Source organism: Apodemus sylvaticus, chromosome 3 (assembly GCF_947179515.1).
Source record: "Apodemus sylvaticus chromosome 3, mApoSyl1.1, whole genome shotgun sequence".
NCBI classification, from domain to species: Eukaryota; Metazoa; Chordata; class Mammalia; order Rodentia; family Muridae; genus Apodemus; species Apodemus sylvaticus.
This window is the reverse complement of record NC_067474.1, coordinates 72,443,540-72,731,897: the sequence shown is the minus strand read 5'-3', so window position 1 is coordinate 72,731,897 and position 288,358 is coordinate 72,443,540. Positions and strand designations below refer to the sequence as shown.

Below are 288,358 nucleotides of genomic sequence, written 5' to 3'. Positions count from 1 at the left end.
TAGGACTCCTGACCTGGCTCCGCAGAACTGTGGTGTGGCAGAGTCCGTGTTCTGAGGGCAGCTGCTGGCACTCACCTCATAATTCTCCTTTATCCAAAGCTCCCGCTTGAGAAACATCTCTTTCTGATGGTCCTCCAGGCTGTCAAACTGAGACTGAGACATCTTCATAGATTTCCGGATGATGTAGAGTCTCTCCTCCTCCCCGTACTCTTTGCCTTTGATGTTAAAGTTGTAGACCCACCGGCAATACCAGGCTATGTACGAGCACAGATGAACAGGGGCGAGGATGACTTGAAACAAGAGGAGGTCCCGAACTTGAGGTTTCTGGTAGCCTCCCTTTATGTCTATTTTACTTTTTATAATGTTCTTTATGATGTTCTCCTCCTCGTCACGGATTTCTTCTTTGGACTTCTTGTTTTTCCCTTTTTCTTTGGCTTTTTTGAGCAGTCCCTGCTCCTTCGCGATTTCTGTTGCCTGGATGCGGTACTTGGGCACTGTGGCTAGGTAGCTGATTGCTTTATTGTAGCTATTCCACCAGCTGAAATACTAGAACATAAAATATGAAAAAATAAGTCACTTTATTAGCAAAATTCATCAAAAGAAAGCAACAGCAGAAATTCCTGTGAATGCGCCCCAGAAACCCCCTGCCTGCAACTGAGGACCTCAGCCGGTGTGCTGAGCCCTGCTCTAAGCCCGGGGAGGCAGCAGGGGAGGCAGCAGTATCGCTGTTGGAGCCAACCAGGGCGAAGTGGAAAGAGCCTATCTAAGAAAACCAGGAACAATAGTGACCTCGAAGATCTTCATTAGTGATACACCTCCCTGATAACAGCTAGTAAAACATTTGTTTAAAACTTGGACAGGGTGTAACCTCGGGCAACTTTATTCCTTTTTCTCTTTCCTAAACCATCTACAAGGTTGCTACAGGAACGCTTACCATCTTGGGAAACCAAGCCTCGAGTAGAGAATTCTATCTGAATTCTACTCCTTTGGCTCTCACCCAGCACACACGTGCTTCAGCGCCAAAAGAGTAACACCCTGGGATCTACAGGAACAGCAGGGGGAAGGGGAGGACAATACATCTACAAATGCTAGTAAGTTGAAATATAGCCCCTCACTGTTTAGTAAGAATTTTTCTTATATAAACTGAATATTGTTTCAAGCAGTTAACCAAGAGAAGCAATCTCCAGGGCTAGAGAGAAAGCTCAAAGGTTAAGAACACATGATCCTTCTGAGCACCTCCGTTAGTTTTCCAGCTCACACAACTATAGGGACAATGTCTCATGTAAAGAGTAGAAGCAACACCTGTCAATCAAAAGCTGATGGCCTATCAGCAAAAGGCAGGAAGTAGAAGGTGGGCGTTCCAGGAGATTGGAATTCTGGGAGATAGTCAGACTCAGAAGCTGCAGAGAGGGAAGCAGCCCTGTGGCAGACATGCGATAGTACAGATGTGTTCACTGAGTTAGGAGCTAGTTAGGGAGCAAGCTAGGCAGGAATAATCAGTAAGGCTCCATGTCACTCATCATTCGGGAACTGAGGTAGACAAAGGGAAAGCCCAAGCTTTTCTATACACACAGCCACCTGTAACTCCAGGAGCAGGAAGCCTGACACCCTCTGCTGGCCTCCAGAGACACTAGGCACCCTGGGGTTACACACGCATACATGCAGGCCAACACAGATACACATAAACTAGAAATAAAGCTTTTTAAAACTAAAATTCTCAAACTTGCTGACTATTTTCTTCCTGATGAGCTCTCTTCCTCCAGACGAGCACAAGTGTGGTTAGTTTAAGAACAACAGGGAAGACATCACTCCAGGCTGAGCTTCGACTCCTGTGAGTCTCTGAATGTGGGAGCAGCTCCTCCTGGGATGCAGGACAGTGTGGTCTGCGAGTGCTAATGTGGGCAAGCACTGCTGACATCAGCCAATGGGAAGCCAGCCTCGTTAGGCCACGGTAAAGGTGTTCTCAGCTTTTCCCAAGTCTATGAGAAATGGCTGAAAAGTCCTATAAAACTGATATGATCTGGCTGTTATGTGGTAGCTAAATACTCTTAGGAGGAAGAAGAGAAAAAATGTTTTCTTTTGTTTTGTAGCATGCAATGGTATCTGAGGTGATTTGAATGTAAACTGTCCCTGTGATGTCAAGTGTTCAGTGGCACTGTTTGGGAGGGTCTGAACCATCTAGGGTATGGAGTCTTGCTGGAGAAGTACGAGCCTGGGGCGTGCTTTCAGAGTTTACAGCTCTCCGCTTTCCGCATGATGAGCTGAGGTGAAATGTATCAGGCAGCTTCCTCTTCAGACCACCTGCTACCATGCCCTCCTCACTGCGAGAACTCCCTCTGGAACTGAGAACCCCCTCTGGAACCATAAGCCACGGCTAATTCTTCCTTCTCTAAGTTATTTTCATTCTGGTATTTTATCATAGCATTAGAAAAACAACTGGTAACTAGTCATCACTAGTTCCTTAGACTTCCTGATGACGAAGATTCCCCTGCTACAGGGCAGGGACAGGGTGTGCTCATGTATAATGAAGAGACCTATCATGTGATATAGCACCATGCATAATGAGTATTTCCAAGGGAAAAATATCCTAAAACACAAATCTCATCTAGAAAACAATCTACAAAGTATATTAATAATACAGATTTAATGGCATAAGGCAACAAAAATATATTTATACACAGAACTATATATATTCATGAATACACACCTGAAACATTGAAATGGCACACACGCTGACCAAAATCACCACCCTGACATCCACTTTTGGGGCGAGGCGCCTGCTGTAGTAGTGGTAGTAATGGCTATAGTACTCTTCCGGGTGGTCCAGCATGTAGTCATAATCCTTCCGCGTCTCTTCATCCTGTAAAGTGAGCAGATTCGATTTCATGTCATATTTCCTTAAGAGCCTCAGTCTGTAATCTGTTAACTTTGGATTTTATAACTATGAAAGATATAAATATCAAATCGAAAAACTTTCCTTACTCTTAGAGGTATGTGTACTAACCTTATGTTAGATATAAAGACAGAATAAAAACACTCCCTAAATTCTTTAGTATTATTAGTGTTCTTGGATAATCCAACACTTTGATAACAGCTAACCTTCAGCTAACTACACTACAAAACCCCTGTAACTTAAGGGCATTCTGATTATTCATAAGCCACAGGAAGGAGATATGGCTCATCTCCTATTTATATTCACAATCAGGTCCCAGCTTTGTGTAGAAAGTTTTCTGTGGAAAACAATGAATAAGATATCAAAAAGTAGGTAAAGCCAGTCTGTGCCTAAACGTGTCTAGGAACACTGAGACAGCTCTGAGACAACACAAAAGTCAAAGTCTGGATTTGTGACCTTTCTTAGAGCTTCATTCTTCCTTTGTAAAAAGAGATGCTGCCTGTCCTAGCGTGTCCACGGCTGCTCTGATATCAGATGCCACCACGCAGTCTCCTTGCAGATGTGCAGTACTTACTAAAACAGTGACACAGCCACCTCATAGATAAGGTGACCTCTCTTTCCTATTCATATAGAATCTGTCCAAAGAATTCCAAAATGTTTTAGGGATGTATGCACTTCATTTTGTTTATGATGTGTGTGGGTTTGCATGTACACACATCTGTGTGCACGAGAACAGCATGTGAGCACCACAGCAGGTGTGGCCGTCCGTCAGAGGACAGCGCAATGGTAGTCCTTACTTGCTACCTCGCTTGAGACAGACTCTCCCTGCTTCCTGATGACTCCCAAGCTCGATGACCTGCATGCCTGCAGGGATTCTCCTAGCTCCCTTCCACCTCACTAGTGTTGTGTAGAAGCCCGGGTTTACAGACGCACAGTGCCACACCCTGTCTATGTGGGTTCTGGGGATCTGAACTCAGGTCCTCATGCTTACACAGAACAAGCACTTTCAACTCCCTCTCTCAGCATCACCCCATCACAGTAACACTTCTTAAAAATCTCTTTAATTTTCTTATGTAGTCAAGATCTAACAGATAAACATTTTATTGAGTTATCTAGGAGCATATTAGACTCAGTTTTATCTCAAAAGAAACCTAATTTTCAACTTGTCTCATTTTATAAAAATGGTAAAGACTAAGACCAAGTCTAAGTCTTTGTTTTCTATATGGTATGCAATAGAAACCATTGCAAAATAATGATAATAATCGGAGAAGTGCCCTTCTAGTTTAAACTGCTCATCTATCATGCAGTACCCAGTGCCTTGTCACTGTGGGCAGATGCCCGGGGTCTGTTCAAAGGCTGTCTTCTTTTGAGTCCTGCAATATGTATTTTCTTATACTTAAAATAACAAGTTGGCTAACGATAAACTCTTCTGTGTTTACTAAAATCATCATGTGTTATTTTCTATAAAGAACTCTGAACTTAGTGCTGGAGAGATGGCGGAGTGGTTAAGAATACTACCTGCTCTCCCAGGGGTCCTGAGTTTAATTCCCAGCAACCACATGGTGGCTCACAACCATCTATAATGGGGTCTGATGTCCTCTTCTGGCATGCATATAGAACACTCATATATATTAAATAAATTAAAGTAAATAAAAAAAAAACCCTCTGAACTTTAGTAAGAGTGCTCAATAAAAGTTATCCCACATTTGATCATACTTAAAATATTTTAAGTCTCACTAGTGTAAGAGCGCTGGTATTGAGGAGTCACGGGTTATCTTTAAACGCTGTATGAGACCATGCGGAGGACCAGGGCAAGAGTGTCTGCTTACATAAAGCAAGCCTGGGCTCGGGCTGACACTGCCTTCAGATTCACACATGTTCACGTATGTTCTTGTATCAAAGGGCTTCTCATGGCAGTCTCTGCCATCGATGTACTTACTATTCCTTACCAAGCCAGCACTGTCCAGAGCTTCTAACCGAGGAGGGAGCCGTCTCTACAGCACTCACACAGGCAGGCAGCCCTGAGCACTGAAGCCCACATCTCTTGAGGTGTCCGTCCTTTTGGCACTTCCCCCTTCTCCCACCATGTTTTTGGTTCTGGTGGCTAATTCTATAGAAATGTCCTCACTAGGCCTGAAACGTGATTTAACCCAGGCAAGAATCTTTGTGCTCCGACTATATTGCACCTAATTTTGAAACCAAATGTCACACTGAAGTCAGGTTCAGGCTGGTGGGTTGCACTCCCAGTTGAAGCTCATAGCAAGGCCTGTGAAACCTGGCCCATGGACTCTAACTTGTGTGGCTATGCACTCTTCTCTCCCCCTTCTCAGGGAAGTTCACGTTCCATGGAGCACAGATGCTGCTCCTGCTAAAGCGTTACATCCAGACCTCCCCAGCCCCCATCTTCTTACGACTCGAGGTACTGGACTCCTGGGAGCCTGGTGGCCGAAGCCCCAGCAGCGACTCCGCTCACCTCATGCCCACCTCTCCTCGGGTCTATGCCGAGCTTCCTAAGGCCTGACACTACACAACACTGGGAAAGGGCCCAGGGCCACACCTAACTTCCCTTAGGATGGTTCCTTCCTCTAAGGGGCACCATAACTGCACACGCCTGTTCTGGTTTTTAGAGAGTAAAACGCAGGCCACCTCCACGCTCTATCATTTACTCCTTTTACTTAACTCTCGCTATAAAACCTTTCTGTTCTACAAAATGAAAATGATCTTTGAGCGAAAGCATTCATGCAATTTAAAAAATATTGGACATTAGTACAAAGTTCTATCAATAGACAGAGGTAAAAATCCTATTCTTCAGTAACCTACAAAGCTTAAGACACACAGCTACCAAGAACAAATAGGTAAAGACCAAACAAGAAGCTGAACTTTCTTTTAGGGGACCATACTAGAGAACTAAGGTACATTATTAATGTATAGCTTCCCCCATAAAATATCTTAGAAACGAGGTTCCTAGGTTTCTCATATGAATGGTCCCTAGGTTTCCTCACGGTCGGATTTAAATTTCCTTGGCAAGCAACAAGGCTCCACGCCTGCCCTAACTCACCTACCGAGTTTCTACCCCAGCAGGCAGACGGCAGTTTCTGGTTTTGGTACACTCTTCCAATGCCATGTGTTTTCTCGTGTCTTTGAACACTTAACACTCTCTAAATTAAAGCCTATGCCTTTGTTAACCTTATGAGTTACTAGAAATCATGAATGCCGCTGCTTCAAACAGCGGTGGTGATTTTTGTGGTGATGAGGACCGCACCCAGGCCCTTGATCTTGCTAGGCAGGTGCTCTACCACTGAGCTACACTCCCTCACTCCCGGAACACTCAGTTACACTGAGAACCTATTTATTATAGCACTTATCACAGTGTAGTCATTAGGGCTTTTCTTATCCTTGAATGGGAATTTCTTAGGAGGGAAGTAGTGCAGTGTCCATTCATCTCTACAGACCCAGGGCCTAGCTCAGTGCCTGGCAGTCAGTGTGTCCTTTCAAAGCTGAGAGAGGGCTCTCAGTTCCCCTCCTCTTACATCTTGCTCCAGCCACACAGGTCTGCAGCTCACCAGCGAGGCTGGATGAGTATGATATCACAAAACTGTCAGCCTGACAGAAATGACTGCTGGACTTCACAGCTTAGGAAAATACGCTACTGTGGCTAAAACATGTTGAACAGTTTGAGAGCTTACCTTTCAATAAGGTAGTACTTTTTCTTTCAGCAATATTGTGGATCATAAGGTCCCAGGGTCAGGAGATTCCAACTTCTTTCCAAAATCAAAACTTATACTTGTGTCTTCCTGTCCTGAGCCTCGACAAGCAGGGCAATACACTCCTTGTTCTAATGTCTACAGGTAAGTGGTGCTTCTGCTGGTGTCGGTCCATCCCCAATCCTCTGGGCATACGCAGGAGGACTGGAATACAACCACCAACATCTACATCAACAGTGAGCAAAGGAAACCCACGCAAAGCAGCACCGAGCCTTCCTTCTCTCACAGCAATGACCGCCCCCACCCAGAACAAACCGGCTGCGTCCTTGGCTTAAAAGAAGGTATGCACTGCTTTCTTTCAAGAAACACGAATTGCATTGTAAGATACTGCAGACAGTTTTACAACAAAATGTTCTATTATACAGAATGGGGAAAGCACTTTCTCATGGCAAAGGACAAGAATTAAGAATATATGTAATTGTAATTATATTTTGTTCATTCTTTAAAATACATATTAATCTTATTAGCATGCACGCGTGTGTGCCTACACACACACACACACACACACACACACACACACACACACACGATGATGCTTCAAAATGATTAAAAGAAGACTTACGTTCTTTACGTTCTCTGCTATCAGTCTTACGTTCTTTCTTGTTCCCTGTCCGCCTGTCAGTCACAAGTGCAACTGCCTTACCTGTCTTCTCATTCTAATGTCTCTACAGAGTCCATGATTCAACCTTCTATGCACTAGTGACACATCTACTTCCCCTGGCTTCTCCTACTCTCAACTGTCTTGAATATATTCTAAACAGAACATAAACAACCACAACTCCACAAGCCCAAACCCAAGCCTGCTCTGTCTCAGCTAATGGGATAGGTATGGACTCAACCTGAGATTTTTTAATCCTCCTATTCAGCAAAACAGAACACAGGGATTAGCCCTGGGTTAAACACAGGGGAGATGAAAACACCAGCAAGATACCGCCTTAGCCTCAAGAATCCCCTTTTTAGAAGACTCTAGCAAACAAAAAGCACAATTTCATGCGCTACCAAAGAACTGAGGTTCACAGGCAATGAGGTTCACAGGAGAGATAAAGCGAGGTAAGAACTGGGTCTTTAAAAGTGGGTGAGAAGTGTTGGACCCTGTTGCAGGGATCAGGACCAAGAGCTAAGGTACAAAGGCTCTGAAGAGTGGAGCAATGGGGATATTTAGGAAGCAGTAGCAAAGAACTAGAAAGTAAGTTAGTTATCGTCTCTGATGTTTAAAAGTGAAATGCTTCAAATTATGAGGACAACTGCATAAAGTATAACTGTTTATTTTCAAGACATTTCTGTTGCATTAGTTTGAAAACAAATCCAAAAAAAAAAAAAAAACAAAAAGGAAAGGAAACCGGCAGTGGTGGCACAAGCCTTTAATACCAGCACTTGGGAGGCAGAGGCAGGCAAATTTCTGAATTCGAGGCCAGCCTGGTCTAGAGAGTGAGTTCCAGGAGAGCCAGGGCTATACAGAGAAACCCTGTCTCGAACCCCCCCCCCCCCCAAAAAAAAAACAACAACCCCCCCCAAAAAAAAGGAAAGGAAAAAGATCAATAAGGAATAGCTTTTAGTGAGTAAATAGAATATAAAGGATATATAATTAAAAGGATATACAACAATCAAAGGAGCCCAGTGTAGTAGCACACACTTTGATCCCAGCACTCAGGAGACAGAGGCATGTGGATGTCTGTGAACTTGAAGCTAGCCTGGACTACACAGTGAGTTCCAGGACAGCAGATAGAGAAAACCTGTCTCCAAAAAACCCAACCAAAACAAACAAAATCTAAGGAGATACTGAACACGACACTGAAGCTTCTAATTATAATGAATATGTGACCCAAGTAAGAATGAAGGACTAGGAAGCAAGTCTGGAGGTTGAGAAACGGGAAGGGAAGACATGGCCAGATATACCTGCACTCCTGGAGTCTCCAGGGCTTGTTTACGGACTACTGTGGAGAAATGGGCTTTGTTTACCAACAGCCTCCATTAACTGTCAAGATGAAGTAACTTGTGAAAACCTGGTAATGATGCTAATAATTTGTTCTCATAAGGAAAACTGTATCCAGTGAGAGGCAATTCCTATCAGATAGTAAAATGTGCTACAACTTTTCTCTTTCGAATGTCAGTATCAGTTAGTGAGTTAGACCACAGTCTCTGACACACACTCTTTTTATACCTGTGTGATAAGCAGCATTCTCTTTTAAAGTTTAGTCTTTAACAAAGTAAGCAAAACTATTTGGGTTTTGGGTATTTTGTTTGTTTGTTTGTTTGTTTTTTTTTGTTTTTTGGTTTTTTCGAGACAGGGTTTATCTGTGTAGCCCTGGCTGTCCTGGAACTCACTCTGTAGACCAGGCTGGCCTCGAACTCAGAAATCCTCCTGCCTCTGCCTCCTAGAGTGCTGGGATTACAGGTGTGCACCACCACCGCCTGGCTAGCAAAACTATTTGTGCTACAGATAAGAGGCTGTTGAAAAACCAAGCTGGCCAAACAGGCAGGAGTTGGAGCCAATGCTTAAAAGTCAAGTGAGCGGTGCAGTGAGGTGAAGGAGCTCTGAGGGCCTGGGAGATGGCTCTGTGGGCAGGGCTGTGCTGGACGAGCATGAGCAGTGGGTGGGCACGCGGGCCGTGTGGCCCTGATGCTCAGCATGTGGAGAGGAAGGACAGAAGCTCCAGCAAGCTGGCTAGGCTTAAATCAACTCGCTTCAGGTTCAGGAGAGACCTTGTCTCAGAAAAGAAGGTAAAGAGTGGACCAGGTGGTGATGGCACACTCACTCCTTTAATCCCTGCTACTCAGGAAGCAGGAAGCAAAAGAAGCACAAAGCAAAAGAAGCAGATCTCTTTGAGTTCAAGACCAGCCTGGTCTACAGAGTGAGTTCCAGGGCAGCCAGGACCACACAGAGAGACCCTGTCTCAAAAAACAACAAAAAATGCAAAGTGATTACAGAAGGAACCGAACATTTATGTCAACCCTTGGCTTCCACATCACTCAGACATATATGTACACATACCACACGTTACTACTCAGGCATCTGTTCACATGCACACACAACCCAAAACCCATAGAGCTTAAAGACAGACAAGAATACACAAAGACAGAAGCCTAAGAAAAAGTAAAGTTCAGCAGGGCGGTGGTGGCGCACACCTTGAATCCCAGCACTTGGGAGGCAGAGACAGGCGGATTTCTGAGTTCGAGGCCAGCCTGGTCTTCAGAGTGAGTTCCAGGACAGCCAGGGGTAAAGAGAAACCCTGTCTCGAAAAACCAAAAAACAAACAACAACAACCCCCCTCCCCCAAAAAAGAAAGAAAGAGTAAAGCACAGACTAGGAAGGTTCGGTGTCCAGTTCCATGGCAGAGTCCTTGCCTAGCACACCCAAATCCTTCACTTTAATCTCCAGCACCAAAAAATAATGTATAATGAAAACAACAAATTGGAAAAAACTAAGTAATGATTGAAAAAGTGGCTAGAAAGAGCAGAGAAGCAACAGCATCTGTAATCCCTGTGACTCTGAAGACTGAGAGAGGAGGATTATACAGATGTGAAGCCAGCCACAGTTTTGTTTTGTTTTTTTTTGCAAAACTCTTTAAAAAGAACACTGAGGTGGAATAGAATTTATTAAGCATTGCAAGAAATTAGCAGCTTAGGACTGAGCCAGCCTCTTTATAATTTCGTTAACACACAAAGAGATACAGAATGATGCTCAACTCCTGGAGACCATTTTCCCTGACAACGAAAGTCACGAGCCAAGGCTCAGCAGATTGGAGCCATGTGCAGCAGCTACGGTGAACTGGATGAACAGTTAATCCCGGTGCTCTGATCCACAGTGCACTATGCTGCTGGCTCCAGGCTGCCAAGTCAGTCACTGCTCACGAGAGCTGCTTCCATGAGCAATGGCCTGGTCAGTCACAAAGCAACACCTGCTTATGCCTGCAGGTTTGTAGTCCCCAATACATCTCAGCACTTTCTTTGAGCTGTTCTCTGAAATAAACGTAAGACTGTGTTATTTTTCCATCTTAAAACCTGCTGTAACTGCTCAAAATAGCAAGTTCAAGCTTTTGAGCAAAGCCTGAAGATTTGAGCAGAGGGCACAGCTCAGTTGGCAGGGCTTGCCTAGAACACCCTAAAACACAGGGATTGATCCCTAGCACTGCACAGAACCAGACCTGGGGCCTGGGGAGCTTGGCTCTCAGTGGGTAAGGAGCAAGCCACAAACACTATACACACAACAAGAACAACAACAATAAAAACGGATCTAAACAGAAACAGGCACAGTGGTGCAGCCCTGCAGCACTAGTACTTCTGAGGTGGAAGCTGGAGGCTCAGAAAGAAGTCCAAGGCCATCCATCCTCTTCAGCTACATAATGACTATCTCGAAAGAGGGAGAGCAGGCCATTCATCATCTGACCCCAAACTGAGTCTTTTGAAGTAGTTTCCCTCCCATGTATTCTACAAGGTCTAGAATATAGAATCAAGAAACAGATCTATGAAAAGAAGTTTACAAAAAATTCAGTAAAGGTCTTTGCACTCTTCTTTCTATACTAGAACTTCCTCATCATAAATCTGCATGAGAGAAGTTAAAATGCCAACTGCTGGGGCTCGGGACAGAGATCGGTGGTGGGACACTTGCCTAATTAGTACACATGAGGTCCTGGATTCAGCCTGAGCAACTGGGATTACTTTGTCAAGTAGTCAGTTCTTGACTAGAATTATATCACGTTAGGAATTTGCGGTTGATCAAGTGCTTTGATTAGTGGCTGACAAGCTCACACTTGATAATCACAACATCAGAATTAAGCATATGATATACAGATCAGCCTCAGACAGAATGGGCAATAACAACTGGAGTTAAGGGATCAGTAAGAGAAGTTCTGAAAGGAAATACAGTACAAATGCTATCATGCCTTTCCCAGCCCACAGGAAGTCACCAACCACATCACACCTTGCGACTAACCACAGGCAGGGCCTCACAGTCCTTACAACTGTTGCAGGAACTCGTGCTCCATCAGAGCAGACACGGGAAATTAAAACCATCTTCAATCTATGATCTATAGCAGTGGTTCTCAACCCTGCTGGTCACATATCAGATATCCTGCGTATCGGATATTTACATTACAATTTATAACAGCAGCAAAATTAGTTATGAAGTAGTAAAGAAATAATTTTATGGTTGGGGTCACCACAAAATGAAGAACTGGATTCAAGGGCCGAAGCTTAGGAAGGCTGAGAAGCACTGCTCTCTAAGGGCCACTGAATGTGGTTGGTTATTACTATCATAACTGTAATAGATATTTACATATTTTCATGACAGTCATGCTTCAGTATGAATGCGGAGGGGGATTTTGAGTCTGTGGTCTCAGAACATACTTAAATCCTGAGATGCTCAATCCCGTATATAAAACAGCACATTTACATATAACCTACATCCTCAGTTAACAATACCTAATACAATGGAAGTGCTAAGCCACAGTCGTCCCAGTGTGTGATCTAGAAGACAAAGAAAAGGCATATCTATGTGTGGTGCAGTTATTTTGATGCAGCACAGGCTAGCCTCAAAGTTCTTGTGTAATCAAGGATGGCCTTGAACTGCTGACCTTCCTAGGTGTGTGCTACCACACCAAGTTTTTACAGTGCTAGAGATCAAACCCAAGAGCCTCACGCTTGCATGCAGGCTGTCTACCAGCTGAGCTATACCTCAAAGCCCAGGCATTGCTCTACCCCTCCAGATGTTTTGCATCTAAGTGAGGTTGAATCCCTGAATGAAGAACCCATGGGCACAGACAGCTAATTATACCAAGTCCTATGAATCACTGGTTAGAATCTTCAGGACTGTAAAGATTTGGAATGTTGAAAGTGTAGTCAGCTTTTTCTCCCTAAAACAGTCTCTGGGGGGAAAGTACCTCCCCTGGGACCTTGAACACTTGACTCTGCATTTCTGTTACTCGGGCTTTCCTTCTGTCAGGAATGCCCTCCACTGCCAACCATGGTGACTTTCTTTCAGACCTAGCTACCAGGGTACGCCTAGTTGTCTCTAATCCCCCGAGAATAATTGCTTCCTTCTCCTACTGAAACATGAACTGTAGTATAGACTGTAGGCAAAGCATGGCCACACAGTAAGTATCTGTCTCCCTACACTTAATAAACGCTTAAAGTCAAGCTGACCCTGGGGCCTCAAACCTGTAATCTCAGCTACTTGGAAGACTAAGAAAGAATAATTATAAGGCTAAAGATCTATCTGCTATGTAGTGAGTTCAAGGCCTGAGTAACTTAGATCAGTGTTGCATCAAAATTATTATTTTTTTTTTTTTTGGGTATTTTTCGAGACAGGGTTTCTCTGTGTAGCCCTGGCTGTCCTGGAACTCACTCTGTAGACCAGGCTGGACCTCGAACTCAGAAATCTGCTTGCCTTTGCCACCCAAGTGCTGGGATTAAAGGCATGCGCCACCCGCCAGGCTAAAAAATTCTTAAAAAATTAAAATTGAAAAAAAATGGGTATGTGTCATGGAACAGCCTATAAACCGTGGGAGGCCGAGCGTATGGATAAGAGGTTCAAAGCTTTAGCTAGTCAGCCTAAGCTATGTAAGGCCTGCCTCCAAACCAAGCGGAGCGGAGACAAGCTAAACCTACCCACCCACCCACCCACCTACCTACCTACCTACCTACTCACCTACCCACCTAAATAGTCTAAGCCAGCATAGTGGTATTGCTTTTAATCAGGAGGCAGAGGTAGCAGAATCTCTGTGAGTTCAAGGCCAATCTGATCTGCATGGAGTTCCAGGACAGCTAAAGTAACATAGTGAGACCTTATCTCAAAATAAATAAATAAATAAAAATAAAGAAGAAGAAGGAAGGAACGAAGGAAGGAAGGAAGGAAGGAAGGAAGGAAGGAAGGAAGGAAGGAAGGAAGGAAGAAAGAAAGAAAGAAAAGAAAGAAAGAAAGGAAAGAAAGAAAGAAGCAAGCTCTGGGTATATAGCTCATATACAAAATTCAATTCTTGGCTTAAAAACAAAACAAACAAACAAAAAAAACCAGGGAGAGAGAACTGTACCTTCCATTGTCTCCTCCCTAGCACCTGTGCCAGCACAGGAAAAGACAGGGTCAGAAATCTCAGTAAGAAACCAGCAGTAAGTCACAGCACAGGGCAGGGAGTGCAAAATCCTCCTTTTGCCAAATTTTCTAAGTGCTAGGAGTTCTGCCACCTCAGTCACTGATAAAAAGAAAAAGAAGCATTGTTCTTGTGAAGCCTCGCTTCCAAGACAGATCTAATCTCTTTACACGACTCTCAACTTTTAATCAGATAACCTTCACACCAGAATATTCCTGTGACCTTCTCTATGTTCTTGTCATGTTGTGAAGCGTGGTCCAAGTCTACTTTTTCATCTCTTACCAACCATAACTGTTCTAATTGAATCTTTCCTAGCTGTTCCTGCATTTGCTTACTCTGTGCTATTTCCTGTTTTTTTAATCCAATTTTTTTTTAACCTGCATTCACAGTTATTTTTGCTCTCATTTTAAAGCCCTAAAAACAGTGGAAAGTGCAGGTTTGCTCTCCTGCAGGCTGCTTCACTCCCAGCCATCTGGGGGTCATGTTATTTGTCTATTCTAAAATCACAGTTTGAATGAAACAGCAAAGTCAGCTGCACATAACCGTGTCAAAAGGCAGAGACAGTTCCAATTTCCACCCTGTCTGACCTTTCCAAATGAGAGTTTAACTAATACTCACTATCTGATGTGCCAGACATTGTGCTAGGTCCTGTGGACACACATGACAATCGGGCATGTTTATTGCAAGAGAAGGGCTCCTGAAATTTACACTCAGTGTGATAAGTGCTATAGCCACTGCAGGACCCATGGCCAGACCAGAGTACTCCACCTCAGCAGAGTCTGCTGACTGAGCTAGTGAGTCCACTTCCAAAGTCTAGGATTTCTCTCAATCCCCAATAGCCAAAAATGCATACCAAGTTGTATTAGCTTGACTCAAACAGCCCTGTGTGAGATCACAACTGTCTGGAGGCATGTCGTGATGCAGAACTGTAAAGGACTTGCTAACAGGAACCAAGCGTAACCTTGCATAAGCCTCTGCACACGGCCTTTGCCCTCCATCACCCACCTCTTCTCTGGGTTTTCCTCAATCTCCTCTCGCACAGGCAGAATCATTTGTTCCTGAATTAGTAATGACCAAGTAAGTGTCTTACCTTCTTTTCTCATTATTTGTAATAAATCCTATTCTGTACTTATTTTTAATAAACAACAACAACAACTAAACAGTAGGAAGGAACCAAAGCCCACCTTGCTCACCTTGCTCTGAAGGGGCATTTATATGAGCAAACCACCCCAGAAGCACAATCCACAGCCATCAAACACGAAGGACGCATTATGCTCAACACTTAGTGGCAGGCCCCGGGGTGCCTTTTCTATCCTAGAGCCCAGAGCCCCTGGGAGTTTCCCCTACCAGCCAGTCTACCTGACCTGTTCCCAGCAAAGTTCATCTAGATTTCTAATCCCCCACATACCCTTGTTCCATACTAAGGATATAATACAGACAAAACAGTGATTACATCTGCAGGGCCTCCGTGGGATAAGAGGAAGACAAGCCGGCCCTACGAACCAGCTTTCTCGCCTCTCCAGCATGACAGAAATACACATCAGGCAACCGACCCACGGCTTTTAAAGTCCTTTTCCAGGTGAAGGCAATATAAGGAGCAGAGGAGGTCCCATCACTGCTCCCTGGAGAGCTGAAGCTATGCTCAGATCTAAATTCTCACCAGGTTATTTTCAGAGTTCTGCTGTGTCTTGCCGCAGGGCTGGAGCTAGAGCACTCCCCAGGGCTGGCCTTTCTCCACAGGTGCCAAGCCCTTTCTAGCTCCCTGCTGGGAGGTGTTGGAGGTGTTGGGAGCTGCAAACACCTGGTCAGAGTCAAGAAAAATGATACTTTCTCTAGAAACCCTAGGCTTTTTTTTTTTTTTGAGCGGGTGGGGTGGTATGTATGTATGTATGTATGTATGTATGTATTTGGAGGCAGGGTTTCTCTGTGTAGCCCAGCTATCCAGGAACTTGCTTTGTAGAACAGTCTGGTCTCAAACTCAGAGATCTGCCCGCCTCTGGCTCCCAAGCGCTGGGATGAGAATTATGTGCCACCAGGCTGGACAACATACTTTGTAACTGCCTGGAAGCCCCTTGTTCTTGAGTGGACGAAAGGTTTTAATCTAGCTTTTTATTTGCTGATGAATCAGTTCTTGACTTTAGGTGGAAACCTTTAGAAGCAACCACCCAGAACAACCAGATTAGGCCTTGGAAACAGTATCTCTGAGAAAATGGCAAAACTATTTTGAGTCCTAGGAGTCCTCCCACTGAGAATGTCATCTGCTGTCACTACACTTTACTCCTGGCACTTGTTCTCAAAGTTCTTAAGAACACACTCACCATTCCCACGCGGAGCCTACCTGCTCACCTCCTGCCCCACAAACCTAGGTTTGCTAGCACTTTTGTTGTTCTCTGTACAGGCAGCGTTCTAGGCAAAGCCCCTAGTGCACCACGTCCACAACACAGAACCACACATTCCTCAGCCAACAGTTGGGGTTCATGTGCTGGCCTATTCCAGGTGGAGCAAGTTCTTTCTGGTTTTTCTAAAGCCTGTTCTCTCACTCATTCTATGCTCTAATAATGGGGACTAAGCCCTCTAATGTCAGCCCCTTTCTAACTGCTCGTCCATGCCTCAACGTGTCAATAAAACTGTAGTCTCACAGGCTGGTGAGAACTTAGTAAGTGAAGCACACTCTTAATAGCTCCAAATGTCAAACTGCTCTAAGCCTGAAAGAAAAGGAATTTGACTCAGACTTTTCAACTCTGTAAAGTTAATCTGGAGGACTAATCCACCATTAACACAGCTATCCAAAATAGTCATTCCAAGCAGGCTGGAAAACAAAACAAAACAACAACAATGACCAAAAAAAAAAAACAAAAAACAAAAAACCCTATGAAAGAAACACAGCTAGGATGGAAACACAGCTATGTGCTGCTGCTGCAGTCTCCTGATGGGGCTCTTGAAACAGAAATACCTCCTCCATCAAGCACGACTTATAACAGGTGACTTCTTATATATACTGCAGTAACCAAAGAAAAGGGTACCAGGCTAAATCTCCCTACATCCACAGTACGCAATAAAACCTTTGTCAGATCACTATGCACATCCAAAAAAGTTTTTTCCTACTAGTAATACTCAGTCTTCTGCCCCAAGTCGTTAGATGGATAGTAAGAAAGAACTATCCAAGGTCACTGAGGGGGAGGGGTGTTAGAACCAAAAATCATAGTCCAGCCTTCGGACTGAAAGTTCAGTTTTGTGTGTGTTTTTCTAGTTCTTTAGACCTAAGCTAAATGTCATCATTGACATTATCCCTGAGGCCAAACTTCTGCCCTATCAAGTTGGCACGATCACTTAATACTCAGTATTTCAGGATCAGTTAATACTCAGCATTTCAGACCTTTCTGTCCTGTCCTGGGTCCCAGATCCTAGCACTGACAATCACCCTGTTTTCCGAGCATGCACCTCAGGTTATCAGAATGCTTTTTACACCAAAAATTAAATAAGTGCAAAGCTTTGCCTAACAACTGTCCAAAAACAGAACTGGCTGTCCTCCAAAATTGTCCTCAAGGAGGTGGCCAAGCTGGCTAAGGGGCAGAGGTGATTCTTTCTCACGGACACGTGGGAAACGTGAACCTCCTAAAGGTCCAGGCGGCGGCAGTGTGCTGGGGTCGTGGAGGACCTGATCACCCGGTTAGGACACCCAAATCCCCGTCCACCCATCTGCGCCCGCGAGCCTCACCTTGAGCGTCTCGTAGGCGGTCGCCACTAGCAGGAAAGCCTCAGCGCTCGGCGGCGCGCCCCCGGGGCCGTCCCCGGGCTCGGGCCGGTAGCGATCGGGGTGGTAGCGCCGGGCCAGCTGGCGGTAGGCCCGCGCGATCTCCGCCTTGCTGGCCGAGCGGCTCACGCCCAGCACCTCGTAGCAGTCGCGCGTGCCGCAGTACAGTCCTTCCACCAGGGCCTCGGCGGGCCGCGCCAGCAGCGGGGCTAGCAGCAGCGGCGCCAGCAGCAGCCATGGGCGCTGGCCGGCAGCCCTGGGTCCCCCGCGCGAAGCGAGCCGCGCCGCCATCCCCGCCTCGCTCGCCGCTCTGCCAGCACAGCGGCAGCCGCAGCTCTCCTCGGCGCCGGGCACGGCCCCGCTGCCGATCCACGTCAGCAGTCCGCGCCCGTGCGCAGGCGCAGGGGGCGTGGCGCTTCAGTCACTTCCGTCCTCGCACGTTGCTAGGGGAGAAGGACGCCGTAGCCTCCCGCGGCTTTCTGTGTGATGCGGAGCCTAGTAACCTTGGTAGCTCAGTAGTCTGTTCTGAGGCTGAGGTACGTGTCTGTCCGTCTGAGGCGCTCCTAGGCGGCACAGTCCTCGCGCAGGAATAGCCACACGCCACCTTTTCGACCTCGCGACTTCATCCGCTGCGACTTTAACCGCAGGAACTCTCGGCTCTGGCATCCTGTCTCCAGGCCTGGACACCGCCCCCACCCCGCAACCCAAACTGAAGATGAACTTAGACAATTGCATTGCCTCTCTCCCAGGAACCCTGAAAGTCGGTGACCTTTCAGTTCCCTGTTTCTCTGCTTATTTATATTAGGGAAAATAATTATTTGCCTGGAGGATTTAAAACGTTTAGTAGTGTCCCCATACGGTCCACAAAATTGTCAGTAACAGCATTCACGCTAATTGTGACAATCAAAATACAGCTTAAGATCTTGCAAATGCCTTAAGGGAAATGAGGAGATGCTCCACCACTAAATATGAATTTCAGATAAACAGTTTCTCTCTCTCTCTTCTCTCTCTCTCTCTCTCTCTCTCTCTCTCTCTCTCTGATTTTTTTGAGACAGGGTTTCTCTGTGTAACCCTGGCTGGCCTGGAACTCTGTAAACCAAGCTGGTCTTGAACCCAGAAATCTGTCTCTGCCTCCCAAGTGATGGGATTAAAGTTGTGTGCTACCACTACCCGGTTTTTTTCTTTTTTCTTTCTTTCTTTCTTTCTTTCTTTTTTTTTTGAACAACAATTTCTAAATGTATAATTTATTTGTTGCTGTGACCAAATGCCTGCAAGCAGCAACATAAAAGAGGAAGGGTTTATTTGGGGTTATCGGTCTAGGAATATAGCCCTGAAGTCTGGAAGGCTTGGCAACAAAGTAACTAGTTACAGGTTATCTGCAATCAGAATAAAGAAATGAAAAAAGTGCCCAATTTATTTTCTCTTTTTTATTTGAGCCGACACCTTACTGCATGGTGATGTCCAGGCTCTTACCTCAGTTTAACCCTGCTGGAAAACATCCTCACCCACTCAGAGATGTGCTTCCACAATGATTCTAAATCCAGTTGGGTTGATAATGATTAACCATGACTAGTATATCCCCCATGACTGACTCTATAGTTTCCCAGATCTATGATTGGCAGCTGGCTAACAACTGTATTTGGAATCTATCATTTGGGATTAGTCTGTACACCAAGTGAAGATTTGATAGGCAATGTTAGATATTCAGAAGGAACACAAATTTTTTTCTAGTGTCAATATGCACCTTAGTTCTCTATAAACCTCAGTTATTTCAAATCAGTTCATAAAAGTGAGCCAAATACAAATACTTTTTCCAAGGTGGGAAGTTTTTATTACCACCTCTGCCTCTTGAGTAATGAGGTTAAAGCATGAGCCACCATGCTTGACTTTTTAAAGTTTTATGTGAGTGCATTGTTGCTCTCTTCAGATTCACCAGAAGAGGGCACCAGCTCCCATTACAGATGCTTGTGAGCCACCATGTGGTTGCTGGGAAGTGAACTCAGGACTTCTGAAAGAACAGTTAGTACTCTTAACCGCTGAGCTATCTCTCCAGCTCCTTATAATTATTTTTTAAACTGTATTTTAAAAAGTTGATTTTTAAAAACACTGTTTTGGACTTCTTTTTGGTGATATTTATCATGTGTACCTCACTGCAAGCACACCATTAACTCTGCCCTAATGACGTAGAGACATGGTTTATAGTGTGGAAACATCAATTTCGTGATTTGCCCTATTATTTGATTTAGCCAGACTTGTATGAATGTAATCTCTCTTTGGCCTTCTCAACATATGCCTACTTTTTATAAAGAGGGAAATTCTAAGAGTTGTGAGTGAGCCGGGCAGTGGTGGCACACACCTTTAATCCCAGCACTTGGGAGGCAGAGGCAGGTGGATTTCTGAGTTCAAGGCCAGCCTGATCTACAGAGTGAGTTCCAGGACAGCCAGGGGTACACAGAGAAACTCTGTCTCCAAAAACCAATAACCAAAAACCAAAACCAAAAAAAAAAAAAAAAAAAAAAAAAGAAAAGAAAAGAAAAAAAGTTGTGAGTTGTGTGCATACCTATAAACCTAGCATTCAAGATATAAAGGTATAGGATCAAGATATTGAAGCTAGCCTGGGTTACATGGTGTAATCTTTCTGAAAGAAAGAAAAGGAGAAAGAAAGAAAAAGGTTAATGTGTATTTTCCCTATTGTTTCTGAAACCCATTCACTTAAGGAAAAAACTCTCCCTGTGTTAACTACAGTCCTCCTCATAGTCACTATTTGGTGCCGCTTAACTCGCTAATCACTCACAGTAAGAACGTTGTTTTTCTGATTCTCCCACTCTTCTAGCATTCATATTTGGAATAAACAGAAAAATAATAGTTCAGACAATGCATACCTATTGTGTCTATGTCCTGAAGCTACTAGGATATGACTTCTTGCCTGTGGCCACTAGAAAGCCACAGAAAAATATTGCTGGGCAGAGATTTTGGAAGAAGAGTCTTCCTGGTCCTGTTTCCCCAGTTTGTTCCCACGCACCCAACAGACTGCAGACAGTTCCCAAACTGTCCACCAGAGGGTACTATCACTCCCGCACACTCTTGCATGTCTTTGGCCAAAAATCCATAGCTTTAATGGTCTGTTTGCCTAACCTTCCACAGAATCTATGACTGAAATACTTTTCTAATGCCAAGAGAGTCAAATGGATTAAAGGAGAAATTTAAAATCAACCCAATGCCTACTCTTGGAAATTTTTCTATCAAGTTGAAAGCTTTGATTTTTTTTTTTTTAAATTTGTTTTAGCTAACTATACAGTTTAAATTTTGGCAGGTATCAAGAGAAAATATGTTCAAAGGATCTTCTAATCTCAATTAAGTCAGATTTGGTGACAGTTTCCTGAAATCTGCCCTGTCTGTGAACCACTGTATCCTTCTGAAACAAAACAAGTTCTGAACATGAAAAGATATGTAAATCATTTTAAAAGATAAACAAAAGATGCCAAGAGGGTATCCATGTCACTGAACAACAAACGATTCTGCTTTTCAGCCATGTCTACTCCATCATTGCCAGATCTTTTATCAAGAAAATTTTATTGGCTGGTGAGAGAGGCTCGTGAGTAGCAGCCCTTGCTACCAAGCCTGACAACTTCTTTGATCCCTGAGAGCCACACATGGAAGGAAAGACTTCCACAAGAATGCTGTGGAGCACACGTGTGCATGTACATGTGCACAAGGGTACATACTTGCACACACACACACAATACGATTTTTTTTTCCTGGAAGACCCTGTCCCCCCAAAGTCTTTGGCTCTGATCCCATGTCTAGTTGAATGTAAGCAACCTAGACCACAGACATAAAGTATAAACTGTCACCACTGTGAGAACAAAGCTTTCGGTGAGACGAACAAAGGGTACTTCCAAAGATGAGGATGTGAGGGGAGGCCGAGCCATCAGGGCTCAGTGCCACACAGCTTACACGGAAAAGGGAGGCCGTGGGAACCTCCTAGTGCACTGTGTGGCTAATCAACGCAAAATAAAAGGGTAAAGTGGGAACCATCAGAAATGACCACTTAAATATCAGCACGAAATAAAACATCACCATCTGAGGTGAAGATATTTAAAAGGACCATATGGCTAAAAGCACGGAATGGAGAGACCCCAGGATTAGGAGCAGCTCAAGGCTGAACTGGTAATTAATTCTCTCTTTCCCTCTCTCTCTCTCTGTCTCTCTGTGTGTGTGTGTGTGTGTGTGTTGTGTTGTGTGTGTGTTTGTGTGTGTGTAGTGTGTATGTGGTGTGTATGTGGTGTGTATGTGGTGTGTGTGTGGTGTGTGTGTGTGTGTGGTGTGTGTGTGTGTGGTGTGTGTGGTGTGTGTGGTGTGTGTGGTATGTGTGTGTGTGGTGTGTGTGATATGTGTGTGTGTGTGTGGTGTGTGTGTGTGTGTGTGGTTTGTGTGTGTGTGGTGTGTGTGGTGTGTGTGTGTGGTGTGTGTGGTATGTGTGTGTGTGTGTGGTATATGTGTGTGTGTGGTGTGTGTGTGTGGTGTGTGTGTGTGTGGTGTGTGTGGTATGTGTGTGTGTGTTGTGTGTGTGTGTGTTGTGTGTGTGTGTGTGTGTGGTGTGTGTGTGTGTGGTGTGTGTGGTATGTGTGTGTGTGTGTGGTATGTGTGTGTGTGTGGTTTGTGTGTGTGTGTGTGTGTGTGTGTGTGTGTATGCCCTGTGTGCAGGAGGAGGCCCAGAAGAGGTTCTCAGATCTCAATGAAGCTGAGGTGTCAGGCAGTTATGAGCCATCCCACATGGTGCTGGAACTGAATTCAGTTCCTCTGCAAGAGCGAGTGCTCTTAATTGATGAACAATTCATTTTAAAAAGCTAAATTTAACCAATGGCCTAACTCCTGGAGTGCAAGCTCCAAAGCAAAACCACAAATAACATGAAAAAGAAAATCGTGGTGGTATAATTCCTGAAAGTCACCAATTCCACAGAAACAGCCAGCCCCTGTGCAGGACTTGCTGCCTGAAGGGTATGCAAATAAAATTGTGTTCATGGAGAAGGCATTTGAACATAGAACAAAAGTCCTTGTTTGTTTTCTACCTAAGAGACTAAATTAAATTAGGTTTGTGGTTTGTTGTTTTGAGACAGGGTCTTTCTATGTTGCCCTGTTTGGTCTGGAACTTGCTTTGTGGACCAGGCTGCCCTTGAGCTCACAAAAATCTTCCTGCCTCTAGCGCCCCAGTGCTGAGATTGAAGGCATGTGCCATCACACCCAGCTAAATTTGTCTTCTTTAAGTGATGTGAAAAGAAAACTCTTAAACATACTGTTACATTTACAAAGTGCAGGTCAGGTTTTCCAGGCATTGTGTAACAGAAAAGAAACCATGTTGGTAACAATTCTTTCTACAGCCCTGGCTCCTAAGAGGGAGCTAAATTCAACAGATGTTTCTTCCATAGTTCCTGAGCACCCTGCGGAAACTCTGCCTGGAGGAAGCGGGATGGTAGGTATGCATAAGTGTCCGCGCTCTCCCTGTGGCTCCCATCCCCATAGGCCCTGCCCGTGAGCTCTGCCCTGCTCCTTCCTTACTCATTCTCATTCCGTTATCACCTGGCCCCCATACCTGTAGATCGGGTTCTTTCTCTCCTAGGATCTACCAAGATTCCCAGCTTAGGGTCTGGTTTCTGGAGCCCAGGCTGCCTTGTAGGACATAACCCTGTGGCCATCAGTCACATCAGTCGGGCCGGGCCCCTAGTGTTCTGGCTGGACTCCACCCCCACAGTCACCTGGCTACAGCCAGTAACCGCCCCCCCCCCACACACACAGTTACCTGGCCGTTGCCAGGTAACCCGGCCCCCTATAAAAGGGGCTTCTTGGCCGGTGCTCGCCCTTCGCTCTCACCCCTCTGTCTTGTCTTCTCTCTCTTTTTCTTCTCTTTCTCTTTTCTCTTCACTTCGCCCTCTTCCCTCGTGGTCATGGCAGGCTTTTACTTTTCTACTTCCCCCCTCTTACTTTATTTCTCTACAATAAAGCTTTAAAGACATGGGTTATCTCCTTTTATCGAAACCCGCCATGCTGGAATAATGGAACAGGCCTCGTTGCGTTCCCGGACCTCCGCCCCACAGGATCAAGTCCGAATCCCCCCTAGTAGTCTCCCTCTACAGGTACACGGGCCCTGCTCGCCATTCCGAACACTGCCTTATTCTGTGTGTTAGCCCTGTATCCTGTGTCCTCCTCTTTCTCCTGTCCACGGGAGCTGCTTTTTCTGGAAACAAGCTTAGAGGAATAATAAAATCTGAGTTAGGAATTAGGTTATGAGATATCTTTTTCATGTATCCTTGATTTAATCCCCCACCCCCACCCCCACCCCACAATTTCCTTAGGGGAAGGACCTCACAGATTTAGAGCCATTCAGGTTTCCACCTGAAAAATCTGACCTGAAACCTTGCACTGGCCCACAGTTCTAGTTCTACAACCCAATGTCTTTCTACCATACCATGCCATGGAGTGTCTATATGTAGCCACTCTGTAGACCAGGCTAGCCTTGAACTCGAGTTCTTTCTGCCTCTGTCTCCTGAGTCTGGGATAAAAGGTGTGCATTACTATACCAGACAATACACTCCTGCATTTCTCTAGCTGTTTCTATCTGCGTGGTTCTGATTTGTCCTGAGGTAACATCGATGAGTTATTTAGCCCCTCCACCAGTTTCCACAGACAACGGAATCATCTCATTATTTAGAAATCTTTTAAATGACTTTGCTAATTACCAAGGAATTATGGAAGGGAGATTCTATTATGTAACACAAGGTTATAGTCTCCTCTCTTTAAAGAATTGTTACACTTATTTATTTTATGTGTGTTAAGGTCAGAGGACAACCTGCAGTAGTCAGTTTCCGTCTTACTCCCATGGATCACCGGTCCAAGCCAGCATGAGGCTTGGCAGCAAGCATCCCGAGCCTCCTCAGCAGCCTCCTTCTTCCCGTTTGGGTGTAACTAGGGAACTCCAAGTTCTCAGAGAACTTCGTTTCCTTCTCTGATGCCTTGGATCTGCCCATATCCATTTCTTAAGAAACTTCGTCTTTTGGCTCCATGTCAGTTTTAGCAAGTTTTTCCTTGACAAAGATGACTCTTCTTGTACCATGTGGCCCATCCTTTTAGAGGTGGGAAATCTTCCATTTTATTGTGTAGAACCCCGTAGCTTCATACAGAATCAGAACCAGTTCTTGTTTTGCAAGAGGGAAGGAATAACGGAAGTAGCCCCGAGAAGTTAGAAGATTAAGACACAGTCCTTTTAGGAGAGCAGCTTCCTGTTCTCAGAGGCAGAAAGATAAACACGGATGCAAAGAAGTTTGTCATCTCCATCCTTAGAAGATGTCGTGAGGCCTAGGGACCCTGGACTGCATGTCCCCACCCCCAGTGGGGCCCAGCAGCCTCCTGCAGTGGTTCTGTGGAGTCCTGTGGCAGTCTCCCATGCTGGCAGCTCTGGCGAGACGCAGGTCCCCCCCTTGTTTATTTCTCCACATCTGGCACCCCACATTGCCTCAGTACCAGTCTGTTTTAGCAAAACACCACCTGAGTCTGTATCATCTGACATCACTCTGCCAATTGCCCTGAATCCTTGGAAGCAGCAAAAAGCCTGGAGAGCACCATCAGAAGTGTTTTGGTGCGTGTCTCTCAATGGAGTCACGACAGACAAAGCTCAGCTATGCAGTGTAAGGCGAACCAGCATGTGCGTCATCAGCAAACACTTCTCCATCGTGCATCCTTTCACCAGCTTGCTTTAGCAAAACATCCTTTGACTTGTATCTGCTTCAGGAAAACCCTCCTTCACATTTACCCCAGCAAAACACCATCCGACTTTCCAAAGAACCCTTACATTCCAGTTCATTTCCCGGCCTCCAGCTTCTGTGATCTAAGAATCTGCGTATCCTCACATACACTGAAGTCCTAACACTGAATCATCAAGACATTTGTGAGGTGATAGGTCATGAGGGTGGAGCCCTCACGACTGGCATTAGTGCCCTTACAAAAGAAGCTTGAAAGACTTTCTCCCCTCTCCAGGAAGTGAAGACACAGAAACGGCATCCCTGAAACTGCTATGTGGATCAGGCTGACCTTGAACTCAGTGTCATTTTGTGTGCGTGTGTGTGTGTGTGTGTGTGTGTGTGTGTGTGTGTGTGTGTGTGTGCTTTGCCTTCAGAAGACATCAAATCCCCGGGTATAGGAGTTACCTAATCATGGGCCACCCTGTTAGTTTAACCTTTGACCCTCAGAGAACAGAAGTGATTTCTACTTCCTTTTGCCTCACACACTTGTTCTTTTCTGTTGAGAACACTCAAAAATCTACCCAGAAGTTTGACTCTGAGGCTATTCGTGGTTTGCCAGCTCCCCTAATCCACAGTCCATGTTCTGAGCCCAGCAGCTCTTTCAGCCGTGTCTATAGGAGCTAACCCCTTGCTCCTCTCCCACAGTAACTCAGGGTCATCTCTTGTCACATTTCTTTTGTCCTCTTGTTCTAGAACTGTCCCCATGTCTTTCTCCCTCTCCTGTGACCTTGTCTCTTTGAAAGACTAAAACCCACACCCGGGGTTCTGTAGGGTTTTGAACATGAGTCTGTCTGCTTTCCCCTCAAGTTCCAGCCCCAAGTTACTTGCTTCTGTCAGGATGCCATGAATCATTGCACCGTGTACTCTCTCAAGACCGACTATCAGAAAGCACGAGATAACACCTGCTTGTCTCATATTACCAGTTGGACTTGGGCCACTTCTCTGCCAAGACTTTCCCACTGTAAAGTTACCTTTGTCCCCTTAATAAATAATCTGTGAAAGAATGTGTCAATATGCACTGCACAGATACACTGCTCCCCATCAGCCTTTCACCTGTATGCTCCAGCTCAAGATTCTTTCTGAGTCCATTTTCTTCTTCTCTGTGTTTTCTTGAGACATAGTTTCTCTGTGTACCAGCCCTGGCGGTCCTAGAACTCACTCTGTAGACCAGTTGACCTCAGACTCACAGAGATCAGCCTGCCTCTACCTCTCAAGTGCTGGGATTAACAGCATGGGCCACCACCACCAGACCACCTGAATCAATTATTAATAGTCGCAGAATTGTGCCATTCCAGTTCTATCCTCTTGGTTACCATCAGTGGCTAACACTCTGTGCTTTAAGGAGATCATTTCCTGACATCGGGATTAGTGAAAATGTGTGGAGTAGCATGTCTTTATTGTTGGGTTATGTGGGTACTGACTGCTAGTTCCGATGTTAAAACTATCTTTTATTTGGTCAATGGAAGCTCCCAGAAAGCACCTTTGTCCTCCTGACAGACACTATTCCTTTCCTTTTCTTTCTGCCACATTTTTTCCCACACACTTAACTTGCCATATGTTTCCTTACTAATAAAGAGGCCCCAGCCCAAGTGTGGCAGTAAGAGTGCCTGCTGCAGAGTTATATAGACTCTAGAAGGGGGCTAGACAGATGGCTCAGCGGTTAAGAGCACTGCCTTAAGTTCAATTCCCAGCAACCACATGGTGGTTCACAACCATCTGTAAGGAGATCAGAAGCCCTCTGGTGTATCTGAAGACAGCAACAGAGCAACAGTGTACTCACATAAAATAAATCAATCTTTAAATTAAAAAAAAAAAAAGCCCTAGGCAAGGTATAGAACAGTGGGGGAAGAACCCAGAAGGGAAACCCGGAGAGACACTCCTCCAAACCTCAGCAGGTTGCTCACAGAAACTTCCAGAAATCCTGTAAGTGTGGCCTTCCTTCAGTTTGCTCTTTCCTAAAGAGGAGTCTACTTTACCACAGGGTTGAGAGGTCGAATACCCAGGGGAAAGTGTCAGCCCCAGAAAAGACTAACCAGGTTTCTAGTCACAGCCCTGCTACTGACTGGCTACCTGGTCTCTGGTCTGTGCTGCTTAGCCTCTTGCTTTCCTGAGGCTCTGGGGGAAGATAACTGTACTGAGGACTAGAAATACTGGACGCCAAGGGCTACTCTGACGCAAGATTCACAGCTGAGGTAACACCACCTGCCTCACACTCTCATACGCTGCATGAGGGTCTCCAATGTGGAATCCCTCCTGCACTAAGGTTTTCCTGCAATTATAAAAGTAACTTCACACATTGGTTTTTAAGGCTATTAACTGTGTGTGTGTGTGTGTGTGTGTGTGTGTGTGAGCACTCAAGTGTGGTCGTGTATAAGTACAGAAGAGGGTATTGCTTCCCCTGGAGCTGGATTTCAGGTGTCTGTGAATTGAAACAAACTCTGGTCCTCTGGAAAAGCAATGCATGCTCTTAACTGCTGAGTCATGTCTCCAGCCCTATGAATTGACTATACCTGGTTTCCCAGCATCTCACCAGACTAGTGAACTACAGAAGTTGTCATGAAGATAGGGGGACACATCTGTAAAGTTTCTAAATAAATCACCACAGAAGAACATTCACAAGGAATTCCTACTACATCGATAATTACTTTATCATGTGTGCTCCATATATTGTATTACCTGGGTTATTTGATGAGAAGCATTCTTTTAGTATGTAGGCTATTTCAATGTTTTAAGTTACTTGTTCTCTCCGGTCACTAGACCAGAGCTCATTGAAAACCTAAGAGCAGATGACTGAATCTTCTCAGAGCAAAGTAAAGGAAATCTTTCTTCTTGATCCTTTGTTCCATATCATAACTGTGGATTGTGTATTCACCATGAATTAGCAAAATCACTGTGACCTGTCCACAGTCATGCAGACTGGCTCAGTCACAGTGATAGCCAAAGCTATGATTTTGACTCAGCATAGTCCACGGTTCTTTCTATGGCTGGAGATTATTAAACCATGCTCTCGGGCACAGCAACTAATTCCTCCACCACTGAGCTACATCCTGGCTGCATCTCATTCCTATGTGCTATTTCTGGCTAGTGAGCATTTGAGGTACCTTGTGCTATCGGCACTTTGTGTCTGAGATTTTCACTTGGCAAAGACTTTTCTCACTGCTGTTTTATTAGCTCTTTCCATATCCCAACCACAGTGTTTTAAAACTACGTTGTTAAAACTGTTTGTTAGTGGTCTCCTTGAACTTTCCAAAGTCCACACTAGGCTCAGTCTTTGCTTGAGTTCTGAAGATCAGGATGTGAACTCTTAATTACTGTTCTGACTGGGCCATTCCTGTCTGTCTGTGCTGCCACACTCCCCGCCATGAAGGTCATGGACTAACCCTCTGAAACTGTAAGCAAGCCCCCAACTAAATGTTTTCTTTTAAAAGTTGCCTTGGTCATGGCATCTTTTCACACAAAAATAACAGTAACTAAAACAACAGACTTAGCCTTGCACTTTCCCAGGTCAAGTCTGCATTCTATAGTTCAAGAAGCCAACCCACAGTGTCTTAAAAAGCACATGCCTCCTTCCCCATAGAGGAATCCAAAGTAGGAATCCCAGAGCTGGCCAAATGCTCAATAATCCATCTGCCTTTCATCTACTGATGTATACAGTGAATGGTTTCCTTGTAGGCAGTCCCAAGAGGATATTGGAATACTTGGCGTCCCTCCACACTTCAGGCAGGAAGGACAAAGAGAAGAAGCATCATGCACATTGAATGTGGTTTTTTTTCTTTTTCTTTTCTTTTTTGTTTTGTTTTGTTTTGTTTTTTTGGATTTGGTTTTTTCAAGATAGGGTCTCTCTGTGTAGCCCTGGCTGTCCTGGAACTCACTCTGTAGACCAGGCTGGCCTCGAACTCAGAAATCCACCTGCCTCTGCCACTCAAGTGCTGGGATTACAGGTGTGCGCCACCACCACCCGGCGAATGTGCTTCTTTTTATTTTACCAATAAATAGCAATTCTCTTAAGAGCTCTATCCTCACTAGGCTTCTGCATACTGTTGAGAACTGGAACACAACCCCAGCTATGAAGAGGGAGACAGTCTCTGCCTGGGCTCCTTGCTACACTAACAAGAATAGGGACTGCATGTGGTCCAGAAAGGAGAGAGTAAAGATCCTGACGGGCAGTCCACGTCTGCCCCTGGACTTAGCAAGAAGGAATGGCTGGAGAGCACTCACATCAGACTCTGCTCCTACCGTCTGCTGCTCCAGGTGTTTTATCCAGAGAACAGAGGAAGCCATAACCGTCCATGTCCTAAATGGGAAAGGCAAGTTGTAATCAGATGTCACTCCATGGACCAACTATCAGAGAACAAAGCGACAGTCTGACTGTGTCCGTGGGAATCCTTCCTTGTCTTCTGCTAAGAAGATGAGATGGGATGTGCTGTGTGACTGTGGACCTGGGGGCCAGAGGGTGGAGGTTTTCATTCCCATTGGTGCTCACAGCACATGGCCCTAGCTCTGCTGCTCCCGGCTCTCTCCCTTTTCTCTCAATTTGTTTTGAAAAATTTCCATTTCCTACTCTTCTTACCACAGGCTAGTATTATGACATGTTCCAGGTGTGTGTGTGTGTGAGTGTGTGTAGTACATGCAGTATATGTGTTTGTGCACCTGTGTGTGCATATGTGTGTAGTTGTTTTTTGTGTTCTTTTTCTTCTCTCCTTCTGTTTTTCTCTTTTCTTTGTTTCTTTAACCCTTCATTTTTTCTCTTTTCTCTTTATTTGTTTCTTTGTTTACTTTCATTTCTCTTCTCTCTCTCTCTCTCTCTCTCTCTCTCTCTCTCTCTCTCTCTCTCTCTCTCTCTCTCTCTCTCTCTCCCCTCTCGCTCTCTCTCTCTGTCTGTCTCTTTTGGACAGAGTCTCATGTAGCCCAGACTGGCCTCAAACTCTTCTGCCTTTGAGCTGATGATCTCAATGACACTGCACTGTAGCAGGGAAGGAAGAAACAAAATGAGGCATGGAATTCAAAGTCATTCCTGTACATCAGACAACATGCATTGTTCATGTTACAGAAGATCAAACGGGGCTTGGATGTTGCTCACTGGTAAATGTACATGCCTGAGGCCCTGTGAAGACACCAGTCACAAAGCCTACCTGCACCTGTGTTTAATGTAAACCCCTCCCTTTTAACGGCTTCCTCAGACCTAGGCAGCAGTAAAATCCCACCTAATTCCCCGATACAGCTCACTCATATGAAATCATTTAATTTTTTCTTTTAATGACCATTTCTCCAAATGTGTTTATAGCCTGAGTTGGGACAGGACTTTAGTATACGAATGGGGGCAGAATTCAGTCCCTACTAGAGAGTTTGCATAAAATGTGGATTTTAGATTGTGGGGTATAATCCAGCAATCAAAAGACATTCTGGACTTGGTGCCTGTGGAGATAAAGGTGTTAGAATAATGTAGCCCTTGAGCCAGGTGGTGGTGGCACATGCCTTTAATCCCAGCACTTGGGAGGCAGAGGCAGGCAGATTTCTGAGTTTGAGGCCAGCCTGGTCTACAGAGTGAGTTCCAGGACAGCCAGGACTATACAGAGAAACTCTGTCTTGACAAACCAACAATAAGTAAAGAAGTAAAAAATAATGTAGCCCTTCACACAAGGGTGTGCTATAGCACTGTATCCACGGAGCAGAACGCCAGAAGATGCAGGTCCAGCCTCGAGAAGGTAGTGGTTGTTCACCTCAGCTAAGGAATAATCTCCCCATCTCTCCAAAAAAAGACAGAGGCTGGGTACACAGCTCAATGGCAGAGTATAGACTGAACATCTGTGAGGCCTGGGGTTCAAAAACGAACAGTAAAGAAATAGAAGGACTCCATTTTGGTTAAAAACCAGGAAAGTCCTTTATATGTATTTCTGAAATATCAGAGAAAAGGAATGAAAAGCAGTCAGTAATAGTAACAACTGTGGATTCAAAGAAGGGGTAGTAGAGATTAAAGAGTTAAAACATTTTTGTGCTTTGGCATGGTTTATGGAGATTAGCCTAAGGCTGGGTGATTCATAAATGAACAAGTCACCGAGATCCAGCACTCACTGGACCACAGGCTGGTCCTAATGTGTGACACAAAGATGGAAAGTAAGAGGGACAGGAAGGGAGAGATGCTGGTCACTCAAAAACCTGGGTAGGTTCCCTCCTGGGGATCAGAAACTCCAAGATAAAATGTCAAAGTTACCCATGGAGATGGGTTTTTTTTTCCTGAGGCCATCACCTCAAGCAAGGATGTTGGATGAATATTTGAGACTTAAGAGTGAAAGAAAGAAAGAAAGAAAGAAAGAAAGAAAGAAAGAAAGAAAGAAAGAAAGAAAGAATTGAGCGCTTTCTCTGCCAGGAGTCTGAGCACGGTCCTTGGGAAGCCCTCTCAAGTTATCAGTTATAAGTTATAAGTTATCTCAGTTACCAGCTTGCACTGCACTCCCTGACATATTTAAGCTTAGGTGCAAATTACATTCTTTGGGCTCTGTGACTTAGGCATTGCCCAGGGAGCATAGGTTTCTAAATGTCCCGCTTATCTAAAGTAAGTGTTATCCTCACCATTAATAAACTAGCTGATTTGGGGACTTGACCTGAAGGGGATTCTTGATCTGGGGACACCAGGCTGCTGGCAGCAAGCACTGCTGGCTGCCTCTCCTTTAATTCTTCTTATTCTTTCCGAAATATATTTTTAGATGCCATGACTGCACACCTTCTTTGTCAAGGTTTCAGAGAACCTAGCACCAGCCTCTCACATAAAGTTGTGACAAGCAGCAGCAGCTAGCTTAACTAATGCTGGCCAGAGGTGGTAGGACTTTGCCTAAATTAACTGGGTAGTCATTTCTTGTTTTCTTTGCTTCTGATCTTGTGGACACAAAGTAAAAAAAGAAAAAAATATTATTTAAACACACACACACACACGCGCGCGCGCGCGCGTGCACATACATGCACACACCCCTCCCAATGTCTGTCCCTTCCCGGCCCTGTGTGGGCCAAAGCTCGAAAGTTTCCAGAAGCTGCTCCTCCCTGGAGAAGCCCCGCCCTCTCCGACCGCCCAGTAAGAGTCCAGAGTCAAGTCTTGGGCGCTTTGGGAAGCTTTCACAGCGGCCTCCCGGAAAGGAGTTTCTGTGAGCTTGTGTAAGTAAATTCACTACTATTTTTGAGCCCTCTTCTTTCCCTCTTCCCTTTTCCAACCCCTTCTTTCTCCCAGCCGAGCATCTAGAACCTCATTGGGCAAGTGAGCGCGGGAGGGACCCCCAGCCCACCCCGCCCCACACCACCAGTGCTCGGTGATCCCTGGGTTCTGCACTTAGGAAGTTAGGGAGGCTGGGATCACTTGCGGTCCTGCACGTTCTTGGAGAGATTGAGACCCGCGCTAGGACAGAACAAAGTCTGAAGGTGCATGCAGCGGAACTGCCAGCACCCAGGAAGGCCTGGGCTAAGGAGTTTGCAGGATTGCTAAACTGATTCAAAGGAGAAGACAGGCGGGGATTTGCTCATGTGCAGTAAAAGCTAGCCCTGCAGGGCAGGCCACACACACACACACACACACACACACAGGGGACCCTTTGCAAGGGGGTTGGTCCTCTTAGACTTGTGACGAGTTCAGAAGGACCAGACGCTGTCGTTTTGGAAAAAGAGACAGAATTATGGAGTCTTAAAATTGAAATCTGCCTGTGAAATAGATGGCTCCGTGGGGGAAGGTGCTTATCACACAAGTCCCACAGCCCTGAGTTCGAGCCCTGAAACCACGAGTGGAAGGCGGAAACCCACTCTGAAGTCTCTACAGGGTCTCGGTGACAAGCATGCGCCCCCACTCACGCACCTGCATCACGCACACACGAACTAATAATAACAGTAAACTAGATTTAAGCAGAGCGAGCATGCCCATTATCTCAGCATGTAGATGCAAGAAGATGCAAGGTTCCAGGACAGCTTCTGCTACATAGTTCAAGGCTAGCCTGGGCTACATAGCCAGGCGCTGTAATCAGAAAAACAAGTTGAACTCAGAAATATGGGGTGAAATGATCGTTATTAGAGGCTAAGAAGGGCTGGAAGTATTAGTGAAAGGGCACAGAATCAGGAGTGTGGCTCTTGTCAACAATAATGATTAGTTCAAAACAAGCAGATTATGTCTCATAAAAATAGATGCTACAGAAGGCACTGGGGGAGGGGGAGTTAGGCATTCTACATTGCATACACTATGTCCTATCAAGGTAAGTTTTATTTGTTTAATTATCTATTTGTCAATTTAAAAATCTTACTCGGGGGTGACGTGGATGCTGGAAAGATGACTCAGATGTTAAGAGCCCTTGTAGAGGGTTCGGTTCCGATTATCCGCACCACGTGATGGTTCTCATGAGGCTCGGATTGCAGGATCACCAAGGCCAGCCTGGGCTTCATGAACCCACTTCGCAAACAGCTACAAGTCTGTAGGAAGGGCTGGGCTTTGGATCACCTTCTCCACCCACCATGCTGGGTGAAGTGGACTTCGTGAGCGAACTGGTTAGCCTTGATTGCTTATCTTAAGAATTCTCTGGTGTCCCACGTGATGGCAGAGCACCTTTTTATAATCTGTTGGTTTTGCCTGAAGGCAAGATGAAACTAAATACTTGATTTCCCCCTTAGAGCCAAAACCAGAAACGAATAGATGGAGTCGCTTCGCCCCCTAGTGGCTAAGAGGTCCATGCTGTAGCGGGGGAAACCTGTGGGCTTTGGGTCTCTGTATGTGAGGCTTTCCCTGAAGATTCACTGCAGGAAAGGTTAGAAACTGCAGGACTTTACAAGTCCATTAGTTGTTTAGTGTCCTAGAGAAATTTCAGCATGGCCCGGACAGAATTTGCCAGGTTACGTTTTCTTTGCTTTGAGAGTTTGTTTTAGCCTGTTTCTACACACCTGAGTCTTAACAGGAAAATCATGAGAATAAAATGAGATCAGACATGGGCTGTAGAGATGGCTCAGTGGGTGAGAGCACTGACTGGTCTTCTGAAGGTCCTGAGTTCAAATCCCAGCAACCACATGACGGCTCACAACCATCTGTACAGCTACAGTGTACTCATATACATAAAATAAATAAATCTTTAAAAAATGAGATCAGACATGTGAAATGCTTAGCATAATACCAGAAAGCTCTAAATGGATGTAGTAAAATGACAACATGCTGAGTGACATTAGGGCTGTGTTTCTGGCCCCAGTGCTGTGCCTAGGGGCTGTAAGATGGTCCTTGAGTATGTGTTTCATGTGTTCTAGGTACATCAGGATGGTGCAGGCCAAGAGCTGGACCCTGAAGAAGCACTTTGAAGGCTTCCCTACGGACAGTAACTTCGAGTTGAGGACGATTGAGCTTCCACCCTTAAATAATGGAGGTAAGGAAGATCTTGGCAGGGGCTGCAACAGTTAGCATCTGCTGCAGAAAAGAGAATCCTCAAGTTTGACTTCAGACAACAATTTTTTTAATTAGTTTACAGTTCCATGTGTTAGCAGTTTGTCTAGTATAAGCTGAATGGTTCTTTTGTAGGTCTCACCTGGCTTGATGGTTTTAGAAAAAGTCTCATTCATCATTCTAAGGATAGCAGGCTTCCTGCTGGACTCAGGCTGCAGTTCCTGGGAAGCCTTTCTAGCCAGCCAGATTGGCGTCTTTCCTTGTAGTGGTCCTGTGGTGGATCTAGAACGGCCCAGGGTTGGCAAACTCCAGTGTCTGAGAAATTTTCAAGCTTCTACTTACATTACTTTCCTTAAAAATCTCATAGGTCTGAGCAAGCTGTCCAGAGTCAAAGGCTGGCAAATTCCTTTTTTCTTTTTCTTATTTATTTATTTATTTTTGCTACCTCCTCCTTTTCATGATCTGAGGTAACCACTGGGCTTCATCCTCAAGCCACAGAAGATTTCTTGACTGGAAGGCCAGAACAGGGAGGTGGGAGTTATCTGTGTCCATTTTGCAATCTCCACATAAACCTTTTTAGTTTTTTTTCTTTGCGCTTTAATGTCATCCCACCCCGTCCCCGGGAAGGAAGCTTCTTTGAGGAAGCTCACGCCTGGGTACCTTATCCTTCATGGCTTTGACAGAGGAGGAAGGCTCCTGTGTCCTCGAGAGCCTGATGGTGGCAGTGAGTTAGCGTTTGTGCCCTGCCAGAGCCTGGACTACGAGCACCGTCTGTGGAGCGCTGCAGTGAGCAGGCCTGAGATCAGCTGCACTCGCTGTCCATGCCACAGTCACTGTCTGAGTTTAAGTTGCAGTGGCCAAAAACTTGGATTCAGAGTTCCAGAAAATACACAGGTGAAAGTCACTCTAACAAAGTCCATCTCCTTTGGTATCCCTGAGGTAGGTAATAAAACACCATGTGTCCTGGTTAGTTTTTTGACAGGTTGACACAGGAACCTCAATGGAGGGAAACGGCTTCATCAAATTGCCTGTAGGCAAGTCTTTAGACATTTTCTCTAGAACATTCTTGAAGAACGATCATAGAGGAGGGCTCAGCGCCACCCCTGGATAGGTGATGTATAGAAAGCAGAGTGAATAAGTCATGTGAGTAAGCCAGGAAACCAAGAGTTCCTTTATGGCCTCTGCCTCAACTCCTGCCTCCAGGTTCCCTCCTGGAGTCCCTGCCCTGATGTCTCTTTATAATGGACTGTGATCTGGGCGTGTAAGGGGACAGAAACCCTCTCCTCTTCAAGTTGGTTTTGATCATGGTCTTTACCACAGCAGTGGGAAGCCAATCAGATGCTACATCAACACTGTGCCATGGTGGTTACTAACGTGTCTTTGGCTAAGTTACTTACCTTGACCTTAAATAGGATGGGACCAATAGTTGAAAAGAGCAAACAAATGGATCCCTCTAAGACAATATGAGTGGCACTGTCCTTGTCACCATCATCAGCTGGGCTGGCCTGAATGGAAAGCCCCTCTTATGGTCAATAGAACGCACAGGTGGGGAGCTGGAAAGTGAAGATCATGGTTTTCTCTTGCATGCAGGAGGCTCTGGAGTCCGTCCATGGCACGGTAGAATTAACTATGATAGTACCTTCTGCCGCTAAGCAGAAAGAGTGGGCCCGTTTATTCAGAATGCCAGAGCACTGTAGCCATCAGGTCTTGTGTCAGTAACTTCTGGATTGCTTTGTTTTGCAGAGGTTCTGCTGGAAGCCCTGTTCCTCTCTGTGGATCCTTACATGAGGTATGGCTTCCTTCCCCGGCTTCTCAGGTTGTATGTCTGTCCACATTTTGAAGAACCGCAGCTCTTTTTTTGGGGGGGGGGGTTTGTTTTGTTTTGAGACAGGGTTTCTCTGTGTAGCCCTGGCTGTCTTGGAACTCACTCTGTAGACCAGGCTGGCCTCGAACTCAGAAATCTGCCTGTCTCTGCCTCTCAGAGTGCTGGGATTACAGACGTCTGCCGCCACCGCCACCACCACCACCACCACCACCACCACCACCACCACCTGGCTCGCAGCTCATTTTTTTAAGACAGACCTTGAGTAAAACGCCCGGCTTGCCCGCCCGTTTCTCCCTGGATTGTATCGGTGATGAGATTCATGGCTGCTCATCTCATCTGCAGGCAGAGGCCGGCTCTGCACAGCGTGCCTTCCATTGCAGCTCAGTGGAGTTCCTTCCAGAATTGCTGTGGGGAAAAGGGGGGAAGCTACTCCCCCCCCACACTTTACCATTTCCTACTGCAATAGATGAACAGAAATTACTAAGACTAAAACCAGCTCTTCTCGTCTTCTATTGACCAGCATTTTGATTTTAATTACATGGTCCATAGTTAATTCAAACTCATGATTCAGAAAACACTGAAGGTCAGGAAGGGGGAAAAATGACTTCAGTGGTGCTTCAGCAATTTTTTTAAGCTAAGTAAGTAATACAGCCATTATATAGTATTTTCCCCCATAACTTGCTAGCAAAGATTCAACTCTTGGTTGAAGAATACCATTTATAGGTGTTAACTAGTAGATGGGCAGGGTGGCTCTACCTTGAGAAGCTGAGGCAGAAAGACAACAAGTTAAGACTCCATTGAATGAAAAAAAATGGTAATTACCATCCTTTTGGGGCTGGTTGATGTTGGGGTAACATTATTTTGTGCTGCATTTTAGTGTCATTGGCAGTCACTCGCCTCCAAACAAACACAGTGGTAGGACCCTCACCCTCACTCATAGAATGCGTATTTTAGGGTCCGAGGCAGAAACACTCCACACTATTTCACACGGTCGTGCTACAGGTTGGGAGTTGTTTCTGTACACAGTGTGCCGCCTTTTGCCATTGGCTTGATAGTCAAGCTATTCTCTCCTGGCTGGTCTCGCACACTAAGGACGGATTTTTTTTTTCTTTTTTTTTCAGAATTGCAGCAAACAAACTGAAGGAGGGTGACAGGATAATGGGCGAGCAAGTAGCCAGGTAATTTGTGTAATTGTGTAATTGGTATTTACACAAGTCCTTCTGTTTGGATAAGCGTCTCCTGTGCTTCCTGCCCGCCAGGCCTATGTCTGTCCACCTGCTGCTCACAGCAGCTCGCTCCCCAGCCTGTGTGCTTCTGTGGCTCACTGGGAGAGAAGGAAAAATGATGTGGCTGTGACCAATGACCCAAGGGGAATGATTTGGGGAGGAATGGCTTGTCGGGCTCATGGTTTCCCAGGATTTAGTATGTGGCTCTTGCCTCTGGACTCTGAGCCTGAACTGAGAAGGATCATGGCAGCAGGAGCCTGTTGCAGAGTCTTCTTGGCTCCAGGAAGAAAGGAAGAGAGAGAGAGGGATATGTATAGATATTCATATGGATATGGATATAGATATAGGATAGGTATAGATATAGATGATAGATATGGATGATATATAGATGATATAGATAGAGAGAGCACTGTCCTAACTAGCTTTCATCTCTCTGCTCTTTCACTCAGTCTGAGCTCTCAGCCTACAGCAGCCTATGCTTGCCTACATTCAAGGAAGTTTCCATAGTATTAATCCCCTTACAGGACACATCCACTGACTCGCCTCCTAGGCGGCTCTCAACCAGGCGAGTTGACCACACAACCAGTATAGATGTAGAACTGTACTTTCAGCCTCTCTGCCACCCTTACTTTTAGTGATGTAAATAAAGCCCTATCTAAATATTTTTTCTCTTAGCCCATTTTTTTACCTTCTTGGATAAAAGTTCCTGATAAAATTGCCTCATAGATAAAATGTTACACAAAAAAGAGTTACAGAAGGATGTTGATAGAAAGTTCAAAGCAAGGTTTTCTCATTCTATGAGCTCATTATAAGTTCAAAGCAACAGTTTCACGTGGCCTTGCTTTATCTTAGTGCACTCCTGTGGCCTCATCCTTGGACCTGACTCAGAATGAATGTTTTTACTTGATCACAAATTTGTCCTAAGTATATTTTTCTTCCTAGTGCAATTTATAAAGCTCATTCTATTCCTTATTATGCAGCCTTTACTTACTATTCTATGAGGAAGAGGCACATTCTTTTCTTGATTCTAATTTTACTACATCTTTCTGACAAAACAACTAAAACCATCTCTCTAAATTTTCTTCCTATAATTATTTGGATCAAATCAAGAATGCTATAAAGTCATTAATTCATTTAAACAGCATTAATTCATGAAAGTTCATCTTCCTGTTGATCCACAATAGAGTGGGTTGACGTTCAAGAATATAGTATGTATGTATGTATGTATGTATGTATGTATGTATGTATGTATGTATTAGTGGCAGGAAAGGCATAACAGCAGCAAAAAGCAATCTTGGGATGAAGTTTCTAAGGCTATGTCTCTCCAGAGTGCACCCATGGTAGCCATGCAAAATGGTGGCTATCATCAGGAAACTCACTTGCTTGCCATAGCCTTTCCTAGATGACTTCTGTCACTTTTATAGTTTTTTTTTTTAATTAGGAATTCTCAGTGGCTTAATTTTTATGTTAGAACAATTGTTTTCTTCCAGTGCAGGGTGTACTCCTCACCTGTCTTAGCCATCAGCAGCCTTCCTTCTGTAAATTTTTATGTTTCATGCTAATCAAGGAAATGAACACATAATTGTGTTGGCAGAGGATTGAGGCCTCTGGGGCCAGAGGAGAGAGGACCCTTGCTCAAAAGAAGGGATGTGGGCAGGGACAGGGGTGGCTGTTGGACCAGTTGTGACTGTTCTTCTCAGAAGGCTCTCACAATGGCTAAGAATTAGGGGAGCTTCCCCAGGGTGCCAGCCACAGATTATAAACCTCAGTGCCTTCTTGTGAACATTCCCCACACAGACTCCTGACTCCCATGAGCGGGGGAAAAGGGAATCACACATCTTACTGTACTTTTATCTTTCAGAGTCGTGGAAAGTAAGAACGCAGCCTTCCCAACAGGAACGATTGTAGTGGCTTTACTAGGTTGGACATCACATTCCATTTCTGATGGGAATGGACTGAGGAAGCTGCCCACAGGGTGGCCGGACAAGTTACCGCTGTCCTTGGCGCTGGGAACAGTTGGCATGCCAGGGTGAGTGCCATCGGTAGGTTTTGTCTGTCAGAATGTCCAGCGCTGTAACTTGATAAACAAGGAGAGATGTGAGGCGAAGACAGATAAGAGGAAGATGGTAGAAAAAAGAAAGGAGGGAGCTTAAAGTGAGTTACTGGATAAATACAGAAAACATTATATATTAAGAATACTGTACAACCTCAAAAGGAAGGGAATCTTGGCATATATCATAACGTAGATGAACCCGAAGGACATTAAGTAGGTCAGGTACAGAAAGACAAACACCACACGATCTCATGCCATCCTGGGTCAGCGTCTTCTTTCTGTGAGAACGCCCAGGAGCAGCAATTTTAATGGAGGGAGGGTCCTGCTGGGTCATGGTTTCTGAGGCCTCAGTTCATCACTGCTGCTTTGATGGACGACAAGGTGGATGATCATGGTGCCAGGGGCATGATGGGGCAGACCTGCCTATCCATCCTTTGGCACTCAGGAAGAAGAGAAACGTAGTAAGGAGCCAGAGAGGAGATGCGCCTTTCTAGGGCACCGCCCACAGTGATCTGCTTCCTCCAACTAGTCCCCGCCTCCTGATAATGCCGTCATATTATGAATCCATGCGATGAATGCTTTGATTACGTCAGAGCCCTCATGATTTAATCACTTTGCCAATACCACATCTCTGAACACTGATGCTTTGGAAGCCAAGCCTTGGGGAAGCCATGAGCCTTGGGGGGAGCCCAGGTGGGAGAGGGGGTCAGCTCCTCTCCAAACTGTAGTATAAGTGGAATCCATAGAAGGGAGAGGATAATGATGGGGCCTGAGAGACAGGTTGGTGCAGAGACACAAACCTTATTTAGAGATGTTCATTTAAGAGACACTGCTGCTGTACAGCAGGACAAACATATTAGAACAATAAGGTTGGCAATTAGTTATGTGTATGTTAATTAGCTCAATTTAGTTATTCTGTGTATGTATATTTAAAACATGTTATGTACTATACATGCATATCTGTATATGTCTACATTTGTGCAGTTATTGTCAGTTAAAAGATGATCTACAAGTATTCTTGAGGCTAAATGAAGAGGGGAAAATCATGTCAGACATGCCCCACTTATTAAAGGCTCCAACCTCTCCCAGCGGTGCCAATGTGGGAAATCATTCTTTAACACGCAAGAGACATTGAAAAGCAAACTGTCTTCTGTCTTCTGTAATCTCAGTTACTCAGAAGTTCAGGCAGGAAGATCATGAGTTAGATGTCAGCCTGAGACAAAGCTAGCCGCTATCTAAAAAAAAAAAAAAATCAAGCCAGGTGTGGTAGCACATGCTTTCAATCCCCAGTTTGAGGCCAGCCTGGGCTACATAGCATGTCCCGGGCCAGCAAGGGCTACACAGTGAGATCTGCCCCGGAAAAAGTGACAAAGGGGGTGGGACGTCCAAATTAATGTTTTCTTTTCTGAAGTGTTGATTCTTTAAATCCTCCTTAGGCTAAGGCAGCTTAATAATTCTGCCTAGGACGTCTTTTTTTCTTGTTGACCTTACCTCAGTTTGGTGTCTAAAAGGAAGTGGGGTTTTGTTCTTAGGTCAGTGTGTCTACTTGAAAGCTGACTCTAGAGATTCCTTGGAGGTAGACAGTGAAAGGAGATGCTGCTTGACACTGGTGTAATGACAGAGCCAGAAAATGTGTGTGTGTGTGTGTGTGTGTGTGTATCTGTGAAATGAGTTGATATGTAACATATGTTTTCACAGTATGTGTAAAATGGCAGGTAGATCGTAATTTAAAAGATTGGGCTACATGGCCAAAGAGGAAGAGAGGGAGGGGACAGGGGATGGGGGGAGGGCGAGGAGTGGGGAGGGGCACTACTCACACATCCTTATGGTCTCTCCTCAGCCTCACTGCCTACTTCGGCCTGCTTGACATCTGTGGCGTCAAGGGTGGAGAAACGGTGCTGGTCAGTGCGGCAGCAGGAGCAGTGGGCTCTGTGGTGGGGCAGATAGCTAAGCTCAAGGTACGTGTCTTCCTCTGGTCATGCCTCTGCACGGCTCAGTGTGTACCGAGAACAGCAGCACCTGCAGAGGGAGGGCTCTCTGGACTCAAGGGGGTGCAGTCAGCTTGCTGCGACTTGTTCAGAAGTTAGAGGCTGAGAAGGGCAGAATGGGGAGAAGAGAACAGTAAAGATGAGCTGGCCAGTGCTGACTGACAGCTACAGGACAGGTCAGGAGTGGGCCCGGCTAGACTGCGGGGTACTAGCACTATTTTTTCTGTTATTGTTGTTGTTGTTTTTGTTGTTACTGTTATTGTTGCTGCTACTACTACAAGTAATAGTAGCAGCAGTAGTAGTATTTTTACTTTGTGTTCTCTTGCTCAGTTTAATCCCCTTCCTTCATGATTGTCCCAAGAAATTTACAAAGAGGGACTTGTAAACCAGGAGTCATGGCCCACATGACTTCATTGCAAAGGCTATTGCACCAGAAAGAAATGAGCAGCCAGCCCAGGGAGGCGGGGCCCTTGTTTGGGAACCAGCTCCTGCCATAGAAACGTAAGCAGAAGTGCACTAGAAGTGTAGGCTGTGACTTGGGCAGGTCTCTGCTCAGGGGATGCAGTCTGAGGGGAGTATGCAGGAGAGCAGGCAGCTCAGACCTGGCCAGGATTTGGCTTCTCACAGTGTGGAGGGTCTCAGGAGATCTACCTGGGTGATGTCGCTTTGTCAAAGGCGTCTGCACAGGACTTGGCCACGTTCTTAGAAGGACAAGGGAGGGGAATGGAGTTGAATCGTGGCCTATATCCAATAGTGAAGGGTTGGTCTTTATTACTAATAGGAGCTCGACCATGAATGAGGTTGTAGGAAGTATTTATGTAAATACCTATAGGGGAAAAGCGGCTGAATCCTAACTACTGTTTCAGCTTTTGACATCTTAACTTTACCACCAACGAGCTGCATTTGTTTTCCGGAGCCATTTTAGCAATCCATATACCCTTGGAACTGATTTAGTAGCGTTTGGGCAAGGCTGGTCATTGAACCTAGGGTCTAGTGCATGCTTAGCAAGGCTCTGCCACTGAACTATACCCCAGTCTCTGGTTTGGTAACATTTCGAGAAAATTTTGCCTTTGTCTTTTACATGTGAGTTTGATTTGGAGGTTTCGGTTTCTCTTTTTTCTGAACTCAGAATGTCTAACTATATTCAGCATAGGCTAGATTTAAAAAATGAATTAGAAGTATTTCCAATATATAGATTGCAAATGTTTTATTAAAACTATGGAGCTCTGAAGAGATGACTGCATGGTAAAGGAACATTCTGACCTGCCTGACGACCCGAGTTCAGTCACTGGAACCCATGTGAGGGTGCGAGGGGAAGTAGTGAGTGGACTCCACAGTGTTGTCTCCTGACCTCCATACGTGTGCTGTTAACTATGCGTGCATCCATACTCACTCGCCATCAGCACTATGCATGACTAATAATAAGTATAAAGTTTTAAAAATCCTTGAGTGGGGATGTCAAATGATAATCTTATGAGCCATGGCACTGTGCTGAAGAGATGGCTCAGAAGTTAACAGTTGCTACCTACCCAAGTTCAGTTCTCAGCAGCCACACAGTGGCTCACAATCTCCTGTGTCCAGCTCTACAGGACCTCTTCTGGCCTTCCTAGGCACCTTCACACACACACACACACAACCAAAACACAGCAACAACCAAGACCACAGCACTGAGATAGGATACATGTCTTTGGGGGAAGAGAAGAGGCATCTCAGGGTGAAGAAGCCAGGCGGTCAGGTGACTGGATTATTAAAAGCAGCAGGCTGAACAGCAAACAAAGCAGACATAGATGAGCTCTGCTAAGTGGGCTCAAGCCAGCTGTAGCTGGTTCTAGTCTGGCTTAGGAACCAGTTTTCCCCTCAGGGTCTGTTGAGCTACTGTGGAGTTCCTCGTGTGGGGGGTGTACCATGGTTTTGGTAGGAAATTTGGTGAAATTACGGTGAAGGCTTGGCCCTACTTCAGAAGTGGGACTTTGGTGAAGTGACTGAATTATGGGGGAGGGGCAGGATCCTGACCTCACCCATGGATCAACTACCCGTAGATTCATGGTCTGAAGGCATTGTCGGTAGATGGGAAAAACTAGAATGCAAGAGCTTAAGTAAGTCACTGGACTCTGTCCTTGAAGGTTGTTCTAGATTGTCCTTATCTGTCTCTGTCCCTTCTCTTCCTCTGCCGTAGTTGAGTGGCTTTCTAATGCCACGCCCTTCTGCTGTGATACACATATTATACTCCCGACACGTGGAGTGAGGTGACCTTGGGATAAAGCATCTAAAGCTGTGAGCCAAAGTAAATCTTCCCTCCTTTAACTCGTTTCCCCCGGTGGTTTTCATAGCATGGGACAGTTGACTAGCACACAGTGTGATCTCCGGCAACCTGATGGTGTTAGCCTGGGAACGTGGCTTTGGACTGTGCTTCTGCTTCTTTAATTGATTAAAGAATTCTCTCCCCTCCCCCCATTTAGGGCTGCAAAGTTGTTGGGACAGCGGGGTCTGATGCAAAGGTTGCCTATCTTAAGAAGCTTGGATTCGACGTGGCCTTTAACTACAAGACAGTAAAGTCGTTGGAGGAAGCTTTGAAGGCAGCTTCTCCAGATGGTTATGATTGCTATTTTGATAATGTAAGTATGAACAGGTTTCTAAAGTTGCCAGCTAGAACATATGAATAAAGTACATTCTTTGGGGGTGGGGAGATTTGTTAAGATATAATTGCACAGACCATGGGATTTATTCATTCAAACTGCATAGCCAGGCAGAGTAGCTGTGCCTATAATCCCAGTACTCATAATGCTGAGGCAGGAGGATAGCAGGCTCAGGGCAAGCCTGGGCTTCTTAGTGAGACCATGTCTTCCATTATCAAGCAATGAATGAATGAATGAATGAATGAACAACCAACTGTAGAATTTTAGACTGAAAATATGACTCAGTAATAGACTTGTTGCTGACCATGTACACGGCCCTGCGTTCAATCCCAGCACTGCAAAAGAAAGGAAGTTATAGTTCAGATCTTAACCATTGTTAGTATCAAACTGTCTATATGACCGCAGTTTTAGAATGTTTATCATTCCCCAAAGAAACATTAATCATCAGTTACCTTCCCACTTTCTTCCCCTCAAAAATGTGTTCCTTTGTGCCTGGCTTCTTTCACTTAGCAGAAGGATTCCATATCCATCTATGTTGGGGTAGGGTCAGTCTTTCATCACTTTTGAATGAGTGAGTTCTATTTCGTTGTATGGATATACCACATATTCTGTCTGTTCATCAGGTCATAGGCATCAAGTTCTTTACCCTTTTTTAACCATTGTATAAGGCTACTATAAATGTTCATGTACACATTTTCATTTGGATTTGTTTTCATTTCTCTTGGGTATTCACCTGTGAGTAGACTAGCCAGGTCACATGGAAACTTCATGTTTACATTTTGAGGAACTGCCAAAGTGTTTTTGTAAAGTGACTGCACTGTCTTTCATTCTTACCAGCGGCCTTGAAGGGTTAGAATCTTTCCCTAACCTTAATGAAATTGCTGGCTTTCTTATACCTATCTTAGTCTGTTTGAAGTGACATTTCAGGTGGTTTTGAATTACATTTCGTTGGGTCACATGACACTGAAGATTGCTCATGGGCGTACATGTATCATGCTTGGGGAAAAGTGTATAGCCTAGTGCTCATCTAGGCTCTCTGAGTTTGTTATATCTGAGAATATGTCTCTTTGTTCCAGTTAACGCTATTGGCAGTAGTTGTGTTCTATAAAGTCACCAGGATCATTGAACTATGTCTTCTAGGAGAAATGTCTACATATGAACATTTCTCATGTGGATTATGATCTTAAATCCTAGCACACACCTCCCCCACCCCCTTTGTAGCTTGTTTATTTACAGAAGAGGAATTAGGCTCAGAAGCATTTCACTAAGATGAAGTGTTATGTAACGGCCCTTAAACTCACGAAGTTGACATCCATTCTCCACTCCACTCTGCCCAAAGCCCGGGCTCCACTGTCCCCATCCTTTGTTGGCAAGATGTCACAGGAAGGCAGAGCATCGCCTTGCTTGTTCAGTCTCTGCTGGGAATGCCGAAGTCTGCAAATGATCTGGGTTCCATTTTGAAGGCACAGATAAATCTTAGCAAGTTATATAGTTCACAGATATGGAATCCTGTGAGAATGATGGTTGACTGTATATAGTTTCAGGGTTTTCTCCAGCTCCATGAACTTTCAGCATTCTCTAGATATTATCCTCAGAAACACAGACATTTCAATTGGTTGGGCTTTTGCTGTGCTGTCTAACAATGCTGCCTTCTCTGGGTCACTGATATGTGTGTCTTTGCTTCTACTGAGGTTTAAGGGTTAGCTCTGGCACGCCTGTCAGTGTTACATACATGTTTGGGCTACAGTTGGGAGAGCCACTGATCTTCTCCGAGTGGCTGTGCACCAACTGCTTATTCGGCTCTGCAGTTGTCAAGGCTTCCCTGTTAGGAAGTGCCTTGACATTCATTCACATGGAATCCAATCGAGAGCAAATGTAACGGCTGCCTTTGTGCTCCCTTTGGTCCCACTGTGTTTTCTGTTTCCACTTTGCTTTAATTGAGCTTTGTGGTATACTTTGAAATTTGAAAGTGTGAGTCCCATAGCTTTGTTCCTGAATGCCCTTTGTGTAGTGCTACTTAACATTTTAGATGATAGGATAATGAAACTATTGGGCTATGCAGAAGATTCTAATATTTAACGCACTGACTTTACTACTATGCAAGGTATGTTCCTCAGGTTAAATGAAAATGTCCCTTTTTTGAAAATTATCTTATGTAACCCAGGCTGGCCTCAGACTCACTATGTAACGGAGAATGACCTTAAAGTTCTGATTCTCCTGCCTCCACCTACTGAAGATGTCCATTTCTGTTGAATTTTAGCTGCAATCATTACAACTGTTTGTACTGCTTCAACCAATTTTGTAAATTCTCCTAAATGCAATGCAATCTTGAAAGTATTTAAATCTCTTTCCTTCTCTCTCTCTCTCTCTCTCTCTCTCTCTCTCTCTCTCTCTCTTCTTCTTCTTCTTCTTTCCTTCCTTCCTTCTTCCTCCCTCCCTCCCTCCCTTCCTTCCTCCTTCCTTCCTTCCTTCGCCCTCCCTCCCTCCCTCCCTCCCTCCCTCCCTCCCTCCCTCCCTCCCTCCCTCCCTCCTTCCTTCCTTCCTTCCTTCCTTCCTTCCTTCCTTCCTTTCTTTCTTTTTCTTTTTCTTTCTCTTTTTCTGACTGTCTACTTAGGTAGGTGGAGAGTTTTCAAACACTGTTATGCTCCAGATGAAGACATTTGGAAGAATTGCCATCTGTGGTGCCATCTCTCAATACAACCGCACTGGCCCATGTCCCCAAGGTACTGTGCTCCTGCAGATGTAGCAGGGCTGGACAAAGGGAAAATTCACAGATATGGGGAAGGGCCGGGCTGGCTGTCATATCTTCACAGGTGTGGGCTGACTTCCCAGAGCTGCAAGCCATCTGTGTGGCCTGACAGTTTTCCCCGAAATGAGAAAGAGGCATGGCTGATCCCACTTTCTTGCTGCACACTGTTTGATTGGCAGCTTTTATATCTCTTGTGCTCTTCATCTCTCTCCTTCACTCCCTGCCTCTCCCTTACATCCCCAGAGGTTCAAAAGCAGTATCAACCTAGGGCCTACTTGCCTTGCTTCTGGTCTATGAAGGACCCTGTGTGAGCCTCTTACAAGATGAATGACTGACACAAAACCAAATCCAATGCTGTTGTTCCTCACATAGGGTCCCTGCTCTGCTGTCATGGTGACAGATTTATTTGAGATCATCAAGAAAGGATAATGAAGAGGAGGAATCTCTGTCTGTAATCAGTCTATGGGAGATCACAGAACAACTGGTTACTTCTGTTCTGGGCTTGCCTAGTATGAATAAAATCTCACAGCACAGATCGACAGCAGAATTGCCTGGAGATGGGTGCTTAGGGCCAAAGGGGCTGAGGAAGGATTGATCACAGAGTCCCTCTTGAGTTGTGGAGAATCAACCAGTTTCAGTAGACCTCAAAGACAAGTCATTATCTCCACCAATTTATAGCCGTATTTGCTCTGTTGCTCAAAATAGAAATCAGTGTTCCTGTCGGCAGGGATAATCCAGCAGACATTCCAGATTCATTTGGCAATCTCACTGAGAGGGACAAACCTCTCATCCATCCTCTTTTGCATTTGATGCTAAGGTGGAATCATGGGAAATCATCTGTCTGCCACCCAAAGAGAGCTCCAGGGTACTTTTTCCTATCTGTAGTTCAAATAAGTATAACCAAAGATTTCTAAACATAGTAATTTGGTCTAGTCTTTTTAGCAATTAGTCTTTGGAATTTTAGGTTGCTCAGACAGATCTTAGAGATGGCAACTGACCTTGTCTATTTTATTCAGATGGGGTTCTGCCTTGCTTCTGAGGCCCAGAAATTCTAGCACAGTCCAGTTTCATTAGACCTTGGAGACAAGTCATTATTTCCACCAATTTATAGCCACATTTGCTGTTTTGCACTTTAACAAAGAAATCAATGTTCTTGTCAGAATCAGCAAAAGATTCCAAGTTTCAACCTTTTATGCATGTGTGAGGTGTGACACATGTATGTTTGTCATTATGTGTGTGTGTGTGTGTGTGTGTGTACTCATGTGTAGGTCAAATGTCAACCTTGGGGATCCTCTTGGGGCTGCTTTCCATGTTTGTTTGGAGACTATTGTCTTTCACTGCAGCTGGGGCAGTCAATTTTTCCTGATGGCTGGCTAATGAGTTCCAGGGATCCTTCTATCTGGAGTAGAGGTTTGAATCACCATGCTTGGCTTTTATTTACATGGGTGCTGGGGGATCTGAACTCATGACCTCATGCCCGCATAGCATGCCTGAGTCATCTGCCTAGCCAAGGTTGAACCTTTAACTTAAAATGAAATAAGGTTGCTATGATCCTTTTTTTTTTTAAAGATTTATTTCATGTATATGAGTACACTTGGAGCTGTCCAGATGGTTGTGAGCCTTCAGGTGGTTACTGGGAATTGAATTTAGGACCTCTGATCCCTCCGGTTGACCCCACTCACTCTGGTTAGCCCAGCTCCCTCTGGTTAACCTTCCTCGTTCAGTCCCTGCTTGCTCAAGCCCATTTATTTATTATTATAAATAATAATAAAGACACTGTAGCTGTCTTCAGACACACCAGAAGAGGGCATCTGATCTTATTATGGATGGTTATGAGCCACCATGTGGTTGCTGGGATTTGAACTCAGGACCTTCAGAAGAGCAGTGAGTGCTCTTAACCACTGAGCCAGCCCCTGCTATGAGCCTTTGCAGAAGTGGTCAATGCATGGACTTCTTTCTAGCTTTATGCATTGGTCCTGCGTTTACATATGCCACTCATCATGGGCCAGTTTCCATTGGTTCCAGACAATGTTCCATTTTCCTGATGACAAATGGTACTTTCTTCCAAGCAGTGAATGGACCACAGTTATTCTGGAAGCCAAGGCTGCATTGTTCAGCTCTCCTGATGCTTCCATTCCATTCATATCCACAGCTGAGCCCTGGAGAGTGTGAGACTGAGGGAGCATCATGCTCTCAGATGCTGGTCGCCAGGCAACCAGGGCAGCCTTCTCTTCCCTATGGAGTATAATACAGTCACAGGGTTTGGGCTGTAGATGTCTTTGGGACCATTATTCTCCCCACTACACAGTTAGTGGTAGTGGGCAGCAGCCCCATGGATCAGAAGGGAGTAGAGGAAACAGAATGGTGTGGGTGGAGAGTGCTTGGAGAACCATGCCAGTGATTAGTATTCCTCTGCTTCACTGTGGACATGTCCCTGGACTCTGTCCCACAAGTGCACCCTACTTTTCCAGGCCCACCCCCAGAGGTGGTTATCTATCAGCAGCTGCGCATGGAGGGGTTCATCGTCACTCGGTGGCAGGGAGAAGTCCGCCAGAAGGCTCTGACAGACTTGATGAATTGGGTCTCACAGGTAAGGGGACCAAACCACTCCACCTCCCCACCAGCACCCAAAGGCTTCTGCAACTCCTAACCTCCAGTCTTGCAGTCCTTTGCTTTCCTGCTATATTGTTTCTCTAAGCCAGTTGGATCAATGTTTCCAAATACAGTCTTTAATCATCTTAAAAAAACAAAACAGACTTCTCTAAATTTCTTGCTTTGGGGCTGTGGATAAGGACAGTGGTGAAGTCAGTGTGCCACTGTGTATCATGACAATCTTGTCTCAGCATCCTGAATGCTGGAGTTACAGACATGTACCACCATGTCCAAAATGCTCTAAATCCCATTGCTCTTCAAACCCATCCGTTTTATAACAGAACACCTGGAGGTGGCATTATCTATATTTGCACAGACAGTGTCTTTCTTGCCATCCCGTTTCAGACCTGTATGTCAGGCTTTTACACTAACCCCATTCCACCAGCCTTTGTCAAGCACACGGTGTTTTTCTCGCTCTTGGAACCACCCAGCTCTCCGTTTGCTGGTCTCCTCGGTCCCATTCCTCACCGCGTGGACTTCTTGCTAAATGAAGTTGAGCTGTCTTCATTTCATTCTATCTACTTCTTTGTTCCCTGCCCCCACTGCCTACTCCACAGCCTAATACTGGGATTGACTCCAAAGGCTCAGCAAACACTTTTCCTCACTTGAGAGCCCTACTTTTTTTTCTTTAATGGTTTTTATTTTAATGCAATTGCAGATTGACATGAAAAAAATTGAGAAGACAGTACAGGAAGTTTTCATAAATCCTCATGTTATACCTTAATTTTCCCTATTATTAAAATCTCCACTAGTATTTGCATTAGTTTCCTAGGGCTACCATCACAAAGCACCACAGGATGGGTGTCTTAAAAAACAGGGATTTATTTTCTTGAAGTGCTAGAGGCTACTCTGTGCTTGCCTCTTCAGACTGTATTCCTCCTGTATCTGCTTATGGTCTTCTCTGAGTGTGTCAGTTTCACTCCCTAAAAGGGACCCCAGTCCTATTTGATTATGGGCTACTCATATGACCTCATTATATTCTAATTATGTTTTTAAAGGCCTTGACTTAGAAGAGACATTCTGAGGCTCTGAGAAACCTCTGAATTCAGCAAAGGAATTTGGGGGGCAGGTAGGGCCCAGTTTAGCCCACAGCAATATTCATTCTGCATTTTTATTTATTACACTAGATTTTAGCTCCCTATCTTATGCAGTTCTCTATCCTTTTAAAGGTAGAAATGAGCTAGGTCTATCAAGTCAGGGATTCAGATTCCACTTTTGTACCTTCTGAGGGCTCATGGCATGACCATAAGTCTATAAAGAGTATTTGGCCATCACTAGATTATATTATGAAAAACTATCAGATAGCTTGGGATTCTACATTAAAAAAAAAAACCCTTTAAAAACAAGAACCCCAGAGCTGGTAGAGGGAACCTTGGTTAGAAGGGAGAATGGGGTGTGAAGCCCTGTGGTATTTACATTTCCTGAACAGGCTGTACCCCTTCCAGTCTTAGTTGAGGTGTAGTGTGTCCTATCAGTAGGCTACTAGCTGTGATGTAAACAGCCTCTGCTGAGGATGTGCCGCTCTCTGGAGAGCCCGCATGGTTGGACCCTCCTGTAGTGGACCACCTTTCTGCCATTACACTGTGATATGTCATGCACACTCTGTCCATAGGTTTTGTTATCCACAGACAAGAGGGCCTACACCTCAGACTTCCAGGGCTCTTACGGTGCATCTGATCAGTTTGTCGCTAGGATGGGAAGAGAATGTCATTTGGAAGATGACACCAACCCAAAACATTTGTTGTTTCTATGCAGGGTAAAATCCAGTATCATGAGTCCATCACTGAGGGATTTGAGAAAATGCCCGCAGCGTTCATGGGAATGTTGAAAGGAGAAAACCTGGGGAAGGCCATAGTGAAAGCATGAAAAAAATGGCGCACCACGGATCATCCCTTCAGGATTAGCTGTTCACCAGTCAGTACACACGTCTATTGTCTTAGGAAAGCTTTAACTGCAATGAGTTTGACCTAGCTAATAAAACACACGTGTGATTTTTCTCCATCTGTGATAGAGAATGAAATCATGACAAACAATGAGCAGGTTGCTGCCGACTTCAGCTCCTCCTGGGTGACTGTAACACATGTTGCCTTTGGTGTCTGTTCTAATTTTGTTTCTGTTGTTGTAATGAAAGCAATTTGGAGGAGGAAAGGGTTTTCTTGACTTATACTTTTAGTATAAGTTTCAGTGTGTCACCAAGAGAATTGAGGGCAGGAACTTGAAGGTAGGTCTGCTTTGTAATCCATTAGCAAGATTAGAAATACTGGGATAAAGCTTTTATCATTATCAATTGGCTCTAAAATTATTGTATTGACATCTTGTAAATTGTAATATTATTTACACATAAATCTGATTGGTTAATTAAGCAATAAGAGTCTTGATTCTATTGAGTAATTGGGTGGTGAGGTGGCAGATTGTGGGGGTGTGGGGCGTTGTGTGGGTCTCCTCCAAACAGATGGCTAGCAGAGGGGGTGCTAAGTGAGCCGGCCCAGCAGAGGCCCAGTGTCCCTGCAGGGCCTGAGAATCTGAAGCAGGAGAGATCCCTGAAAAAATGGCTGGGCGGTAGCCCTGTGTTCCAGTTGGCAGGAGGTCAGGAGCATGGTCCAGGATCTCGGAGGGTTGGCGGGTCAACTTTTTAATATTTCCCTGCAACAGGTAACCAGTGGAGGCTATTGAGAACTGAAGACATGAATGGCACTCCTTTAAAAAACAAACAAAAAACTAGGGCCAATGAGATGGCTTAGCAGGTAAGGGGTCTGCCACCAAGGCTGACAACCTAAGTTTGATCCCTGGAAGACACATGTAGAGGGAGAAAATCAACTCTCATAATTGTCTCTGGCTTCCACACATATGACATGACGGGTTTTCATGCACGCGCACATACAAGCCAACAAACAAAATCGAAACACAACAACAACAACAAAAAAAAAAAACCAAAGCAAGAGGTATTCTTCATTAGATACTTTATTGTTTTAGTTGTGATTCACTGTAACTACTGCACCGTACAGGGTGCCCTTAACACTGCAGAGGAGTGTGCACTTTTCAGTGACACACAAATACATCACCCATCTAGTCAGCATTGACAAACCGACAAATGACATTTATCTCTGCACAGATGGGATATCATAAAGGATTACATCAACATGTTATGCAGATAGCACAAGTGAAAGTGTTATTTGTATAGTTCATAACCATTAATCAAAGTGCTTCTTACTGGAATTGTGATTATTCTATAGGTAAAAATACATGAAAAAATATTTAAAGTTTAGTCAAAGGCATATCTCTAAGGATCAAAGGCATATCTCTAAGGCAAAGTTCAGTGCAGACACAGAAGCTCACACTGTAGGCGGCACAGTAGGGAAGGAAGGGACTGGACGAGGGTCCAGTGCACATTCACTGAGGAATGCCAGTTGCGATTTACAGCAGCAGCAGCAGCAGAGGCAGCGGCAGTGGCGGCAGCAGTAGCAGCAAACACGGAGTTCAAGTATTAAAGACAACACAGTAGGCAATACTAAAGACAGTACTTCAGATCTACATCTTTCTTTGACAACATAGTCAAAAAAAAATTCCACAAAACCCAGCAAAATGAAATCTAAGTTTCTAACCAAAATACCGTAAGCAACTTTTTAACAGGTTTCAGATTGTAAGCGTGCCAATTACACAGCAGTCTGACTCTTGCACATGCACACGCGCGTACAGAGGACCACAGGTAGATGAAAGTGAATCCAAGTATTACAATCCATTCAAAATATTTTGGAAAAATGGCAGTCTGAAAGATACCCACGAAAACAGAAAACACCACACCACCTCACGATTCTGCTCAGTGTCAACATGAGCAAATTACATATTTCTCACAGAATATATACATTTCTATTATCAAAAATCAGTTGACTCAAAATTTGAAAACTTTCAAATTTTTTTTGTTTTTGTTTTGTTTTTAGTTTTAGATGATCTGTGTAAGACATTGCCCACGGAAAACTTTGATTACATTGTCTCAAAGAACACCTAAATTTACAGAGAGAAGCCAAATCATTGCCTCAAATCTCAAACTTCTGATTTATTAGAAAGGTTTTTCATCTGTTAAGGAACTTCAGCTAAGCAGAAAGATTAGTTTCTTTCAAGAAGATAGAATTATAGCTGAGTTTAAAGACCCAATGGGTTGTCCTTTTAAAGCAAGAGATAGTAGGTTTTTTTTTTCCTCATTGTTTTGTTACAGTGTATGATTCATACTGAAAGTGTTCTTCTTACTCAGTTTGCTAAAGCAGACTCCTAAGAAGGGTCAGGTACATGTTCTCAGGTTCCTCGTGTGTTTTTATCAGCACCACCCGGATGGATGACTCACGGGAGTTGAAGCTGTCCTGCTCGAGGAAGTCCACCTGGGGATGGCCTTGAATGCCTGCAATGTTCTGTGCCAAGTGAGATAAGCCAGGCACAAAAACACACACACATACTGTCCTGTTATGTGTGTGACGATCGGACAAGAGCCAGGTGAGGGAAGGAAGTGTAATTGTGATGATTGGGAGAGGCAAGGACGGAGAGCCAGTCTGCAGTGAGGTGCGTGTGGAAGGATGGACAAAGGCTGTGGACGAGTGATAACCACAGAATGGGACAACCTAAAAGCTACACACGTGGCTCATTCTATAGCACACATATTTTATGTCAGAAATAATTGTAAAGTAAAAAGAATAAAAGTAAACTCACTGGCAGACCCCTTTGTTGTCTCATGATGGAAAAGGAATTCCCAGATGGAAACTCACTGTGAAACATTCTAAAGAGCAAGGACTTTGTTTAAAACAATAGCTGACTGAAATACTTATCACTATAAACAGACAAAAAGGTTTAAGAAGAAATTCTATGAGGAGTCATAAACCATAAATTAAAAACCCTTAGATGACCTGACAATCGAAAACCTGACTTAAGTACGTGGGTGGCAGGTCAGACTGAATGGCTTTTGTGCAATTTGTTAGCTATGGATAAATATTTTGCAGTAGGGTTTATAGATTCCCTCTAGTGCACGGTGATAGAAAGCGCATATTGTATGTACATAAAGAGCTTGCTATAACTTAACTAGTCTGACTTTTAAAGGGATAAAGAATTTGGAAAAACTCAAAGATGTATGAAAGGCAGATGATGATGTCACATCAGGGAGATGCAAATTAAAACGGCACAGAAATGCCCCTCATCAGGGTGACTAGCGGTTTTAAAAGACTGGCCCAGGTGTAAAGAAAATGGAACCTTCACATGCTGCTGGCCATTACTTAAAATGATGTAGTCACACTGGAAAGCAATGTGGCAATTTCCTATATAGCTAAACAAAAATACATGACCCCAAAACTTTACCTGAAGATGTCTACCAAGCAAAACAATTAAAATTAATGTCTACACAGACTTACACATTACATTCACAGTGTTGTTCCTAAGGGCCAACCACCTAAGAAGAAAGAAGAGAATGTCCTCTCATAGGTATATAGATGAAGTATCACAGGATAGAATATTACTTAACAATGATCAATACTAACAAACAACATCTTAATAGTAAGAAATCACATAGGCTAGAACATGCATAAAATTAAAACCATGATGGAAACAGAGAAACAAAGGCCAATATAAAATGACTAGAAATGGCCATTCTGTTAATACAAGGTTAGTGGTTACCTGGAGTCAGAGATGAGATCAAGAATTATATATAAATGGGTATATCCAATGGGTACTTTTATTAGGATGATGTTTCGAAAAATGGATTATGGTAATGAATGTACACTTCAGTAAAACTGATGAAAACTCATACAAATAGCAAACCTTGGTTTTAAGCATATGTATTCTATATTTTAATCAAATTGTAAAAAAAAAAAAAAGTTTTATTTCTAGCCCCCAACTGAGACTGGGATTAAAAACATCCTCTTGTGAAGTTTCCTAGAACATTCTGGAACAGGTCTCTTCTCAAGAGTTGTTTTGTGTACTTTATTAAATATTTAAATAAAATATATTGTTTCAGAAAATCCGTAAGCCCATTTTAAAGATTCATATAAGCCACATTCCTTTGATGTCAGGAATGTGTTTACTTGGTCTGTTTGGCAACAGTTATACATACGATCAATGTATCCTGAAGTAATGTCTGATTCTTTTGGGGTTTAGGATGAGGAGGAGCCACCCAGAAGGACCCACCCTGGTATCCAGAGGTAGCATTTCTAAATAGTGAAAGCTTTGTGCATACTTACATACTCGACAGCTAAAACCGTCTAAGGCCCCAATCTGATTCACTCTAACCTCCTGTGACTTTTGTCATATGGAATTGTTATAGAGGTGCTGGAGGGAGGCTGTGCTCACCACAGGGAGATAATCCATCCTAAACAGGTAGTTTTGATTTTTTTTCTCCCAGGACTGTTACCATTATGTCTGAGTCAGCTCAGGTACAAGCTCCCTGGATTTTCAATCCACTGAGGCAAAACTCAGAAGATGGAGAGTTGAGGTGACTTGTGCAAATCAGAACATTCTCTGAAAGCAAACTTCACGGAGCTTCCTTGATATGTTCTGCTCATCACATTCTAGGATCCTACACCAAACATTCCATGTTCCCATTAATCTAGAAGTTCACTAACCTGGAAGAAGGGAACTGTCTACCTGATGCATCAGTTCCAACGAAGGAAACATGTTCAAACTATTTCTGCAGTATCGGAATAGTAGATAAAAAGAAAACTTAGAAGTCTTCATCTCTTCAACTCTACTGGTAAAGAAACTAATATTCAGAGGGTCCAAATGACTTGTTTAAGGTGACACAGTGATTGGCTGGCAGACTGGGATAGAACCCAGGCTATGAGAGTCTTTTCCAGGATGGTAGTGAAAGGGAGACCAAAAGGAGAATTCCTGAAAGGAAACTTAAACTTGGCTTCTCAAAATCATTTCACTTCACATGCTTTCTTCACGTCAACATGACTTTACCAGGTCCAATCAAAACTGACCACCCTCAAGAAGGATGGAACCCCTCAAAGCTGAAGCTTCTAATCAATGCGGTGGGTAGTTTACAATGCAAGCTTTTAAATAAGAGCACAATTTGAATTAACCTCCCCATCCCCCAAGTCCTCCTTCCCAGGATCACTGTGTACAGCGATGTTTGAGACTGGTTGAACGGTCTTTAAATGTCTTACCACACTTCTTACATTCATACTGTGCCTTAGTGTGGGTTTTGACATGTTTAATAAGGATTGTGCTCCGAGTAAAGGCTGCTCCACAGTAATTGCATTCGTAGGGCTTCTCTCCAGTATGAGTTCGGATATGTAAATTAAGCGATGAACTCTGTCTGAAAGTTTTCCCACATTCTTTACATTTGTATGGTTTCACACCAGTGTGACATCTCAAATGCCGAGTAAGGCGGGAATGAGAGGGGAAACCTTTCTCACAGTGGGTACATTTATAGGGTTTCTCTCCTGCATGGAGTCTCTGATGATACATGATACTGCTAAAAAGGCGGAAAGACAATCCACAGTCCTTACACAAAAATGGTTTTTCTCCAGTATGGATCTTCTGATGCCGTTTAAGGCAAGAATTCTGTCTAAAGGCCTTTCCACACTCTTTACACTTATAGGGCTTCTCTCCAGTGTGTATCCTCTGATGTTTTGAAAGAGAAGAGTTAAGAGTGAAGGATTTCCCACATTCCTTACACTCATATGGTTTCTCTCCAGTGTGAATTCTCAGGTGTTGATAAAATGACGAGTTGTCGTTAAAAGGTCTTCCACAGTGTTTGCACAGGAAGGGCTTCTCTCCAGTATGGGTTCTTTGATGCTGATTGAGAAAGGATAAATCGGCAAAATGTTTCCCACATTCATCACACTTGTAAGGCTTTTCTTTTCCGTTAGTTTTTTCCTGAGGCTCGCGTGAGGAGTTAGCTTTCTGAGCATTTCTACATTCGATACACATGGAGTGTTTCTTAGGGTGCTCAAAGGCTTTACCGCACTTCCTACACTTCCTGGGTTCTTCAGGGACAGGTTCCTTGTCTTTTGAGGCTTCATCTTGAAATAAATTCTTCCGGCATTTTTCACACTGAGAGCTTTCAATACAATTCCCTAAGATTTGAGTAAAGGCTACCCCACACTTACTACAAGTCTCGGCCTTACTCAACGAACCAATTTTAGGATGTCTCTTACTTTCACTAAGAGATAGAGGGCGACTCTTCCCACGTTCACTGCATTTCCTAGACTTTTCTGCACAGAGCTCTCTGCGGTTCACAAGAGCTGAACGAAAGCTGAAGGCTTTCTTGCCTTCCTTAGACCTCTGAGACATCTTTGTTAAGAAGGCTTTCCGATGTTTGAGTGCGTTGGAAATCTGCTTGGCATTCTTCCCAGAGGAGGTCCCTTCTAACTCCGACTCTCTACTCTCATGGCTACCCCGCTTGCCATGATCTTTCTTGGGTTTGCCATGCCGCTTCTGGAATTCTGTCTTCAAGCCATACCCACCATCACTGAAGCAGCACTCTACTGTTTTCTCTATAGTCAACTCTTCTATAAAAGCATCCAACTCACGTCTAGACTCACTCTCTACAAGAGATAACAGAGCAAGGATTTCCCATTTGCAATAAAGGAAAGTGCTATATTTGGGATGGACATAGGAACTAACCCCCAAAATGTAAGAAATATGGCTTAGTTATTATCAGTTACAGCTGCATTGAACAGTCAAGAACAAAAGTGACACAGGAAAGCAAGATGAACACAGAGGCTAGGAAAAATAGTGTGGAAGATGAAAAGCGTGTGCCTTATCATGTAGGACAGGTGCAAGTCTTCGCTCTTCTTTCCAACTCCTATACCAGGTTCAAACCTACTTATTCTCTCTATACTCAGACCTTATCTTTATATGCTTACCAGATGGCTGGTCCCAAATGAGCACTGTATTTGCACTGTTTTCCTTAATTCTCACAACAACCAATGAACCACATCTTGTAATATATTTTGTGGATGTCACAACTGGACACACAGAGAACCAGAAGCTTGTCCAAAGTCACATATATTGGAAGTGGTAAAAGCCAGATTTAAGATTTTTTATTTTAATTTTGTATGAGTGTTTTGCTTATATGTATGCCTCTGTACTACACATGTGCAGTGTCCATGGTGGCCAGAAAACTGGAGTTACAGATGGTTCAGAGCTGCCATATGGGTGCTGGGAACCCAGGTCCTCTGGAAGAACAGCCAGCCATCTCAACTACTGAGTCCTCTCTCCAGACCCTAAAGCCATATTTTAATTTGACGTCACAGTCCATCCTTTTGATCTCTATATTTTGATCTCTATATAACCATTCCTCAAGGCAGAAAAATGCATTAATTTTTATAGAAAATCCCAATCACCTCACCCACACGCAGCACCACCAGTCTTCAGACACAGTCTGACCCTACCAACCCTGGGCTCTTTATAACCAGGTATCCACTTATTGTTTCACCCAGATCACAACACTTTTAATCTTAGTCTTTGGGTCTAAAAACCTATGACCTAGCATGCAATGCCCCAGCACAGTTTAATAAATCGGACAGGATCAAAGGTTCAAAGTCCCATAATCAAAATGGAAAAATGGAACTTTCTCCAAAACCATACATTCATTGGGTTTTTCGTAGAACTCTGAATTAATTAATTTATTAACTGTATTGTTCACTCTGGTTTCCCCCTTGTAGTGTGTGTGTGTGTGTGTGTGTGTGTGTGCGCGCGCGCCTGAATGTATGTGGGAATGCACGTGCCCATGATCATATGCCCATGTACATGCATGTGGAGGTCAGAGGAGGATGCTGAGTGTCTTTTGTCACTCTCCACTTGTTTAAAAATACAGGTTCTTTTATTAAACCAGGAGCTGAATGTCTCAGGTAGTCTAGCTGGCCAACAGTTGTTGAAAGTCTACTTGGGTCTACTGTAAGGCTGGGATTACAGGCACAGAAGTCCATGCTTGGTTTTTCCATGGGTCCTGGAGAGTCTAACCTGGGTCTTCATGCTTGTATAGCATGAAGCATAGCACTAAGACATCTCCCCAGCTCCAACCCTTGTCTTTATCATAAGAACACACAATCATCTTCCTTATTGTTTTAACAGACAATTATGGTGGCAGCACATGCCTTTAACCCTGGTTCCTGGAAGACAAAGGCAGGCATATCTCTGTGAGTTCAAGGTCAACCTGGTCTATAGAGCAAGTTCCAGGACAGCCAGGGCTATACAGAAAAACCCTGCCTTGAAAAACCAAAAAAAAAAACAAAACAAAACAAAAACAAAAACAAAAACAAAAACAACCAAACATCCCAAAGTCCCCTAAAACTCAAAATCCTATTATTCACAAGTTATGTGAATTTTTCATATAGAATAGAAAAATTAAGGTGTATTATTATTTTTCTTATTTTTTTTTTAATTTTACTGATTTCTTTTTATTTCATGTGCATTGGTGTTTTGCCTGCATATATGTCTGTGTGAAGGTATCAGATTCTCTGAAACTGGAGTAACAGGTAGTTATGTAGCTGACATGTGGGTGCTGGAAATCGAACCTGGGTCTTTTAGAAGAACAGCCAGGGTTCTTAATCATTGAACCAGCCCAAGTTCTCTTATTTTTCTTTTAGATTTCCAAGTTCATTGGTAATGTTTGAAAATGGTATTTTTAATTAGCTACATGATAATCTATCCTATAGAATTTATTGATTTCCTTATTGAATGTTTATCAAATTATGTCCCTGCGGTTACAGTACAGCTTAGTGGTAGAATGTATGTTTAGCTCACCTGAGTCAGTATCACCTCTGAGCAATGATCCCTGAGCAGCTACAGATGTATTTCGTTACAGGACTGCTGCTCCAGATGCATGTTTATGAGTCGTTTTCCACGTTCACGAGCCACTCACTTTTTCAGTTTTATCAGTTATCTGCTCAAATTGTTTGCTTATTATTTCTAAATAATATACTGCTAGCTTATTACTAATTGGTATAAGTTAAATAATTATCATTACTAATTTTTTACTGCTTTTTCCTTAATATAAGTAGCTTTTTAACATGTGTAGTACTGCAAATCAGTGCAAAACCCATTCTGGGGATAAATCTGGGGATAAATCGGCTGCTTAAGCATAATAAAACAATTGTTTTCTATTTACGTAATTATAATAGAAACGGCTGAGAGGGTGACTAATATAAATGCTTTAGAAAGTAGATCAGAAGCCAGGTGGTGGTGGCTCATGCCTTTAATTCCAGCACTTGGGAGGAGAGGCAGGTGGATTTCTGAGTTTGAGGCCAGCCTGGTGTACAGAGTAAGTTTCAGGACAGCCAGGGCTACACAGAGAAACCCTGTCTCAGGGAGGAGGGGGGAAGGGTAGATCAGAAAAAGGTCAGTTTCAGGGTTTTTAAATTGCATTTTCATTATTAAAATGTATATTAAATAGTTATTTTTAAATTTTAGGAAGATATAGAGAAACACAACAGAAAAACAACATAATCCCTTGAGGGTTAGCATACTAAAAATGAACATAAATGTTTTCCAGGTATTAAAAAAATCTGTAATTATTTAACCTATACAGTTAAACATACATTTTAATCACACACACAAATGAAATTATTATACACATTTACTTGTGGAATTCCCAGCTACCTTTTGAGATTAAGTCCAAATGCTAATTAAATTATTGTTCCTTTATACAGATACTCCTTGATTTATAAAGGAGTTAAGTCTTGGTTAACCCACTGTAAGCTGAAAATACCCTAAATAAAATGTATTCGGCACACCCAACACACCCTGGAGCTTTTAAGTATGAGGTTCCTTGAACATGAGTGTGTTGAGTGATGCCGGTGCCCAGCCTTGCTAATGATAGCAGATCCCACACTGCTGGTCAAATATGGTCTCTACTAAACATCATTAATGTAAAAACAGAACCATAAAGCAAGTGACTGTGGGTCTAGTCTGTATTCCCGCATACTTCCATTGTTCCTTTCATGTGTCATTCTTTTTTTTTTTGTTTTGTTTTGTTTTGTTTTTTTGGATTTTTTTTTCCCCCGAGACAGGGTTTCTCTGTATAGTATAGCCCTGGCTATCCTGGAACTAACTCTGTGGACCAGGCTGGCCTCGAACTCAGAAATCCGCCTGCCTCTGCCTCCCAGAGTGCTGGGATTACAGGCATATGCCACCACCGCCCAGCTCATGTGTCATTCTTAAAGTGGGCATTACCTTACTAACATACTTATTTGGTTTTGGTCTTTTGGTTTTTTTTTTCCCCAAGACAGGGTTTCTCTGTGTAGCCCTGGCTGTCCTGGTACTCACTTTGTAGACCAGGCTGGCCTTGAACTCAGAAATCTGCCTGCCTCTGCCTCCCAAGTGCTGGGATTAAAGGCATGCGACACCACTGCCTGGCTGGTTTTGGTCTTTTAAATGTCAATAATGTGCTTCTCAGATCTATGGGGAGACTGCCTGCTGTCCCCAAGGCTGTGTCCATATCTGGCCACTCTCATTGTCACATACCCTCTCATTGTCACTGGTGAAGTACACAAATCCAGGACCATTTCTGTGAGATGTGGAGGCCTCTCAGGTGACTGTCGCCCCAGGTCTATGAAGCCTCACCTGAAGTTTACAAACCATCTTCAGCTTAAGATCCTTCCTCCCCAGCCTCCTTCCCCCTCACTCAGAGGTTACACCTGCACTATGGTCTCGCAACAACAATCCCAACTGCATTTGCCTTCACTAGAAATTTCTCCCAACAAAAGTGCAGCTTGGATATACATACACATCTGGGCACCTGCTTTTTGGAGGACCCGAACCAGTGGTGCCTCCATGAACATGAACACCCCAGGAAGGCAAAGACTCTTTTCTAATCCATCAACTTTATAGTCTAGCATTAGGGTCACCCAGCAGGCAAAGATTTTTCCCCACTGGCCTGGTCAACAACAGTTTTCATTTCCTTCTTACCTTTTACCAGCTCTCCTGGTCTGGGGTCTTTTGAGATTTCTTTTTCCAGTACCCTCGGCAACTTTACCCACTTCAGATGGGAAATTAAGTCAAATTTGGAAACTGGAGAACCTGCTCAGAGAAAAGACAGAAAATGACTGTTTAAACATAGAACAAAGGTAACCCAATATTCACAGTTAGCCTGTTTCTCTGAGAAAGATAAAGATGCCGTCAAACACAGAGGAGGAGGAACCCAAGGAGGAAGGACGGGAAGGCATAATGCTGGGGACAATGAAATGATGCCCTACATTTCTTCTGAAGTGAAGCAAAAAACGTCCTGAGGAGGAAATATCACACAGAAAGTACACTTTAGGGTCTCAATTTTAGGAATGGTCATGTCAGGTCCCAGTCCCCAGCAGATACAGTTAAAACAGTCACATGCCACTTATCTTTCAGATAAGATGACAGAGGATAAAGAGGCTACCTTCCTAGGTGCTAGATCATGAAGAGATGTCTTTACCCAGAAATTCGAGGGTCCCTAAGTTTTCCAGTAGCACTTCCTTATATAGCTCCCTCTGAGACGGTTCCAGCAGCCTCCACTCCCCTCTGGTGAAGTCCACGGACACATCCTCAAATGTTACGGATTCCTAGAAGATGAAACACAGCGTCTCTGAGTGGTACTGGCTCCCAGCAGTAAGGATTCAGAGAAGCAGTTAGGAGGTGTGTGTGTGTGTGTGTGTGTGTGTGTGTGTGTGTGAGTGTGAGTGTGTTAGTTGGAAACTGAACTCAGGGACTGGTAAATGCTAGTAAGTGTTCTACCTCAACCTCCTTATGTTTTGCCTTTAGCAGTTCTTACTAAGTTGCTTAAGCAGGTTTTGAACTTGAGTTCCTCCTGCTTCAGCCTCCCAGCAGCTGGGATTATAGGACCATGTCCAACCAGGCCTGGTAATTTTTCTTTTATTTTTTAAAGGGATTTATTATTTTATGTACATGAATGCTCTGCTCCATATATGTATGTGTTCTGTGTGTGTGACTTATGCTCCTAGAGAGTAGGAGAGGGCATTGGGTCTTCTGAAATTCAGAGTAGAAGACAGTTGTGACCTGTCATGTAGGTCCTGGGAACTGAATTGAGGCCCCTTGCAAGAACAGTCAGCACTCTTAGCCACTACATCATCTGTCTAGACCAGGCTTGTAAATGTTTTTTAAAGCTTCAAAGCAAGTTTCAGAGTAATTATTACAAGAAACAGAGAACAAATTACTGTACAATTCCAACCTTTCCCACATAAGAATCTGTCATGAAATAATGACCATATAAGAATTCTCTGTTCAAGTTAACCCTAACACATTAATTTCTAATATTAAAAGGAGAACCATACATGAGGATATGACTGGCATTCCCCATCCTCAAATCTGTAGACTATAAGCTAACCACAGCTAACAGTTGAATACATAAGAACAGCTGTTGAGAACTTTAGTCACATGAAGTAGCATAGTGATACTTGGTATTACAGAGAGAGTGCTTCTTTCTTCAGTCCAGGCTAGCCTCAAACTCACAGGATCTCCTGTTTTGGTGCTTCTAGTACTGGACTGTAGGTGTGCACCACCACACCTAGCTACAGCAATGCTTTAAAATATGAAATCAAAGAGAATCCAGTTTTTAAAAATACTCATGCTTACAAGTATGTCACAGTCACAAAAAGTATACTAACTCATTAAAATCAGTTTTCTTTCTCCTTTGAAACTTGCTTGGAACACACACTGGCTTCAAACCAGCCATCTTGACTCAGTTTCCTGAGTTCTGAGGTTGTACAGGTACATGCTATCATGGATGGCTTAAAATTTCATTTTCTATACAATATGATCTAACGCATTCTCTGGGTCAGAGAGGCAGAACAGTGGTGTCATCAAGAGCTTGGATCAGCTTCTTGTCAATGTGATATCATATAAAGTATACCAGGGCCCCGAGACTTCAAACAGCAGAAACATAGTCTCTCATAATTCCAGAGGCCAGAATAGGGGATCAAGGAGCGGGCAGGCATGCACTCATTCGAGCCTCTGGGGGAGAATGCACTCTGCCTCTCCCAGCAGCATCCCTTGACTTTCCTAGATAATGGTACAGTACCTTCAGTTGCCTCCCTCTCTGTATCACTACCACCCTTACTCTGTTCACTCTCTGCATGCTTCTTGAACAAAGACACTCAAGGCCTACTCCCAGGTCCCAGAACCAACTCCTCATCTTTTCAATTCTATTTTATTTTATTAGCATTTTTTGCTTGTTTTGTTCAAAACAGGTTTCCCTGTGTAGCCCTTGCTCTCCTGGAACTCACTCTGTAGACCAAGCTGTCCTCAAACTCAGATATTCACCTGCCTCTGCTTCCCAGTGCTGGAATTAAAGGTGTTTGTCACCAATGCCTGGCCATCTTTCCAATTAGTAGCACCAATTCTTCATTTTTAAGTCTTAAAACCCATAGCTTAACTACACCTATAACGAATGGTTTTTCTTTAAGCAAATTATATTCCCAAGTTCCAGGGACTAGGAAGCAGACATACTCTTGGAACTCATTATTGTTCTTGTATAGAAGTATTACTTATAATTGATTTTTCCTCCCTAACTGGTAATTGTGAGTACTAGAAACTTATTCTTTTGTTTGTTTGTTTGTTTATTGGATTTGGTTTTTTGGAGACAGGGTTTCTTTGTATAGCTCTGGCTGTCCTGGAACTCACTCTGTAGATCAGGCTGGCCTCGAACTCAGAAATCGCCTGCCTCTGCCTCCCAGAGTGCTGGGATTACAGGCATGTGCCACCACCGCCCAGCTGAGTACTAGAAACTTACTGCTTCATAACCAGATGCTTTTCCCAGCAACTATATGAGTTCTAGTCTTACTCAGTTGAACCCAAGGTCTTTCAAATAGTCAATAACACTGTCTGTAAATAACATGCCTTTGTCTCTCACACGTCAACACATCTCATTTCTCTCTTACTTCACTTGGTTGACTAATATGTTCAGGAAATATTGACATTTTCTTACATTGTGAGCCCAGCTTTCTTTCTTTTTTTTTTTTTTATTAGATATACTCTTTATTTACATTTCAAATTATTTCCCCTTTCCTGGTCCCCCCTCCAAAGTCTTTTAAGTCATCTCCCCTCTTCCTGATCCCCAATCAACCCCCTCCTGCTTCCCTGTCCCAGTATTCCCCCTACACCGCTGCATTGAGCCTTTCTAGGACCAGGGGCCTCTCCTCCCTTTGATGTCCAACAAGGCCATCCTCTGCTGCCTATGTGTCTGGAGCCATGGGTAACACTATGTGTACTATCTGGTTGATGTTTTTGTCCCTGGGAGCTCTGGGAGAACTGGGTGGCTCATATCATTTTTCCTCCTATGGCGCTGCAAACCCCTTCAGCTCCTTGGATCCTTTTCTAGCTCCCCCATTGGGGACCCTGTGCTCAGCTCAATGGTTGTCTGAGAGTGTCCCCTTCTGTATTTGTCATGGACTAACAGAGCCTCCCAGATGACAGCTATATCTGGCTCCAGTCAGCAAATACTTGTGGTCATTGATAATAGTGTCTGGATTTTGTAACTGTATATGGGATGGATCACTAGGTGGGGTAGTTTCTGGATGGTCTTTCCCTCAGACTCTGCTCCACACTTTGTCTCTGTATCTCCACCTGAGGATAGCTTTCTTTCTTTTTTTTTATTTTTTTTAAATTCTTTTTTTTATTCGATATATTTTTTATTTACATTTCAAATGATTTCCCCTTTTCTAGCCCCCACTTTCTTTTTTTTTAATGTCCTGAGCCAACCTATGTGGAGACATTCTTTACCATATCAGGAAACTATAATTCTATACCCACCTGACTCATTTCTGTCAAGACCAACTTTGGGGATTTAGTAAATGCTTCTGCCCTAAACATTTTGGGGGTACATTAAGTATGTTATAGCATGCCTGTGGAGGTCAGAGGTCAACCCACTGGGGTTGGTTCCCTCCTTCTACTATATAGATCTGGGGGGTGGGGCTGAAATCAGACTCACCTGCTGGAACCTTCACCCACCCCACCACCTCACTGGCCTTACATGCTTTCGTTTAGCATTAAGAGTTACGTTACAGTCTGTGAATCTAAATAAACAGCCAGTAAACAGTGATCTACAAGTTGCCTTGGTTGATTTTGTATCTTTATGCTCCTCACTAATATCTCAGTTTCCACTGAAGAATGAAAACCAGTGAAAGATAACTTACACGTGGCTCAGTGTCTGGAGGAGCCACCACCATCGCATCTTCTCCCAAATCCTCCTCTTTGCAAACTGCAGAAGTCTGAGTGCTAAGATCTGGGAAAGAGAAAAATCAATCCAGTCTTTCAGCTCCTCTCTCTTTTTTTATTGGATGTTTTCTTTATTTACATTTCAAATGTTATCCCCTTTCACAGTTTCTCCCCCTCCCAGAAACCCCCTAACCCATCCTCCCTCGCCCCGCTTCTATGAAGGTGTTTCACCACCCGTCCCACTCCCACCTCCCCGCCCTCGATTCCCCTACTCTGGGGCATCTATTGAGATGGATCAAGGACCTCTCCTCCCATTGATGCCTGACAAGGCAATCCTCTGCTACATATGCAGCTGGAGCCATGTGTACCCCTTGGTAGATGGCTTAGTCCCTGGGAGCTCTGGAGGGTCTGGTTGGTTGATATTGTTGTTCATCCTAAGGGGTTGCAAACCCCTTCAGCTCCTTCAGTCCTTTGTACTAAATCAGAACCCACCACAACCCATTCAAGCCGGATTCGTTTCCTAGAATGGCTCACAGGCTTATTTGCTTATTTAATATAAAGGATAGTAGAAAGGATACAAACAGCCAGATTTAAAAAAAAAAAGCTGTATAGGGCAAGGCCTGTAGGGAAAGATTCAGTGCTTCTGAACCTAACTACAGCCTGGACACACCCAGATGCAAACTCCTTCCACGTCCTCTTTATGGATAACCGTGCTCCTGAAATCCCCATATGCCTAGCTTTCTTGAAGTCTCATGTAGGCATGAGTAATGACATCACTGGTGATCATCTCTACTTTCAGCCCCTCCCCCTCTCTGGAGGCTGGAGTTGTGAGTTCTATCCTGTATCTGCATCGGAAATCAGCCTTCATAGGTGACTATTTATGGACATTTCAAATATGACTTCATTAAATCCAGGCATGGCTACGAGGGACTTAGGATAAATGACAACTGTCTTTCACCTTAGCTATCTATTGAGGGTTCTGAGACAGGTTTCAGGAACCAAGGAGGAAACGACAAATGTGCTAATAAAATGACATTCATGGCTCTAGTCACCTGGGACATGACAAGGGTTATAGGGGCTGCAGGCCCAGCGGGGAATAAACACCTAAATTCCTATTTTATGATAACACAGTGTTTCATGGTTCTCTGGAGGAGAGTAAAGAAATCAGGTTTTCCTTCTCTTTGGGAAGGAGCTGCCACAGAGATCACTTTCTTATATCAAAAAATAGGCTTTCCCACTATTTCCTCAAAAGAGCTTTTCTGTTCTTGAGTCCACAAAACTGAATTCCTTTAGCTATAAAGCACTCTGTACAATAAAGAGTTTAGAAAATAATTATAACTTATAAGATCTACCAAGGTCTTATAAATGTGCTCAAATACTATTTATAGCTGTTGACTGAACAAAGGTACTAGGCTGACCACAAAAATGGCAAGAACAAAAACAAAAATGGAATGTGCCTCCAGGACTGCTAGCTGATTCCTACAGATAATAGCTAAAAAGCAAGAAAGCTCCAGTGTGAGTTTGAGGGAACAGCAGAGGGCGGGGCCTGGGGGAGCTCGTTGAGGTCTTCTGGGTGGGAGACTGGGTCCAGACCCCAAGAGGAGCCTGAATTCATAGTGAATGAACATATTGAACAGCCTCAGATGACAATTCCTTTTCAAGTAAGGGGAAATAATTTTCTTCAAATCATTCTCTACCATCTTATAACAAGAACTGTGGACATTTTTTATTGACCAGATTAATTGGGAGAAATTACAGAAAGAAAGAATTATATAAAGATGTAAGAGGATTAATTTAACAAAGTTTTTCTTCCTTACAGATTGCTATTAGCAATGGATTCTTCATTGTAGGAATCTCCACACAGGCAGCGATGGGAAGAATGGATTCTACCACAAGCTCTAAGATGGCTAGGAGGAAGTACTGTTTACTGCTGCCCATTTGATCTGCAGCCACACAGATACTTGTATACCTAAAACATGGACTGCCTGACTCCTCTCTGATTTGTTTATCGCTGCAACACGCTCACCTTCCAAAATTAGGGTCTCTAACAAGAGACCCCACAATGTAGAACTGATTGGAAGTAATCTGTAAAATAGAATGTTTCCCTTAAATCGGTGGTTCCCAATGTTTCTAATACTGTGACTCCTTTATACAGTTGTTTATGTTGTGGTGACTACCAATCATAAAATTATTTTCATTGATACTTCAAAACTGTAGTTTTGCTACCATTATGCACCCTAATGTAAATATCTGATATGCAGGATATATCATAAATGACCCCTAAGATGTCTTGACTTACAGGTTCAGAACTACTGCCTTGCCAGGCAGTGGTGGTGCATGCCTTTAATCCCAGCACTTGGGAGGCAGCGGCAGGCAGATTTCTGAGTTCGAGGCCAGCCTGGTCTACACAGTGAATTCCAGGACAGCCAGGGCTACACAGAGAAACCCTATCTCAAAAAACTGCTGCCTTAAATTATCCCTCATATTTGAATATATAATTGAATATAATTTTTATTTTCAATCTTAGCAGTATTGCTTCCCTTGAGACGTTTATGTCATATCTTAGAGGACACCTCTCACACCCCACCTCACCCCCACACCCCACCTGTGACTCTCACCTTCCTTTTCTTTAAGTGTTTGGTTCAAATCTTCTACCAGGGCCACTACTTCCACACTACTCTCAGGATGCTGAGAATTCACCCAAATCCTCATCTCTCCAGGCAAAACCCTCAGGAACTGCTCAAACACTAACAGCTCTAAGATCTGCTCTTTGGTGTGAATGTCTGGTCTCAGCCACTGCTTACAGAGTTCCCAGAGTTGACTCAGGGTTTTTCTGGGTCCTTCTTCCTGTGAGTAACAAAACCACCTGAACTTCTGCCTGAAAGGCTCCGGGTCATCAGCATACCCTCTTAACATACCACCTGGGACCCTCAGAGGATCCACTCTAGGGTCCCTGCCTTGTTCACTCAAAGCCAAAGCTGAAGGGTCTGGGGAGATGCCTGTCATCCTGTTTGAGGGCACTAAAGCTTGCACTGTATCACCAGCAGGAATCCAGTCCTCTTTAGACTATCTGAGTATCAGTGTGATCTGCCAACAGGTACTATCTATGCACGCCAAACTACCAAGGGCTCCAGGAATCCAATTTACAGTCTTGAAGGAACTGTCAAGAAGAAACAGAAGACATGAAATGAGTAAAGGAATTGTTAATTCTGAAAACATTGATTTTTTTTTATTACCCACACATGAACCCCCCCTTCCACCTATACCTATACTTATATACTTAGAAGCTCACAAAAGCTCTGCCCAACCAATTATTCTATTAAAAGGAGACTCTTTATGGAATAAAAACTGAAGAGTTAAATAAAGATAATTAAATATACTCTGCAAGCAGACAGTTACTTCAGACTTAATACTACTCACAAACAAAATGAATGAAGATCTCTCTGGTTCCAAATGATCCAGGTACAAACCTATTTAACAGCTCCTGTCCTCTTTCAACAAACACACATTTCTTACCAGTCACTCAAACTCTGAAACCTGATTTCACATTTTACCTCCAAATTTTTCCTCCCGACTCTTACTTCTCATATAATAAATAACCAAGCTAGACCTCTCCTCTTTAAAATTTATTTTATATATATGAGTATTTTGCCTGCCTGTATGTACGTGTATACCACAAGTGTGCCCGGCGCCCATGTCGGTCAGAAGGCCGCACTGGATCCCTGGAGCTGAAGTGCCAGAAGCTTGTGAGCTCGCATGTCTGTGTTGGGAACTGAACCTGGGTCTTCTGGAGGGGCAACAAGTGCTCTTAACCTTGGAGCGTCTCTCTTAAGTACAGCTGTCTTCAATCGATTCTTGAGCTGTAGCTGTAGGCTTTCTCCTAATACTCCATAGCTGACCCTGCCATTTCCCTGCTCAGAAGCCCTTACAGGGTCCACCAAGGCCAAGGCCAAAGCAGAGGGCACACAGAACAGCCTTAAGATTTCCCAGGATACCTCACTGACTGACACTGCATCCACACAGAAATACCCCACACAAACTCTCCCTATATTTTTTACACCAGAGAGATTCCTGCCCCCTCATCACTTGGAATGATGCCTTCCCACGCTTAACGATCCTGTACTCACTCTTCCAAGCAGGGCTCCTGGGCCTCAGGGATGAAGAGCACTGTTGCTCTAGCAAAGGAACCAGCCTTGATTCTATTCTTGGCACCTACATAGCAGCCCACAACCATCTGTAACTTCAGTTTCAGGGAATCTAACACTCTCTTTTCTGACAAATGCACAGTGCAGGCAAAACACTCATAAACACAAAATAAAACCAGGGCTGGGTACTGCTCAGTGATAAAACACTTGCCTAGCATGTGGTTTAAACCCTCATTAATACCACACCCACACCACCACCACCACCACCACCACCACCACCACTACCACCGATTGTGGGGGGAGGGGAACCTCACAAGAAACATATCAAAAACAAAAACTCCAATTCTTCTCAGTTGATATGTCACCACCATCGTGTGAAATTCTTTTTGATCTCTACATGGTCTTTTGCACAGTCTGGTCTATGCTGCATTCATTCATTCATTCCATAAATGACTGGGATCTACAAAGATAGGAATGGGCACTGTGAGGACAGACGTGTAGAGATCACTTACATCTCCGAAATAGGACCAGAGATGTACCACTATTTCACAGGATATAGTAGCCTCTTATTGCAATTAGCATAGCGTTAACCACCCACCGCTGGACCTGACACCCAGCACGCGCGAGATGTGTTTTGTTTGCCAACCATCGGGCGCCCACCATGTCACCTGGCACCCCTTTGGGTACCTGGGACTCCGCAGTGACTGAGACATGCGCAGCTGCTTCAATAGAGGCTCTGTGAAAATGTGACGCAGATAAAGATTTTCAAGGCGAAGGGGAAAATCAGCGGCAATTTGCCCCACAGGTGTCAGCTGGCAAAGCCTGGGGACCTCCAGCTTATAAGGAACGCAGAGGAAGGACGATCCAGGTTTCTGACAGATACAGCCAGAGACGCTGCTAAATATCTAATACAAGGGTCACACACATACACACACACACACTTACGCGAGCAAACACACCAAGGAATTATCTGGCTCAAAATACCAAAGGTGGCGAAGTTTTCAAGACCTGAGCACGGGAAGGAAAGGACGGGAGGGCGCGGTGCTGCTGAAGTGCACGCCCCCGCAGCGGCGGCAGCAGCAGCAGCTCAGCACCTGGTCAGTGGGATGCTCTGGGTCCCGATCCACCCAAGGCATGCGCTCGGAGCCCACAACCCGCGCAGCTCCAAACCGAACGGCGGAAAGCACCAATACCTGCACCAGCATCCGCAGCCAGCGGCACCGCAATAAGCCCTGGGAACCTCGTCCCGCAGCAGCTGCGCGCGCAAGACTTCGGTATCCACTGCGCCTGCGTAAAGGCTAGGAACTACGATTCCCGGGGTCCGCTGGCCTGGATTTTAGAAACTCCTGTGCTTTCCATAGGCTATTTTCTGGCCTGTTGCGCATGGTCACAGAGGAGCATCTGGGGGGGCTCAGCTCCTAAATTATTGCTGCGCCAGAGGCTTAGAGGCCTAGAACATGCTTAGGTCTTTTAGATCTATGCAGCCCAGCATCCTCAGTAACCTGAAATCTTCCTCAGCTTCTCCCATCACCACTGTTCACTAGAATTCAAAGTGGAAAAAAATCCCCTGAGGAAGCATTAGCGACGCCTTTAAGCAAACAATAAGTAACACAGCAAATACACTATACAAATGTCATTCCCCCCACCCCTGCTTCCACACCTGCCACCACGATCCGAGGGCAAGCACCCTACAAAAAGCTTTGCCAGCACTGTTGCAATAGCTTCTTGGTTTTCCCCCGTCCATCACTTTCATCAAGTCTAGACAGATTATGCCCCTCCCAAGGAAGGACTGCTCAAAACTCTAGTATCTTAGTTATTTGTTCTCTTACTGTGATAAAATATCCTGACAAAAGCAACTAAGGAGGAAAGGGCTTTATTTCAGCAAACGGTTCAAGGTATGGTCCTCATGGCGGGGAAGTCAAGGTGGCAGGAGTGGGAAGCAGCTGGTCACGTGGCATCCACGACCAGGAAGCACTGGGCTGTGGATGCCTGCCGATGCCCAGGTCTCTTTCTCTGTTTACACAATCCAGGATTTCCTGTCCAGGAGATGGTGCCATCCACAGCAAGCGATCGAGATAATCCTGCATAGGCACACACCCAAAGACTGGTCTTCCAAGTGATTCTAGAGGTGGTTTAACTGATAATGGAAGACAGAGCCCTGGCATCACTGTATCAAGAGATGATAGTAGTACTAGGATGTGGAGACCTACAGCAGCCATTGATGGACAGGAACAAGATAAGACAAGTGAGGCAGAGCACATTTAGCAAAGATGACCACATCAGCACCGATCTATCTACTCTAGGAGTTCTTCCTACAAGTATACTGCTGATGTAATTCCTTTGAGAGCAGTTTCAGTTTTTGAAACTAGGGTGACCTCTCCTAGCTCATAAAGTCCAGAAATGGACGGCGGGTGCAGTTTAATGGTACTGCAGCTGCCAAGGAGTGTGCAGTATGGTCCTGGGTTTGCTTGAGATGGTGGGTGGGGTGTCTATTTGAATGTTTAAAAGCAGGATCCATCCATACAACCACGGTTTTGGTTTTTGTTTTGTTTTTAATTTACAACAAAGTGGAATTGTTATTATCTCTATACCCTGGATTTTAAATTCTCCTAACTAGAACAGATAGTATTTACTCTTTATAGATGCCTTCTTTCATTCAATATTATGCCGATGAGGTCCATCAAAATTGTTGCTTATGGTTATGAACTAGTTGATTTCATTGTTGAATGGCGTTCCCCTGTGACTTGTTATTTACATTAGTTTCCTGTTTACACAGCTCTTAACTCAGCATCTGTTCTGCTACATGGATAGGGAAGGAAATACATTCATGTGCTTATGTGTGCCTTTGTAAAGGGTTGGCTGGTTTTCTGCAGCCCTTCTAGAACAGTGATTCTCAGCCTGGGGTCAAGACCCTTTTGGGGTTGATCAACCATTTCATAGTGGTTGCCTAAAACCATCAGAAAACACAGATATTTAGATTACTATTCATAACAGTAACAACATCACAGTTATAAAGTAGCAATGAAAATGAATTCATGGTTGTGGGTTACCACAACATGAGGAACAGTACTAAAGGGTCCCAGTGTTAGGAAGGTTGAGAACCACTAAGCTAGAATCAACCTGAAACTGAAAAGTCCAGGGCCTGCCTGCTCCTCCCACCTATGTTACAGAAAAGAAGATGCGCCAGGAATCGTTCATGAACCCCTAGAGACCACAAAGGATCCGTCTCCGATGTAATAGCGTTAGGGTCTCTTTATTACACGCTCGGGCTTGGCCTCTCCTCCAACCCAACCCTGACACAGCAGGACCCAGGAACCCAACCCTGACACAGCAGGACCCAGGAACCCAACCCTGACACAGCAGGACCCAGGAACCCAAGGGAAGGCAGAGCAGCCTCAAACCCTCAGCAGGACAAGGTTTTATAGGAAAATAGGAGCAAGGGGGTCACAGAGGACGTGTCTAGTCTGACAAGCATCTAATAGAATGACCGTCAGCCAACAGGTGGGTGCTCTGAAGCAAGACTGTAAAAAAAAGACAGCAAGACAAACTGTCTGAAAGCACATCTGAAACAATTTGACCAATCTTTGATTAACTGTTGCTAGGAAGTAGCTAGGGAGTAACTGGCCAAGAACAAGCCTTGGGGTCCTTCCTGGTATATGGGTGCAACTTGGGTTCTGCCGTAGGTCAAGTTCTCAGGACTTTTTCTTTTCTTTTAGATGGAATCTGGTCCCAAGATGGAGTAGCTTTGGCCTCTCAAAGGCAGTGCAGAAAAGAGGCATGTCCAGGGTCACTTAGATAGCAGCAAAGTGGCAGCCAATCAGCTTTGTGTAGAGAAAAGCCTTTGGGGGAGAGGAGTCCTCCTCCATCTTTAGAAAGAAAAAGACAAGACTGGATTTAAGTTAATAGTATTGGACAGGTGGGTTTTGTTTGTTAGCTTGCTTTAAAAAAAAAACTTGCTTATTTTCATTTTATGTGTATGGGTGTATGCCTGCAAGTATGCCACTCTTGGTGCCTTTGAAGGCAGGCCAGAAAAGGGTGCCTGATCTCCTGAGACTGGAGTTGCAGGTGGTCATGAGCTGACAGGTAGGAGCTAGAAACAGAACCCAGGTCCTCTGCAAGAATAACTAGTGCTCTTAACAACCGAGCCGCCTCTCCAGCCTCTGCTTACTTTTGTACTCCATCCTGGCCTTTAATGTGCTATATAGCCAAGGATGATGATCATGAACTTCTGACCTTCATACCTCTACCTCCTGAGTGCTAAGACTGCAGGCATGTGCCACCGTGCTGGGTTTATGGGAGGCTGGGGCTTGAATCCATGGTTTTATGTATGCTAAAACAGCACTCTACCTAGTGAGCTACCTCCCTATCTCTGTGGCAGTTGTTGCAAAACTTGATGTAAGTTGAACACAGTGGTGCACATCTGTAATTCTAGCACTCAGACTGAGGCAGAAGGATCACTTGTTTGAAGCTAGCTTGGGAAACATAGTGAGACCCTATCTCAAGACAAAACAAAACTTCAGCTGTTGCTATTGTTTGCTCCAAATGCCCTCTAATGAAGTAGAGGGTGATTTCTGAATGGCACACTGACATACTTATCTTAGGCTGCCTCTTAGGTTATCTCCTTAGGCCTTGGAGGGTTCCTGGTATCTAGTCTGAGGGCTCTGTCCTTGGAAGATGTGTCTCCTCTTAGGACACAAGTCCTCATTCCTCTGGCTTTGCTGGCATTCCAAGGATCTTTGTGCCATCAGGAGGCCATGCAGGAGACATGGAGAACTTTCCTCCCTGGCTGTGTAAGCCTTAAAGGGTGACAAGTTCCGGAAACAGCCAACAAGCCAGATGTAAACAGTGGTGAGTGGCCACTGGAGAGAGGGGAGATGAAGGTGCAGAGCAAGATGCATCTTACAGGGCTGGAGAGACGGCTCAGCAATCACTGACTGCTCTTCCAGAGGACCTGAGTTCAATTCCCAGCAACATCATGGTGGCTCACAGCCATCTGTAATGGGATCCAATGCCATTTTCTGGTGTTCCTGCAGACAGCTACAGTGTACTCACATACATGAAATAAATAAATCATTTTTTTATAAAGATGCATCTTGCAAGTGAAAATTCTGGAGGAAGTGTACTTGGAGGGCTTAACCCTTGGCAGCTAGAGGCAAACCTAACTCTTCCTCAGAACAGAAGGAAGGGAGGCACAAAAGTACTTGCAAGGAAATATGTAATGGAGGGAATCTGAGATTACACAGAAGGGAGGAGGGAAATGAAATCAGGTTGTGATAGTTGCTGGGAAGAGGATTGCTGAGCAGAAATACATAAATTTTCTCACAGTGAGAAAATTTGGGCCCTTTTTCTCTAAGGGCCCATTTGAGGTCAGAAATCACCCATTCATGTCCCGTAAATGATTTTTCTCAAGATACATAAAGTGGCCCTGCAACAGGACAGAGCAGAAGGGCAGTGGGATGGGATTTTGTGAGTGAGTTTGACAGGAGGACCGGGAAGAGCATTTGCGTCTATTGTATTGAAATGAAGAAGGTTAGATAAGAGAGAGGAAGAGGTAACTGATTTAAAAAGGAGAATGGGTGTTGCATGAGTTTAATCTGGGCACTTGGGAGGCAGAGGCAGGCAGATCTCTGTAAGTTTGAGGCCACCTGATCTACAAAGTAAGTTATAGGACAGTCAAGGCCACACAGAGAAACTCTATCTCTAAAAACCAAGAAGAAGGAGGAGGAGGAAGAAGAAGAAGAAGGGAAGGAGGAAGAAGAAGAAGAAGAAGAAGAAGGGAAGGGCAAAGAGGAAAGAAAATAAAATCTTAATTCAAAGGATTTATTCATTACTATGCAACCCAGTGGTTTCACTCACAGGTATGTAGTCAAAAGAAATATAAGCATCTAGTTGCAAAAAGCGCACTTGGAAAAGTCTGAGTATGCTTTGGTAATGATTGCCAAAGGCTGAGGACAATTCTAATGCTAGGACCAGTGCATAGTCTTCCCTTCTCAAAGACGGATGGCTGTGTGTACTGTGCACCCACTGAGCCGTGGCTCATGTGATCAGAGGACTGCTTGGAGGAATCAGTTCTCTCCTTCAACCATGTGGGTTCCATGGATGGAACTTAGGTCCCCAGTCTTGGTGGCCTTTACCCAATAAGCCATCTTAGTACCTGCTATATCGATTTCTTATCATTGTGACAAAATGCCAGCAGAAAAATAGAAGAAACAGCTTATTTATGGTCATGGTTTCAGATATTTCAGTTCATGGTCAATGGGCTCTATTGCTTTAGGCCAACTTGTCTCCACCTTCCAATAGTGTCACATTACAAATCCATTAGGGGATTAATCCACTAATGAGGTCAGAGTCCTCAGGATCCAAACTCTTCTCCTGAGTGCCACAGGAGTCTTTGGAGGACACTTCATCACCAAACTCAAACAGAGAAACTCACACATTCACATGAGATACCATTCAGCAGTATGAGTACCATTCATACCGATAAAAGCAAATATGACCATACCCAAAGGGCAGCATGTACGGTCACAGAAGCCAGGCACAAAAGGTACATCCAATGTGATTCCATTTCTATCTACGTATTAACCAGGCCCAGCCCTGCTCAGCTTCTGAGATCAGATGAGATCTCAGGGTGGTATGTCTATAGACATGATTCCATTTCTAAAAAGACAGATGTAGAGGCAGACATCACAGAGTGGATGGCAGGGACTGGGAGAGGCAAGAAATGCTACAGTGAAAGTCTTTACATAGACCAGTGTTGTGGTCTGACAGTGGTGATGAATGTATGATGCATCTGTTTGTTAAATAGAAATATGCCCATTAGCTATGTGGGGTTTGTTTTAGCTGAGCTCTACCTCAATAGAAATGAAAGCTATGGTTTGATTGTGGTCCGTGCTCAAAGGTTCTTTGGCTACAAACTTGGTCCTCAGTGTTGGTGCTACAGTGATAAGACTTTTATAAGGTGGGGCTTAGGAGGAAGGTATCTCACTTAGTTAAACACACAATTGTGAATACCACCCCTAGAAGGCATTAATGCTTATCTGTGGATTGCATGAGTTCCGCATAGAGTGGATTGTTACAGTAAGACCAATTATATATCATTGGTATAACTTGGTGTATCAGAGGCCAAATAGATGCGCATGCCTGATCTTGGATTTCCATCTTGTCAGGAGAATAAATTTCTTTTATCTGTAAGTATCCAGTTCCAGGCACTTTATTACAGCAACAAGAAAGAAGCCAGGCAGTGGTGGCACTTGGAAGGCAGAGGCAGGTAAATCTCTGCATTTGAGTCAAGCCTGGTCTACAGAGAGAGTTCCAGGACAACCAGGGCTACCTAGAGAAACTATGTCCTGAAAAGCAAAGCAAACAAAAGAAATACACCTATTTTCATATGAAGTCTTGCATGGAACATTCACAACAGCTTACTTGTAATGATAGAAAACTAACTCTCTCCGAGGCTCAGGTATCGGTAAATGGATGACAATTGCTATATGTATGTTCATGCAATAAACTACTACTGGGAAAAGGCAAGGGATGAAGTCTTGATACCTGCTGCAGCGAGGATAAAAATAACCTCTAAGCCCAAGAAGTAAAAGGCACAGTGCTGTGTTCCTGAGGTCAGGCTACTTGGGAAGCTGAGGCTCTACGTTCAAGGCCAGACTGAGGAATATAGCAAGAATCTGTCTCAAAGAAATAAAGAGAAAAGTTAGGGCTAGGGATAGAATATATGCCTAACAAGCATGAGGCTCCCAGATTCAAGCCTGCACACACACACACACACAGAGTGAAACATAAATGAAAATACATTTAAACATATTATCTTCTGTCATTTATTGAACATTTGAGAAATATAGACTGCGGGTTGCAAATCAGTGGCCGAGCTTACGCTTAGCATGTGTGAGGCTCTGGGCTGCATCTCCTGTAGACTGATATGTAAGGATAAGCCTTCTGTTGCTATGTTAGCTCCCAAATAATTGACACAAATCTCTATTAAGTTTATTAACAAGATGTGAGCCTAGGCTGGGCATTCTGAGCTATTCTAATGCTCTGAGGCTACTAATACCCAGACAGACCCCCTGTTACTTGCCATTCTGGTCTCGCCCTGGCTCACTCTGGTCCATGTGTGTCCTCGGGTCTGCTCTCTCATCATGACCTCATGGCAAATCCTCCTGGTCTCTCCACGTGGTCTCTCCACGTGGTCTCTCCACGTGGTCTCTCCACGTGGTCTCTCCACGTGGTCTCTCCACGTGGTCTCTCCACGTGGTCTCTCCACGTGGTCTCTCCACGTGGTCTCTCCACGTGGTCTCTCCACGTGGTCTCTCCACGTGGTCTCTCCACGTGGTCTCTCCACGTGGTCTCTCCACGTGGTCTCTCCACGTGGCCTCTCCACGTGGCCTCTCCACGTGGCCTCTCCACGTGGCCTCTCCACGTGGCCTCTCCACGTGGCCTCTCCACGTGGTCTCCCTGCCTTCTTCCTGGTGGTTCTTCTCTTCCTTTTCTCCCCAGGGGACTCGGGCTGATTGGATGTACATGTTGAAGCAAAACCCAAGCTGAGGCAAGACATGTGGAGGACATGTGACATTTGGAGGGTATAAATAGGATGCCAATGAGTGACAGAGACAGATTTTGTGGGTTCTTGAGTCTTCACTGATCTTTGATTCCCTGAGAGAGGCACAGCAGGGAACTTCTCCTGGTGTCCCTCTGGGTTCCTCCTGCTGACTTGAGCTGAGGCTGAGGCCTGGATGTCTCTGTTTGGGCGTGTCACCACTGTTGCCAACCTGACTCTACCGAACTGGGCTGCTGATGTATTCCTGAAATGTTTGTGAGTGGATCGAGTTCGATCCACTCACTGCTGCTGCCTGCTAACCTGTGATCTTAAGTGCTGATTTCCAGACAACACAGACAGGAGTTGCTCCAAAGACTCTTTCCAAACAGGTCTACTTTCCCATATCCTTTCTTTTTCAGTAACTCCGATGGGTGGCGGGCTAACAGGGAGGTTAAAGCATTTAAGAACCATCATTAAAAATAAGGTTAGAACTCTGGAAGTCAGTCTAGCAGTTCCTCAGAAAACTGGGCACGTCACTTCCGAAAGATCCTGCTATAACACTCCTGGGCATATACCCAGAGGATTCCCCAGCATGTAATAAGGATATATGCTCCACTATGTTCATAGCAGCCTTATTTATAATAGCCAGAAGCTGGAAAGACCTCAGGATCCCTCAACAGAAGAATGGATGCAAAAAATGTGGTATGTATACACAATGGAGTACTATTCAGCCATTAGAAACAATGAATTCATGAAATTCTTAGGTAAATGGATGGAGCTGGAGAACATCATACTAAGTGAGGTAACCCATTCTCAAAAGATCAATCATGGTATGCACTCACTAATAAGTGGATATTAGCCTGGAAAACTGGAATATGCAAAACATAATCCACACATCAAATGAGGTACAAGAAGAACGGAGTAGTGGCCCCTGGTTCTGGAAAGACTCAGTGTAGCAGTATAAGGCAAAACCAGAACAGGGAAGTGGGAAGGGGTGGGTGAGAGAATAGGGGGAGGGAAGGGGGCTTATGTGACTTTCAGGGAGTGGGGGGCCAGAAAAGGGGAAATCATTTGAAATGTAAATAAAAAATATATCGAAAGAAATAAAAAAAATAAGGTTAGAAAAGAAATTAAAGTTACAGGGCACAGAAATTAGCAACTGAAAATACAGTACACACGACCAACCCCCAACAATCCCCATTACCAAAACAAGCAAACAAACAAATATATTCTTCAGAAAATGCAATTTAATCAGTAGTGGCAGCAAGCAGATCAGTAACAACATGTGAGACAGGCGACAGGGGGAGAGAAAAGGATATGGGGACACTTTGGAGATGACAGGCAAGTTCCTTATACCATCGTGGGTAGTTTTCTAGGAGTGTTCTTGTCAAAGCTCTTAAGACATGTGTGCTTTATTGTTCTTCAACTGAACTAGGTTCAGCTTTAACATTTTATGCCTTAGTGAACTTGACTCTGGAGAATCAATGAATAGAACTAAGTAGGTTGATAACTGACCTGTAAGACAGGAAGCCTTGAGCAGTAGAAATGTCTGCTTCACAAGGAGAAGATCAAGTGTAGGGAATATCCTTGGGAAAAGGTCTCCGAAGTGGAGAGGAAATGAAAGGACAGAGAAAGGCATAGCCCCGCCAGTGAGAGCAGACATCAAGATGCTCACTCAGAACTTAGAGTGAAGAGGAAATGCGAGTCCAAGTTGAACACTGGTTCACAAGCAGCACCGAGGAGCAGGGATGTTGGGTCAATCGCCTGTCCAGGTGGAGTGAGATGTGACAGGTTTAAGTAGTTCATACTGGAGAGGACTGCATTCCGAGGACTGTTAGCAGATAAGGTAAGGCGTGAAAAGAAAAATAGTTTAAATTGGACAGCTTATTTAAACCTGAACAGAAGAGGTCCAGAGGGTGGCACAGGAAGAGGAGATTGTTATTTATGAACAGAGCCTGGAAAAGAGATGCCAAAACTGACGAGTTAGTTTACAGCTCTGTATTTGTCCTGTGTGAGCCTCATCTGAAGAATGGGTAGCCCATGACTGGTTGATGCTTGGCTGCTCTGATTGGCAGAGACTCAGCTATTTGTTGTGTAAGTATGCTTTCAGTTAGATGTTCAGTTTATGTACTAAGGTAGGTGTCTGAGTATGGGTTTCCATTGCTGAAGAGACAGTATGAAGGCAGCTCTTATAAAAGAGCTTCTAATTGGGGCTGGCTTATTATTTCAGAAGTTCAATCTATTATCATCATGGTGGGAAGCATGGCATTATGCAGACTGACTTGGTGCTGGAGGAGCTGAGACTTCTACATCTTGATCTGAAGGCAGCCATGAGGAGATTCTCTTCTGCACTGATCAGAGCCTCAGCATAGGAGCCTTAAAACCACTCCCACAGTGATGATGCACTTCCTCCAAGAAGGCCACACCTACTTCAACAAGGCCACACCTCCTAACAGTGCCTCTTCTCAAGGGCCAAGCACAAACAAACCACCACAGGATGGTTCCTTGCCGGAACCTTAAGACAGGGTAGCAGTAGATGAATGTGCTATTCTAGTAGGTTCAATGAAGTCATTGAGAATGGAGAAACTATTACACATGTTCCAGAGGCCTCAGCAGAGAGTGTGCGGGTGCGGGTGGGGGGTGAGATTGGATCAACCCAGGAAGGAGGCACAAGAACATGGAATGTGTGGTACAGGAATGGAGCTATTAAACCTCTTTTCAGTGGTGGTGGAGGGTTTGGTGTTGAGGACCTCAAGGTAGTCCTCTTTGAGGATAAATTCAAGCAGATATTACTTTTCCTGTCTGGTATTATCAATAGCACTGTTGGAGCTGCGAATGCAGCTCAGTGGCAGAGAGTCTGCCTAACGTGCCTGAGGCCTGGAGTTCCATGTAAACCAATGCTACTCCCCATTTGTTTGTTTGTAGATCATTTTCCTCACAGATGTTAGGTCATCTCATATAAAAGCTAATCTGGGCAGAGACACAGGGGATCTCTCTGGGAAGTTTTGGAATTTATTCTTTCAAGTCCTCAGCTTGCTTTCCCTGTGCTTCAATAGCCACAAACCAGAGTCAGTTCCCATGCTTGGAGTCGGTTGCCTGGGTGGGCCCTGGTCTACAGGGACTCAGCACACGGGAAGATTCACTGACCGGCTGTGGTGCAGCCTTGTGGCTTTCTATGTGTTGCTCTCACCTCCCAGACTGTGTTCCCGTTTACTTATAGCCTGCAATCCCTGGTATGATCTGCTTCTTCTGTAGCCCTCCCCTAATCCTATGGTACCTCTACTAATCTTTGAGAATAACTGTGTGTGTGTGTGTGTGTGTGTGTGTGTGTGTGAGAGAGAGAGAGAGAGAGAGAGAGAGAGAGAGAGAGAGAGAGTGTGTGTGTGTGTGTACTAGATGCTTATTTAAGTATGTGTGTATATATGTGTGTGTGCATATACTAGATGCTTATTTAACTGTGTGTATATAGTAAATGCTTATTTAGAAGTCTCAACATATTTAAAACCTGTCCTAGCCTTTCTCTGGCCTCCAGACCTATTTCTCTGTCTTGCTTTAATGGTTATATCTACTTGGAGTTTTGCACTAAAGTCGTTGAGAATAGGCTCTTGTCCCTGATTCTCTTTGTCCTGTCTTAGAACTGTTTCTTGACTTTGTAACTGATCTCTCTCTGTTATTTCCATCTGGAATGTTGCCACAGCTGCTGAAATAGTTGCTTCTCTTTGCCCTTGCCTTTCCTGCCTTTCTCACACTCAGGAATGAACGTCTGGGTACATGCATACACTGCCGGCAAGGCAAGGAGTGGATCGTACTGGATCTCAACACAGTGAAGATGAAAAAGAATCGTTAATAGGTTACTCCACTCTTATTGTCCCATAAAAGCAGCCACCGAGATTTTCCTGAGATACAAATTTTTCTTGGCAGTAAATTCTAGAAAGACTTTTTCTTTGTCAAAGACCATCAAAAAATAAACTGGTTGATTTGCTTAGGTGTCTCATCACTTTGGGAGTTTTTCCCCCACATTGAGGAAGAAACTTAGGGTTTAGCCCTGAGCTATATTTCAAGATCTTTCTCTCTCTGAAATTAAAAACTTGTGTGTGTGTGTGTGTGTGTGTGTGTAGAAAACACCTATACAAATCTGACCAAAAGCCCAAAGCAGGGTCCTAACGCCCAGGAGCTATAAAGGTACCTGGGCTGCATTATCTAGGCATGAGATTCTTCAAAAACAATATTTCTAGAGCTGTAGAAAAGGAAACACAAGACAGACAAGGAAGGAAGAAACAAAGATAAAGCCAAGGCCACTCCGCAGAGGTCAACTGTTTTATTCAGGATTCATAAACTGAGGACAAGCTGGTGCTGAAATAGTTCAAAATGCCCTACTTCACCACGCTGCCAGCTTGTATCTGTGGCCAAAGGAGAGGAAGTGAGGCACAGACAGTCTAGCTGGTTACAGCCTGTATCTATCTACAAACATAGTTGGGCAAGTTCACTGCTTGTGATTGGCCGAGGCTCAGCTACTCCTTGCCAGTGTGGCGCAATCTGCTCATCAAGTTAGGCTCCAGTGCATTCACTGGGAGCAGCAGAAAGAGTCTGATAGAGCTCTTTCAGCCAGAGTTAATTTGGCAGCTTTGGGCCACACGAACAATTCCACTCTGCTTATCTTCACCGTGATTGTCTCAACTGTGCTCCTGATCGCACAGACGCCTTAGAGGAGGGTCTTCTGTGTGTCTGACTGGAAATTCACAGTCTCCTCAACCTGCAGTGCATTGCATGACCACGTGGTCAGGCGTCCTTTCTGTTGTATTTTAGGTGGAACTGCCTCTGCCCAGCCGGGGTGCCCTGTGCAGATCCTCACGCCACGCTTTCATGTCTCAGCCTGTTTGCTTCTTATGTTCCCCAGACGACTGACCCTCCCAGCCTTCCTTTTTCACGGAGCCGCAAGACAAAGTCTGATACAGGCAAAACTTGTATTTACTTTTAATATATTTTTAATGACATGTAAAATGTGTCCATATTTATGTGGTACTATAATAGTATGGGGTTTTTCTACACCTACCTATGTCCCCGAATAATGACACGGAGATGTACATATTTATTATTAGTCTGGGCGCTATAGCTGGGCAGATACTGAGCTGTTCTAACCTGACTGTGCTTCCCAGCCTATGCCCTGGTCCCACAACCCGCTGTCTTCCATCATAGTCTTTTCCCTGGTGTCACCCACACTATCCATGTCCTCACGGTAACTCCCTCCTGGAGACTCCCTCACGGACTCTCCTCGTGACTCTCTCCACCTAGGACCCCCTCACTGGGCTTGGAAGCCCCATCTTAACTTTCCTGCCCAGCTATAGGCTGATCAGCTCTTATTAACCAATCAGAGGTGATGGGCAACAATTTTTACACAGCGTTGAGAGAAAAGATGCTTCAATAATAACAATGCCAAGTTTGGACTGCAACCAGATCTCTTGGGTATAGAAATCTGCATCTGAGTACACAGTACACAAAACCATCCCCCAACAGGGTAGAGTATGATGTTTTATTTATTTGTTTATGTATTTACTTTGAAATTCCATTTGCTTATGTAGGTATGTCTGAGTGAGGGCACACTATGTCATGACATGTATATAGGGATCAGAGGACAACAACTTGTGGGAATTGATTCTCTCTTTCCACCATGTAGATCCCTGAAATTGGTCTTGGCAGCAAGTCTGTTTACTGGATGAACCATCTGCCTGCCCCCCCCCCATACAATGTTTTGATGTATGTGTATGTTGTATGATATTCATATTGGAGTGAGCGTGTCTCCTCTCACATATCTGTCATGTCTTCATGTGAGAGATTTGAGATTCTTCTAGTTTTCCTGAAATGTGCCACATACTGTCATTATCTCTGGTTCCCCTACTGTGCACTGGAACTCCATGGCCTCTTGTAGCTGGAATTTGGCTACTTTGTGAGTTTTTTCTTCCACTTTTCCACCCATTCAACCCCACTAGATCGGAGAGAAAAAAATGATAGAGGAGAAGGAGGGCAACTAGACTGCTTCCTGCTGACTAGGGGCATCGAGTTCCTCAGGGCAAGTTTAATCTTTGCTATCAGTTATTCTTGTTTCTTCCTTGTGCATGACTACTTAACAAATTATGATGGGTCCAACCAACAACCCAGTCCAACTTCCAGACCCCTAGCATTTATACACCCTCTGAAAAGTTCCCCAGAATTCCAAATGTCACACAATCACAGAAATTATCTGCACAATCACGCCCCTGCTAGAGCACGAAGCAAATCCTAGTCAGCTGCTGTGGACAGTCTGAAGCAGCCCCATGTCCCACACCTAGGATTAAAATGAAAACATATGCCCATGATACTTCTGGAACCCAAATTCTCACTATAGCCTCTCTTTGTAAATTAAGGTTCACTGGAACATAACTGTGTTTCTTTGCCTAGGAATTGCCTGTGGTTGGGAGTACATATATAGGAGACTGTTAGATCCAAAGAGCCTAAATTATATATCCAGCCCTTCATAGAAAATGTCTATTCTTGCTGATGCGTTGCTCAGTGGTGGGGAGGGTTTATCTAGTAATCAGTGGGCTCTTGACTCCCACCAGGAAAAAAAGAGTAAGCCAAGACTATACAAAGCAAAATATCTGTGAGGGATGGTAACCGTCTAATCTACTGAAGCAGGGAACAGAAGGTTCCAGGAGTTCTGAAAGCAGAAAATAAAAGCAGGAAGAAAAGACAGAAGAAAAAAAGAAAGAAAGGAAAGAAACAACTGTCCAATGTTACCGAGGGTGTTTGGGGCTCTGGGGGAATTTAAGCGCAAGCTAGGTAGAAAGTGAAACAGTGAGTTGAAACAATTGCAAACAGATAGGAAGCAGCTGTGGCTTGGAGGAGCGAAGGAGGAAAGCAGTGTTGACTTAACTGCAAGAGCCAAGCTTGGTGGCAAATGCTTGTGATCATGGCATGCAAGAGTCTGGGGCAGGAACATCATAATTTGAGGTCAGTCTGGGCTACATAGTGAGACTCTGTCTGAAAGCATGCTCCCACACAGAGAGAGCGGCAAGACTAGATAGTAGCTCAGTCATCTAGGACTTTATTCATTATGATTGAAAACTTTGGTAAGAGACTGAGAATTAAAATTATATGAACGGGAAAGACAGAAGATTGAAGAGGAGCACAGTTATAGTCCCCTTCGGTCCTCATGCCATGATGCTATGCAGAGACTGTAGAATCCTTACGAGGTTATATTAAGGGGAGAGCACTGGTGTGGAGAATGCCTTTGAAGGGGGCATTGGAACCCCAGCCCCCACCCCGTTCCTAGCTGCTGTTAGGTAAGCAGTCACTGCACAGGACACACTTGCACCCGACACAGACTTGGAAATTCTAGGCAGGCAAGTGGCTAAAATGTGAGCCACACCAGAGCTTCCCTCCCCACAAGCTGCTTATCTCAGGCGTTGTTCCATGAATGGAAACTGACCAGCACAACCATCTACCGTCCCCATTTCTTTAACATCCCACTAAAGTCACAGTAAAGGACTCACTAAAGCATAGATTCACAAAGACATACGAAGTGTAAAGGAAATAACATCAGTACAGTTCTGCAAAGGAAAAAAAAGCAGACGGATAAATGGGTAAGAATTTACCACATTCCGGACACAGGGTCCAGTTAGGCCCTGCGCCCACGACCACTGACCTTCGCTGACCAGCCGGGCGGCAAGCAGCTGCGGTTCTGCGGAGCCTTTCGCTGCACGGAAGCCACTTCAGAATTCGGCTTCCCGCCAGTCGGGAGAGACTCACCTCCATCTTGATTCCGGGCTCCAGAGATCGGACAGACTGAGGTACACAAACATAATCCTAGGCCCAACACCGCAGGGGTCTGAGCCTGACGGGCGTTGGCCTGCACCCAGGCCCTGGGCTGTTCGAGTGGCCATCGGGGCGCCAACCCAGCCAGGAGTTTTTTTTGCCCTGGCCGGCGCACGCGCCGCCATTTTGCCTACAGGACCCAGAGTGCTCGGGAGGGCAGAGACCGCTAACAAGCGTAGCCTGAGGCTAACAAAACGGGGGTCTAGGCCCCAAAAGGCACAGGACTGACCCCAAGAACTGGGCAGCTTGGTGGGCCATCTGTGTGTCAACCCGCCCAGGAGGTTATTAGCACAACAGACTCTCCTGGTGCTTTCGGGGAGCACGGACGCGCACGCCCGCCCGCCATCCGGGTCACCTGGCGGACCCAAATAACAGTCATAGCCCTAGGGGAACTTTGCTCGGACCTTGGCCTCCCAGGCTTTTGCCTGGACTCAGGGCCTGGGCGACAAGGCTAACCTAGTGTGCGCCAGCACGGTTGGGGAAATTGGCTGCCCAGCAGAGTGAGCGGAACACAGGGGAGGTCACAGCAGCATACACCTTCGGAGCTCCCTGGGGGTGCACACGGGTTCCATCTGGCCCACAGACACAATCTGGGGCAAGGCCTCAGGCAGAAGCCCTCAGGTCAACTCTCTCCGATTCAGATCAGCCTGGGTGGCCGCACCACATCTCCAGGTCCCTCAAGAGGCTAGTGGGGGCTTCCGGGCGGCCGGCTGGGAGAAGTCGGTGTGCTCCAATAAATCCTGCGGGAGCCTTCAGGTGCCTGCTTCGGGATCTGAACAGCCTGGACAACAGCACCCTGTCTATAGGCAGTGCAGGGTGTAAGCTGTGCACCAGAGGCCAACGGGGAAGGGGCAGCTTGCACTGGTGAGTCCAGCACTGACAAGACCAAGTAACACCAGTGAGAGCTAGATGGCAAAAGGCAAACGCAGGAACATCACTAACAGAAATCAAGGCAATATGGCAACATCTGAACCCAATTCTCCTCTACCAGCAAGTCCTGGATACCCCATCACACCAGTAAAACAAGATTTGGATTTAAAATCACTGGTCATGATGCTGGTACAGGAACACATGAAGGACATTCAGGAGAAAATGGATCAAAAGTTAGAAGCCCTTGCAAGGGAAACACAAAAATCATTGAAAGAAATCCAGGAGAATACAAAAGCCAACAAGGAGGAAATGCAAAAAACACTTAAAGAAATACAGGAGAACTTTGGTCAACAGGCTGAGGTCATGAAAGACGAAACACAAAAATCTCTTAAAGAAATACAGGAGAACTTTGGTCAACAGGCTGAGGTCATGAAAGAAAAAACACAAAAATCTCTTAAAGAATTACAGGAAAGCACAAACAAGCAAGTGAAGGAGCTAAGCAAAACCATCCAGGATCTAAAATCAGAAGTAGAAACAACTAAGAAAACTCAAAAGGAGACAACTTTGGAGATAGAAAGCCTTGGGAAGAAATCAGGGGAATTTGCATCAGGACAGAGATGCAAATATCAACAACAGAATACAAGAAATAGAAGAAAGAATCTCAGATGCTGAAGATTCCATAGAAACCATGGACTCAACAGTTAAAGAAAATGCAAAATGCAAAAAGCTTGTAACCCAAAATATCCAGGAAATCCAGGACACAATGAGAAGACCAAACCTAAGGATTATAGGCATAGATGAGAGTGAAGATTTACAACTTAAAGGGCCAGCAAATATCTTCAATAAAATTATGGAAGAAAACTTCCCTAACCTAAAGAGAGAGATGCCCATGAATATACAAGAAGCCTACAGAACTCCAAACAGACTGGACCAGAACAGAAATACTTCCCGTCACATAATAATCAAAACACCAAATGTTCTAAATAAAGAAAGAATATTAAAGGCAGTAAGAGAAAAAGGCCAAGTAACATAAAAGGAAGACCTATCAGAATCACAGCAGACTTTTCACCTGAGACTATGAAGGCTAGAAGGTCCTGGGCAGATCTCATGCAGACTCTAAGAGAACACAAATGCCAACCAAAACTACTATATCCGGCAAAACTCTCAATCACCATAGATGGAGAAACTAAGATATTTCACGACAAAACCAAGTTTACCCAATATCTATCCACAAACCCAGCCCTAAAAAGGATAATAGGAGGACAACACCAATACAAGGAGGGAAACTTCACCCTGAAAAAAGCAAGATAGTAACCTTTCATCAAACCCAAAAGAAGTTAAGCAATCAAATTTAAAAAATAACGTCAAAAATGATAGGAAGTAACAATCACTATTCCTTAATATCTCTTAACATCAATGGACTCAATGCCCCAATAAAAAGACACAGACTAACTGACTGGATACGTAAACAGGACCCTACATTTTGCTGCTTACAGGAAACACACCTCAGGGTCAAAGACAAACACTACCTTAGAGTAAAAGGCTGGAAGACAATTTTACAAGCAAATGGTCTCAGGAAACAAGCTGGAGTAGCCATTTTAATATCAGATAAAATTGACTTTCAACCCAAAGTCATCAAAAGAGACTCTGAGGGACACTTCTTGCTGGTCAAAGGAAAAATACAACAAGAAGAACTCTCAATCCTGAACATCTATGCTCCAAATGCAAGGGCACCCTCTTTCATAAAAGAAACTTTATTAAAACTCAAAGCACACATTGCACCTAACACAATAATTGTGGGTGACTTCAACACTGCACTTTCCTCAATGGACCGATCAGGAAAACAGAAACTAAACAAGGACACAATGAAACTAATTGAAGCTTTGGACCAATTAGATTTAACTGATATATATAGAACATTCTATCCTAAAACAAAAGAATATACCTTTTTTTCAGCACCTCATGGTACCTTCTCCAAAATCGACCATATAATTGGTCACAAGACAGACCTCAACAAATATAAGAAGATAGAACTAATCCCATGCCTCCTATCTGATCACTATGGAATAAAAGTGGTCTTCAATAGCAACAGAAACAACAGAAAACCCACATACACGTGGAAATTGAACAATGCTCTACTCAATGATACCTTGGTCAAGGAAGAAATAAAGAAAGAAATTAAAGACTTTTTAGAACACAATGAAAATGAAAACACAACATACCCAAATCTATGGGACACAATGAAAGCAGTGCTAAGAGGAAAACTCATTGCCCTGAGGGCCTCCAAAAAGAAAATGGAGAGAGCATACATTACCAACTTAATGACACACCTGAAAGCCCTAGAACAAAAAGAAGCTATTTCACCCAGGAGGAGTAGAAGGCAGGAAATCATCAAACTCAGGGCCGAAATCAATCAAGTAGAAACAAAGAGAACCATACAAAAAATCAACAAAACCAGGAGCTGGTTCTTTGAGAAAATCAACAAGATAGATAAACCCTTAGCCAGACTGACCAAAGGGCACAGAGAAAGTATCCAAATTAACAAACTTAGAAATGAAAAGGGAGACATAACAACAGAAACTGAGGAAATCCAAAAAAATCATCAGATCCTACTACAAGAGCCTGTACTCAACACAACTGGAGAATCTGGAGGAAATGGACAATTTCCTTGACAGATACCAAATACCAAAATTAAATCAGGACCAACTAGACCATCTGAACAGTCCCATAAAGCCTAAAGAAATAGAAGGAGTCATAGAAAGTCTTCCAACCAAAAAAAGCACAGGGCCAGATGGTTTCAGTGCAGAATTCTACCAGTCCTTCAAAGAAGAGTTAACACCAATACTCTTCAAACTATTCCACAAAATAGAAACAGAAGGAACACTACCCAATTCCTTCTATGAAGCCACAATTACGCTGATACCAAAGCCACACAAAGATCCAACAAAGAAAGAGAACTTCAGACCAATTTCCCTTATGAACATCGATGCGAAAATACTCAATAAAATTCTCGCCAACCGAATCCAAGAACACATCAAAACGATCATCCACCATGATCAGGTAGGCTTTATCCCGGGAATGCAGGGTTGGTTCAATATACGGAAATCCATCAATACAATCCACTACATAAACAAACTCAAAGAACAAAACCACATGGTCATTTCATTGGATGCTGAAAAAGCATTTGACAAAATTCAGCATCCTTTCATGCTTAAAGTCTTGGAGAGAACAGGAATTCAAGGCCCATACCTAAACATAGTAAAAGCAATATACAGCAAACCGGTAGCCAGCATCAAACTAAATGGAGAGAAACTTGAAGCAATCCCACTGAAATCAGGGACCAGACAAGGCTGCCCCCTTTCTCCTTATCTTTTCAATATTGTACTTGAGGTACTAGCTCGGGCAATTCGACAACATAAGGAGGTCAAAGGGATACAAATTGGAAAGGAGGAAGTCAAACTATCATTATTTGCAGACGACATGATAGTCTACCTAAGTGACCCAAAAAACTCCACTAGAGAGCTCCTACAGCTGATAAACAACTTCAGCAAAGTGGCAGGTTATAAAATCAACTCAAGCAAATCAGTGGCCTTCCTATACTCAAAGGATAAGCAGGCTGAGAAAGAAATTAGGGAAATGACCCCCTTCACAATAGCCACAAACAGTATAAAGTATCTTGGGGTGACTCTTACCAAACATGCGAAAGATCTGTATGACAAGAACTTCAAGACTCTGAAGAAGGAAATGGAAGAAGACCTCAAAAAATGGGAAAACCTCCCATGCTCATGGATCGGTAGAATCAATATAGTTAAAATGGCCATTTTGCCTAAAGCACTATACAGATTCAATGCAATACCCATCAAAATCCCAACTCAATTCTTCACAGAGTTAGAAAGAGCAATTATCAAATTCATCTGGAACAACAAAAAACCCAGGATAGCTAAAACTATTCTCAGCAACAAAAGAAAATCTGGGGGAATCAGTATCCCTGACCTCAAGCAATACTACAGAGCAATAGTGTTAAAAACTGCATGGTATTGGTACAGTGACAGGCAGGAGGATCAATGGAACAGGACTGAAGATCCAGAAATGAACCCACACACCTTTGGCCACTTGATCCTCGACAAAGAGGCTGAAAACATCCAATGGAAAAAAGATAGCCTTTTCAACAAATGGTGCTGGTTCAACTGGAGGTCAGCATGCAGAAGAATGCGAATTGATCCATCCTTGTCTCCTTGTACTAAGCTCAAATCCAAATGGATCAAGGACCTCCACATAAAGCCAGACACTCTGAAGCTAATAGAAAAGAAACTGGGGAAGACCCTTGAGGACATCGGTACAGGGAGAAAGTTTCTGAACAGAACACCAATAGCATATGCTCTAAGAGCAAGAATTGACAAATGGGACCTCATAAGGTTACAGAGTTTCTGTAGGGCAAAGGACACCATCAAGAGGACAGATCGGCAACCAACAAATTGGGAAAAGATCTTCACCAATCCTACATCAGATAGAGGGCTAATATCCAATATATATAAAGAACTCAAGAAGTTAGACTCCAGAAAACCAAACAACCCTATTAAAAAATGGGGTACAGAGTTAAACAAAGAATTCTCACCTGAAGAACTTCGGATGGTGGAGAAGCATCTTAAAAAATGCTCAACTTCATTAGTCATTAGGGAAATGCAAATCAAAACAACACTAAGATTTCATCTTACACCAGTCAGAATGGCTAAGATTAAAAATTCAGGAGACAGCAGGTGTTGGAGAGGGTGCGGAGAAAGAGGAACACTCCTCCACTGCTGGTGGGGTTGCAAATTGGTACAACCACTCTGGAAATCAGTCTGGCGGTTCCTCCGAAAACTGGGCACCTCACTTCCAGAAGATCCTGCTATACCACTCCTGGGCATATACCCAGAGGATTCCCCACCATGTAATAAGGATACATGCTCTACTATGTTCATAGCAGCCCTATTTATAATTGCTAGATGCTGGAAAGAACCCAGGTATCCCTCAACAGAAGAGTGGATGCAAAAAATGTGGTATATCTACACAATGGAGTACTATTCAGCCATTAGAAACAATGAATTCATGAAATTCTTAGGCAAATGGATGGAGCTAGAGAACATCATACTAAGTGAGGTAACCCAGACTCAAAAGGTGAATCATGGTATGCACTCACTAATAAGTGGTTATTAACCTAGAAAGCTGGAATACCCAAAACATAATCCACACATCAAATGAGATACAAGAAGAAAGCAGGAGTGGTCCCTGGTTCTGGAAAGACTCAGTGAAACAGTATTTGGCAAAATCAGAACGGGGAACTGGGAAGGGGTGGGAGGGAGGACAGGGGAAGAGAAGGGGGCTTACGGGACTTTCGGGGAGTGGGGGGGCTAGAAAAGGGGAAATCATTTGAAATGTAAATAAATTATATCGAATAAAAAAATAACAATAAAAAAAAAGATTTTACCACATTCCAACAAAACCTGATTTTTCATCAAGGAAGCATGGAGAGGGGGTGGGGGAGACATAGGGCTTAGTGGCGCTGAGTAGGTTCTTAGGGTAGTGAAGTCGAAAGAGGGCAGTGCACAGAAAAGACTTCTGATTGTAATTCTCTTAAAAAAATAAAACAAACCCAGCCACAGCTAGCTTTGTACCTCAGTGATACCTCGCTCAGCATTCGTGGGCCCTGGGTTCCTGACACCATACAAAGAATAAAATAAATAAATGAAAACAGGGAGATTCAAGGAACAAGCACATATATTGCACACAGAGACTCAGAATTCCACAATATAGGTATGATTATGACGGTTTCTCCCTCTGTTTCCTATGTTCACATGTATGTGTGTGTGTGTGCACGCATATAAAGACTTAAACATCTACCTCTGTGTCTTCCTCAGTCATTCTACCTTGTTTGTCAAGGCAGGGTCTCTCAGGGAACCAAGAGCTCACAGAAGTGTATATACCTGCTTGTTTGCAAGTCCTAGAATCCCTCCTGTGTCTGCTTCTCTACTGTCCTTCTAGGTCCCACCATTTTTTTTTGTGGGTGCTGGGGATTGAACTCAGGACCTCAAGCTTGTAAGGCAAGCCCTTTACCCACTGATCTTTTATCCTTAGTCCATGACCGTTATGCTTTCTTCTGCGATAACAAAGCCTCACACAAGGAAGGCAAGTGCTATGCCACAGGACCTTCTCCTAGTCCCGCTGCGTATGTGTTAGAAATGTGGAAAGCCAGCTCCAGATAAGCTGTGTCACTTTCCCACTCTCACCCAGCTTATAAGTAGTCGGGGTGGTATGGAAACCCAAGCACTCTGGCTCCAAAGGCTGCTCATGAAGTCACCACACTCACACAGAGACTCACTCAGGTTCTGTGTCCTAAATCTTCTCACTGTGATTTCAGATTACATCTGCTTCTAATTGGTGACAGACAGTGGTGGCAAGGTGGTTCTAGAGGCTGTGAAGCCAATGATCAATATTAATCATCACACATAAAATCACACCTAGAGAAAATCAACCACATTATTAACAAGCCACAGGGCTGAAGGCATTACAAAGGATCTCCTAAAAAGGAAAAGCCTGTGGCCAGTTTGATTCATTGCTGAATACGGATGGACCTTTAAGGACCAGCACTAAGGCTTCTCAGATTATCCTATGAAACAGAGAAGAAAGGAAAGGCTCTAAACTTTCTATGAAGCTAGTACTGATTCTGATGATCAAACCGGATAAGAACACAACAACTACACAGTAATTTTCTTGATGAGCAGAGATACTAAAATCCTTGCAAGTCAAGTTCAACAACCTACTGAAAACCACGATTAACTTGGTTTCATTCTAGGGATGCAAGGATAGTTCCGTATATGATGATCAACAGACATAATTTTCATATCATATAATTATTTGAATAGACACAAAAGCCTTTGAAGTCAAACATCCCTGAGGAATCTAGAAATATAAGGTTCATATTTCAGCATAAAAAATTCATGTGCTCATACCGCGAACCTATAACTAATATTATATAGAATGAAGAGAAATGGAAGGCAGACTCTCTAAAATTAGGAACAAGGTGAGGGTGTCTTCTCTCTCCATTCTTATCAGTATTATATTAATATCCTCAGCCAGGGCAATAAAGCAAGAAAAAATAAAAAAATACAAATAGCAAATGATGAAAGAAAATTATCTTTTTTTTTTCAGATAATATGGTCACAACCATAAAAGACCCCAAAGACTTCATGAGGAACGCATTAGGTCAGGTAAATATCACAAAGTCTCAGAAACAAAATCATTGTACAAAGAGCAGGACTTTCTCTATTCAGCATTAATAATACTGAGAAAGAGGTTGAGAAAACAGTCTCATTCACAATAGCCTCGAACATACCGACAACCTAGCCAGAAAACATAACCAAGGAAATGAACGACTCGTACAAAATGAGAGAAAGGGAAAATGTGTTTAGCAGTTGGAAGAGTCCTCCCTTGTTCACAGATTGACAAGAACATTGTGAAAATGGTCCATGTCACCAAAACGGATTTACAGATTTCAGTCACTCCTCTTACAAACTCTGAAGACACTTTTCACAGAGCATGTATAAATAAGCTAAAGTTAATATGGAAGATGCTGGGTGGCCAGAGCAGTCGCACACAAAATGACCATTGCTGGAGGTATCCCAATACCTCATTTCAGATTATATTTGAGTTATAGGGTAAAAAAGGCAGAGTGCTGGCACAAAACAGAAATGTCGATGACTGAAATAGAAGCTGGAGCCCAGACATCAATGCACACTTCTGAAGCCATGGGTACTCCACAGAGGCACCAAAGCCATATTTGGTGGGGGCGGGGAGATAAACTTTGGTAAATGATGGTGGAGGAAAGAGAGGTTAGTCACATGGACAAGACTGACATCAGATCTTTTTCACTCTGTACAAAAATCAGACAAAAATGGACCCAAGACCTTAAGGTAAAACCCGAAACTTTGAAAGTTTTGCAGGAAAACATTTTAGGGTATAGACACTGGCCACAACTTTTCAAATGGGACTCTAAAAGTCTAGAAATAATAGAAAATACATATTGTATCAAGCGAGAGCTTATTCTCAGCATAAGACACAAATATCAGAGTGACGAGGATACCCTCACACTGGGAGGGAATCTTCGTCAGGTGGCCATCTGACAGGGTTAGCATTTAGGACCTAAGAAGAACTAAAAGCTATCAACCCCCAAAAGAACAAATGATTCAGTCAGTAAACAGGGGAATAAAATAAACAGTCTTTCAAAGAAGTACCAGTGACAGGTAAAAATAAGGACATTGTTCAACATCTTGACCTGCTAGAGAAATGGGAAAAAAAGAAAAAGCAAAAGTCAAGTTAAACTGTTCTGTCTATCTGTGCCTGCTGCCATGCCACAGTTCAGAGGTTCTCATTAAAGAAGCTTCCAGAACTAAGAACTGGACTTCATTTCTTTAAAAAGAAAGAAAGAAAGAAAGAAACAAACAAACAAACAAAGCAACAAACCTTGGAGTTGATATGTGGGAAAGGGAACCCCTTATATGGTGTTAAGAATGTAAATTAGTATAGTCACTAAGGAAACCAGTATGGAGATTCTTCAATAACATAAAAAATTGCAACCACTGTGAGGTTCAGGAACATCACTTGGTATACCCTGGAAGCCAGCAAATCACAATAGAACAGAGATCACCTGCACTTTATTCTTAAATTTAATTTTATTATCTTTTAATAAGTAAAAGAATAAAATAATTAAATTTTATTCTTTTACTTATTCACTTTAATCCCTCTAACTGACCCCGTCCCAGTCACCCTCTACCACAATCCTTCCTCCATCCTCTTCTTCCCTTCTGCTCTAAGTTGGTAGGGGTCTCCCTGAGTATCCTCCCCCTCCCTGACACTTCAAGTCTCTGCGAGGCTAGGCACTTCCTCTTCCACTGAGGCCCAACAAGGCAGCCCAGCTTGGAGAGCATATACCACAGACAGGCAACGTCTTTTGGGATTGCTCCTGTTCCAGCTGTCCAGGACTCACATGAAGACCAAGCTGCACATCTGCTGCCTATTTGGGAAGACTCTTTAATATGTATGAGTAATTTTGCCTGCCTTGCAATGCTTGTGGATGCCAGTAGAGGGCGTCAGACTCCCTGGACCTGGAGTTACAGGTGGTTGTGAGCCAACTTGTGGGTATTGAAAATCTAACCCAGGTCATCTGGAAGAACAGACAGTGCTCTTAACGCTGGGCCATCTTTCCAGCCCATTTTATATTTTCAATTTTACAAAAATTTTATGTGACAAATGACTGCAGAGACCCATAGAATTAATTACCTTGGCCTATGCCTTGAGAGGCATGCATCATAAGTTTCTCAGGTTAAAGTCCATGTCTCTTAGAGTACAATGTACCTTCCAGTTCCTGAGATACTGCTGACTCCCTCACGCAGGGAAGCCCTCAGGCCAATCTGTGTTTCTTTGTACATTCCCTCAGTTGTCAAGGAAGCACAGAAGCCCAACAGGACAATTGGTCTTAGACAATAGTCTTATGTACCTTGTATAGCTTGCAAACATCATTGTATCCAGGCAACAACAACTGTATTGATCTTGGCAGTTGCCATTATATCCTGTTTCTGATAAGGGTATAAAAAAGTCTGACTGCTCTCAATAAACTTGTTACAGCCTCAGCCTTGCTGTGGCCCCTCCAACCTGAGCCTGGTCTCATTCCTTGCAACCATAGCAAGTGGCCTTGGCCTGGTAAGTAAGCGCAGGTGCTTATAAATGTTTTGCCTTAGTATATGTGAGTGTGTACTGTGCAAGTGTCGGATGCCTGTAGAGGCCAGAAGTGGGCTCTGAGTCCTCTGTTGCTGAAGTTACAGATGGTCGTGAGTGGCGCTGCAGGTGCTGGGAACTAACCAAGCCCTCTGGAAAGCAGCAATTATTCTTAACCATTGAGCCATCTCTCTAGCCCTCTGTAGTAGTTTCTCTGTGAGCCACGTCTTGTAAGTCAGAAGTCTTGGAGCCATCTTTACAGTCCTCATCTTTCTTACCCAGTCTAACACTGGCCTCGACTTTCTCAATCCATCTTGTGTTTATCTAAGTCCCTGTAATTCTACCACCTCTGTTCTAATTCAAGGTCATTTCTCTCTCTGTCTTTGATTATTAAAACAGATTCTAAGCCTATTTTCCTTCACTTACCCCACCCCTTGAATAATCTTCTTTGAACACTGCAAACAATGTAATATTTTTGGTTATCTCAATATAATGCATTTTGGTTTTTTCATCTTCCTGTTGCTCTATGATGAAGGTAAAGGCTAAATGAGGTACAAGGGGTCAGCAGAGGAAAGCAATGACAGAAACTTAAGTTTTATAAAGATGGGGGAAATGAGTCAAGGATGAAGGAAGGATGGAGCTGTAAGGAATAGGCGTCAAGTAGCAGTAAGAGTCAGATACAAACATCACTGAACATGGGAGGTGATGAACTTCAAAAGTGACAGTGGAGGTCTTTGTCAGGGTTAAAGGTCAGAATCCAGAATGCCAGTGTGGAGGCTGTGAGCCTCTTCTTACCTAAAGATGCTTAAAGGAAGGGGCCTAAAACCAGACACCAAGGTACAGAGACAGCTCAGAGCATTTTACATGGAGCAATTGCTACTTAGATTAGTGAGATCTGCTTCTAATTGTCTGACTTATCAGCTTTCTCATTCCCTTTCCTCAGTTCAAGTCCCCTCCAAGGGGCAGACATGAGATCCTTGCTAAGTGAGCCAACTCTTTGCAAAGCTTCTGTAAGGCAAAGGACACTGTCAATAGGACAAAAGGGCAACCAACATATTGGGAAAAGATCTTCACCAAGCCTACATCTGATAAAGGGCTAATATCCAATATATACAAAGAACTCATAAAGTTAGATTCCAGAGAATCAAATAACCCTATTAAAAATGGGGTACAGAGCTAAACAAAGTATTCTTAACTGAGGAATACTGGATGGCTAAGAAACACCTAAAGAAATGTTCAACTTCCTTAATCATCAGGAAAATGCAAACCAAATCAACTCTTGAGATGCCACCTCACACCAGTCAGAATGGCCAAGATCAAAAACTCGGGACAGCAAATGCTGGAGAGGATTTGGAGAAAGGAACACCGCTCCATTACTGGTGGGATTGGAACCTAGTAAAACCACTTTGGAAATCAGTTTGGCAGTTTCTCAGAAAATTGGGCATAGCACTACCTGAGGACCCAGCTATACCACTCCTGGGCATATACCCAGAAGATGCTCCAAAATATAATAAGGACACATACTCCCCTATGTTCATAGCAGCCTTTTTTTTATAATAGCCAGAAGCTGGAAAGAACCCAGATGCCCCTCAACAGAGGAATGTATACAGAAATGTAGTACATTTACACAGTGGAGTGCTACTCAGCTATTAAAAGTAATGAATTTATGAAATTCTTACACAAATGAATGGAGCTAGAAAATATCATCCTAAGTTAGGTAACCCAATCACAAAAGAACATACATGGCATGTACTTGCCGATAAGTGGATATTAGCCAAAAATCTCAGAATACACAAGATACAACTCACAGACCACATGAAGCTCAAGATGAAGGAAGACCAAAGTGTGGATACTTTGATCCTTATTGAAAAGTGGATCAAAACACCCATGGCTCACAGCCAACCCATAGAATGAGCATAGGGTGCCTAATGGAGCAACTAGAGAGAGAACCCAAGGAGACAAAGAGGTTTTCAGTCCTTCAAGAGGAACAGTAATATATACCAAACAGTACTCCCAGATTTCCCAGGGACTAAAGCACCAACCAAAGAGTACTTATGGAGGGACCCATGGCTCCAGATACATATACAGCAGAAGATGACCATTTCAGACATCCATTAGAGGACAAGCCATTGGTCCTTAGAAGACTAAATACCTCAGAACAGGGAAATGCAAGTCAGGAAATGGGGGGGGTTGAGTAGAGGGAGGGGGATGTAATAGGGGGTTTTTGGAGGGCTAACGAAGAAAGGGGATATCATTTGAAATGTAGATTCAGTAAATATCTAGTAATATATAAAAAAAGATTTTTTTAGTGTATGAGTACACTGTTGCTATCTTTGGACACACCAGAAAAGGGCATCAGGTCCCATTACAGATGGTTGTGAACCACCATGTGGTTTCTGGGAATTGAACTCAGGACCTCTGGAAGAGCAGTTAATTCTCTTAACCACTGAGCCATCTCTCTAGGCCGTGAGCCAACTCTTATCTCTCAGGATTTTGATCAATTTTGAAGAATCCAACTTTGCATTGTTTGGATGTATTTAGTTACCTTGATTCTATGGGAGGAGAGTCAACAGAGTGGTCTTTCAAATAAAAAAAAGTCTACATGAATATTTATTGGGGTGATCTTTTTGTGCACTGTGTAAAGATTGTCTTCTTATTATTCAAATACTGATTTCTGTACACAGAGATCTGATTACAGGCTGGACTTTGATACTGTCGTTTTGATGAAGCCATCTCCTGCCTCAGTATTTTATAAACATTGTTCTCCATCTTCTGATTGGTTTTAAAGAGCTGAATGGCCAATATCTGAGACAAGAGAGAGAGGCTTCTGGCTGAGATGGGGACTCCTGGATGGAGCCTCAGGCACCAGGACTCACCAGTCCAACTTGGAGAAAGAGCAGATGCCAGGAAAAGAGATGGAGAGGTAACTAGCCTCATGGGGGAATATGGCATAGTTGTAGCCATTTTGTTCCATGCTTGCCAGTCATTGACAGAAAAATAACTTGGTGATCACATACTCTGTTATGTTCTGAGGAGGAAGAAGAGGAAGAGGAGGAACAGGAGTAGAAACTCTTCAACTGTATATTTTACTTAGACGCAAGCAAGTTTGAGGTCTGCTTGAACTGTTATGTCTAAACTACTGAGGAAACTGGGAAAAGGCCAAGCACCCTGCAGTGTGCCACTCCTCATATCTGTTTATGAGCTCATTGTATTTTCTTCCCTATATAAACGGACCCTGCCCAATATTCGGGGTTGTAGCTTTCAGCGCTTAAATCTGAGCTACAACCTTTGGGGTATAGATCAGTTTTGGGGTGTGCATCAATAAACCAGTCCTGTTTAACCGGAGACTGATGTCTGAGTGGTGATTCCTGAACCCCAATATTTGGTGTATTGACTAGGAAGGCCCCCTATCCTCCACCACCCCTCACTTCCTGACAGTGAGCACCACCAAGCCAGCTGGGCCCTCTGTGAGGAGGTAAGTTTTTCTGTACCTACACAGTTCTTTTTCTTGATTTGGTCTTGTTCCTGGTATGAAGTGGAAACTTAAGGGTTCTTTAGAAAGTCATTTAGATGGCGTTTTGCTGGGCAAACGCATGAAAGAACGTTTCGTTAACGTGGACACAGGTGTGAAAGGCTAAGGCAGACTTGTGAAGGAACGTTTCACTGAGGCAGACACAGGAGAGAGGATGTTTTGCTAAAGCAAGCATGTAAAAGGATGAGTAATGAAGAATTCTTTGCTAATGATAGACATGTATTGGTCCCCCTTACATTGTGTAGTTGAGGTGCATTTGTTGGGATGCCATAGAGAGAAACACACCAAAAAAATACTTCTGGTAGTGTGCGGCAGTTTGTTGCTGCTTCCAAGGACTCAGGCTGATTGGATGCACATGCTGAGACAAGGCACATGGAGGACACGTGACATTTGGAGGGTATAAATAGAACTCCATGGAGTGACAGAGACAGAGGTTGGCTTGCTGGTACAGCTAGCTGTGCAACACTTGTGAGTCTTGAGTCTTTGCTGATCTTCGCTTTGCTGAGAGAGGCACAGTCAAGAATTTCTCCTGGTGTTGCTGTTGGTCCCTCCTGCTGACTTGAGCTGATAAGCTGACACTGAGGCCTGGCTGTCTCTGCTAGGTGACATCATTGCTGTTGCTAACCTAACTCTACTGAACTGGTCTGCTGGTGTGTCCTTGCGGTGTTTGTGAATGGACTAAGCTGCTGCCACCTGCTAACCTGTGAACTGAACTGCCGATTTCCAGTCAACACAGACAGGAGTTCCTCCAAAGAACCTTCCTAAACAGGTCCACTTCTCCCCTCCCCCGTATCCTTTCTTTTCTACTACCTCTGGTGGGTGGTGGGTTAGAAGGTCGGTTAAAGGGGTAACAGAGATGAAATGTAGATTTATCAAATATTAACTCAGGGATAACGGAGGGGTGTGTGTTAGTCACGTGGAGGTTCAGGAGTGGTCCAACCATTGAGCTAGTAAGAACCATCATTAAAAATAAGATTTGAAAAAATTAAATTTACCCTGGTACCTTTTGGTCACTCAAGCAAGAGATGCTGGAAGCAACAATGCTCCTGATCAGGAGACAGGGGACACCCAGCTTCTCCTCTTGGCCAGGGGCTCAGAGTACAATCCACCTCTTCAAACTTGGGCTTGGTTAGGACTCCAAGAGCCCAAATGCTTAGTGCTGTCTGTCTTTGAAACTCAGTTTTCTTTGTGTTTGACTTCCACGTTCCTCTTATTTTATTTTATTTTTTATTTTTTGGTGCCTTTCTCCCCTATTTAACCTTTTAACCCCATCACTTTGGGAGAATTAGGTCCCTTTGGTGGGACATCTGGGTCTCTTCCTTCTCCTCCCCAACTCCACTGGTTGTCCTTGGCCCACCAGCCTGACCATGTCTGTCAGTGTGTGTTGGCAGTCTCAGTTGTGTGCTTGGTTGTTGCTCTGTGTTTTATATTCAGAGGGAAAAAACGGTTAAAACTTCATCTGCTGGTCATTTACCCCTTGACTTAGCTTTAGCTCATATCAAGGATATTTAGGGGGAAAATGGCTGAATTGGGCCAACAAAACTTGATAAACTGGTGCTACCCTCGAAGCCCTGTTCCTGCAGCTGAGAGTCTAGTGCTGCCGGAGAAGACCTCCTGCCTGGATCAAACAAGCTGGGAACTGTTGGGGGTTTGATTTGTGCTTACATGGGAATCTGCACATCTGCTGTAGGTCCCTGCCAACAGTTGGTTTTTTGATGGACCAATAAGAGCTAACTGGAGGGGGATAGAGGCAGGATTTATAGGTTTCCCAGGAAAGAAACACAGAGGAGAGAAGGGCCGGAATAGCCATGGTGGGGAAGCAGAGAGGTCAGACTTGAACCAGCTGACCTGTAAGAATCAATTGGGTCTGGGGTAGCAGAGATGAAATATAGATTTATCAAATATTAACTCAGGAATATTGGAGGGGAGTGTGTTAGCCATGTGGAAGTTCAGGAGTGGCCCAGCCATTGAGCTAGTAAGGTTATTAAAAATAATGCTCTGGGCTAATATCCACTTGATATCCAAGATGCAATCCACAGATCAATTGAAGCTTAAGAAGAAGGAAGACCAAAGTGTAGATACTTTGTTCCTTCTTAGAAGGGGGAACAAAACAGCCATGGGAGGAGATACATAAACAAAGTGTGGGGCAGAGACTGAAGGAAAGGCCATCCATAGACTGCCCCACCCAGGGATCCACTAAACCCAGACACTATTGTGGATGCCAACAAGCACTTGCTGATAGGAGCTTGATATAGCTGTCTTCTGAGAGGCTCTGCCAGTACCTAACAAATATAGAGGTGGGTGCTCTCAGCCAACCATTGGACTGAGCACAAGGTCCCCAATGAAGGAGCTAGAGAAAGGACTCAAGGAGCTGAAGGAGCTGTCAGCCCCATAGGAGGAACAACATTATGAACCAACCAGTACCCCTAGAGCTCCCAAGGACTAAACTACCGACCAAAGAGTACACATGGAGGGACCCATGGCTCCAGCTGCATATGTAGCAGAGGATGGCCTTGTTGGACATCAAAGAGAGGAGAGGCCCTTGGCCCTGAGAAGGCTCGATGCCCCAGTACAGGGGAATGCCAGGACAGGGAAACAGGAGTGGGTGGGTTGTCCAGCAGAGGTGAGGGGGCTGGGGATAGGATAGGGGCTTTTCAGAGGGGAAACCAGAAAGGGGATAACATTTGAAATGTAAATAAAGAAAATATCTAATACATAATGCTCTCTCTCTCTCTCTCTCTCTCTCTCTCTCTCACTCTCTGTATGTGTGTGTGTGTGTGTATGTGTGTGTCTGTCTCTGTGTGTGTGTGTCTGTGTGTGTCTTAAATTCGTGAATCCAGAGCTCGTAGGCAGGTGCAGAGCTCTACACCCATTGGTAGCACAGTGTGGCTTAACAATTCACCATTAATTAATTCTGTACAAACTCTTCTTAAATGGGCACCAGATGCTTCTCAGCTTCTTTAGTAAGGCTGCTCCTGCGACAAAACCTATAAGCACATGAGAACTGGATTCAGCAGGTGGCAAGGGAGGCGCTCCTCCTCCCTTGACTTTACAGCTGAAAGAAGTAAGGGAAGTTTTGTATGTTTTAAATGTATAATGTGGCCACTACATCTTTATTTCTGACTGGTCTTAAATGTATACATTTTCTATGTTCTGTATATCTTGGTTATAGATTATTGGATTATAAATTATTTGGTATGGTTAAATATCTGTAACATCTGTAAGAAAAAAGTTAGCTTAAAACAAGTAGCTCAGGGTTGGAGCCATTCTGGCCAAAACAGACCAACAACAAACAACTCAGGGCAACATGTCTCTAAAGATACTTTTACATTGGCATAAAATTTTTATGTAACTCCTGACCTAAAAAAAACAGACTTATAATGAGGTATTAAAACTCAGCTGAGTAGTGGTGGTGCACGTCTGTAATCCCAGCACTCTTGGAGGCAGAGGCAGGTGGATTTCTGAGTTCGAGGCCAGCCTGGTCTACAGAGTGAGTTCCAGGACAGCCTGGGCTACACAGAGAAACCCTGTCTCGAAAAAACCAAAAACACACACACAGAGAAGCTCAGGCAGTCCCTATGATGATGACTATGGATCTGATGAAGAAAATAGTGGATATAATAACAAAAGCTTTGTATTTTAAAAAATGTAGCTATTGATTAATGTAATATGATGTCAATTAGATATACATTCCTAAGCGTTTTTTTAAATCTGTTATAGCTTTCTCTTTAATTTTTCTTTCTTTTCATTACATTAGATATATTGCCCTGTAAATTATGGTAATGATACCAGGAATAAAAATTAAGAGGTTTTTAATTAATTTTTTAGAGATTTACAATATTTATTTATTTTATTGTTTTATTAATTATTCCATTCATTTACATCTCAAATGATATCTCATTTCCCGTTTACTCTTCCACAACCCCCCCTCCCACATCTGTCCTCTCCTCCCTCCCCTCTGCCTCTATGAGGGTGCTCTCCCACGCACTCACCCTCTTCTGTCCACTGCTCCAGCATCCCCCTACCCTGGTGAATCAAACCTCCACAAGACCAAGGGCCTTCCCTCTCACTGATGTCAGACAAGGCCAGCCTCTGCTCTGTGTGTATCTGGAGCTATGGGTCCTTCTGTTTACACTTCGTGGTTCGTTGTCTAGTCCCTGGGAGCACTGGGTGGTCCGTCCAGCTGATGTTGTTCTTCTAGTGGGCTTGTAATCTTCCTCCGCTCTATAGTCTTTCAGCCAGCTCCCCCACCTGAGTCCCTGAGCTCAGTCTGACGGTTGGCTCCAAGCATCAACATCCACATTGGTCATTTGCTGGCTGAACCTCCCAAGGAACAGCCACCCCAGGTTCCTGTCAGCAAGCGCCTTTTGGCAATGGCAACAGTGTGTCAGGTTTGGTGTCTGCAGACAGGATGGATCCCCAGGTGGGCAGTTCCCGGATGGCACTTCAGTCTCTGCTCCATATTTTTGTCCCTGTTATTCCTGTGGACAGGAACATTTCTGGGTTAAAATCTTTGAGATGGATGGGTGGCCCCATCTCTTGACGGGGGCCATGACTGGAGGTGGTCTCTACAGGTTCTATCTCCCCTTCTCTGTGCATTTCAGTTAAAGTCATCACATTGGGTTCTGGGAGCCTCTTGTTTTGCTGGTGTCCGGGACCCTCCAGTGGCTATCCCCAACTGCTACCTATTTTTATTCAATTTCCTGACCCTCTGTACCCCTCTCCCATCTCCTCCACTACCTGATACTATCCCCTTATCTCCTCCCCTTCTTCTCTCCCTCCTAGATCTCCCCTCTACCTCCTGTGATCATCCTGTTTCCCCCTCAGTGCAGGACTGAAGCATCCACAAGTCTTCCTTCCTCTTAAGCTGCATATGGTCTGTGGGTTGTACCATGGGCATTGGGAGATTTTGGGCTAATATCCACTTATCAGTGAGTACATACCATGTATGCTATTTTGTGTCTAGGTTGCCTCACTCAGGATGATATTTTCTAATTCCATGATTTAATGGTTCTAATTTAATGATTTCATGAAGTCATTGTTTTTAATAGCTGAATAGTACTCTATTGTGCCAATGTACTACATTTTCTGTATTCATTCTTCTGTTGAAGGACATCTGGGTTCTTTCCAGCTTCTGGCTATTATAAATAAGGCTGCTATAAACATAGTGGAAAATGTGTCCTTGTTATATGTTAGAGCATCTTTTGTGTATATGCCCAGTAGTGGAATAGCTGGGTCTTCAGGTAGAACTATTTCCAATTTTCTCAGGAACTGCCAGATTGATTTCCAAAGTGATTTTACCAGCTTGCAGTCCCACTAGCAAAGGAGGTGTGTTCATCTTTCCCCACATCCTCAACAGCATCTGCTATCACCTGCGTTTTTGATCTTAGTCATTCTGATTGGTGTGAGGTGGAATCTCAGGGTCATTTTGATTTGCATTTCCCTGATGACTAAGGATGCTGAACATTTCTTTAAGGGCTTCTCAGACATTCAAGATCCTCAGCTGAGAATTCTCTGTTTAGCTCTGTACTCCAATTTTTTTAAATAGGGTTATTTGGTTTTCTGGAGTCTAACTTCTTGAGTTCTTTGTATATATTGGGTATTAGCTCTCTATCAGATGTAGGGTTGGCAAAGATCTTTTCCCAATCTGTTGGTTGCAGTTTTGTCCTATTGACAGTGTCCTTTGCCTTACAGAAGCTTTTCAATTTTATGATGTCCTATTTGTCAATTGTTGATCTTAGACCATAAGTCATTGGTGTTCTGTTCAGAAAATTTACCTATTCAACAAAGTACTCAAAGTTCTAGCTAGAGAAATTAGACAACAAAAGGAGATAAGAAGGATACAAATTGGGAAGGAGGAAGTCATGATATCACTATTTGAAGATGATATGATTGCAGCCCCAAAAATTCTACCAGAGAACTCCTATAGCTGAAATCAAGGAAGACCTGAGAAGATGGAAAGATCTCTCATGCTCATGGATCGGTAGGATTAATATAGTAAAAATGGCCATCTTGCCAAAAGCAATCTATAGATTCAATGCAATCCCTATCAAAATTTCAACTCAATTCTTCATAGAGTTAGAAAAAGCAATTCTCAAATTCATCTAGAATAACAAAAAATTAAGGATTGCAAACACTATTCTCAAAATAAAAGAACTGCAGGACATCACCATCCCTGACCTCAAGCTGTATTACAGAACAATAATGATAAAAACGGCATGGTATTGGTACAGAGAAGGCAGGTACATTAATGGAACAGAATTAAAGACCCAGAAATGAACCCACACACCTATGGTCACTTGATCTTTGACAGAGAAGCTGAAACCATCCCGTGGAAACAAGACAGCATTTTCAACAAACGGTGAAATGTAAATAAAGAATATATCGAATTTAAAAAAAAAGAAAAAAAAAAAGAAAAAAACCAAAACAAATGGTGCTGGATCAACTAGTGGTCAGCATGTAGAAGAATGCAAATTGATCCATTCTTATCTCCTTGTATAAAGCTCAAGTCCAAGTGGATCAAGGGCCTCCACATAAAACCAGATATGCTGAATATAATAGAAGAGAAAGTGGGGAAGAGCCTTGAACACATGGGAAGATTTATGATATTTAAAAGGTTAAGAATAACTGTCTCTTGAAACCTATTCCCCCCATCTTCCTTTAAGTTTACCTGACCTCTGGCAAGGCTCAGGCAACCCTCTCCTTTCTGCCCAACTCCATGCTTGGTATTGCTTCCTAAAACTACCTAATGATAACAATCTCTCAGCCAAAGTCCTTTCCATTTTTTACAACTTGTTAACCTTTTCCTGTCATGTCAGTGCCTTCAGCATATACAGGAAACTCTTACATTCTATAAGGATATACCATATAAAGGTCAGAAGAGTCCCCAATCTCTCATGAATCATGTTTATGAATTCAATATATTTATGGATTCAGAAGCTTTATTTGGATATTAGAAGAGCTTCAATTCAAAACTATGAGTTTTAAGGCTCAAACGTAGCAAGGATTGATAGTAACTTTATAAATAATCAAATCCTTTAATGTGTTCAGCAAAATATTTGAATTCATTCTAAGAACTGATGCATTTAATTACAAGATTAAGCTTTATTTAGTCTTCTGTTTTATGTTTGTAAGGTTTAGAGAAAATAACTAAAAACAGACAAAGGCTGTTTACCTCAGGCATGCTTGGCAGGAGCTAGTCCTCAAACCTGTTAGAGGTCTGCTGAGTATGGCACTATTTGTTTACATTTACCATGAAGGACAGAGACTCCCTGATCCTAACGTCTCCAAGAAGATATGGACACAGTGATAAAGGACAGCACCTGGTTTGTAGGACTATAACCACTGGGCATAATTGCCTCAATGCTTTGCTCGCTGCCAGGGCCCTGCATGAACTGTGGGCAAACAGAGGACAACTGGAGAATTGATTTTCATGAGTTGCTTAAGACAAGGTGAGGTCAGTCTATTCTATGTTCCTCATTCACAGAAAAAGCCTCTTCATCTTTTAGGCCTGATGGCCAAAGACTGCCATTGCTGATTTGTGGCTCTGTGGCAGAGTAATCTATTGCAACAATGGGAAGCATAGATTAGCATTCCTCCAACTTCAGGTACAAGCCATAAAATAGGAGATGTTCCTGATAAATATATTAAAAATTGTTATCAAGAACAGTTGTGGATTGTCCAGTTTGTCAATAAACAAGACACAGCAGATGATGACTTCACCTTTATATGGTGGAGCCAATTCTGGCAGAACACCAATCATCCTCCCCCTAAGGTAAATGATTGATAGGCAGGTTTAGGAAGAGCAACAGCTATGACAAAAGAAAAATTACGGGCACTAGAACAGCTAGTTGAAGAGCAGCTGAAGGCTCAACATATAGAAGAGTCCAACATATGTCTCTAGTGAAATGAAATCATTCTTTGCATAGTATAACATAAAGCACATTACAGGTATACAATTCAATCCTATAGGATGAGTGGTTGAGGAAAGATCTAATCAAACTTTAAAAGAAATGCTTAAGAAACAGAAAGGGGGGGCTGGAGAGATGGCTCAGTGGTTAAGAGCTCTTCCAAAGAGTGGTTAAGACTGCTCTTCCGAAGGTCCTGAGTTCAATTCCCAGCAACCACATGGTGGCTCACAACCATTCATAATGAGATCTGATGCCCTTTTCTGGAGTTTCTGAAGACAGCTACAGTGTACTTACATATAATAAATAAATAAATCTTTAAAAAAAAGAAACAGAAAGGGGTTACAAAGACCCCCCCCAGAGAGAGATTATATAGTTTTTTTTATTAATTTTAAATTGTTATATGCTAATGAACAAAAAACAACTGATGTTGAGAGACATTGTAAAATATCTGCTGATTCCTTTACATGGAAACAAGTCTGAAAGTGGCTGAGACATGAATGTCTTTAGGTAGGACTTCAGCAAAGCATAACCAATAAATATTGTTTGCTGAGAGTTCTCAGGACTTATTATTACATGCCGATTTTTCAAATGGCATGGATGGAAATTTATGCTACAGTTTGGTTATACAGTCTGAACTGACTTATAGAGAAAGACAGATAGATGCCTTTCCTGCTTGAACATAGAGCAGGGAATCACCTTTAGCTGATATGCACACACTGCACATTCCATATGTGTGTATTAATCAAGGTTTCCATTGCTTTGAAGAGACACCATGACCAAGGCAACTCTTATAAGGACACCGTTTAATTGGGTTTGGTGTACAGCTTCAGAGGTTCAGAGGTTCAGAGTTTCAGTCCTTTATCAAGGAGGGAAGCATGGCAGCTTGAAGGCAGACATGGTGTTGCAGAAGCTGACAGTTCTACATCTTGATCCAAATGCAAATAGGAAAAAGACTGGCTCCTAAGCAACTAGCAGGGAGGGCCTCAAAGCCTATCCCCACAGCCATGTACTCCCTTCAACAAAGCCACACCTACTCCAACAAGGCCATACCTCTTAATAGTGCCACGTCCCATGGGCCAAGCATACACAAACCATCTTAATGTGTTAATGCAGAAATGAATATTACCTTTAAAAGTTTACAGAGCAAAAGGACCAAATACCAAAGAAAACAAGACAACTAGTCCCCAACAAGACAACTGAGATCAAGTCTCACAGAATTTCTCAATAGCTGTTTCCTGAAAGACTTCATGAATTTTACAGGAAAATGAATGGAACTTGAGAATATCATCCTGAGTGAGGTAACCCAAAGCCAGAAAGGCATGTATGTTATGTACTCACTTATAAGTGAACATTAGTCATAACACACAAAATAGCCATGCTACAATCCATAAGCCCAAAGAATTTGGGTAATAAGGAGGCCCTTGGGTAAAGACAGATGCATGAATCTCACTCCGAAGGGGAAACTAAATAGTTATAGGAGGTGAATGCAAAGAGGGAACTGTGTAAGAGAGGGGGTGAGGAGGGGAACAGGGATGTCAGTTAGGTGTGAGGAGACAGAGGCTGGGAGAGGGCAGGGAGTGAGAATGGACATTAGAGGAGTCATCTCTGGTAGCTAGTCGGAGGCCTTGGATGGTAGAGGACATGGGGAGTCTGTGGGGGCGACTCTAGTGAGATTCCTACCAGAGGGGGTTACAGAGACTGAAGTGGTCTCCTCCTGTAGCTAGGCAGGACCTCCAGAGAGGGAGTGGGTATCAATCCACCCACAAAACCTTCAACCCAAAATTTGTTTTGCTTACAACATGTGCAGGAATAAAGATGGAGCAGAGACTGAGGGCATAGCCAACCAGTGACTGCCCCGACCTGAGACCCACGCATGCCTTGTGAGAGAGTGAGCAGCTGACACTATTAATGATAGTCCGCTATGCTTGCAGACAGGAACCTACTATAACTGTCTCCTGAGAGGCATCATCCAGCAGTGGTTGAGGCAGATGCTGAGACCAAGGGCAAACATCAGGCAGAGCTTGGGGAGTCTTGTAGAAGAGTGGGGGATAGATGTGAGCCAGGTGAAGGGGCCAAGGGCTCCACAAATAACCTCTACAGTCTACTGACCTGGGACCATGGGTCCCACAGAGCCTGGGCCACCAACCAGGGAGCGTGCAGGGGCTGGACCTAGGCCCCCCTACACATTTGTGGCAGATGTGCAACTTGGTCTTCATGTGGGTCCCCTGACAAGTGGAGTGGGAACGGTCTTGGTCTTGGCTCCCTGCCTTTGGACCTCCTTCCCCCACCTTTGGGTCTCAGTGGGAGAGCATACACCTAGTCTTGCTGGGACTAAATGTCCCAGGGTGGGGTGGTACTCAAGGAGGGGCTCCCCTTCTCTGAGGAGAAGGAAAGGGAACAATGGAGATATTTGTGAGGACTGGGAAGAGAGGAGGGAACAGGGCTGTGATCAGGATATAAACTGAATAAAAGAAAACTGCATACAGAATAACTTCAAAATACAGAATAACCTCAAACTAAGATTGTCTGGTCTCACAGACTGTTCCAGCCAGGACTTCAGTTAAGCCCTGAACTTTCCCATCACACAGACACTAGAAAGCCAATGTTACAGCTTCCTTACTTGACCATTGTCCTAATTTTCTTAGGGCCCACAAAAGATGCCATCATCCCCAGACAGCAGGAAGCAATTTTATGAGAACAATGCCTCATTCCCTAGAGGTGGGTGGGTGGACTTTGGTCATTTGCTCTGTGAAGGATGTTAAAGGGTGGCGGGGTTGATTCCAAGTTGTTAATGGTCTTAGTCAGGGAAGAACAAAGAAAAGAGGCTGGATTCAGGGATCTCTTTTTTTCCTTATTTCTTCTATCCTTCTTTCTCTCCTATCTAGTGTTAAGAGAAAAGGAGGAGAAGAGAAGGAAAGAGGAAAAAGGGGATACAGGGATGATGTGATAAATCATTCAAACTACTGAGTGTACTTTTAAACTAACGAGGGTTAACAAGTCAATATTTTACATCAGTATAGAATTTTGTATATTGATAGAAATTTAATGTTACATTTTGCTGCAACATGTTATGCACATATGTTTCAACTCTTAGGTATTGTACTTATGGAACTAATTTAAAAATGTGAAGTTCTAGTCCTTGAAAGCTACAATTACAAAATATTAAGATAATTAAGAAATACAAGTTTGTAGTCAGTCTGAAGTGGAAACGTAAGGGTTCTTTGGAAAGTCAGTTGTGTTGGACAATGTTTTAGGGGAAAACATGTGAAGGAGTGTTTTCCTGAAGTGAGCACAAGTGAAAGACTAAGGCAGACTTGTGAAGGAATGTTTCACTAAAGCCGACCCAGGAGAAAGGATGTTTTGCTAAAGCAAACACATAAAAGGACACATGATGAAGGATTCTTCACTAAGGATGTACATGTATTGGTCTGCCTTACATTGTGTATTGTAACTGCCTGCAGTTACATCGATCGGGTTACCTGGAAGGGAAGCTGGGGATATATGGGAAGGCAGCAAAAAAGAGACAGAGACCAAGATAACACCTGCTATTCAAGGTCTCAAAGTTTAATGAAGAACTCCCAATATATATAGGCAGGGGGAAAAGGCTGGAAGCTTCTCAGCAGAATCAGTTCAGTTGCTCCACAGATGGCTGGTGTTTCTCAGGAAACTGCAGGTCCTTGAAGAACAATAGGCTTCACCTTTGTCTGAGCACACCACCCCAGGTGGAGGGGATTATGGCTGACACAGGAGTTTCTACTTAAAGGCTGGGAGAGGAACTTCACTTTGGTCAATGTCAAGTTCCTGCCAGGTGGCTTGGCGCCTCAATAAGGCTCTCTACAGTGTAGTTGAGCTCTATTAGTTGGGACTCCCTAGAGAGAAATGCACCAAAAAAACTTCTGGTGATGTGCTGCCGTTTTCTTGCCACTTCCTCAGACTTGGGCTGACTGGCAGAGTGACGCATGGTGAGGCAAGACACGTGGAGATCTCGTGATGTTTGAAGGGCACATAAATAGAACTTGATGGACAGTGGTTGAGGCTGAGCTTGGCTTGCAGGTACAGCTAGCTGTGCGACGCTTGTGGCGCTTGTGTCTTAGCTGATCTTTCAGGCCCTAGGGCTGATCCTCCCACTGATGTCCAACAAGGCCATCTTCTGCCACATATGCAGCCTGTGCCATGGGTCCCTCCATGTGTATTCTTTGGTTGGTGGTCCAGTTACATCGGGAGCTCCAAGGGGCTGGCTGTTTGACACTGTTGTTCCCCCAATAGGGCTGCAAACCCTCTCAGCTCCTTCAGTCCATTCTCCAACTCCTCCATTGCGGACCCCTGGTTAATTTGCACCAGGCACTGGGGCCATTCCCAACACGATATGCTATAATACAACACAATAAAACAGAATACAGCACAGCCAGATGAAACCAAACCACTCTAATCCACTGTCTAGACTCAAGTCTCCATTCCTCATTTACTTTCTAGATTGTGGTGTTGTGGCTGTATCCCTGAATCCCTCTGTGCATAAGATCCCACGTCATAAAACTGTTAAGAGGAGTATATAAATCCAATAATTAGTTTCATACCAGGAAGAATTAGCCATGATTAGCCATGATTATTATCAGTGATATAGAAAGGGTACTTGTGATGTATTAATTGGTACAATGATAACACACAGTAATGTATAAAACAAGATTCTACTGTGTTGGTTAAAAATCTCCGTGTACACACATACAGATGATTTGTACATGTGGGGACTGGACTTTCCATATACAGTGAACTAAGTTGCTAATCATTCTTGTCTAAAGGTTAAAATTGCCTCAGTCACTGTCCTTAACCTATATTTGGTTTTTATTTGACATGGCTATGAAAGGTTCCACTTGAATTTATGGAAAGACACGTTCCCTAACCAGTCATTGTGAAACAGATGCAAGGCACTCAAATCTCTCTGAGCTTCCTTTCAGTAGAGGTTGAATAAGGTTAAACACTGTGAGGTAAGTACTGGTTCATGATAGGCCTTTAATGTAAATACTCTTTCATGTCTTTTCCTTTCCAATGATCAAAGCTGTCGTGACTGAGCCACTCACCATTTGACAGACAACTGTCAGACTCTTCCCATGTATCGGACTGCTTTGACTAGGAAATGTCAATCAAGCAGTCCCTTTTAGGGGGCTACAGCAGGAGTGCTGCTATCATGGTAGCCTGGCTGCTTTGAACGTTGAGTGGGAACTGAGGAAATCCAACTGTAGTTTTGAGCACCATTATGATGACAGCTGTTTAAGAGGTCTCATTTTTATCATGTCTGTCCTAGTCCACTTGCACCAGCTTTTGGAGACTTCACTTTCATCATGATAAGTCGCAGGGACATCTTGATGATGTTTCCTATCTTGGGCTATGTCTGCTTAGGGGAACACATTCCCTGGTGACTCAGCAGAAAACTCTTAACTGACACACACAAACTAGGTCATGATTGCTAAATGTGAAAAGCTTTGACTGGTGGAGCTAGGAGCTGCTCCTAAACATGCCACACCCCCTTTCTGGCTATATAAGCAGCTTGCTTCTTAGTCTCATGGGGTTAGTTTTGAAGGCTTCTTTTCCATGTACTATTTCTGTATCATATTAGGCTCCAATAAAAGTCTCTGAGTGGCCTTTCATTTGCCCATAAATAGTCTTTATTATAGGTGGAGTGGGCTGAATTTGTTGCATGGAGAGAAGAGAGCACTGGGGTGGTGGTCAGCCCCATCAGGGGCACTAACAGAAGTGGTGGTGGTGGTGGCAGTGGCAGCGGTGGTGGCGGCGGCGGCGGCGGCGGCGGCAGCAGCGGCAGCAGCAGCAGCAGCAGCAGCAGCAGCAGTGAGAAAGTACCAGGAGAGCTTCAGAGAGCAGCCCATGGCAGGAAACTGTGGAGAGAAGAGCCTGAAGGTAAGAAACTGTGAAGAGCTGAGTCAGTGAAGTTGAAAGCCCCATCCATGGAAGACTTCCAGAGAGCTGACTGGTTCAGAGCCAAGGGTCCTGATAATTGAAGTTTGCTGCTATAACACCAGCTGTTGGGTTCTGTGCCTAGAGAGCCTCTGACCTGAGTTCCTAAGGCTCCAAGTCTCTGGCTGAGCAATTTTAGAGCAAAAAGCCCCTGACATTGAAGGTGGTGGCTTGAACACTTGTATAAGCCTTTGGCTTTTAGATTATAGAGTCACATACCTCTAGGTCTCAGGGACTGGATCTATACACCTCGCCTCTGAGTTAGTAAGCCTCTAGTGCTCAAGAGATGATAACACTAAGGAAGCTATTCTTGACACTTTATATTGCGATTTTATGTATTTTTGTTTTATGTGTATGGGTGCTTTGTCTGCACATGTGTGTCTGTTCACCACTCACATGCTGTGCCCACGGAAATTAGAAGGTGCCAGTCAGCTCCCGTGGAACTAGAGTTGCAGATGGTTGTTAACTTCCTGTGGACCCTGGGAAGTGAGCAAGTGTCCTCTGGGAGGGCAGCCATGCTTTTAACCACTGAGCCAACTCTCCAGCTTCTATGTTTCCCATCTCTGAACATCCAAGGAGATAAAAAAGAGCCTGAGCCAGCCTCTAGTAGCATTTGGAGTGCTTGCCTATAGTACAGAACTAGGGGAGTTTGTATGTGTCAAACTGCTGACAAGTTTTGAATTCTTTCTGTGGAGTAAAGTAGGGGATAATGGTTCTGGGAGGGGTGGAGAGACATGTTTGTACTTAAGTATTGTTTATTAGCAGTCATTGCACACTTATTTTGGAAGAACCCTGACCCCACCTGTGTTTGTTTTTCTGTCACTGTGACAGTATATGATCATTTAAAACGAGTAAAAATATATTTATGTCTTAGCCAGGGTTTCTATTCCTGCACAAACATCACGACCAAGAAGCAAGTTGGGGAAGAAAGGGTTTATTCAGCTTACATTTCCACATTGCTGTTCATCACCAAAGGAAGTTAGGAGTGGAACTCAAGCAGGTCAGGAAGTAGGAGCTGATGCAGAAGCCATGGAGGGATGTTTCTAACTGACTTGCTTCCTCTGGCTTGCTCAGCCTGCTCTCTTATAGAACCCAAGACCACCAGTCCAGGGATGGCACCACCCACATGGGGTCCTCCCCCCTTGATCACTGATTGAGAAAATGCCCCACAGCTGGATCTCATGGAGCCATTTCCCCAACTAAAGCTCCTTTCTGTGATAACTCCAGCCTGTGTCAAGTTGACACACAAAACCAGCCAGGACAATTTAGCTCACAGTTTCAGAGGGTTTGTACGTGGTCACTTTGTTCCGTTGCTGTGGACTTGAGGTTAGGCTGGACACACGGCAGGGTGTGTGTAATGAAATAAAGCAGCCTCTCTCACAGCAAACAGGAAGAGACCTTTGCAACACAGTCCCTAAGGACACACCTGCAATGACATACTTCCTTTAGTTCCACCTCCTGCTTTTCCACGGGCCATGAACCTGTGCAATCATTATTAACCTTTGATTAGGCCAGACTCTCAGGATCCAATTACTGTCCCAAAGTCCAGCATAGGGCAAAACAAGGAGCAGGGAAGGTGTGTGTGTGTAAGCTTTATCACTATGAAACAAGTTTTGTGTGTGTGTGTGTAAGCTTTATCACTATGAAACAAGCTGTGTGTGTGTGTGTGTAAGCTTTATCATTATGAAACAAACTATCTGGGGCTGTACATATGTGCAGACACTGGGTCTTGAAGCATCAACAAAGCTCACATTTCATAATTTTTCTCTTGGGTGTGAGGTGGGTGAGGTGTCTGAACTAGGAGGAAGGATTATTATTTTTATGATAATTACAAAGATAATGTAAATTCTTTGTAAATGTAAATACAGGAACTAATATCGTCAGTGTTTGTTGCTATCTTGCACTTGCCTATGTTACATTCGGAACCGCATGTATTCAAATTTCAAGGCATTATCTAGGGCCCTAGGGATTCCATTTTGGGGGGAATATATGCAATTTAAATTCATTTAGGGTCTCGATTTTTCTTCCTCTAAAACAGTATTTGATCTGGCATCTACTTTCTTATAGTAATCATATAATCCCTTGATTTGAATTTCTTTTTGCTGCTGTACACGATCACGAGACGTCGCGGACAAACTAGAAGCTTAAAGTTAAAAGTTGGGATTTCCAGTAAACTGGGGTGAAGAAGGCGGCATCTAAACCACGTCCCGGTAGCTCCGATATCGTGGTTCCCGCCCCCTCCCTGGCTCGCAGCTCGCTCGGGAGGCATCCCCAGCGTGATCTCCTCGTGCGGGTCCCCCGTGCTCACACTCGGCTGCTCGGAGGCCCGGCCTGAGTCAGCGCAGCGGCCGAGAAGTTGGGCGCGAGGCGCAGGGCGGGGCTTCCTCCTCCGACTCGAGCCCGGCTCTACTTTTCCGAGTCCGCGTCTCTTCCTCCGTCCGGGCGCGTGTTGCTTCAGCTCCGACCGGGCAGGCGTGACAGACGCAGACCGTGAACGCCAGAGTCCGGGACCGCGCGCTTCGGGGAACCTCTCCGCGGCGGCCGGGGCAGCCCGGCTCAGCTCGGCCGCACACAGGCTCCCCAGGAGCGGCCGCGCGTCTCCTCGGGCCCGGCCCGTCCTACCTACACCTCGCCGGTCGCCGCAGCATCCCGGGCTATGGAGACCGGCTCCGACTCAGGTCAGAGGCCGCGAGCGTGCGGCTGTGGGACTGTGGCTGAGGTGGGGTTGGTCCGCCGCGGCTCCGCTCCGCTCCGCGCGGGGAAAGCTTGGCGGCGGCAGGTGGGCAGGACGAGGCGCGAGCGAGCTAGCGAGGGCGGGCGGGCGCGCGAGCGAGGGGCCGGCGGAGGGGGAGGGGAGCATGGCTCAGCTCTTTCTAAATATAAGAGCCGGCGTTGAGGCGAGCAAGCCGGGCGCCGAGCCGAAGAGCCGCCGCGCGGTCACTCGGCCGCACGGGCGGCGGCGGCGGCTCCTCAGAGGCGCGAGGCTGAGGGAGCTCCGGTAGTCGCAAGCTCGCGAGGCGCGGCGAGAGCTACGCTCGCAGCGCAGAGGACGCCGGCAGCGGGCGGGCCTCGAGGGCGCAGCGCGGCCCGCGTGAGAGACCCAAGGCGGCCCCGGGCCCCTGCGGCACGGCACGGCGCGGCGCGACACGGCGCGGCGACGGCCGCGAGCCCCCCTCGCCGTCCGCCCGCCCCTCCCTCGCTCGCTCCCGGGCGCAACATGGCTGCGGCCGCCGCCTCCGCCTCCCAGGACGAGCTGAGTAAGTGCGGCGCAGAGGCTGCGGCCGTGAACGGGATTCAACTCCACGCAGGACCGGGCCCCACTGGACACTGGAGGCCGGTGGGGCGCGGGGCCGGGCCGGCGGGTGTGCGGCGGTCTCGGCGTGCCGGGGGCTGGGGCGCTCGGGCCTGGCGGGAGGGCGGGCGAACGGGCGGGCCTTCGCCGCGGGCGCTTGTAGGCCGCAGGTTTGCACTGTCACGTCGTGAAATTGAAACCAGAGTCCTGGGCTTAGCTATCCCTGCTGGAAATCAGCTGCGGCCCGGGCTTGGGGCGGGGGAGGGGGATCCCGGCCCACTGATTTGCTACCAGAGCTGGCGCGCGGCCTGTCGCCCCAGGTCGGATTGTGTCCACCCGTCCGTCCCGTCTGACCCCCGCAGATCCCTGGATTCTGACTGACGGGCGAATTCTGGAAATGGAGCTTTTGGGAAGGGGAGAGGGTGCCTTTTCCCCCACATCCAAGCAATCAGCAGAAAGGTCACAGATTGGAGATGACTTTCAGGTTGAAGCGGTTAAGACCAATAGGGCCGCTGTTAATGGCAGAAAAAAACAAAACAAAACAAAACAAAAAAACCAAAACGCAGGTGACGGAGCTGTCAGAAAGGGGAGACTCCCACTCCATGCCAAGCGTTGCGATTTTCCAGGGGATGATGATCCAAGCTTGCTGAGAGCAGTGGTCGCCCTTAGTGCCAGGCCTCCCAGCTGGCTGCCAGTATTGCACTCTATGCTTTGTGGGAAGTGTAGTTCTAAGATGTTGTTGGCCTATTCTGGGGTCATAAATATTTAGTTTTTGTGGGATATTCAGAATAATTTGTTGCGTTTTGGGTGGTTAGTTCAAATTCTTTAGGGTATTTAAAGAACACCCCACTCCCCTATGTTGCCCTTCAGTAAAGACTAAGAAAGAAAGGTGTTATTTGAGGATGATGTGTATTTTAAATGCCAGCATGGGTTGAGGTGTTGTAAGCTTGTGTTTGTGAAGCTTATGTTATTAAAGCGTCTCAATCGCCATGTGAAAGTAGTTAAACTTAATTTATGTTTCTTTGGTGCTTGGCAGTTGAAAGCTACTTTTATGAATGTGATCTCACTTTTACCCTCATAACAACCCTGTGTGTCAGGTAGGTAGGAATTATCTTTGTTTTAAAGAGGACGCATAAACGTTTAGAGGGATTAAGTTCCTTGGCTGCTTTGAACTGGTGGAGCAGGAGTACTAGTTGCTCGTTTAGAATGTGAAGTACACGTTTGGTATGGCTCTGGGAAGAAAGGAGAATCTGAGGAGATCAAGACGAGGTCTCAGGGTGTGGAGAGGTAGGTAGATGTAGGTAGCCACTGTGTTGTTTGCCTGTCATTCCCAATGGAATCACCATTTGACCTTTGAAGAGACCAATTTCTCAATTTTATTTTTGAGTATTTTTATTGTGGTAAGATATGCATCATAAAATTTATCATCCTGACCATGTTTTAAGTGTGAAGTTCAGGGTCACTGTGTACATGCAGTCTGTTGTGCAGTCACCACCTCCATGCATCATCAGGATTCTTCATCACTGTTAAACAGCTCCTTCTCTCCTTGAATCCCTGTCAGCCACTTTTTTGCTTTTTGTCTCTGAATTCCACTAGTCAACTTTTCACTGTGTTTGTTTTATTTTTGGTGTGTGGTTGTTTTATATCATTTAGCATAAAGTCTTCAAAGTTTATCCTTGCTATAACATCTGCCATAATTTTCTAAGATTGAATAATGTACTCTTGCACATAATATATTTTCTTATCCATTCGTCTTTCTATGGACAAGTTGCTTCCAAATTTTAGTTGTCATACATAATGCTGCTGTGGGTCCCCTTTGAGTTCTTTTGGGAATACGCCATTAACTTTTGAGGAACTGTCTTTTTTTTGTCTTTTGTGGTTCTGGGGGTTGAAGCTAGGGCCTTTCGCATAGTAGGTGAGTGCTCTACCACTAGTCACACTCCCAGCCTGCCATATGTCTTTTTCCCAGTGACCATACCATTTCATGTTCCCACCAACTTTGCATAAAGTGTTTCACGTCTCCATGTTATTGTCAATAAATATTATTTTCTGTATTCTTACTAGTACCATTTTAGCAGACACCAGGTCATCAGATATCAATCTGAAATAATATGTATTTTAAAATTGACATGTCTCATGGTGTTTGGGTTTCTGTTGTAACACTAAGTACATTATTAACATTTCAGTTAATGGTAGAGATGGGAAAGAAAATGAAAAAGAATTAACAATTTGGAATGGCTCAAGTGTTTCTGTATCTACAGTGTGTACTTGTATATCAAGTACCCGGGTGTTAAGATGCGATAGTATTTCTGGTTAAAGGATTTATTTGGATTAACAGGAAATATTAAAAGTTAGGAACAGATATCCCAATTCTAGCTATTCTGTTTTCTTTGGTCAAATTACCTAAGAAATTTGTTGATTTAGCTTGTTTTTATTCCGGAGAGATTAAAGACTTGATATTTGGTACCTTTGAGACCATATACATGTGCTCAGTTAAGACATGCCAAGTGAGGATGGTGACATTTTATGGCAATCCCAGACACTTATAAAGCTGAAGCCAGAGCTGCAGTTTGAGGTCAGCCTGAAGTATACAGCAAAAGCCCCCTGCCCTCACTGAAGCATTTTTTATTTCTTCTAAGAATGACTGTATTAAGAGAAGATGAATGGTAAAGGTGCCTTGAGGGTTCCAAGAAAAAGGAGCTAATTATCTGAGCATCTGGTGGTATTTTACTCTTTTTGAGATTGGTCTTGTTATGTTACACTTGCTATTCTCCAACTCCAGAAATCCTCCTGCCTCAGCCTAACAGAATACTAGGACTAAAACTGACTACAGGCTGTTACTACTGTGTCTAGCTTCTGTCATTTCTGTATAATAGATGATAATAGAAGCATTCCTCTGGGTGGCAGCGTTGGTTTTTTACCCTACTATTTTATTATGGAACTCAATACTCAGAAAAACTGAAAGTGAATATTTATCTACTTACCACCTATATATATATACCACCTGGTGGCATGCTGCTGAGTTACGTTGTCTGTCTTCTTTTATATACGATCACTTTTAATTATATTACTATAGTACACTGTAACTCCTGAGTAGCAAAGCTGTTATTCAGTACAGTCCTCTTTCTGTTATCCCTTTTTTCTTTCCCCTCTCCCCCCTTAAGACAGAGTGTGGGTATATGGCCCAGGCTAGCCTCAAACTGTTGGTTCTTTCTATTGAAATTACAGGCATGCACTACCATGCCCAGCCTTTGATTGATTGAATGATTGAATGATATAAAACCTTTGAAGTTGCAAGTGACCAAAAGATAGGAAGGCACGATAGTTTTCAGTTTTGTTAGATTTTATGTTCCTTTTAAAAAATATTTAAATCTTATATATTTTACTTTGAATCATATGGTTATAACAATAATAGTAAAACTAATGTTTTTTTAGAGTACCTACTCTCTAGTACTCTAGAGAGGTACTCTAATTTGTACCTACTTACTGACTCAGAGTAACTGTGAGTTTGGTGCTGTTCACCAAATGGTACCGTTATCTTAGGGCATAGTTAGGGCTTGAACTGAGGTTCTTTGATTTAAAAAATTATGTCCATTCTGCTCTGTCAGCTGTTAGCTTCTTTACAGTTATAGAAAGAAGTAGTTATATTTTCAATTTTTTTCTTTTACTCTCTTGTATAAGGATCAAAATCAGCGTATGTTGGGGAAGGGTTCTGTTGTGGCAATGTTCTGTTTTTGATGAGCAGAATGTGCTTTTGGATAGTATGCGGAAAAAGAGATTCATTAGTTTATATTAAAAGTGTTTTTAAAATCTAGTTTGTAATTCCTTATGTCTGGTTTTCTTTGTATTTAGGCTCATATTTGCAATTGGAATGAAATTCAATAGAGGGCAGATAACTAGGCTTTATTCTAACATTCTCCTTTGTTGGTTTATGGAAAACCCAGCACTGTAACTGTTTCAATAGCTGGGAGAGGTGCTCTGGACAGAGCAAGAAAGGACTCTAGTTTTTTCTTGGTCATCTGCTTAGTAGCTTCATGATCTTGGCTTATAACTATTAGGTGGCATTCAAGCCTGATCTTTGTTGGTTTATGGACAACTCCTTGTTGAAGAAGCAACAAATAATATTGAAGCGTATATTGTTGAATTTGTTCACAGCTATGGGAAACCATCAAATAATCCACATTCCATCAATCTTCAGAGAGTTTTTTTTTTTTTTAAGAGGATGATATGTGGCAAGCTGGTATGTAGTTGTATATTTGAACAATTAATTATTTGGGCATACAGAAATAGTTCTTCAAAGATAATAATTGTAATCACAGATATGTAGACTATTGAGTTGATCTTTGTAGAAAAGCTGTCAAGCCTGTATCATTAAATTTTGGTTACTTAAGCAACTAGGAAGTTAAGTTAAAATGGAAAATGACAACAGGAGCTCCTCTCTCTCTCTCTCTCTCTCTCTCTCTCTCTCTCTCTCTCTCTCTCTCTCTCTCTCTCTCTCTCTCTCCACAGTTTATTACTACTCTATTCTTTTTGAACTATGCTTCCAGCAAACTGTTTTAATAAAGGCCAGTGCCAATAGTTGGCATGGAGGTACTTGTTCAGAAGATAGATGTTAAAACTGTAGGCAGTGCTAGTGTGCTCAAATGGTTTGATCCAGTTGTTGATTTCTCCTTTCAGTCCTGGCCAAAACTCTGCTTTGGTGACTGCTATCTTGTATTACATGTTTTATTCACATATTTTCCAATTCAGTAGGCAGGGCTTTTAAAATTGAGTGAGTAATTTATGGTTTTGTCCTCATAGTTAATTAGGCACAGATTTGTATGTCAATATAAATAGCTGATACGATTCATGATATGAAAAATGCTTAATATGTGTCTTTGGAAACTTCAGTGAATGAGTATAGCATTCTATGGTCTTCGGAATAATAGCTTAAATTGAAACATGGAAGAAGAGTAATACTCATGCATTTTAAGAAAAGGCTAAACAAATCATATGATAGGAATGAGGATGTGTTTACTGTGGCTGTGTGAAGAACTAGGAAAAGAAATAAACTGGGTAGTCTGAGACTTGGTTATACAGTGCCTTCATTATTTGGGATCTAGAACAAATTACTTTCCTGAATATTCTCTTCTTTCTTTCTCATAATATGGGGTGATGACAAGAAATAATCATTGTGGGTGTTAAGATAGTTATATGTACAAGTACTCTAAAAACAGTTAAGGAATCTAAATTTACTAACATTTTGGTATGGGGAAAGGCAAGAACAGTACACACTGGGAAGATAGGATGGGGCCTATAGAAATTGGTTGGAAATGTATAGAAATTTTGTATAGAAATGCCAACCAATGTAAAGAGTTTGAACTTAGTAGAGACAGTAGAGAACCAATAGAGTTCCGAAAGGGCTGATATACAACATGAGAAGGTCTATTTTATAAGGATAACAGATAACAGTGGTGAAATAATTAATTGCAAGAATCTACAGATCAAGAGCACAAGATTTACATGGAAGGGATCAAAATGGGTAAAGAAATGTAGGGTCTGAATTGATACAGTGGAAGTGGATTTGACAAGGAGATAATAATTAAAGTCCTAAAGTATATAGAAATGATTGGGTTGTTATTGTATAGGCGAGGGTTATTAAAGAGATGGAAGATTAGGGACGATTTCAAGAATCTAACTGGCGACTGTAGGATAGGAAAATAGGGCAGAAAGTAGTTTTTACACAAACTTAGAGAATTGGAAATGGAGAGGAAACAAAAATAAGATTTTATTCAACCAATTTTACAAATGATTGAATGATGGAGAAATCTTTATTGAATAGTTTAAGGAGAATGGTTTGGGTGGTGACCAGTGCCTTTGAAATTATAGTCAAAGCTGGTTTCAAATTTATTGTTTTATCACTTTTGATTAATGTGTCCTTGAACATAAAACTGCCTGTCTTTGGGTCTTGGTTTTCCCATTTGTAAAAGGGGATTGCAACAAAAGAAGCTTATGGGATTTTAAGAATGGGAAGAAATGATGCATGATACATGTTAAAAACTTGTTAGTATTTGGCACATGGGTTGCATGTCTGTGTGGGAAATTTGATTTTAAAGCTTTGAAGAGGTGGGGGATGATGGGATCATAGGAATGGATGGCTTGTCCAGAAGACAGCTCTTTGGTGTTGTGGATAACCTTGGTTTTGTATTTTGTTGCTAATTCCATTCCTGGGAGGGGCTGCTGACGAGGAGTTAATCACATATACAGGCGCCTTGTGAACCTTCTCCCCACCTTAACTTTTCAAATATAGGCTGGAGCTGGTGATTGGGCAGGAGGAGGGAAGGTGAAAAGTTTTTAGGAGAGAAGGGAGGAGAGAGGACTGACGGAGGAGAGAGGACTGACAGAGGAGGTGGTGGAAGGAGATTGGAGAGAAGCACGTGGCTTGGAGAAAACACAAGTTATATGGGATCTCATAGATGGGAATAGACTAGTGTAGTGGTAGATCTGCCCAATCTAGGCGTGTAGCTTGTATTCCTTTTAATTGAGTTGTGATTTCTTTAACCGGGTAATTTGAGATGGAGATTTACTGCAACACTTTGGAACCTGTGAATATGTAGGGAGGATTGAGATGACAATATTCAAGGAGATGAGTCCTGGGAGAAGTCATGGCTTACTAGAGTTATCGTTATTAACTTTTGTTTTCCTGAGTTTTGAGACAAAATCACACTTTGTAGCCCATGTTGACTTCAAACTCTTGATCTTCCTGTTTCAGCTTCCTAAGTTCTTAAGCATATATATTTCTCAGTTATATCACTGGTAACATGTGTATCGGCTAACTGACCTAATGGTCCTTACAAAACCATTGTATAACTGAGATACTTTCTTTAAATTTAATGTAAGGTTTTAATATACTTATGATATGCACATATTTATGTAAGTTACATGTTGTATTGGTACTGAAGTTTTAAAATCTTTAGTCAGTTATCAGTGTCTTTTGAAGCTTTATGTAGGCTCAAATTCTGTTTATTCAATACCCTTCTTCACCAAATATGATAATCACTTTACTTTTCCTTATTCTGAATGCAAAGGAGGGCATCAAAGATGTTAGCAAGAAATGAAAAGTGCTTATTTTTCTTAAAATGGTAGCTCTGTGTACAATTCTTAATTGTATTTTTTTTTGGTGTTCTAAATAATAGATTCTTTATACAATTGCATATGTACGAGTGGATGAACATACCATTGGTGATCCAGAGGACTTTTGTCAAGATTGGATAAACCATGTATCACATTGATTGTAGAGGTTAGTAGATTTAGTTCCTGAGGATATGTGCATTTTTATAGTAGATTTAAAAATGCATAGATTATTAGGTAGCAATTTTCCCCTAAGATCTTCACTTTTTCTCTTCATTTTTCCTTTGTCCTTTCCTAATTACCTGAGAGAACCAGTGAAGTTCATGTTAGTTTGTATGTGCCTGATATTTCTTTTCTCTGTGGTGATAAATATAAAAGAATGAGCAAAAAAGAAGAAAAAAATCTAAAATTTGAAAATACTAGTTAGCAGTGTGCACAGGCAGAAACAATGGGTGACAGTTTATTACTGATATCTGCTATACAAAAAACATTTCACAGTTTCAGGAACATTATTATGGAATCAATTATTTTAACTTCTGAAGGAGTTAAAATGTAGAAGGCATCTTTATGGTAATTGGGTATTCCTGATTCTGTTACTTTAATATGCACTGTGAATTTTTTTTAAAGCTGTTTTATTCTGTTAGTATTACAAAAGTGTGATTCTAGTTTTGCTTTTTGATGATACTGGATAGTTCTTTGAAACTCCATGTTCAATACTAGTTGACTACTTGGGGTTTAGTAACACCAGTCCAAAAGTCTGTTGTGTGCCTATCTTCTACTATAACTCTTAGACTAATTTAACTGTTATTTTATGACTTTTTAGTATTTATTCTGCTAATTACAGTATATAATGGCTAATTCATTTAAATGGAATTTTGAGGGCTGGAATGTTTTATAAATCAGAATTCAACTTCAGAATAAATATTAGTTTATTTTTGCTGTTTTCTTATCTTTTTCCCTGTGGTGTATAGATGAATAAAAATTGGGAGATTGAAAGACTTGTTTAGTAGAGCAATAAGGGCATTGCTTATTCCATCCTAGATTCTTTAATTGTTTTGGGACCCATGAGAAATGTATTAATTCTTTTATGATATACTGAAGACAAGCAGTCCAAGGAACAAGTGCTAAGATTTCAATTGTGACTTTTTAGGCAGGCATGGTGTGCATGAGAACTCAGACTCAGTGAACTCCAGGGCAGCTGGGGTAATAGTGTGAGATACTGCCTTAATAAACAAAACACAAGCAAACAAAACATTTTAGAAATTTTTGCATCCAAATGAGTAATTAACTGCTGGACTATTATGTAACCTGAATTCTTATGTAGTATCTCCCTCAAACTTGCTTTTGTAAGCCAGAGTAATCCTTTTGCTCTACCTTATTCAAATTAATTTCTTCTTGGTTGCCTGCCAGCTGCTGGCTTTGAGGAGAAAGGCCTTTTTAGAGGTGGGAATGTTTGTGAACTTAAGAGTGTTTATTTATTAGGAATCTGGCACTCATCACGGCATCTTAGAAATTGATGAGTACTCTTGTTAAATTATCTGATCCAGCTGTCAAGCTGCCTTCATGATTTCTTTGCTTTCCTATGTGTATGTGTGAAGAAGTGAGGAGTTGAAGGTAGTAAAGAAATAATCTTGTAGGTAGGGAGCTGAGGTGAGCAGGAAGGGGGAAGCCTTTTTATGGGTCATAGTGAGTTAGTAGGGAGTTTAAAGTAGTCTGGCATCTTAGACAGAAGGCTGGGATTTCATACATACCAGGAAATAGTCTTAACTTTGCCTTGCTTAAGGAGTTTGCTACTAGTTCTTATAGATAAAATACCCATGACTTTTCCTGAGGAATGCAACAGTGTCTATTCAACCCCCTAATATGTACCAATGGCAAACCAAGGAAATTCTACCCAAGTTTAGCTTGGTGAAACAAGGAATTTATTTGGGCTTCTTACAGGAGCCTGGGTGAGGAACTACTTACAGGAGAGCTCATGACTCAAATGTACCTGCTGGATTGCAAAGCATGTCAATTCTCATGACAGTTCATGAACATTGAGTTCCCAGAGCTCCCTGACAGACTTGGGCAGAAAATTTAATGGATGACTCTCCTTTTCTCTGTAATTGTTTACTGCTTATGTAAATGGGAAAGGAATATCATAATGTTTTGGGCTCCTGAGCCTCCAAAGTTTCATTAACTTCATGAATAGTATGATCCTTTTCCCCTCTTTATTTTCAATTTGGAGAAAATAACTATATAACAAGGACTTCCTTAATTGGGCAATGTCTTGGCCTGGAGGACAGAGGGACAAACATGCTTTGATTGCCTTAGTTCTGAGGGGCAGGAGTACTAGGAGTGTTGCATAGGTAAGGACCAGGACCATGATGAGTCCCTCAGACTGTCCTAGCTAGAAGTAGGCAGCTCTTCAGAAACTGTGATGAGTTGTTCATTCTGGGATTGAATCATTCCTTATTCCCAACATACTAGTGTATTTGTGCTTACTATGGGAGTGCTTGGCATTTGTTTTTAAAAAGTATATTTGCATTTAATTGAGTTCCTTTTAAAAAGGCTGAAGTAGGGGCAAACTTTAGGATTGAAGATGGGAGTTCTGATTTCTAGTATTATTTTATGAATAAAGTCCTGCCATCCTTATTTGGGTCTTGTAGGTGTTAGAGTGACAGTCAATGACTTAAAGTGGTATTTAGGAATCAACAGATGGAGTAGACTTTCAGGGTTAGCACTAGTTAGGTTTATAAGAGAATAATCTAGATACCAGTCAAGTCTTCCTTATTTTTCATTTATAGCCTCAAAGTAATTAAAATGGTTTTCAGTGTTTGGAGATGCTCAGTCTCCTCTTTATAAGTCTCTATCATCGCTCCCAGTTGTATGATTTAGTTCTGTTTTTCTTAGCTTGTAGGTTTCCATTGCTGAAAATGCTGCTTTGGTTCTGCCTATTTCAAGTTGATATGAGAACCAACTCTATCTGTTCTATAGTTACTGTTTTCTTCACCCTCAAACATTTCCAAGTACATTATTGAAGCTGAGGTGAGCTATAGGGCAGCCTTGTGTTTAGAACACTTAATTTTCTATGCTTCAGTTGGTCCCCTTGTCATTTCCCTGTTTTTCCTTTTTTTTCCTTTCACTGTAGAATGGTTGTTACTCCCCTGATTTGGTTCAGTACAGTTTTGCCACATACTGGGGAATCTTACTTTCTTGCCATGGTATTAAAACATGTCTTATTTCCAGTCTAATTATGAGATATCACTAGTTTCTCTTCCTATTACAGTTGATAGATGCATAAACTTATAAATAGTTTTCATGATGCATAAAGAATTACTATTCTCTGCATTCAACAAGTATTTGAGCATCTACTTTGTAAAGGAACTGAGTTAAGTTTTTGGATAAAAGAGAGTCATAGGTTTTGAACTTAAGTCGGAAGAAGATGGAGGCATGAGTATGCAATAGGTTAGAGTCTGATCAAATTGTTCTAGAAAAGGAAAGATTGAGCAGTTATATAATATGTAGCAAAAGATGGTAATCATCTGAAGTATAGAAAATGTAAGTGGTGGGGCAGGTGTCGGGAGGGTGTGGGGTTGAGACATAGTTCCAGGATGCCTCCTGAGCTGCATTCAGCAGAAGCTAGGAGTTTTGAAATGCCCACAGAAGAGAATTTAGGAATCAGCATGAAGCAGAATTGGAGTTCATTAACAAAAGATTTTAACATAAATTTAAGCATGGGGATCATTAGAGAGGTGCTCAGAGAAAATAGAAGACAGACATAAGTGTGGATGTGGGTTACTAAAGAGAGAGTTGCAATTACTTGTCTCTCCAATAATTATATAGATGATTTTGGTGAGTTCTGAAGTTTCATCTAATAGCGTTGTTAAGGGACTTAAATGTGGTCATAGGATGGTTTCTGATGTGATGTTGAGTAGGATTACACTCAGTAGAAGTAAACCTTGGGTCACAGGTTTCTTTTCTTCCACCCTGATTTTTTAAGCTTCTGTACTTTGTATCCTACCAGAAAAGGACCATAGTGAGCCCATAGGACCAGGGTGAAAGTGGTATGTGTGTATAGTATAGTGTGTAGCTCATGAATTGGGCCTCAAGTGGGATAGATTTAGATATGTGTAGATAGAGTGAGGTCTAGTGTATCTGTGAGAGTGCACCATGCTGAGTGACTTGCTTGGCCAAAAGAATGGGACTGGGAAAAAATGGATGTGCTGGCACACACTTTGATTCTATTCCTTGGGAGGTGGAAGGAAGAGATCTGGAGTTTAAGGACGGGGCTAGAGCAAGGATGTCTCAGTATTTGGACTGGGAGAATTATGGTATATGTAAGAAACAGTTGAGATTTGAAAGGCTTTGGGGAGTGATAGCATACATAGGGGAGAATGTTCATCTAGGGTAGACTGGCCTGCTCCCAGGAAAGAGTCCCTTTCTGATATTAATTACAGTGCTTTGGAAGCATTTTGTTTTTTAAATGTACTTTATGGAGGTGTGTTTTCTTCTATAAGATCTTTATTTATATTTGGATCAAGTTAAAAGCTGGCTTAAGCTGAGATGGCACCTGTAGTGAATCAAAATAGTTATGGAACTGAGAGGATCCTTTGGGAGAGTCTTGGAATTTCAACTAGAAATTGTTCAGATCTTCTTGCTTTTCCAAGCCTTCATGCCATTCTTTCTTCAGTTCAACTTTCTCTGATTTTGTTATTGATAGGATATAGGCTTGAGATATCTGTATCATATTTGTTAGTTTATGCTTCTAGATTCAACCAGTCAGAGGAGGCTTCTCCCCCCTCCCTTTTTTCTTTTTGAATCCCAATTCTGAATACCTGAAGAAAGTTGCTTCAGAGACCTGTCCTGATATATTTGATACTGGCAGTGGTCAAGGTCAAATTTATGCTGTATACAGTTGTCTCAGGATTTAGTATCTTCTCTATCTTCTTTCTCTGCTGAAACCAAGCTATTTTAGCATAGAAAGGAACATTGTGATTGGAGATGAATGGCCACTTTTTGGTTTACTCTATATAGCCCTGGCTGTCCTGGAACTCACTCTGTAGACCAGGCAGGCCTCAAACTCCGAAATCCACCTGCCTCTGCCTCCCAAGTGCTGGGATTAAAGGCGTGCACAACCATTGCCCTTCGAACTGCCACTTAATTACTTTGTAATCTTGATTGACATAGTTTTTGTAGATGTTTTCATTTCATATAAAATGGAGCTACTTTTACCTACTTGAATAGGGGTTTGTGGGAGAGATAATTCTATGTCTCATTTAGTCATCTTTGGCAAGGTTATGAGTTCCAGTTTTAATTTTTCATCTATAAATGTAGATATCTGTATTACATCATGTTTTTCTGAGACCTAAAAGACCCTATGGTAATCTTACATATAAAATTTTTTTAAAAAGTAACTACTGTTGAGAAGAGTGTTTGTGAATTATTATATTCTGGGATATTTTGTGGTGATTAACCAGATAATTAAAAATAAGCTGTATTAGAGTAGTAATTGGTTTGTTATATGATGGGACATGGTCTAGGTATTTTCAGCTTCCTTTCCAATCTCAGCATCTCCTTAAGCTTCTATTTACTTTTCTGTGCTGGATATTGAAGTCAGGTCTTACACATGCTAGGCAGACGCTCTACCATAAGCTATATTCCAGAGCTCCTCATTCATATTCTGAAATTTATTTTCATAGTCATAAAACTTGATGTTTTTGTTAGAAAATTACATAAAAACAGACTTATTTCTTAGAAATAGCTGTTTTCTTTTTATGGCTCGCACAAAATCATTTATGCTCTTGAAGTAATAAATAAACAAATGGTGGGCTGTATGCTTTTCTTCTTCGCATACATACTGTATGAGGAGTGTTGTAACAGGCAGGCTGTCCTGGAAAGGAAGGTCTCCCTTTCCCATTCCTTTTGTGTTTACCACAAAAGGACTTAGATGTGACTTAGAAATATATCTTTACATCATTTTTCTTACATGGATATATAGCATTGCTGAGCTAGAAACTGTTTTTGTTTTTTTTTCCGGTGTGTGTGACACTTTAAGGTTATTCTTAAGGTTTTGGTACTTTTCCTTAGACCAAATACTCTATCTTATTTTATTCTTTTACATTTAAGATTCTTTAAAAGTTCTGTGGTTAAGATTCTTTCCTTATTCTTGAAACAGAAATTACTTTAATTGTTCTGTACTTTTTAAATAAAGAAACTTATTTTGTTGAAGGAGATTTAAAAATAAAAAGAAACATCAGTGATACATTTTCTTCCCCCTTTTATACACATATATACTTATAAGCAAAATTTTGGTGTGTATGTAATATCTTTAAAACAAAAATGTTTCAAGTAAAAACAAAAGAATATAATGAAGAAATTATGGAGAAGTGAAGACTTGAGTTTGTTTGTGTTTGTTGTAGGGTTGTTACGATGGAACCCTGAATATGTATTAAGTAAATGCTCTATTACTGTCCTTTACCCCTACTTGTTGACTTGCGTATTCTGTCTATTATGAGTTTTGATGTTTTTTTCTACTAGCTTCAGATCCTTTCTTTAAAAAAAAAAAACAAAACAAAACTGTAGAGATAATTCAAATCTCTGTTATTGCTCTTTCCTTCCCCCCTTTTATATTTCTTCTCCCTACTCTCCTAGACATGGTCATTCGTTCCTGTGGTGTTTATATCATGGACAGTATACATATTGCAATTAGGAACTTTATATAAGTATAAGTGTCTTGTACATGCCTGCCTTTCTGACTTGTTTTCTTGCCTTGATCTTAAGATGTTTCCAACATAATGCTATTTATTGTTCATGTAAATATGACTCTTATTTTTATCTCTTGTGACCCTGCTACATTTAAATCATTCCTCTGTTGACTGATTTTTGGTTACTTTCAGTCTTCACTCTTTACTAATAACCCTGTGACTATGAATGGCTTTATGCACACATCTTTGTGCTTAGCTCTTCTCAGGAGATTTGCTCCTCCTACCCCCAAGGTCATGCTATGCAAAGTGCTATGCCTGCCTGCCTGCCTGCCTGCCTGCCTGTCTTTTCTTTTTCTTTCCTTCTTGATTTTCTTTGAATTTTGGGACAGCATATTTGGAACTCACTACACTGGCTTCAAATTTGAGGCAGCTCTCTGGAGTTCTATAAGTGTGAGTATTTCTATTCAGTTTTTTTGTAGCTAAAAACATATGAGATATTTATAATATACTCCTCTTTCCCTTTTTACTTTATAGAACCAGTTTTTAAAAAAACTATCTTGTTGGTATTTTATGATTTATGCTTGAGTGTGTTTCGATCTTTCATTTTCAGATTTTCATTCAAAGCTTAAAATATCTTTGTTTTTAATCCATTATTTTACCTGAAATTAACTTACCTGAAAGTGACTTTTATGATATTTTATTTATTTGTGGCTGCATACCCTATTTCAATTTGTTGATTTGTCTCTCTTTTATTACATATACTCTTAATGATTATAACTTTATAATAAGTTTTACAATGTAGTAGAGTTACTTTTTGTTGGAATTATTGGTTATCTTTGTTTGATATTCCATATTATTTTTATTCACATTCCACCTGAATTTTATAATTATTTTTTCAACTTTCATGAACTCTTTTCTATAGAAAATAATTTGTTGTGGTATATTGTACTATTTTTATAATGCTGGGCTTATTTGTGGACATATTCATTGTTTACCAGATACTTTTTTTAATTATATATTTTTATTTTCTATATTCTTTGTTTACATTCCAAATGATTTCCCCTTTCCCGGATCCCCCCTCCCCATATGTCCCATAAACCTTCTTCTCTCCATCCATTCTCCAATCACCTCCTTCCTTTTTTTCTCTGTCCTTATATTCCCCTCCAATGCTAGATCAATCCTTTCCAGGATCAGGATCTTCTCCATACTTCTTCATGGGAGTCATTTGTTATGCGATTCGTGCCTTGTGTATTCAGGGCTTCTGGGCTAATTAATATCCACTTATCAGAGATTGCATTCCATGTGTATTCTTTTGTGATTGGGTTACCTCACTTAGGATGATATTTTCCAGATCAAACCATTTGCCTAAAAATTTTGTGAATTCATTGTTTCAAATGCTGAGTAGTATTCCATTGTGTAAATATACCACATTTTCTGTATCCATTCCTCCTTTGAGGGATATCTGGGTTCTTTCCAGCTTCTGGCTATTATAAATAAGGCTGCTATGAACATAATGGAGCATGTGTCTTTATTGCATGCCGGGGAATCCTTTGGGTATATGCCCAGGAGGTTTACCAGATATTTTTAACTCTTCTGGTACAAAATAAAGTCTAGGTGGACTCTCTTGGTTAGGGACATGGCCCGGTGTGTGTAAAAGGCATTGAGACAGTTCAATTGAGCCTGTTTGTAGAGCAGAAGGCTTGACTTTATGAAGCCAGGCAGCAGTTTCAGCTGGACGTGGCCCTCAGCTGATTGCTGAGTGAGCCTTCCTACTGAGCTTTGTATGATAAGTATTTTGGAAAGTTAATGTCTTAAAATTGTGGAAACTTAGGTATTTTAATTACAGACTCAACTAACCGGTTCCATCTGATACAGAAATCTGAATATTTCTAGGCTCCCATTCTAGTCATTTGAATTAAGTTATAGTTCAGAGTACCATTGTTTTCTATTAAGAACGTTGACATGTTTTGTAGGATTCATTTCTAGGTACCATACTTTTTTTTTTTATTGTTGTTGCATACATTTTAATATTTCCTTTTCTGACTCCATTCTCATGTATCTCAGTTGGCTTCTTTACTCTGATCCTGTACGCAACATGAACTTTTTGTTCCATATACTCTTTTCGTAGCTGTTATACAAGTTATGAAATACTGGCGGTTTTAAAAAAATCCTGTTTGTTCTTTATATTGCATTTTCATGAACCTTCAGTTCAGTTTGCTTAGAAGTAATAGTGTGTATGTTTTGTGTTGTCCAGGTTTTGTACGCAATATCAAATTTGCTGTAGATTTTACAGAGATATATTTTGTCGGAGTGGTAATTTCTTTCTAGGCTGGTTGTTTTCAAATCTACATTTATAAGTTCTGTTGTGATATTGGGCTTCTGAATTTTCCAGACTCCTCTACCAACTAGCTTCCTGTTTTAAGACTCCCCCTTTACTGCCTCAATGAGAATATTCTTCCTTCCCTCTAGAAATTACATTGTTTTTTCTTTCATATTTGGAGTTTGTGGGAATGGTGCTAAGGATGGAGCTCAGGGCTTGTTTATGCTAAGCACAAACTCTGTCACTGACCACCTTTAGCTTTTCATATTTAGATTTATGATTCACCAGAATTTATCTTCTTTCATGTTTGGTGTGATGAAGTAGGAGTTACATTCTGTTTTCCCATAGTACAATGTAGTTGTTTGTGCAATTTACTGAAATAATATTTACTTACTCTTTTCATTCATAACTTCGTTTTAAAATTGGTGACTTGTACAAGTTTATCTCTTAAGGATGTTCTGTATTTTTTCAACTGATCTGTTTTTGTACCACATTGTACTTTTAATTATTATAGTTTTTGATAAGGTTTGAAATCTTGCTGTATAAACTATTTTTCTTCAGCATTGATTAGTTTGATAAATGCTAGCAATTTCTTTCTCTGGCTTTTTTTTTTTTTTTAAAAGTCTTCCAGGTCATCTTTTGCAAATCTTAGTCGTTTGTAGAAATGGTAGAATCAGACTTTTGTTTAGTACTCTTTAAAATACTGTTGGGTTGATACTGGATAGTATTTTCTGCAGATCAGTTTGGGGAATAATTGACATGTTGTTAGTATAAGTTATAACTCTTATCTGAAAGGCTTAGAAACAGATAGGATGTTTGATTTTTTTGTTTTTAGATTAAAAAAAACTTTATTTATAATGTGTTAGCTTATGGATGAGACCCAAGTCTAAACAAAAAAATGTCTTTATGTCTTTCATTTACTTATACAATAGGCTTAATATACTTGTATTTTGACTGTGATTCATGTTAGTTTAAGTGTAGCATCAGTAGTCTTGGATTGTGGATTTCAGATTTTAAATTATTGAATGAAGAGATCTGTTTTATTGTGATCCATGATTATTGTATACCCTTTTAGTTTTCCTCAATTTCTTATAGCACAGTATATTTTGGTTTTCTTTTTAGACATCTTGCATAATTTCTCCTTATTTTCTATGTATATGTGTTTTTATATGTTACTGAAAAAGATGTTTTCAAATTAGATAAGTTGATTGACACAGTCTTGCCATATGGCTCAACCTGGCCTTGAATACATCTTCCTATTGCCTTAGCCTCTGTGCTGCAATTACTAGTATGTGCTATTTGCCTGGATCACAAATTCTATTTTTTAATGATTTGTTATTGGTATGTAGATAATCAACTCATTGTTATATATTGTTATTCTAGTCTTATTATTTTTGAATAAAATTTGCAGCAAACATTTTAGTAGAAATATTCTTTGTTAGCGCTTGAACTGGGGTTGCCAGTGCTTTACCACTGACTTACATTCTTAGCCCTTGAATATAATTCTTATTTTTTCATTTTTTATTGGTTATTTTTTTTACTTATATTTCAAATGTTATTCCCCTTTCTGGTTTCCCCTGCTTCTATGAGGGAGCTCCCCCACCTACCTACCCACCCACTCACCCACCCACCCACTACCGCCTTACCCACCTAGCATTCCCCTATGTTGGAACACAGTGTCCACAGAATCAGTGGTCTTCCCTTCCATTGATGCCAGATAAGGCAGTCTTTAGCTATGTAAGCAGCTGGAGCCATGGGTCCCTCCATGTGTACTCTTTGGTTGGTGGTTTAGTCCCTGAGAGCTCTGGAGTGGGGGATGGGATTCAGGTTGGTTGATATTGTTCTTCCTATGGGGTTGCAAACCCTTTCATCTCCTTCAGTCCTTCCCCTAGCTTCTCCATTGGGGTCCTTATGCTCAGTCTGATGGTTGGCTGTGAGCATCCACATCTGTATTGGTCAGGCTCTGACAGCCTTTCAGAACAGCCATACCAGGCTCCTGTCAGCAAGTGCTTCTTGGCATCCGCCATAGTGTCTGGGTTTGGTATTTGCCTGGATGGCCTTTCCTTCAGTCTTTGCTCCACTCTTTGTCCCTGCATTTCTTATAGACAGGAATAATTATTCTGTGTTAATATTTTTGAGATGGGTGGAGGGTATATTTTGGATGGGTGTATAAATATACATATATGTATATAAATAAAAATATATAAATAATATATAATATATAACATATAATACATATATAACAGAATAATAAAGAATTATGTGTTATATATTATATTATAATAATATATTATTTAATATATTATAATTAGTATATATATAATTCTTTTTTAAAAAAAGATTTATTTTTGTTTTTATGTGTGAGTGGTTGCCTTTGTATATGTATACACACCATGGCATTCCTGACACTCACAGAGGGCAGGAGAGAGTGTTGGATCCCCTGGAACTCCAGTTACAGATGGTTGTAAGTCTCCATGTGGGTGATAAACTAAACCCAGGTCCTTGGCAAGACCAGCAAGTAGTTTTTAACCACTGAGTCTTCTCTCCAGTCTCTGAATGGAATTCATACTAGTGAACTGTTTCTGCGCTGTTCTCCAAATAATAGAGAATGTAGTTAGTATTTTATCATTAAGTACAAAGCTGTAAATTAAAAAAATAAAACCCTTAAAGGAGTTCTTCTTTTAACCTTATTCCTGTCTTATTAACCTGGGTACCTTTTAAAAATATATTGAAATATTATAGGATTTAAAAAATTTTTATACTATTCAGTCATTAGAAACAATGAATTCATGAAATTCTTAGGCAAATGGATGGAGCTGGAGAACATCATACTAAGTGAGGTAACCCAGTCTCAAAAGATCAATCATGGTATGCACTCACTAATAAGTGGATATTAGCTTGGAAAACTGGAATATCCACACTTCAAATGAGGTACAAGAAGAACGGAGGAGTGGCCCCTAGTTCTGGAAAGACCCAGTGTAGCAGTATAAAACAAAACCAGAACAGGGAAGTGGGAAGGGATGGGTGGGAGAACAGAGGGAGGGAAGGGGGCTTATGTGACTTTCGGGGAACCAGAAAAGGGGAAATCATTTGAAATGTAAATAAAAAATATATCGAATAAAATTAAAAAAAATTTTTTTAATCCTGCTGGTATGGTTAAATACACTGATTTTAAATGTTAAACTAACTTTTTAAGCGTTTTTGAAATAAGCCCTCCTTTTGCACATGATATGTTATTTTTATGTAACATTGTCTTTGCTTTGTTATTTAACTTACAATTTTTATTTGCCTTTGTGTTCAAGTAAAGTACATCTTATTCTGCTTTTTTTGGGATATGCATACATACATATGTATTAAGCTGTATGATTATAACTTTATACAGTGTATGCTATTTCTTAGTGTGGGAGATATTATGCAGTAGGCAGAGGAACTGCCAAAGTTGATAAGCTTGGATTTGACAGTTTGATCTCTAGAGCCCACATGGTAGGAAGAGAAAACCAGTTCTAGCAACTTGACTTTTGGCTTTCAGTAAATGTGCTCTTTTGTCTGTTGGCACATGGGAGCTCTCAGGCCTGGCTTAGTTTTCTTTTGTTAGTGGTAAATGGAGGTGTTAATATCCAGTGTAGGATTCCTATTGCCTGTGAGAGTCTACACTTAATCTTAGCTGAAAACCTGTTCTGAGACTAAAAACTTGGGTAAGTTTTTTATTCATATTATTAAGAACCACTGTAGCTGGGTGGTGGTGGCGCACGCCTTTAATCCCAGCACTTGAGAGGCAGAGGCAGGCGGGTTTCTAAGTTTGAGGCCAGTCTGGTCTACAGAGTGAGTTCAGGACAGCCAGGGCTACACAGAGAAACCCTGTCTCAAAAAAACAAAAAACAAACAAACAACAACAACAACAAAAAAAGGAACCACTGTAACCATAGCTGCTGTTGAAGCTATGATTTTGGTTTTAGGACATCTTGCTGTAGTCACAACCTCTTCAAATAGTTTGCACTCACTCTGGAGTAATTTTCCTTTCTTTTTTTTTCCTTTCCTTTTCTTTTTTCTTTTTTCTTTTTTTGGCCATGACAGTATTTGGAAATTTTTAGATGATCCTACCTGTGTTGCTGCCATTCCCACTCAGAACATAAATGAGGCCATTTTTCTTTGTGCTTTAACAAAAGTTGGATTGCTAGGCAGGAGTCTGTGCACATTTAAAGCTTGTGATTGGTGGAACTAGAATCCGTGTACAAGTTCGCTCAGACTCTAAGTAGCCTATTTTACAGTTTCATTGCTCCAGTCTCAGGCCTCCCTGCTATGTACAACTACCCCCTGCATTGCAACTTTTGGCTCCAGTAAATTTTGTGTCTGTCTCTGTCTTTGCCTTTTTTTTCCTGTTTCTTCTTTTCCTTCTTCCCTCTTTCCACCTCACTTTCCTTCCCTCTTTCCTCCTTCCTCCTTTCCCCTCTTCTTTTCCCTTCCTTCTCCCTCTCTTTTTCTTTCTTGCCTTCCTTCTTGGATCTCATGTAGTGTAGTTCAGGATGGCTTTGGATTTGATTTTGCTTCCTCTTCCTCAGTGTTGGAATTACAGGTGTGTGACACTGTGCTTAACTATTAGATGTGATTGTTTATGTTAGATAATATTCTGTAGTGGTTAATATTGTCAACTTGATAGACTTTATAATCAATCACCAGGGAGACAAATCTCCAGATATACCTATGAAGGAGTTTCTAGAGTAAGGTAAAGTGGGAAGAAGATAGCTCCTAAATGCTGATAGCACCATTCCATGAACTAGGGTCCTGAGCTGAATAGAAATGAGAGAGGGCTGGAGAAATGGCTCAGTGTTTAAAAGCATATAGTATTCTTGCAGAGAACTGAATTTGGATCCCAGCACCCATGATGGGTGGCTCACAACTACCAGCTCTATGGGTTCTGATACCCTCTTCTGGCCTCTATAGGCAATCATACTATATGTGTGGGCATGTGCATGCATGCACACACAAAATTTAAAAAAATAAAAGTATTGTTCTTAAAGGAGAAAGTAAGCTGAGTACAAGTTTTCATTATTTTTCATTTCCTGAATATAGATTTAATTTGACTGGCTTTATTATATTCTTATTACCATGTCTGTCCTGTGTGATAGATTGTGTCCCCATACTGATAGCCAAAATAAACTCTTCCAAATTAATTTTTATTATGTATTAAATCATAGCAATGAGGAAAAAAAAAGTCCTTTCCGACTCCGTAAATATAGTAAGGCTTTTCCATCTTTTCCTTTTCTTTTTGATGCTGGGGTTTGAACCTAGGTTTTTGTACATAGTAAGTATATGCTGGGCCCTAGACTAAACCTGTGGCCCTCTAAATCTTTCCCCTCCCTGACAGCCTCCTTTCTTTTTTCCATCACTTCCCATATGTCCTCCTTTCTTTAAACAGGGTCTCACTGTATTTCAGGTTAGCCTTGAATTAATTATTCTTTTATCCTTTGAGTACTGAGGCTATATGCTCTAGCATGCTTGGCCCAAATCAATTTTTTTTTTCTCCGAGACAGGGTTTCTCTGTGTAGCCCTGGCTGTCCTGGAACTCACTCTGTAGACCAGGCTGGCCTCGAACTCAGAGATCTGCCTCTCAGAGTGCTGGGATTACAGGCATGAGCCACCACCGCCCGGCCGGCCCAAATCTATTTTTAATCACATTTAAAAACACATTTTTTCCCCCTCCTAGGCTTGGATGGTAGCTACATGAGAGTTTCTAACAATTAATTGAGCTGTGTGTGCTTGTGCTTTACATATTTTCTTTATGTTTTATTTTACAATAAACAAATTTTTATAGACTCCAGAAAAAATGTAATTTCCCACATTCCTCCATATGCTAAAGGAACATTTTGAATAGATTAAAGACTTGAATACAGAAAACAAGATCATAAGGTATATGAAAATATAGATAAATATGTCTTAGGTCTCTCCAAGGCTATTACTAGGTTCAGTAATTTAGAGTTTAGGAGGACTCAGTGCACTGAAAAAAATATTTGTACTTTCCTATTAGATTTATTACAGTGAAGCCACCAACAGGAAAAGGCGGATGGAGTGAATTCTGGAGGAAATCATGTGCCAGCTTCCAAGACTCCTTTGCGGGCACCCACACAAACAGGCTTTCCATTCCTCATTCCTGTCCCATTGAGTTGATGAGTTGTGACTGAAGTGAATGGTGTCTACTAGGGATAGTCATTGGAGACCCAGTGTCATTGTTATCATTTGGAGCTGGTCAGATTGACACCCTTTGCCCAAAGTGTACCACAATTTTCCAAGAAGTAAAGCTAGTGTTTAGCATAAAATACATTGTTTGTCAAAACAATTCAGACATGGTGAGCCATTCTTACCTGAATGGTGAGAAGGCTCTTGCCCATGTTTTTCCTTTACATTTTAAGTTTTAAAATGATAATCTTGGCATGATAAAAAGCATGGCTAGAAGAAACTAAATATAGCCATAAAGTAAAGTAAGTTGAACTGTATTGAAATAGATCTGGAAAAGAAAAAAAGTTCTATAGAGGGCTAGAAGGGAAACCGAAAAGTGATTTACTATATGGGGAGAAAGTGGAAGTTACTTGGCAAACATATAAAAGCTCTTATAAAGGCCAGCAAGGTGGCTTAATCGATAAACTTGCTTGCTATGCAAGCTTGATGATAAGAATTTTGATTCCCCAGAACCTCTGCATAAAGGTGGAAGGAGAGAACTGACTCCACAAAATTGTCTTCTGACTGCCACACTTGCACTGTGGCACACAGCTTTCCCTCCCTATCTTCACCTCCTCTTCCTTCTTTCCTATCTTCTCTCCCACTCTTACTCTCACACACAGCAGTGACAACAAATACAATTAAAAAACCTTTTATAAATCATCAATAAACTGAGCAATGGGTTTGCTTACCTATACTCTCCATATGTAGGAAGCTGACACTGGAGGATTACAATTTCATTGCTTAAGGCATGTTGTGAGTTTTGTAATGCATATCTTATATGCTATGTCTGTGTACAATCTGAAAAGTTCTGAGATCCATCACTCTAAAGGTGCAAGATAAAAATTTATGTTAATTAAGAGAGAAAAGGTAGGCCAAGTTTGGTAGCACATGCCTTTAGTCCCAGCTCTTGGGAGGCAGAGACAGGCAGATATCTGTGGCTTCAAGATCTGCCTGGCCTACAGAGATCCAGGATGGTCAGGGGTCTGCAGAGACTCAAAACAAAAGAGCGCCTGTCTCAAAACAATAAAAAGGGAAAGGCAAAGTACAAATTGATGTTCCAGTTCTGAGATTATATAATATTAATATATGAATAAAAATCGCTGTCAAAAATGTGTTCCCTGTATTTGAACTGGGGAGATAGGAGCCTCTTTCAGTGAAATGCTTGCTGTTCAAGCATGAAGACCTGATAGAGATCCTCCAGCACCCACACAAAAACCAGAGGGTAGCATGAAGTTGTAATCAAAGTGCTGGGCTGACACAGGAATATCTCTGGGGCTTACTGATCAGTTTGATTCACTGAATTGGTGAACTTCAGATTCAGAGATTTTTGTCTCAAAAATTGAAATGGAGAGTAGTGGAGGAAGATAACTGTCATAACCTCAGACCTCCACATAAAATGGGCTGCACTTGCATATACCACACACACATGCAGACACATAGGCATACACACATTGAATCAATTACTTTTCTTGTTACTATAATAAAATTTGTAACAAAAGCAACTTGATGAAGAAGGAAGAAGGCACACAGGATTTTGAGGCAGCTGGTCACATTGTTGGGAAGTAGAAGTGAGTGGCAATATTTAACTCACTTTGTCCTTTCTCAGCTTGGGACCACAGTCCTTGGAATGCCACCTTCATTAGAGATGGGTTTTTCTAACCCATGTGCCTGAATTTAGAAGCTCTTTCATTGACATGCTCAGACTTTTGTCTCTCAGGTGATTCTAGATCTGTCAAGTAGACTATTATTTCTTTCATGTACTCTCACTTTTCTCCCTCCCCTCTTCTCCCTCCCCTCCCCACACATTTAACTGATTGTTTAAAGGGGAATAGTAATGTCTCTTAATTTTTTGATAAGCAACCAGTGGGAGTTTGAGCAGAAAATATGAAAAGATAGAGCTTGCTCTTACCTCAAATTCTGTTTATCTGTTAGAATCTACCATGATAATTTGGAGAATATCACTTAGCGCTAACAGCTTATGAAAGATGGATGTGAGCTTTAATCTTTGAATCTTCAAAACATATGGTTCTATCTCTTCCTATTTTTAGAAAGGTCCTTTTGTGATATTTGTCTATTTTTGTTGGTATAACAATACTCGAGACTAGATAATTTATAATGAAATGTCTATCATTTTCTTCCTTTTTTTTTTTTTGGCCCTTCTTCTTGAAACAGAACTTCACATATCCTAGGCTGACCTTGAACTTGTTATGTAACCAAGAATATACTATAGCTGACACCTAAGAGCCACCATGTTTGATATAATGTGGCACTGAGCTTTCTACCAGTGGATCCACACACTCTCCCACCCCAGTATTTCTCTTGTTTCTGAAAGCTCCACACTGAGAAGCTTTCAGATGTTGAGTGTTTTTTTTTTTTTTCTTCTTCTTCTGTCATACCACGTGGAAGAAAAGTGCAAGAGGGTCACAATCTTAGGAAGAAAAATACCTGTACGTCCTCCCTCATGTGGATCCTCATGTGTGGATCCTAGGTGTGTGTGTTTAGGGCTGCACTTATCATACCACATAATCACATATATGGAGGTCAGAAGACAACTTGCAAGAATTATCTCTTTCGACTTTGTGATCCTAGGACTCAACTCCAGTTGTCAGTCTTGGCAGCAAGTACCTTTACCCTGAGAACCATCCCTCTGTACCCTCCCCCCTTTAAGATAGATTCTCGGTATGAGTATGGTGGCCTTGAACTTTTTAGCATCCTGACTCAGCTTCATCATGCCAGGATTACAGGAGTATGTTAACCACATCCAGCTTGATTAGCTTTTACTTAAAAGTACAGTATATCTCTAAAAGATGGCCTGATTAATTGTTCATTGATTCTTTCTCAATTGAATGTGGAAGATCTAATTCTGCCTGCTTGTCTGATGTTTGGTGATTTTTGTATTATCACATTGCATTACAAATGAGTATATGAAAAATAAACACAATGTATCCCTTTTTAATGTTGTCATAGATTTTTATAGGTTAATTTGTTAAGAAAATTTAACTTTTTGTCTTGTCTGTGAACAGTTTTTTCCTGCCTAAGAGCTGTAACACACTGAAGAATGTGCTTTTTATTTGGAACTTTTACAGATGTGGCTGAATTCACCATTCCTAAGGAACAAGTTCTAGGACAGCCAAGGCTACACAGATAAACCCTGTCTTGAAAAGCAAAACAATTTTTCTTTTTACAATAGCACTCAATGTTAAGGTAGAATCATCTGGTCCAGTATTCTAGAGCTTACCTGTCTACTTTTGATTCTTTTTTCTATTTTCCTTCCTTAAACTAAGCTTGAACTTTACTTGGGATTTAACTAGGTTTTTTAAACATTTTATTGATTCTTGGTGAGTTTCATATCTTGTACCCCATCCTGCGCATCTCCTTGTCCCTTCATATCTGCCCTTCACCCTTGCAAAACTCCCCCTACCCTTCAAAATAAAACACATACTGTGAATGTATGTGCCTGGACACACACACACACACATTCTCTCTCTCTCTCTCTCTCTCTCTCTCTCTCTCTCTCTCTCTCTCTCTCTCTCTCTTTCTCTACCCCCCCACCCCCAACTTCAACAAAACCCCAAAGCATAGAAAGCATATCTTGGTGGAAGCTGTAGTATGTTGCAGTGTGTCCCTTAGTATATTTCTGTCCACACATCTTTATTTACAAATATCTTTTGCATTGAGCCATTGGTCTGGGTCCAGATCTCTGGCTTCTGTGACACCATCAATATTGGATCCTCATTGGATCCTCCTACCGGTTATCCCATTGTTGCCCTGTGTCATGTAGATCCTGAAGCTTTGGAACAATAGGACTGGTCCTTTTACCAGTCCCAACCATTTGCAGATGGTATAGATTTTGGGGTGGACAATTATTGTCGTCGTCGTTGTCTTCTTCGTCGTTGTCATCATCATCATCATCATCATCATCATCATCATCATCATCATCATCAATTATTTAATGTCTTTTGTTTTCTCAGGATCCTTTTCAAGCCTGCATTCAATAGTTAACCCTAGCCTCTCTGAGCAGTATCTTAGTTTGCCTCCCCCAACCCCTGCCTTTTCATGATCTTGGCAGTTTTGAGGAATACTGATTAGGTATCCTACAGAGTGTCTTCCAGTTTGGATTATCTGGTGTTTTACCAGCAAATAGGCTTGGATGGCCGGTTTTAGAATAAATACCAGAGTGCTGAAATGTCTCTCTTTTAACATCTCATCGTGCACACATTATATGATGTTACTGCTGATATAAACTGTCTTTTTCTTGGGTGAGAGTATTTTTCCATTGTAAAGGTAATATGTTTCCTTCTGTTCTAAGTAGTAACTAAATCCAGGGTACCCTGAAAAAGAGAAAGAGGACAGGATGAAACTATACTTCCTTTAGGAATATATTATTTTGAGTTCTTCCATAAGAAAAATTTACCTCTTCCTTTCGTTTATTGACATCAGTAAAGACCTGTGTGGGTTTCTAGTTTGGCTTTTTAACCCGGCCCTATACTATTTATTGTGTTCTGTTAGTTGATCCAGTATTGGCTAGCAGGAGTTCTTTCCGGTTGATTTCAATACCTTTTTGATACTTTCATTTCATCTCTAGTACTGTAAGATGTTTCAGGCTTTTAAAAATATTTTTTCCTGTCCTAAGCTCTAGAATTAGTTATTTTCCTAGGAAGTCTATCTTCTTTTATTACCTAATTATATTTAAGATTCATGTTGGATATAGGATTTGTATGTTTCTATGTGGGTATTGTTGCTTTTGTTCTTTCGGGGCTCACTGATTGATAGATTTATCGACTTTCACAGATGGAATATTTGAGGCAAACAAAAGTAATTCTTGGGGCTGGAGAGAAGACAGTTAAGAGCACGGTTGTTCCTAGTACCCATATGGCAACTTACAACTGTCTGTAACTCCAGTTCCGGGGACCTGATACCCTCACACAGACATACATGCAAATAAAATACTAATGCACATAAAATTAAAAAAAGTAACTCTTTAGTATCGGTTATAACACTTGGCTAATTATGTCAGTGGGTAGTCTTGAGTTTGATTTGTATGACTCCTGATGCCTGTCTTTTGGCTAACCTTACTATTTGAAGTAAATTTCAGTAACTATTAGTTTGTCTGAATATGTTTTTGTCTTTGTTACTAAGTAGTAAAGACTTTTTAAAATACATTTTAAAATTGAGCTAAAGTTGGCATGATGCACTGACCAAGATATAAAATCTTTTCAGTTTGTTCCTACTGATAATTTTTACAAGTGATTTGTGTGTGTGTGTGTGTGTGTGTGTATTGCATGGTGTAGTTTGCCCATGTGTATTTTTGTAAATATGTATCCTCATGCATAGGGAGACCAGAGGGGGTTTTGAGTGTCTTGCTCTATTGCTCTACACCTTATTTACTCGAGATCAGGAAGCCCCAGTGGTCCTTTTGTGTCTGCTTGCTCACAGTTACAGGGTTATAGGTATGCATGTGTGTCTACCCAGGTTTTTGCCTGAGTTCTGGTGGTTTGAACTCAGATTCTTCATCCTTGCACAGCAAGAGCTTTTATTTGCTGAGGGCATCCATATCTCTTTTTGAGACAGTTACCTTGTTACACAAGACCAGCCTAGCCTTAAACTTAGAGTGATCCTCCTGCCTTAGCCTTTCAAATGCTGAGATTACAGTCAAGCACCACTGTGTTCAGTGCCACTTCGAGTGTTTATAAGAGCCTTTCAGCAACAAATAATCTCATTACAGCACCTTTTTTTTTCAGTGTTGAGGTTCAAACCTATGGCCTCATAAATGCCTAGTACCTAAAAAAATAACAGTAATTTGCAACCAGGTATTTGGCATTCCTGTGCGTTCTCTTCTCCATCACCTTCCCCTCTGTTCTATGTAGTACATTGGTCAAAGATACATGGTGGCTTGTTTAATACTTACTATCTACATTTTGTTGAAAACATCCCCCCATGGTCTTATCTAACATGGTTCTCACTATAACTTCCCTGTAGGATGCTTGTCTAATTCAGTCACAACATAGTAGTCAGTGAGTGATTCTGTCTTTGGAGAAACTTCTTCAGTTAGTTCCTGACATCTAGTCGAAGTTCCTCTGTTGTGTTCTTCTAGTCAGGTTTAGAAGATCACTTAAAAAAATGTTACATCTTTTCTTAGACTTACTGTTTCAGAAAGACTAAGTAAATTACTCTTGGTTATTCTTTCTAGAGATTAAATGTCTAAAAACAGGTGTACATGATTAGCTAATAGACCCCTTCTTAGCAGTACTTTCTGGTTGTGTCACAATCATTTGTCTATGGGGCTACTCTGGTTGAAATTCTTGTCTGAAGGATCTGCAGTACAGAAAAGAGAATTAAACTATAAAAATAGGCTTGTTTGTGTTTGCTTTGCCAAGTTCTCTTGTTTTCTTTTATATTATAGATCAGCTCGAACGGGTCTTTTTACGACTTGGCCATGCTGAAACAGATGAACAGTTACAAAATATTATATCTAAATTTCTTCCTCCTGTTTTGCTCAAACTGTCCAGCACCCAAGAAGGAGTACGGAAAAAAGTAAGCATGTTGGGAACTGTTTGGGGAAATGAATGATGAATAAATGGATATATATGTATATGTATATATATAATATGTGTATATATGTGTATATATGTGTGTGTGTGTGTGTGTGTGTATATATATAAAAAATGTAAGTTCATGATCCTAATTACAGCTTTCCAAATGTATGGTAAGGGTAAGAGTTAACTTTCAGAATGAAAGAGCTTAAATGCATACCCAGTACATCTGCCTTCACTTCTTGTCGTGCTTGTTACCAGTGTTAGGTGATTTAATCAAGATAATTATCTGGCTTGATCTAAAACCAAATATGAAAGCCAGTTTAGAAAGGGGAAATAGTCTTTAATCATTAGTTGATGGTGAATATATCCTTAAATAAAGGTAATAAAGGTAACCAAATAAACTTTTTGAAAGCAAACTATTACTATATATCTTAGACTTTGCATCCTTCAAAATACTGTTTCAAAAAGCTATAAAATTATAATATTACTATTTTATTTTTAAATTATCACAATTTTATTTTAAATTATTATTTATAACATAGTTAATTATTTTTTTCCAGTATATTTGTGGTAGACCTTCTGGTCTTTTAGCTGTCATCAGGTTTCATCTCTTGGGATACTATAATTGGTTGACATTGACTTGAATGTCTACCCAAAGAGACTGATTTGAATTCAGTGGGAAGAATATCTCCCAAAATGTCTTTGTTTGTGGCAGGAAAGGATGGAGAGTCTTGCCATATACTTGTTATTTTTATTTGCTGTTAATCCTTATTTGCTGAAGTAGAGTGTGATTGGTTATGCCCTATTAAAACCCTTCAGTGGATTTTTCTTGCTTTCAGGGTATCAAAAGCCTTTTATAAATTGGTGTTTATTTATTTATTGTTATTAGTCTGGTTATTTACTGAATTATGGTACATGCTGTATTTGTTTTCTCTTGCTGAGACAAAATACCTAACAGAAGCTAGTTAAGGAAGGAAGAATTTATTTTGGTTCAGAGTTTAAATAAGGATGATTAGAAGGCATAGTAGTAAGAATATGAAGACAATGAAGGTAAATGCTCATATATATCCACCCAGTAAGCAGAGTAGATGGGAAGTGAGGCCAGTCTATATATTATCAGAAGGTCTGCTCCCCAGTGACCAACTTCATTCAGTGAGACGTCCTCTCCTAAAGAGATTTTACCTTTCACAACAGCATCACCAGCTGGGTACCAAGGAATAAAATATATGGGCAGAAGAAAGGAGTAGATGAAAGAACATGAGGGTGTGATTATAGTGGATGGGAGGGTTCTTGGTTAACAAGGAGATCCACCAACTTAAGAGGTGGTGGACTGAATGTGATTGATTCCCTTGAGGGGCTAACGAGGCCACAGTGGATGAGAGGATAGGGATGGGAGGAAACAGGATTCTAGGGCAGTGATTTGAAAGGGTGTTAGTGATATCTTTCCTTGGCTGCAGGAGATATTTAGAGTGGAAGCCAAAAGGAAGTAGCTAGAGAACCATTATTTAGACTGAGTATTTTTAGTAGATTATAAAAACAAACTAACAACCCTAAAAACCCAAACTTTTTTATATAAGGTATTTTTATTTCTTTGTATTTTGTCCTTTTTTTTGGGTAGAAAATCATTTATTCCTAATCACCTACTAATTTTAGGCCATATGCCACATAACATTCAGTTCTGTTATATTATTCTATTATCATTCTTGTTCTTAGGTTTCCTTTGTGTGTGTGTGTGTGTGTGTGTGTGTGTGTACATGCTTGTTTGTGCATGTGATCACACACATGTAATGGCTAGAGATTGATGTTGGGTGTCTCTCCTAGTTGCATACCACCTTTTAAATATGTTTAAATATTTTTTAAATTCTCATTTTGTCTGCATGGATGTTTAACTGCAGGAATGAAGTCTGTATCATGTGGATGCCTGGTGCCCACTGAGGCTAGCAGAGGGCAGTCAGATCCCTTGGAACTGGAGTTACAGATGGTTGTGAGCCACTAAGTGGGTTCTGGGAATTAAATCTCAGTCAGCTCAGCTTATGGGCCCCATGCTATCTTTCCGTCCCTTTCTTATTCTCTGAAGGAGGCATGATCTCTTACTACACCTGGGCCTCGTTGATTGGGTAGACTGGCTGGCTAGTGAGCCAGGGATCCCGCTGGCATCATTTTCCCAGTACAGGCATAAGCCACATCATGTCCAGCTTTTTTTCTTTTTTAAAAAATGGATTCTGGAAGGTTGACAGGCCTGTGTAGAGCACCTTATTGATTGAGTCATCTTTGCAGTTCTTATTTCAAGTTTTTATTGGTTACTATTATCAAGATTATAGTATTATTTGCTTGCTGATTGATTGATCTGGTCTCTAACCCGGTGATTACTACATGCTTGACAATTAATATGCCACTCAGCCATGCCCCTAACCTGTTTTAATTTGAGCTGTTTTAAAAGAAAAACCAATAATTAGGTTTTTCCTCTTATTAATTGCATTTTTTGTTTTACTCAAATTATTTTTCTTTTTCTCATATAAGATTTTTATCTTATGATAGTGTAATAATGATTATATGTTAAGAAAAGTGTTAAGTTATAAGTTTATACAAGGTAATATGAACTAGTTCTTTCCCACATTTTACAGATGAAGCTAGGTTTAGAATAATCAATGAACTTTCATTTTTATTTGTTTATATGTAGCCCCGATTGGCCTGCAAGTCTCATAAGGATGGTCTTGAACTCACAGATCTGTGTGCCTCATCTATTAAGCCTTCTATTACTGGTTTTAAAGGTGTGTGCCACCACCACGCAGCTCAATTATTGAATTTTTTTTCCTCTCTACTATTTAGCCTTGACTATCTTGGAGTTCCCTCTGTAGACCAGGCTGGCCTCAAACTCACACAGATCTGCCTGCCTCTGCCTCTCAAGTGCTTGGATTAAAGGCATGCACCACCACTGCCTGGCTAGTTAATAAATTTTTAAATGACCAAATAATGGGTGAGCCAGTACTTAAAATTTAAAATGCAAGTTTGGTGACTAAATAAAAATTTTTCCCCACTAATTATGTTTTCAAAAGTGCTCAGAATGAATAAAAACCTGTTTGTGAATTTGTCTTTGTTGTTATGGTTGGTTATACCTTAGAGTTACACTCATATGTAGTGTTTGTTTTTATTTTTGATTTAATTATTAGTAAGAACATTGTTTTTAGTTTTGAAAATTTGTTGCAAAATTTTTCTTGTTTTATTACATTGTGGACTGAGACCAGACCATTGCTTAACCTTTTTTAAATTTGTGTGTGTGGTTGTACTTGGGAGGGTTACCACGTAGGCTTTTGTGCTTGAGAAGCATGTGTCTGCCATTGACTTAACACTTCCAACCTAAAGTATTCTGTGTTCTGAAAAAAAATCCTTCATAAGATTAAAAAAAAAAAATTTCTTGTTTCTTGAATGTGGAGTTTAGTATGCCCGAACACGCTACAGCTTTGTCTTGAGAATCTGTCTTCTAATCTTATATATTGGTAGTCATAGATTATAACCTTCTATGGTTGTAGTTTTCCTGTTTAATATTTTTGGTTTTCTCCATTTTGATGTACAAGTTTAACATTAGTAATTACAGTATGTTATATATATTTACATGTTTATTGGCAAAGGAATACTGTTAAGCAAACTTGAAAACTTTTAGGAAAAAGGAAACAATAGTTAAAGCTGATAGACTTAAACATTGTACCACTCTGATAGATCTTTTTATTTCATCCTGGTGCTTTGAAGTATTGTCATTTGAGTTCTACACATAGGAAAAATGGTCCTGAAATTAATAGTAATAGTCAAAATTATTGGTCAGTGTCCCAGTTTAATAATTCTGTGAGGTATAGGTGCTCTAATTATTCCTATTTTATAGATGAGAAAACTGGGACTCGAAAAAGGTAAATAATTTGCTTTATATAACATGAGTAACAATATACTTTATAAATTGAGACTAGGTTTCTGCGAGGTACTACTTCTGTGTAGTAGTACACAGTTTTTTTTTTTTTTTAACTGTATTTACAAAAGTAAATTTAATTCATCCAAAGCCAGCCAAAGTAAGTAGAGGTTAAAAAATGACTCTGAGGGTAGTAGTAGAACTTTCCTTGTGTGTTATTTTGATTTTTAAATGGTGGAATCTTGATAGGTATTTTTTGCTTTTATAGTATATAGTTGTGCACAATTATGCCTTATAAATTATAGGACCAGTGTAATAATAATTGTCATTTGAACAATATTGCTAATAAAAGATACAGATATTGAGCACAAATTTATAATACAGTTTCCCTCTTTCATAACTATATTAAATAGGACTCAGATTTATTTATTTTAGTTTTTCAGGACGGGTTCACTATGTAACAGCCCCTGGCTGTCCAGGAGCTTGCTCTATACAGCAGGCTGGCCTTGAACTCAGAGATCGGCCTGTCACTGTCACTTGAGTGCTGGAATTAAAGCATATGCCAGCACTGTCTGGCTAGAATGCATTTTTTAATTTAAGGAAAATGAGAGTTGCTAAATAGTGTTCCGTTATAGTTAACTTTTTTTTTTCCCCCTTTTAGTTTTTTTTATTTTTGAAAAGCTGTGTTTCATTCTTTGGTAGGAGATAGAAAGTGGGAACAAGAGTCAGTAGGTACACATGTGCCACAGTGCATGTGTCAGGGTCCCAGGAAATGTGCAAGAATCTGTTCTCTACCTTGGGCACCCTGGGGATGGAATTCAGGTCAGCAGGCTAGGCAGCAGGTGACCCTCACCTGCTGAATCTTCACACTGGCCCTTACTGCTATCTTCTGAATGAGTGAGTTCCTCACTGTGCCATTTGTACTTTTCCTTTAAATTCATTTCTTTCCCTCCTGGAACATATTCTAAGGTAGTTCTCCTACAGAGAATTTTTCCCCACTAATTTATGTATTTATTCACTTGACATCCAGATTGTACACTCCCTTCCCACCACCCTATAGTTAACTTTTTTGTTAAGCATTATTAGAATAGAAGAAAGTTAATGACTGATCATAATTGATATTAGCAAGACTGTGGAACAACTTGAGCTCTTAAATACTACTGGGAGAAGTATAAATTATGATCACTTTGGAACATACTTGAAAAAACTGGGCATGTGCACAACCTACTGACCAAACACTTTTGGTCTTGGATTTATATCCAACAAAAATAAGCACATACATATACCAAAGGGCATATCTAAAAACATCAGCACTTTACTTACTCAGAATTGTAGCTTTCACTAATGTGTGTTTTGAGGCTTCAGTGCATCTTTTAGAAGTGATATATTATAGATGCAGCCCTCCAGAATAGTTAAAATGTTCAGTCTTTCTTTTGGGTGAGATTAAAATAACATCTCATTTCTCAGTGTTCATTTTCTTCTCTCAGTACATAATATGTTGGAGTAAGATTGTGATCATTTATTTATCAGAAACTTGTATATTTTCCTTTCTTTCTATAGGAATTGCTGATGTGTTAATTTCTACTTTTGTTTCTTTCCTCTTTAAGGGGAGGAGGGAGGTTTTATGTTTTTACGTAAATTCTTTAGTAGTATTAGATGATTTTTCAGGATAAAATAAATATACTTCAGTGTTTTGCTAAATTATTTTATAATACGGACCTGACTTTTATGAGTTCTTACCACTCTGGGTTTCAGATAGATATAATTCGCCATATCCTTTTAGGCCCTGTTCCTTTTTTGAAACCAGTTTTCTCCTTGAAATTTATTTCCTAGAACTCAGTGTTCCTACTACATTTCTCAGAAGTACTCATTGATTTGGCCGACCAAGTATATCTAGAAACAGTGGACTCTTATATTTTATATTGTAATAATCTTGGTATCTTGCAAAATGCAGATACTGTGTTTCTGATTCTGATACATCCCTTTCTGAGATATAACTTACGTTCCTTAAAAGAAGTAGCTACTTTCCACTAAAATAAGTAATATCTAAGAAATGAATTTATTTTTAAGTTATGATTGATAATTCCAGTTCTGTCTTTGCTTTAGGTAATGGAACTGCTGGTCCATTTGAATAAACGTATAAAAAGCCGCCCCAAAATACAACTTCCAGTAGAAACACTATTGGTTCAGTACCAGGACCCTGCTGCAGTTTCATTTGTCACGGTAAGAGTTATTTTGGAATTTTTTTTTTTCTTAAGTCTTCTTGATGTTTAGTTGATGCTATCAATGTTTATTGGCAAACTTAGAGTTTCATTCTTAGACCATACCTAACTGAAACAGTTGTTTAAAAAAATTGTGTGTTATTTTCTCATGGCGTACTGATTCATAGGTAATGCTGCTTTAAAGAAGTTATAGGAACATGGTAATGAATGGCCATTTATTGGGCAAAGAAATGTTGGTGAATGACTGTCAGGTATTTAATATAAAAATGATTTTACTTATACAGGATCTGAACAAGTTAATCTCAAAAAAATTGAGTAGAATAGCAATTATCAGAAGGTGGGGAAAAATTAATTGCTAGGTATTAAGTTTAGAGAACAGGAACTTCTGATGTGCTGTTGTTGCCCAGTTAGAATGACTGTAGATAATGAATACTTTACACAAACGTGTTTAGAGGTGCCCACTATGGTGGTAGGACTTGTAGTTCCTTTGACTTGTTAGGTTGAGGCAGGAGTATTGCTTGAGCTCAGAAGTTCAAGAATAGCCTCAACAAATTATGGGACGCTCTTCTTGAATATGAACACAGGAACAACAAAATAACTTACAGAAAGCTCAAAAAAAGGCTTTCAAGGTTTTTCCTTAATGAAATGATAGATATTTAAGGGTGTGTTTAACCTAATGGAAGCAGTATATAATGTGTACATAAATTTCAACTCTATAATATGTATACTTTTAAAATTTGTCATCTACATATTATATATGTATATTTGCTTTTATTGTTTTTATTATGTGTGTATATTACATATAATTGTTTTTATGTAAATAGCAGTGATTTTATTCTTAGTATATGAGACAAATCTGAAAAGAGAGAAGGGTTATAGTACATAGGCATATTAATGCAATACTCTTTCTGGTGTGTGTCCCCTAAAGATAGCCTTCTTTGTAGTGGAGTAAATCTGAGACTGGCAAGTATTCCTCTTCATTCCATTTCATGAAAACAAATTTAAAAAATGTGGATGTTACATGATGAACATAGTGTTTTTCCTGGCTCTTGTAATTTTTCACAATGAGGCAAAATTTCCCAAATGGTTTTATCAGGAGTCACAAAACTTTGGGAGGTGCTGTGGCTGTTTTTGACATATAGTTTCATTATAAGACAGTATCTTTCCTTTAAGCAAATACAAACATTGAGGTCAATAACTAACTATGCTGAATAGAAGGCCTTATGATGCCTTTTCATTTTTGTGAAGAATCCTTCACATTAGCAACTATCTTACTTGTAAATTTGGATTTATAGTCATGAATTTTCTTCAGTTGTAAATTTTGCATGGGTTATAGTGCCACTGATACTATCTGCGGCACTCAGCTTCCCTGGCTTACCTGTCCTCCATTGCTGAGTTATTACTGGATTGAGGAACCACAGAGTGCTGCAGTTTCTGAAGATGGTTTTAATAATTGACCTGTGAAATAGAAGTGTGGGATTTGTTGACATCTTAGATTAATGCAGCAAACTGGGCGGTCTGCTGCATTATGTAGGTTTAAATAGGCTAAATGGTTCTTTTCTTCCTAGCAATAGTAATTGCATATATGAGACTGCTTTTGGTTAAGGTATCTTTCTTACATAAAAAGCTGACTTTTAAAACATACTGTTTGAAGAAGCAGTGCTTAGGGTCTTCCCCTGAGATGAGTAATTTGGATAAGCTGAAATAAACAGGATGATTCTTGTGATGTTTTTGTTATAACTATAACTTCCTGTAATTGAATTCCCTCCATACTCATTTGCTTTCTCTTACTGCATTAGAATTTTACTATAATTTATGTTAAAATGGGCTATCCCCGCCTGCCAGTGGAAAAACAATGTGAGCTGGCCCCTACGCTTCTCACTGCCATGGAAGGGAAGCCTCAGCCACAGCAGGATAGGTATGGCCTCCTTGCTTACTGTTTCCCATCTGTAAGTCAATGTTCGCCTTTCAAATACAGGTCTTATTTGGTTTTACTTGACAAATGGAAAGACTTGGGGTTATTTACCTGAAGGATAGTTGAATTTCCTGTGATATTTTAGTTACTGTTTTATTAGTAGCATTATAAAATTCTTTACATGAACACAAAAAACACAAAAAATGTATAAGACTGACATTTTGCTAAAATTAACTGCTTCAGTTTTCTTTGTTGTCTTTTTTAAAGTGGGTGGCTTATGTGATATTAAAAATCCTTTTCATTTCATCTGGAGAGATAGCTCGGTAGAGTATTGTCTGCTCTTTCAGATGACCCAGGTTCAGTTCCTATCACCCACATTGTGCTCACAACCATTTGTTAACTCCAGTTCCAGGGGATTCAGCACCCTTTTCTGGGCACTAGGCTATTTTTGTAGTATACAGATTTGCATGTAGGTGAAATACCCATGTATGTATTAAATAACTAAAAAGAACATTTTTCATTAAAAACATTCTGTCTCGATGGATAAAACATTTCTCAGCAATTTTTGGAAGCAATACAGTATTATTAATGTAGGCACTGGAAAAAATGAAGGCCTTCTATGACATCATTTATTTGTGGACTTAATGCTATGACATCATTTATTTGTGGACTTAGTGAAAACATCTTTCTCTCAGACCTGTCAATTAGAAAGTTTCCAGTTCTGGTTTACCTATCAGTCCATCAGTTGTTTGATAATGGTCTTGGGGATCAAACTCGGGCTGGCCTCACAAGCCTTGAACAAAAGACTACAGGTGTTTACATTCAAATTAATAATGGAAGCAAATTTTTATTGAAAGAACATGTTGAACTTTACTTTTATCTAAAATATTATATGAAGTACCTTCTGGTAAAATTAAGTCTACTTCATACACATTTTTCTAGCTTTTTAAAGTGATAAACTATGTTGGTTAAGTGCCAGTTATCACTTACTACTTTGAGATCTTTGTTCATTTGTTATTTTGGTTTTTTTTCCATTTTGTTTTGAGGCAGGGTTTCTCTGAATAGTTCTGTGTTTTGTGGAACTTACTCTGTTAGCCAATCTGGTCTCAAATTCATGAGTGCTAGGATTAAAGGTATGTACTGCCACCATGCCCAGTTTAATACTTGAGCCTTTTATTTTTATTTTTGTTTGTTTTTTTATATTTTTGAGACAGGGTATCTTTGTGTAGCCCTGGCTATCCTGGAACTAACCCTATAGATCAGGCTGGCCTTAAACTCATAGCAATCTACCTGCTTTTGCCTCCTGAGTGCTAGGGATTAGGAAATCAAGGCTACTCCCTAAATTAAGACTCTGTTCCTATTTGGTATAAAAAATGAATAGCTCCTGATATAATTGGCAATTTGTATTAAGTGTTCTTTGTCATACTTTTTATTTGCATATATAAAAATTTATAAAGTATCTGCAATAAATATTTTTTTCTTTCAGCTTAATGCATCTTTTAATACCAACTCTTTTTCACATGAAATACCCCGCTGAGTCATCAAAATCAGCTTCTCCTTTTAATCTTGCTGAGAAACCAAAGACTGTTCAGCTGCTCTTGGACTTTATGCTAGATGTCCTTCTGATGCCTTATGGGTGAGTTAAAAATGATACTGAGAGCCAAGCAGTGTTTCGAGAGTTTACTCTGTGGAAAGGATGTGCTGTTTAAATGATTGAGCATATGCGTGATTAATCTCTGAGGATTCGCATCAGTCCTAAGTGCTAAGGTCTAGCTCTGCCACATATTGGCTGTATAGATGTAGTAATGCTGTTGTGATTTTAGACTTTACCCGTCCCCAGCTGAAGCAAATGTTGAGTCTCCTAGGAGTACACCTTAAGAAATTATAGGCAGCTTTTCTTGTTTATTTTCCATGACGCCCTGAATCTCTTTTGCACTGCTGCTGTTTAGTTGTGGATCTGTTTGACTCTTCCTCCAATTTTGTTCTCATAGCCTTGTTTTCTGATTCACTTTTTTTAGTGTACAAGATGTATTTAAATTATAAAGCTGTATCATTGGACTTTGCTTATCGCTCTTATGTTTTTAAACAGCGCTGTAGAGTTGGCTGATTTTTAGCAGAGATCTTAAAGCACATCTTAGAACCATGGGTTCTCAATAGACATCATTACATGTATTCATACATGTATACATATTCCCCTCCAAGTGCTTCCACCTTAAGGTAGTGCAGTTAGTTCTCACTTTAGGATATTTCTCCATAGAGAAAATAACAAAGTCACCTTGGAAAAAATATCTCTTACTGGCTTGATGTCAACTCGGTGTCCGTGACAGACATTTCTTATCCTGTGTAGACATACTTGCTTTATTTTCTGTGTCCTTCATAACCCCTAAGAACCACCTGTCTAGTACTTTGTGTTTTTGTCACATTTTCCAGCCATTTGCAGTGTTTTATCAGGCTTTTGAATCTGGCCTTGTTTCCAGATTGTGGTCTGCCACTACTGCTTTGGTCTTATTGCTAGAGATAGTTTTCTAAACTGCTACTTTATTCTGCCCCCCCCCCCCACCATCTTGGGTATATATGTACATAGAGGACCATGCGCATGCAGCTGCATGTCATCTGTCCTCAGTGGACATGGAAGTGGGGTGAAGCTATAAACTCATATCTCACCCTCAGTGACTTGCTTTCTCCAGCAGAATTGCACGTTATGGTTATGGGGATATAATCTCCCCCAGAAGTGCTGGCAATTGGGAATTCATTCAAACCACCACAGCTTCCAAGCTTCTAATTCTTTAATTATAATGAGAATTTTGGTATCTATTATGATTGGACTTGTCATCAGTATAGAGTTAAAAGAGATTTCAACTAATGATTATATAAAATATAAATATTATAAGGAATAATAGTTTTAATTGTATAAAAATGAATTCATTAGAGGTCTTATTTCTACTCTGCAAGCTAAAAAGTACATAAGATAAAAACAACAAGGAGAGGCATACAAAGAGCTTTGAATATATAGTGAGAAAATTCTTATTTTTTTAGATTTTCTTCCTTTTAACACTTGGTTATTATTCTTTGTATTTGTACAGAGTATGAGTGGAGGGCAGTACAGTTTTGTGGAGTTGGGTCTCTCCCTTTTCCTGGGTTTCAGGACTTAAACTCAGGTTGTCAGGCTTGTGTGGTGAATGCCTTTAACCATTGAGCCATCTTGCCAGGCCCTGACTGATGCCTTTTACTTTGGTTTTAATGTTTAGATGTTATGTGCTTGTATGGGAAGTAGTTGGTGAGAGACTTCAGTGAGTTTTCTAATGTGAATTACAAAGTAAGGAAAAAACTGTAAAAGCTTTGTTTGGAGCATAGAACAATACTAACCATAAGCCTTGTGGGTCAGCAGGCTTATGTCTGTATTTGCCATTAAAAAAATCAAAATGTAGTGAGTCTATACTAACTTATCAGACAATAATATGTACTGGGAAATAGCATAAACATTTTGTAGTTCACTTATAGCTGCCTTGAGTGATAGGTTCTTCTGATTAATTCGTTGAAGATATAGATACCTTTGAGATCTTTTTATGTTGCCAGGCAGTGTTGCTGCATTCCTTTAATCATAGCAGAGGCATGTGGGTCTCTGAGTTTGAGGCCAGCCTGGTCTTTAGAGTAATTTCCAGGATGGCCAAGGCTACACAGAGAAACCCTGTCTCTAAAACCAAAATAATAACAAAAGTAATTCTTACCTGGAAATTTTTATTTTAGTTCTTCTAGCACAGGGGTGCTAAAAGTGACTATTAGTTCCTCATGTTGTGATGGCCCTCAACCATATTACTTTTGTTGCTACTTCATAACTGTAATTTTGCTACTATTATGAATTATAATGTAAATAGCTGTATTTTCCGATAGTTTTAGGTGTCCCTGTGAGAGGGTCATTTTACTCCCAAAGGGGGCACGACCCAAAGGTTAAGAACCACAGCTCTAAGAGAAAGGATCCAAAACTGCTGAAGAGGTTTGAAACCCCAAGAGGAACAATAATATGTACCAGCCAGTATGCCCAGAGCTCCCAGGGACTAAATTATCAACCAAAGAGTAGATCCCATGGAGGGACCCATGGCTCCAGCTACATATGTAGCAGAGGAAGGCCTTTTCAGACATGAATGAGAGGAGAGGCTATTGGTTCTGTGAAGGATTGATGCCCCAGTGTAGGGGAATGCCAAGTCAGGGAAGCGGGGGGGGGGGGGGGGGGGGGGGGGGGGGGGGAGTAATGAGGAAAAGGGATAACATTTGAAGTGTAAATAAAGCAAATATCTAATTAAAAGAAAGCTGTAATCGTTAAAAAAGCTACAGCTCTAGCATAATACTGTACAAGGACAGTGTGCGATTGAGTGTTTTGTTGTATATATGTGTATATACACAAATTCATGTTTTTATAGAGAGCTAAAGTTTTATTTCCTTTTCAGATATGTGTTAAATGAATCCCAGAGTCGCCAAAATTCATCTTCATCACAGGGTTCTTCTTCAAACAGTGGGGGAGGTTCTGGAATCCCTCAGCCTCCCCCAGGAATGAGCTTTTATGCAGCTAAGCGAGTTATTGGTGATAATCCGTGGACCCCTGAACAGTTGGAACAGGTATCACAGTTTGCTCTCTCTAGGAGTTACTGGCCCCGAACACTTGCCCCTATGAGTTCATGGAAGCATGTCCAGTGTAATTCCTGTGTATTCAGGTTCTATAAGGACTGTGCTGGGAAGGAGCACGTGCTTTTGCTTTGTGATTTATTTGTTAAAGCCCTCGGGATGGGGGGTGGGAAATGGTCATATGTCTTTCTAACATTGTTCACATCTTTCAAGTCCTATGCACAACCCATTTTATATTGAGCAAGTTTAGTTTTCTGTCATTTTAATTTATAACTATAGGTCTTAATTATGTAGTTCCTTTGATGCAGTTAAACTACAATTTATCTTTCATTATTCAATTTTTTAGGGCTGTACATTTTGTGTAAAGTGAGGAATCTATACTTCACAAGTGACAATGTGGGGAAAAGCATGACTCCCTTTTATATTTCTTCTTGGGGTTTTAAAATTGGCATTAAGAATTTTATTCTGGATTTAAACAGGACACAGATGTTCTCTGAGCAGCTTTTAAAAATGACTGGTGCTCTACAGAGAAGGTGCCTCCCTGTGTCTGTCATCAGGCACCTCAGGGAAGAACAGAAATCAGTATGTAATTATTTTGGAATTCAAGCAACATGGGTTAGTCTTCCAATCCTTCCTTTATTTCTCCATAGCAGTCTCAATGATTTGATCCTTTTCTTTTGGGAATGTAAGTGATCATTGAAAAAAGTGTTTTCAAGAGAGGGAAAAAGAAGCAAGTAGGGTATTCTTGCCACTCAGAATTTAGAGTGTTATATTTAATGAGGGTTATAATTGATTAGATTTACTTCAATGCTGATACACCTTTTATCTCCCCCTCCCCCCTTTATACCATAGTTTTAATCTAGAAACCACTCAAATGAGCGTGACATATGGCAGGCACTATACTGGGTACTTTTAGTACACTATCTCATTTAATCCTCACAGCAGCTAATGAGGTAGCGAAATTAAGCTCCTTTTCTAAAAGGTATGGGAGTTTTGAGGTTCACCAGGGACTCCTTTCTGTTACCAGACTCTGAACCTAGTCCTTTGTGAGACTTAAAGCTGAATATATTGGAGAGTACTAGTTATTGCTATTTTATAGTTATTCATTTATAGTCTTAAGTTGGTCATTGTTTGCTGAATTTAAAGGTTTCTGTATATGTTTTGTCTGTTTAATAATCTGGTGCTGAAATGAATAGTTTAGCTTTAGAAACAAAACCTTCTTAATTTTGAATACTTTTTTTCCCCAAGTAAATCAACTCCCCCTACCTGTCTCGTCTCGTCTGTCTCTCCCTCTCCCTCTCCCCCCTCTCCTCTCCTCCTCTCCTTCCCCTTTCCTTCTCCCTCCTCTCCTCCCCCTTTCCTTCCCCCTCCTCTCCTCCCCCTTCCCTTCCCCCTCCTCTCTTCTCCTCCCCCTCTCTCCCCTCCCCTTTCCTCCTCTCCCCTCTTCCCTCTCCCCTTTCCCCTCTCCCCTTTCCGCTCTCCCCTCTCCCCTCTCCGCTCTCCCCTCTCCCCTCTCCTCTCTCTTCTCTTCTCTCCTCTCCTCGTTCTTCTCCTCTTTCCTCTTCTCTTCTAAGACAGGCTTTCCCTGTGTATCCGTGGCTATCTTGGACTCTTCCTGTAGACCAGGCTGGCCTCAAACCCGAGAGATCCACCTGCCTCTGCCTCCTTTGAGTATTGGGCTTAAAGGTATGTGCTATCCATGCCTAGCTAAATATTACCCATTCTTATTTTAATTAATTTTTTTCCTGATTATAAAGTTAAAGGTTTAAGTACTCAGGAATAGAATTGAGGGGTGCGGGGTATGTAGCTTAGTTGATGAGAGCGTTTACCTAGCATGCATAAAGCCATGATTGAGTCCTGGCACTTCATGACTAAGACATGGTGGTGCATGTTTGTTATCCAGCACTCAGGAGGCCAAGGCAAGGAAATTCAAGGTGTTCAAAGTCATTCTTAGCTACATAGTTCATTTGAGACCCCGATTCAAAAAAAAGAAAAAGAAAAAGAAAAGAAAAGGAACCCCCCCCCCAAAAAACAACAAAACCTAAAAGAATGCTCAGTGATAGAGTGTCTGGCAGGCAGGCCTAGGGTCCTGAGTTCAATCCATAGCACCTCCAGGAAACACTGTAGTAATCTGCCTCCTGTCTGTCTGTCTCTCTCTCTTTCTTTGTATGTGAACAGTTTTATATAATACATTTTTATTTGCCACATAATAGTCTTTTTTCTACATAGTCTTTGAAGATTAAAATCTGTCCTTTTACTGCTTTTGTAGAATTTAATTATGTTTTAACCTGTCTTTTATTGACAAGACTCTTGCCATTTTTAGTTTTTAGTATACTCTTACGTATTATATATTGACTATTATAACCCCTTTGCAGTTTACATTAATGACTCCTCCACCTTTCAAACTGTATCTTTTATTATAATTAAGTTATGCTGAGAAGACCTTTTTGTCATCAGCTACACTTTTTACTTGCATTCTTTTTCATTTAATTTTTTAAAGTTTCTTTCTCATTTAATAACTATATTTTATCATTACTGATTCATACATCTGAGAATTATTATGTAGATGGGTTTTAAAGTAAGGATAAAGTTTTACTTTTCAGGTGTATTTGACCCAGAATGATTGGCAGTAAAGAGCTCTTTCACATTTTGGGAAGTTCTTAAAAATCTCTTGTGCTTTGTTGAGCATGTTAGATTAAACACTGCACTTGGATTGACTAAAGAGGGTTTGAAATCATGTTCTTTATTTTTAGTTTTAAAATAGAGGACAAGAATATATATATGTTAATAGTAGAGTAAAACTGTGAAATGTGAGTTGCTCAATTTTTTTCTCACGAGCATCCATCAAACACTTTGTAATGTATCACCTCTCACCGGAGGATGCAGACAGATGTTCTGTCCTCATCTGTCTGGGAAGGTCATGTGACCTAGTAGGGAGGAGACTCTTGTCATTTTGATGCCAGAGACTTGTCTTTGAAGCCTTATCATTTTTTGCCTTATCATTTTGAAGCCTTCATCATTTGTTGTATAGTTTTAATGAGCCTTACCTCAGTTTATTCATCTAAAATAATGTCTGTAATGTCTGTAAAAATATCTACCTCATAGATTGTGAGGGTTAAATGAAATTGTGAATAGTTATGATATTCAGTGTAGTGTCTGGCACATTATAAACCTAAGTAGGAGCTCTGCTGTTGAGTTAATCCATGGCTTACAACCATGCTATGTTAAACAGTAGTTTTAGTGAGTGCTCTATGTCTCCCTGACCCTTCTTTCTCCTTCCCTTCACTTATCTACAGTGCAAATTGGGTATAGTGAAATTTATTGAAGCTGAACAGGTGCCTGAACTTGAAGCTGTTCTCCACCTGGTGATTGCTTCTAGTGACACACGCCATAGTGTGGCGACGGCAGCAGACCTGGAGTTGAAAAGCAAGCAGAGGTAATTATTTTCTTGTTAGCTTTCAAAATCAAAAGGCCAGACAGAATTCTTAAACCTTTGTGGGTTTATGAAATGGCGTATTCAGCTTAGGAAACTGGTACACATTCTGAGTTGTGAGTTAATAAAGTTTACCACAGAGCAAAATTTCATGTCCCCCGCCCCTCAATAAAAGTTGAAAATGTATTTCAAAGCAGAAATAAAATTTTCCGCTAGGCAAATAAACTGAAAGTTAATGTTGAAAATGATAGACCCAAGAAATAATTAACTTTTGATATTTCTTCTGTCTCAAACCAGTTAAGATCATTTTAAATAATGAATGCATATGTATTATGGTTGTTATAGTAAAAATCAGGTTTATGGAAAGAATTGCTGAGTAAAATTTAAGTCTACATTGAAAAGAGATGCAAATCATAAATAGAGAAATACTCTGTGTATGAAATAAAAAATCAATGGGAGATGAGTAGTTTGTACCTATGGTTAAATACAGATATATAGCTATTGGTAAATCGATTGAAATTTCTGCAGAAGTACAGTATCTAGTGTCCTATTTGAGCAGTGAGTCATTAAAAACATTATATATATATTTGTGTATATATACATACATATAGACACATACATACACAGTAAATCTTGGAATTCATGTTCTAACATTTTTATTTTTATTTATTTTTATTTTTTATTTTATTTTATTTTTTTTATTCGATATAATTTATTTACATTTCAAATGATTTCCCCTTTTCTAGCCCCCCCACTCCCCGAAAGTCCCGCAAGCCCCCTTCTCTTCCCCTGTCCTCCCACCCACCCCTTCCCACTTCCCCGTTCTGGTTTTGCTGAATACTGTTTCACCGAGTCTTTCCAGAACCAGGGGCCACTCCTCCTTTCTTCTTGTACCTCATTTGATGTGTGGATTATGTTTTGGGTATTCCGTTCTAACATTTTTAAAAGAAGAAAAATATATTTAGAAATGTTATAACTTAAGTCACTATATCATGCCCTATAGTTACTAAAAAATAACACTTAAATACCTCATGTCACATAATTCAGCACTTGAGAGATAGGAGCAGGAAGATATTAGTTCAAAGTTAGCTTTTGCTGCATAGTGAGATATTCTATATATATTTAAAATTTAAATCCCGAGGTTTTAGTAACTGGTGTATCTTGAGATGGTCTTGTTATGTAGCATAGACTGTCCTTGGGCTTTTTGCCCTTGTGTCTCTGCCTACTGAGGATTACGGGTGTGTGGTTCCAGGTCCAGAAGGTGGATTGCATATAGTTTGTTAAAATCACCTCTTATAAGACATAGAAATAGTGAAAATGCCATAAAACTTGATAACTGTTGTATGTATTTTACTTGCTTCCTCTAAGAAGAAAGTGCAAGGAAGTATAATAAAATAAGGAAATTAAATGAATGAACCTTAGTCTGTTCTGTTGGTGTTTGGGTGGAAAATGGTAGCGACTGGGAGCAGCTTCCATTAGAGAGCATATGAGCTGGCATATATAGCAGGGCTTCTTAGACTTTTTTGTTTTTTTGGATTTGGGTTTTTTGAGACAGGGTTTCTCTATATAGCCCTGGCTGTCCTGCAACTCACTCTGTAGACCAGGCTGGCTTCGAACTCAGAAATCTGCTTGCCTCTGCCTCCCATAGTGCTGGGATTACAGGTGTGTGCCACCACCGTCCTGCAGATTTTTTTAAGTGATCCTGTTGTTTGTGATCCTTTTTGAGAATTTTTTTTATGTGACTGTGAATATATATGAAATAGATTTGGAGAACAACATTTGCTGGTAATAAATCAAACTTATTTTAAAACAAGTTTTGTTATATATACCGTTTTTTCATTTATTTATGAGGAAATCAAATTTTTATTAAGATGGATAGGCTTGTTTGAATTTACACATAGAATTAAATTTTGGCTGAATATTTGATACTTTTAAGACAGAACATCTTTAATGTACTTTAGGGTTGGCTGCTATTTTGGTTTTATAATGGTTACTGCTAAGAACTCTTGCTTTATCTACTCAGCACAAAATGGCAGAAGGAAGTTTAAGGCATCTAGAAATTATTGGAAATTCCTAATCCTATGCCAAAACTCTTGGAATGATTTTTTTGTTAAATTTAAGTCAGCAACTCAGGAAATTTTCATCAAATATTCTAACATGATACAATTCAAAGATAGACTCATTTGAGATTTGCATACTGAGGAATGATGGTAGGAAAATATAGAAGTTTTATTTTCTGTGTTTAACCCAGTTTCTATAAGAGATGGAGTGTACATGAGGAACAGTGATGTTTATAACCCATGCTAGTCTTTAATAGGTTGCAGTCAGATTTGTATAGTGTGGACTGATACAAAATTCCCTGCAGTCTCCATGTAAGTACTCAGAACCAGGGCTGCAGGGAAGACGCGTGGTGCAGCACTCGGCAGCATGGCCACAGACACTGGATTCAGGACACTGGATTTTGAGTAAAGTTTTGGTTGTTCCATGTTTAGAAACTTTACTACTCAAAATTTCTTTCAAGTCTCAATTTTTTCTTATTGCTTATAACTTAGAGTAATTCTGGTATCATTTTTTATTCCTGTTATTTTTTTTTATTCGATATAATTTATTTACATTTCAAATGATTTCCCCTTTTCTAGCCCCCCCCCCCACTCCCCGAAAGTCCCGTAAGCCCCCTTCTCTTCCCCTATCCTCCCTCCCACCCCTTCCCAGTTCCCCGTTCTGGTTTTGCCAAATACTGTTTCACTGAGTCTTTCCAGAACCAGGGACCACTCCTGCTTTCTTCTTGTATCTCATTTGATGTGTGGATTATGTTTTGGGTATTCCAGTTTTCTAGGTTAATAACCACTTATTAGTGAGTGCATACCATGATTCACCTTTTGAGTCTGGGTTACCTCACTTAGTATGATGTTCTTTAGCTCCATCCATTTGCCTAAGAATTTCATGAATTCATTGTTTCTAATGGCTGAATAGTACTCCATTGTGTAGATATACCACATTTTCTGTATCCACTCTTCTGTTGAGGGATACCTGGGTTCTTTCCAGCATCTGGCAATTATAAATAGGGCTGCTATGAACATAGTAGAGCATGTATCCTTATTACATGGTGGGGAATCCTCTGGGTATATGCCCAGGAGTGGTATAGCAGGATCTTCTGGAAGTGAGGTGCCCAGTTTTCGGAGGAACCGCCAGACTGCTTTCCAGAGTGGTTGTACCAATTTGCAACCCCACCAGCAGTGGAGGAGTGTTCCTCTTTCTCCGCACCCTCTCCAACACCTGCTGTCTCCTGAATTTTTAATCTTAGCCATTCTGACTGGTGTAAGATGAAATCTTAGGGTTGTTTTGATTTGCATTTCCCTAATGACTAATGAAGTTGAGCATTTTTTAAGATGCTTCTCCGCCATCCGAAGTTCTTCAGGTGAGAATTCTTTGTTTAACTCTGTACCCCATTTTTTAATAGGGTTGTTCGGTTTTCTGGAGTCTAACTTCTTGAGTTCTTTATATATATTGGATATTAGCCCTCTATCTGATGTAGGATTGGTGAAGATCTTTTCCCAATTTGTTGGTTGCCGATCTGTCCTCTTGATGGTGTCCTTTGCCTTACAGAAACTCTGTAACCTTATGAGGTCCCATTTGTCAATTCTTTCTCTTAGAGCATACACTATTGGTGTTCTGTTCAGAAACTTTCTCCCTGTACCGATGTCCTCAAGGGTCTTCCCCAGTTTCTTTTCTATTAGCTTCAGAGTGTCTGGCTTTATGTGGAGGTCCTTGATCCATTTGGATTTGAGCTTAGTACAAGGAGACAAGGATGGATCAATTCGCATTCTTCTGCATGCTGACCTCCAGTTGAACCAGCACCATTTGTTGAAAAGGCTATCTTTTTTCCATTGGATGTTTTCAGCCTCTTTGTCGAGGATCAAGTGGCCATAGGTGTGTGGGTTCATTTCTGGATCTTCAATCCTGTTCCATTGATCCTCCTGCCTGTCACTGTACCAATACCATGCAGTTTTTAACACTATTGCTCTGTAGTATTGCTTGAGGTCAGGGATACTGATTCCCCCAGATTTTCTTTTGTTGCTGAGAATAGTTTTAGCTATCCTGGGTTTTTTGTTGTTCCAGATGAATTTGATAATTGCTCTTTCTAACTCTGTGAAGAATTGAGTTGGGATTTTGATGGGTATTGCATTGAATCTGTATAGTGCTTTAGGCAAAATGGCCATTTTAACTATATTGATTCTACCGATCCATGAGCATGGGAGGTTTTCCCATTTTTTGAGGTCTTCTTCCATTTCCTTCTTCAGAGTCTTGAAGTTCTTGTCATACAGATCTTTCGCATGTTTGGTAAGAGTCACCCCAAGATACTTTATACTGTTTGTGGCTATTGTGAAGGGGGTCATTTCCCTAATTTCTTTCTCAGCCTGCTTATCCTTTGAGTATAGGAAGGCCACTGATTTGCTTGAGTTGATTTTATAACCTGCCACTTTTATAACCTGAAGTTGTTTATCAGCTGTAGGAGTTCTCTAGTGGAGTTTTTTGGGTCACTTAGGTAGACTATCATGTCGTCTGCAAATAATGATAGTTTGACTTCCTCCTTTCCAATTTGTATCCCTTTGACCTCCTTATGTTGTCGAATTGCCCGAGCTAGTACCTCAAGTACAATATTGAAAAGATAAGGAGAAAGGGGGCAGCCTTGTCTGGTCCCTGATTTCAGTGGGATTGCTTCAAGTTTCTCTCCATTTAGTTTGATGCTGGCTACCGGTTTGCTGTATATTGCTTTTACCATGTTTAGGTATGGGCCTTGAATTCCTGTTCTCTCCAAGACTTTAAGCATGAAAGGATGCTGAATTTTGTCAAATGCTTTTTCAGCATCCAATGAAATGACCATGTGGTTTTGTTCTTTGAGTTTGTTTATGTAGTGGATTGTATTGATGGATTTCCGTATATTGAACCAACCCTGCATTCCCGGGATAAAGTCTACTTGATCATGGTGGATGATCGTTTTGATGTGTTCTTGGATTCGGTTGGCAAGAATTTTATTGAGTATTTTTGCATCGATGTTCATAAGGGAAATTGGTCTGAAGTTCTCTTTCTTTGTTGGATCTTTGTGTGGCTTTGGTATCAGCGTAATTGTGGCTTCGTAGAAGGAATTGGGTAGTGTTCCTTCTGTTTCTATTTTGTGGAATAGTTTGAAGAGTATTGGTGTTAACTCTTCTTTGAAGGTCTGGTAGAATTCTGCACTGAAACCATCTGGTCCTGTGCTTTTTTTGGTTGGAAGACTTTCTATGACTCCTTCTATTTCTTTAGGCTTTATGGGACTGTTCAGATGGTCTAGTTGGTCCTGATTTAATTTTGGTATTTGGTATCTGTCAAGGAAATTGTCCATTTCCTCCAGATTCTCCAGTTGTGTTGAGTACAGGCTCTTGTAGTAGGATCTGATGATTTTTTGGATTTCCTCAGTTTCCGTTGTTATGTCTCCCTTTTCATTTCTAAGTTTGTTAATTTGGATACTTTCTCTGTGCCCTTTGGTCAGTCTGGCTAAGGGTTTATCTATCTTGTTGATTTTCTCAAAGAACCAGCTCCTGGTTTTGTTGATTTTTTGTATGGTTCTCTTTCTTTCTACTTGATTGATTTCGGCCCTGAGTTTGATGATTTCCTGCCTTCTACTCCTCCTGGGTGAAATAGCTTCTTTTTGTTCTAGGGCTTTCAGGTGTGTCATTAAGTTGGTAATGTATGCTCTCTCCATTTTCTTTTTGGAGGCACTCAGGGCTATGAGTTTTCCTCTTAGCACTGCTTTCATTGTGTCCCATAGATTTGGGTATGTTGTGTTTTCATTTTCATTGTGTTCTAAAAAGTCTTTAATTTCTTTCTTTATTTCTTCCTTGACCAAGGTATCATTGAGTAGAGTATTGTTCAATTTCCACGTGTATGTGGGTTTTCTGTTGTTTCTGTTGCTATTGAAGACCACTTTTATTCCATAGTGATCAGATAGGAGGCATGGGATTAGTTCTATCTTCTTATATTTGTTGAGGTCTGTCTTGTGACCAATTATATGGTCGATTTTGGAGAAGGTACCATGAGGTGCTGAAAAAAAGGTATATTCTTTTGTTTTAGGATAGAATGTTCTATATATATCAGTTAAATCTAATTGGTCCAAAGCTTCAATTAGTTTCATTGTGTCCTTGTTTAGTTTCTGTTTTCCTGATCGGTCCATTGAGGAAAGTGCAGTGTTGAAGTCACCCACAATTATTGTGTTAGGTGCAATGTGTGCTTTGAGTTTTAATAAAGTTTCTTTTATGAAAGAGGGTGCCCTTGCATTTGGAGCATAGATGTTCAGGATTGAGAGTTCTTCTTGTTGTATTTTTCCTTTGACCAGCAAGAAGTGTCCCTCAGAGTCTCTTTTGATGACTTTGGGTTGAAAGTCAATTTTATCTGATATTAAAATGGCTACTCCAGCTTGTTTCCTGAGACCATTTGCTTGTAAAATTGTCTTCCAGCCTTTTACTTTAAGGTAGTGTTTGTCTTTGACCCTGAGGTGTGTTTCCTGTAAGCAGCAAAATGTAGGGTCCTGTTTACGTATCCAGTCAGTTAGTCTGTGTCTTTTTATTGGGGCATTGAGTCCATTGATGTTAAGAGATATTAAGGAATAGTGATTGTTACTTCCTATCATTTTTGACGTTATTTTTTAAATTTGATTGCTTAACTTCTTTTGGCTTTGATGAAAGGTTACTATCTTGCTTTTTTCAGGGTGAAGTTTCCCTCCTTGTATTGGTGTTGTCCTCCTATTATCCTTTTTAGGGCTGGGTTTGTGGATAGATATTGGGTGAACTTGGTTTTGTCGTGAAATATCTTAGTTTCTCCATCTATGGTGATTGAGAGTTTTGCTGGATATAGTAGTTTTGGTTGGCATTTGTGTTCTCTTAGAGTCTGCATGAGATCTGCCCAGGATCTTCTAGCCTTCATAGTCTCAGGTGAAAAGTCTGCTGTGATTCTGATAGGTCTTCCTTTATATGTTACTTGGCCTTTTTCTCTTACTGCCTTTAATATTCTTTCTTTGTTTAGAACATTTGGTGTTTTGATTATTATGTGACGGGAAGTATTTCTGTTCTGGTCCAGTCTGTTTGGAGTTCTGTAGGCTTCTTGTATATTCATGGGCATCTCTCTCTTTAGGTTAGGGAAGTTTTCTTCCATAATTTTATTGAAGATATTTGCTGGCCCTTTAAGTTGTAAATCTTCACTCTCATCTATGCCTATAATCCTTAGGTTTGGTCTTCTCATTGTGTCCTGGATTTCCTGGATATTTTGGGTTACAAGCTTTTTGCATTTTGCATTTTCTTTAACTGTTGAGTCCATGGTTTCTATGGAATCTTCAGCATCTGAGATTCTTTCTTCTATTTCTTTTATTCTGTTGTTGATATTTGCATCTCTGTCCCCTGATTTCTTCCCAAGGCTTTCTATCTCCAAAGTTGTCTCCTTTTGAGTTTTCTTAGTTGTTTCTACTTCTGATTTTAGATCCTGGATGGTTTTGCTTAGCTCCTTCACTTGCTTGTTTGTGCTTTCCTGTAATTCTTTAAGAGATTTTTGTGTTTTTTCTTTCATGACCTCAGCCTGTTGACCAAAGTTCTCCTGTATTTCTTTAAGAGATTTTTGTGTTTCGTCTTTCATGACCTCAGCCTGTTGACCAAAGTTCTCCTGTATTTCTTTAAGTGTTTTTTGCATTTCCTCCTTGTTGGCTTTTGTATTCTCCTGGCTTTCTTTCAATGATTTTTGTGTTTCCCTTGCAAGGGCTTCTAACTTTTGATCCATTTTCTCCTGAATGTCCTTCATGTGTTCCTGTACCAGCATCATGACCAGTGATTTTAAATCCAAATCTTGTTTTACTGGTGTGATGGGGTATCCAGGACTTGCTGGTAGAGGAGAATTGTGTTCAGATGTTGCCATATTGCCTTGATTTCTGTTAGTGACGTTCCTGCGTTTGCCTTTTGCCATCTAGCTCTCACTGGTGTTACTTGGTCTTGTCAGTGCTGGACTCACCAGTGCAAGCTGCCCCTTCCCCGTTGGCCTCTGGTGCACAGCTTACACTCTGCACTGCCTGTAGACAGGGTGCTGTTGTCCAGGCTGTTCAGATCCCGAAGCAGGCACCTGAAGGCTCCCGCTGGGGCCCGCAGGATTTATTGGAGCACACCGACTTCTCCCAGCTGGCCGCCCGGAAGCCCCCACTAGCCTCTTGAGGGACCTGGAGATGTGGTGTGGCCACCCAGTCTGATCTGAAGCGGAGAGAGTTGACCTGAGGGCTTCTGCCTGAGGCCTTGCCCCAGATTGTGTCTGTGGGCCAGATGGAACCCGTGTGCACCCCCAGGGAGCTCCGAAGGTGTATGTTGCTGTGACCTCCCCTGTGTTCCGCTCACTCCGCTGGGCAGCCGATTTCCCCAACCGGGCTGGCGCACACTAGGTTAGCCTTGTCGCCCGGGCCCCGAGTCCAGTCAAAAGCCTGGGAGGCCAAGGTCCGAGCAAAGTTCCCCTAGGGCTATGACTGTTATTTGGGTCTGCCAGGTGACCCGGATGGCGGGTGTGCGTGTCCGCGCTCCCCGAAAGCACCGGGAGAGTCTGTTGTGCTAATAACCTCCTGGGCGGGTTGACACACAGATGGCCCACCAAGCCGCCCAGTTCTTGGGGTCAGTCCTGTGCCTTTTGGGGCCTAGACCCCCGTTTTGTTAGCCTCAGGCTACGCTTGTTAGCAGTCTTTGCCCTCCCGAGCACTCTGGGTCCTGTAGGCAAAATGGCGGCGCGTGCCCCGGCCAGGGCAAAAAAAAACTCCTGGCTGGGTTGGCGCCCTGATGGCCACTCGAACAGCCCAGGGCCTGGGTGCAGGCCAACGCCCGTCAGGCTCAGACCCCTGCGGTGTTGGGCCTAGGATTATGTTTATGTACCTCAGTCTGACCGATCTCTGGAGCCCGGAATCAAGATGGAGGTGAGTCTCTCCTGACTGGCGGGAAGCTGAGTTCTGAAGTGGCTTCCGTGCAGCGAAAGGCTCCGCAGAACCGCAGTTGCTTGCCGCCCGGCTGGTCAGCGAAGGTCAGTGGTCGTGGGCGCAGGGCCTAACTGGACCCTGTGTCGCCTTGGTTCCACCGCTGATGGCCCTTCAGCTGGACCAGCTACTGCTACTGCCGCCGCCACCGCCGCCGCCCAATTCTGGTATCATTTAAGGGAATGAATTTTGGAGTGTTAAAAAAGTTTTACCTTCAAAATTGTAAAGTTTGAACTGGCCTTATTCTTTATACCACATTGCAGATTTTGTTGTTGGAAGCCCAAATGTAATTCTTAAGTATATTATATAATTTTGCTTTTAGGATAAAAAATGTATATACCACAAACTTATGTTAAGATTATAAAATTCTGTGAGAACACATAGGTAACCATTTTGTGGAAGGGAAAAGAAAAAAGCTCAAAGTCTCTCTACAGGTATTGTTTCTGTTGTCCTTTTTCTATCTCCTAGCTGTACTGTCAAGCTGTTAGAATCTGGAAAAAGATATCACCACAGTCATGGTTGTCATACTGTAGACTTAGTGCCAGGTGGTGGGTAGAAACACAGTCCTTTAATCCCGGCACTGGAGAGGCAGAGACAGGAGGATCTTTGGAAGTTTAAGGCCAGCCTGCTCTAGAAAGCAAGTCCAGGATAGCCAGAGCCACACAGAGAGACCCAATCTAAAAAAACAAATAAATAAAAAAAATTACCAACAACACCAACAAAAAAAAAAAAAAAAAACAAAAGTAAACCTTAAAAAAGAATGGTAAAGCAAAATAAGAGGAACAGTGAAATTTTTCTCAGTGGATGATGAAAGAGATGGATCAGAGAAGCAGCATAACACCATTTCACACAGAGACAGCGTAAGTGGAAAGCGGAACAGATGTTAAAAGTCAGAGAAGACAGCATGGGCCAACTTCAGCAGTCAGGTGAAATGAAAGATCTTCCTATTAGGCTTGTAAAATGAATGAGGCCCACTGTGGTGGTGATAGTGGTGGGATATTTACTTTTTATTCAGTCTCTATATCCCAACTCACCTTTTCTTTATAGAGTCCAGATAGGGGTGCATCTCTGTGACAAGTGGTGTTGTGACTTCTCAGATATGGATACTGAAGCTATTGGGTTAGGGATTGCATGATGTTAGGAATCAAATAACAAAATTGGGGAGAAATGCAATAGCTTCCAAGTTTCCAAGGGTGTGAGTATTTGAAGCATAAAACCAACAAACAAATGTTGTTTATCATTTTAAAATTCTGATTAGTTAAAAAGAAGCAACCACTGACCTAAGGGCTTTTGGAACAAGAGCAGTGTATGTCTGCTCTGCTGAGTTACTCCATGGTGTTGGCCCTGACCCACATGGTGTTTCCTGTAGGAACTTTGTCCAGTTCCTCCTACCCCCAACCTGTGGTGCCAAGTTGGGCCATTGCTGCAGTAATCTGTAGCAAGAAGGAAGAGCCAGATGAGTAATCTATAGTTTTTTAAGCTAAGTTTGACAGTAGTCACCTTCATTTCTTCTCTTTCATAGTATCAGTTGTCAATTCAATTTGTGTGTTTTTGACACTTTTCTTTGATGACAAATATTAGGGTTATTTTCTTAATCATTGAAATGGGAACAAAATTTTTTAACTATCTCTATTGAAATCTTCCATAGCTTAATTGACTGGAATAATCCTGCCATCATTAATAAGATGTACAAGGTATACCTTGGGGATATACCACTGAAAACAAAAGAGGTAAGTTGCTTTTAGTCTCATAGCATAAAAAGCATTGTGTTGACAGGAACTGTATTTATATTTCCCCTAATTTGTAAGCTGAATCCATATTTTTTGAATTAGTAGTTTTAATGTTTGCCTGTATGAATTAAATCCCGAAAGGTGAGGCTAATTCACATATCAAATGCTGCCCAAGAAGGAAGGAGAGGCCCCTGGTCCTGGAAAGGCTCAATGCAGCAGTGTGGGGGAATACCAGGACAGGGAAGCAGGAAGGGGTTGATTGGGGAACAGGGGGAATAAAGAGGGCTTATGGGACTTGTGGGGAGGGGGGATCCAGGAAAGGGGAAATCATTTGAAATGTAAATAAAGAAAAATTTGAATTATAAAAAAAAGGTGAGATAAAAAAAAAGGTGAGGTTAGTAGATCTGGTGATTTCAATGTAGATACATAAATAATGATAATACATCTTATAGGTAAGGGATCTACAAACTTTCTGCAATTATTTTGGGCATTTGACATTAAAGTCTCTGTGGCTATAACTACTTGGTTTCTATAACATGAAAGAAGCAATAGGCAGTTTATAATTGGATGGACATGGTTATACTTCAGTAAAAATGTGAATACTGATAACTTGAATCATATAATTTTCATGGACTACAAAATATTTCTTTTATTATTTCCATTTAATATAAAAGCAGTTTTTAAAGTCTCAGTCCTTGTTGAAATAAATGATGGACCACGTGTGGTCTATGAGCTATAGTTTACTATCTGGTGTAGACTCTAGAACAAAAGGTTGTTTCTGCAGCCTCAAAGTAAGATCATTGCTTAGGAAGGTCTTTTCACTGTGCCAGTCCAGACATCCAGTGCGGATTTGTGAACTTTGTTGCTTTCCTTTAAGATCCTAAGTGGGAGTTAATAGTTCTAGTTAGATTAAATTGAGTGTCTGTACACAAACAAATGTATTAGGAAGAGAGATTTGGCTAATCATTCAACTCCTCTCTGCCTCATATTCTTTGTGTAGAAAATACAAGAATTGGATAGTGTACAGTCTGTTGATCTCTTTGAGTCACAAAGAACTTTTTAGAGGCTCTGTAAAGGCAAGAGATTGTCAGTTTTTTAAGTTGATCTTTGCATTGATGTCATAGGAGTAATGGTGGGTATGTATTGTGTGGGCTCCTACCACATGTTAAAGCAAAGTCACGCCATATACTTATAGAGGAAGAAGAGAGGGAGAGGGGGAAGACGGGAGAGTAGGACACAACTGGAGGAGGGAGAGTGAGAGTCAGAAAGGGTGAGGGCAGAGTGCAGGGAGAGTAATTGTGTTTTACCTTAAGAACCTTCATGAAGCATTAGAAATTATTTACTTGAAGAATGGGTAATAGATGGGTATTTTGTGACTGGTATTTTGACAGACTTTTCTCTCAAAAGAAAAATGACATATCAATGAAAACTGAAGTGGCTTTTTCCTCCCTCCTTTTTGGAATGTTAAAAGTTGAGCTTACAAGGAAATATTAGAATTGTAGAAAATTTGAACTCACTGACTTAGTAACTTAGCAACATATTTCTTGAAGAGATTCCTGATGCAAGAAATATTTTAAAACATATGTATTGGGGGGCATTTTATATTGATATGTTTAACTCAGTAAAACAGTCCTTTCCAGATAATCAGTGAGTGATATTACAGAAGCATACAACCTAAGGACCCCATCCAAACTGTATGACAGATAGTGGGATTTTATTTAACGGCATCTATAGGAGCTTACCAATTTGGCTTAAACTCCAAATTATAATCAGACTTTTAGAAACCATTATTTCTTAAGCTTTGGTTTAGAATCAAAGATCTACAATTACTTTTTAAAAGGAATCATCCCTATTTTCTCACCATGTGTTTGTGCATGCTGGGATTTATCCCGTCAAGCAAAAACAGCTACCACGGCAATTTGAATACAGAGTATGGAAAGACCTACTTCTTTTCTAGATGCTTCCAAAAAAATATAAAATGATTCTGTTCTTCAGTGCATTTTTTAAAAGTTTGTCTTTTAGAAGAAAAATATTACTTATTAAAATATATTTATTAATGTTTCAGATTGTCTCAGGGCTTCTATTCCTGCACAAACATCATGACCAAGAAGCATGTTGGGGAGGAATGGGTTTTATTCAGTTTACTCATTCACATTGCTTTCATCACCAAAGGAAGTCAGGACTGGAAACTCAAGCAGGTCAGGATGTAGGAGCTGATCCAGAGGTCATGGAGAGATGTTACTTACTGGCTTGCTTCCCCTAGCTTGCTCAGCCTGCTCTCTTATAGAACCTAGGACTACCAGCCCAGGGATGGCACCACCCACAAGGGGCCCTCCCTGCTTGATCACTAATTGAGAAAATGCCCCACAGCTAGAACCCATGGAGGCACTTCCTCACCTGAAGCTCCTTTCTCTGTGACAACTCCAGCCTGTATCAAGTTGACACACAAAACCAGCCAGCTGTACAGATTTCTCAGTTTTAGTATTTAATGTAACAATTGCTAGTAGGTGATACTGATAAAACTAAGAGTTTTGGAATCTTCAGTAATTAAAGCAGTTTTTTTAAAAAAAATATTTATTTTATTTTATGTGATGATTATTTTACCTGTATGTATTGTGTACTTACCACGTGGGTGTCTGCTTCCCACAGAAGGCACTGAATTCCCTGAAACTGAAGTTATAGCTGTTTGTAAGCCACCATTTGGGCTCTGGGAATCAAGCCCAGTTCCTCTGCAAGAGTAACAAGTGCTTTTAAACTACTAGGCCTTCTTGCCAGGACCTAGGAATCTTCAGTATTCTTAAAGAGTAAAAGCCACAAATAATTTTAAAATGTTGTTATAACTAAACATGTTTTTCTCAGGGAGCGGTTCTAAAGCCAGAGCTGAAAAGAGACCCAGTCAGTACCAGAGTGAAGTTAAAGATTGTTCCTCATCTCCTGCGTTCTAGACAAGCTGCTGAAACGTTCCCAGCTAACATTCAGGTAATCTTTATTGCCTAGCAGGGAAAAATGGTTTGAACAAATAGCTTTACTTGCTGGAAACAAAAAAGGAATTAGTGGATATTTAGGAAGTAGGCTGGAAGTAGCCATCGGTTTTCATTTATAATGCTGCCATGAACATGAATGTTCAGGTATCTCTTTGGAACTTTGGTCTCAGTTCTTTTATGAATAAATTCTACTTCTAAATTGTTTGATTATATGGTAATTTTCAGGTTTTGAAGAGTTGCCATACTATGTTTCTTGTTGGCTGTATATGATTCAGCCTTTCTCCATATCCTTAGTAACACTTAGTTTTCATAGGGGCTCTCATAGGGAAATGGTAGCCTCCCTATGGGTATTATGCTGTGTTTCTGGGTAGTGTGTTTTTTTATTGTGTTCTTTCTCTTTCTCCCTCTCCTCTCCCTCCTCTCCCTCCCCCTTCTTTTCTCTCCTCTTTCCTTCTCCCTCCCCCTACTCTTCCCCTCTCCCTCTCCTCCCCAATACTCTCCCTTTCTAGTTTTGTTTTTCAGATGGGGGCTTGCTACTTTACTTAGACTGATTTCTAACTAAGAATTTCCTAGCGCTCACCAGAGTATAGCTCCTGCTAAGTCAACTACTCTCAAATAGTCTGCTATTATACTTCCAAAAATATTAAGGCAAGACTGTCTTGAAGATTTCTTTTAAAGGATACAAAATTAAGAGAGTAGGGAAGCCAAGTGTTGGCTTAAGCTATCCTTTCTGCCCATTCTCTAAAGCATAATCTTGAAGTGCCCAACTCCCTTCTCTCCGCTGGAATTTGGTCCACAGTCATTTGGCTAGCACAGGGTTTGTGCATGCTGTCATAACCACAGTGAGTTCATATGTGTAGCTTGCTGGGTTTATAGCTAGACACAATTAATGATTACATTACTTTTCCAGTAGCTTACACAATACTTTTTTACAAAAGCTGTCTGGTCAGGATGACCCTTGCAGGTCTATATAAGCTTGATCTTTTTTTTTTTTTTTTTTTTTTTTTGCCATGCTCTTGTTACTCAGATATGTGGTCTCTTCAATACGGTCTTATTGTCAAGTTCTGGAGGGCTATTAAGAGCAATGACAGTAGCCTATGGGACTTCTTTTGCTAATCTAATGGAAACAATTTCTCAGTGAGAGCCTGGAAACAATTTCTCAGTGAGAGCCTTTCTTTCCAGCCAAGCTTATAACCAAGATTAGCTATCATACTATGTGGTGGTTTGAATGAGAATGGCCCCCTCGGCTCATATATAATGAGTGTTTGATCTTTAATTGGTGAAACTGTTTTGGAAAGTATTAAGAAGTGTAATCTTGTTGGAGGAGATATGTCACTCTGGGGTGGGCTTTGTGATTTCATAAGCCCATACTGGGCCCAATCAGTCAGTCAGTTTCTCCTTCCCTCTCCTTCTTCTCTTTCTCCCTCTCCTTCCTACTCCCCACCTCCCCTCCTCTACCTCCCCACTCTTTCTCCCTTTCTTTCCCCAACTTGTGGATCATATGTAAGCTCTCAGCAACTGCTTCAGCACCATGCCTATCTGCCTGCCTTCATGATCTCTGTCATGATGGTCATGGACTCAGCCTCTGAGCAAGCCCCCAATTAAATGTTTAATTTTATAGTTTGCCTTGTCATGGTGTCTCTTCACAGCATAGAAAAGTGATCAAGACACACTAAAAAGTCTGCTCTTAGTGTGTTGTTGTTGATAGTAGAAGACAATTCAGACTCTGATTTATTCCATATTCAGTCTTCTGTGTATTGTCAGGAAGAACCAGGAGAGTCATTAATAGTGATGGGCTTTTCCCGGCCTTTTAAAGGAGCCAGGGTGGGATAGACTCCTTATCTACACCTACCAGCCTATCACTCAGGTACATTAGGGTTTTGCCCAGCTCTGGAAAGAATAATGGTGATGGGAAAAGCCACTCTTTTTTTTGTTGTTGTTCATTTGTTTGAATTGCTTTTATTTTTTTATAGTCCAGTTGTTGCCCCCTTCCTGGTCCATCTGCCTATAAATTCCTCATTCCATTCCTCATTCCTCCTCCCCACTGTCTTCAAGAGGATGTCCCGTCCCCCTTTACCCCCAGGCCTGGCCCCTCTACTCCTAGAGCCTCAAGTCTTTCAAGGGTGAGGTGAATCTTCTCCCATTGAGGCCAGACCAGGTTGTAATGTGTCAGGGGTCTTGGACCAGCTGGTGTGCTGCCTGGTTGGTGGCTCAGTGTCTGAGAGATCCTTGGGGTGGGGGTGGGGGTACTGGTTGAGACTGCTGGTCTTCCTATGTGGTCCTCACCTTCTTCCAGTCTTTCCCTAATTCAACCATAGGGGTCCCTGACTTCACTCCAATGGTTGTGTATAAGTGTCTGAATTAGTTAGCTGGAGAAAAGCCACTCTCAATGCATCTGTGCCATGCCTGTGACCACTAGTGTTGTCATGGTGCCATTTCCTAAGGCCACACCCAGCCAGTTAAGGTAGGTACAATACTAGAGGAGGCTCACTCTCCAAATTGTTGTGGTCTGTCTCTTGCTCAGGTGGACTGGTAGCACAATAGTGCTGCAGCCAGCAGTAGGTGATAAGGGCGTGATTAGAAGTCTGGTAGAGAAGGACTTCGAATAATTTTAGCACTGGGCTATCCCAGAGCCTCCACCAGCTAACAAAGTCTAGGGCTGACTGCTTTGTTATGTACAGCAAGTGAGGTATTGCACTATATCATGCTACCTGAGTTTGGGGTTGTATTCACAGCAACATTCCTTTGCTGAGGTACTTAAGCCAGATTGCTCCAGGGAATTGCATAGTCTTGGGAAGCTGTGATGTGTACTTGAGGCCAGCTTCAGGATGTCAATGATGTGAGGCAAAATTTTGGTTTGCCTTAGACTCAGTCAGGTCTTTGCCTCATTTTGGGACATGTATAATAGTTCCAAATCAGGAGTGACTGTCATGGAGCTTTTAATTTTTACCATTGTGGATGTGGAACTGACTCCAAGATATCTTAAGGTAGCTTTGGGACTCTTGATGGAATTCTGCTTCCTGTTGTGCAGCTAGAGGTTGCAGGGGCAATGAAGATTTTCAATTGTAGTTCCAGTGGTTCAATCTGAAGTTAATGATTTACTAGTGGCATTAGTCTTGGGGTTCTTGTAGTGAGCCTCTTTCTGAATTTCAAGATTAAGGCCTAGACTTAATTCCTTTGCCTTCCCTGAAGCAAGAAACATTTCTAAACTTCATAGTTTTCAGATTCCAGTTGAAAGATGAAGCTAATAAGTACTTTTCTTCTGTCTTGTTCATTCAGCCTCCTCTTTTTCCTTGTCGTCTTCATCTTTGTCTTCTTTGTCTTCTTTTGTTTTTTGTCTTTGAGTTATAATCAAACTAGGGACTGTAGGCACCTTGTTTCCTTAGTTCTTCTGAGGGCAGTTTTGTGTCTGTAAGGTGATTTGGAAGATCTTTTTTTTTTTTTTTAACTCAGTGGCCATCTTCCTCTGCTTTCTTCAGAGATTACTTTTAGAATGCTAATGTAGTTTTTTTATTTCTGGTTGAATGTTTTTATTAAGTAAAGATGAGGAATTTATTTTTTATTTTAATTTTTGTTTTTTAATATATTAAACACAATATATATTTTATACCAATCATAAAAATGATGAACATGTTATTAAATGAACATAAAAAGATAAAGTCTTTTTGTGTGTTTGTTAGTTTGTTTTGTTTTTAGTAGAACTTAAAATCTTGGCTCTTACTGTGGTACAAACCTAAAATAAGAACAATTTTTAGACATTTGAGTTCATTGTAATAAGGCTGTAATTCATTGTCCCTCACAACACCAAAGGATTTTACCTCCATTGTAGCTAAGAGTAGGCACAATTATTTGGATACAGATTTCCTGCTCTGTTCAAAGCTATTTGACTTGAGTAACTGTCATCATTCTCAGCCCACGGGAAACAGGTTACATTCATTTAAGAAATGGTGTGTATATTAAGATTGTCTATCCATAAAGTCATTCATCAACTGTTTCAACGAACGGTGGTTCTGCTTGGAGGGTGGCACAGACACTGGGTGAGGGTAAGATTCTGGTTCATTAGCTGTGATGATTTTGAAAAGCATTCATCTCAGAAAAAGAGTAACTTATAAGGTCATCTTCTTCAAAATTGATACAATAATTATAAATATCAAGTAAAACATTCAGTCTCACTCTTTGTTGTTCTCTCACAAGCCACCTCCCAAATTAATTGTCTATGTTTCTTTTGGTTGTATAAATAAATAATTTTGAAATATGTAAGCTGTTATGAAACCATTAATTCATATTAATTCATATTAATATGAAAACCATAGTATAGAGTAAAAACATCACTGGATTTCCAGACCATTATGTGGTAAATAGCAAGACACTGTCACGTACCAACAGGCAGAAAGTATATATGGATTGTATAGTATTGGACATATTTCTCCAATTACCAAATTAGAGAGACCACTGGGTGACAGCCAACAAATTTCTAATTCCTTTTATTTTTGAATTTCAGTTGATTAGAATATGTTGGTAATATTTATTTTCATATTAAGAGATATTAAGGAAGAGTGATTGTTACTTCCTGTTATTTTTGTTGCTAGAGGTGGAATTATGTTTGTGTGGGTTTGTTGAAAGATTACTTTCTTGCTTTTTCTAGGGTGTAGTTAGTTTCTCTCTTTGTGTTGGTGTTTTCTATTATCCTTTGTAGGGCTGGATTTGTGGAAAGATATTGTGTAAATTTGGTTTTGTCATGGAATATCTTGTTTTCTCTGTCTATGGTAATTGGGAGTTTTGCTGGGTATAGTAGCCTGGGCTGGCATTTGTGTTTTCTTATGGTCTGTATGGGATCTGCCCAGGATCTTCTAGCTTTCATAGTCTCTGGTGAGAAGTCTAGTTTCTTCGTTTAGTGCATTTGATGTTTTTATTATTATGTATCTGGAGGACTTTCTGGTCTGGTCCAGTCTATTTGGAGTTCTGTAGGCTTCTTGTACATTCATGGGCATCTCTTTAGGTTAGGGAAGTTTCTTCTATAATTTTGTTAAAGATATTTACTGGCCCTCTAAGTTGGGAATCTTCACTCTCTTCTATATTATCCTTACCAGGTTTGTTCTTCTCACTGTGTCCTGGATTTCCTGGAAGTTTTGAGTTACGAGCTTTTTGCTTTTTTGCGTTTTCTTTCACTGTGTGTCCATGTATTCTATGGAATCTTCTGCACCTGAGATTCTCTCATCTATCTTTTGTGTTCTGTTGGAGATGCTGGCATCTATGATTCCTGATTTCTAGGTTTTCTATCTCCAGGGTTGTCTTACTTTACCTGCTGTGCTGTCAACAGTCTTATTCAGTAATGATGTATCATAACTGATGTGAAGTTGGTTTACTAACTAGTTGGGTAAGGAGTGTTTATCTTTTGCATGTTCATAGCAGCCCTATTTATAATAGCCAGAAGCTGGAAAGAACCCAGGTATCTCTCAACAGAAGAATGGATGCAAAAAAATGTGGTATATATACACAATGGAGTACTATTCAGCCATTAGAAACAATTGATAAAATTCTTAGGCAAATGGATGGAGCTGGAGAACATCATACTAAGTGAGGTAACCCATTCTCAAAAGATCAATCATGGTATGCACTCACTAATAAGTGGATATTAGCCTGGAAAACTGGAATACCCAAAACCTAATCCACACATCAAATGAAGTACAAGAAGAACGGAGGAGTGGCCCCTTGTTTTGGAAAGACTCAGTGTAGCAGTATAAGGCAAAACCAGAACAGGGAAGTGGGAAGGGGTGGGTGGGAGAACAGGGGGAGGGAGGGGGCTTATGTGACTTTCAGGGAGTGGGGGTCCAGAAAAGGGGAAATCATTTGAAATGTAAATAAAAAATATATTGAATAAAAAAAAGATATTGCTGCATAGGTTTCTTATAATATTTTATGTTTTTCCCAGGTCCATTCCCCATACCTTTTTGACCTTATTCCCAAAGATGAAAGAAGGAAAAAAGGGAGAGGAAGGAGGGAGGGAGGGAGGGAAGGAAGGAAGGAAGGGGAGGGGGGAGAGAGAAAATGAGAGAGAGGGAGAAAGACAGACTACCAAGTTCAATTTATGTTGCTCATATACTCACTGGAGCATGATCAACCTCCCAGTGGTCAGGCCCTTAATGAAAATAGTCCTTCTCTACCTCTACACCTATCCTCTACCTTATACCCCCTATCCCCCCAGAAGCATTACCTGTGAAGAGCTACACTTCAGAATCTGTATCACAATTTAAGAGTCCTCTTTGTTGATTGTTTTCAATGAATGTTTTTTTGCGGGGTGTGAGGTCGAGGAGAGAGGTCACAGAAGCCTTCTAAACAGTTTTACATGTAAATACTTAGTGCGTTGGTCTGGTTTAAGATTTCTGGTTTCTAAAACATAATAAATACCAGACTGTCATAGAAACTCGTCTCAGATATCCTGTTGTACCCCAGAGTCGGGGTGGTCTTACTGCTATGCTGTGCTGTGCTGTGCTGTGCTGTGCTATGCTATGCAGGGAGTCTGGGGACAGGGCCCAGGAAAGCTGTAGGCCACTGCGTACCCTTCTGTCTTTAGTGTCGGCTGTCCCCACAGCTCACCAGGCCTGACCTTGTGCTCTCAGCCTGGGGCAGCACTGTGCTCTGCACTTTCCTTGCAGCAGGACGAGAGATAGTAGTGGGCCTATTCAATGATAATCTGCAGCAACCGTGTTCCTTGTTAGATTCTCCACCATCTTTTCTTTCAATTTCATGATTCTTTTAAAAGCATCTTCCCATGAGACTTGCCTTTTTTCAGATATTCTGGAGATATCTGCAGACTCTATTTTGCAGCAGGGCAGTACTCTGTCTATGGCTTGGGTTTGGACTGTTGTAGATCCTCCATGGTGGCTGCAATGAGGGCAGGAGAAGCTCCCAGCCCCCAAACTGTGCCAGTGGTGGCACGTCTCATTTGTGCACTGAGCACAAACTGGTTGCTGCAGATTATTATTTGTGGCCTAGTGTGTGATCCTGGGCACCAGGGATTCAGGAACTGCACAGCAGTCTGGGTCCACTCCGCTCCTACATGTCTTTTCATTTTAAGCCTCAGATTTTTTTTTTAAAGGTATTTAAAAGTTTTAGTGTTTACTTATTTTGTGGTTGGGTAGAGAGGGCACTGATGCCATGGTGAGTGCATGTGTAAATAAGAGGAAATCTGCTAATTAAAATTTCCTATCAGTAGGCTATGATACAAGAGTACATGTAATTACTCCTTACCAGTTTTTACAAAACTTGTAGTTTCCACTGGGGAACAAGGAAGAATCCACGGAGTTAGCTATTACTGTGGTATTCTATACCACATAGAATTTACCAGGAGACAAGGTCATTTGGGAGAGAGAAGTAGGCTTCTTAATTACATGTGTCATTCAGAACAAATTGTAATAGTAATTGTCACAGCAGAGGTCAAAATTAAAACATTTTATAAGTGTGTATTTGGACTTCATTTATTGCATAAATAGTGTTAAAATATAAAACAGTAGATCTCTGAGTTCTGTGAAACACTCATCAAATACCAATATTAAATATTAGAGATATCTCTTCAATTAGATCTAGTAGTTCACACTTGTAATTTCAGCATGTCTGAGTCCGAAGCAAGAGGATTGCCATGAGCTCAAGACTAGCTAGAGTTTACAGTGTAAGACCTGTTTGTAAAAGAAAAAAAATTATCCCCTACGTTTACCACACACACACACACACACACACACACACACACACACACACACACACACAAAATACGTGTTAGATTATTCTTACACCTAAAATCATTATTATACTGTTCTTAAAGTTACTGTCAGTACTTAACAATAACTTTGGATTTATCAGTTAGCAGTGAGAATCTGGTTTTATACTTGGTATTATGCTACTTCTGTAAGACATTTTTTTTTAAGTGCTGGTATCAGATAAGATTGTCATCATTTTACTGAATTTATTATAGAATTCTTCACTTTAAGTTGTCAAGGTGTCACTGTGTAAAGGTGCTTGTTGCCAAGCCTGACAATCTTGAGCTCAGTTCCTGGAACCCACATCATGGAAGGAGAAATCACTTTCATGTTGCTCTCTGATCTTCCACAAACATGCTATGGAATGCCCCGCCTCCAAATAAGTAAATACAAAAAGATAATAAATGAAACAATAAAAATAAAATAAAATCCAGTGTTAGACTATTTTTAGACCTGGTGTTTTAAAAATTATTAATCTTATAACATGGTGAGATGATACAAGGATTAATTGGAAATGCTTATGTTTTATGAAAAAAAAGATTTATGATCCATATTTGATATGCAATTGTTAGGTGTATTTTCCTGTTCAAATCTGAGGTGGAATGTCATATGCCTCTCAAAGGTGATCAGGGAAGAAGAGGCTCATCTGCATAGCAGCTTGAAGGACTATGCTTCTGATGGGGGAAGAGAAAGGCAGAATAAAGTGTTTAGTAGAATGGTAATCCTGTTATTAGAAATGAGAATATAAGGAAAAAAGAATTGTATAGAAGGTGGGCAGTGAGTTTTGAAAACACTGGACTTGTTTTTTAAAACACAAAATTACTAGAAATATTATTTAAATCTTATGAGATACATGAATATTTGGCCCAAAACTTTTGGCAGGTGCCAGGTATATTATATGTCTTCTGAATCAGAGTGATCAGAACACTACCCAGGAAATGGTGCCTTGAGACTGGTATCTAAGATGGCCTGTGGCAATCTTTCCTGTTTATGGAAACAAGATAATGTGCAATTATTGTAATGTTAAGGTGTTGCCTTAGTTAGGGTTTTACTGCTGTGAACAGATACCATGACCAATGCAAGTTTTATAAAAGACAACATTTAATTGGGGCTGGCTTACATGTTCAGAGGTTCAGTCCATTATCCTCAAGGTAGAAGCATGGCAGCATCTAGGCAGGCATGGTGCAGGAGGAGCTGAGGGGTCTATGTCTTCATCCAAAGGAAGCCAGGAACAGACTGGGCATGCTCAGGTATCTAGAAGATCTCCAAGTTCATCCCCACAGTGACATACTTCCTCCAACAAGGCCACACCTCCTAATAGTGCCACTCCCTGGGACGAGCATATACAAACCACCACAGGTGTCTATTCTAGACATGGGAAATAAAGGCCTTTATCATCTAGAAGGATGAAATGGACACATAATTACCAAGCCATAGCCTAGAGAGGTACTTCAGTAGAAGCTGATGCCCACCAGATAGTGAAAGCACAAGGAAGAGTGTGTTGAGTGGAAAGAGAGGCGGGATCTGGAACACTAGATACAGTGGCATGCTTTAGTGACTAATAGGGCATGTTAGATGTTTATTACGGGAGAGGGGAGTGGCGTGCTGGGTGTGGGTAGAAGTGGTAACATGAGAGAGACCCAGCCATGGACACTGTATTTAAAGGAGCTTTTGTGCATACAAGATGTGGGGAAAAGGTTGGCAAGAGATGGGACCAGAAGGGAGAATCTCCTAACTATTCGCCATTTACTGAGCACAAAGCAAGAGGACCAGCTTCTGTACTCTAAACTTCACCCATTGTTTTAATCTTTGGAATATTGCTATGAGGGAGGTGTTAAAATTTTGTTAAAAAGAACAAACAAAAGAAATAGGGCCAATAACATGGCTTATTAGTTTAAGGAGCTTGATACCACACCCAAGTAACCTGAGTTTGATCCTTGGAACCTACATAATAGATTGAGAACTGACTCCAACGACTTGTCCTTTGACCTGTAACAAATGTGGTTTTCTGTCTGTTAGTACAGGGAACTTTTATCTCTCAGCCATGGCTTCATTTTCTTTTGGTGGTAGTAAGTGAAGATATATTCTAAAAGTAATCCTAGCTGAGTATGTATTCTGAAACTGAAAAAATTTGATAAATTCCTAACTTATATTATCATTGTTGGATATATAAATAATATTTTAGCTTTTAAAATTGGCCAGGTAGTATATTCAATATAGAAATTACATTAGTTTTGAGGAGCATAATGTAGAGTCGAGGTTTGTTATTAAATGGTGACTGCTATTTGAAAATGCCAGATTGTTAATTGGTATCTTTGACTTTGTTCATTTTGCATAGGTGGTATATGATGGACTTTTTGGTACAAATACAAACTCAAAGTTAAGAACACTGTCCCTGCAATTTGTACATCACATTTGTATAACGTAAGTTTTATTTTATTTTTAAAGCTAGTTAACTATTTATTCATTTTTTTAGAGTAATCAAGTTTCAGGTAATTTTCTTCCATTTTTCCTAAAAAATAAATTTTGGTTTATGTAAGAGGGATTCCATTCTTTCAGATTTATTTTTATCATTTAAAATGATATGTCTGTGGGCATATGTATGTATGTGATGGTTCCTGCAGAGTCCAGAAAAAATTGTTGAATCTCCTGGAGCTGGAGTTGCAGTTTGTGAATAGTTTGTAAATTGCCCAGAGTAGGTGCTGAGTAACACTTGGGTTCTGTGGAAGCCAGAAGTACAAGCTTTTACTGTTGAGTCATTTATCTAATCTCTAAAAGGAGTCCATTCTTAAATATTGTTCAGCCTCATTTATTGGTAATATTTTAAATCATCTTCTGAAAGGATATCTTGATTTTTGTTTTTATTTCAAGTTGCCCGGAAATCAAGATAAAACCACTAGGTCCTATGCTTTTGAATGGTCTCACTAAGCTAATAAATGAATATAAAGAGGTAAGTGACTTGGTTTTAAATTTAGCATTTTATAAAGTATTTAATGTAATAAATCTTCTGGGCTCATCCATTGATATAGTTAATGTTTGGCATTGACTTTTGTTTGTTTGTTTCCTTCCCTCCCTGCCTGCCTCCTTACTTATCCCTCTCTTCTCCTCCCCTCCCCTCCCCTCCCCTCCCCTCTCTTCTCTTCCCTTCCCCTCCCCTTCCCTCTCCCCTCTCTTCTCCCTCTGTACTTTTTTCCTTTCTTCCTTCTTCTTGTATCTCAGTTGTACAAATTAGGTGACAATCATGTTAGCAAGTTGGACATGCCTGACCCAGTCTAGATAAAACACAGAACCTAATCTTACTTCCAAGTATCATTTACAAATTTTCCCAACAGATGTGTCAATAAGTGCGTGTTCAGATAGATATTAGATGCTGAATTCTAGGTTAAAAGGACAAAATTTATCTTACAGGAGTAAGATATGTTCTGAGTAATGCTGATTCTCAGTTTTTGTGACACTGTTAAAGCTCGATATTTTAGGCGGAGGCTACTAATTTCCATAATGACTCTGATTTCATTAATTTGTTATGGTATAAGAAATGAAAATAAGTCATTTATTTTATTACAGGTGTTTAGAAAATTGTACTTATGCTTATTACATTTGGGAGGATAATAGCGTGCCAGAGTAGGGATAAAGTTCCCAATAAGTCAAGTGTATTAGAAATTACTTTGGTGTTGGCATTATGTATGATATTGAAAACACCACGAAACTAGTGCCAGATAAGAGAAATCTTTGATGTGTGACCAGTGTATTTGGAGTGAGTTAAGGATGCAGGATTTTGTTTGTATTCTCTTTTGTTCTGGGTTTGGATATTTTTGTTATTTTGATGGCATTATTATGCAAGACACTGTGATTGACAAGTCAAATAACACATGTCATTGTGGCAAAAGAGTTTGCTGTTTGCTGTTTAATGCATTTTTTTGTGTGATGTTTTTGTTCCTTTTTTTTTTTTTTTTTAATTTTAAGGACCCTAAACTACTGTCAATGGCATATTCAGCTGTTGGAAAGCTTTCCAGGTGAGTAAAGTTTTTTCTTTCATTTTTGCTTTTTTTTGATGTGAGAGATACCTGTTGGAAATGAGAAAAACTTATCTAGTATTAATGTGACACTGTAATTAATGTCACATTGGTATTAATGGATAGAGAATAATTTGTTATGATTCCATCAGTAAATGTATTTTATGGCAATAAGGTAATGCCTTCATTTTGGAAAATATATGGGTCATTTAAGTTTACATTTGAAAATACAATCTTAAATTTAGTCTTGAAATTAGGTTTTAAACTTAATTGTGCCAAAATAGGTTACCATTATGATTGCATACTGGATTATGCAATATAGACATTCAATTAACCTTGTGTTCTTGTTGCTTCTTATCACTAAATCTTATACTGCTGTCTGATATTATGAACATGAATGATTGTGTTTTCAAAGATATATCTATTTCCCTCTGCTCAATATGATTTCCTCATTCCAATTCCTTCTTGTGTCATCTTACTTCACTTCATACTGGAGGCGGAAAAAGACCTGAAATGTTTCAGTGGTCCTATATGTTGCTTTGGCTCCACGTACAGATTGTATATTACTTGTCTTTGATGTAAAGGGAAAGAAGCTTCAGGGTTCAGAAGAAAGTCACCCACGATCAATTTATAATACTGGGTTGTCATAAACTCTGTCCTTATGTCTATTAGCAAAAAGTAGCAATACCTCTTATGATGACAGATTTTCATTTAATTTGTAATTTATTATCTCTTCACATTAAAATCAGGAATGTTAACTGAGTATATGGAATATTATAGATGGAATATCTAGAAAACATATATATTAATGAAGGATTATATAATTGAAAAGTCAAATAATCATGTTAATAAATATTTGGCTCCTGGAGAAAGTTAGTTAATGATACTGACATTGCTTTCAGTGTTGTGAAAGTGTGAGTTGATGGATGTTTCTATATATAGTTTGTTTTCTCTCCTTTTCATTCCATGGAAATTTATGACAATGATATTATTATATTCTCTTACAGTCGAATGCCCCATTTATTCACTAAGGATATAGCACTTGTGCAACAGCTTTTTGAAGCCCTGTGTAAGGTAGGGAAACATTGTTAAGTATACACTGCTTCATGGATACTTCCTGAACATCAGCAGGGAAGAAAACACCAGTTTACTGTCTTTGTAGGAAGAACCTGAGACTCGACTTGCTATTCAGGAAGCATTATCTATGATGGTGGGAGCTTATAGTACCTTAGAAGGAGCACAGAGAACTTTAATGGAGGCGCTTGTAGCTTCATATTTAATAAAGGTAGGCCCATCTTTGTGAATGACAATGACCAGTCGTATATATATATATATATTACATTAATTTTTTTGCTGATAAATATAAATTGTACATAAAGAGTATTATTTTCAGTAAGTGTGTACAATTTTATACTATTCCAATCCAGATAAATGAAGAATCCCCTTTGGGGTTTTCTTTTTAAATATGCAATATACTTTAGCATCTGTAGACATTCTTTTATACAGTAGGACACCAGAACTTACTTTTTTGTACTAACTTATTTGTTACCTGTAGATCTATCTTTTCTCATATTTTCCTGTCCTTTATCTGTAAACTAATCTATTCTTAATTTCTGAGATTGACTTTCTTAGAAAGTTCTCTTAGAAAGACTCGAGGGAGTCTAAGAGATATGGAGTGAGATAGTGTGGCATTTGTTTTTCTATGCCTATTTAACCTGTTTTCTATTCCATTCATGTTGCTGCATATGCCAGTACTACTTTTTAATTATTTTATAATTCTGAAGATTGAACCTAGGGTCTTGCTCAAATACAAATGCAAATACACTTAAATGCAAATATACTTCTACTGAGCTTATTGCCATATTGTATAGTGTTTAGAAGGAAATTTGGTTTTTTTTTCTGTAAAATTTTGATTATTAAGAGGTATATTTGCATTTATGATTTATCACTTTTCATTCTTCATGATGGAAATGTGGTTTGGGTCGAGGTATGCATATTGACTTATATTTAAGCTTTTGCTTGGGAAAACTAACCTTAATGCTCTGTTTTCCAAGCTGAAAGTTTTTTGTCATAATTGGTAGCTGAACACTGCTTTATGAGATCTGTAGTATCACTGTTGGACAAATGCAAAAAGACAAATCATATTTGTCAAGATGACTCTGTAAGAAGAAACCTAGTACCATCCACTGGACATGCCCTTCCTTCATGTTCCTGTTTGCTTTGCAAGGGAATGTAGGCATTTTGGAATATCTACAGTGTGTATGTATATAATATATATTTATTACAAGCTATATGTATTCATATCAATATATTGCAGGTTAGATGTATATATAACTTGTAATAAATAGTAAAACATTATTAAATGTTTGCCTTAATTAGTTCTTTTTCTTCCATGTCTAGAGAGAGAGAAAAATGGGAAAGGTAATTATTAGAATATACTGGTGAGATTAACATAAATGTGATTTTTCAAAACAGTTAGACATGATATATTCATGTGATGTAATTATTAAGAGGGTCAGAAAAGTATCTGGTGTCACTGAAATATGAAGAGCAAATTGTACCATTATATGTGTTTAAAAGCTTGCTATATATATACATATTGCTATGTGTGTGTGTGTGTGTGTATATATATATATATATATATATATATATATATACTGCTATATATGTCATATATGACAATAAGTGTGTGTATGTGTGTATATATATACTTATATATACACACATACACACACTTATTGTCATATGCTCTTGGTGTCTTGTTGTGTGCTTCATGGTCTTATAGCAAAGTCTTAGACCTATCTGGACACTCATTAGAACACTTAATTTTTCCAGAAGATCTTAAGAGCAAGAGTGATGTATGTATAATGCTTATAGATAATGTTTCTGCTCACAAAAATCTAATCAAGTAGCAGTATTACCAAGGCAAGATAAGTTTTTTTTCCGTAGACTACTTTTAAAGTATCCAAACCATAGGTTAAATTGTTTAATTTAAACTTGTCCTTAATATCATTTTTTTGTAGCCCAGGGAATGTAGATAGCATGAATTCGAGAAGAATAAGGCATTTATTTCTTAACTTCTCACATATTTCACTTAGGTTTGTGGCTGGAGCAATAAGTTGGGGAAGGTACATATAAGTAAGGCTTTGGCATCAGTAAATTAAGAAACTAGCCAATTTCATAAATTTTTAATCTAAGAATATATTTGCATAGTTGAGTTTCTGCTCTGAAGTCATTGTTAACTTCAAAACAAATCTGAGAAAGAAAGAGATATTTTTGTTTCAAAATTATAGTAAATAAGGTCAGATTCTGTCCCTTGTAAAACATCTCAGTTTCAGTTGTGTGGCTAAGAGTTTGAAAGCTGGGGAGACAAGGATAGTGATGAAAAAAACTTCACAATGAATGTGCCTGCCTCCATTTTTTTACTGGAGATGTGTATGTGCAGAGATCTTTACTAGGCCCTCTGTAGATCTTTGGTCTGTTTGCAGGGTTCTTGTAAGTCATAAAAGTGCTCATTACATATGTCAATATTTCTAAGCAGCGTTATTCAAGATCTTGAACAGGGCTAGGTGGTAGAGCTTGTATATAACAATTGTGAGGTGCTGGGTTAAATATCCAGCATTTCCTATGCCCTCCAAATAGTGTTCTTGAGCAAATGATTTTTGTTTAGGCATATATTGATATATTAAATTTGAATGGTATACAATTATGCTGATAATTGAATTCTTTTTTGGGGTGTGTGTGGATGAATGTTTTTTTGTATGTGTGTGTTCAATAGCCCGAAGTTCAAGTTCGGCAAGTTGCAGTGAAATTTGCCAGCACGGTGTTTCCCTCCGATCATATACCTTCCAGATACTTGCTCCTACTGGCTGCAGGAGACCCGTAAGTTTAAAGAGCTGTCAATTTGAATTTGGGTTACCTTTAAGTATATTTTAATGTTCCTAAAATTTATGTTGCTTGTTGGATTAATTGTAAGTATATATCTATATCTATCTATCTCTCTGTCTATATATATTTGTTTGTTGGATTTTTTTGTTTTGTTTTGTTTTTTCAAGACAGGGTTTCTCTGTGTAGCCAGGCTGTCCTGGAACTCACTTTGTAGGCCAGGCTGGCCTCAAACTCAGAAATCCGCCTGCCTCTGCCTCCCAAGTGCTGGGCTTAAAGGCACGCGCCACCACTGCCCAGCTAGTATATTTTAAAGTTACTAAAATTTATGTTGGTTGCAAAGTTGACTTATGAAATTTAGAAGTAATTTATTAAGGAATTCAAAGTATAGCCCACTTCAGATAACCTGTAGTTCATATAGCTGTATATTTATTTATTGAATTATAAGTATATCTGTAATATATGACAGATAATATAGAAAATTCTTATTAGCCAAATATAAATAAAGCAAACCTTATAATTGTATACATATTATAAATATATTAGATATATAATTATCCAGAGTTCCTCTGTAGGAGAAAAAAGGATTAATGTCATTGATTGATACATATTTAATATTTCATGTTGTTAATGGAATATCATTTTATGTCTAATATACCAAGATTTAAAAATGAAATGTGTGTATGTGTGTGTATATACACACACACACTTTTTTTTTAACTTGTTAGTGAATTTTATGACTGCAATTCTGAAGTGTATTTTTAATGAGACCAATGTGGTATTCTCTATACTAATAAGGCATCTTTCTTCATTTATATATTTCTGAATTTTAAAAATGATTTTAATCATGTAAATATAGTAAAATATGTGTGCATATTAAAATCTTAATAGACCTTTTATCTGCTTTATAGTCAATGGCATGTTTTATAGGCTTTTTATTTATGTATTTTTAATGTATGTTTACTCTGTATGTACACCTGTGTGCCAGAAAGGGCACAGATGGTCATAAGCCATCATGTCGGGTGCTGGGAGTTGAACTTAAGAACTTTGGAAGAACAGCCAGTGCTCTTTACCTCAGACCCCTAGTCAATGGCATTTTAAGATGTGTGAAGTACTCTAATATCTGCCATAATATGTAGTTATTCCTTTTAAATTAGATTATTGTATTTTAAAGCCACATTTGTGATAAAGCTCTAAATAAAATTAAGCTTCCTTTTATCGCTTGCATATCCTTTCTATAAACTCTGTGGTCTGTTTAAAAATAACAAGAAGTTACTTGATAAACATTTGAGAATTTTAATTAGTTAAGCTTTATGCCTGTAATGTTTGCCTTCAGTATAAATTATATATATTAATAGGATTTTTCTGTTTGATACTTTATAGATCCTTTACTTCTGATTTCTGATCTTGATTTTCTCCTTATTTGTTTGCATTTCAGTTTGGCACTACTGGTTTTGGATTGTTAATCTTGATTTTGTTGACCTGTCTCCTCCCCCCTTTTTCTACCTTAAACTTTTCAACTACATGCCAGATTGCTTAAGGTTTTTGAGCTAATATAGCAATTGATGTTAGAATAAGGTTTCAATCCAGGAACTTAAACAGGCCTTAGCCAGTATTTTTATTTACAACACACACACACACACACACACACACACACACACAGGAACTTAGACAGGCCTAAGCCAGTATGTTTATTTACATCACACAAACACACACACACACACACACAAACTTAGGCCTTAGCCAGTATTTTTATTTACATCACACACACACACACACACACACACACACACACACACACACACGCCAATATTTTTATTAATATCACACACACCCACACACACCCACACACACCCAAGCATTCCTGATTCAGAATTTTCCCTTTTTGGTTTAATAAAAGTTGTTCTATTAAGTGAGAACTCCTGACAGTGCAAGGCCCAGTCTGGTCATTCCTTCCTATCTGCTCTTTATTGGGTGCTGTTAGAGCCCAGGGGTAGTTAAGGAATATTCAAAAGACTTCTGTGCTATAGAAGCAAAGCTGTGAGGTCATTTTTATAGTTGTTTTACTAATGCCATTCATTTACCAGTTTTGTAGAATTGTAGACAAACAACCAAGAGGTGTCAGGATTGAGGTGGGAATACAGAATACAGGATACTCTTCTGACTTTTCATGTATGTTATAGTTGTGACTTAGTTTTAATAAGAGTTAATGTGCAAATAGAAATTTACATAATGAGTTATAATTAATTTGTCTTGTTAATGATGCAAGCCAAGCGACTCTGCAAATCTCTTTAAATTACACAAGGGATGTAATTTCTTATATTAATTTTTTAATTTATTGCTTATATAGCCAAAACTATACTCAAGAGATTTTGTTAGAACTCTAGCTGTCAAATAAAATTTGTTTTCCTTCTTAAGTGATCACTTTTCAGGTGGTAAAGTTTAATTTTTATTTCTTCTTTGTCCATCTAAAAGACGAGAAGAAGTCCATGGTGAAGCACAGCGTGTATTACGATGCCTTCCTGGTAGAAACAAAAAGGAAAGTGCTTCTAAGCAGATGCCATCTTTCCCAGAAATGGTGTATTACATTCAAGAAAAGGTAGGGATTTTAACTGTAGGTAATTAATTTGAAATATTTAATAAATGTTGAAAATAAAAACCAACATTTTGAAAGTACAGATACCCTAATTAAATAGTAAAGTGCCTAGCAATTAAAGTATTTACAGTAAGAGGAAACCACAAGGTAAGGAGAGAAATATAATTTTTACATGCAGTTAATTTGTTTTTCTAAAATAGGAATGACTTGTAAACATTTTGAGTAGATTGAAAAAAATTTCCTTTGGTATGACATAGTTAAAAAAATCTTTAAGATGTCTTTATTTAAAATATCTTTAAATATAGTTAAATTAAATTTGCTTGTTGTTGTTCTTTAGGGTACCAGGTGTCATAAATTCAAGGATGCTTTAGAGAGCAGTTGAGATTTTCTATGATTATTATTCCATATTCTATGGTAAATCTTCATTTTCTACAGTGTTTCTGCAGCTGTGTCAGAACGTTGGGAGCAGTAATTTTCAATACTGACTGTCCCATTTTTTTTACATTGGTATTATTTTGATTATCTTAGAGAATAACTCATTTTTGTGAGAGGTATATTGTTTTGTTTAGAAAAGACAAATGCATGGACTGGAGGGCTAGCTCGTGCATACATGGCTTTTGTAGTAGATCTGAATTTGATTTCCAGCACCTGCATACAACTACCTGAGACTATTGCTCCAAAGAATCCAATGCATTTGTCCTCTGTGGGTACCTGCACTCACATGTATGTACCCACACCGTCACATGTGTTCATATAATTTCAAATGATAAAAAAATAAATCTTTAGTCATGGAGAGAAGGGTTAGCAGTCAAGAGTATTTGCTATCTTGCAGAGGATCTAGGTTTGGTTTCCTGTGTCCACATGATACCTCACAATTATTTGTAACTCCGGGTCCAGTGGATCTAGCAACCTCTTGCCTCCAAGAACTGTGCACTCATATGGTGCACTTAGATACATTCAGGCAAAACATGTATATCAATTAAAACAAGAATAATTAATTTTTCTGAAAAGAAGAACTCTTTAAAAAGGAAGATAAAAGATGCCAAGAGATGGCTCAGAGATTAAGAACATTGGCAGCTTTTCCATAAGACCTGAGACTGATTCCCAGCATCTACATGGTGACTCACATCCTTCTATAATTCCAATTGCAGAGGATATGATGCCCTCTCTGGCCTCCATAGGCACTGTTTGAATGTGATACACACACACATTCAGGCAAACATGCATACATATATACAAACAAACAAATATATATGAAACAAAAATCAAAGATAAATGCAAACAGATAATAGTGATATAGCCAGCAGTAAAGTTATTTTCAGTTGAGTAAGAGAACAGTTAATTTTAATTTAATCAAATTAAAAAAATTAAAAAATTTTAATTTGTTTTGGGATTATTTTTATTAGGCTTCCCATCGAATGAAAACTCCAGTCAAATACATGACGGGAACCACTGTCCTTCCATTTAATCCAGCAGCATTTGGAGAGGTAGGACTTCAGCGTCTTTCTGTAATGTCTATGAAAACTAACATCATACCTAAGCTGCTGTGTCTGATCTTTTTGCTTTATAGGTAAATTCATATTATGGTTTTATTGTGCTTTTAGGTTATTTACTTTGAAAAAACAAGACCCAGTATTTGATAATTTGTTTTGTTTTAATTTATAGGATTTTCTACCCATCCCCATCCCCCTGAGCTGGGAATCAAATGTGGGGCCTTAGGCATTCTAGGGGAGGCACTTTACTGCTGAGTCACACTCCCAGATTTCCAGTCCCAGGAAGAGGTTTTTTTTTTTTTTAAATAACAGAACATTTGGTTACTGTTGGGCTTTTGTAGTAAGTGGATTTAATTTTTAAACCAACATACTATTGAAGTTCCTAGAGTTTTCAAGGTTAGTAAGCAAAATAAGATTTACCACATTTTTTGAGAGGATTAACTCACCACATCCATTAAAGTGTATTTTATATTTTAAATTATTTAACTAGTGAATATTTTTGTTTACAGTAAGAAGATGGTTAGGGGCTGAATTCCTTGGTACAGTATATGCTTAGCATCTAAAAGGATACAGCTTCAATCTCAGCATGAAGAAGAAACAAAAGTCAAGTTTTTTACTTCCATTAAAAGATATATCTGAATTTGTGAAATCTTGTAATACCTTTTATTAAATTATAATAATTTACTTAGCATATTGAATCTTGCTTCCTGGCTTCCATTAAGATTTTGTAAAGTTTTGTGAAAGAGGGTGGGGATGTAAAAACTCAAAATTATCAATTTGAAGAAATTGCCCCAACACTGGTTTTTTAAGAAGCTGGTACCTTGGGGCTGGTTAATTCCTAGCACCCACATGGCAGCTTATAACTGTAACTCCAGTTCCAAGGGTTCTGACATCCTCACACCAATGCAAATAAAATTAAAAAGAAGTTGGTTTTTCTCATCCTTTTTGTTTTAGATAGTTCTGTATTTGCGCATGTGCCTGGCTCATAGTGCAGGGGTGGTGCCCACCTCCCAGAGTTTGGCAGATATGCAAGATCATGCTCCAGCTATTGGACGGTACATACGAACTTTAATGTCAAGCAACCAGGCGACAGCTTCATCTTCTAATAAGAGTGGAGAAACCAACCCTGTTCAGATCTACATTGGCTTGCTTCAACAGCTGTTAGCAGGTGTTGGAGGTAGGAAGCTAATCTTACTAAGAAAAAATATTAAAGCAGATAAGCAAAAAGTTAATTTTACCTTTTTTTTATTAGATATTTTCTTCATTTACATTTCAAATGTTATCCCCTTTCCCCATTTCCCCCACTCCTGGAAACCCTCTATCCCATCTCCCCTCCTGCTTTTATGAGAGTATTCCTCTACCTACCCACCCACTTCCACCTCCTGGCCCTCGATTCCCCTACACTGGGGCATTTATTGAACCTTCATAGGACCAAGGACCTCTTCTCCCATTGATGCCCCACAAGGCCATCCTCTGCTACATATGTAGCTGGAGCCATGGGTCCCTCCATGTGTACTCCCTGGTTGGTGGCTTAGTCCCTGGTAGCTCGGGTGGGGGAGTGGGTGGGGGGTGGGGGGGTGGGGGTGGTTCACATTGGTGATATTGTTGTTCCTTTGGGGTTGCAAACACCTTCAGCTCCTTCAGTTCTTTCTCTAACTCCTCCTTTGGGGACCCTGTGCTCAGTCCAATGGTTGGCTGTGAGCATCTGCTTCTGTATTTGTAAGGCCCTGGAAGGGCCTCACAGGTGACAGATATATCAGGTTCCTTTTGGCAAGCATTTGTTGGCATTCACAATAGTGTCAGGGTTTGGTGACTATATATGGGATGAATCCCCAGGTGGGATTCCTGGGGATGGATGGCCTTTCCTTCAGTCGCTGCTCTACACTTTGTCTCCATACTTGCTTCCATGAGTATTTTGTTCCCCTTTCTATACAAATAATCAATAAAACCAGAAGCTGGTTTGTTGATAAAATCAAGATAGATAAAACCCTTAGCCAGACTAACCAGAGGGCACAGAGACATTATCCAAATTAATAAAATCAGAAATGAAAAAGGAGACATAACAACAGAAACTGGAAATTTAAAAAATCACCAGATGTTACTACAATAAGATCTTACTACAATAGCTTATACTCAACAAAATTGGAAAATCTTGATGAAATGGACAATTTTCTAGACAGATACCAGGTGCCAAAGTTAAAATAGGGTCAGATAAACCATCTAAACAGTCCCATAACTCCTAAAGAAATTGAAGCAGTAATTAATAGACTCCTGACCAAAAAAAAAAAAAAAAAAAAAAAAAAAAAATCCCAGGACCAGGTAATTTTAATGCAGAATTCTATCAGACCTTCAAAGAAGACCTAATACCAGTCCTCTTCAAACTATTCCAAAAATTAGAATCTGAAAGAGCATTACCTAATTTGTTCTATGAGGCCACAATTACACTTAAACCTAAACCACACACAGACCAAACAAAGAAAGAGAACTTCAGACCAATTTCTCTTTTGAACATTGATACAAAAATACTCAATAAAATTCTTGCCAACCAAATTCAAGAACACATCAAAAGGATCATTTCACCATGATCAAGTCGGGATTAAACCATTCCTTCATCTCAGGGATGCAGGGATGATTTAATATATAAAAATTATCAACATAATCCACTACATAAACAGACTTAAGACAAAGCAAACAAAACACATGATTATTTCATTAGATGCTGAAAAAACATTTGACAAAATCCAACACCCCTTCATAGTAAAAGTCTTGGAAAGATCAGGAATTCAAGGCCCATACCTAGACATAGTAAAAGTAATATACAACAAACCAGTAGCCAACCTCAAACTAGAGAGAAACTTGAAGCAATCCCACTAAAATCAGGGACTAGACAAGGCTGCTCTCTTTCCGTAATTATTCAATATAGTACTCGAAGTCCTAGCCAGAGCAATTAGACAATAAAAAGAGGTCAAAGGGATACATATTGGAAAGGAAGAAGTCAAAATATCACTATTTGTAGATGATAAGATAGTATACTTAAGTGACCCCAAAAATTCTACCAGAGTTCTAAACTTGATATACAACTTCAGCAAAGGGGCTGGATATAAAACTAACTCAAACAAATCAGTGGCCTTCCTCTACTCAAAGGATAAGAAGGCTGAGAAAGGAATTAGAGAAACAACTCCCTTCACAATAGTAACAAATAATATAAAATACCTTTGCGTGACTAACTAAAGTGAAAGATCTGTATGCCAAGAACTTCAAGTCTCTGAAGAAAGAAATTGAAGATCTCGGAAGATGGAAAGATCTTCCATGCTCATGTATTGGCAGGATTAATATAGTAAAAATGGCTATGTTGCCAAAAGTAATCTACAGATTCAATGCAATCCCCATCAAAAATCCCAACTCAATTCTTCATAGTTAGAAAGGGCAATTCACAAATTCATTTGGAGTAACAAAAATTCCAGCGAAATTTTTGCGAAAACTATTCTCAATAATAAAAGAACATCTGGAGAATCACCATCCCTGACCTCAAGCTGAGAGCAATAGTGATAAAAAGTGTATGGTATTTTTACCTCTTTCTTCAGTATTTGCCCATCTGGCTCAATGGATGGGTTCCAAAGTCATGTTCTCAAAGATGATCCTGGTTAAACTCTGGGCATCAAAATAAAAAGACATTAGTTTGGGAATGATACTTGTACGAGGAGATGGTTATGTGTATGTGTGCGATTATAGGGATGAGAGAAATAAGAGGGTTGAGGGTTATACTAATTAGAATATACTATATAAATATATGAAATTCTCAAAATTCAATAAAAATCTAGAGCAGAACTATTCCTACCTTCTTGACTTCTGTAATTAAACATTGTCTTTTGTTTACTTTCTTATCCTACCTGATTGATCCTTGATACATTTTTCATGTCAGAAAGCAAATGTTGATGTAGATACATACTTTGTCTTTGAAAATACACGTGAAGAGCAGGGCATCCTTTTGATAATTAAACTTTATTCTATATTTAGAGTGTATCTTTTGATTTTTAGTTCAGAATTTGTGTTTCAGCAGTAGCATTATATTTGAGAGAAACTTAGGGTAGGGATTTTTGTATAAACAAATGAATTCTTTTTCATGAAAGTTAAAATGTTTCTGGATTCTTATTTAGGTTTGCCAGTCATGTACTGTCTATTGGAAGCTGTGTCGGTGTATCCAGAAAAATTGGCTACGAAATTTGTAGACAAAACAGAATGGATCAAGGTATTTCCTCATGATATGTGTTTTTTTTTTTACTCCATGATTTTTTTTTACTTCAGATATTTCAGACTAATTGAAAGGTTTTGGTCTTTCTACCAGTCTTCTTATGCCTTTCACTACCTTTAGGTTATTTTAAAATTTCCCACAACCAAATACCAATTGAAAAGTATGTAGGCTAATATTTTATAATAGGTACACATATTTTGAAAACATACTTATATTGTATATTTGTCAGTAAAACACCTCATTTCTGTAACTGTATACTGCCCTCTTAAATCTCAACAATCTACCCTTCTCTTGTCTTTGACAGACATGCGAAGTACAATAATAGTTTTATGGGGTAACCTTTTATTTGCTTATGCATATGTACATAAAACAATGCATTTAAAATCTTTTTCTTTCTTGTACAAAAGATAGCGCACTGTTGACACAGTTTTGTACTTATATAAGGAATAGAAGAGCCTATAGCTAATCTTACAACTATGGAGCAAACTTCTATTTATTTTAGCAACCTCATCATTTTCCATTGTAAGGCTAATTTTGGGTTGCAGTTGCTGATCATTTAGGGTACTTATCTGTTTCAGTGACTAATTACTATGTAATTCTTTTTTTCCTACAAAGAAAGTCTCATTTTTTTTTTAATAGCAAAGCATTTTATTGTATTTCATGGAAGAGATGTAATAGTGAGAAGTATACTTTCCTGTTTTCCCAGCTGTGGAAGACAGGTGTCTGTGATGTTTACAGTGCCTGCCCTTCATGTGGGTAGTACTGAGTTATGTGACCAGCTAGGTGAGAGGTGTTCTTTCATGGTAACACCAAAAATGTTAGCAGGTGTAGCAATGTAAGTTAAATTTGAATTTTAGATTAGAGTTTTTAGTTAAAATATGGCTCATACAGTTGCAAACCTCTGCTGTGCTGTGTAATATAGTTCCTTTTAGAAATTGTAGCTTGACATACAGGAAAACCTATGGATGGATTTTATCTTTAAATGTAAAATAGGAATATAGTTTTATATTTTTCTTTTAAAAAATTTTGTCTCCAAAAGTGCTTTTTGCTTTAAAAGGGTTTTCATTCTCTGTGAATATTTTTTAATTTAAACTAATTTTGTGAGTGTTGATCTCTTGGTAGAAGGTAAAAGTTTTCTATCATAGGAAGAGAGATCAGACTGAGTTTGATTCTAAGGCCTGTTATGCTGTGATCTATTTACCAAAAATATGGTTTGATTCCTGTTTTATGGTCTACATGATAATAGTGCTTTTCACTTTATTAAAAAAAATTTATGCTGAATTTTGGAAACATGACTTTGCATATGATGGATAGGTGTTTCCCTCTAATCTATAATATAGCCCCTTTAAATTTTTAAGTAGTTGAAAAAAAAGTTACAAAAGACATTATTTCATGACACACAAGCTGTAGTTCTCATTTTATTGGAACACAGTTGTGTATAACTGTGCCTGCTTTTGTGAACCGCAGTGGCATAATGGAGTCGACTCATCAGTGACTAGATAAAAGTTTGCTGATCTCTATTTGAAATCAACTGTATTTTATCTGTTTTAAAGTTTTGTATCTCTTTATGAAAATACAACTAAGATTTTTATATAATTTCAGCTCATAAATTTTTTTATTTTAATTAAAATATAATTACCATTCCCCCTTCTTTTTCTCCTTGTAGCCCTTCTCATGTTCCCCTCTACCTTTCAAATTGATAGCCTCTTTTTCTTTTCTTTTCATTATTTCATATATATGTATGTGCATGTATATATGTGTATACACACATACATACTCATACAGTTTGATGTTTGTTTTTTATGTGTATGTGATTTGAGGGCTGACCACTTTGTATTGGATAATCAGTCAGGGAGCTCATTTCTGCTAATTCTCCCTCAGCAGTCATTTGATTGCCTGTAATTTTTTGTCTAGGACCTGGTAAGATTTCCCTCTTGGTGTGTTAGCATCTCTGTTGATTATTGTCACTGTTTGGGGCTTGTTTGTTCAATTATTTTTGAAGAGAGGCAGTCTTGGTATTCTGGCTCTTAAAACACCCCTATCCATCAACCCTGTTGTTTGCTATTATGTGGGTTAAAGAGATAGGAACTGTATTCCAGATGTATCCATTCATGCTGAGCTCCCCCACAATCCATTGATGTTTTATTGCATTGTGCTCAATTATGGTTTTCTATAATGGCCTCCATTTGTTATAGAGAGAAGCTTTTTTGATGAGAAATGATAGCTATACTTATCTCTGGGTATAGATTTAGAGTGTAGTTAGGAATTATCCTGGTGTAAGTGGTGATAGTAGATTCTCATCTAAAATCTATGACCTCACTAGTGCTAGGTAGTTGGCTAGTTTTCTGGTACCAGGAATAATTTCACTCCTGTTGAATGGGTCTTGAGTCCAGTTAGACAGCCCTTGATTAGCATGGGTATAGGGAGTGCTGCTACTGAACCTTGATGGATACCTTGCTGGTCATTGTTGTGATTAGTAGGTGTCATAGCTGAGTAGGACTGTTAATTGTTTCCCTCCCTTTGTAGCTTTCATAATACTCTCTGGTATTGTGGAGGCTAGATTGCAGGAAGAAGGATTTCAGGTTAGATCCAGTTCAAATAGATTAAGCTTGTTCTTTTGTAATTTCATATATATTCATAATACTGATAGTTTTCCCTTATTCTCTTTTATCTTCCTCCCATTCCATTTACCATCCCAGCACCAGCCTCTTTCCCATATTTATTATTTTTGTTTTTGTTTTTTGTAAACATTTAATTTAACCAAAGCCATATGTGTGACCTTTGTGTTGTATCTGTCCGTACAGAAGCCTTGCTTCTTTGTTTGTTTGTTTTTTTGGTTTACACAGAGGGTTTCTCTGTGTAGCCCTGGCAGTCCTGGAACTCACTCTGTAGACCAGGCTGGCCTCAAACTCAGAAATCTGCCTGCCTCCCAAGTGCTGGGATTAAAGGTGTGCACCATCTCTGCCCCTCCTTTTCATTTCTTTCTTTTTAAAGATAGCTTTTTGCATTTTTTTTATGGCTACTAACAGATTGTTAAAATATATCATTTACTTTTATAATTTTAAGTGTCAGGTGTCACCAGGAAGATGGTTACGCATCATACATCTATTTCTTTTTTCTATTGCTCAGAGTCTGATGAGTAGCAGTAAAGAAGAAATGCGTGAATTGGCGGCTTTGTTTTATTCTGTGGTTGTGTCAACGGTGTCTGGAAATGAGTTAAAGTCAATGATAGAACAGCTGATAAAGGCCACAAAGGACAATCATGTATGTTATCAGTTTATCTTCACTCTTTGTTATTTAAATAAAACTTTGTATTTTAACAAAACACAGGCACCTGTATCTGAAATTAAGGCACTGTTATTAATCATAAAGGCAAGGTTTCTTTTTTTATTTTAACAGATTTATCTCACTTCAGAGCTAAGTACTGTTATGGCAAGACTTAGGTACTGCTTTGCTAAAAAGGAGCAGTTTCTCCTTTGAGTCTGTAAGACAGTGAAAAAAAATGAAATTTTGACTTTTTATATATATGTACACCCTGTTTTTCTTTCAGTTCTGAAAATAGGTGAATCTCATAGGACCATCTTCCTGGATTAGGAAATTTACTTATTGTTTTGTTAGATATTTTTGAGCCTGGGTCTCACTGTGTAGCCCAAGCTGCCCCCAGGCTTGAGATCTTTCTTCCTTAGATCTTTGTTCCACCGTAGCTTGGCTCCATTCTCTTTCAGTAGGTGATAGGGTTTTACAAAATATTCATACTAGTTTTTAAGGTTTCCATTTGTAAAGTAAACATACAAATTCTTAGCCTTTATAGGTAATAATTGAGATACATGTGCTGATTTAGTCACATGTATCTAATTTTAAAATAAAATAAAAATTAAATAAGAAAGTATAAGGACTATAGAAGCTTCATTTATCAGATTTTAATTCTCTGTCTGAAAAGTACTGTTTTTAGATACTATACACAGTGTGGTGGGAATTCGTTGGGAATCCCTAGGACTGCCTGGCATTTAGAGTTATTAGCTCTCACTGCCCCCATCTTTGCTACCACTCAATCACAGTACCTACAAAGAAAGCAGACTTTATTAGTATAGTGCCTACTTGTATTTGAAGATTTTAGCAATTAGAAAAAGGACTGTCCACTGTATTTTGTTGGCTGTATAGAAAAGAGGAATTATCCTTGAACATTATGATAATTAGCTATATAGTGATAGAAACAAAAAGAAAGTTTCATGGGTTAAGGTAATGCTCAGTGGTTAAGGACACGGACTGCTCTTTGAGAGAACCTGGGTTCAGTTTCTCACCCTCAAGGAGACTCAAAACCTTATGTAACTCCAGTTCCTGGGAGCAGGAGACAGCTTCTGGTTCTGGAGGCATTGCGTGAGCATAATACAAAAGCATACATTTAGGCAAACACTCATAAAAATTAAATAAGAAAGTATAAGGACTATAGAAGCTTATTTTAAAAATCCTTGTTCCATAGCTGGAGGTTGATGAAATTAAGGTATCTAAATCTGGACGTCAGCAAAGATTCATCTTAATTTCTCAGCATTCTATCTTAGAAACTCTTCAAAAGTTGTCATCGCCTAGTTTTGATTTATTGGCTTTCACTAGAGGCCAGAGTAATCACTCTCTTTTTTAGCCTTAGGTTTATCAGGGACATCATCCTAACAAGTTATTTCAGTGTATCTTTTCATGTGTGAAAAAGAAACACTGCTGTCACATTATTAAATTCAGAGCCCGGAGGTACAACATGGATCCTTGCTTGCCTTGGGATTCACTGTGGGAAGATACTTGGCTAAGAAGAGAGTGAGGATGGCAGAGCAGCGGGACCCTGAGATGGATGCTGACCTCTTGCCTGAGCAAGAGGAGATCATTCGCAGTGCTACAGAAACAATAGGTCAGTATGTGAACTGTGAACTGGTTTGCTTGGCTGCTTCAGGTTTTGAGTTATTTCAAAATTTTAATACGGTATTTTTGTTTCTTCTTGTAGCACTTTAATGGCATAAGCTTTTCCATAAAATAATTACTGTTTTTAGTAAAAATAAAAATATTTTTATGTGTTTGTTTTAACATGTTTTTATATTCTGATGCCACTTATGTGTAAAAAACTAGCATTCAAGCACACTAAGGATTATCGCCATGGTGTCTTATTGCATAACTGCCAACAAGTGGTTAACCAGAAGTCATTACAGACCTTGGTTTTCTATTACTGCCTTACAAAAACTAATATGTTGCTAATTGGTTTAAATCATAAGAATAATTAGTATGTCACTCTCTCTTGTATCTATGCTTACAGGTTCATTTTTAGACAGTACATCACCTCTGTTGGCAATTGCTGCCTGTACAGCTCTGGGAGAAATTGGCAGAAATGGTCCTCTTCCAATCCCAAGTGAAGGATCTGGATTTACTAAATTGCACCTGGTAGAAAGCTTACTCAACAGAATCCCTTCCAGTAAGGAAACAAATAAGGCAAGCCTTTTTATTTTATTTTTTTCCTTCTAGTATTCTGTGTCTATTCATAGTTGTATAAACTAACAAAGCCAAATTATTATGAGTATAGTCTTCTTTCTATATATCCATCCATGCACACTGCAGCTAGAGTAAGGTTTTACTAATGTGTTAAAAAAAATGATAAAGATGAAAATTTTGATAAACTTTGTATTTGCTTTTGAATCAGGGAGACATGTATAAACTACTTTATATATTATCTTTTGACCTAGTTATTCTAAATTAACTCCTTAACTGTTAGGCTTTCAGTAAAATTAAAAATTCATTGAAGAACCATTTTTGTCATACAAAAGCTGGACAATAAAATAATCAGTATCACAATTTGTATAATTTTAGGGCAGTTCCAAATCTTATTTTTTTTCACAGTTAGTTTTGTTTGAAGCAGAATGAATAATCTCAAGAAAAGAACAGTTGCAGTTTTTTAAGTTGACATAATTGTTTTCATAATTTGTCATAATTATGTTTCATAATTTTCATAATTTGTTTCATAAAATGTCATGATTTTAAGACATTCTTTATAATTAAAGTACCTGATGTTGAAGAAGATAATTTAGCTAGTAGAAAAATACCAGTTTAATGTAAGTTAAAAAAAATTGTAATCTTGTTCTTGAATTAACTGTTTCTTAAAACCAAAACAGTCATACCCTGTAGTTTTCATGTTAATTATCACTAACCAGTCATCATCAGCCATTGATGAACACTGCAGTGTGCACATGGAGTAAGCTGTACGTCTCTCATGTATTAAAATTAAGACTTTAAAAAGATAGAGTGAAATAGGCATAGTTGTCATTTCTTTGTGAAATAACACAGTTTCAGAGAGTTGACATAATTTGCCTAAAGGCTACTAGGTAGTAGACATGATTGATTTCTGGGTCCTCTGGTCTTATAAACCATGTTTGCAACCATGACAGTTTAAATGATAAGCCTAAGGCTTTCTTTTTCTTTTTAATTTTTGTAAGTATGGGTGCTTAATGGGCTCAATTTTCTATTATTGTTAATGTCTTGTACATATAGTCTTGTAAAATTTGGGTGCTTTTGTAACAACATAGGCATCAGTATATGAGGTAGATTGCCTCTTTCTGTCATCATAGGAGTACTCTTTTGAAATAGAGCTGTTATTTGTTTAAAATTTTATAAAGAATCTGTGCTCTTCCAGATGAAAGAACGAGCAATCCAAACACTGGGCTATTTTCCTGTTGGAGATGGGGTTTTTCCCCACCAGAAACTTCTTTTGCAAGGTCTGATGGATTCTGTGGAGGTATTAATATCTTTAATTATTCAAATAAAATGCATTTTTAGTTGTGTGCTTATTATCGGATTTTAGAATTTTGTTATTGGGAGTTTATTAATTTACTTTATGTGTTTGTGTGTCTATGTTATCATCACTCTAATGCAGTGCCCACAGAGGCTACAAGTGGGCACTGGATCCCCTGAAACTATAATTTACAGATGGTCATTAGTTTCCATGTTGGTAGTGGGGAATGAACCTGCATTCTCTGGAAGAGTAAGCAGTACTCTTAAGCACTAAACCATCTTTCCAGCCCATAATCTGAGATCTTTTTCAAAAATTAAATATTTGTTCTTTATCAAATATTTAATTTTAGAGTTTTAGCTTTAGGCGTTACTATGTTAGACATAGCTCTATAAATTGCATGTCTGGGAAAGACTCTCATTGTTTTTGAGTAGACCATGGTGTAGTATAAATACAAGAAACTAATTAGCCATCTGTGGAGAGTGGGGGCTAGTTCTCCAGTTGCTACTGAATTGCTGATGCCTAATGTGGGAAAAGAAATCTTAGTAAATTGTAGTGTGTCTTAGCATGGCCTAGTCTTTCCTCTGCCCACATTAGAGGTGATCTTCCACATTTTCTCATATTTTGTATGCCAGCCTCTTTGCTCTGATATTCTGAAAACCTTGTACTTCCTTTTCAGATTGTTATGATGCTCCTTGAAAATCTTTTTCTGACATTTAAACTGTACTAGATTCTTTAGTTATAATACTTGGAAACCTTTTTGTTATGGCATCCTAACACCGTCTAACTGTACAGGGAAGGCAGGGTCTGCTTTGCTCATCATTATACAAGTGTCTAGCAGTGTGATTGCAAAGGTAGATTCTCATAAATATTGGTAGAAATAAGTGAATAGGAATATATTTGTATCGAATGCAGGAGAATACTAAAGGAGAGTGTGATTGTGTCCAAGAATTCTGGTATCATCTGCTTGGAGGGGAAGTTACTGCTGAGCCTTGAAGGGTGAGAATGGAGAGAAGCTTTAGTTGAGGATAAAAGATGTAAGGATTGAGATTACTGAGTAAGAGGACTGGTATTGAAGGCTACGCTTAGATTCTTTTGTTTCTCCTCTGTTGGAGAGTGAATCCAGTGCCTTGCCCAAACTAAGCATACACTCCTCTGTTAAGCTCCCTCCCCATTCTTGTATGTTTTCAAAGAATTATCCTAATGCCATCATCACCAGATGCCTGATGTCTTAGTTGCTTTTCAATTGCTGTGACAAAACACAGCCAATGCAGTTTGCAGAAGAAAGTTTGTGGCTTACAGTTCAGAGTGTGAGTGTATGACTGCCATGGCAGCAGGCAGGCATATTACTGGAGCAGTAGCTGAGAGCTCTCATGTCCAGTTTAAGTAGAGAAAGCTAACTTGGAATGAATGGCCTAGCTCCAAACCACTCCTAGTGACACACTTCCTCCAACAAGGCCATGCCTCTTAATCCTTCCCAAACAATTCGATTAACTGGGGACCAAACAGTCAAATACATGAGCCTGTGGGAGTTATTCTGATTGAAACCATCATATCAGTTTAATTATAACCTCTTGGAAAGAAGCTTATGTTTGCCTTTTCGTCTTTTTTTTTTTTTTTTGGGTTTTTTTTTTTTTTTTTTTTTGGTTTTTTCGAGACAAGGTTTCTCCATATAGTCCTGGCTGTCCTGGAACTCACTCTGTAGACCAGGCTGGCTTCGAACTCAGAAATCCACCTGCTTCTGCCTCCGGCTCCCTGCTACATCTTTTTTTTTTTTTTTTCTATTTATTTAAATAATGTCAATTCCAGTTGTATTTAAGTTAATGAAAGCTTGTTAGATCTTTCTTATTTGTTTGTTTGTTTGTTTGTTTGTTTTGCATTGGTGTTTTGCCTATCTGTATGTCTGTGTGAGGGTGTCAGTTCTGGAGCTGGAGTTATAGACAGTTGTGAGCTGGAATGTGGGTGATGGGAATTGAACCCTGGTCCTCCGGAAGAGCAGCCAGTGCTTTTAACTGCTGAACCATCTCTCCTGCCCTTATTGTTGGATTCTTAACATGATTTTGATGTTATTGTTTTATTAAATGTTTAGAAATACAGAAATACTGAAAAACCAAAAACATGGAAGCAATATGGAAAGATTAAAGGATAAGGATGAATACAAAACATGCTAGACAATGTTAGACAATTCTAGACAAGGCCAGTCCTAGCTTCATTACGGAAAAATTCAAATGAATACAAAAGTAGAATAACAAAATGGTAACTCCCCCATGAGCTTGCTTTAATTACTAATTTTCTGTTTCCTCGGTACATAGTAAGCTTAGGTACTTTACTCATTCCTAAATGTAGCTATAAAATTTTGATTTTATATATGTGCATGTATATACCAATTATAGTATCAAAAATGGAAAACATGTGATTAACGTTATTAAATTCATGACAAAGATTCGTAAAATATCTTTTCTTAGCTCTTAAGGTCCCCAGAGAAGCTTTTGACCATAGGTGATATAGAACTAAAACCTTCAGCCCTATTTTTCTAGACTAAGAAGCCTATGACTGAGAAGCATTTGATGCTCCATGAAGATTGAAACCTTAAATTAAGAATCACAGTGGCCTAAGTTTCTGTTCTGTGTAGTTGTTGTGCTCATGTCCCACATGGGTGTTCCATTCTTTATCACATCCTTATTTTTTTTATACTAAAGTGTTTCACAGTAAACAGGAAAATAATGCCAGAGGGGGTACTAAGGAAGATCTCTCTTTGAAATCAACTGTATTTATTTTAATCTGTTAGGACAATGATTCTTGCTTGTTAAACAGCACCAAAATTTCTGAATTAAAATGTAAATATTTGAGTATGTAACTATACAGAATTTTTAATGTTTGACCTTTGAAACAATGTCAAATTTACAGTGATGTTTTAAGAATAATGCAAAGAACTTCTGTATGCCCTTTAATGCAGGTTTACCAAGTTTTAGCATTTTATATTTGCTTTTTCACTCTCTACTTTTTTTCAGGACCTTTTGAGAGTAACTTGCAGATATTATGGAAGAGCATGAAGAGTTTTTATAGAAATATAGTGACCATTGTTCAGTGTGCAGTTATTATAAGTGAGAAAAGTGTTGTCTAAACTAACGTCATTTAATCCGTTCAGGGTGATGAGGTGAATGATGATATTGTGCTACTTTAACCCGTGAAGTTGTTGAGGCCCAGAGAAATTTAGACAGGACATGTGAGAGACTGAGCTAGAATATGCATTGATGTCTCTGAGGCTTTATCTTTGAATTATTCCAATCTCTTATATAACCATGATATGGTTCCAAAAATTAAATACCACTGTATAACGATTGTGTGCTGACGGTGAGAAGCCATCTCCTGAAGGTGAGAAATGATCAAGTCCTTCTTAGTTCTCCAGTCCTTTACTCCACCCTCCTTTGAATCACTGAGTTCACTTCAGTGTGGCAAAAGAATGAAAATAAAGCCTGTTGAGAGGTGGGGTGTCAAGCAGCTCTTACATAGAAATAGATATTTCTCTTATTTCATGGGTTTCTCTTTCCTTCTTTGTAGGCCAAGCAGATTGAACTTCAGTTCACTATTGGTGAAGCCATTACGAGTGCTGCAATAGGAACTAACTCTGTGGCTGCCCGAGATGCCTGGCTGGTGACTGAAGAAGAATATATACCTCCTGCTGGTATCAATTACTTACCTAATTGATTTACAGTTGCAGAGTGGTTTTCTTCTTTATTAGTTGCAAAAGTAATGTTTTTCCCAAATATTGATACGTGCCTTACTAATTTTTTCTGTCAAGATTGAACATAGCTAGGCATGGTGGTGCATGCCTTTAATCCTAGCATTCAGGAGGCAGAGCCAGGAAGATCTTTGTGAATTTAAGGCCTGCCTAGTCAAGTAGCAAGTTCCAACCAGAGCTATGTAATGAGATCCTGTCTGGGCTTGGGGGGGGGGGGGGTAGGGGCAGGGGAAGAAAAAAGAGAAGGAAAGATTGAACATGAAAATGAGAGCTTTCTCAGCCTCTTGTATCTGATTCCTTACTACATAATAAGCCTTCTCTGTCCTCTGCTAGTCCTGGAAGTACAACAGAATTTAGTTATTGTATCATTTGAGAGAACATGTATGTGGTTCTTGAACAAAGATTTTGAACTAAGATGATTTATACTTATGATCCTGATACTTAGAAAGCTAAGGCAGGAGGATTGCAAGTTGGAGAGCATGTGGGATACGTAATAAGATCAGAGCCAGTATAGGCTACACAGTGAGACTTTATCTCAAAAACAAAGCAAAAAAACAAAAACAAAAATTAACAACAAAAGAAAAAAATTAAAGTCTAGTGAGACCACTCAGCAAATGGTCTGAGTTCTGTTCTTGGACCCCCATGGTATAGAAACAACTTTGGCAAAGCTGACCTCTGACCTCCATGTGTGCACTATGAGAAGGCTCTCATGTATATGCACATATATGTACATGTACGTAAAAAATGTGAATAAGCATAATGTTAACAATTAAAAGCAACAGAACAAAACAAAACCAAAACACAGACTCAAATATTTTTTCAGTTGTTTTAAATTTAAAATTGAAATATAATTTAGTATTGAACCAGGATTTTTGTTTTTATTCTTTAAAGCTAAAAGAAAAATCAGAATGTGTATTTTATCTTCTTAGTTGGGATAATTGAATAAGAATATTTTCATGGTAACAGTACTATTGTGAATTGTATCCATAGTGAAAATAGTTGCTGTACTTAGTATTATAGTTAGCATTTAATGTTGTAGTATCAAAATGTAGTATCATTTTGTCATCTATCATAGAGAGACTTTAAAAGAAATAGGGAAACAGTTTTTCTAGTAGTATATGTACTAGTAGTGTATGTACAGTTTTGTAGTAGTATATGTACGATGACTCTGGTGAAAGCCAAAATAGTTCTCTGCGGTTTCTGTTTGAATACATATATGGTAAAGCACATCAGCATTTGTCGGGATTCTGAAACCATGAAGTAATGGGGAAAGAGACAGATATGTTAGAGCTGGAGGAGGAAATGAAATCCAGATACTGGTCAGTTTTTAGATTTAATAAAGAAAAATTGCTAACATGAAGAGACTAGGATAATTTTTCATCCAATAAACTAGAGTTATTCGAATAATTCAAGTAGTTATTTGAATTATTTGAATAATTTACAAAGATTATTTAGCTTATGTTAGCTTCAGGACATTCTTGGTCATTTGGATTTTAACATTGGGTTATCGTGTAATTGTTGATGTAAATAAAATTTTTTTAAATTATATTTAAGTATTTTAATTGTAATCTTTCTTTGCTTATTCTTCAGGTGCCAATGTGAATGATGTTGTCCCATGGGTTTTAGATGTTATCTTAACTAAACATATTATCAGCCCCAACCCACATGTGAGGCAAGCAGCCTGCATCTGGCTCCTTTCTCTTGTGAGAAAACTAAGTACTCACATAGAGGTGAAGGTGAGTTTTATGATATTCATTGGATATGTGATGAACTCTGTAAGGATCGCAAAGTGTTTACGAATTAAAAGCAGGAAGAAAGTGTATAAAAGTTGGAATCATTAAAAAGTCGCAGAAGTTTTGAAATAATTACCATGTGAGGCACTGAAGGATGATTATCTTGATTAATACTGGCAAGAAAATGATCTAAATGTGAAGATATAAAGTCAGAGATAAGATTGGAGAGGCTCATATTGGGACAGTGGTTAGACTGAATGCTTAGACCACCTGGGTGTGGTACAACTTAAGGTAATATGTATATCTGTAAAGATGACAGCATGGAAAGGTCATGTCTGCCTTGGTCCTAAGACTCTTTGGCCTTATCAGCAGGATTCTTGTTTTCCTGAAGAGGTAGGATTTCAGTGTTCTAATGCCTTTTCTTTTCTTTCAGTCCCATCTTAAAGAAATTCAGAGCGCATTTGTTTCAGTTCTATCAGAAAATGATGGTAAGTTGGTGGTAAATATTTGATTTGTCACTTTCAGTTTACTTGTACTTTAAATTTTAAAAGTGAGTAAATGAATTATAACACAAAAACTTCTGAGCCATGTGCCTAAAACAAAACTAGCCACATGCCTTTATCTTTTTCATTTATTTATTTATTTATTTATTCGATATATTTTTTATTTACATTTCAAATGATTTCCCCTAAACCCAGCATGTGGGCGTGTGGGAGGTCAAAGGCAGCAGGAGGATCATGAGTTGTAGACTATCCTAGTGAGTTACCTATAGTAAGGCTGTCTGTTTCTACCACAGACTACAATACAGTTACAAATTAAGTTTTTTAATATTAAAGGTAATTGTATTAAGGCAAAAGCCAACATTAACTACTACAGTACCATCTTCCCACTACAGTTCTAAAGTACAGGATATAGACATTCTTTCTTATACATAAATTAGAACATTTTCTACAACTTTACATTTTTTAAATGGAGCAGGGCCTTAACATTCATGTTAAAATTTTTCTACTTTGAATTACTTTTCCTCTTTGATTAAAGCCAGGAGAAAGTGACTATGTTAGAAATTTAAATAAGAGCTTAAAACATCATTTTTAAAACACACGGACTAGTATTGCGTCTGTTTTTCTAAAATTGAATATGGGTGTCTTAAAATCCTAGGAGAGTATTTTATCTCTAATATAGAAAGTATATATTGATATTCTGATACTGTGGTTTTTATAGTGACACTGTAGTTCATTGGCATTTTATTAGTTTTTGGTCATGATCCTCATCTTTATTAATTGATGATATCTTATCGATTGACTTGATTTAGGCAAATAAGAGTGCTTCTGCTTTTTATATTATTACTTTTGTAAAATTTTAGAGTAAAGAGAATTACTTCAAAGAAAAAATTGTCCAGGAGATAAATTTCTTTTAGAATAGTATAATTTTGTCTACCTTTTTTATAGAACTCAGCCAAGACGTTGCCTCAAAGGGGCTTGGGTTGGTCTATGAGCTGGGCAGTGAACAAGATCAACAAGAATTGGTGTCTACACTTGTAGAAACACTTATGACTGGCAAAAGGTAGAGTGAATTTAAATTTTCAGCTCTGACTACTTAGGTAATTGAGAGTATGATATGGAAGAAGGATAATTCCACCTTCTATTTATTAAGGCATTGCATATCAGTGGTTGTAAACAGTTTAATTATCCCAGTCTATACTGTTTACTTCAGAAAATTTCAAACTTGAGTGGTCCTATGACACTTAAAGCATTGGATTAGAAAACATTTTAATACCGTTGGCTAAGAACAGCTGAGGTGTGTGATGAAGCAGCTCGAATGTCAGTCACAGTCTGATGCGGATGAGTGCACAGAGGGAGGGAGGTTGGCTGTGGAATTACTGCTTTCTGTTACCCCATGAGGGAAAGGTAGTTTTTATGTGTAATAAAAACTGACTCCTGTTGGCTGTAATAATCTGTGAAGGTTTTTGCTTATATTTGATTTTAGAAAATTTGCAGTCTGGTAGGAAAGAATACTTTTATATCTTTTCTACATTAGACACAAGTTTTTATCGGTTTGCAAATGGATTGTATCCAATTCCTTATTGTTGGTATGGAAATTTTGAGGCTAATTTAAATTCTTACTGATTTGTTTTAGAGTCAAACATGAAGTTTCTGGAGAGACAGTGGTATTTCAAGGGGGTGGCCTTGGCAAAACACCTGATGGGTAAGTGTGCTAAATCTAAAAACACCAATCAACCAGGAGAATAGGAATCACCTGAGGAAGAATAGGAATGTTGTTTGTTGATGGATAAATAAAAATGGCATGGAAAAAACCCTACCGTCTTAGATTGGGTTTTCTTGGCCTCTGAGGTTGAGATTTGTATGCTGGAAGGTTATTGGAGAATACCTTTGGGATTGTCTATGGGAGCAGTGAGCAGGGAGACCACTGGAGGCAGAGCGGCCATTGGCCTGAAGCCATAATCTCACTGGACACTGGATTCTTGAGGAGTGTCAAGCTAGGTGGTATGGCCCTTCAGGGTCGTCTGCCTCCCACGAGCCACAGAGCCCCGGCCTTTGGCTTACTCTTAGGCCTGTATGCCTATTCATTGAGTCATCATTTGTGTCCGCTGCTCTGTGGGAGGCCTTGACCTCGGAGACTACAGAAAGTTCTGAGACTGACACTAGGTCTAGAACTGTCTCCTTCTAGGAAGCTGTGTCCCAAACGACATCTTGCAATGTAGAACTACATTAAATTCATCTAAAATTTTTTTTCTGGGAATACTTTTTGTGTTTGACTAGTCTGCCAGTTTACTATTTTAAGTTAATTTTGGTGTTGTCCCTCTTTTATTATTATTTCAGTGTGGCTATATTGTCTTTTATTTCCTGTAAGAATTGTCAGATAACATATGCCACTTGCTCTGTTTTCCAGTGACATTTGGAACAAGAAAACATGGCAGGTGGTCTATCTGTCCTATGCTATTCTATATCCTAACTGTTTTCATATTCAAAGTTTTTTTTATTTGCTTGTTTTTCTAAATTCTTTCTGAACTTTTCTCTTTGTTTTCTTCTTCCTTCTCTTGTTTTTTTGGGTAGACAAGTCTCATTATCTTTGTTGTTTCTAAACTAGTTGGCTCAGTCAGATCCTCTGGTACAGCTACAGAGATACAAACCACTATACCTGGCTTCTTTACAAATTAAAAAATGTCCTAATTTTTCACAAAATGATATTATTCCTAGAGGAAATTTAGCAAGAGATATTTTCTAATCACTTATGGTCATGAGATGTTGCATACAACATAATGAACTGTCAAGGTGTCTTCAGAGCTACCAAGAGCCTTACTTCATGGAACATGAAGGCACATTTTAGGTATTAAATTGCTGATAAGACACGATGGAGAGTTCATCTGGTTTACAGTTGAAGGCTGTTAAGTAAGGTCCATCATGGAAGGGAAGGAATAGCAGTAGATGGCTGTGTGGTTGCAGGGGACTCCGTCTCCTACCACCTCCCTCCATACAACAGAGATACACCTTTTATAGATCCTGCAACCTTCCAAAACAGTACCATGAGCAGGGAGCCAAATATTCAAACACTTGCGCCTAAGGGAGGTATTTCACAGTTAATTAGAAATAGGCATTTATTGGCAGAATGATTTAGAAATTATTGATAATTGAGGTACACGATTTTATATTCTTCTCAACCTAGTTTTCAGTCTCCTCGGTGATGATTGTGGTATTAACAACTGAGGAAGTATAATTTAAAAGAGCCCCTGTAATATCCATGTTGAAATTTCCGTCAGGCCAAAGATAACTATACATTTTTTTTGTGTGTATTTCTTTTTCTTTGTTTCTTAAGTCAGGGCCTTTCTACTTACAAGGAGCTTTGCTCTCTGGCAAGTGATCTCAGTCAGCCGGATCTGGTATATAAATTTATGAATCTGGCGAATCATCATGCAATGTGGAATTCCAGGAAGGTAAGTTGTTATTTTATTTTGTTTCATTTTTTCAATTTTTCATGGAGAAAAAACTCAGGGCATCTTGTATACATGACAGATGCTCTATTACTGAACTATATACCCCTACCTCTTAACTGAGTTTTTATTCTTTTACTTCAAAACAAAACTTGTTACATTAGCCTTGTAGTGCCAGTTCATGTATAGTTAATTTTGAAAATCTGTGTCTGAGAGCCAGATTACCACATTAGCTGCTATCTGGTAAAGTTGGAATATTAAGTAATGTTCTGTTTAGGAATAAATGTGAGAAAGAATATTTGAAGCCTTTTTGTATTTAATACATTAACATTTTACTGTGGCAGTCATGTATAAGTTAGTCTTTATTATTTTCAGGGTGCTGCTTTTGGTTTTAATGTAATTGCTACCAGAGCTGGAGAACAACTGGCTCCTTTTCTGCCTCAACTAGTTCCTCGACTTTATCGATACCAGTTTGATCCCAACCTTGGAATTCGACAGGCTATGACAAGCATTTGGAATGCATTGGTCACCGACAAATCAGTGGTAAGTATCTATGAACCTGTGTGTCAGGAAAACACTGTAGCTTGCGTGTGGCACCACGTAGGATTTAAACCAAGCACCCATTACCCCTTGTATATTCATTTCTTTTCATTGCTTGTTTGCTTTTTCTGTAATATTTAATGAGATCTCAAAAATGAAAGCAATCAAAATGTTCACTGGTTGGATAGATAGTTAAAAGAATAATAGTCTAACCTATGGATATGGTCTCCACAGGTTCTCCCACCCCTTAATTGGGCATTTCAGCTAATCGTATCTTTGTTGGGTCCTGGGAGCCTCTTACTTTCCTGGCATCTGGGACTTTCTGGTAGCTACCCCAAATTTCCCATCCCCCATTGCTACACGCCTCTGTTCAATCAATGGGAGGAGAGGCCCTTGGTCCTGTGATGGCTCGATGCCCCAGTGTATGGGAATGCCAGGGCGGTGAGGTGGGTGGGTTGGGGGAGCACCCTTATAGAAGCAGGAGGAGGCGAATGGGATAGGGGTTTTGTGGAGGGGAAACAAGGAAAGGGAATAACATTTGAAATGTAAATAAATAAAATATCCAAAGGAACAATAGTATATTCACACAAATGGGACATTATATGTTTACAGGGTCACTGATGCCATGGAGAATGGGTCACAAACTTAATGCAGTAAAAGTTATTTTGGTTGGGAAGACAGAAGCCATAGTTAGTTGCCATACATAGTTTTCCTTGTTCTGTAATCTGGCTGCTGACTACATTCTTTTGCTTTCATTAGGTGGATAAGTATTTGAAGGAAATTCTTCAAGATTTGATTAAGAACCTCACTAGCAACATGTGGCGAGTTCGAGAATCCAGGTATCATTTGGAAATTTTGATTAGCCAGATAGAGCTAGAAAATTCCCCTTCAAACTTCTAAGGATTTTTTTTTTATATATGGTGTAACAAGAATTAAGTTAAAACCATCCAGAGTTTTAGTTGAGTTCTTTAACTATTAAACTCTAGTTGATTTTCTTAAATTAGTTTATATAAGTATGAAATTAAAAATTTATGGATCATTTGTTAAGTTGGTAGACATCAAGTTGTATGATTTCATGGTTTTATATTGTAGACAGTATTTATATGCAGTTTGTACACATTCATTGCTTGTGTGCTTGGTGATAAGCTGAACAGTGAGAGCACATAGAGTGACACAGTAGTATATCATTTAAAGGGATTGAATTATAGCTGTAGGAATTGTCATTTAGTGATGTGTGCCATGTGATAGATATATTTGTAGTAATACTAGAATATTGATGATTGTTTTAGGGTGAGAGACTAGGACTAGAAATACAGGTAGGAGTCTATTATTTTTCAGTATGACTGATAGTAAAATATGGGACTTACTTGATCATATATTTGAAATCAAGTTTTTATTTTCAGCTGTTTAGCTCTGAATGATTTATTGAGAGGAAGACCTTTAGATGACGTCATTGACAAACTTCCAGAAATGTGGGAAACACTTTTTAGAGTACAAGATGATATTAAGGTACTATAGAAATAAATAAAATATATTCATATATATATATACTATATATTTTAAACTAGAATCATTAAAATATACTATAGCTTTTAAAAATGTATGTGTTTCAAAATTCCCTAGCTAGACAATTTTAGGAAACTGTTTTGTCTCTAAATTTCAGCTTATATATATATATTTATTTTTATATATATACATAAAATAAAATTAAATGTTTGGGTTTCTTTATTTACATCTGAACTGACATAAAGTGGTGGCTACAGCCTGCCTTATTCCCTAGAAATTTCATGATGCTATAGAATTGGGAGCAAATCCCCATTTTGAAGTAATTCATAATGACCAAAGTTTCAAAGTTTGGGCATTCATTTCCAAATAATGTGATTAAGGCAAAAATATCAGTTTTTCTAGCTTATTTCACTTATTTCATGTCACTATAAGGGTGTTTAGGGTGATTATTTAGAAAGGGAAATGGTTTGTCATAGCCATTTTGGAGGTTATTATTTTATCATAGATGGACTTTGTTGTTTGGGCCTATGACAGAGGCAGGCTGTCAGGGTCAGAGTCTGAGGTGGAAGAAAGCATTTACTTGGGATGAAGAGCAAAAAAGGAGGAAGAAGCTGAGGCCTCATAATGCCCTTCAAAGACTTCCTCTCACTGATCTGTACTTTTTCCATATTACTAAGGTTCTAGTCATACCTTCCACAGGACCCAGCCGTTAGCATGTAAACCTTTGGAGGATCCAGCTAAAGTTGAATCTATACTAAAAGATCTAAAGCTGGACTATCTAAATTTGAAACTATTTTGACCTTCTTAAAATTAATTAGACTGCTAGGCTTGTCTTTCTTGTTGCTTTATTTATTCTTTAGGAAATTTTATTTAGAATCTTCATAGAGATTTTTATGTATTTACTTTTATAGTACATATTAATTTTTGACTGTTGTGGTTAATACTGTATTTTTACTTGGTCAAAATAGATCAGATATGCATATTCTTTAATGGGCAAAGAGTCTAACAGAACAACATATATTTAAACCTGTTATTGAAAATTATGTTTTGCTATTTTGTATTAGGATCTAATTAGAGAGTGGATAAGAATGATTGCTGTTTAATATGTATAATGGAAGAGGTCAGCAAGCTTTTTAAAACTAAATAGTCTGCCCTTTAGACTTAATTTTGTAATTTACACTCTAATTGCTTAAACTCTGTCACCAATCCCATTACTGAGTAGTAAAGGTATGTTTTAAATCCTGGTGCCTTTCATGTCTAGGTTTGTGTTCTTTACCAGAATATTGTCCTGTGATCTGTAGTGGTGAAAATGGCTATATTTTTCATTGTTTAGGAGTCTGTACGGAAGGCAGCAGAACTAGCTCTGAAAACTCTGAGCAAGGTGAGGATACTCATCTCACAGTGAGATACAGTAGGGTAGGATTCACCACGGACCTGACTGTTTTTTTTTTTTGTTGTTGTTGGTTTTTTTGTGTGTGTGATATGAAGTAGTGTTCCCTTGTAATTGGCTTCTTGTGTAGTTTACTGCTCTTAACAGTGAATAAGAAAGTGGGTCTCATTATACTATGTTAGTGTATATGTGTAGTGTATCTTGAACACCTTCTACTTTTAGTTCTTTAAATGCTGAGCATCTGTAGGTCTCCATATGAGGTGTTCCTTTGCTTTGACCCTGAAGAACATATGACCCACTTAAGTGAAGCATTATATGTCTTGCTTTTAACATCTTTCCCAAATTAAGAGGTCAGCAAGCTTTTTAAAACTAAATAGTCTGCCCTTTAGACTTAATTTTGTAATTTACACTCTAATTGCTTAAGCTCTGTCATTGATCCCATTACTGAGTAGTAAAGGTATGTTTTAAATCCTGGTGCCTTTCATGTCTAGGTTTGTGTTCTTTACCAGAATATTGTCCTGTGATCTGTAGTGGTGAAAATGGTTATATACACAGAGCATTTTAAAAAGTGCTTTCTTAAACATTTTTCATTATATTTTTAGCTCCTTTGTTTCTCACTATACAAATTAAAATGTCAAAAATTAAAGAATAGAATATATTATCAGATTTTCTGTTTAGATATAGCAGTCCTCTTGGACTCAGTACTGGTCATTCCTCTATCTCCCTACAACCCCCAGAGTGACATAGAAAGTAAATTCATTTTTTATTCCTGATAATGACATTGTCAGAGAAATGCTTTAATAGATGTGAGGCCAGCTTCACTAATGTCCCTGCTCTTTGTATGTGAGGTTTGTGTGAAAATGTGTGACCCCGCCAAAGGAGCAGCTGGCCAGAGAACCATTGCTGTCCTCCTGCCCTGCCTTCTGGACAAAGGAATGATGAGTCCTGTGACGGAAGTCCGAGCCCTCAGGTGTGGTTTGGTTGAAGTGAATGTACTGAAATTACTTAGTTTCTAGCCAGTCTGTAGAAAATATGTTCTCTTGAATGTTAGATTCCTAAAAATGTGAAAAATGGGCTGAGGAGAATCCATTGTGGTAACTTTAAGCATTTATGAAAAGATGTGGGCCAGAGTATTTTATAGTCATATTTACAGTCATATTGATTTGACTAACATTCTGAGTTGCATATTCTATTGGCATTGACCCCTTTCCTTAGCAAGCACACATATTACTGTTATGCCTCATATCTTCAGGGGCTTGCTTGTTGAGTATAACCAACTATTCTTGGTAAACTAGTCTATATGGTGATGGTTAATGGCTTCGAAATCTGCTAGCTAAAAGGCAAATGTGGAACTTAATGATATGGTTAGGCTTTCCAAACCTGAGCCCCAGACATGACTCTAATAAGATAAAATGACACAACAGGTCATTTTATCCAGATGTGGTGGGATAGGATATATTCAGCATTGCTTATGAAAGAGCCTTGCGTGGTTTCAGAGGCAAAGTCCACCCATATTTGCTATATAGTAGCCCAATCTGACCTCAAGCTAGTGATCCTCTGGCCTCATACATCAGAATGCTGGCATAAGTCATATTTTTAAAATAATTGAATATTTACTTGGTTTAGTCTACATATATGGTATAGGGTATATTTTAAAAAGCACAGCTGGAATAGAATCAGTTCAGTTAAATGAGAAAACAAGAGAAAGATTGGGACTGTTCAAGTTTTAAGAATTAAGCTGGGTGTGATGGCACATGCCTTTAATTCCACTGCTCATACATAGAGGCCATCAAATATCAGTGAGTTCAAAACCAGTCTGGTCTTGATTAGCAGGTTCCAGGTTAGCCGGTGCTTTATAGAGTGAAACCCTGGGGGGAGAGGGAAAGAGGGTAAAGGAAATAGAGGGGAGGAGGAGAGAGAGAAGAGAGAGAGATTGAGAGGGGGAGGGGGAGAAAGAGAAATAAGTAAGTTTGAAGATGGTAATTGATAGACTTTGAACTCTGAATTTGAATTCCAACAAATTATCTTTTTTTTCACCCTTCTATGTGTATGCGTGCTTGCTTAAAAATATCTGTAATTGCCAGTTGATGGTAGCACATGCCTTTAATCGAGCACTTGATAGGCAGAGACAGCCAGATCTCATGAGTTTGAAGCCAGTCTGGTCTACAGAGCTATTCAGACAAACTGTCTCAAATAGTCAGGACAGGCTATTCAGAGAAATTGTCTCAAACAAAACATTGCAAGACAAATCTGTATTTTTTTTTTAAGTGCCAAGAGATGAGAGACCCTGAGTTCAGTCATAATCAGAAACCCCACTTTCTAGTTGCCAGGATTAGGCTCTGAGCCACGAGTATGTGTATACCTGAATGCAAGTGCAAATCATCCTCACAATTAGATCGTAGGTCTTATTTGTGGTGACGGGGTTTAGACGGTGTTTTTTGTGTGTCTAGCATTAACACTCTTGTGAAGATCAGCAAAAGTGCAGGAGCCATGTTGAAACCACACGCACCGAAACTCATACCAGCACTGCTAGAGTCCTTAAGTGTGCTGGAGCCGCAGGTTCTCAATTATTTGAGTCTCCGGGCTACAGAACAAGAGAAGGTAAGTTGATAACAAAAGTATATTGGTAAGTACTGCTGAGGTATGACCACTGTTAAGATCTGTCCAGTGCCCATAGATAGTGGATTTTCTTTGTTTTTTAGATTTTTTTTTAAAGGGGGAAGGTCCTGTCCAGCTCATATATACTTTTGTTAATGAAATAAAAATTGACAACTTATTAACATAATTTTAAGTCTAAAAATTATTTTTATACTTTTTATGGCTGGATATATACCTAATCATCTACAAAATGTCTAAGTAAAAATTTATATGTAGACTTTGGTCTGAAGTTTCTTTGCTTTGTCTTTGATCAGTTATTTTTCAGAGGTTATATATGACTCATTTATTGAGGAAAAATTAAATCAACCTGGCAGGATAAAAAGTAATCCCTTAGAGTTCTCCTCTATGAACAGTCTCTTGGGGGCTTTTAAAAATTCTTTTCATATTCATAAGTTACAAAACCCACAAATATCCAATTTAAAAACAAAATCAGACTTGAGGATCTTTTCAAAATGTGTAGGTTGCTGTTTTGTCCTATTAACCTTTTCCTTACAGAAGCTTTCCCATTTATTAATTGTTGATCTTAGAGTCTGAGCCATTGGTGTTCTGTTCAAGAAATTTTTCCCTGTGCCAATGTTTAAGGCTATTTCCCACTTTCTCTTCTATTAGATTCAGTGTATTTGGCTTTGTGTTGAGATCTTTGATCCACTTGGACTTGAGCTTTGTGCATATGGATCAATTTGCATTCTTCTACATGAAGACTGCCAGTTAGACTAGTGCCATTTGTTGAAGATGCTTTCTTTCTCCACTGTATGGTTTTGGCTTCTTTGTCAAAGATCAAGTGACAATAGGCGTGTGGGTTTATTTCTGGGTCTTTGGTTCTATTCCATTGATCAACCTGTCTGTCTCTGTATCAATACCATGCAGTTTTTAATTACTACTTTTCTGTAGTGTAACTTGAGGTCAGGGTTGATGATTCCCTCAGAAGTTGTTTTATTGTTGAGAATTATTTTGGCTATCCCGGGGGTTTGTTTTTTCCATATGAAGTTGAGAATTGCTCTTTCCATGTGTGAAGAATTGTGTTGGAATTTTGATGGGAATTGAACTGAATCTATAGATTGCTTTTGGTAAGGTAGCCATTTTCACTATGTTAATCCTACTGATGAGCATAGGTGTTCTTTCCATCTTCTGAAGTCGTCTTCGATATTTTTCTTCAGGGACTTGAAGTTTTTGTTCATACATATTTTTCACTTGCTTGGTTAGAGTCACACCAAGATATTTTATATTATTTGTGACTACTGTGAAAGATGTTGTTTTCCTTATTTCTTTCTCAGCCTGATTATCATTTGTATAAAAGAAGGCTACCAGTTTCTTTGAGGTAATTTTATATCCAGCCACTTTACTGAAGGTGTTCTTCATTTGTAGGTGTTCTCTGGTAGAATTTTGGGGATAACTTATGTGTACTAGCATATTATCTGCAAATAGTGATACTCTGACTTCTTCCTTTCCAATTTGTATTCCCTTGATCTCCATTTGTTGTCTAATTGTTCTAGTTAGAACTTTGCGTACTGTATTGCATAGATTGTCATGTCCCTGATTTTAGTGAGATTGCTTCAAGTTTCTCTTCATTAATTTGATGTTGGCTATTGGTTTTCTGTATATTTCTTTTATTATGTTTTGGTATGTGCCTTGAATCCTCATCTCTCAAAAACTTAACATGAAGGAGTTTGAATTTTGTCAAAGGCTTTTCCAGCATCTAATGGGATGATTATGTGATTATTTTTTCTTTGACTTTGTTTATATAGTGGATTGTTGATAGATTTTCATATGTTGAACCATTCCTGCATCCCTGGGATGAAACTTACTTGATTGTGATGAATGATGTTTTTGATGTGTTTTTGGATTTGGTTTATGAGAATTTTATTGAGTATTTTTGCATCGCTGTTCTTAAGGGAAATTGGTCTGAACTTCTCTTTCTTTGTGTGGTTTAGGTATCAAAGTAACTGTGGCTTCATAGAATGAATTACCTAGTGGTCCTTCTGTTTCTATTTTGTTAGAATAGTTTGATGAGTATTGGTATTAGATTGTGATTATTGTTCTGGAACTGCTGGGGCATAAATTCTATATGTTTTATTTCATTTTTTTAATTCATACTAAAGTCAGGATTGCATTTTGTAGAGAGATTTTGCAAGATTAAAAGTCATAACCCCCTTTTATTCTCTATATTTTTGATAACTGAGTAATTGAATATAATTGCATTGAATTGAATATAACTGAATAACATCAGTTTATAAGAGATGTAGTGTATAGTATATTTCGAATGTTCCTTTTACATGTTTTGTCCATTATCTTTTATACTTTCTTAGCTCCAGCTTGCTCATCTCCGCCCACTGCCCAGTCCCAGGCCTTTTGTTTGGAACTCTGTATCCACTGAACTATCCCTGACTTTTGGATCTAAAGAGATATCCTAGCAATTAGCTAGCTACTCTTATAGAGGACTGGAGTTCGATTCTTAGCACCCACCTTTCTGTAACCATGGCTTTTGTGAGCATGCACAGTCATTTGCACATGCATGCCCCTTAGACTTAGTAACTCCTGTTATTAAACATGTATATATTTCTCTGAATTTTGTTTCTATTCTATTCCTAGTTGTTTTTTATATTTGTTTGTTTATTGGGATGATTAGGCCTATATAATATGTAATGTCAGTGTGTTCTCTCAGTTCACTATTTGAATGTTAATTTGCATAATCCACTCTTACAAATTACCATTTTCACTTGCCTTTTAATACTATTTCTTCTTTATTGGGCATTTTTTCCTGTTTCAGTAGATTTGCCACCTGCTATAAAATGTTTGCTAGCATTAAAAATTAGGGGACATAAATTCTATCTTTTTGCAAACCTCAGCAAATCACTTTTTCATGCCTTACTCCCTGGATAGTAATAACCTTCCCCCTAGTGTAATTTTGATCAAACTATAATTGTAAATATGAATCCACATAATAAAGTTAAAGAATTAAATGAATTATACAAATGCATTTACTATTTTGGTGTTTTTTAAAGACAATGATTTAAATATTATATAGAAATTCAGTGTATTTTCTTTTTAAGTGGATAGAGAAGGCTGAATAGTCATTGGCTTAGAGCCATAGTATCTTTATTAATAAATACATTGTTACTTAATTTCTTGTAGTAGAAGGGATTGATCCAGGGCTAGAGAGATGGCTCAGCGGTTAAGAGCACTGACTGCTCTTCCGAAGGTCCTGAGTTCAAATCCCAGCAACCACATGAAATCTGATACCCTCTTCTGCAGTGTCTGAGGACATCTGCAGTGTACTTACATATAATAAATAATCAATACATATAAAAAATAAATCAATCTTTTAAAAAAAAAAAGGGATTGATCCCAGGGCCTTGTTCATGCTAAGCTACTAGTGAGGTACACTACCAGTCTTTATATTTTGTTTATTTTTAACTGTTATCTGAATTTCTGACCTTTAGAGATATGCTAATTTTACAGTTAAATTGTTAAGTCAGAAGTTAGAATTAGACCTCCTTATTTCCATATTGATCATTTACTTAAAAGCCTTTTGTTTAGAGATAAGACCCTATAATTAGTGTTTCTATGGTTAATTCATAATTAATTCACTATCCTGAGTACCTTGAGTTTCTGCTCTTTAGGATGCAATGGACAGTGCTCGACTCAGTGCTGCCAAATCCTCTCCCATGATGGAGACAATCAACATGGTGAGTTTCCAAATACAACTGAAATGCTCATTTGCATCTAGTTGAGTACAGTTCAACAAAAGACTTCATGCTGTGTAACATGAGATAAACTTAGGGGATATATTGATAAAATACTGTGACTGCAGTTGTTTCTTTCAAAATTCTTAAGTTTTTAACTGGCATATACGAATTTTGCATATTTATAGACAATTTTCTTAACTACTAATAAGAGTAAATTTTCTGAATAGCAGAATTTGTCAAATTTTGTGTTACATGGAAAATAGCATATTAGGAGTTCTCTTATAACTTGTATCTTTATTTTTGGTCTTATTTTAGACAGGCTCAGCAATGTGTCTATTATTATTATTAATTTTTATTATTATCATCATTGCTCTTTTTCTGCTTGTAAAATTTCTTTGTTAAAGATCGAAAAGATGTCAGATTAGAGGTATTTTAACGAAATAGCACAGAAGGTGCAACAGGAACTGAGTGACAGTGATGTGCTTCAGATGTTAGAAACGTGTAGTGAAGAGTTTATGGCACTTTGAGGTTACTGAGTCACCTTCTGGACATTTCCTGTAGTGATGATTAAGAGCTTGTGCGCTACCAGAAACTATTTGCTAAGTAGATCACAAATGGGATGAAAGTCAGGTTTTAGTGTCTACTGGGGACTGCTGCCAATATTCTAAGAATCTAATGTTTTAGTTTTATTATTGGGGCACATGAGAGGAGTAGTTAGCAAACATCATTTGGAAATATTCATAAATAATGAAATGTGTGCTTGTATTTTAATATATATAACAAGCTATGGTAAAATCATCTCAGAAACTGACTTCTTTGGGATCTAGTAGGCTAGACCCAGTATCGAAGGTTAGTTTTAATTCTAGGCATTTTACATTCAATATACATTGATAGAGGAGGATTGAAAAGAGCTAATCATGTATTTCCTCTTAGTAAATTAATACTTTTCATTATTTTGTTTTTCTATTTTTAATGATGAACCATTAACGAATAAATTTTCTATTTGTAGTACTGTAGTAGTTCAATTTTTCCAGAGCAAAATCAAACCAATGATTTTTCAACTTTCTATTAAAATTAGTAGGTACATATTTTGACATAAGTAGTTTTTAAATAAAGGTATGGTACTGACTTAATTATTTGTTTAGGCTTACTTTTATATTTATTCTTTTCTCAAAGTGCCTGCAATATCTTGATGTTTCGGTGCTAGGAGAGCTAGTTCCTAGATTGTGTGAGCTGATCAGAAGTGGTGTAGGTCTTGGGACTAAGGTAAGATTTGTGTGTGTGTGTGTGTGTGTGTGTGTGTCTGTCTGTCTGTCTGTGTGTGTGTCTGTGTGTGTGTGTGTGTGTGTGTCTGTATTTTGGGGGTTTTATGTTCGTGTTTATACACGTACATGAATCTTTATTTTATTTTTGCCTTTTGGGTATCTTCCACTGTTGCTTTTCACATTATCTTTTGAGAAAGAACTATTGCTAAACAAGGTGCTCCCTGATTACCTAGGCTGGCTGCCAGCAAGCTCAGTGGATCTAGCACTCAGAATTTTATGTGGATGCTAATGTGATCCCAGGTCCTCATGCTGTGCAGTAGGTAATTCACCTACTAAGCCATCGTCCTAGTCCATAGACGTATATTTTTATAAGAGCAAATATGTGTTTGTGATAATTTTTTAAACAATAACAACAACAAAAATGACCATCATGTTTCTGTGAGACATATTACATGTTAAATATTTTGTTTCTATGGTTATATGAGTAACTTAAAATGTGTAACTGATTTGAATGTATTATGTATGTATGTGTATATTTGAGATAAGGTCACTTATAGCTTAGTCTAATCTCAAACTTCCTATACAGTGAGGATGACTTTGAACTTTTGATACTTCTGCCTATATTTTCTAGTGCAGGGATTACAAGTGTCATGTTATGTACTGTCATGCTCACATGTTATCATACTCTGCTTGTCTTGCTGTTTTTACTAGAATCTTTTATGGTTACCATGAAAGTGCTCTTAAATTTTCTGTTATTACCAGTTAATGGAGAAGCTCACTTATCTGTTAAAGGAGTAATCATTTCAGACAGTAATTAGAAATTTTCATGTAAGGTTTAATAGCTGTTTGGGAAGAAAAATGCAATTTGTTTGAGAATATTAAAAAGGTCTGACACTCCCTTTATCTGCTTATTTTTTCCTGTTAAAATTTTTTGTTGTTACTTTAGACCAAATCTCATAGTGTCCCCATACTGCCTTCTTGCATCACAGTGCTGGGATTGTGTATGTCATGGGACCCAGCTTCATCTCATTTTAGGAGAGAGAGATAGCTCATTTCTTCATATGAAAAATTAATACTTCAATTCTAATTAATTTATATAAATTAAGAGAAAGTTACAAATACCAGTAGTTATTTCTTTCTGAGTGTTTCCCTCCTCTGTGTTTTCCAAACGCATATCTTCTGCATTATGTTCTCATGTACCACTGAAGGATATATGATGCTCTGTTTATAGCAGCAGTACATCATTTACTTCAGTCAAATAAGCAACATCTGACTTCAGATTTTACAGAGCTATTAAAGCACCATTTTTTCCTTTGGACACATAAAAACTATTTTCTTAGGAATCTCTAGACATGGAGTTGTTAATGCAGTTGTTTGTGATAACACTTGTTATTTCTGACATTTATACTTGTTTTCTTTCTTATTCTCAGTTTCTTCAGTTCTTATTCCTAAAATAATGATCTCTGTATAATGAGTTTAAAATGTTTTCTTTTTTCTATATTGAATCCCAGAGGGGCTGTTAGACTTCCTATGTTTTATCTTTAAATTATTGATACCTAAAAGAAGTAGTTTGATAATTCAAAGAGACATCAAATTTAGACCTTTCTTTTTGTGACCTTAAAAGGGAGGCTGTGCCAGTGTCATCGTGTCTTTAACTACACAGTGTCCCCAGGACCTGACACCTTACTCAGGTGAGTTTTTCATATGTATCAGGGGAACTATTTCATGACTGGGTTTATTTCAGAGAGGTTTTTTGTCTCATTTAGTTTTTGTTTTTTTGAGACATGGTTTCTCTGTATAGCTCTGACTGCCCTGGAACTCTCTCTGTAGACCAGGGTGGCCTTGATCTCAGAGACCTGTCTGCCTTTGCCTTCTGAATGCTTGAATTAAAGGCATGCACCACTGCTGCCTGGCTATTTCAGAGTTTTAATTGGAAAGAAAGTTACGGGGTCATGTTTGTGTGCTTTGCCTCTACTTAAATCTCTGACCCAATCATCCTGTAAGCAAACTTTTATTGTCTCACAGGTAAGTTTGTCAGTGGCATAAGGTTGTAAAAGTACCTTTCATTCTGTAGCCCTTTTTAATTGTTCATAGCTAATTTTGCATGAGTGCTTTTTTTTTTTTTAAATTCCTCTTCTAGATAGGCTTCTAAGTAGGATTCTGTATCTGCCTCTCAGTTTTGTACAATATTATGGACAGAAGTTAATTTTTAATTTTTGAACCAGATGAAATAAAAAAGGTAGGTAGTATAAATAATATTTAAAAGACCTAGACTACTATATAGTAAACATGATTAATTTCAGGGTTATGGGGTTTTGGTCCTGGGACCATAACACAGTATTTGGCCAACCACACAATTGGCTGTTTTTATTATTTCTGTAGGTAAACTTATGAGTGCTTTGCTTAGTGGTCTGACAGATCGGAACAGTGTAATTCAGAAATCCTGTGCATTTGCCATGGGCCATTTAGTTCGGGTGAGTTGTCTTTCTTATTCAATTAAGCACAACTCTGGTAAGTATAAAGAAGTGACTAGGTGTGTTTGTTTTTCAGACTTCACGGGATAGCAGCACTGAAAAACTGCTGCAGAAGCTCAGTGGCTGGTACATGGAGAAAGAAGGTACTCATTTAATCATTGTAAATTTAGATATTAACCAAATAAGCTGTATATTGTTTTGGTGAAAACATTTTAAATTATTTTATTTCGAACATTTATCTTGAAAAATAGTTAAATGCTAATAAAATTTTGGTTTCTTTTCTTTAGAACCTGTCTATAAGACCTCTTGTGCTTTGACAATTCATGCAATTGGAAGATACAGCCCTGATGTATTGAAGAACCATGCTAAAGAAGTCCTGCCCTTAGCATTTCTAGGCATGCATGAAATTGCTGATGAGGAGAAATCTGAAAAAGAAGAGTGTAATATGTGGACTGAAGTGTGGCAGGAAAATGTACCTGGTTAGTAAATGGTGGCTGCAAAGTAAATGTGTTTCCTAAGAACACAGCTGGGATTTTTGACTCCATTGTCTGATCATAACTCTCCCAAGAACATGAGCAAACTATGTCACATTTTGAGCACGTCCTAATTTCTAAGTTTGCAAAGTGCCACTCAGCTCTTTTCTTTGACATGTTACTTACTGTCTGTGTAAGAGAATATAAACAGTGTCTATGCAAAGGAGAACTTTATGTAGGTCAGCGGAGTGTAACTGATTTTATGTTGGCTTAGGGTCTCATTGTAGAGCTGCATTTTTAACCCTGATACACATTGTGATGATAACTTTTAAAATAACATTTCTGCCAGTTTGTCCAGGTTCATGAATTCCTACTGTTAAAGGAGCCACACTACTCACTGTTTCTCCCATTAGCAGGTGGTATGTTTTATCAGTTAATAGTCACTGCTTTAAATGAATAACACTGATTTACTCACAGTTAAAAAATATCTTATAAAATATTTCTTGTTACTTAAGAGGTGTTACAACTTTTCTTTCTTCTTCTTTTTAAATGTAGGCTCCTTTGGAGGTATTCGATTGTACCTACAGGAATTGATTACTATTACCCAGAAGGCTTTACAATCACAGTCTTGGAAAATGAAAGCCCAGGGCGCAATTGCTATGGCATCGATTGCAAAACAAACAAGCTCTCTTGTACCTCCTTATCTGGGGATGGTCCTGAGTGCATTGGTGCAGGGCCTGGCTGGAAGAACATGGGCAGGAAAGGTAAAGGAATTCATGGTAAAGAATTGGGACTGTATCTTCCTGTAGAATAGGAATCTGATTTTATATGTCTTTGGATTATTTTTGCAACTAGGTTTTCTAGCTAGTGGAAGACTTTTTGCCTGATTATCATTTTATATCAAAATGTGCCCCATATGTTCTTGAATAAAGAATAGTAATGCTGAAGATTGATATTGTTTTACATATTCAGCTTTGTAAGTCACCTCTTAAACTGGTCACCATTTTGTGCCTACTGACCTTCAGTTGAGCTAAACTGGTCGTATGTGAAACTGAGTGCACTGAACTGCTTCTAATCCTGACATCAGAGATGCTCATTGCTGAGGCTTGAGAGTTGGGAACTATCAAGGTCTGTAGAGAAGTATGTACAGTGAGCATTCTGTGGGGAACATGAGATTGGGGCAGTATGTACTCTGTTTCATAAAGGCCACTACTGGCCACCACAGTATTGTGGACATAGTACTGAATAGCCTATAATCTTCGATGCTTGTTCTTGGGCCTTTGTGAATTAGAGATTTGTGTGCATAGTGCATTAAATGTGAGATAAATGTTAGTTTTGTTGTTATGGTCATAAAATATTCATGGGGTAGTCATAGTAGAGAATGTAGCATGTGGGTTTAATAGTATTTCTTCATCTTTAACTTATCAGGAAGAACTATTGAAAGCCATTGCCTGTGTAGTGACGGCTTGCAGGTAAACGTTCTTTTAATGAACATTCATTTCTTAAAATGAAGCTTAAAGCTGTAGCTTTTCTTAACTATTCTGATGTTTTTGGGTGAATCCTATAGTACGGATTTGGGAAAGTCTGTGCCCAATCAACCCACCACAAATGAAATTCTTCAGGCTGTCTTGAAGGAGTGTTGCAAAGAGAATCTCAAATATAAGATTGTTGCAATCAGCTGTGCAGCTGATGTTTTGAAAGCCACCAAAGAAGACAGATTCCAGGAGTTTTCCGACATTGTCATACCCCTCATCAAGAAGGTAATGGCTACCTATGTCATCATTCAGGTTTTTATCTGTCCTGGCTGTATGTTTTTATTAGGACAAGTTTAGCTATAAAATAGCAGAAAAATACCAAAATATTCAAACAAGGTAGAAGTTTGTCTCTTACTTGATAGACGGAAGCCCCATGAAGTCTTCAGGGATCCTAGTTCCTGTACATTATTCTCGTGGTCTGTGGTTGTTCCGGTCCCAGGCAGGTGACAGAGTAGGTCACAGTGAGTTGATAATTTCTCTCAAGAAAAGTTCTGGAAATGGAAACATCATTTTGATTCATGTTCCACTGACTAGCACTTCATCACATAGCCCCAGTTGGCAGCAGATGAAGCTAGGAAAGGTAATTTTTCATGCGGACATCAAGTTTCCATGTGTTGGAGGAGGATGAGAGGACCTATATAGTGAGCAGCCCCTGCCATGGTAAACCTTGCTAGTGTGTGCATATGCCAAGTAGTTATTTAATATGAAGACAAGGAATACTGTGTGTTGTATAGTTCACCTCTGCATTGTCCTGGGGAAATTTTTTGATTAGAAAAAAGATGACTGGCTTAATTTGGAAAGCAATATACTCTTTTTAAAAAAATGAAGTGGTCATCAAAGAGGGATATCATTGGTCTCTTGTTTATTTGTTTTGTTTTTCTGGTACTGGCTTTTTCTTTTATTGTGGTATTGGCGATCCTGGAACCCACCATCTATCTATGTAGACCAGGCTGGTCTCAAACTCACAGAGATCCTTCTACGTCTGCATCCCAAATGCTGCGATTAAAGGCATATGCCACCATGCGTACTTATTTTTAAAGCATGAAATATTTTTAAATATTCTTACGTCTTCTGTTGCTCCTACTTCATATATTTGTTTTCTTTCAGTAATAAGACTGTCTTGGTTATTTTGCTGATAGTGTGTAGGTCTTGGAAACTTATATTTTAAGTGGAATATAGTGCCTACATGCTGATTGAATTACTTCTGGCCTTTTTACCAGTTTAGCAAGAGTTTGTGTTTGAAATATTGCCAAGTCCTTTCCATCTTTATTTAATTCTCTTGATCCAAATGTAGGTCTTTTTAGGTTAACTCAACATACTACATATATAGTATTTTTTTCAATTTTCATATTTGTTTAAAAGTATTTCTCAAATTTATTAGATATGTATAACCTTAATACAAATGGAGGGCTCCTGGTAGAGAACTCAGCATTTAGTTCTTGGTCAATATCTCCTGTTCTACACTCTGTTTTAATAGTATAAATGTAACTTAGAAGTAGGAAATATTAGAATTCCTTCCCCTCACCTTCCCATCCCTCCCCTTTCCTTCCTCCCTCTTCCTCTCCTCCCTCCCTCCTCCCCTTCACTCCCTCCTTTTCCCCTTCCCGTCTCCTTTCTTTCTCTTTCTTTATCCCATCCCCTCCTCTCCCTTCACCTCTTCTTTGATATATCCTAGAACTCACTTGAAAGCACGGGAGTTCGTACCACCAAAGCTGAAGATGAAAATGAGAAGGAAAGAGAGCTACAGCTGGAGTCTCTGCTGGGCGCCTTTGAGAGCCTGGGCAAAGCATGGCCCAGGAACCCAGAAACCCAACGTAAGCACTGGGACACAGATTTGTAGAAGTGCTGTAGCCAGAAATCACTTAGGAAGAACAGTTTTTTTCTGTGTGGCATAGTAATATTCCTTATATCGATGGAATATTAATAGTGATAATTTTTCTATATCCATTTTACTCTTTCATCAGCAAATAAGTACATGGATCACTGTAGTATTAGGGTTAGTATAAGAAAGTATTACGTGGCACTAGAGAGATTGCTTAGCGAACCTGATGAGTTTGATTCCCCGTACCTACATATCAGTTCACAGCTGTCTAAAACTACCGTCTCAGGGCATCCAAGGGCACTGAACACCCATGTAGACATACATGCAGACAAAACACTCATGCGCAAAATAAATAAGATAAAAATAAAATAAATCTTTAAAACAATAGTATTATAGACTAGATAGCTTAAATAACAAAAATTTTTGCCCCAGCTCCCAATTCTGGTGAGTTGAAGTCCAAGATCAAGTTGTTGGTAGGGTTTCTGTCTTCTGAGATTTCTCTCTTTAGCTTCTGAATGGTTGTCTTTCCTGAATTCACATGGCCTCCCTCTGTGTTGCTGTGACCTGATTTCTTGTAAGGGGATTGGATTAGTATCCACCCATATGATTCTTTTAATATTATATCTTCTAGTACAGCACAATAATGTTGGGGGATACAGTTGAATGCATAACAACCGTGAAATACTTTATGTAGATAGTTTGATTATAAAAAGAGTTTTGTTACTTTTCTTTGTGTTCATGGCTATTCTCTGATAAACTCACAATCACCTTTCAAAATCAGTCCTCTCAAAATCACCAGTTTCAGTAATCATGATGTCTCAAAATCATCATGTCTTCAGTAAACAGGTGATAGCTGTTTTATTGAGAAACTCATGACAGATTTTCAGAATTAAACATATATTTACAGAAGATTAAATAGTAAGTCATGATTATTAGTTCAAATTGTAGTTATAACCCATTGACAAGGCCATTAAGTTTGAACAGATGCTATTTAAGTTTGTCTTGTTCTGGGAAGACCCTTACATCCCAATGATAGTCTTTGTATTAATTATTTGTAAACTCAGGCATAACATTTTCTTTGAGCCCATCATTTTTTAACATATGAAGAATTTTTCAAAAGAAGCTATCAATTTGTGAGTGGTATTATGGACTGTAGTAGAAGTTGGATTGCTTGACACTGTGAGTAACTCTTGCTTAATAGCCCAAGAAAGTTAAAATAGGGTATCCATTAGAAGGATAAAATCACAGGCAAAGACACAGGAGACGTGCATCTGTTTACTGGTTACTGATTAGAGAACCCAGCATTTTCTAGAGTGCCAGTGTTGCACACTAACTTCTCACAAGTCACATATCAGCTGTAATATCTGGTTTTGTCTTTTTAAATTAGAGAAACAAATTAGAAGCTGTTATGAAGCAATCTTGGGTAGCATTTTTACTTCTTCCCCTCAGGTTTTATATTTAAACCTTAATAAACTTTATAGTAAGTGTCCAATTTAATGGCCCATTGGCCATGTGTCACAACATGAATGTGGCCCAACATGTTGAAATGTCAGAAGTTTGGTAGGGCCCATCCTAAGCATTTAAAATCAACTTCTATTTCTTTTTTTATTTTTGTTGAGTTTATACTCCTATCAGTACACTATTAATTGTATAATAATGGTGACAGTTGTGATTGGGACTAAGTTTATGATAAAAGACTACTGACTATCGATAAACCCACAGTTGGCAGAGTACTTCAGGGTGATTAAGGGTTCTGAACCTTTTGGTTTTATAATGGGAATTTACAATGGAATGGGAACATAGCTAAGCTGCTGTCTCTGTTCTGAGGAGGACAAAATGCCTTAAGAGCAAACTGTTAGAATAGAAGCAGGTGTGTGTGAGAGAGTGTGTGTGTGTGTGTGTGTGTGTGTGTGTATAAACTAATGTTTTAATGGTGTGGGGAATATTCCATGTCTTTAGTTAATTGTCCCTCATATTACTCCACTTTTGTCTTTGTTTTAATGGTACTTTCTGTTTTCTCTCCACCCCTTGTTATCTCTCACTCTTCACATACTTCCTCCTCTGTCCCACTTTATCGTCTGCCCAGGTTGTTATCGTCAGGAACTATGCAAACTGATGTGTGAGCGGCTAAGACTCAGCACGTGGAAAGTGCAGCTAGGTGTCCTCCAGTCAATGAACGCCTTTTTCCAGGGGTAATGTGCTTCATGATTCAGGTTTTTATTTTATCTCCCTATTGAATGGACTTCTTAACCTTTACACATTCTTTTTTCAAAAAAAAAATATTTTTTCATACAACGTATCCTGATTATAGTTTATTCTCCCTCTACTCCTCCCAGCCCCCCCCCCCCACATTCCCTCTCCTTTTATCTACTCCCTTTATGTCGGTAGAAAAGATTAAGCTTCTAACAGATAACAACCAAACATGACAAAATAAAATACAATAAGGTGAAACAAAAAAATCATCACAGCAACTCAATAGGAGGAAAAGAGTCCCACGAGCCATCTCAAGAGTCAGAGACCCACTTGTTCTCACAGTCAGGAGTCCCATAGAATTCTAAGCTGGTAACTAGAAAATATATGCAGAGGACCAGGTATAGGCCCACATGTGCTTACTGCTTCAGGCTCCATGAACTCGCATGTGCCGCACTTAAAGTTGGCTCAGGGGCCTTATGCTCATGGTGTCCTCCCTTCTAGCTCTTAACAACTTTTCTACCTCTTCTTCCTAGGAATTTCCTGAGCTCCCAAGGGAGGGATTTGTTGAAGTCTCCCATTTAGATTCTCTTTTCACATAATGTCTGGCTGTGGGTCTTTGCATCTGTTCCCATCTGCTTCTGGTAGAAGCCTCTCTGATGATGACTGGATAAGGAAATGATCCATGAGTGTAGCAGGATATCATTAGGAGTCATACTATTGATACTTTTGATACTTTTGATTTTCTCTTTAGACCAGTAGTGTTTGATTTTACACTAGGTCTCTGGTTCTTGGTTACCCAAGCAGTGTTGGGTATGGGTTTCTTCTTGTGGAGTGGTCCATAAGTCAATTAGACACTAGATGGATACTCATACAAGCTGTGTGCCTCCATTGTCCTAGCTTATTTTGCAGAGAGCATAGATTTTTAGATCAAAGGTTTTATGGCTAGGTTGTTGGCTTTTCTATTTTGGTAGCTTGCAGTGTACCTTCCCACACCAAAGAGACAAGAATGTAAGGGTGAAGACTTCATGTAGACACCAGCTCATCTTTACTGTGTTTAATGAGTTGTGTGGTTTCAGTTTGCAGACTCAGAAAAATACATTTTTTTATATACTCACTTAGAAGTAGATACTAACCTTCGTCTTAGCAGCAACTGGGTTTTTTGGGGGAGATTTCTGACAGCTTAATTGAATGTAGCCCAGTCCTGCTCCTGGGATCCTTGCATGGCTACAAGAGATGGCCAGTGAAGAGTTCGTATCCCCCCTTTACTAGGAGTCCTTGTTAGGATGGCCTTCATAGAGTCCAGGAGGTTTCCACATCGCTGAAGGAATGCCCCCAGTCCAGCTGTCTCTCTCAGTACTTTCCCTCCTCTCTCTCCCCATACCCTGCCTTCCCTGCCTGCTCTCATCCTCATTCTCCCGTCTGCCTATCAAACCTATTTCCCCTCCCAGGGAGATCCATGCATCTCCTCAGCCCTACCTCTTCTCTTTACTGACCCTCTCTGGTCTATGGATTGTAGCTTGGTTATCGTTTATTAACTTTATGGTTAATATCTACTTCTAAGTGAGTAGATACAAAATTTATTTTTCTGGGCCTCATTCAGAATGATTTTTTTCTAGTTCCATCAATTTCCCTTCAAATTTCATGATGCCATTTTTTAAACAGCTGAGTAATACTCCATTGTGTAAATTTATACATTCTTATAATCAATTTGGATATTACTAGTATCTGAAGTAACATGATAAAATGATATGTACAGATAGAAGTTTGCTAGGAAAGTTTTAGATTGTTAAGAGTTGCATTATATTTCACTTTTATACTCATAGGTTAATGCTTCTGGAACAAGAACATGCAGATCCTGAAGCTCTGGCTGAGATTCTGCTTGAAACTTGTAAATCAATTACTTATTCTTTAGGTGAGTAAGCCACCAGAACTGGAGGATTTGTTGCTGCTGCTGCTGCTGCTGTTTATTTTGGTTTTGGTGATCAGGCACAGTCCTTCACGCAGGGCACTCTACTGCATCCTCACCCCCTTTTCATTCCGAGTTAGGTCTCTCTGTGCTACCTAGGCTGAGATTGGATTTATGGCTCCAGTCATTCAGGTAGCTAGGGTTATAGCTTGTGTCACCACACTTGGCTTAAGTAACCCTGATTCAAAAACCAAGGGACTAAGTCTCAGGATCTAGACTTCTGGAACAACTACTGACTCTTCTGTTTATGTACCATATATCCTCTAACAAGGGTATTTTATCTAGAATTACAGTAGAATTTTAGGTTGTACCTTTATGTCAATGTTAAACACTTATTTAGAAATATTTATAAACAGAGTAGTTTAGAAATAAACAGTTGTTAAAATAGGTTAGATAGTACCTGTATATACTTTGTTTTATCTGACATGTTTAAAAGTGTGTTGCTTACAACTTGTCCTTTTATTACTAAATTCTTCAGTGTACATTCCTTTTTATATTATCATTATGGTATCAAATTTATATAGTTTTTGCATGGATGCAGTGTTCTTTTATCAATTTTTTTCTCATTCATACTTTAATTTCTTCAATAATTTTTTGTAGGATCTTGTATTCCCTATTACTCCCTATTTAAAAAATACAAACAATGATCACATGTAAAATATAGTCATATCTTTTAGTCTCTTCATCTGGTACACTCCTTTAGCTTCTCTTTCTCTTATATTTCACTTGTGATTTTCGCAGGATAAAGTCCTCTCTTCTTTTTGGAAAAAGTAATATAGTTCTCATTTGCTGTTTGTCTGACATTTCTTCAGGCTTGGATCTAGCTTATGAATTCTGATACTAATGATAACAATTTTCCTCACATCAAGAGGCATGCCATGTCCACAGCTTTCCTGATTTTCAAAGTTAATTTTGTTTACCTAACCAAGGTACTATGGTTTTTTTCTATAGTATAGTTCTTACTGTTCCTTAGGTCTAATAGGTAGTGCTTGAAGACACGCTGTTGCATGTAGCTTTGCTGCTGCTTTAATGCCAGGGACTGGCTGCACTGCCAGCTCCCACCGAGACTCCCTCAAATCCATGGATAAAACACACAGGCGAACACAGTTGTTCAATTTCAACTTGCCTTTTTGGCACAGTTGCTGGGAGTGCTTATCTCCCACCTGGAAAAGCTTGCCCTTATCAGTACCTTTAACTCCTGTACCTCTCCACCTACCCTAATCTAATCCCAGCTAAACATCCCCAACCTCCTGCTTGTAGGAGCGGCCTGTGGCCACACTGTCTGAGGTCTCAATGGCTGGTCACCTTTTCTCCCTCAGAAGCATGGCGAACTCTTTCTTTCTCTCTTCTTGCATCTGCCTGTTTGCCTGCGGGGACCCAGAAGTTCTGCCTATTCTTCCCACCCAGCAATTGGCTCATGGCTTTTTTACTGACAGATCAAGAACCAATTGGGGAACAAGATCATAGCATCAGAACCACCCCTACAACATACTTTACGATTATTCAAATAATCTTCTCTTCAAAAGTGCATCTATTAAACAGTCCATAAAAATACACTATAAGGCCATGTAAGTGTTTTTACTTTAGATTTTTACATGCATCGATGATTCTACTATGAGCCAATTTATTTCATTGATGAATTTTGCAACTTTTGCCCTTTCTAATTAACTATTTAGTAGCTGGTATTTTGAACAAGATTCTTCTCTCTTCTTTATGCATCGTTAACTGGTATTAATTCATAACCTCTAACCTCTCAATGCTTCATAATTATTTTTAGGATTTATTTTTAATTATGTTTATGTACAGATGAGTACTAATGTCCACGAAGGCCAGAGGTGTTTGGTCCCCCTAGAACTGAAATTACATGCAGTTGTGAGCTGCCAGTGTGAGTGCTGAGACTTGAACTCTTGGCCTGTGCAAGAGAATTACATGCTGTACCATCCCTCCAGCCCTTGATTATTTTTATTAGTTAGTTTGTTATTTAGGTGTCGTAGCTATGGTTAATGTCCTAGCTATGTATCAGCATGTTTTCAAGCTGATTGCCCTGTCCTTTTGATGGCTCACTATCAGCTTTTCCAATACTCCTTCCCTGCCATGGACTTGGATGCGTATTAATTTTTGTTAGACAGTTGATCGAAAAATTCGGTGCCTTTTGTGAAATAGTGTGTACCAACAAAACTTGTTTCATTTGTAATTTTTGGAAATAGCTTGCTTTTCTGGGTATAGAATAAAAAGCTAACAAAATTGTCCTTTTAGGTTTCAAGGTATCCCTAGATGATATTCTTCAGTAAAATGAGGATAATCATGCAGATCAAAGACTTCTCTTAGGTGTGACATGATAATGATTGTGCATTTGGGATAATACTTTTGAATCTCTCACATATAAGATGGGTCTTTTAAATATTACCACTTAGGATTAATGGCTTGTTATATACAGTGCTTCAAAATAGTGTTTGTGGACATATAGCATAATTTAAGTATTTGATAATAGTTACTGAATAGAAGTTTACTTCAAAAATGAATCCATAAGAGTTTTAACTTTCCATCATTCAGTAACATTAATTTAATCTTGGAAGTTCTGTTTTTAAAACATACTCTTAAATTGCATATTTTTCTTCTTAGAAAATAAAACCTACTCATCTGTGAGAACAGAAGCTTTATCTGTGATAGAATTACTGCTTAAAAAACTTGAAGGTGAGTTCTTTATAAATTTGATTAGAGCATCATAAATCCAGGATACATCCTGTGAAACACTTAAGAAAATTTTTATAAAATGCATATTAATCTGCACATACAAGTAGGCTATAGAGAACTAAAATCATTACATTTTCAAGATTTCAATTTGTTCTTTATGTTTATATATTTCTACTTTGTGATAAAGTATTATCATAAAGTAATAAAATAAATTCTGACATACTCTTGATTAATTACAAGTGGTTGACAGTGATAGAGTAGACTTGTTTACATATAAATAAGACACAGCAAGAAGAGAGTCAGTCAAGGTGTTTTATCAGAGACCCACTTGAGTTATCATATTTCACAACAGCTTGTTTTTAGTCCTATTTCTTTTCTTTCTTCTTTTTCTTCTTTAAGAAACCTTATAAATTTTGTGTTGTGTTAATGGTAGAAGAAGAACAGGTTTTTTTTCTTCACAGTGTTACGTATCTGTCACTGGTTTTAAAAGAGACCCATTGCCCCTGCCTTCACTTCCTTCTCTTTTTCCTATTCCTGTTCCATGAGTTAATAGTGAAGAAGATGAAACAGTTTTCATCACAACCTTGTGAATTTGGTGTTTGTATTTTTCCCTCTTTTTTGCTTAGTGGCGGTACCTATCATAGGTTTTTACAAAATGGGTTATTTATTTATTTACTTACTTATTTATTTACTTATTTATTTATTTGGATTTGGGTTTTTTTTTTTTTTTTTTTTTTTTTTTTTTTTTTTTTGAGACAGGGTTTCTCTGTGTAGCCCTGGCTGTCCTGGAACTCAGTCTGTAGACCAGGCTGGCCTAGAACTCAGAAATCTGCCTGCCTCTGCCTCCCAGAGTGCTGGGATTACAGGTGTGCGCCACCACCGCCCGGCAAAATGGGTTCTTTTAACTCAGAGACCATGAGATCTATTTTTTTCTTGTTAAAATAAAAAAGCATAGGCACTTAGCCATATGGTTGAATTCTCAGTTTTCCTGGTATATATCAATATTTCTAGATGGCAAACATGAGGGTAAACAACTTTCTTGAAGCTGGACATGGTGGTACAGACCTGTAATCCCAGCCTTGACAGGTAGAGATAGGAAGATTCGGAGTTCAAGGCCAGCTTGAACTACATGAAACCCTGCTATGACTATATCACTTGCTTGAAGTCACATCACTAGAAAATAACAGTATTATAGATGGAGTTAACATTTCCTGTGCTTTCTTGCTCTTTCTAGTATTTATATGTTTCTCTAAGGTTTTCTTGTAAGAAAGAAGTAAGGTGTTAAACTATACAATTATAAAACCTTTTAAGGTACTTTTTTCATGGATCTTATTTAATAGCATTCTGTTGTTGCTGAAGTAACTTATCTTGCTCCTGTGCCTTGATGCTTCATTCTTCCCTTTGTGCTGTAGTATAATTCATCTTCCCATGTCTCACCCATACTAGGAAAAGGGTGGGACTCCCTGACCTGCTTTCAATCTGTTGTCTGGAATTGGGTTTGAGACCCCTGACCAACCTGTGATTGTTATATACTGTTCTGTTAATTATAGAGTTGCTGTGTGGTTTAGAACAGTTGCTGTGTAGAGTAGAATATATGAAAGAAGTTTTTTTCTCTTATTCTATAATGATTTTCTTTCTGTTTTTCTTTCCATTCAGAAGCTAAACAGTGGGAAAGTTTGACAGCAGAATGCAGAGGACTTTTGATTGAGTCTTTGGCTACCATGGAGACAGACAGCAGACCAGAGCTACAGGAGAAAGCCTCAGTATTGAAGAAAACACTTGAAAGTCTGGAATGAATGAGAAGGGAAAGAAACAAGTGCCATGTGCTTTTGGGATTGGAAATGGTGGTATTTTTACAAACCACGTGGGGAAATAAAGGTTACTCTGTAGCATGCATCATTCCGTGGCTGAAATAAAAGAAAAAAGGCCTTAAATTTTGCTCCTTATTAGCTTTATTTTACTTGTCTTTAATGTATGTGGGTTAAGTGAGCTATTAACTTGGGTTTTTGAAAGGTAGTTGTAAATATGTCTGGCAACCATCATTGCTAAAAGAACTGAAACTATTATAAATGAAATACAGGGCAAGCAGGATTAAAATCTTAGAACTACATCCATGTTAAAGGATGTACTTCTCCCACTGTAGAAAGGAATCCTGTAAATCATCTGTCACCTTACTTCTTGCACTCCCTAAGAGATAGGAATGGGGATGACAAAGCTGCTTTCTGAGGCCAGGAGCCAAGGCCACAGAACCAAAGTTTAAAGTCCTGTTTTGGATATTTTCTTAACCTGTTACCAAACCACTGTTCACCCTGCCCCTATCCTAGAAATTCCCAGAGTGAGGTACATTGAGGGTGTCATACAGTTCCTACACTAGAGCTAAACTGACTCTCATCACTGGATTCTTGAGAGCCACATGCTCTGCATTTCCTGTGCACAGGTGGTCACTTTAGGAAATGGTTGTTTAGCATGTTTATAGGTTGAGAATAATTTGAGTTCATAAAATTCTGATTGATGCCCTTTTACTGGAAGATGAAAGTAGATTGGAGCAAAATTAGAGCAAGTCTGTCTGTATTTGTGATCATGTATTTTTCCAAAATTTAAAACAGTAAGAATTAGATATTCTTCCACTTAAAAATCTCAAAATTGTAACAGTTAACATTTTCTACTTCTAACTGTTAGACACACAGTTCGACTTCGAAAGATAGATGGAACTCCTTTTAGGTTCTGTTTTTTAAGTGCCCTCTCTCAAATTAGCATGATACCACTTCAAGTAAACTGTTGTTGCCAGGGTCTTTCTGCTGCTCCTGTACCTGCTGAAGGGTGCAGAGTTGATTTAACTTAAGTGCTTATGGTAAGCTAAAAATTCTAGCTTGTCTTTTTGGAGCACAAGATTGGTTTATATATTCAGTATTATCTCCTTGATGACATCAACACCTAGAATCTTCATGTTCAATATTTTTGGTCAAAACTCTGTGTTTAGTTTGGTAGTCTCCAGACCAATGTATTTCAAAAAATTTTAACTGACTCACAATAAAAATAACTTAACATCTGATTCAGAATGTGTGTGTATGTGTCTGAGTGTGTGTGCCAGTGTTGGTGTATGTAAGTGTGAATGTAAAACCTTAAACTGAAATGTGTCATGAAGAAATACTTAGTTGCTAAGTCTGATACACTTTCAATCTCTGTGTCTCACTGTTGTAAATGTTCTTCAGACTTACTAAATTCATTTCCTGATTCACAAACTAGGTTGCTATTTAAGTCTGAATAATACTGCCACTGATAATACCTAAACTTGTACTGTGTTTGAGACTGTTTCTGATTGAAAAGGCTTTCTAACATGTTCATTGCTCACTCAGTATCATCTTTGCTGATACTGGACTGGAGTAGTGAGTTTGTAGAACACCAAACATCGTAAATTTTAAAGAATCTGTTGTAGAATTGCATTTAAGAATGGCTTTTGCTTTAGAGAAAAACAAATGGCTTCAAATATTCTTTAGAAAGCTGTGGCCTCTCAGGATATGATGTTTTTTGGATCAGCATTGAATGCACTAAGGACCTACCTGACCTTAATTTGTAGCATCCAGGATGCTTCCTTGGCAAGACTGCAGTGCAAGTCAAGTATGTTGTTGAAGATGAGCGGGTAAGGGCAAGAATAATGTACTTGGTCTGTAGCAAATGTTGAAACCTCATCAAATTTTATGCTTTTAAAGTTTTTTGTTATTTAACATTGGGAATTTCCCTTGGTGCTGAGATGGTGCTAAGACACCTGAACCTTAGTGCTATTGCATTACATTTCTTTTACTTTCCTGAGCACATTTCTAATTATATATTTAATGCCTTCATGTTCACCAGCCAAATCATTTTCACAGCTAGTAATGCTATGTTACTGTTTCAAAAACAGTTTGTGCTTGGTATACATATATATGTTTATTTTACAAGGTTAATAATCAGGACTCTGTAATTGTGGAACACGTGGTAAAAGTACCTGTAAATGCATATATCATCAGTCTTTATTTGCCAAAGCTATCTTGAATGACTTGATTTTTCTCCATATATTCATTTCTGTTTGCCACACAACTAGTTTGGAGGACTTGTTCCTTATTCCTGCCATTAGTTCAGTAACTATATCTTTATTGAGACATGAAAATATGTCTGGATTGTAGCAGTTGGGTTAAACATGAAAATGATCTACAGTTTGGGTGGTCAAAAGTAGCTGTTTCATTGAACATTTGTGTCCTACTTACAGTTCCTAGGGGATTTTGTCTATAACACAGTCCACTTAAATAAGAGGGCTACCAAATCCCCATTGCTTTGTCCTTCCTTTTTTTTTTTTTTCTTTTTATTTTTTCACTCATGTATTTATAGTAAGAAAAAGAATGAAGATGTGACCTCACTGGTTGGTGCCCTATCAGCAGCTGTGCTGTGTGAGCACTGCCTGTCCTTGTGGAGCATTTCTACCTGCTGCTGTCACAGTATATTCATGCTGCTTGTTAAGTTCAGGGAGTTATTTTGACATTGGCACTTACTGAACTGTGCAATCTGTCATTAAATGGATGTATATGTAACAGAGTTTTGTATTTTATATGCAACTTCATAGATCCTCGGCAATATGTATTTAACTGCCTAAGCATGAAATAGACTTATTTGAAAGAAAAAAACTACTTACTCCCCAAAGATATTAAATGGTAAATAAAAGCTGCATGGCCTGGTATTTTGAAGTAGTGCTTTTAGTTTTTACTAGTTCTATAGGAAAGTAATCTGACTGCTAACCCATTGACTAGTTATACTTCAGGAAGGAGAGAAGCCTAACTGCCTGGCACAGTCTCAGCTATGTCTACTTAATAACAATTGCTGGCTTAAGTGTCTGGGAGTTTCAAGTCATCATGAACTGCTACTGCCATATCTTGGAAGAAGCTTATTTCACAATACAACTTTCTGATAAAAGTGACTTTCCATGAGCAAGTGGAAACAGGCGGTTCTATTGATAAAGGTGAACGCGTATCACAGTTGACAACTAGGTACAGACAAACATACTTCCAGTGTAGAAGATAGGATTAAAGCATTATGTTGCTTAGTCCCAGGTAAAAGCTTACCAGCTTGAGCTGTTAGTAGTCTTGTCATACTGGCTTCAAATTGATGAGAAAGAATGTTCCAAAACATGGAAATAACCAGTCTTTTTAAAATTGAATATATTCTTCATTTACATTTCAAAGGTTATACCTTTTTCCGGTTTATCCACTTCCTGAAAATCCCCAACCCATCCTCCCACCCCCTGCCTCCCACTCCCTGCCTCCCACTCCCCTCTTACCCCCCCCCACCCGGATTTCCCCACACTGGGGCATCTATTAAGCCTTCATAGGACCAAGGACCTCTCCTCCCACTGATGCCCAACAAGGCATTCCTCTGCCACTCTTTTGGCTGGACCTATGTGTACCCCTTGGTTGATGGCTTAGGCCCTGGGAGCCCTGGGAGTCTGGTTGGCCAACATCCTCATTCTTTCTATGTGGCTACAAACCTTTCAGCTCCTCCAGTCTGCCCTCCAACTCCTCCATTGGGGATCACGTGCTCAGTCAAATGCTTGGCTGCTAGCATCTGCCTCTGTGTCTGTAAGGCTCTGGCAGGGTCCCTCCGGAGACAACCCTAACAGGCTCCTTTTGGTTCGCACTTTTTGTTATCCATAGTAGTGTCAGGTTTGGTGACTGTTTATAGAATGAATCGCCAGGTAGGACAGTCTCTGGGTGGCCTTTCCTTCAGTCTCTGCTCCACACTTTGTCTCCAATATTGCTCCTGTATTTTGTTCCCTTTCTCAGAGGAACCAAAGCACCCCCACTTTGGTTTCCCTCCTTCTTGAGCTTCCTGTAGTCTGAATTATAGCGTGTTTATTTTGAGGTAATATCCACTTATCAGTGAGTACATACCATGTGTGTTCTTTTGTGATTGGGTTGTCACTCAGAATGACACTTTCTAGTTCCTTCTATTTGCCTAAGAATTTCATGAATTCATTGTTTACTCATTGTGTATATATACCACAATTTCTTTATCCATCCCTCTGTTGAAGGACATCTGGGTTCTTTCTAGCTTCTTGCTATAAAAGCCTTTATAAATAAGCCTTATAAATAAGGCTGCTATGAACATAGTGTCGCATATGACCTTATTACACATTGGAGCATTTTCTGGGTATATGCCTAGGAGTGGTATAGCTGGGTCTTTAGGTAGTACTATGTCTAATTTTCTGGAACCACCAAACTGATTTCCAGAGTGGTTTTACCAGCTTGCAATCCCACCAGCAATGGAGAAGTGTTCCTCTTTCTTCACATTCTCTCCAGCATCTGCTGTTCCCTGAGTTTTTCATCTTATCCATTCTGACTGGTGTGAGGTGGAATCTCAGGGTTGTTTTGATTTGCATTTCCCTGATAACTAAGGATGCTGAACATTAGGTGCTTCAGAGCCATTTGAGTTTCCTCAGTTGAGAATTCTCTGTTTTGCTCTGTACCCCATTTTTTAAATAGTGTTATTTGATTCTCTGGAGTCTAACTTCTTGAGTTGTTTGTATACCTTGGATATTAGCCCTTTGTCGGATGTCTTTTTCCCAATCTGTTGGTTGCCACATGTCCTATTGACAGTGTCCTTTGCCTTACAGAAGCGTTGCAGTTTTATGAGGTCCCATTTGTCGATTCTTGTTCTTAGATCATAACCTACTGGTGTTCTATTCAGGAAAATTTCCCCTGTGCCCATGTGTTCAAGGTTCTTCCCCACGTTCTCCTATATAAGCTACAGTGTATCTGGTTTTATGTGGGGGTCCTTGATCCACTTGGACTTGAGCTTTATGCAAGGAGATAAGACTGGGTAGATTTGCATTTTTCTGCATGCTGACCTCCAATTGATCCAGCACCATTTGTTAAAAATGCTGTCTTTTTTCCACTGGATGTTTCTAGCTCCTTTGTCAAGTATCAAATGACTGTAAGTGGGGGTTCATTTCTGGGTCTTCGGACTGTAAGTGGGGGTTCATTTCTGGGTCTTCGGTTCTAATCCATTGATCTGCCTGTCTCTGCACCAATACCATACAATTTTTATCACTATTGCTCTGTAGTAGAGCTTGAGGTCAGGGATGGTGATTCAGCCAGAAGATCTTTTGTGGAGAATATTTTTTGCTATCCTGGGTTTTTTGTTGTTCCAAATGAATTTGCAGATTGCTCTTTCTAGCTCTATGAAGAATTGATTTGGAATTTTGATGGAGATTGCATTGAATTTGTAGCTTGCTTTTGGCAAGATGGCCATTTTTACTATATTCTGCCAATCCATGAGCATGGGAGGTCTTTCCATCTCTTGAGATCTTCTACGATTTTTTTTTTCTTCATAGGCTTGAAGTTCTTGTCACTTTCACTTGCTTGGTTAGAGTCACACCAAGATATGAAATATTTTTGGTGACTATTGTGAAAGGTGTCATTTCCCTAATTTCTTTCTCAGATTGTTTATCCTTTGAGTAGAGGAAGGCTACTGACTTGTGTTATTTTATATCCAGCCACTTTGCTGAACAAGTTTGTCAGCTTTAGGAGTTCTCTGGTATAACCAGTCTTTCAAATGATATTTATAGAAATATTTAACAGTTTCTTTAAAATGGTATGTTTAGGGATTTTGGATTGGGGGGGGGTAAGATGGTTGATGAAATGTTTTCTCTAGATGACTATTAAGAAAAGTAGATAGTAAAGGAGAAACTAGGATATTTTCAGGAAAGAACATGACTAATGGTAAAGACAGATGAAAAGCATGGAAAATTTGCAATGTGATGAAGAAAAACAGCTCACAACTCTAACCCCGGCCTTCCTGCCTGGTAGGGGACCATGCAGCTGCAGCTGGAAGGTAAGTCAGGCAGCTCTGTTGATGGCAGGTTGACAGCTCTGTAGAAGATGCCCATCGTCTTCAAAAGCCTTAAATACAGTATGACAGTGACTCCTGCACTGCACACTAACAGAGAAGGATTCTATTTCATTTTTCTGTAGTCTCAGGTTGCTTTGTAGCCAGATACCTTACCTTGAGAGGGAACCTATTTGAGATAGAGCAACCTTGCAAATACATCTCAAGGAACCTAAGGATACACAGTATCTTCTTGGGAAAAAGCTGTGAGAGGTAGCTGTGCAGAGGGTCAGATTTTAAGTTTTGGGGAACACGTGGAAGTTGTGGTTGATCCTGTTTTCTGTGGCTACCTGTTGGTTACTGCAGAGGCCCTGACAAACAGATTGCTTAGCCTCAGACTTCCCTTTTCTCTATGTGTGGTTTGCTGTTGAAGGAGATGGTTGTGGTAGGTTACTAGGATTCCATAGCCTTCCTTCTCCCTACCACAGGTGATTTATAGCTAGGGAAGGTAATCACAGCAGAGAACCATTAGGGAGGATTTTGAAAACTTAAATTGAGAGATGTAGAGGAAATGAATAAGTAGATTCATTATTCTACTGTAATAAGTGACCTGCCAAAATTGAATTGTAGGGTTAAAACAAAAGTTCAACAACAACCCGTTACATTGAAGAATATGGAGTCTCTCACCAAAGAATGGTTGAGGACTAGATGGACTCACAACTGAATTTTGCCATCATTCAAAATTATTCCATAAAAATTGAAAAGCATATTTCTTAACTGATTCTATAAATCTGGTATTCAATATATAATGAAGGCAACAAGAGCTATAGGCTTAATAAACTACACAAAAGATTTTAACTTTTTATTGATTCTTTGTGAGTTTCACATCATGCATCCCAGTCCCACTCATCTCCCTGTCCCTTTATATCTGCCCTTTACCCGGATACAAAGAAATACTACAAATCAAATTCAACAGCGTAGCTAAGATCATATACCAGTATCATATTGGTTTCATCTCAGTCAAGGTAACATGTTGAAATCAAATCAATAAATATAATAAAGCATACAATAAATATAAAAAGTCACATCACTAGATGAAGAAAAAGACTGACAGAAATTAACATCTTTATGATAAAAGCCCCAAAGAAACTAAGAATACAAGGAGCTGTATCTCAATATAATAAAGGGTTTATAAGTCATACAGCCAATATTAAACAAAATAGGAAGTGCTGTAAACATCTCTAAAATCAAAGATGACATAATGTGTCTGCCTTAATATAATACTAGAATTTTTGGTCACAGCCATAGGCAGAGGAAAATAAAGGGAAGCAAACCAGAATGGAAAAAGTCAAATGATTTCTATTTGTAGATGATATTTCTGGGGAAATAGGCATAGAGGGATTTTAATCCAGTAACATGGCTACTCTGGCTGGAATACAGACATGCCCTAAGTACACACATTCAGTCCCAAACAGTGAAGGTAAGGTTAGTATGTAGAAGGAAGTACCCGTGTTTGGAAGTGATGTCTTAATTGAGAGGCAGACAAAGTGATGAATCAGTAAGATTTGACAGACTAGGATATGCCCAACTCTCACAAGAACAGAAAGGAGGCTACTTAAGAGGGAATAGTGCAGAGAGGAGGACAGAGGTGTTTTTCCCGGGGCAGTTACAGAGACAGGTGAAGACAATGAGCCAGAGAACGAGAAGGAGCCAGATTAGGACATGCTGCCAAAATTAGTATGGGGCCAAGCAGAGCAATTCAGTCAGAAGCTGAAAGTCAGTTTGAATCGGCATGAAGAGTTTGAGCAGAACAGCTGAGTTGAGCCAGCCAGCCAGAGTTCAGAAAGAGCCAGAAAGGGTAAGTTTATTCAGCACTAAGTCTCAGAGCTGAAAACATTCTAGGCCTAGATAGACTGTACAGAAGTTAGAAGATTCCAGGAATAAGCCTAGGTTAGCAGACATTTCCGATACAATTGCTGCAGGTGAATAAAACATCCTTTTATCATTGAGTGCTCTCTCAGGAATTTTAGTCTTGTTAGTAAAAGAATTAAGAACAAATTCACATAAAAAAGTTCCAAGACAGTTTTGATAGAGTTTAAGAGAAAGATCTCAGGATGAGCAAAGTCAATATTGGGTGCTTCCTGGAGGAGGAGGATAGGGAAGGCAAAGCTGTATCTTTCTGAGCTAGGCAAACCAGGCAAAAAATAGTCACATGCAAAAGGGGGAGCAGGAGTGTTTCAGAAAAAGTCAAGTTCAAAGTGTCAGTAAACGCATGCTTAGGGGGAAATGTGGGAAAATATTACTTTTCTGATTCAGAAAAGTGGTCAGACTTTTATGAAGATGCGTGGCTATGACTCTAAGCAATTGTACTAAGAGTGGACTTTCTGGGAAAGAAAGGAAGGGGTAACTATTCCTTCTATCTCTTTAATGTGGTTTAAGGTAAAGCTGCCTTCCTGGGGGATGGTCCCTTAGGTGACTGACTGACCTAACTAGAAAGTTAGGTCTCCACTCAGGTTAGTAGGATATAACCCACTTTAACCAAGAAAATTCAGAGGTCCAGTCCTGAAGCTGCTCACCAGATGTGTTTAGTGCCTGGAATAGAGTTTTAGTTCCTTATAGTTAGCCTTCAGGCAGGGGTGTTCATTTAGGAGATAAGAACCCTGTGTTCCCTTCTGATATTCCTGCCTAGAGAACCAAGGGCATTGCTGGAAATGCTGCCTTTGTGATCCCTGCTCTGAGCTACTTGTTCAATTCCTACTTTCTGTTATAAATTTGATTTTACTTAGAAGACCTTAAAGGCTAACAGCTAATAAAAATCTTCATCAAAGTATGGTACAAAGATCAACATAGCTTTCCTTATATACTACTAATGAACATGCTGAGCAAGAAATCAGGAAGATAGTTACACTCAATAACAGACCCAACAACAGAAAAGAATCTAAGAATAAACCTAATGAAAGGCTAGAAAGTACTCTACAGTGAAAACTATAGGACTGAAGACTCTAGAAAATTTAATGTTCATGGATTGACAGAATTAAGTACATTAAAAAATGAGTATGTTACCAAAGGGAATATAATTCTTCACAGAGCTACTCCTAACATGACACAAAAGCACCTCAAATAGCTAAAACAATCCTGAACAAAAAAGTAATGCCAAAAATATCACAATACTTGTTTTCATATTATACTAAGAAGTGATTAAAATTAGTATGATGCTAGCATTGAAACAGATACAGAAAATTGGACATTGTACTTCCAGAGGACCCAGCTACACCACTTCTGGGCATATACCCAGAAGATTCTCCAACATGCAATAAAGCATGTGCTTCACTATGTTCATAGCAGCCTTATTTATAATAGCCAGAAGCTGGAAAGAACCCAGATGTCTTTCAACAGAGGAATAGATAAAATGTGGTACATTTACACATGGAGTACTACTCAGCTCTTAAAAACAATGAATTCATGAAATTCTTAGGCAAATGGATGGAACTAGAAAATATCCTGAGTGAGGTAACCCAATCACAAAAGAACACATGTGTTATGCACTCACTGATAAGTGGAATTAGCCCAGAAGCTTGGAATACCCAAGATACAATTCACAGACCAAATGAAGCTCAAGCAGAGGATGGCCTTGTTGGTCATCAGAGGGAGGAGAGGCCCTTGGTCCTGAGAAGGCTGGATGCCCCAGTATAGGGAAATGCCAGGACAGGGAAGAGGAAGTGGATCGGTTGGTGAGTAGGGGGATGGGGGAATGGGATAGGGTGTTTTTGTAGGGGAAATCAGGAAAGGGGATAACATTTGAAATGTAAATTAAAATAACCAAAAAAAAATGAAAAAGGAAATGTTGACAAAGTAATGAAAAAAGAAAATTAGTATATATCACAATTTTTTGAAAAAAGATATGCACCTCATGTTCACTGAATGCAGAAAAGTGTTTGGTAAAATCTAGTACTCCATGAAAATTTTTTTTACCATTAGGAATAGAAGAAACTTCATAAACATGGTAGCGACATCAACAACACACTCAACATACAGTATAACACCAAATCACTGTCCACCCTATGATTACATGGTCCATAGTGACAAAACTCGTGCTGAGATCAGGAATGGGATTAAGATGTTTACTCTTATTTTTTAAAAAAAAATACTTATTTTATGTATATGAAAACACTGTAGCTGTCTTCAGACACACCAGAAGAGAGCATCAATTCCATTACAGATGGTTGTGAACCACCGTGTGGTTGCTGGGAATTGAACTCTGGACCTCTGGAAGAGCAGTCAGTGCTCTTAACCTCTGAGCCATGTCTCCAGCCCATGTTTACTCTTTTTGAATTTATGCAACATTGAACTGACAGTTCTAGCTGGGGAAATTTGTGAAGAAAGTGAAATGAGAAGAAAATAAAAGAAATATCCAGATGATGATATTGTGTATGCTGAACATTCTAAATAATCATCAGAAAGGGTCTTTGAGCAACCAGTGAGGCAAAGCAGAGGATACAAGATTGATTTGTAAAAACCAAATTATTCCTATATAATGCCAATGGGCAATCTAACTGAAACTAAGAAAAATTTCAGTTGCAAAAGAATTCTTTTTTTTTTACTCAAAGGAATAAAACCAAATGTAAAAATTACACACCGGGAATTCAAAGCATTATTGAAAAAAAAATCAGAGTAGAATAGCTAACTAACCGAGAAGATAGACTGTGATCATGGTTAAAAGATTTAATATTGTTAACTCTTCACTTCTAGGGTCCACACAATTGCTCTCAAAATCTCTAAAGGAGTCTTTGCAGAAAATACACTAATCCTAGCATTCATATGGAATGCCAGAGACCCAGAATAAATAAAATGCTTTGAAAAATAACAAAATTGGATTATTCACATCTTTTTTTTTTAATGTACTGCAGAACCACAGTAGCTCAATGTCTGTGTTCAATGTATTGGCATAAGGATTGGCATGGAGATGAAGGGTAGAATAGTGATCCGTATTTATAGTCTTGTTTTCAACAGAAAAACTTGCCTTTATTTAAAAACAAATTATACTGGCACTGGATGTCTACCTGCAAATGTATGGAGTTGGACTTCTTCCCTGTGTCAGATTGAAATCCCAAAATGTGTTAGATATAAAGAATGTCAAAACTAAAACTATGTGTTCTAGAGAGATGGCTCAGGCGTTAAGAGCCATCCAATGGTTCTTCCAAAGGTTTTGTGTTCAGTTCCCAGCACCCACATGGCAGTTCACATCTGTCTGATGTCCTCTTCTGGTGTACAGATGTACATGGAGACAAAGTACCCTTATACATAAATAAACCTTAGAAATAATAAACCCTAGAAATAAAAGAAACTAAAGCTACAATTCTTAGAAGAAAATGTAGACACAAATTATTATAACATTGAGTCAGGGAAAAAAAAAAAAGTATTTCTTAGATACCAGAAACTCAACTGACAAACTAATACATAAGTAGAACTTTATAAATGAAAACTTTTGTATGTGTTTTCATAGGACACTGTCAAAAAATAAGAAGAAAACTCAGAGATAGGGAAAAAATTCTAGAATTACATATCTAGTAACATAGAATATAAATTGCTGATGAGATGGATTAATGGGTGAAGTAGTCATTGAGCAAGTATGGAGATTTGAATTTGGACACTCAACATGCAGCTGGACACAATTGCATGTGTGTTTGTAATCCCAAGAAAACAGATCCAAGAAGCAAGGCCGAATGATTTTAGTATCTGACAAAATAGACTCCAAGCCAAAACTAATCAGAAGAGATAGACAAAGACACTTGATTCCTATCTCGCCCTCATGGATTAAAGTAGGACGTCAACAATTGAAAGACTCACTCTCAGGTACTCTAACATGCCCAGGATCATAGGATTAGAGATGAAGAAGTCACAAGATCTGTCCCAACGCCGGGAGTAACAGCGAGCAGCGGGATCCAGGCATGCAGGAACTCCGCCAGACCAGTGACACGGGCTCCTTGAGGTCTGTCTGAGTCAGTGCCTTGAGCAGACCTTGGGTGCGGAAACCAACAGAATACAAGAGATAGGTGAGAGAATCTCAGGTGCAGAAGATACCATAGAAAATATTGACACAACAGTTAAAGAAAAAGCAAAAGCTCCTAACCCAAATCATCCAGGAAGTCCAGGACAAGACCAAACCTAAGGATAATAGGTATAAAAGAGTGTAAAAATTCCCAGCTTAAAGGGCCAGTAAATATCTTCAACAAAATTGTAGAAGAAAATTTACCTAACCTAAAGAGATGCTCATGAGTGTACAAGAAGCCAAATAGACTGAACCAGAATAGAAATTCCTCCCATTACATAATAATCAAAAACATCAGATGTACTAAACAAAGAAAATATTAAAAGCAGTAAGGGGAAAAGGTCAAGAAACATATAAAGGCAAAACTATCAGAATTACATCAGACTTCTCACCAGAGACTATAAAACCTAGAAGATCCTGGGAAGATCTCATACAGACCATAAGAAAACACAAATGCCAGTCCAGGCTACTATACCAAGCAAAACTCCCAGTTAACATAGATGGAGAAAACAAGATATTCCATGACAAAACCAAATTTACACAATATCTTTCCACAAATCCAGACTACAAAGGATAATAGATGGGACACAAAGAGGGAAACTACATCCTAGAAAAAGCAAGAAAGTAATCTTTCAAAAAACCCACACAAACATAATTCCACCTCTAGCAACAAAAATAACAGGAAGTAACAATCACTTTTCCTTAATATCTCTTAATATGAAAAATTAATATTACCAACATATCCTAATCAATTGAAATTCAAAAATATGAAGAATTAGAAATTTGTCATTGGGCAGTGGTGGTGCACGCTTTTAATCCCAGCACTTGGGCGGCAGAGGCATGTGGATTTCTGAATTTGAGGCCAGCCTGGTCTACAGTGAGAGTTCCAGGACAGCCAAGGCTACACAGAGAAACCCTGTCTCGGAAAAAAAAAAAATTGTTGGCTGTCACCCAGTGGTCTCTCTAATTTGGTACTTGGAGAAATATGTCCAACATTGTACAATCCACATACACTTTCTGCTTGTTTGTACATGATAGTGTCTTGCCGTGTACCACATAATGGTCTTGTAATCATGCTTCTCCTATCTCAGCCTCTCTATTAGTAGGATTGTTTACTTGATGTTTTTACTCTATACTATGGTTTTCAGGACATCTCACATATTTCAAAATTATTCATTCAAAAGAAATATACACAATTAATTTGGGACATGACTTATAAGAGAACAACAAAGAGTGAGACTGAATGTTTTGCTTGATATTTATAATTATTGTATCAATTTTGAAGAAGGTGACCTTATAAGTTACTCTTTTTCTGAGATGAATTCTTTTGAAAATCATCACAGCCAATGAACCAGAATCTTACCCTCACCTAGTGTCTGTGCCACCCTTCAAACAGAACCATTGTTCATTGAAACAGATGATGAATTACTTCATGGACAGACTATCTTAATACACACACCATTTCTTTAATGAATGTAGCCTGCTCCCTGTGGGCTTGACAGTCACTAAAGTCAAATAGTGTTGACCATAGCAGGAAATCTATCGAAATAATTGTACCTATAATTCATTCCTTGGCACAGCAAAACTGTCAACTCTTACATACTATGGAGATAAAATCCATTGGTGTTGTGAGGGACATTGAATTCCAGTCTTATTACAATGAACGCAAATGTCTAAAATTTTCTTATTATGGGTTTGTACCACAGTAAGAGCCATGATTTTAAGCTCTACTAAAAAACAAAACAAACAAACAAACAAACAAACACACAAAAGACTTTATCTTTTTATGTTCATTTAATAACATGCCCATCATATTTATGATTGATATAAAATATATATTGTGTTGACTATAATAAAAATTAAAATTAAAAAAGGAAAAGAAAAAAGGGGAATGCATATTATCTGCAAAGTAAGATCAAATAAAATATATGGCATAAGATGCACCCAAAATCAACTCAAAGAGAAGAAAGTCACACCCTCATAGAAGGAGGAGAAGGCCATGTAGTTATGTACCCATGAGTGCAGGTGCCTGCGGGAGGCCAGAGCTGTCATATGCCCTGGGTCTGCAGCTGAAATTCTACATTGTTATATTATAAGCCAATTAACATGTATGCTGGGAACTGAACTTGGATTATATGGAAAAGCAACATATCCTCCCAACTATGAATCTATCTGTCCAAACCCTAAGTTTATTAAATATTAATTAGACTATCAATGGCATTTCTGTGATATGTACTATTTTGTTTTTTAAGAGATAAAACAAAACTAAAAAAAATTAGTAAAAACAATTGAAACACAAACTCATGGGAGCTGAACTACTCACTACTGAATGAAAATTGGGTCAAAGCAGAAAAAAATCAAAAGCATTTTAAAATTGAATGAAAATGAAAATACAGTATACTAAAATCCATGAAACATAATGAAAGCAGTTCTTAGAGAAGAGAGCAAATCACTAAGTGCCTACATAAAAAAAGTGCGCGATCTCATATTAAGAACTTAATATCTAAGTCATATATCTAAATTTTACTGTGATTTATAGCCAAATCCAAGAAGCATTTTTTAGTTGATTTCTTATTTTCTGTATAAACTATTGTCTCATTGTCAAGTGTCATAAAATTCTTACTGACTTATTCCCCTCTGATAGGAGAAATGTGACCGCTGATCTTTAGGAGAGCATTGTAAGGGAACCAACACCCTTCGCAGTAGTCACAAACAATATAAAATACCTTGGTGTAACTCTAACAAACATGTAAAAGATCTGTGTGACAAGAGCTTCAAGTCTCTGAAGAAAGAAATTGAAGATGATCTCGGAAGATGGAAAGATCTCCCGTGCTCATGGATTAGTAGGATTAACATAGTAAAAATGGCTAGATAGGTTTAGTGCAGAATTCTACCAGACTTTCAAAGAAGAGCTAACACCAATACTCCTCAAACTATTCTGCAAAATAGAAACAGAAGGCACATTGCCAAATTCATTCTATGAAGCCATAGTCACCATGATACCTAAACCACACAAAGACTCAACAAAAAATTTCAGACCAATTTCCACTATAAACATTGATGTAAAAATACCCAATAAAATGCAAACCGAACATGAAAAACACCATCTACCATGATCAAATAGGCTTCATTGCAGGGATCCAGGGTGGTTCAATATATGAAAATATATCATTGGAATCCACCACATAAACTGAAAGAAAAATAATCACTTGACAATTACATTAGATGCTGAAAAACTTTTGATAAAATCCAACACCCACTCATGTTAAAAGTCTTGGAGAGATCAGCAATACAAACCATAAACACAATAAAGGCAATATATCAATAGACAACATCAAGTTAAATGGGGGGAAAATTAAAGCAATTCCACTAAAATCAGGGACAAGGCAAGGCTATCCACTCTCTCCATATCTCTTCAATATAGTACTTGAAGTTGTGGCTAGAGCAATAGGACAACTAAAGGAGATCAAGAAGATACAAATTGGAAAAGAAGAAGTCGAAGTATCAGTATTCTCAGATGATATGCATATATATATCATCTCAGATATATACTGATATATATATATCCCAAAACTCTACACTACACTATAGCCATTTATAATTATTTTTTTTTACACAATTAGGGCTGGGTGGATAAAGGGGAATAACAAACTTTGTTTTTATGAGGTCTTTGCAAGTATTTTGAAGAGCCTGTGGCTGGTTTTTGAAGTGTTTAAAAGTTTTATATAATTGGATCTTTAGGGCATTATTTCTGAAGGGTGAGAAGTTTCAAACCTCCGTATAATACAGCTGCTAAACTTTAAATTGTTCAGGGACAATGAGGATTTCCCAGAACAGCCAGCGATTTAAACTTATGCAGTACTGCAGTTGGGATCCTTTGGTAATTTTGGTTATGTTTGTAACAGATGGTCATTTTGAAAGAAATTCATTGCATAATTGATTTTTCTATAGCATTTCAGATTTTAAATGTGGATATAGTCATTCTTCTTTGCACATAACCAACCATAACTAACTTGTGGAACATATCATAAAACATTTTTATTTGGAATTTATAGCATGAAATTCAGGTGGGAGTACCATTTTTCCTTGATTACTATTTTTGTGCAGTATTAAAATATCAAATTCTGAGCACCCAAGCTAACTTTGGTTTTAACACCAGTATACATTTTTTTCTTTAAAGTAACTTTGTATAATAATTTACTTGACAGGGCTTTTATTAAGTATTAAGTTTTTCAGCAAAATCCATAAGAAGTAATTTGTTAACTGATGATTAAGAATAAGTGATTTTTGATGAAAGAGAATATTAAGAAGAAAAACAAAAACTATATGTTCAGTTACCACAGAAAGGAGGAATTCTGAATTTTTTTTTCTAGCACACTAAAGCCACATTCAATGTTACTGATACTTTTGGACTTGCAGTGTAAGTTGCTTGGGAATCAGTGAGTAAAACGGGAGAAATAAATAAAAGCACTTGTTAATTGGGTAGAAACGAGCCTCAGTGGAGGGCGAGGGGAAAGATAGCGTGATGTGATGGAAGCACTTTGATAAACTACGTCTCTGTCATCCACACATCACGACACTGTCGTGTCAGTACCATGCCCACCATCTCTGTGGATGTCAGCTTCTCGAAGGCAGACAATGAGGAGACTGATTGGTTACAGCGACCGAAACCCTGAAATGAGGGGAAACAAAGGCTGAAGTACGGCGACATGGACCATCTGATCGGTGGATCTTTCTAAGAAAGCAAGCAAGAGACAGCGGCAGCATGGCAGGATGCCAGTGGGAGGAATATTTGAGAGCATATGTGTTTGAAGAAAGACGGGAGAGAAGGGAAAGAAAAGGTTTGACAGCGCGATAAGGAGCAATGTAAGTGCAAAAGCAAGATACGGGTTTTTTGGTAATAATTTTTGTTAATGTAACATGGAAAGAATAGAACCCAAAGTGCCCCTTTTACAACTATCATTTTTAATCTTATTTTAAAAAAACTCTTAAATAAAAACTCTAAAAGATTTTAATTTCTGTATTTCCTGGAAATCATGGATTTTAATGCATAATAAGAATACTACCTGAGTGAATTTCTTTTAGAGCTCTTTAGCTATGAGGCATGGGATCAGTAGTGAAAGAATCGGTGTAGTGGGCGTATCAGTGTTTAAATGAGGTGGGTTATTTTGGTTGACTTACAAAATGGTTCTCAAGTGTAACTATGATGCTTTAAGCAATATCGTCCTTTTTGAAAAACGTTTTATAAGGTGTTAGTGAAATAGAGTTCTTTTAGACCTAGAACATCATAGGGTATCTTTTAAAAATTATTCATTTCTGTCAGCATTCCTTCCTTCAACCACTGAAGAATATTCCTGAGCTTTAGCATGACCTGTCACCTCTTCCAGTATGTGACCTACTTTTCAAAATTGTGTTCAATTTACGTTCAATTTACAGAGCTCAAAATGGCCTTATCCAATGTCTATCGATGTTTTTCTTCATTTGGTCACTTTCACCTGTGCCAAGGATAGGATTATGGGCTGACAAAAATATTAAATTAGCATACTGCTGTCTGCTTCATTGTTTTCTAAGCTTTGCTGGGGATTACTTAAATAGATCAAGCCTGTTTCTTCTCCTTAGATCAAAAAGTACACCATCCTGTAATTGTGTGTGTGTGTGTGGTGAACTTGTGTTTATAACAACAAAAATAAGTCTGAAAGTGCTGCTCTAGCATAATGGACATTATATGTATTTATGCTCCTCAGATGAAGTGAAGAGAATCTCTCTAGAACAGCTGCTGGTGCTGGTGATGCTCATGAGGAAATGCCAGGAGAAAATGTCACTGTTTGGAGCCTTTTTTTCCTGGAGGGATTTTCCCACTACCCAAGGTTAGAGATTGTTCTGTTTGTCTTCAGCCTTGTAATGTATCTGGTTACCATCCTGGGTAACAGTACTCTTATCTTAATCACTGTCCTGGATTCACGCCTTCAAACCCCCATGTACTTGTTTCTCGGAAACCTCTCTTTCATGGATATTTGTTACACGTCTGCTTCTATTCCCACTTTGCTTGTGAACTTGCTGTCATCTAAGAAAACCATTATCTTTTCTGGGTGTGCTGTACAGATGTACCTGTCCCTTTCCATGGGGTCCACAGAGTGTATACTTCTGGCTGTGATGGCCTACGATCGTTATGTGGCCATTTGTAACCCTCTGAGGTACCCCATCATCATGAACAGGCAAGTCTGTGTGCAGATGGCCACCATCTCCTGGGTGACAGGCTGTCTGACTGCTCTGCTGGAAACCAGTTGTGCCCTGCAGATTCCCCTCTGTGGGAACGTCATCAACCACTTCACGTGTGAAATTCTTGCAGTGCTGAAGTTAGCTTGCGTGAGTTCCCTGCTCATGGACATGGTGATGCTGGTGGTCAGCATTCTCCTTCTGCCCATCCCAATGCTCTTGATTTGCATCTCTTATGGTTTCATCCTTTCTACAATTCTGAGAATCAGTTCAACAGAGGGAAGAAACAAAGCTTTTTCAACCTGTGGTGCACACTTGACTGTGGTGATCTTATATTATGGGGCTGCTCTCTCCATGTACCTGAAGCCTTCTTCATCAAACTCGCAAGAAATAGACAAAGTCATCTCGTTGCTTTATGGGGTGCTTACCCCTATGTTGAACCCAATAATATACAGCTTAAGAAACAAAGAAGTAAAAGATGCTGTGAAAAAACTGCTGGGCAAAGTGCCCTTGGCACCAAGCGTGTGACTGTCTTTGATTAGATACCTGTGACTTTCCCAAGGATGTGCCTGCCATTGGCAGGACTCAGCAGAGAAATTCTAGATATGATCCAGCACTTTAGGATTCTGACCTGAATATGAGTTCTGCAGTTTCACAGTTAATAGATATTTGTACACAGACTAACTCATTATGGATGTAGTAGGTCCCACAGTTCACTTACTAATATTTCTTGTCTTTGGTGAGTCATAGTTGGGAGCATATCAATTCAGTCACTGGAAATTTATTCCAAATCCAAAATGAAACTTGGATAAATGTAGTCAGTGAATATTAGTGCCAGAAGAAATATCTTTTGTGCTTCAATCCTTTAGAGAATTGGGTAGTATCCTAAAGATATATACTAAATAACTAAAAAAAAATAACTGTATTGGCATTGATAGGGAAACAAGAAAATAAAATCAAAGAAAAATCAAAATAATTGGTCAACACTGTTGTGGCAAACTTTGATGACAATGTCCTTCCGACTTCTTGATCAGAACTTACTCTACTCCATGGTGGTGCTGACTGAACTCCTGTCTTCTCAAGTAAGGATCTAATAGCGCTTGCTTGATGCCTGCCTGCCAACTTTGCTTTTACTAAGCAAATCTATTCCTGTGAAACTATTTTTTCTATATGTTAAGTCTTTTTCATTTGTTCATGTATTTTTTTTTTATCTTTTTTGGATGACTGACTTCACAATGGCTGACAAGGAAGCATTGTTCTAGAAATAACAATATTTTTCCTTAGAGACTTTAGTCATTCCTGTCCCTGGTATTTTCAATGGCACCTTGCAGTAAAATTTTAGAGTAGGCTTTCATTAGACTGGTGTTAATTTTATCTTTGGAATAAAACTGAATTGTTTGATCTCTGGAATTTTTACGAATGTGTTAAATATAAACAGTACTAGAGACATGGAAACCGATGAAATCTTGACTGGAAGCATGACCCAGAGAGCCTGGAGACACTGAGGTGCAGCTGCCCTGTGTAATATATCTATCTGCTTTGTTACAAGGTGGTCAAGATGCAGACAGGGGGCTGAGTCTTCAGTCTGAGATATGACCAGAAGAGGGACAAAGAGATGAGAGAGCCTCCACGTGTCAGAAGAGGAGCCAGGAAGCCAACAGGGCAGATGGCTCTTTAGCAGAACTCAGTCACAACAACAGTGACTCCAGCCACGTGCTTCATAAAGCTGCAGTTGTTGAAAATAATCTCAATCAGAGACTTCTAAGGGTAGATTATTCAGTTACTGAAAGAAAACACACACACTTTTATATTTATAATAAGGCTTAATCAGCACTAGAGCTGGCAAGATAGCTACCCTCTATGCTACTAAAATCTATTTCCCCATCAGTAACCCCATTTTATGATGTGCTATGTTCTTTCTAGACAGCTCTTAACTCTCATTGGCTAGCCCTCATGGCCATACTATTATGACTCACCTACCCCATGGCGGCTCCCTTCTCTCTCCTTTTCTTCCCTCTCCTCAAAGTCTTCTCAGACCCTAAGCCCAGGAACCCAAGAACTCCTCTTTTCTCTCTTCTGCCAAGCTATTGGCTGTAGCATCTTTATTCACCAACCAGGGATATCTTGGGGGACAAGGTTACATAGTGTCATTTGGGTAAGTGTAGACTCTCTCATCCTTGGAAGCAACCAGGCATTGGGGGCCAGGATTTAGCATTACAATACAAGCAAAAGATCAAACCTCAAGAGTTGCTCTGAATAATAAATAAAAATATAGGTATGTTTTATATATTGTTTGTGGTACTGAAGTTAACTAGTAGTAAATCATACATTCCTTCCATAGCTTAGGCTCCATCCCAGCAACACTAATTACAATTGTTAAGTTTTATATAGTCTCAGATAAGGTATGCTCTTTGAGCATTATCAAGAAAAATAGTTGACAGAGAAGTTAGAACTACCTTTAATGGAGTCACTTCTTGCATGAGTGGTGACATGCTCAGATATATACTTTAGATAATTCTGATCATGTCACTTCTTCACTTAAATCTTTAGCAGTTTTCATTGGCTTCGTTCTGGAAGCCCTTGTGATGATATGCAAAGGTTTCCATAATTTGACTGCTCTCTGTTCACGTCCTTTACTTCAGGCATACTGGGACTCTCTCAGTGTCACCAGTGTTTCCTTCCTCCTGGTTCTTTTAAGAACACTGATGAGTGCTGAGAAGACTCAGTTGGCACAGTACTTGGCATGAATCAAGTGTTATGTGAACAAAAAGCCTGAGCAGGCCATACCACCTTTGTAATCTCAGAATTGGGGGAGAGGAAGCAGCCAGATCGCTGAGGCTTGCTGACTATGGGCTCAGTCTACTTGATGAGTTCCAAGCCAAGAAGAGATGTTGTTTCTCTTGGGACACTTAGGAACAATATCTGAAGTTGTCACCTGACTTCCGTGCTTGTGTGCATTCACTCACACATACATGTTTTTGCACACACAAACACATATAAAGAGAGCTTATCACAACTTGTAATGGAATAGTAATTTTTAATTTTACTTTCTTGATGTTATCTTCCACACTACCCTGCAGGTTCACTGTAGCAAGAACTGTATTAGTTTTATTGATCACTGTATACCCAGAGTTAATCACAATGTCTCCACAGAGGAGACTTCATGTACCTTTTGTGAAGGAGGAAATATTCCATACACATGTTAAATAACAATATACATGTAAGAGACCCTTGATAACTATTTAGTAGGCACTTGGCCATCCCTCTATTAAATATCTCTTTTTGTCTATTGGTGGTTGAGTGGTAATAAGGAGGATGTCCATCTAGACCTCTAAAAATAAAGTTGTTATCAGTTTTTAGTATGGAATCTTAGTGTGTGTGTGTGTGTGTGTGTGTGTGTGTGTGTGTACATGCATGCAGGTGCGTACAGAGGTCAAAAGAAGGTATCAGATGCCCTGGAATTGGAGTTGCAGGTGGTTATAAGCTATGCAATGTGGGTGCTGGGAACCAAACTCTGGTACACTGTAAGAGTAGCAAATTCTCTTAACCACTAAACCATCTCCTAGTCCCTTTAGCATGGAATTTAATTTTTTCTTTGTTTTTGAGATATCATACATGTGTACAATGAAATATGATCACATATTGCTATTTTCCCCTCCAACTCCTTTCATACTTCTTCAAACCCTCCAACCTTCATGCCTTTTTTTTTTTTTTGATAATACTAGTCAAGTTAGTGGTTATGTGCAAGAATGTGGAGCCATCTACTGGAGTGTGGGAAACCCACCAGTGGCCATATCCTCAATAATAAAAAAACAAAGATTATCCATCCCTAGTAATTATCTACTGTCAACAACTCCTTAGTAGGGAGTGGAGTCTGTGTATATGGAGCAGTCATCTACTTCACACATGCCGGTAATTTATCTGGCTCAACCCTGTACAGTTACACAACTGCTGTGAGATCATGATTGTGGTAACCACACCATGTCCAGAAGATAACATTTCATAGCACTTCCCCCGCTGTTTGGCTCTTAGATTCATTCCTCTCCTCTTCCACAATGTTCTCTGAATCTTGGTGATGATAGGAATTAATATAATTGGCCAATTTAGTTAGCATGGAACTTAAAAATCCCAGTCACTTTACTTTCCCAATAGAAAGACACACACTTATTTCAATATTAGAAATTATTGAGGCAGGCCTTTAATAATATAGTTGATATAGTTAAGAGCAGAGACAGAAAAATATACTCCCAGGCATTCATAATTGTTCATATCTGATGATATAGAAGAGTGTTCTGAATAAATGAAGTACTTTGTTTATGTACAGAGGAGATACAAGTTTCACAAAATAGCACAGTTCCTTACAGCTCTGATTCCCCACTGAAAAATAATTATAACATAAAACATTTTAGTATTTCTAACACTTAGACTCATTTAAGTAATCTAACTTTAGAATTTACTTCAGTAGATACACAGGAATGAAGAAGTTTTATTTGTAGCTAACAATCCTGAGCATAAGCAGAATTCCGTGGATGGACATGAGATAATTCTCTTCTCTTCTCTTCTCTTCTCTTCTCTTCTCTTCTCTTCTCTTCTCTTCTCTTCTCTCTCTTCTCTCTTCTCTTCTCTTCTCTTCTCTTCTCTTCTCTTCTCTTCTCTTCTCTTCTCTTCTCTTCTCTTCTCTTCTCTTCTCTTCTCTCTTCTCCCCTCCCCTCCCCTCCCCTTCCCTCCCCTCTCTTCTCCTCTCCTCTCCTCCCTTGCTCTCCTCTCCCCTCCTCTCCTCTCCTTTCCTCTCCTGCTCTCCCCTCCCCTCCTCTCCTCTCCTTTCCTCCCCTGCTCTCCCCTCCCATGCCCTTCCCTCCACTCCTCTCCCCTCCATTTTCCTCCCTCCCCTCTCCTATCTTCTCCTGTCTTCTTCTCTATCAGAGGACAAGGGAATATTTCTATGTGGAGCCAAAAGAAGGCCAAAGGATCAGAGAATTGGTATGTTCAACGACCATTGATGGGTGTTTTGACAGGCATTTTTTTTAAAATAGAAATTCTTCTGGTTACAACAAAGAGAATGAATTCCAGGAAATTGGGACTTGACACAAAATAAAAGCACGTAGAACAAGTTTATAATGAGCTACTTAGTGTTGCTGGAAATCTGAAATATCATGGTGGCTGTGAAAAAACAAAATGATAGTAGATGAATTTAAAAGTTATAGTTCCAGCTTCCGGGCGGCCAGCTGGGAGAAGTCAGTGTGCTCCGGTGAATCCAGCAGGCCCCAGCGGGAGCCTTCAGGGGTCTGCTTCGGGATCTGAACAGCCTGGGCAACAGCACCCTGTCTCCAGGCAGTGCAGGAGGTAAGCTGTGCACCAGAGGCCACCTGGGAAGGGGCAGCTTGCACTGGTGAGTCCAGCATTGACAAGACCAACTAACACCAGTGAGAACTAGATGGCAAAAGGCAAACGCAGGAACGTCACTAACAGAAATCAAGGCAATATGGCAACATCTGAACACAATTCTCCTTTACCAGCATGTCCTGGATACCCCATCACACCAGTAAAACAAGATTTGGATTTAAAATCACTGGTCATGATGCTGGTACAGGAACACATGAAGGACATACTTAAAGAAATTCAGGAGAAAATGGATCAAAAGTTAGAAGCCCTTGCAAGGGAAACACAAAAATCATTGAAAGAAATCCAGGAGAATACAAAAGCCAATAATGAGGAAACGCAAAAAACACTTAAAGAAATACAGGAGAACTTTGGTCAACAGGCTGAGGTCATGAAAGAGGAAACACAAAAATCTCTTAAAGAATTACAGGAAAGCACAAACAAGCAAGTGAAGGAGATAAGCAAAACAATCCAGGATCTAAAATCAGAAGTAGAAACAACTAAGAAAACTCAAAGGGAGACAATTTTGGAGATAGAAAGCCTTGGGAAGAAATCAGGGGACATAGATGCAAATATCAACAGAATACAAGAGATAGAAGCAAGAATCTCAGATGCTGAAGATACCATAGAAACCATGAACTCAACAGTTAAAGAAAATGCAAAATGCAAAAAGCTTGTAACCCAAAATATCCAGGAAATCCAGGACACAATGAGAAGACCAAACCTAAGGATTATAGGCATAGATGAGAGTGAAGATTTACAACTTAAAGGGCCAGCAAATATCTTCAATAAAATTATGGAAGAAAACTTCCCTAACCTAAAGAGAGAGATGCCCATGAATATACAAGAAGCCTACAGAACTCCAAACAGACTGGACCAGAACAGAAATACTTCCCGTCACATAATAATCAAAACAACAAAATGTACTAAACAAAGAAAGAATATTAAAGGCAGTAAGAGAAAAAGGCCAAGTAACATATAAAGGAAGACCTAGCAGAATCACAGCAGACTTTTCACCTGAGACTATGAAGGCTAGAAGATCCTGGGCAGATCTCATGCAGACTCTAAGAGAACACAAATGCCAGCCAAAACTACTATATCCAGCAAAACTCTCAATCACCATAGATGGAGAAACTAAGATATTCCATGACAAAACCAAGTTTACCCAATATCTATCCACAAACCCAGCCCTACAAAGGCTAATAGGAGGAAAACACCAATACAAGGAGGGAAACTTCACCCTGGAAAAAGCAAGATAGTAACCTTTCATCAAACCCAAAAGAAGTTAACCAATCAAATTTAAAAAATAACGTCAAAAATGACAGGAAGTAACAATCACTATTCCTTAATATCTCTTAACATCAATGGACTCAATGCCCCAATAAAAAGACATAGACTAACTGACTGGATACGTAAACAGGACCCTACATCTTGCTGCTTACAGGAAACACACCTAAGGGTCAAAGACAAACACTACCTTAGAGTAAAAGGCTGGAAGACAATTTTACAAGCAAATGGTCTCAGGAAACAAGCTGGAGTAGCCATTTTAATATCAGATAAAATTGACTTTCAACCCAAAGTCATCAAAAGAGACTCTGAGGGACACTTCTTGCTGGTCAAAGGAAAAATACAACAAGAAGAACTCTCAATCCTGAACATCTATGCCCCAAATGCAAGGGCACCCTCTTTCATAAAAGAAACTTTATTAAAGCTCAAAGCACACATTGGACCTAACACAATAATTGTGGGTGACTTCAACACTGCACTTTCCTCAATGGACCGATCAGGAAAACAGAAACTAAACAGGGACACAATGAAACTAATTGAAGATTTGGACCAATTGGAGTTAACAGATATATATAGAACATTATATCCTAAAGCAAAAGAATATACCTTTTTCTCAGCACCTCATGGTACCTTCTCCAAAATCGACCATATAACTGGTCACAAGACAGACCTCAACAAATATAAGAAGATTGAACTAATCCCATGCCTCCTATCAGATCACTATGGAGTAAAAGTGGTCTTCAATAGCAACAAAAACAACAGAAAACCCACATACACATGGAAACTGAACAATATTCTACTCAATGATACCTTGGTCAAGGAAGAAATAAAGAAAGAAATTAAAGACTTTTTAGAACACAATGAAAATGAAGACACAACATACCCAAATCTATGGGACACAATGAAAGCAGTGCTAAGAGGAAAACTCATAGCCCTGAGTGCCTCCAAAAAGAAAATGGAGAGAGCATACATTACCAGCTTAATGACACACCTGAAAGCCCTAGAACAAAAAGAAGCTATTTCTCCCAGGAGGAGTAGAAGGCAGGAAATCATCAAACTCAGGGCCGAAATCAATCAAGTAGAAACAAAGAGAACCATATAAAGAATCAACAAAACCAGGAGCTGGTTCTTTGAGAAAATCAACAAGATAGATAAACCCTTAGCCAGACTGACCAAAGGGCACAGAGAAAGTATCCAATTTAACAAACTTAGAAATGAAAAGGGAGATATAACAACGGAAACTGAGGAAATCCAAAAAATCAGATCCTACTACAAGAGCCTGTACTCAACACAACTGGAGAATCTGGAGGAAATGGACAATTTCCTTGACAGATACCAAACACCAAAATTAAATTAGGACCAAATAGATCATCTAAACAGTCCCATAATGCCTAAAGAAATAGAAGGAGTCATAGAAAGTCTTCCAACCAAAAAAAAGCACAGGACCAGATGGTTTCAGTGCAGAATTCTATCAGACCTTCAAAGAAGAGTTAACACCAATACTCTTCAAACTATTCCACAAAATAGAAACAGAAGGAACACTACCCAATTCCTTCTACGAAGCCACAATTACGCTGATACCAAAACCACACAAAGATCCAACAAAGAAAGAGAACTTCAGACCAATTTCCCTTATGAACATCGATCCAAAAATACTCAATAAAATTCTTGCCAACCGAATCCAAGAACACATCAAAACGATCATCCACCATGATCAAGTAGGCTTTATCCCGGGAATGCAGGGTTGGTTCAATATACAGAAATCCATCAATGCAATCCACTACATAAACAAACTCAAAGAAAAAAACCACATGGTCATTTCATTGGATGCTGAAAAAGCATTTGACAAAATTCAGCATCCTTTCATGCTTAAAGTCTTGGAAAGAACAGGAATTCAAGGCCCATACCTAAACATAGTCAAAGCAATATACAGCAAACCGGTAGCCAGCATCAAACTAAATGGAGAGAAACTTGAAGCAATCCCACTAAAATCAGGGACTAGACAGGGCTGCCCCCTTTCTCCTTATCTTTTCAATATTGTACTTGAGGTACTAGCTTGGGCAATTCAACAACATAAGGAGGTCAAAGGGATACAAATTGGAAAGGAAGAAGTCAAACTATCATTATTTGCAGACGACATGATCGTCTACCTAAGTGACCCAAAGAACTCCACTAGAGAGCTCCTACAGCTGATAAACAACTTCAGCAAAGTGGCAGGTTATAAAATCAACTCAAGCAAATCAGTGGCCTTCCTATACTCAAAGGATAAGCAGGCTGAGAAAGAAATTAGGGAAATGACCCCCTTCACAATAGCCACAAACAGTATAAAGTATCTTGGGGTGACTCTTACCAAACATGTGAAAGAACTGTATGACAAGAACTTCAAGACTCTGAAGAAGGAAATAGAAGAAGACCTCAAAAAATGAGAAAACCTCCCATGCTCATGGATCGGTAGAATCAATATAGTTAAAATGGCCATTTTGCCTAAAGCACTATACAGATTCAATGCAATACCCATCAAAATCCCAACTCAATTCTTCACAGAGTTAGAAAGAGCAATTATCAAATTCATCTGGAACAACAAAAAACCCAGGATAGCTAAAACTATTCTCAGCAACAAAAGAAAATCTGGGGGAATCAGTATCCCTGACCTCAAGCAATACTACAGAGCAATAGTGTTAAAAACTGCATGGTATTGGTACAGTGACAGGCAGGAGGATCAATGGAACAGGATTGAAGATCCAGAAATGAACCCACACACCTATGGCCACTTGATCCTCGACAAAGAGGCTGAAAACATCCAATGGAAAAAAGATAGCCTTTTCAACAAATGGTGCTGGTTCAACTGGAGGTCAGCATGCAGAAGAATGCGAATTGATCCATCCTTGTCTCCTTGTACTAAGCTCAAATCCAAATCGATCAAGGACCTCCACATAAAGCCAGACACTCTGAAGCTAATAGAAAAGAAACTGGGGAAGACCCTTGAGGACATCGGTACAGGGAGAAAGTTTCTGAACAGAACACCAATAGCGTATGCTCTAAGATCAAGAATTGACAAATGGGACCTCATAAAATTACAAAGTTTCTGTAAGGCAAAGGACACCATCAAGAGGACAAATCGGCAACCAACAAATTGGGAAAAGATCTTCACCAATCCTACATCAGATAGAGGGCTAATATCCAATATATATAAAGAACTCAAGAAGTTAGACTCCAGAAAACCAAACAACCCTATTAAAAAATGGGGTACAGAGTTAAACAAAGAATTCTCACCTGAAGAACTTCGGATGGCGGAGAAGCATCTTAAAAAATGCTCAACTTCATTAGTCATTAGGGAAATGCAAATCAAAACAACCCTGAGATTTCATCTTACACCAGTCAGAATGGCTAAGATTAAAAATTCAGGAGACAGCAGGTGTTGGAGAGGGTGTGGAGAAAGAGGAACACTCCTCCACTGCTGGTGGGGTTGCAAATTGGTACAACCACTCTGGAAATCAGTCTGGCGGTTCCTCTGAAAACTGTGCACCTCACTTCCAGAAGATCCTGCTATACCACTCCTGGGCATATACCCAGAAGACTCCCCAACATGTAATAAGGATACATGTTCTACTATGTTCATAGCAGCCCTATTTATAATTGCCAGATGCTGGAAAGAACCCAGGTATCCCTCAACAGAAGAGTGGATGCAAAAAATGTGGTATATCTACACAATGGAGTACTATTCAGCCATTAGAAACAATGAATTCATGAAATTCTTAGGCAAATGGATGGAGCTAGAGAATATCATACTAAGTGAGGTAACCCAGACTCAAAAGGTGAATCATGGTATGCACTCACTAATAAGTGGATATTAACCTAGAAAACTGGAATACCCAAAACATAATCCACACATCAAATGAGGTACAAGAAGAAAGGAGGAGTGGCTCCTGGTTCTGGAAAGACTCAGTGAAACAGTATTCGGCAAAACCAGAACGGGGAAGTGGGAAGGGGTGGGTGGGAGGACAGGGGAAGAGAAGGGGGCTTACGGGACTTTCGGGGAGTGGGGGGGGCTAGAAAAGGGAAATCATTTGAAATGTAAATAAATTATATCGAATAAAAATAAATAAATAAATAAATCTTTCCTACACACACACACACACACACACACACACAAAGCTCAACTTCATTAGTCATTAGGGAAATGCAAACCAAAACAACCCTGAGATTTCACCTTATACCAGTCAGAATGGCTAAGATTAAAAATTCAGGAGACAGCAGGTGTAGAAAACTCCTCCACTGCTGGTGGGGTTGCAAATTGGTACAACCACTCTGGAAATCAGTCTGGCGGTTCCTCAGAAAACTGGGCATGTCACTTCTGGAGGATCCTACTATACCACTCCTGGGCATATACCCAGAGGATTCCCCAGGTAATGGGTATTCCAATTTTCTAAGCTAATATCCACTTATTAGTGAGTGCATACCATGATTAATCTTTTGAGACTGGGTTACCTCACTTAGTATGATGTTCTCTAGCTCCATTCTGGAGGTAGTAAGAATACGTGCTCCACTATGTTCATAGCAGCCCTATTTATAATAGACAGAAGCTGGAAAGAACCCAAGTATCCCTCAACAGAAGAATGGATGCAAAAAATGTGGTATATATACACAATGGAGTACTATTCAGCCATTAGAAACAATGGATTCATGAAATTCTTAGGCAAATGGATGGAGCTGGAGAGCATCATACTAAGTGAGGTAACCCAGACTCAAAAGATCAATCATGGTATGCATTCACTAATAAGTGGATATTAGCCTAGAAAACTGAGATACCCAAAACATAATCCACACATCAAATGAGGTACAAGAAGAATGGAGGAGTGGCCCCTGGTTCTGGAAAGACTCAGTGTAGCAGTGTAGGGCAAAACCAGAACAGGGAAGTGGGAAGGGGTGGATGGGAGAACAGGGGGAGGGAAGAGGGCTTATGGGACTTTCAGGGAGTGGGGAGCCAGAAAAGGGGAAATCACTTGAAATGTAAATAAAAATATATCAAATAAAAGAATTTAAAAAACCCTAGTGTATATTTTTCTATATCAATTTCTAAGAAATACCAAATAACCCAAAATATTCTGCAAAAGAACAAAGTTGGATGACTTACACTTCTTGTTATCAATATTTGTTCTTGAGTTGTAGCACTTAAAACATTATGGTGATGGCACACATGAGGTGTGTAGAACCATGTGCTGGAACTCTTGGTCAGAACTAAGTCTGGACATCTAGTGTCAGTGGACCAGGATGCCAACAGCGTTCAGCAGGGCAAAGACCACCCTATTTACAACAGAATATTTTCATGCAAAAGAATGCATTTGGACTCTATCAGATAAGTACGTCATATGTGAAAGCCAAAACAATAGCATTTGGAAGAAGCAGAGAAACAAATGTTCATGACCAAAACACAGTGGTTTCCTAGAAATGACACAAAAAGTCTATGCAACAATACAGGTAAAATATTAACAAAATAAGTTTGATCAAAATTAAAAATATTTGAGCATCAACGGATACTATGAAAAAAGTGAAGAGGTGGTCCACAGAATATAAGAAAACATTAGCTAGTGAAGAGTTGAATTAATATCTCATTTACCTGTTCTATGAAGAGTTTTGAATCAAAACAACTGATTAGCAAGCAGGTGGGAGACTTGATAGATAGCTATTCAGGGAAGACATATCTGTTACCAACAAGCACATTAAAAAAGGTTCATATTATTAGTCAGAGAAATGAAACTCCAACCTATAATGAGAAACCCCAACCCTCCCATTGGGATAGCTAAAACAAGTAGAAATAGCAAGTGTTGGCAGGGAATTGGAGAAGTTGAAACTCATGCATTGCTGATGTAAAAATGTGCAGCTGCTGTGAAGAATAACTTGATAGGTCTTTAAGCAGTTATGTGCCCCAGAAATTCCATTTTGAGGTATATGTCCAAGCAAATACCATATATGAAGGCTCATTTCAGCACTAAGAATTCAAATAATTACAATACAGAACAACTCATATGTTTATCAGCTGACTGATGGCTAAACAGATATGCCACTCCTAGGATAAAAGATTATTCAGCCTTAAAAATGAAGTACTGACTCATCTGACATGTATGGACCTTGAAGACATGCTAAATGAAGTAAGTCAGACACACAGTCACTTGTTTTTGTTTTGTTTTGTTTTGTTTTTTTTGGATTTTTTTTTTGAGACAGGGTTTCTCTGTATAGCCATGGCTGTCCTGAAACTCACTCTGTAGACCAGGCTGGCCTTGAACTCAGAAATCTGCCTGCTTCTGCCTCCCAGAGTGCTGGAATTACAGGCGTGCATCACCACCACCAGGCTCCCAGTCACTTGCATAGACAGTCCAGACTAGATACATTTCGTAGGAATTGAAAGTGGATTACTGGACATCTAGGGCTTGCTTCTGGAGTGACTACACAACACTGAGCATGAGCTAAAATGATGAATTTCAAGCTATATTAATTTTACCTTAGTAAAGAAATAAAAATTCGATACATATTAATTATAGTAAAAGCTTTGAAAGTTTGATGAGATAGACAAAACTGCAAGGAAAATAGAATTAATTAAATAATAAATGGAACACATATGAGACTGCTCTTTGGTAGCTAAAAATATTTTCACCAAACAACCTACACATTTTATCAAATACTCAGGGAATAAGTTACTCAAATTTTGGGGGCAGAAATGGGACTTTCCAAACTCTTTTCTGGATGTTACATATATTGTTGACTGACCCAAAAGTACAGGTTTAATCTCATCAGACCCAAAGAAATAATGTCACTTCACAGTGTTTTACAGGTAGAAATTGCATTTTATTAAAATGGGCATGCGTTTCTAAACCACTCACAGGTGGCTGGCTAGACGGCAGACTACTGAGCCTGCACATGGCTCTAAAGCCCAGAAAGACAAGATCATGGAGCACTCTGAGGGCAGTGGCACAAGGCTATGAGCCGGTATCCTGATGCTTGGAAACCAGCTAGATTTGCATACTAACCTTGGCAGAACCCCACCCCCCAAATCTTCTTCCACCACTGTGAAGGAAATGGGGAGGACAGAAGGCAGATTCTGCCAGAGAGAATGAAAGCCTGTCTCCCCACAGAAGCACTCAGTGTGTGTGTGTGTGTGTGTGTGTGTGTGTGTGTGTGTGTGTGTGTGTAATATCCTCTGAGTAACAGACCTTTCTATGTTGGTCTGAGCTAGGTTTTTAGAATGCTATTGCACAGTGTTTTAGTTTAGTATTGTGGTACGCCTTTCTTGTTCAGTGTTCACCAAAAGAGGCAGAGTTTCTTTTATCCAGGTTCCCCATGGTATGTATGGACATAATACGGAACCAATAAGCCTGTCATTTCTTATGCAGAGGAATCCAGAAGGAGGAGATGGTAATAGATCAGTTACCTTGTCACATCCTGATTGTTTCTGTCCCAGGAGAGGTGTGGCGCTGTGGAGCAGGGAGGGTCAGCTGGTGTTGGGACTGAGGTAGGAATGAGGTAAAGAGCAGAGATCTGCCTACAGGGAGATGGAGTTTATTCTGAACGCATGGGGGCAGACATAATCACTGAGTACAAGGACTACATTATTTATTTATGTAATTGGTGTAGGGTTGGAGAGCTCCGACATTTAGTATCTACTCTTTCTGCTTTTGTATGGATGGCGATGATCTGTGGATCTGGCTGTAAGTGAAGGTCCCTGGGCCTCGATCTCCACAGTTTCGACTCGATAGAACTAGGCGGGAACCCAGAAACTCAGCTTTTACAGACAGTCCTGGAGATCCTCGTACCATGAGGTCAGGGGCCACATTGAAAGGGGCAAAGTTCATAGTTTCCAGAAGAGAGTATCTTTAAGCATTCTTACCTTCTTAGGAAGCTCTGTAGTATCTGTGACATCAAAAACAGAACAAGTTTTCCTGCTCCTATGACCCTTTCCTAAGTATTCTGAGCTGCTCCCATCTCCCGTATTTCTTTCTCACTCAAAGGAGAAGTCAGTTTCACTTCCACCTCAAGTCCTCCTCAGGAAAGTTTCTGAGATTAAAAGTTCCCTTACTTGTTTCTTAATCATTAGCTCACTCTCACCTAGCTCACCCTTGGGACGAGAGCCCTGGCCCTCTAGTGAATAAGTGTGTATTTCCAGAGTGGCACTGCCTCTGGGGTTCTAACCTATAATGAAGCCTCTTGAATCCCAGCTTCCTCCAAAGGAGCAAGGATTAGCCTGAGACTTGTCATGGCCTAGAGGGATCAGTGCTATAACGAGGCCCTGAGGTCTCACGGGCGAACGGTGCCCGACTTGTGTATCGTATTAACAAGGGCATTCTCTTGTGGTACACGAAGAGCTAAGCCAAAGTGGCTGTTTCTCCCAGAGGCCATGGGAAGGTTTTCTCAGAGGGAGCATCTGTAATGAGGGAACAGTGCTAGGTGGTTGCTCCATTCACTCTTCAGCTCCTTAAGCAAAGAAGCCTTTCTTAGTGATGCCAGGTCCTCTCCTCAACTCCCACTCCCCTGTCTTCAGTGGGCACACGAATTAGCCAAGCACACCATTCTGTGTTTCTCCTCTCTCCTGCCTCATCAGAAAGAAAGAAAGAAAGACAGAAAGAAAGTAAGAGAGAAAGAAAGAGAGAAAGAAAGAAAGAAAGAAAGAAAGAAAGAAAGAAAGAAAGAAAGAGAGAAAGAGAGAAAGAAGGAAAGAAGGGCCCCTCGCCACTGAATTAACAGCACAGGCCCTGTGCAAGGCGAGTGCTAGCGCATGCTTGGAGCAGAGCCATGTCCCCAGCATCTGCTGACTTGTAGCTTCACCTTGGCTTGTGATTATTAGGGACAGTCCTGGCTCACAAGAAGCTAGTTCCAATACCAGATTGCCTGCAGCTGTGCCTCCAGAAGAATTTTCATCAAAATCCTTTCCCTTTTCCTTATATTAGTTATTATTCAGCCACAGGCAAAAAATATCTTTGGATGGAATTTACATCTTGAAAAACAACATTCCAAAGTAATAGAAGCACTGATAAACAGGAGCGATAGCATATTTTACACAAATGTTTTCCAAACATACGGTTAAAAATGACCTCACATTTGGTTTCTTTTCAGCTGCACAATTAATATTTTCCTGTAAACCAATGTGAAGTGGAAAACTTAAGGAAAGTAGGTTGGATGGTGTATTGCTGGGGCAAACATGTGAATTAACTTTTTTTTTTATAATTATACTTTTTTTTATTCGATATAATTTATTTACATTTCAAATGATTTCCCTTTCCTAGACCCCCCCTCCCCGAAAGTCCCGTAAGCCCCCTTCTCTTCCCCTATCCTCTCACCCACCCCTTCCCACTTCCCCGTTCTGGTTTTGCCGAATACTGTTTCACTGAGTCTTTCCAGAACCAGGGGCCACTCCTCCTTTCTTCTTGTACCTCATTTGATGTGTGGATTATGTTTTGGGTATTCCAGTTTTCTAGGTTAATATCCACTTATTAGTGAGTGCATACCATGATTCACCTTTTGAGTCTGGGTTACCTCGCTTAGTATGATATTCTCTAGCTCCATCCATTTGCCTAAGAATTTCATGAATTCATTGTTTCTAATGGCTGAATAGTACTCCATTGTGTAGATATACCACATTTTTTGCATCCACTCTTCTGTTGAGGGATACCTGGGTTCTTTCCAGCATCTGGCAATTATAAATAGGGCTGCTATGAACATAGTAGAACATGTATCCTTATTACATGTTGGGGAGTCTTCTGGGTATTTGCCCAGGAGTGGTATAGCAGGATCTTCTGGAAGTGAGGTGCACAGTTTTCGGAGGAACCGCCAGACTGCTTTCCAGAGTGGTTGTACCAATTTGCAACCCCACCAGCAGTGGAGGAGTGTTCCTCTTTCTCCACACCCTCTCCAACACCTGCTGTCTCCTGAATTTTTAATCTTAGCCATTCTGACTGGTGTAAGATGAAATCTTAGGGTTGTTTTGATTTGCATTTCCCTAATGACTAATGAAGTTGAGCATTTTTTAAGATGCTTCTCCGCCATCCGAAGTTCTTCAGGTGAGAATTCTTTGTTTAACTCTGTACCCCATTTTTTAATAGGGTTGTTTGGTCTTCTGGAGTCTAACTTCTTGAGTTCTTTATATATATTGGATATTAGCCCTCTATCTGATGTAGGATTGGTGAAGATCTTTTCCCAATTTGTTGGTTGCCGATTTGTCCTCTTGATGGTGTCCTTTGCCTTACAGAAGCTTTGTAATTTTATGAGGTCCCATTTGTCAATTCTTGCTCTTAGAGCATACGCTATTGGTGTTCTGTTCAGAAACTTTCTCCCTGTACCGATGTCCTCAAGGGTCTTCCCCAGTTTCTTTTCTATTAGCTTCAGAGTGTCTGGCTTTATGTGGAGGTCCTTGATCCATTTGGATTTGAGCTTAGTACAAGGAGACAAGGATGGATCAATTCGCATTCTTCTGCATGCTGACCTCCAGCTGAACCAGCACCATTTGTTGAAAAGGCTATCTTTTTTCCATTGGATGTTTTCAGCCTCTTTGTCGAGGATCAAGTGGCCATAGGTGTGTGGGTTCATTTCTGGATCTTCAATCCTGTTCCATTGATCCTCCTGCCTGTCACTGTACCAATACCATGCAGTTTTTTAACACTATTGCTCTGTAGTATTGCTTGAGGTCAGGGATACTGATTCCCCCAGATTTTCTTTTGTTGCTGAGAATAGTTTTAGCTATCCTGGGTTTTTTGTTGTTCCAGATGAATTTGATAATTGCTCTTTCTAACTCTGTGAAGAATTGAGTTGGGATTTTGATGGGTATTGCATTGAATCTGTATAGTGCTTTAGGCAAAATGGCCATTTTAACTATATTGATTCTGGCGATCCATGAGCATGGGAGGTTTTCCCATTTTTTGAGGTCTTCTTCCATTTCCTTCTTCAGAGTCTTGAAGTTCTTGTCATACAGATCTTTCACATGTTTGGTAAGAGTCACCCCAAGATACTTTATACTGTTTGTGGCTATTGTGAAGGGGGTCATTTCCCTTATTTCTTTCTCAGCCTGCTTATCCTTTGAGTATAGGAAGGCCACTGATTTGCTTGAGTTGATTTTATAACCTGCCACTTTGCTGAAGTTGTTTATCAGCTGTAGGAGCTCTCTAGTGGAGTTCTTTGGGTCACTTAGGTAGACGATCATGTCGTCTGCAAATAATAATAGTTTTACTTCTTCCTTTCCAATTTGTATCCCTTTGACCTCCTTATGTTGTCGAATTGCCTGAGCTAGTACCTCAAGTACAATATTGAAAAGATAAGGAGAAAGGGGGCAGCCTTGTCTGGTCCCTGATTTCAGTGGGATTGCTTCAAGTTTCTCTCCATTTAGTTTGATGCTGGCTACCGGTTTGCTGTATATTGATTTTACTATGTTTAGGTATGGGCCTTGAATTCCTGTTCTCTCCAAGACTTTAAGCATGAAAGGATGCTGAATTTTGTCAAATGCTTTTTCAGCATCCAATGAAATGACCATGTGGTTTTGTTCTTTGAGTTTGTTTATGTAGTGGATTGTATTGATGGATTTCCCTATATTGAACCAACCCTGCATTCCCGGGATAAAGCCTACTTGATCATGGTGGATGATCGTTTTGATGTGTTCTTGGATTCGGTTGGCAAGAATTTTATTGAGTATTTTTGCATCGATGTTCATAAGGGAAATTGTTCTGAAGTTCTCTTTCTTTGTTGGATCTTTTTGTGGCTTTGGTATCAGCGTTATTGTGGCTTCGTAGAAGGAATTGGGTAGTGTTCCTTCTGTTTCTGTTTTGTGGAATAGTTTGAAGAGTATTGGTGTTAACTCTTCTTTGAAGGTCTGGTAGAATTCTGCACTGAAGCCATCTGGTCCTGTGCTTTTTTTGGTTGGAAGACTTTCTATGACTCCTTCTATTTCTTTAGGCATTATGGGACTGTTTAGATGGTCTAGTTGGTCCTGATTTAATTTTGGTATTTGGTATCTGTCAAGGAAATTGTCCATTTCCTCCAGATTCTCCAGTTGTGTTGAGTACAGGCTCTTGTAGTAGGATCTGATGATTTTTTGGATTTCCTCAGTTTCCGTTTTTATATCTCCCTTTTCATTTCTAAGTTTGTTAAATTGGATACTTTCTCTGTGCCCTTTGGTCAGTCTGGCTAAGGGTTTATCTATCTTGTTGATTTTCTCAAAGAACCAGCTCCTGGTTTTGTTGATTTTTTGTATGGTTCTCTTTGTTTCTACTTGATTGATTTCGGCCCTGAGTTTGATGATTTCCTGCCTTCTACTCCTCCTGGGCGAAATAGCTTCTTTTTGTTCTAGGGCTTTCAGGTGTGTCATTAAGCTGGTAATGTATGCTCTCTCCATTTTCTTTTTGGAGGCACTCAGGGCTATGAGTTTTCCTCTTAGCACTGCTTTCATTGTGTCCCATAGATTTGGGTATGTTGTGTTTTCATTTTCATTGTGTTCTAAAAAGTCTTTAATTTCTTTCTTTATTTCTTCCTTGACCAAGGTATCATTGAGTAGAGTATTGTTCAGTTTCCACGTGTATGTGGGTTTTCTGTTGTTTCTGTTGCTATTGAAGACCACTTTTACTCCATAGTGATCAGATAGGAGGCATGGGATTAGTTCTATCTTCTTATATTTGTTGAGGTCTGTCTTGTGACCAATTATATGGTCGATTTTGGAGAAGGTACCATGAGGTGCTGAGAAAAGGGTATATTCTTTTGTTTTAGGATAGAATGTTCTATATATATCTGTTAAATCTAATTGGTCCAAAGCTTCAATTAGTTTCATTGTGTCCCTGTTTAGTTTCTGTTTTCCTGATCGGTCCATTGAGGAAAGTGCAGTGTTGAAGTCACCCACAATTATTGTGTTAGGTGCAATGTGTGCTTTTAGTTTTAATAAAGTTTCTTTTACGAAAGAGGGTGCCCTTGCATTTGGGGCATAGATGTTCAGGATTGACAGTTCTTCTTTTTGTATTTTTCCTTTGACCAGCAAGAAGTGTCCCTCAGGGTCTCTTTTGATGACTTTGGGTTGAAAGTCAATTTTATCTGATATTAAAATGGCTACTCCAGCTTGTTTCCTGAGACCATTTGCTTGTAAAATTGTCTTCCAGCCTTTTAGTCTAAGGTAGTGTTTGTCTTTGACCCTGAGGTGTGTTTCCTGTAAGCAGCAAAATGTAGGGTCCTGTTTACGTATCAAGTCAGTTAGTCTGTGTCTTTTTATTGGGGCATTAAGTCCATTGATGTTAAGAGATATTAAGGAATAGTGATTGTTACTTCCTATCATTTTTGACGTTATTTTTTAAATTTGAATGCTTAACTTCTTTTGGGTTTGATGAAAGGTAACTATCTTGCTTTTTCCAGGGTGAAGTTTCCCTCCTTGTATTGTTGTTGGCCTCCTATTATCCTTTTTAGGGCTGGGTTTGTGGATAGATATTGGGTAAACTTGGTTTTGTCATGAAATATCTTAGTTTCTCCATCTATGGTGATTGAGAGTTTTGCTGGATATAGTAGTTTTGGTTGGCATTTGTGTTCTCTTAGAGTCTGCATGAGATCTGCCCAGGACCTTCTAGCCTTCATAGTCTCAGGTGAAAAGTCTGCTGTGATTCTGATAGGTCTTCCTGTATATGTTACTTGGCCTTTTTCTCTTACTGCCTTTAGTATTCTTTCTTTGTTTAGAACATTTGGTGTTTTGATTATTATGTGACGGGAAGTATTTCTGTTCTGGTCCAGTCTGTTTGGAGTTCTGTAGGCTTCTTGTATATTCATGGGCATCTCTCTCTTTAGGTTAGGGAAGTTTTCTTCCATAATTTTATTGAAGATATTTGCTGGCCCTTTAAGTTGTAAATCTTCACTCTCATCTATGCCTATAATCCTTAGGTTTGGTCTTCTCATTGTGTCCTGGATTTCCTGGATATTTTGGGTTACAAGCTTTTTTGCATTTTGCATTTTCTTTAACTGTTGAGTCCATGGTTTCTATGGAATCTTCAGCATCTGAGATTCTTTCTTCTATCTCTTGTATTCTGTTGTTGATATTTGCATCTCTGTCCCCTGATTTCTTCCCAAGGCTTTCTATCTCCAAAGTTGTCTCCCTTTGAGTTTTCTTAGTTGTTTCTACTTCTGATTTTAGATCCTGGATGGTTTTGCTTAGCTCCTTCACTTGCTTGTTTGTGCTTTCCTGTAATTCTTTAAGAGATTTTTGTGTTTCCTCTTTCATGAGCTCAGCCTGTTGACCAAAGTTCTCCTGTATTTCTTTAAGAGATTTTTGTGTTTCGTCTTTCATGACCTCAGCCTGTTGACCAAAGTTCTCCTGTATTTCTTTAAGTGTGTTTTGCATTTCCTCCTTGTTGGCTTTTGTATTCTCCTGGATTTTTTTCAATGATTTTTGTGTTTCCCTTGCAAGGGCTTCTAACTTTTGATCCATTTTCTCCTGAATTTCTTTAAGTATGTCCTTCATGTGTTCCTGTACCAGCATCATGACCAGTGATTTTAAATCCAAATCTTGTTTTACTGGTGTGATGGGGTATCCAGGACATGTTGGTAGAGGAGAATTGGGTTCAGATGTTGCCATATTGCCTTGATTTCTGTTAGTGACGTTCCTGCGTTTGCCTTTTGCCATCTAGTTCTCACTGGTGTTAGTTTGTCTTGTCAGTGATGGACTCACCAGTGCAAGTTGCCCCTTCCCAGTTGGCCTCTGGTGCACAGCTTACCTCCTGCACTGCTTGTAGACAGGGTGCTGCTGCCCAGGCTGTTCAGATCCCAAAGCAGGCACCCGAAGGCTCCCGCTGGGGCCCGCTGGATTCACTGGAGCACACTGACTTCTCCCAGCTGGCCGCCCGGAAGCCCAGCTAGCCTCTTGCAGGACTTGGAGATGTGGTGCTGCCGCCCAGGCTGATCTGGATCCGGAAGCGGAGAGAGTAGAGCTGAGGGCTTCCGCCTGAGGCCTTGCCCCAGATTGTGTCTGTGGACCAGATGGAGCCCGTGTGCACCCCCAGGGAGCGCCGACGGTGTATGCTGCTGTGACCTCCCCTGTGTTCCGCTCACTCCGCTGGGCAGCCGATCCGCCAACCGGGCTGGCGCACACAAGGTTAGCCTGGCCGCCCAGTCCCTGAGTCCAGGCAAAAGCCTGGGAGGCCAAGGTCCGAGCAAAGTTCCCCTAGGGCTATGACTGTTAATTGGGTCCACCAGGTGACCCAGATGGCGGGCGTGTGCGCCCGCGCTCCCTGAAAGCGCTGGGAGAGTCTGCTGTGCTAACAACCTCCTGGGCGGGTTGACTCACAGATGGCCCACCAAGCCGCCCAGTTCTTGGGGTCAGTCCTGTGCCTTTTGGGGCCTATACCCCCGCTTTGTTAGCCTTAGGCTATGCCTTTTACAGGTCTGCCCGCCAGAGCTCTCTGTCGTCCTGCAGGCAAAATGGCGGTGCACGTGCAGGCCTGGGCAAAAAACCTCCTGGCTGGGTTGGCACCCCGATGGCCCCCCGACCAGCCCAGGACCTGGGTGCAGGCCAACGCCCGTCGGGCTCAGACCACCGCGGTGTTGGCCTCGGATTATGTTTGTGTACCTCAGTCTGTCCGATCCCTGGAGTCCAAAACCAAGATGGATGCACCTTTCCTGACTGGTGGGAGGCCGAGTTCTGAAGTGGCTTCAGTGCAGGAAAGGCGCAGCACAACTGCAGCTGCTTGCCGCCCGGCTGGTCAGCGAAGGTCAGTGGTCGTGGGCGCAGGGCCTAACTGGACCCTGTGTCGCCTTGGTTCCACTGCTGATGGCCCTTTTGCTGGACCAGCCACTGCTCGTGAATTAACTTTTAACTCAAGTGACACAGGTGAAAGACTAAGGCAGACTCGTGAAGGAACTTTTCTCTGAAGCAAACACAGGAGAGAGGGTGTTCTGCTAAAGCAAGCACGTGAAAGGCGCGTGATGAATTCTTTGCTAACGACATGCATGTTTAGGTCAACCTTACATTGCGTAGCTTGAGCTGCATTTGTTAGGATTCCATAGAGAGAAATGCAATAAATGCTATTGCTAGCTTTTCTCAGACTAATAATTTTTTTTTCCTTAGGGCCCAAACAACAGACAACCCAGAGACTGGGCAATAAATGCTACAGCTAGCTTTTTTCCAGACTAACCATTTTTCCCCTTTGGGTTTAAAACAGGAATTCTTTACCCCAATTCATCAGGAAACAAATATATGTATAAGAAGACCATCATCTCAGCTGGGCAGTGGTGGTGCACACCTGTAATCCCAGCACTTGGGAGGCAGAGGCAGGAGGATTTCTGAGTTCGAGGCCAGCCTGGTCTACAGAGTGAGTTCCAGGACTGCCATGGCTAAACAGAGAAACCCTGTCTCAAAAAACAAAACAAAACAAAACAAAAAAAAAGAAGACTATCATCTCAATCACTTCAGTTGGGGTGGGTAGTTTTGGTCGCTTGGTGTATTATGGTTTTTAACATCTAGGGTGGTAGGTTGTTTTGTTCAATTATTGTATTCTATATTGATATAAATGTAATGTTTTTATTTAATTATTGTATATTAATAGAGACTTAAGTTTTTGTTTAATTATTATTTATTATGATAGTATACTTAAGTAACCCAAAAAACTCTACCAGAGAACTCCTACAGCTGGTAAACAACTTCAGCAAAGTGGCAGGTTACAAAATCAACTCAAGCAAATCAGTAGCCTTTCTATACTCAAAGGATAAGCAGACTGAGAAAGGAATTAGGGAAATGACACCCTTCACAATAGCCACAAACAGCATAAAGTATTTTGGGGTGACTCTAACCAAACAAGTGAAAGACCTATGTGACAAGAACTTCAGATCTCTGAAGAGGGAAATCAAAAAAGACCTCAGAAAATGGAAAAATCTGCCATGCTCGTGGATTGGCAGGATTAATATACTTAAAATAGCCATCTTGCCAAAAGCAATCTACAGATTCAATGCAATCCCCATCAAAATCCCAACTCAAGTCTTCATAGAGTTAGAAAGAGCAATTCTCAAATTCATCTGGAATAACAAAAAACCCAGGATAGCTAAAACTATTCTCAACAGTAAAAGAACTTCTAGGGGAATCAGGATCCCAGACCTCAAACATTACTACAGAGCAATAGTGATAAAAACTGCATGGTATTGGTACAATGACAGACAAGTGGATCAATGGAATAGAATTGAAGACCCAGAAATGAACCCACACACCTATGGTCACTTGATCTTTGACAAAGGAGCTGAAAACATCCAGTGGAAAAAAAGATAGCCTTTTCAACAAATGGTGCTGGTTCAATTGGAGGTCAGCATGCAGAGGATTGTGAATTGATCCATTCTTATCTCCTTGTACTAAGCTCAACTCCAAGTGGATCAAGGACCTCCACATAAAACCGGACACACTGAAACTAATAGAAAAGAAACTGAGGAAGACCCTTGAGGACATGGGCACAGGGGAAAAGTTCCTGAACAGAACACCAATAACTTATGCTCTAAGATCAAGAATTGACAAATGGGACCTCATAAAATTACAAAGTTTCTGTAAGGCAAAGGACACTGCCAAAAGGACAAAACATCAACCAACAGATTGGGAAAGGATCTTCACCAACCCTAAATCTGGCAGAGGGCTAATATCTAATATATACAAAGAACTCAAGAAGGTAGACCCCAGAGAACCAAATAACCCTATTAAAAAGTGGGGTACAGAGCTAAACAAAGAATTTTCACATGAAGAACTTCGGATGGCTGAGAAGCACCTTAAGAAATGTTCAACATCATTAATCATTAGGGAAATGCAAATCAAAACAACCTTGAGATTTCACCTTACACCAGTCAGAATGGCTAAGGTTAAAAACTCAGGAGACAGCAGGTGTTGGCGAGAATGTGGAGAAAGAGGAAAACTCCTCTACTGCTGGTGGGATTGCAAGATGGTACAACCACTTTGGAAATCAGTCTTGCAGTTCCTCAGAAATCTGGGCATGACACTTCTGGAGGACCTTGCTATACCTCTCCTGGGCATATACCCAGAGGATTCCCCATCATGCAATAAGGGCACACGCTCCACTATGTTCATTGTAGCCTTATTTATAATAGCCAGAAGCTGGAAAGAACCCAGGTGTCCCTCAATGGAGGAATGGATACAGAAAATGTGGTATATTTACACAATGGAATACTACTCAGCAATTAAAAACAATGAATTCATGACATTCTTAGGCAAATGGTTGGAACTGGAAAATAACATCCTAAGTGAAGTAACCCAATCACAAAAGAATACACATGGAATGCAATCACTGATAAGTGGATATTAATTATCCCAGAAGCTCTGAATTCTCAAGGCACAGTTAGTATAGCAAATGATACCCAAGAAGAGGGAAAGAGAGGGCCCTGGCTCTGAAAAGAGTTGATCCACCATTGTACCAATGGGGAGGGGGGAACTGGGAAAGGGGAAAGCATTTGGAATGTAAACAAAGAATATAGAAAATAAAATAAAATAAAAAGAAATTTAAGTATTTTTCCTTAATTATCATATATTGATAGAAACTTAAGTTTTTTCTGTAATTATCATATATTAATAGAAATATAAGTTGTTTTGTTTGAAACTTTGTATACTGATAGCTATTTAGGGATTTTTGTTCAATGTATATTGATAGAAATCTTTGTTAGACTATTGTTTGGCTATATTATATATAAGACACTTATTGAAAATATGATGGTCTTTATAATTATTTCTATTGTGTATTTATTGTTAATGTTAGAGAAAAGGACAGTTCTTAAACAGAAAGGGGGATACGAAGTGGAAACTTAAGTGTTCTTTGGAAAGTCGGTTTGGATGGTGTTTTGCTGGGTCCAACACATGAAGGAATGTTTAGCTGAAGCTGACACAGGAGAAAGGATGTTCTGCTCAAGCAAGCGTGTGGAAGACTGCTTGATGAAGGATTCTTTGCTAACGATAGGTATGTATTGGTCTGCCTTACATTGTGCAGTTGAGCTGCATTTGTCAGGACTCCTTAGCGAGAAGTGCACCAAAAAACCTTCTGGTGGTGTGCTGCAGATTCTTGCCGCTTCCTCAGACTCTGGCTGGTTGGAAAAGTGATGTTGACTGAGACAGATGCACATGCTGAAGCAAAACTTGTGCTGAGGCAGGACCCGTGGAGGACCCATGATGTTCGGAGGGTATAAATAGGACTCAATGGATAGTGTAGGAGGCTGAGCTGGGCTCGCTCATAGAGCTAGCTGTGCGATGCTTGGGGGTCTCGAGGTTTCATTGATCGCTGCTTCACTGACAGAGGCACAGCTGAGAACTTCTCTTGGCATTCCTCCTAGTCCCTCCTGCTGACTTGTGTCCAGGCTGAGGTCTGGCTGTTTCTGGACTGCTGGTGTATCTGTGAAGTGGCTGTGAGTGGATCAAGCTGCCTGCTAACCCGTGAACTGAACTGCTGATATCCAGATGACACAGATGGGAGTTGCTCCAAAGAACCTTTCTAAACAGGTTCACTCCCCCCCTCCGCCTCCACCCCAATTTTATTTCTTTCCCACTACCTCTGGAGGGTAACCTCCTTCTACAAGGGAGGTTAAAGCATTTAAGAACCATCACTAAAAATAGGATTTGAAAACAATTAAAGTTACACAGGTGAGTGCTGTGATTTCCCCTGACCACTTTCCCACCTCTTTGGGCTTCAATCCCAGAGTTAATGCAGGCAGCATGAAGTGCGC

The 288,358-nt window shown here is 40.2% G+C and overlaps 5 protein-coding genes across 9 annotated transcripts in view; 3 read left to right on the top strand and 2 right to left on the bottom strand.

Moving 5' to 3' along the window:
* Dnajc25 (DnaJ heat shock protein family (Hsp40) member C25) overlaps positions 1 to 17,864 on the bottom strand; it is a 22,811-nt gene extending 4,947 nt beyond the window's left edge. Inside the window, exons 1-3 of the mRNA XM_052176555.1 lie at positions 17,461 to 17,864; positions 2,708 to 2,860; positions 76 to 546 (exon numbers count right to left, since the gene is read on the bottom strand). Of these exons, the coding sequence (XP_052032515.1) occupies positions 76 to 546; positions 2,708 to 2,860; positions 17,461 to 17,787 (951 nt within the window). The 5' untranslated portion in view covers positions 17,788 to 17,864. The remainder of the gene's footprint in view (positions 1 to 75; positions 547 to 2,707; positions 2,861 to 17,460) is intronic.
* Positions 17,865 to 32,348: 14,484 nt separating this feature from the next.
* Ptgr1 (prostaglandin reductase 1) lies at positions 32,349 to 52,097 on the top strand. The gene is made up of 10 exons (XM_052176554.1): positions 32,349 to 32,438; positions 34,551 to 34,666; positions 36,427 to 36,472; positions 37,630 to 37,686; positions 39,596 to 39,763; positions 41,628 to 41,745; positions 44,235 to 44,390; positions 47,026 to 47,134; positions 49,632 to 49,750; positions 51,568 to 52,097. Exons 2-10 carry the CDS (start codon positions 34,561 to 34,563, stop codon positions 51,676 to 51,678), a joined length of 990 nt encoding a protein of 329 aa, XP_052032514.1. The 5' UTR covers positions 32,349 to 32,438; positions 34,551 to 34,560; the 3' UTR covers positions 51,679 to 52,097.
* A 4,416-nt stretch (positions 52,098 to 56,513) lies between these two features.
* Znf483 (zinc finger protein 483) lies at positions 56,514 to 70,005 on the bottom strand (the record flags this gene model as incomplete). Its single annotated transcript, XM_052175792.1, has 5 exons — positions 56,514 to 58,340; positions 62,707 to 62,817; positions 63,206 to 63,332; positions 66,921 to 67,009; positions 69,561 to 70,005. Coding segments are annotated over 5 exons (2,211 nt in total), but the record flags the coding sequence as incomplete, so codon positions are not given.
* Positions 70,006 to 117,942: 47,937 nt separating this feature from the next.
* Positions 117,943 to 243,809, top strand: Ecpas (Ecm29 proteasome adaptor and scaffold). Of its 5 annotated transcripts, none has more exons than XM_052176549.1 (50): positions 117,943 to 118,187; positions 125,977 to 126,080; positions 147,537 to 147,667; positions 153,674 to 153,790; positions 155,589 to 155,707; positions 157,191 to 157,340; positions 160,150 to 160,318; positions 163,621 to 163,760; positions 174,431 to 174,512; positions 177,372 to 177,491; positions 187,589 to 187,674; positions 188,122 to 188,200; positions 189,214 to 189,263; positions 190,271 to 190,337; positions 190,426 to 190,548; positions 193,042 to 193,145; positions 195,624 to 195,747; positions 197,151 to 197,231; positions 198,192 to 198,414; positions 201,395 to 201,486; positions 204,619 to 204,753; positions 206,224 to 206,386; positions 206,786 to 206,958; positions 208,154 to 208,255; positions 211,811 to 211,934; positions 213,582 to 213,727; positions 214,158 to 214,212; positions 215,173 to 215,287; positions 215,861 to 215,929; positions 217,559 to 217,676; positions 218,049 to 218,216; positions 218,973 to 219,052; positions 219,617 to 219,722; positions 221,053 to 221,100; positions 221,958 to 222,079; positions 223,560 to 223,710; positions 227,388 to 227,453; positions 228,630 to 228,719; positions 230,343 to 230,409; positions 231,101 to 231,192; positions 231,269 to 231,335; positions 231,480 to 231,671; positions 232,221 to 232,429; positions 233,094 to 233,137; positions 233,233 to 233,425; positions 234,876 to 235,014; positions 237,109 to 237,214; positions 239,039 to 239,127; positions 241,804 to 241,875; positions 243,532 to 243,809. In XM_052176549.1, exons 2-50 carry the CDS (start codon positions 126,059 to 126,061, stop codon positions 243,669 to 243,671), a joined length of 5,520 nt encoding a protein of 1,839 aa, XP_052032509.1. In that variant the 5' UTR covers positions 117,943 to 118,187; positions 125,977 to 126,058; the 3' UTR covers positions 243,672 to 243,809. The 5 variants fall into 5 exon arrangements, with proteins under 5 accessions (XP_052032509.1, XP_052032508.1, XP_052032512.1 ...); XM_052176550.1 differs by lacking the exon at positions 117,943 to 118,187 and adding an exon at positions 118,682 to 118,766; XM_052176548.1 differs by lacking the exon at positions 125,977 to 126,080.
* A 17,771-nt stretch (positions 243,810 to 261,580) lies between these two features.
* On the top strand, positions 261,581 to 262,522 carry LOC127679925 (olfactory receptor 2K2). The gene has a single exon (XM_052175501.1). It carries the CDS (start codon positions 261,581 to 261,583, stop codon positions 262,520 to 262,522), a length of 942 nt encoding a protein of 313 aa, XP_052031461.1.
* The last annotated feature ends 25,836 nt before the right edge of the window (positions 262,523 to 288,358 follow it).

What these genes read in the sequence shown, in the direction of transcription:
- Ptgr1 (XM_052176554.1), top strand. Translation starts at nt 34,561, where the DNA reads ATGGTGCAGGCCAAGAGCTGGACCCTGAAGAAGCACTTTGAAGGCTTC. An exon ending in GGCAGATAGCTAAGCTCAAG is followed by an intron (nt 41,746 to 44,234) that starts GTACGTGTCTTC and finishes CCCCCCATTTAG; the next exon opens with GGCTGCAAAGTTGTTGGGAC. An exon ending in TGATGAATTGGGTCTCACAG is followed by an intron (nt 49,751 to 51,567) that starts GTAAGGGGACCA and finishes GTTTCTATGCAG; the next exon opens with GGTAAAATCCAGTATCATGA.
- Ecpas (XM_052176553.1), top strand. Translation starts at nt 118,727, where the DNA reads ATGGCTGCGGCCGCCGCCTCCGCCTCCCAGGACGAGCTGA. An exon ending in TGTATTACATTCAAGAAAAG is followed by an intron (nt 195,748 to 197,150) that starts GTAGGGATTTTA and finishes TATTTTTATTAG; the next exon opens with GCTTCCCATCGAATGAAAAC. An exon ending in CCAGTAAGGAAACAAATAAG is followed by an intron (nt 206,959 to 208,153) that starts GCAAGCCTTTTT and finishes GTGCTCTTCCAG; the next exon opens with ATGAAAGAACGAGCAATCCA.
- LOC127679925 (XM_052175501.1), top strand. Translation starts at nt 261,581, where the DNA reads ATGCCAGGAGAAAATGTCACTGTTTGGAGCCTTTTTTTCCTGGAGGGA.